Below are 268,560 nucleotides of genomic sequence, written 5' to 3' on the forward strand. Positions count from 1 at the left end.
AGGCATCAGTCTCCCTGTGGCTAAAAATAGATGCCCCCAATCTGGAGTCTGCCTGATCATCACTAAGTTCTGGCCTTCTGACAACAGTGTCTAGCTTAGATCAGGTTCTTGATGGAGAGTATCTGATTGGCTGGTCTCCAGTCAAGCATTAGGTAGGGCCCTTTGAATCATGTGATCACTCAAGCATCAGTCAGGTGTAGCTACTTGGAGGAAACAGTTTAGGAGGGAGGGAGGGAGGGAGAGAGAGAGAGAGAAAGAGAGAGTGAGAGTGTGTGGGTGGGTGGGTGGTGTGTTTGTGTGTGTCAGATTCAGGCAGGTGAGCCCAAGTGAGAACCTCAACCTGGCCAAGCACTATAAAACGTGCTTTTAATCATTTCCAGGAAGAGTCCTTGAAATGCGGTCATTTGTGCCGCCCCCGTTAGCACAAATGGGTGTGGTTGTCACTGTTGCTTTTAATTAGGTAACATAAGTTTTGGGGGGGCGGGTTGGAGCCCCCACAGGAGCCAACGACCACATCTTCCAATTCATGTTTCCACCTACATTTGGGATCCTCCTCTGTACAAGCCATTGAACTGCTGGAAACACGGATGCCTCTAGGTGTTGACGAGTGCTCACGAACTTCAAACTTCTCACTCTAGGATGGGGTTGAAGAGGAGGTTGGCAGGCATGATAAAAGCAGAATAGCTGGATGTGCTGTTCGGGTAGGGCCCGAACACATTTCGGTTCACTTTCTTTCTTTCCGGAGCAAGCTCCTTCTCTTTCGTGGTCACAAGAGATGGGCCTAATAACTACACTTAGAAATGCAGCAGGTGAAAAGCGAGCTCCTCACCAGCAGCCGGGCCAAATCAGCGGGAGACGGAGTAGCAGGTGGGGTCGGTTCAGTAATCACTGAACCCGGGGCCGGAGCGAGGACGTGTGCCGAGTGCAGAGCCGGGGGAAGAGCGGCCTCCAGGCTCCAGGGCTCCCAGGCCGGAGGGTCACACACAGCCAAACAGATGAGACCCCACGTCCTGCCAGGGGCAGGTTTGGGGCATCCTCCCTGCTCCCGGCAGCGGCGGGCGCGGGCCCCGAGCGCTCAGCTCCTCGCAGGGCGGAGGGCGGCGCGAGGGAGGGAGAGAGGGAAGGGAAAGGCGAGCGTGAGCTGCCTCGAATGCTTGGAATAATTCCGCTTCCGTTTGGAAAGCCGCAGCCTCAGTCCCGCCGCGTCCGCCCAGCGCCAGCTCCGCGTCCCGACCGGCCCGCGGCTGCCCGCTCTGCCGCCATGGCCACCTCGCCGCAGAAGTCGCCGTCTGTCCCCAAGTCCCCCACTCCCAAGTCGCCCCCGTCCCGAAAGAAAGATGACTCCTTCTTGGGGAAACTCGGAGGGACTCTGGCCCGGAGGAAGAAAGCCAAGGAGGGTGAGTGCGGCCCGGGTAGGGCCGGGAAGCTAGGGGCCGGAGCTCCGGGGCTTGGGCGGGAGCGCGCCGCGGGTGCCCGGCGCCGGGGAGGGGGGCGCGCGGTGGCGTGGGCGCGCGCTGCCCGGGAATGTCTCGCGGGGCCAGTCCTCGCTGCCGCCAGGCTCGCTCTAGCCCGGGGCGCTTGCCCTCCCGGGTCCCGCGGCGGTCGGGTGGGGCTGCCGGGGCCTGGAATCGGGAGGCGCCCGCGCTGGGCCAGGGGCCGAGAAGGCGGCCGGGCCCTCCATCCCGGAGGCGGCGGCCTCCCCTAGGCCCGAAGTCCCCGCCTTCTCCGCGCCGAAGGCTGGCAGTTTCCAAGTTTCTGCTGAAACTTTTCTGGGCGCCGTCACTGTCAGTTTTTGCCTTCATTGGTCTTTGAAATCAGGTCGTGTCCTAGTTTGCGGTTGCAGCCTTGGCCTCCTGGAGCTCTCGTCCGTGCCCAGGGCCAAGCCGGGCTCTGTAAATGTGTAGATCAACACCAAATGTTTGTTGAATGAATGCCTGGAGCTGTGGCTCCACCTTCAGTGGTCCCACCTTGTGAAAAATGATAAACTCGCACCCTAGGAGAAAACCTCGATTAGACACACACACACACTGTAGCATCCTGGGCTCTGACCCTTCTGTGAACTCTACGATTAAGGCCTCTTGCAAAAACCATTTCCTTTTTCCCATCAGGGTGAATTGAGGAGAACTTACTTTTTTCCAGGACAGTTTACATGTAAAATATTTTGTTCCGTGGGCAGATTTTGCATCCTGTTTTTTTTTTTCTTAATTGAAGTATGGTTGATTTACAATACTGTGTTAGTTTCAGGTGTATAGGATAGTGATTAAGTATTTCTGCAGATTATATTCCATTATAGGTTACTTCAAGATAGTAGGTATATTTCCCTGTGCTATACAATATATCTTCGTTGCTTGTCTATATGTAATTGTATCTGTTAATCCCATACCTCTTATTTATCCTTCTTCCTTCCCTCTTTGGGGCTTCCCGGGTGGTTTGAAGTGAAGTCACTCAGTTGTGTCTGACTCTTTGTGACCCCATGGGCTGTAACCTACCAGGCTCCTCTGTTCATGGGATTCTTGAGGCAAGAATACTGGAGTGGGTTGCTGTTTCCTTCTCCAGGGGATCTTCCTGACCCAGGGATCGAACCCGGATCACCCGCATTGCGGGCAGATGCTTTACCTTCTGAGCCACGAGGGAAGCCCTTCCCAGGTGGTTTAGTGGTAAAGAATCCGCCTTCCAATGCAGGAGCTGCAGTGTAGGGAAGATCCCCTGGAGGAAGTGGCAACCCACTCCATTATTCTTCCCTGGAAAATCCCATGGACAAAGAAGCCAGCTGGGCTACAGTGCGTAGCATCCAAAGAGTCAGTCCTGACTTAGCATCTTAACCACCGCCATACTGTTTTCTAAAGTGACTGCACCAATTTACATTGCCACCAGCAGTGTACGAGGGTTCCCTTTTTTTCACATCCTCTCCAATATTTGTTATACGTAGCACCCTGATTGTTGTTTTGAGCAATGAAGTGATGGTTTGGGAAAAGGCCTAGTGATTGGTGTGTAGGTAGAAGTTGCTTAGTTTAAAAAAAAAAGTTTTTTTTCAGACTCCTCAGTGGTTTGGGAATAAACCTTTTTAAGTTAGTGATGGTGATATGTAAAATAAGTTTCATGTTCCTGACTTATCTTAAATCATGAAAACTCAGTGTTGAGAATTATCAAACATGACACAGAGAACTAGACTTCTAATTCTCTTTATTGAATTGAGAAGCAGCAAAACACATCCCTAAAAATGTTTCCCCCGAGGTGTGGTTACTTTGGTAAACCGTTGTGTGAATAGTGTGCTTTTGTTGTTGTATAGTTGCTAAGTTGTGTCTGACTTCGTGACCCCATGGACTATAGCCTGCCAGGCTCCTCTGTCCATGGGATTTCCCAAGCAAGAATACTGGAGTGGGTTGCCATTTCCTTTTCCGGGGGATCTTCCTGACCCAGGGATCGAACCTGTGTCTTCTGCCTTGGCAGACTGATTCTTTACTGGTGAGCCACATATATTGAGCAATACATGTGGTAGCAAACTGTGAAACCGTGGCTTGGGGAGTGTTTTTCTAGGCTATCCCTATAACTTTCCTATGGTGTTCTCAATATGGGCTCTCCAGCTTGAGACTGGGCAACTCAGAGTTACTGAAGCTCACGACCTATCAGAATTGCTCTCCCCACTTTGCCAACTCTTTAGAAAACTTTATGTTGAACACAAAGTTGGTTTCTGTGTATCTGCTACTGTTCTGTTCATGCAGCCAGGAGAAGTGGGATGTGGCTCTTCACTTTCTCCAAGTGCACCTGCTTTGTGGAGTCCCTTAACTCATCCAAACATCCTCTTTTCCTGTAGCTGGTTCTTCCAGTTGAACTTCATGGCCTTCTGGTTTCCTGTCTTTTCAGTTTCAGTCAGAGTCTCTACAGGAAACACAGGAACAAATGAGTTGTGATTTTAAAACTAATGTGGTAAAGAACCTTCTGTGTAGGTTCTTAGGTTCGCCTTTCAGAGTCTACTTGTCAAAGGGTCACTTTTCACCTTCCTTCCTCCAGATCTGTCTTCAAGACTTGCTCTTTCCAAGAACACCGTCCTGAATGGTGTCTGCCAGCTGAAGGTGCCCTAAATTAGTCCTGCAGCAATGGTTATTCCTTTATTTTATCTACTTATTTATTATCCTTAGAGTTTTTATATTTTGTCTGATGCCCAAACTGTACCATTTTGGCTCCCATAGGCTGTCCAGTGTAACTGGGAAAGTAGATGTTTGGTTTCTAGCATGAGAGGAAGTCTCAGTATTGCTGAGCAACCCTTCTCTTCTAATCAGCTTGCATCCTCATTTTCCAACAGACCTGTTTAAATCCTTGTCGCTCAGTCTCTTCCCCAGACTTCGAGATAGAAAATTCAGTGCCAGATCTAGACAAACACCCTTCGTCCTCAATTTTTGTTAAGGAGATATGTTAGCATTGCTTTGCCATTTCCCCAGAGTATTACAAAAGGCTCTCTGCATCACATGCTCCCATGTAACTTGCACCTTTCTGGTAAGACAAACGGGCACTGTGCTTGCAGATTTCTCCTCTGACACCACTTTTATGAAAATAATGATAAATAATAGCTGATGCCCCTTGAGAAAAAAAATTAAGTGCCAGAACTTTTTTTGAATTTTCTTCACACCCCCTACCCCCCAGTCCCATCTATGTCTAAACCTGTCCTTTCCTGTTCCCTCCTGTCCCTTCCAAGGAGATCCCTTCTTCCCTTGCTCAGGAGGCCCTTCATCTCCATTCTTCCCAGACTCAGTGTAGCCATACCCTTTTTCTCATACCCCCAGTCTTTTTCATGCTGCTTAATCCCCCTAACATCTGCAAGTGTGCTTGAGTCTTTGCCATTTGTAGACACTCTCCCGATGCTGGTTTCCTGTCAAGCTGCTCACCAGAGGCCTTGAAAGAGCCATCTGTACTGGTTTCCCCTTTCTTAGCTCCTAGTCACTTCCTGATGCCCTATACCCATTCTTTCCCCAATTATATACTGAGTTGCCTAGCATGTGCCAGGCATTGCGCTAGGTACTAGGGTATGGCCGGGAAAGAACACACAAAAATCCCTGCCTTCACAAGCTTGCCTTCTAGTAGGGAAGACAGATCACAAACAAGACAGTGAGTGGATAAAATATGTGTGTTATATTATGATGGTGATTAGTGCTGTAGATCAAAATAAAGCAGGGAATGGGGCGATGGAGTGTTGTGGGACAAGGGAGAAGGGATGGTTGGCAGTTTTAAGTGGGATGGCTAGAGAAGGCCTCACCGAGAAGGGTTTACTTGGGTAAAGTCCTGAGGAAGTGAGGGAGAGCCGTATGTGTATCTTGGAGAAGAGCACTGCAGGTGAGGGAATGGCCGATTCCAAGACCCTGAGATGGCAGTGGGCCTGGTGTGTTGAGGACAACTGTGGAAGTGGTGAGGTCTCAGGGGTACTTAGAGTGAGGGTGGGGACAGGCTGTGTAGGGTCCTGGAGGCCTTTATTCAGAGTGATGTGGGAAGGTCTTAGAGATTTTTGTGCTGAGGACTAGCATGATCATGCTGCTGTTTGACAAGATGGCTCTGATGGTGATAAGTGGCTAAAGGAGGCAGGGTGGCAGCAGGGAGATGATCTAAGAGGCCACTGTAATGATCCAGGTAAGACGTGGTGGTCTGGTGCTGTGGTAGCAGTGGAGGGGTAAGCATTCAGTTCTGGATATAGTTTGAAGATATAGTGGATAGGATTTATTGAAACACTGGAAGGAAGATGAGAGAGTAGAATCAAGATGACTCCAGGGTTTGGGTTTGAACAACTGGAAAGATGGAACTGACTTAGCTGAGTTGGAGAATTCTAGAGGAAGAGCTGGTTTGGAAAGAAAGGGCAGGACTCTGTTTTCAATCCATTTAATTTGAGGTGCCTCTTGGACTTCCCAGAGGCAATATTGAGTTCACAGCTGGTTTTAGGAGTCTAGTCAGGAGAGGGATCTGGGCTGGAGACACTCTGTGTAGGTGTATTTAAAGCCAGGAGACTAAATGGGATCATCAAGGAAGGAGCACGGGACATACAAGAGGTCTAAGTACTCTCCAACATGTGAAAAGTGAAATTGCTCAGTCGTATCCGACTCTTAGTGACCCCATGGACTGCAGCCTACCAGGCTCCTCCCTCCATGGGATTTTCCAGGCAAGAGTACTGGAGTGGGTTACCATTGCCTTTTGTAGAAGGTGGGAAATGTAGAGGAACCAGCGAGAGAGGCTGGAAAGGAGTGGCCGGTGTGATAAGATGGAAACTGGGGAGGCATGGACTCCTAGAAGTCGACTGGAGAATTTATTTCCATGATTTACACTTCACTGAATTGATGCTTTTGAACTGTGGTGTTGGAGAAGACTCTTGAGAGTCCCTTGGACTGCAGGGAGAGCCAACCAGTCCATCCTAAAGGAAATCAGTCCTGAATATTCATTGGAAGGACTGATGCTGAAGCTGAAACTCCAATACTTTGGCCACCTCATGCGAAGAGTTGACTCATTTGGAAAGACCCTGATGCTGGGAAAGATTGAGGGCAGGAGGCGGAGGAGATGACAGAGGATGAGGTGGTTGGATGACATCACTGATTTGATGGACATGAGTTTGAGCAAGCTCTGGGAGTTGGTGATGGACAGGGAGGCCTGGCATGCTGCAGTCCATGGGGTTGCAGTCAGTCAGACATGACTGAGCAACTGAATTAAACCCTTCACTGACTAATGTCTCCAGAATCCACTGCCTCCTTGTCAATCCTCATTCTACTTGGGTTCTTGGTGGCATTCGTATTCAACTTTTTCTTTCCCTTAAAATTCTCTTCTCCCTTGATCTTATCCACAATAAACTGTTCCCTGTGCCTTTATTTTATTTTATTTTTTGTACTCCTTTTCAGGCTTTTAGTATTTGTTTACCTCTCAGTAGCATTTCCCGGGGGATCTGCTTTGTCCTCTTTCTGTTTTCCCTTCCATGGATTCTCTTAGCTAATCCCATGGTTTTGGCAACCACTTGCCAATTGCTGGTTCCCCAATCCACATCTCAAATCCAGATCTTTCACCCGTATCCAGATTCATCTTTCCCCTGTCTCCTGGGTGTGTCAGGGATCCTCAGACTCAGCATGCCCATGATGGAGTTATTATGTGTCCCACTTGGCGCAGATTTGCTTCTCTTTCACTGTTTCACCAGCTCAGGTGGAAATGTTGCACTTGTCCTCTGTTTCAGAGGTCAGCATCTTTTTTTTTAAGTGGCAGATGGTAAATATTTTAGATGTTGCTGGCCGTCTGGCCTCTATTCAGCTCTGCCTTTGAGGCCACAGATGATAGGTAAATGAACAAGTGTGGTGTGTAAAAATGTAGTTATGGACATTGAAGTTCCACATAATTTCACAATATTCATATTTTTCATAATTCATAATTTCATAAATTATGAATTTCACATAATTTTCTTATGTCACCAAATAGTCTTCTTTTGTCCTTTTTCAGTCACTTGTAAAATGTGAGAGCCATTCATAGTACTGAGGCTGTGCAAAATTAGATGGAGACGATATGGCCATGGGCAGTAGTTCACCTATCTCTGCTCTGTTTCACCCCCACATCCAATCATCTCTCATGAAATCCTGCTGATTCTGCCAGCTAAATATTTCTGTTTTAATTCAGACCTCATTGTCTTCTTCAGGATTGCATATTTTGTTAAACTTGAGCATTTTTATTTTCTACCTAAAGTATTGCCGTATCCATGCCACTAGTCTCCCTGTCTCTGGTCCTTTTTTGTTCAATCCACCCATCATCCTTCTGCTGACATGTTTTATTTTTAAGCATGAAAACAAAGTCCTTAGCATGGCATTAAGTCCTTCACAGTTAGTCTGTAGTCGACCCTCTTTGTCTTAGTCTTCTTCATTTCCTTTTCAAGAAGTTTCCATTTTAGCCAAAAGAAACTGCTCTTCATCCCCCAAACACGTCATGTTTTTCCACGTGTGTTCACCTTTACACATGCTGTTCCATATTTCTGGACTGACCTTCTTCCCTTCTCTATGCAACAAACTCCTATTCAATCATTGAGACCCAACTCAGATATCCCATCCTACTTGAGGCCTACTAGAGATCCGCCAGGAAGAGTGAGATACTTCTTTCTCTGTCATTCCATACTACCTTGCCTGTGTACGGTGGCCACGCTGCATCACCACCTTTGTGGCTGCGCGTGTTACACTATGATGAGAGTTCTCCTGTGCCCGTCCTGCCTGCTATAGCATTTAACACATAATGATATTGCAATCTCTATGGGATGAATTTTCCCCTTTTTTTCTTGGTGAAAAGAGCTCGCCACTAACTGGCCGTGTAATCTTAGACAAGTCTCTTCTCCTTTGCTCATTTCTTATGTAAGTGATTAGGCTAAGTAAACTTTCGGGGCCCTTGCAGGTCTGGTATTCTATGACTTCTGAGCTCTCATTTCACCAGGCTTCTCTCAAATTCAGCTTTATTGTCTATGTAGGGTGGTCTGGGAGTGACATCATCACAAAGACCTCTTTCTTTCCTCCACTAATGAGGGCACCTCTATGTCGGGAGGAGAAGATGGAAACCAGGATAAGTGGGCCACAGCCCAAGGACACCTCCATATTAGGAATCTGTCTCCTTATCTCAGAGAATATCTCCATTTGGTTAACAAGCGCAGCTCATAATTATGTTTTAGCCATTAGTTCAGGACGAGAGATGAAGTCCTGTAAACAGCTCTAAGTGTCTAAAATCTCCACTTGCTGTCATGGAAAAAAGAACACAGTTGGGGAAAGAGTTATGACAATTTTTGTAATAAAAGATTTCAGAATTCAGAATACTTTACAAAATAAAAGTAAAATGCTTTAAAAATGTAAACATTCTGTTACGTGTTCAATATGTTCTGTAGCTTTGCAGTCAGTGGGAAGCCCAGATGAGGGCTATCCCTGAGGACCAGGGCCCCCAGGACAAGGTGGCCGCATTCTTTCTTTTCCGTCTTCTCTGTAGACCCCAGAGGGCAGGCGTTGTTTGTTCTGCTCACACTGTACCCCGTGTGCCTGGCATAGCATTGGCACTTAACAGGCGCTCTGTAAAACAGTACTTAACTTCCTGAACTGTCAGTGGGAATAGGATGCCTGGGTTACTTTGAACTCTGCTCCAAGCTTTGATGAATCTTCTGGTGCCCTGATTTCACCCAGGCCTTTACTTCTTGCCCTGTGTGTCGGGGGGTGGGGGGCGAGGGGGAGGGAGCTTAGGAAACAGCCTCCTCCCTCCACTCAGGAATCTCTTTACCCTTTTGTGGGAAGACGTCACTTAGCTCTGTTATTTCAGAAACACACAAAGGGCCCTGAGACTGGAGGAGTGGGTCCTAGAACCAGTGGGCATGGATTGGTCAGTGGCAGCAGGGAGCCTGAGAGGAGGCCCACTGGTCAAGGGTTGTGACAGGCCAGTGTTCTTTGTTTTCATACAGAAAAGCTTGCTTTGTGGAAATGACATTTCACATGTTCATGTTAAAGTGCTTAAGTGAGGAAATAGGCTATTTGCAAAGTTTGGGGAAGATGAGAGAAATGTTCAGATGGAAGCTCTTGCAAGTGAGATTCACAATACCTTTCATTCCCCCGAGTCAGCCCCGTGCCCCCACCCTTTCTATCCCTTCTAGCTTCATTTACTCACCAAGTGCAGAACTCAGGAAATCTGAAAATCGGCCAAGCCTGCCTCTATCACTGCTTCTCAGCGAGGGAGCTCCAGCAGGACAGCTCCCCCGACACCAGCCCACCAGGAGAAGGAACCTCCCTGAGCCCAGCCTCACTCCCGATCACGGTCACTGCCACCTTGTTCAGGCCTGGGACGTCTGTCTGTGTGGTGTGCGATCACTCTCACACTCGTTTGAAATCTGGCTCTATTAGCATTTCTAAGTGACAATTCTGTTTTCTCTGAACATACCCGCCTGCCGCAGCCTTAGAGAAACCCACTTGTGTGACTAGCGTCATTGGCTTTCTTTCAAACCAGCCTTAGGGAGATGGCTAGGCCATGGATGGAAGAAGCAGTGAGCTTAATCAGTTTAAACTGATATTAAACAGATATTAAACTGAAATATTCTTAACTACCGCAGACTCTCTTGGGGAAAGGAAAAAGAAACCAAATTACTTAGCTCCTGACTTTTTAAATAAAAGTTATTTTTTTCTTCTGCATTATAAAATTAACCTGTGCTTATGGGATTTATGGGAAAATAAAGAAAACAATCATGCAATGTTCTAATTCTCAAAAGCAATCACTACTAGGATTTTGGTTCATTTTTTTCTATTTTTTTCTTTATAAATAGTTTCTTTTTTATAATTGTAACCGTGCCATTTCTGTTGTTTAGTCGCTCAGTCGTGTCTGACTCTTTTGTGATCCCATGAAAGCCCATATCATCTTATATAGATAAAAATTCTGTATCTTTATTTTCATTTATTATAAATATTTTTCATCTTATATTTTATTGAACATGCTTTTTATAGGTGCATAATATTGCATTCATAATAGTGAATGTCCTATTGCTTATTTAATCATTTCTTTTGGTGCTTTTTTATTTTTCTAGAAATAATGCATAAATTTTTTTTTTAATATTCAGAATAATTTTTTTAGCATGGAGCCCCAGAAGTACAATTACAGGGTCAAAGGGTAACAGTTGACTTGCTTACCATCAAGAGTTTATAATTGGTAACCAGGTGACATGGCTGCTTTTGGATCTGGTGGTCTTCCTGATAGTTTGCTTGAAAGTGAAACCAACATTGTTAGGCTGAAATATTCTGGTCCTGGGAGGACTGGTCACCGGTGGAGTGGGGTGGGGTGGGATGGGAGAGTAATGGGTCAGGAGAGCACAGATTTCCAGCCTGGCCACTACCATGTACAAAGTAAGCTCTACTAGAGGCAGGTCTTCATTTCACAACATTCTCTCATGGCCGTTCTTCATGCTTTTATGGCCTGGCCCTCACCCCCGTGCTCTTCCTTCTAACACGACCCAAGGAGGGGCTGCCTTGGGAATAGTCATCCTTGAAGTCAGAGCTGTCACTTTCTATCCCACTCTGAGTTCTCCCCAGGCTTGTTGTGTGAGACCCAGTGGAGGTTTGTTTAAGAAGTCCCTCCTTCCTTTGATCATTTCCTCTTACCTCCTAATCTCTGAATTCTTGGACTTGCCCCCCAGTTTGGTGACCACAGACAGTGGGCTGACTGCTACAGCAGACAGATTTGGGTCGGGGTTGAGGGACCCCTCAGGATACATAGTGCTTCAAGACGCCAAAGGAAGAAGCCCATAGGCTGACAGAGAAGGGATGGGATTTGGGGGCCTTCTGAGTTTCGGGTTGGGTTTTGACAGAATGGGCTGGGCTGTTGCCTCTGGGGTGGTTTCCTGAACCTGCACAGAAGGCAGTAGTCAGGTGTCCCATTTCATCTCCTAAGAAGGGATGGGAGCCAGTTGGAGCACGCAATTATCACACCTACCACCCTAGGGGGTATTTCTGGGAGTCACTTGTGGAGGCAGGTACCCTTCCTTAGTAGTGATGTGTTGCGGGCATTTATTTCATCACTGAGTCATATCCTATTCTTTTCACTCATCCCCTTATCGCTTTTAAAATCCAGAGGCGACTCCCCTCTTTATGCTGTGAAGAACAACCTGACACCAAGGAGCCGGGGATGATGCCGCAGATCTCCTGGGGATGAGGAGGTTGGATGATGAATGGGCAAGGCTACCAGCCTGTATCTGCTCCCCCAGTGCTGTAAACTCAGGTTGCAGGGCTCCCGATGACCCTAAGCGGCTTTGTGGAGCAGGCCCTGCACTTGTTTTTTTCCAGGAAACATTTATCGGTAGAATAGTTAATCTGCCAATCGTAGTGTTATATTGACTTTTCATTCAAAACCATTATTCCTAAAGCAGTTTTTGTGTTGGCCAACGTGTCTGACTACAGGGTGTGCTGGGAGGGGAAATGCTTCCTGTGGGGAGGGGACGTGAGAGAGGAGTTCAGAAAGAGGGTCTGCAAGCCCTGTCACCCGGTTTCAGGGGCAAGGGCACTCCTGGTCTGTTGCAGTGGGCACCGAGGTGGCGGGATACAGAGATTCTTAGCATCCACTGGGTGTCTGAGTCCTGAATTAGGGAGGCTCATCCAGATCAGGTCTGCGATTCAGGGTCTTGGCGACGGAAGCTGGGGGAACTTGTGTGTGTTAGGCGCTCAGTCGTGTCCAACTCTTTGTGACCCCATGGACTGTAGCTCCAGGCTCCTCTGTCCATGGAGTTCTCCGGCAAGAATACTGGAGTGGGTTGCCATGCCCTCCTCCAGGAGGAACTTAAGCAGGCTAGTTAGGACCCTGGCTGAGGAGGTGAAGAGCAGAGACAGGCTAATGCTTGGTGTGGACTCAGGGTTCACCACCTCCCCCAGTGTAGAGGTAGGCGGGGGAGGCTGCCAAGGCTCACAGGACGCCAGGGTTTTGCCTCACTTACCTCCCCTAGACTCCAGGCTTGGAAATAAACTTTCCTCTCGGGGTGCGGGAGGGGGTTTCTGACTTACCTTAAGGCTGAGCTATCCTGGGCTCCCAGCCCTGGTGGGTAGAGCTGCAGATGACAGCCAGTTAATGATGACAGTTGGGAGAAACAGGGGCAGTCGGAACTGACAGTTTTGATGCTGTTTGCAAAAGGCAGAAGAAGGGTAACACAATTCCATCTTAAACAACTCAGGATACAGGCAAGTCCCAAAGTACCCCCTTGCAAGGAGGAGCAGCTGCCTCTTGGCTGAGGGTGGCGAGGCTCAGCAGCCCCTCCAGTGCATGTCCAAGTGCCTGGAGAACAAACAGCATGATCCCTTCGTCGTCTTTTCCTCCACGCCTGTCATTATGGTAAATTACAAGGCTCCCATGATGGTCGGGAGAGGCAGGTTGATTTGTTCCTTCTGATTGTTACTGTGCTGAACTTGGCCGGGGTGAGGGGCACCCGGATTTCACACCTTGTAATGGCCCTGCCAGGGGTGGATGTTAGCACAATTGGGACCTGACACTTCAATAAATCTGAGACATTCTGCCGCGGAGATCAAAGTTCAGAATTGCTTAAATTGGTGTTGGAGCAGGTGGGAAACAGGAGTCCAGGGCCATGAATTAGATAGATAGCAATTGTCATTCAGTTTGTGAGTCTTGAACGTCAGCTTTTCAAGTGATATGGCATCAATTTAAGTAATTTGGGCTCCCAGCTACCTAGCCCTTTCAGTATTCCTGGTTCTTGGAAGTGTGATTCATGGCCTCGCTTATGTTATTAAACAGAAAAAAAAAACAAAAACCCAAACAAATAAAACCCCAAACACACCTTGCTTGTATCACTAGAGTTGGACAGTTGTGTTGGATTACCAGTTTTCATGGGAGTGTGGATGACAATTTCATCTCCTACCTGGATGTGCTGGTAACTGCCCAAGCTCCCAGCTGTGACCTCTCACCTGAGCTTTGGACTCACTAACATGTGTGGGTCATGGCATTGTAAATTGTGCACAGAGATAGATGCACCTGGATTTTAACATAGGGCACATAATCCTCAAAGGCTTCTGATGAGGTGAGAAAGTACTCTGGTTTCTGATGACAGCTCGAGTCCAGAGGAGAGGTGGTCTGGTTTATGTGAAAGAGTGGGCACTTCAAAAAAAAACATTGCAGCTTTATTGAGATACAATTAACTCATTTAAGTGGTATAACTCAGTAGTTTTTAGTATATTCGAACTTGTACAACCATTGATACAATTTTAGAACATTCTTAGCACCCCCAAAAGATACTTTGTACCTGTTAGCAATCTCTCCCCCTCTCCTCCCCATTCTCCTCCTCCCAGGTGACCATCAATATATTCTGTCTCTCCAGGTTTACCTGTTCAGGGCATTTCATACAAATGGAGTTCTGTGATATGTGGTCTTTTGTGATTGACTTTTTTTACTTATTTTCAAAGTCCATCCATGTTGCAGCTTGTTTTAGCACTTCATTCCTTTTTATGACTGAACAATCTTCTATTACATAGATATACTACATTTTGTTTACCCATTCATCAGTTGACAGACATTTGCATGGTTTGTGCTTTTTTGGCTATTATGAATAATGTAGCTGTCAATTTTCAGATTAAGTTTTTGTGTGGGCATGTTTTCATTTCTCCTGGGTATATACCTAGGAGTGCCATTGCTGACATTTATGCTGACTCTAGTCTTAACATTTTGAAGAATTGCCAGGTTGCATCGCTTTACCTTTCTACCAGCAGTGAATGAGGGATCTAATGCCTCCACATCCTCACCAGCCCTGGTTGTTATCTGTGTTTTTGACTGTAGCCCTTCCAGTGAAGTGGGTCTCATTGTGGTTTTCATTTGCATCTCCCTAACGGCTAATGATGTTGAGCCTCTTTCCATGTGCTCTTTGGCCATTTGTAGGTCTTCTTGGGCACTTAGCCTTTTAAAACTCCATAGAGTTCAATGCCCATCTCCTTTGTCCTGAGCATGATGGGAGTTCTGCCTGCTCATGCAGAAGGGGGAAGCCTGGCGAAGTCTCATCCTCCCATTTTTTAAATGTTGGCTGGGAGCCCAGGAGACATGCCACATCTTGTACTAGGTGCATCTTCATCTTGCAGAATGACTGTATTCCTGAACTATTTCCTGTGAAGCAAATTGTCATCATCCTATTATACCACTGATTCGCATTATTAAATGAGAAATTATTTGGCTGGAATACAATTTTAGCCCCAAGTTGTAAAAAATAAAATATGCCAGAAAACCAGCAAAGATTTAGAACATGTCCACTTAAATGAAATGTGGAAATTCTTGGTATTACACCATTACTTTTCTAATAATAATATTAACATAACAATGACAACAATTATGTAAGTGCTTTGTGCTGTTATGGGCCAGAGGACGCAGTAGATGCTTTACATATATTAACTTATTTGATCTTCCTAACAACCCCATGACAAAGAAGGCAATGGCAACCCACTCCTGTGTTCTTGCATGGAGAATCCCAGGGACGGGGGATATTATTAGCATCTTTGCCCGTTTACAGATGTGGAAAGTAAGGGACAGATAGGCCGGGTAACTTGCCCGTGATCAAGGCTAGTGTACTGCTTAAGGTAACACTAGCAGCTGTAATAGATAAACCCCCATTTCTCAGAAGGTTGACATCATAAAAACCTATTTCTTGCTTAAAGCAAACCCAGTGGCAGCATTCTTGATTGAATTGCTCTCCCCACGGTCATTCAGCGATCCCAGACGCCTTACCACTTATGGCTCTGCCTCCTCCAGATTCTTTGAATCCTCGTCAGTCAGCCAGCTGGTGAGAGAGAGAACAGGACTGCAGTGGGAGGTTTTTATGGGTCAAACACCTGTATGATCGCTTCTGTCCACTCACCACTGGCCAGAACTCAGTTATAGGGCCGTACCTCCGTGTGAGAGAGGCCGTGAAACAGAGTTGAATTGAGTTGCCAAGAGGGAAAGGAAATGAACTTTGGCAAGTGTATCCGGCATTATGCCATTGCTAGCAGACATGAGATTTGAACCCTGGCAGTTTGGCACCAAAGACTGACTCTACACCAGCACATTCTACCTCCTCACCATGAACAGTGGCTCAAAGTCTGAGAAAAGTGTGGACTGCACCAGTTTTTTTGTCAATTTTATTCCCACCTATAACTGTATGTGGCTGCTTGGTTGCTGTGCTTGGGAATTCTGTCAAAGTTGCTGTCTTCAGGAAACAATAACCATGAGAACAAATATTGAGTGTTTGCTCTGTTCCAGACATGACTGTATGCATTTTACATGTTCTGCTTTATTTAATCGTCACAATTACTCAGGAGATAGGGAATTATCATTGGTCCCATTTTCCAGGCAAGGAAGCTGGTTATGTGTCCATGGCCACATAAGTAAACAGCATCTCTGGGCTCCGAAAGGCCCTTACACAAAACCCTACGGTACGAGGTGGGGGCTGAAGGGAAGAGAAGATGAGAAAGCCAGACACACTGCAGGTCCCATTCAAAACCCAGCCAGAACCTTGTTGGATCTTGCTTCAAACAAAGCAGCTCTCTGAGTCATTTATGAGACAGTTGGGAAAATGTAAACACTGGAGATGTAATGACACTAAAGAATCTTTGTTAATTTGTAGGACTGCTATGTTAAAAAAGAAAAAAACGCCTTCCTTATCTTTGCAAAATACATCCTGAGTGTTTATGGACAACATGGTCAAATGTCTAGGATTTGCTTGAAATCATACAATGTTGGTGGAGAAGTGACAATGAGTTGCCAATTATTGTAGGATGGTGATAAGTCCATGGAGGATTGTGGTACTAGTCTCTCACTTGGGAGTCTATTTGAAATTTTCCATAATAATTATAATAAAAAAGGAGACTTTGAATCAGGCTTTAATGAACGGACTTTCTGCAGCCCCCTGGATGGTAAATGAAGTGCTGAGGGTGGGTCAGAGCACTAAACGAATTTGCTGAAGACCAGCTGAGCGGCCTGGAATGTTTTGTGGAGCAGGCCTTCCCGGGCCCTGGGAGCCATTGGCTGGTGTTTGAATTGTGATTTGAGATACACCTGGAGGTAGGGTTTAGTGCCTGGAGAATGGAGCTTCTGAAAATGAGCCCCAGAGCCTCCAAAAGGCAGGAGCACAGGCTTCCTGGGCAAGGAGAGACCAGGTCAAATTCAGGCTCTGCCCTGGCCAAGTGGCCTCAGATACCCAGGCTTCTTGTGCAGCCCGTGATGAATATCTTGCTGAAAGGTACAGCTCAGCCCCAGGCCCCAGCTGCACTTTAATTAAACGGTGAAAATCCATTAAAGACGCGGCCTCCTCAGCTGGCCTGTTCTCCGGAGTCCCAGGTGAAGCCAGTTCTTGGCTGGCTGTGGGCCAGCAGGAAGGTGGGCTGCTGGCTTTCCCAGGCCCCTGCCTAAAATCAACATCTACCGCTTAGCAACCCGGCTTCCAACTTGATGCAAATTAAGCCTGGCATTTGGAGATGGTATTAAATGTCCTAAATCAATATTCTAGAAGCAGGATCAGAACAATTAAAACCCTGATTTTCTCCTCAGATCATTGGTGTATATATGAATATAAGTTTTTCAGCTCACTTAAAAAACTTAGCAGGTTGAAAAAGATGAGGGTCGGCTTTGCGGTGCTCTGAGTATAATTTATTCCATCCTCAACGTCTTTTCCTATTTTTTCATGTATCCAAGGTATGTCCAGCACAGAGGGGCTTTCATGTATGATGTTGCATTTAATCCTTGCGATAACCCTGGGAGATCCTGTCATGTCCATTTTACAGGTGGGGAAACTGAGGCTCAGAGAGGCGAAGTGATTTGTTCAAGGTCTCTCAGCTGCTCGGTGGTAGAGCAGAGAACATAATTTGTTTCTTCATACACAAATTCAGTGCATCACTCACTCTAAAACAACTGGCTTTTTCTGAACAGCGTCCCTGGCTCAGATGGTAAAGAATCCTCCTGCAATGTGGGAGACCCATTTTCGATCCCTGGGTTGGGAAGATCTCCTGGAGAAAGGGATGGCCACCAACTCCAGTATTCTTATCAGAGAATTCCAGTCCATGGAATTACATGGACTTGGATTACAGTCATGGGGTTGCAAAGAGTCAGACACGACTGAGCAACTTTCACTTTTCTGAATAGTTTTTCTTTTGCCAATAATAATAATTAACAGTGATGAATAAAACAGTATCAATAGTAAGTGGCTAATGATTTACATTTTTTCTGGCCTTAAAGATGGTGGCAGCTTTTCTAGTTTGTCCACTTCTTTGTTCAACAAACATTTATTAAGAGGCAGCCCAGTAGGGAGGTTTCTGGCTCCAGAGCCTACCAGACTCCCTGGTCCTACTACACACTGGGTGTGTGACCAGGGACATTCTCTCTGAGCTCCAGTTTCCTCATCTGTGAAATGGGATGTTACTAGTACCCACTTCACAGAGGTGTCATGAGGGTTAAATGAACTGGTACTTGCAAAGTGTTTAAAGTGGGGCCTGACCCTCAGGGAGCTTTCCATATATATGAGTCCCTGACAGACACTGTCAAGGCCATAGAGATAGCTGTGTCTTATCTCCTGTGGAACTTACCTCGTATGTATGGCCAGATGATATTACTGCTTCTGTTTTTATTAAACTAAAGATATTTATGAAAAAAAAAAGTTCAAAGAGGCAAGAAATATGAACTGGAGAGTAAGGAAGGGCCCATTTCTTTTCCAACTCTCAGGCTTTCAAGATAATAGTGTATCTGATGATGATACACTAGGTAGTAGAGTCAGGTAGTCCCTTATAAAGCATATATTTATACTCTCTCTGCAATAGCACTGTAAAGAGCATTCAGCTGCTGCTGCTAAGTCACTTCAGTTGTGTCCGACTCTGTGCGACCCCTTAGACGGCAGCCCACCAGGCTCTCTCGTCCCTGGGATTCTTCAGGCAAGAACACTGGAGTGGGTTGCCATTTCCTTCTCCAGTGCATGAAAGTGAAAAGTGAAAGTGAAGTCGCTCAGTTGTGTCTGACTCTTAGTGATCCCATGGACTGTAGCCCACCAAGCTCCTCCGTCCATGGGATTTTCCAGGCAAGAGTACTGGAGTGGGGTGCTATCGCCTTCTCCAAAAGAGCATTCAGTGGTTTATACTTTTCACATGCTCATTTATCTTGAGTATCTTTCACATATGGATTTATCTGATTTTTTTAATAAATATTTTTATGCACTGTCTGGATGTGCCACTGTTAACATTTAAGCAGTTCCCTATCAATGGACATTTAATTTTTTTGTAGTATTTTGCTGCTTCAAATGCTGCGTTGTATGTTGCAAATGAAAACATTCTGTATCTGTTTATCTGTAGAGTAAATTCTTAGAGGGGAAATTGCTGAGTCAAAAATTTGTCCTGTTTGAATTTTGTTGGTTATTACCAAATTGCTCACTAAAAAAGGAAATACTTGGGAAGAAAAATGAAAAGTTGTCCTGAACTGTAGTTTTATTGGAAATGTTTTTCCTTGACCATACAGTTTTAGGCATCAAATTCTGACTTCTGGTATAGATAGAATATTCTGGATTTCAAGGCAAAATTCTGTATGTTCTTAACTGTCCACTCCCAAGGCCCCCATCCCTGTTCTCTGAAAGAAGGGTTTTTGTTTTCTCCCTTCAACTTTCAGGATAAATATGTAGAGATTTCACACTCTTTTGGAATGGATGCTCTATGCTGCAAAGGACCCAAATTTCTAACTGGTGGAGAAAATCACAGGAGAGCATCCCCCAGCAGATGGCTGAAGCCAGGGTCTTGCTGAGCATCCTACAAGCCTCCTTGAATCCCTCCAGATCTGGAAACAGCTGGGTCCTGCCAGTGTCCTTCCTTCTGCCTCCAGCCCCTACGGCAGGGAGAGATGGGACTTGCTAACAGATTGATTTCCTTTTAGGGATGACTGCTTCACCAACCCCTAGCCAACCAGGAGCAGAAAGCCCAGTGACGAAGGTAATAAATTGTGTCCCGGACCACAGCGAGGAGGGGGAGTGAAATGACTCACGAGCCTCTGCATCCTGCCATCACATTCCAACAGCTGCCTTCCTCAGGGCTTAGGTCACTCCCTAAGAGCAATGCCCCGACCAGGCTGCAGGGCGCAGCCACTGTTGGCCGGCCTGGCTGAGGGGGACCCAGGGAGGGGGCTGCAAACGAGTCCTGGATTTTTCTTGTGGCCTGGTCCTTGAATAGGCTGGTGACCCTGGCTCCCCCTGGGAACAAGACAGTGTGTTTCTGCTCTCAAAGGGCTCACAGTCTCGCCTCTAGGGACCCCTGTCCTCCTGGGCCTAGCTCAGTGCCCTAGAGGGAGACGCACCTATGAGCTTGGTGACCCTGGGCAAGTCACTTCATTTCTCTGAGCCTCAGTTTTCCCGTCTGCAGAAAGGATGGAATGAATTTAGGACCAATCTCTAATGTTAATAATGAATAAGCTGATTCATGTCAGAAACTTAGCTTGGGACCTGGCACACAAGCTCTTAACATTCATTGTTATTATTACTACTATTTCTACTGTTCCTCTTGACCCATTTTGCAAATAAAGCATTGGGAAATGTGTTTTGGCTGTAGCTCTCATCCCTGCCTATGATTTGTAATAATAAGAGTGAACATTTATATAGAGCTTATTATGTTCCAGGGTCTTATGTGTGTTGACTCATTTAATTCTGCCAAACGCTATGAGTCACCATGAGATAGGTTCTGTTATTATCCCCATTTTATGCATGAATAAACCGAGGCATAGAGAGGTTGAGCTACTAGCCCATAGCTGGTAAATAGTGGAGTGGTGGATCCAGGGTTCAAACCCAGACTGTCAGCTCTGAAATCTTATCTTCCTAACCACTGTGTCTCCCTGCCTCCCACTATTTGCTTATATATTTCTATAGTAAAGTTTTCCTATAGAAATTTGGAAAATCTGAAATCTATCTTCCTAACTACTGTGTCTTCCTGCCTCCCAATATATGTTTATGTATTTATAGGAAAGTTTTCCAGAGTTATAGCAGTTAAGTGACGTTTAGTTTCCTCTTTTTACTTGCATTTAAAAAATAAAACCTGTTTTTCTTCTTATAATAGCAATATAACATTATAACAATTTTGAAAAATATGGAAGGGGGAGATAAAATCATCTACAGTGCTATCACCTAGACCAGTGGTCCACGTGAAGGGCCACTTCTCTCGTATTTCCAGCCCACTGTGGACTGTGATGTCCCACCATGTGTGACTACGGTGCAACTTGTGTAACCTGGAACTTTCCATCCCAGTTTGACAGCATTCAAGCTGGTCTGCACCCTGTTCAACTCACAGTTCCATGAGACATGTGCTTGGGTGTCACAGCAATACTAAACTGCTAAAAGTTTCCAAATGCACACTCTAAAATTATTTTCCTGATAGGGTAACGTACAGTTCACAGACTGCTGCTGTCCTGTGAATCACACTGCAATTGCATTGACTTAGACACTGTTTCCATTTTAGCATGTTTATTTCCAGAATTTAAAAAAAAAATTTATTTTTAGTTTTGTCACATTTCTTTTTCTCACTGTATTTCCTGTTACGATGTTCGCTATAAATAATTCTTAAATATAATCTTTAATGACTATGATATAATGATAATATTCCATCTGAATAATGTACTACAGATTACCAACCTAGTCCTCTGTCACGCAGTTCAGTATATTTCCATTTATTTGCCATGATAAAAGTATGATGTTGAACAGTTTTAGTCTAATTGCTTTTCCATATTTAATATTTCCATAAAGTAGATTTCCTAGAATGGAATTACTGGATCAAACAATATGAAACCTTTTCAATTTCTTGATAGTTATTACCAAAAAGGGATATGCCAATATATGCTCCCAGCAGTTGTCTATGAAAGTGTCTGCTTAACAACATCCTTTTCTGCATTCGTAATTATAATTTAATTAATGAGAACAACCTTAATTGTTTTTAATTTCTCTGATTACTAGTGAGGTTGAACATTTTCCATGCGTGTAGCCATTTATATTTCCTCTTTTGCTTTATACTTGACTGGGCGCTAGAATAAAATGTTATTACTTTGAGCAGATTTCAAACTACTTTAAATTGGAGGCCAAGTCAATCCGTACAGAAAGTCTGTACTTGCTGAAATATGGTATCTCGTTTTTCTGGGTCCTTCCTGTTTTCTCTGCTGCCAGAATTAGAGGATGCCTTTATATGGTCTCGATGGTCCTGTCTTTAGAATAAGCCATCTGAATTCAGACCTAATGGTACACATGGATAATGTAGCAAGTATATGGGACTGTGGTGTTTCTTTGATTTGGCCACGCAATGCAGTTTATGGGGTCTTAGTTTCTTGACCAGGATTAGAACCTGGGACTTCTGCAGTGAAAGCTCAGAGTCCTAACCACTAGCCCACCAGGCAGTTCCCTATATGGGACTGTTATCTGAATGAATGTGTTCCCCCAAATTTATATGTTGAAATCCTAACCCCCAAGTGGCAATGTTAGGGGGTGGGGCCTTTGTGAGGTGATCAGAGAGGGGTTAGTGCCTTTGTCACAGGGGCTCCAGAGGGAGCCCTTGCCTGCTTCCACCACATGAGGACACAGAAGGCATCAGCTGCACATAACCAAGCTAGTGCCTGATCTTGGGCTCTGACCCTTAGGACTGTGAGAAATAAAGTTCTGTTGTTTGTAAGACACCCCGTATATGGTGATTTGTTATAGCAGCCCAACAGACTAAATTGGGGATATTTCTTGAGTATTTTCAATTTTTTCCTCAAAAATATTTTTTCTTTTTTTTTTTCTTTTCCTTTTGTTTCTGTGTTTGTGTCAAATTTGTACCTCTTTTGTAAGTATCACATGCCAGCTTGAATCAAGCAGTTTTTTAAACTACTGATCTGCTGGAATTTCTGATGTATTTTTGTTAGTGATGGGGAAGTAGGAAGCATTTTTGAAATCTGGATGAATTTAGGAAAGTCTAGATGTCTGAGTAGAAATATTTAACCATATTCCCATGTGCTGTGTGCTTTACTAGCAGTGTAGGCAAAGTGAGGCCTGAGGTGCGGTTCAGGCTGAGGTCTGGCAATAGATGTGGACCTGTGTTTCCCTTAAAGGGATTTGTTGAGAGCTCTTAATTAATATTGGGCTTCCCTTATAGCTCAGTTGGTAAAGAATCCTCCTGCAATGCAGGAGACCCCGTTCGATTTCTGGGTTGGGAAGATCTGCTAGGGAAGGGATAGGCTGCCCACTCCAGTATTCTTGGGCTTCTCTTGTGGCGCAGCTGGTGGAGGAATCCACCTGCAATGCAGGAGACCTGGGTTCAATCCCTGGGTTGGGAAGATCCCCTGGAGAAGGAAAAGACTACCCACTCCAGTATTCTGGCCTGGAGAATTCCATGGACTGTATAGTCCATGGGGTCGCAAAGAGTCAGACACAGCTGAGCAGCTTTCACTTTCACAATTAATATCAGGAGATATTTGTCAGTGAGACTGTGATTTCTCCGTGTGCCCTTTCAAAGTCTGCCAGTGGCAGGTGTAGCAGTGGTGGAGGCACCAGAGTATTCCACTGTAGGTGGTTCTCGCCTTAACAAACCTCCAGTCCCCTTCCAGGGCTGGTGGATATTTTTAAGCAATGAAAAAGACCCTAATTGGAACCCATAGTTACCATAAGGGCAAATAATTTTAACTAGCTAAAATACATAGACATTAAGGGAATTGAGAATGGAAGTTATTGAATTTCATACTTAGAAAAGCTATTAATAAGCATCTACTCAAAAAAAATGCACAACAAATTAGTTTAGAAAAAGGTAGGTTAAAGGACCTTCTTTTCTTTCTATCAAGGCTTAATACTCTCTCTGAATTTCTAAAGCAGGGGCTAAGTGACATATTGGAGGTGCGTGACATTGTACAGGAGACAGGGATCAAGACCATCCCCATGGAAAAGAAATGCAAAAAGGCAAAATGGTTGTCTGAGGAGGCCTTACAAATAGCTGTGAAAAGAAGAGAAGCAAAAAGCAAAGGAGAAAAGGAAAGATATTCCCATTTGAATGCAGAGTTCCAAAGAATAGCAAGGAGAGATAAGAAAGCCTTCCTCAGTGATCAATGCAAAGAAATAGAGGAAAACAACAGAATGGGAAAGACTAGAGATCTCTTCAAGAAAATAGAGATACCAAGGGAACATTTCATGCAAAGATAGGTTCGATAAAGGACAGAAATGGTATGGACCTAACAGAAGCAGAAGATATTAAGAAGAGGTGGCAAGAATACACAGAAGAACTGTACAAAAAAGATCTTCACGACCCAGATAAGATTATATAGTCCATGGGGTTGCATATCCCTTGCTTTATAAGATTGATTTTTTTTTTTTTTTTGGAATGTAGTTATTTACCACCAGCTCTCTTTTATGTCCAGTGGTAGACCAGTAGCCTTTGGGGAGCAATAGGATTGGGAAGTCATCATCACAGGTCAGGTGTTTAATGGCACTAAAAATGTGTCTTCCTTTTACTAAAATAGAACAACCAAGATAGTCCAGTAAGCTAAGACATTTGATACAATTTAGGTTAGTGGGCCAATATTACATAGTGATTAAGGAGAGTGGATGCCTAGAAATACAACTGCATATGTCAGACTCAGACATTGCCACTTAGCTAGCTGTATGACTTTGGGCAGTGAGTCAACCCATCAGAATTCTCAAGTTCCCCACCTATAGTAGAGTGAGGATAATAATTTCACCTACAAGGGTTGATGTGGGAATTAACAATACATGGTACGAACTCAGAGTTTCACATATCAGTTGAGAGCCTGGCGGGGAGCAGTTGGCATCCATGATGAGGTAATCAGAGAGAGTGATGAAGGGACCTTCATCGCTCCACCCAAGTGATGTGGGTGGAGATGAAGGAAACCAAGGATGGCGAGGCACCCCAGGGCCGACAACAGCTGGGAACAGATCCTACCCATGGGCCTTGAAGGGGCAAGGGATGGGGCACTGACCAGCAGCTGGGAAGAAAGCCGTAGCTATAGAAGAGCGAACCATGGCCCGGCAGGGAGGGAGCCAGGGGATAAACGTCTCATCCACTGGTCCAGCCCAGCTATGGTAGAGAGTGGATTTGGAGCAACAAATGGTAAGGGCTCAGTAGGTGTTAACTAAAGAACTTTTTTTTTTTTTTTGGGCATCAACTCTTAGTTGTAGCACACAGGCTTCTCTAGTTGCAGTGCACAGGCTTCTCTCTAGTTGTGGTGTGTGGTCTTGGTTGCTCGAGGCGTATGGGATCTTAGTTCCCCAACCAGGGATTGAACCCACATCCATAGCCTTGGAAGGGAGATTCTTAACCACTAGACCACCAGGAAAGTCCCCGACTAATTTGATGGGTACTGTGTAGTTAACTTCCTCTTTTCCCCCTTGTTCACAGAATCTTCTACAGGATTGCTCTTGGTTATTCTCAGTGACACTTTTGGAAAATTGAAAATGACTTAACCTTATTGTGCCTCAGCTTGCTTGCTTTCTGCAAAGGAGATACTGCTGGTATGTTCCTCATGATGTGAGAAATATAATGAATTAATACATGTCAGGCTCATAGAGCAGTGCCTGGTGCATAATAAGCTCTCAGTAAAAATGAAGCCATGAGCTTTTTGCCCTTCCTCACAGTTCCAAAGGGATATCAATGTGTATATTCTGCTTTGTTGCAGGTAATACATATGTACATAAGAAGGAGCTTGTTTTTCTCCTGGATCTGTCCCTCCATCTGAAAGTTTAATACCTTTCTGATCGTGTGTTTCAGTGGTTGAATCTCCATGCTGGACCTTAACTCAGTCCCAGAAACCTGAATACATTTTCTGATGCTGATGGTAACTTTTCTGTACTGTACTTGGCACAACGAAGAAGGCATTTCTCAATCCTGCTTTATTAGCTCTGCCTATTAAATCTTTGTGCTAAAGCACATGTCATCAACCCTGCCAGCATGTGTCTTGGCGGCCTTCCTCCCTTCTCGCTGAGGCCAGTAAGGCGGGGGCCTTCGCTAAGATCCTTTCCACTTTTCTCAGTTTCCTCTTCTCTCTCTCTTTCCAAGGCATCATTGTGGAACCCCTACTTCACTCTGCCTTCTCCTTTATTTTCCCCTTCCCTCACCTTTTCTATTGATGATAAGGATGTGAAGAGACAGGGAGAGGGATCCTCTTGGTTTTCCAGTTTTGCCCTGAGCAGGAGTTTGTGGCTTTGATGTCACCTGGATGGAGAGCAGGTGCCCTGATTAGTCCTCCAAGGGCAGAGGGACCCTACACAACCCTCAGGGTGGGGAGCTGATGATCAGAAGCTGATTGGAGCCCCCACTGTGTTCCCCAGCCAGTGCTCTGGGCATTTCCCCTGTGGCCTGAGGGCTTCTGCTGTGGGACCCAGACCAATATCAGGCCAAATAACTGAAGTATGTGTTCAGCATTTATGTAGGGCAGATGGGGAGAAGCTGGCATTTATAGAAATGAAACTAGCAAGGCTATTTCTTTGTCTTCACAATAAGACAAAGGGATTACAGTGTTTTTATTTTGCATCATTTTCTGAGCTAAGCAACGTCTTGAAAAATATTTTAAAAGGGAGTTTAATAGTTACTCAGATACATCACTTATTCCCCTAAATAGGTCTAATGGCTAGGGTTAGTTTGGTTTTTAAATTTCAGCAGACCTGGACCTGCTGAACTCAGGATCCTGTCAGCTTGCCGGTTTGGGGCTTGGTGGTATGGGCCTTGTGTTAACACCTGGCAGTTTGCACATTGGGCAGTGCAGACAGCTTTATCCAAAGTAGCTTTCCAAGAGGACTATGCCTTTCCTCCCCATCCCACCAAGTGCATCATCTTTGACAAAGGGGGACCAATTATGCTTTATCAGTATGGGGGAAGCAGTGTGGAAACTTGAGTTAACTGGTACCATATTTCCAATTTATTCCAGGGATGTTTTAGAATTTTTTATAAACTTGCACCCCATGAAGCCATCTAACTGGCTTACCATTTAATATAGCACTTTTTTTTTTTTTTTTTTTAAATCACTGGGAAACGCTTAGGTAGAGGCTGGCCAGGACCTGAGTTATGGTCTGTGTGTAGTATGTTTATTCATTTGTTCAGTAAACAACCAAGTGTTATTCCAGCCTGGATTACCTTTAGGTCTTGGGGTTGCAGGTGACAGCAGGATATCTTGGGGCTCTCATGTTGGACGTGAAGGGCTCATGATTTGGGAAGATCAGCCCATTTGTGGTAGGGGTCATGGTACAAGCAGACCCTGCTCCCTGGGGATGCCAAGGTGGATGTCGGGGTCCAAGGGAAAGGATCCAGTCCTAATGGGATTCAAGAGTACATTCAGTCTTAGCAGGCCCAGGAGTGGGGGAGAAGGAAGGCCCTTCATGCTAGAGCCCAGTCCAAGAACTTGATGCTGCCAGCAGTGGGAATTGCTTTTGTAGCTTAAGTCTTCTGCGGTGGGGCCATCCCTCATGGGCATGGGATGGCAGCTAGCCAGAACCTTTCGCCAATCATTAGGAGGGGACTGGAAAGAAAGCGCTGAGTTTGGCCCCATTTGGGGCAGTGCGGGTGGTCCTGTTCACTTCCAGCTGTTGGGCTTGAGTCATCAGAGGCCCTGGCCAGGGTGCCTGGACGTGTGGTCAAACCCAGAGTCTTTTTGGTCCTGGCACCTGATGCTGGCCATCCACGTCTCTTCTGGAGATTAATGAGCTATTGTCTGAAGTCACTGAGGAAGGCTGTGGCAGGCCAGGGAGAAGACCTCATAATATAATTGACATGATTCTCACACGGTCCATATGGGAACAGTAATGAAAATCACTCACATGTGCCTGGTTTTCCAGTTTACAAAGGAAGGAATTTGGGCTATGTCAATTGCCAGCTGGGTATCTATGTACAAACCACTTAAACCCTCTTAGCCTCAGTTTCCTCGTTTCTAAAAACAAGGATAATGAAAGTCACTGCCTTGCCCATTTAATGGGTTTTTTATTTGAGACAATGAAGGACAGGAGGCCAAATGGGACAGAAAAAAGGGGCTGGGACAGGTCTGGAGGAAATGCTGAGAATGCAGTTTGTGACTTGAGAAGCAGGTGAAATGGTGAAGAAGGGTGTTCTCTTCTTCAGATTGACTAAAATTGTGTAGTCCCCCTCTCAATGGACACTGAAATTGCAGTGTTCAATGCAAATCAGACTGTAACTATGATTTCCCTGATCATAAAAGAAACACATGCTTATAAAAATTTTTTAAAAATATTAAATATCAAGACAAACATTGAACCATCATCTTTTTATTGCTAATATTTGAATGTTTTCTCTCTCATTCATATATCTAATATTTTAACAATAAAATAAGAATCATACTGTATATTCAGTTATGGGACTCAAGCTTTTGCAGTGTAATTTGTAACATAAATGTTTTTAACAGAATTAGACTCATGCAAAGTTAGACTCATCTGTCGGGGTTCTCCAGAGAAACAGAACCTTTGGAGATATATCTATATGTATGTATTGTGTATACATACACACGCATACAGACACATAGCATACAAACACACATAAGCATTTGCACTAAGAGATACACACACACATACACATATATTTGAGGAGATTTATCTCAAGGGGTTAGTTTACATGACTATAGGATTGGGAGATCTGAAACCTATAAGGCAGGCCAGCAAGCCGAATACTCAGGCAAGAGTTAATGCTGTAGTCTTGAGGCAAAATATCCTCTTTTATGGGAAATCTCAGTTTGTGTTTGTAAGGCCTTGAACTGATGAGATCTGCCCACACTACAGAGGGTATTCTTTTTCACTTAAAGTCAACTGATTGTACATTTTAATCCTATCTACAGAATACCTTCACAGCAGCATCTAGCTTTTGAGTCAGTAACGGGGTACTATAGCCTAGCCAAATTGACACACAAAACTGACCCATCTTTGTATTTTTATCTTTTTGTTTCTCATGTCACAAATGTTATTTTTTTTTCATAGCAGCATCAAACATTTTATAAGAACTTGATATGGCTATATTGTTTTATTCACCGAATGGCTTTACCATCATTTGTTTATAAATTTCCCTGTTGTCAGATATTTAGGTTGTATCCAGTTTCCACTGTAGATGTAACATTGTGATAAACATCTTTGGCTACATCTCTCTCTCTCTCTCTCTCTCTATATATATATATATATATATATATATATATATATATATATATATATATTCCTTATTAGTCCCTAGAATATATCATTAGTGGAGAATTACTGAGTCAAAAGTAGTAAAGATTTTAAGACTTTTGCTACACTTGGTCAGATTTTCTCTAGACTTCTCAAGGTGTGATCCTTGCGCCAATACCATCAGTATGACCAAGCTGTGGTTGCTGTTTTTCAGTCACTAAGTCATGTCTGACTCTGAGACTCCATGGACTGCAGCACACCAGCCTTCCCTGTCCTTTACCATCTCCCAGAGCTGGCTCAAACTTACATCCATTGAATCGGTGATGCCATCAACCATCTCATCCTCTGTCGTCCCTTTCTCTTCCTGCCCTCACTCTTGCCCAGCATCAAGTCTTTTCCAGTGAGTTGGTTCTTTACATCAGATGGCCAAAGTCTTGCCATCTGGATAGCTTATGAGAAAGGCAGATTCTTGGGCCTCACCCCAAACCTACTGAATCAGAATCTGCATCTTAACTAGATGCCCATGTGACTTGTGTACATTGCAGTGTGAGAGGCACTGCCCAAGACAATTTATTCTGATTTGTAAACCAGCAATAGTCCGAATGTTTGTGTTCTGAAATGTGTCTGCTGAACTCCTCATGCCTGGGGTTGTGGTATGAGTAGGTGAGGCCTCTGGTAGGTCCTTAAGTCATGAGGGTAGAGGCCTCATGAGTGGGATTAATGCCTTATAAAGAGGGTCCAGAAAGATCTCTAGCCTCTTCCACATAAAAGAACACAGGGAGAAGGGGCCAGTTATGAACCAGGAAGACAGTCTTCACCAGAGAACTTGACCATGCTGGTGCCTTGACTTTGGACTTGGGCCACCAGACCATGAGAATTAAATTTCTGTAGTTTATAAGCCACCCAGACTGTGATGTTTTGTTATAGTGGCCTGAATGGGCTAAGACATACCAGAAGTATTTGGGGATACTCGGTTCTCTTCTCTCTCATCAAAACTGGGCGTTATTTTGTTTTTTTTACCTTATAAATTTGCTAGCCAAAAACTGATATTCTGTTGGTCATTTGATTTTTATCCCGTAACAAATTTATTGAATCAGCTGACTTCCATTGGATTTCAGTCAGGAAAGAGCTCTCCCTACCCCAAGCACGGCCTTCAGACATGATCTGTGACATCTTAGGCGGATTGCATGTCCAGCTATGAGGACATTTAAGGAATTAGGACTCACCTGTAGGTTTGAAGGCCTAGTCCAGTCTGAGATCAAAACTTCAGCTTCCCTTCTAATCCCATGCTCTTCCACTCCTCCTGGCCCAGCCTGCCCCACAACTTAGGCATGGGTGTGGGTGGTGGGCCTGGCGTGGTCTTTCACTCTCTTCATTCCCTCCTCCTATTTCTCTTGTCTACAGTTGGGGCAGGAAGGAATATGACGAGAAGGGACAGAAGTCCTCCTATACTGGTGCCGATGTTCCCATGCTCTCCTGCTGCTTGCTGGCTCACTGCTGATATGTTTGGTTCTTCAGAGCTCCTGCAAGGAATCTTAAAAGAGTTCTTCAATGTGGTTAGCTTGCTTCGGATTTCAGTCTCTGGAATCCGTGATGCAATGGCCTCCCCTGTCACACACTAAAATAATGACATTCCAGGACTGCTGTTGCTATCACCCATAGGAAAGCATAATGTCATCTATTTAAATTCCCTCAAAATGACAGCAACGTGGAATGAGAATTCTGATGTTTAAAAAGCATATTTCTGATTGTTAGAATATGGAAAAATCACTTCCTTTGCAGACTGGAACTTTTTTCTTTTTTAAGGTTCATTCGGAGGCCTCAATTCCACTGGGTTAGCCCAAAAGTTCATTTGGATTGTTTTCCCCACCTGATAAGGAATTCTTGGTTTGCCGTGACCATGTCTTCTCCAGATCTGCTTTGTAGCCCGCCCAGCCAAGAGTGCAGACCAGTCTCCGTCAGGCTCGCTGACTGCTTGGTCGGCAGTCCGTGTCACTATCTCACTGCCGTGCAGTGTGCAGGGGACTGACTGTTCAGGAGCTCGATCTAGTGTTTCCATCCCGGCACCTCCCAGCTGGCCTAGGGGTCTCTGATGTGGAGCTTGTGGGTGGCTCGTTAAGAGGCTTTTATGTAGAGTCTGCTCTGAGTTGGAATTCGTGAGCTGACTAGCTCTGTGAACTTGGCCTTATCATCTCGTTTCCTCCCTGGCATAATTCAGATTAGTTCATTTATAAATGTGTATCATGTGCCTAGTATTGTGCTAAGCACTATTTTAAGAGCTGGGACGTGGCAGTGAATAGACTAGAGATCTGCATAATGAGAGAGGGTCGATGATCTTGGGAATGAATGTTCCAGAAAGAGGGGTCTTCAGGTGCAGCCATAAAAGTTCAAGGAACTGAAAGGCTCCCATGGTTGAAGCGTAAAGGTCAAGGGGAAGCTGGTGGGAGATGGAACTGGGAGTCGGGCCAAAGTTAGATCCCATGGGGCCCCAAGGGGCTGCCAGAAGACTGCGAGTTTTCCCCTAAAACATGTAGAAAACTATCAGAAGATTTTAGAGGTGAATAACATGATCTGGTTTACTAGTAGTAGTAGTTACTACTACTCTTTGAACATTAACTACAATTAAATCAGATAATATATGCAAAAGTACTTAGTGGTATGCCTTGTATGCAGTAGGTGCTTCATAAGTGTTAATTAATATTTTCACCTTTTGGCGAAACACTGGTGGTCTCCTCCAGTTTGACCTTAAAAGATGAAGTTTGTGGTTGGCTGAATAATGGCACCCCACAGACGTCCGTGTCCTAACCCTTGGAACTGGTCACTATGTCACCTTACATGGCCAAGGAGAATTAAGGTTGCAAATGGAATTAACATTGTTAATTCAGGGAGAGTGTCCTGAATTACCCAGATGGGTCCAGTGTCATCATGATAATCCTTAAAAGAGGAATAGCAAGGCAGAAGGGAGTCGGAGGGAGACATGACCATGGAGGAAGGTCAGAGAGAGACAGTGTCCCTGACTTTGAAGATGGGGGAGCAGCCACGAGCCAAGGAGTGCAGGTGGCCACAGCTGGAAAAGGCAAGGAAATAGAACCTTTTACATTCCCTTAGAGCCTTAGATGATTGCCTCTTGACAGGAAAGCAACAACAAACCTAGACAATGTGTCAAAAAGCAAAGACATCACGTTGCCAACAAAAGTCCACATAGTCAAGGCTTTAGTCATGTACAGTTATGAGAGCTGGACCGTAAAGAAGGCAGAGTGCCAAAGAATTGACACTTTCGAACTGTGGTGCTGGAGAAGACTCTTGAGAGTCTCTTGGACAGCAAGGAGATCAAACCAGTTCATCTTAAAGGAAATCAACCCTGAATACTCATTGGAAGGACTGATGCTGAAGCTGACGCTCCAATACTTTGGTCACCTGATGCAAAGAGCTTTTTCACTGGAAAAGACCCTGATGCTGGGGAAGACTGAAGGCAGAAGGCGAAGAGGGTGACGGGATGAAATGGTTGGATGGCATCACCAGTGCAATGGACATAAACTTGGGCAAACTCTGGGAGATGGTAAGGGACGGGGAGGCCTGGCCTGCTGCAGTCCATGGCGTTGCTGAGTCAGACATGCCTGGGCAACTGAACAACAAAAACCAGAGCCTCTAGAGGGGAATGCAACCCTGCTGACATCTTTCTTTTATTGTTATTAATTGTTTTTGACTGCTCTGGGTCTTTGATGCTGTGCGTGGGCTTTCTCTACTGTGTTGAGCAGGGGCCACTCTAGCTGTGGTGCATGGGCCTCTGTGGCAGAGTGCGGACTGCAGGCGCTCGGGCTTCAGTAGTTACAGCACTCCGGTTCTGGAGCATGTAGTCTTCAGTAGTTGTGACACACGGGCTTAGTTGCCCTGTAGCATGTGAAATCTTCCCAGACCAGGGATTGGACCCACGTCCCCAACATTGACAGGCATATTCCTTAAGCCCTGGACCACCAGGGAAATCCCCTGCCAACATCTTGATTTGAGTCCAGTGAAAAACCCATTTGGACATCCAACAGCCAGAATTGTGAGATAATGAACTTGTGTTGTTTCAAGCCACTAAGTATGTGGTAAAGATTTTGTACTAAATATTCCAAACTCCAGTTTAGTTCACTCCAGTATGACCTATGACGCATGCGTTTTAGGATTTCCATTTAGTTCACCGTCTATTGATTGATGCCTACAGCATGCCAGGCTAGATAAGACGACTCTGGAGAAGCTGACCGTCTAGGAGACTTTCTTGTGTTTGCCACAACCTCTAAGGGTACCAAACTCCATATGTGCCTTTGGTGGCACATAGCAGCCTCTCAAGTACAGAACTGAAATGAGGCCTGCTTTTCATTGACCTGGGAGGGCAGGGGAAGCGGCTGAGCTCATGGTGAGAGGTTGAGCTCTCAGCTCCAATCCCCTTGGCTGGTGACCCAGACACAAGGACTGCAGGGAGGGGTGGGCTTGCCCTGGGCCCAGCCCGCAGGCCTCCTCCATGAGGCACCCCAGCCCACCTCCCCCTGCCCCCACTAACACCCCTTCTCAGGCCCTGCCCCTCCCCTGGGGGGGCTCTGGGCCAGCTGCTGCTTGCTTGGACTGCTCTTATTTTCCCTTTACTAATCTTCAGGTCCTGTCTGTGGAGGCGGCAAACAGGGACTCCTGGAGGCAGACCCGCCCAGGAACAAGTTAGGGGCTCAGCAGTGCCTGGGGTGTGATTGGTTGGGGCTGGACACAAAGGGTTCCTGTATAAAGCAAGGGCTTTCACTTTATCCTTTTAGGGAAGTTCATTCTCTCTGGTTGCCTCTCCTCCTCCTTTTGGAGATGTTGCTAGAAGATCTCAGCAGCAGGGGCCTAGCCCATACCAGTCCATCCTTCACACTGAAACTGTCAGAATGTTTGCACCGACACCAACCACCAGCTCTGACCTAGTCCCTCATTGACTGGAAATCCCCCTCCTCTCATCACCCCATTTATAGCTGTGGTTTCAAACATTAAAAAAAATAATAAAATCAATGCACTTTTTTTTCAGTGAAATATCAGTATATAAAGCTGAATACCAGGAGGCAGTAAAGCATAGAATTGTCATTAAGTATCCGGACTCTAGCATCAGACAGGGCTGGGTTCAAATCCAGACTCTGCCACTTATATAATGTCAACAAGTTGTCTGATTGCTGTCTCCATTTCCTCACCTGTAAAATGGGATGTTGGCAGTTCTTAGTGCATGGGGCTGTTTTGGAGATCAGAAGTAATTACTTAGGAGAGTGCCTGGCTGAGCATAAGTACTCAGTAAATGTTGGCTCTTGTTACTAGAATATGAATTAATCTTCTAAGTTCTCATGTGTAACATGTATTATCATTTTATTATACAGTTGTATAATTATACAACCCATTGCAGACAGTAGTTTGGCTGTCTGTATGAACACAGAACTTTTTAAAAATTAATTTTATTTTTTCAAACCATTTCAGATTTATCAACAATTTTGAGGATTACAGAAATTCCCATTTACCTTGCATCTAGTTTCCCCTATTGTTAACATCTTACACTAGTATGGCACATGTGTTACCATTAATAAAGCAAGATCGATACATAATCATTAACTAGGCTCTGTACATTATTCCTAGTTTTTACCTAGGAACGTCATTTATCTGTTGCAAAATTGCATCCAGGATAGCAAATTACATTTATTATTTTTTTAAGTATGATAGCATTTTATTTTAGTTTTTAGAATACTTATTTACTTGGCTGCGCTGAGCCTTAGTTGTTGCATGCAGAGTCCTGTTCCCTGACCAGGGATCGAACCTGGGACCTCTGCATTGGAAGTGCAGAGTCTTAACCATTGGACCAACAGGGAAGTCCCAGCACATTACATTTAATTGTCACTCAGAAATGGAAGTAGGCTCCTCTAAGGAATTAGGCTCCTGTTGTTTGTGACAGGTTCTCAGACTTCTCTTGTTTTTAATGGCAATTTTCAGGAGTACTGGTGTTTTGTAGATATTTTGTAGGATGCCCCTGTAATGGAATTTGATGTTTCTCTCCTGGTTAGCCTGGAGCTGAACGCTAGAATTTGCAGTCAGTGGATTGTGGATGACTACCACAGAGTTCTCTTAGCTTCAGCATCCATGAAATTGGAATCAAATGTCTGCGGGAACTCTCAAGCACAGTTTAGAGAATCATGGATAGATAAGCAGAGTCCTTGGTGTGGCCTATGAGATCCTTCTCAGCTTGCCCTACCCACTTCTCTAGCCTCTTCTCCCTGCTGGGAGCCCTCCAGACTCACCACAGTCCTCCAAAAAGTCTGGGCCTTGATGCATATTGGTTCTTCTACCTGGAATGCCTGCCCTCCTTTCTCTGTCCAGCTAATTCTTGGCCTCTGAGATCCAGGTTAACTCTTGCCCCCTTCCTGATGTCCTTCCCACTTTCCCTAAGGAGGCTGACACTGTCCCCGGGGTTCCCTAAAAACTTGGCATTTCTCTCTGTATTGTCCTTCTTGGTACAGGTACCGATCCACCTCTCCCTCTGGGCCAGAAGCTTCTTGAGAGCAGGGACTGAGCCATAATCCTCTGTATTCCTGATGCCTGGTGTGAGGCCTGACATGCAGTAAATGCTCAAGAGCTGTTCAGTGAATGACTCTGACATTTAAGAGAGGTGCTGTGTCTGTACCAGCCTTAACACAGCACGTTTCCTTGACCCTAAAAATGTGGGGGTGCCCCTGTGGATGAAGGATGCCAGTAACCAGCCCTTGGGTGGCTCTTTTAAAGCCCCTTTCTCCCTACCCATGAGGGGTGTGAGTACATGGAAGTGGCCACCAGGGGGCTTCAGGGAGCAGTTAACTGACCCAGCCGGAGAGGAAGATTCATTGGTGGCTTCAGCAGCCAGCCTTGAGTCCTGCAGAATTCACCAAAAAAAGTGCGTCTAAAGGGAGGTCTGTTTTGCTATTGATGTACCAGGCTCTGTAGCAAGGACAGGATGTACCAGTCTGTTCTGAAAACACGTGTGGGCCCCAGACAGTCTTTTTCCCCCAGAGATCTCTGCCTGCAGAAATTGGCACAAAAGATACCGATAGCCAAGAAATAACATTTGCAGGAGCAAATGATCTTGTTACAACTGCCAGCAGACCTTCACTTCATTCAGATTTCCCAGTTTCTGCTTCCACTGCAGAGTTAATAGTTCTCCCTGGATCGGAAACTCTTAATGGATATTACTAAAGCCAAGATTATCACTGAGAAGTTGGAGCCAAAATCTCAGGGCTTTTTTTGAATTCTATGAGAAGGGGGAAAAATAGCTGAGTTAATTTAAGATAGTGAAGCTTGAATTATAAATTTCTCTCTGGGGTCAGTAACCTCTTTAATTTTGTCCTTGTGGCTGGTATTATTAACACTCATAAGAATAACAATAGCTCTAGTGTATTGGGTACCTACTCCGTGTTACACTTTGAGATGGAGGGATTCTGCCCATGCCAGGCACTTGCTCTTGGGCATCCAGGGAGAGTTAAAGCAGCATAATCCTCACCCGTTCTGCTGCAAAGATACGAGCTCCATCTCATAGTGAGGCAGCTGAGGGTCAGCCACATTAAGTGGTTTGTCAAGGCTGGAAATCAAATTCTTTCTGGCTTCAAGACTTGAAGTCTTGTCAGTCACACAAGCACACCCCAAAAGGATCTAAAATAGCTGCCAATCATGAAACATGTCTATGCTCCAGGGGATGGGATGGGATTATTGCAGGAGACAGAAAGATATGGTATTGCAAGTAAACCCATCATTAATAATAATGATAAAAAGGATGATAGTATCTTACAGTTCTGGGGCCCCAAGCTTCCCAGCAGTCATGGTAAACAAATGAAAATAGAATTTAATGCTCTTCGCACTCAGAAGTGTTATATATAGACGCTCTTATAGTTTAAGAGCAAAGTTAAGATGGAATCTCTGAACTCGCATGTTTTAAGAGGCAGACTCCTCCTCCTAAGGGTTTTGACCCAGCTGCTTATGATCCTCTCGCACCCACCTTCTGTTTGGCTCACCAAATGTGACGGTGATCAGGTGAGGTATCCATCGGACAGGCTTCAGGAAACTGGCCCTGGCGGCTCCCTATCCCAGAGGCTCTCTTGCCAGAATTTCTGAGAATGAGCATGCTAAACTGTAGAGCCCAGAACCAAACTTGGAGAACACTCCAGCCCCAGCTGAAAGGCATTAATTGTCCATCCACAGCTTTCTTAAACAGGAGAGCGTTTGTAACTGGAGTGCAAAGCAGTTTCAACACAGAACCATGACTAAAGGAGGATGTGCAAAAACCTCTCATACTTTTGTCCCATAGCCTAAGTCCCTTCAGAAGCCGCCAAGCTTCTCAGGACCGGGTGTGTGCCATGCCCTTTGCCAGGCATCACACACCCATGCCCGGCTCATCCTTGGCAAGTTCACTTCACGGTGCTCCGAGACTTACCCCAGGGTCAGCATGGAGCTATTAATTATTTTTCTTTGTCAAACCTTTGTCAGCAACTTCATCCCCAAAGAAGTGGTTTATATTCCCTTTGGCAAGAGTTGTGACTCTAGTAAATAAGAGATAATTGCACTCGGGTTTTAAAATTAAAACACACAAAAAAGCTAACAGTGCCAGTGAAGAGTTACTTACATTTTGCAGCAGCCTGCTTCCCTCGGGACAACAGACTGAGTTTGCTGTGTTTCATGCAGACTCTGAGGGGTTTGAAGATAGATTTTTATTTTAAGAGGCCTGAAACTCCTCTTTTGCTTCTAGTTAGTATGAAATCATGCTTCACATTCTTTCGTATTTTAGCACCTTTGGAAGAATGTAAGGCTCTAAAACTGCAATTAAAATGTGAGCATTAAGGAGTTGCAAGATTAAATGAGAGAATGTATCAGAAAGCATTTGGAGATGTTTTTGTTGCATCATGTTCATTCTATGTGCATAATGCTTGGATTTGGCAGGGAAGACGTTCTTGTCTTGTGGCTGCTGAGAATTTCTTTCTTTTTTTTTTTGTCCTCTACTTTGTGCTTGGAAAGTGAAAATATATTCAAGCAAGTCCTTACAAACATTTGATCTTGTTTTCATAAGAAGTGAGAGGAATTGTGAAACGTACTTTTAAAAGTGGAAATATGTATTTTTTTCCTCATGTAGAATTATTTGCGTAGTGTCGTTTGGCCAGTGACCCCTTCTTTGGGGTGGAAGAGAAGTTCAGTAGGGTGTGGCTGACCCCTGATGCCTGTTCACGATGAACCTCTCACTCGTGTGCCTGGTGGGAGTGGGTGAAGTTTTGCTTCATGCAGCTTCTGGGAGGAGAAGACATCCTGCCGCTGTGTCGGGAACTAATGCCATAGATTGAAGGGCTGTGCTCTTTTTAGAGTGCAAGGCTGGCTGCGGAACCCACCTGGGCACTGGCGGGCAGGCTCAGCTCTTTGCTTTTCACCCACGTGGCCCTCCCCCACCGCCTCGCCGGGTGATGTGCGGAGGCCGAGCACCGAGGACCCCAGGACTTGGGGGGTTTATGTCTGACAAGTGAGCTGCCAACTGTACTTACACAGATGGGCGTTTGGGCCCTGGACATCTGTGAATCCCCCCAAAAGACACTGTAGGGCCCGTGGGAGGAAAGGTGGAGTGGGAAACTTGAAACCAGGATTCCAACATGGTGGAGTGGAAAGAGTTAAGTTTCATGTGTTGTGTGCTAAACTTTCTCATAGGGCTTTCATATCTGTAAATTATAGGTGAAAGCCCTCTTTTGACAACCCTGCGTTTAAGACGTTTCCACCACTTTGCCTATTAAGTGGCATTATCTTGCCCTCCCCACCCCCACCCCAGATGTGCTTTAATAACCAGGCAACACTCCCTGATGTCATCAATACTTAAATTTATTTGGAGGGATGAGGAGAGTTTTAGCCCTTGAGAAACAATGGCCAGTGTTTACTCTCCAGGGGAATCAGCCTTTACATCATCTGAACCTAAGACATTTTCTGAACTGTAATATATATTATCACAGATCTTAATTTGAGGCATAGATGTTAGAATAATTTCATTTTGAAATATGGTGGTAGTAAAATCCAGCATTAACATGAGCAGTCAATAATTCAAACTTTTATTTGCTCTGATATCAAAGGAATATCTTTCTGCTCCCACTAGGGTGTGGGGAGCAGGGAGAATGGGGGTGGGGGGAGGGGGGAAGATTTAGCGTTTTGCTGATAATGGTACTTTTCCAGCCCAATTTGATTTTTTTCTTAAAGAACTTTTTTTTTTCTTTTCCCCCTTTGTAAATGATTTGTTTAGTTTCTGAAGTCCACAAGATCCTGCGTGGCTCCCTGGATCTTTGTGAAAAGGCACATGACCTTTCCCACTAAGCTGTTGGCGCTAATCTATGCATGCCTTACCAGGGGCAGAAAGTTTGAAAACTTATGAGAACTGTTTATAATCTCCATTTGTTTCCCCCTTTCAACATCTTAATGCCACAGTGAACTCGCTGTTTTGGCAAAGAGGTCTCAAGTGGGATGATTGAGGGGGAATTTTCCCCCTTGGTGGAACTGATTGACGAGCCTATGTGAGCTGCTTTAGAAAACTTTTCGTCTGTAGAATAATTTTGGCCATTATGAACATAAATGGCTTTGTCACCCTTTAGCAGGCAGATGGAGCATGTGTTTCACATTATTAATTCGAGGCGGCATTAGGGCTGCTTGAAGCAACTTTTAAGAAAGCAGAGTCTACACGTCCCCATCATGCTCCCAGTTCCACTGCAAAAGGCAGTGTTCACACTGCCCAGGGTTGTGGAACAGCCCCTTCTGATGGGAATGCTGTGTGACATGGGCCTTGCCAAAAACTAATGGGTCATTTACAGGAAATAAGAAGTTAAGGAGGAGGATGAGTCAGTAGACTTCAAAGCGAACCCATTTCCACAGAACTTAAATAATGAATACCAAAGACTGAGGATTTCACAGACAGCTTCTCCAGCTCTCTGTGCAGCTGGAAGCTTCATGCAACTGCAGTACTGTCTGCTCTGATAAAGGGTCCCAACTGCTTCAGGAAAGAAGAGGCGACAAGGAAGGCAGGGAGAAAAGAAAGGGAGAAAGAGTAGGGCAGGGATGAAAAAGAAAGAAGGGGAGTGATTTGAGAAGAAAGGTAGAGGACGAAGGATGGATGGGTGGATGGATGGAAGGAGGGCTGAAGGAGAAGGGAGAAGGACCAGAGAGACGGAGGGGCAGAGGTTGGGGGTGTCCGATGGTGGGTAGTTAAGTCTAATTTTGTACAATTATATTTTGCGTGGCAAGTATCCTGGTAGCCCTGTCATGTGGGTCTCGGTTTAGCGGATTGTGCTGTGCTTAGCCACTCGGTCGTTTAGTGGATTACTACAGTCAAAATAAAATTGTGTATCTTTTGAATGCCACTTAGTCACTTATGAGATCATAGACAAGGGGTTTAAGGAGTTTTCTTTTGGAACTGCTTATGATGGAGAACTGTGTTTGAGAAAATTGAGGGCTGGTTCAGATTACAAGCACAGGGCAGAGGTCCCTCACTTAAAGAAACTTGTATATATCAGTGAAATAGTTGGACTCAGGAGATTTATGTGTATGACATAAATTTTTTTTTTTTTTTTAGATTTAAGGGAAACTTTATTCAGTCTTTCCTAAAAGCAACCTAGTTTAAAAACGAATTAAGATCAATAGAGCAGGAAAACCTAGACAGACATACAAACACACAGGCCCATGAAGGGAAGACAGTACAGGTCAGGGCTGCTAACTCAGGTTCTCTCCATCTTGGAAATGAGGTCATCACAGATCCTGGGCAGCTCATCACCCTCTTTAGTCTACTCAACCACCTTCTCCAGCGAGGAGACTTGCATCTGCTCCTTCCTCAGGACCACCTGCAGCTGCAGGGCGTCCGTCCAGACCTGGGCCATCTCCTCGTTTGCCTGCTGAAGCCTCTCCTCCCCTGGGCCTTCAGCGCCTGACCCCGTCTGTGTAAAATCCTGAGCGCACTTCCTCAGCAGCTCTTCATTCGTGCGGCAGCCTTCGATCACCTTCTTCTGTTTCTCAGATCGCTTGAAGAGGTCGAAGAATGACTTCTCCTTATAGTACAGGTCTGCCGTCAGCTGAGCTTTCTCCTTCAGAACCTTCTAGGTCTCGGCCTTAATAATGTCCTTCTCTTTCTGAGCCTCCTCCATCGCCTGGTTCACAGTCGCCTCAAACCTGTCCATGATCTTCCCCATCTCCAGGATCCTCTCTTGCAGCGCCTCGTTCTCCTGCATGGCCTCCACCGCTGTGTCCAGCAGTTCCACTTTCAGAAGTTTATTCATAAGAGATACTTAGACAAAGGTATGAACACTGTGTGGCTAACAGCATTGTTCATACTTGTAAAAACCTTAAAATAAACATATACGTCTAATAGATATTAAATAAATCATGGTGTACGTTTATTACATATACTATAGCATCATCAAAAATACAATGCAGTTCTGTATTTTTGACATGGAATGATTTTCACAGTATATTAAAATTTTTTCAGAAAGCATATGTTTATATGTGTATAAACATTTATATTTACATTGAAAAAAAGTTGGAGGGATATACCTAAGCTGTTAACAATGATTAAAACTAGGAAGGTAGGGTTTGGGGTGATTTTAATTTTCTTGTCTGCAATTTCTCATTTGTTTTCTACAATGAATATGTATTACTTGCCTACTCTAAAAAAACCATTGAAAGAAAAAAAAAAAAACCAATTGGTAGGAGAGGGGGATTTTTCACTCTGAGAGAGGATTTATTCAAGCTTTTTTCCCACAGAGAAGGGCCCAAGTTAAGTTTGTGTTTACAGAGCCCCTCCCAATGTTGGAAGGGGGGAAAAAAAAAAACCTTCCCAAATGTCAAAATCCTGTTTCTGGATCTCTTTTGCTTCAAGGGCCCTCTGGTGCCAAGCCCTCCTTCTTGCTCATAGCCTGACCTGAGGCCCCTCGGGTGGCCGGATGCCCTTGCAGCCGGCAGCACTGGAGGGGGAGGCAGAAGGGGCACCTCTGCCAGATGGTAGATACCCTTTCCTCTGGGCTGGAGACTCTAGGTTCTAATGGCAAGTGACCAGAGACCACCCAAGGCCAGCATTGGTATTTTAAAAGACTTGGGGACTGGAGGGGGAAGAGAAATCACTTATTTAAAAGAAAAAAGAAACCCTAGACTGCCAGTCATTGGAAGGTTTTTGCTGGACCCAGGCCCTCTTGGTCCGGAAGAAAACCAAGAACTGCATTCATGCCCCATTCTCAGAAGTTCTCCAAGCACATCAGCATGGGCCCCTCGAGGGTCTGAGGTGGGGTGTGGGGGCTTTCTTGCTGCCTTTTCTGTGATAAATGCTTCTACTTTCTGGGTGACATGGGGTTTTATTCCCTCCCTGTGGACTTGACAAGGGTGCTCTGGCAGATCCTGACCACAGGCCTCTGAGAAGTTCCTTCTGTATCTGCTCTTCATCTGCTGGAAGGCTATGGTGACCTCTGGGACTACTTCCCACTCTTGTCTTGATTTTTCTTTGTTGGATCCAGCTGGTCTCATCCCCGGGGCAGGATGGGTGTGGGAGGAGGACCAAGACAGTTGGGATTCTTTAGCTGGTGGGTTGCTGGCCTGGAGCAGAGCCCAGCTTCTCGGCCATCCCTGCCACAGCCTCCCCCAGCTGCCTAGTTCTTGGTTGGAATGGAAGATTCAGTTCTGACTTGATTTGGAACCAGTGTGCTGATTGCTTACTTCTCAGCAACTGGACCTTATTGGAGCCAGACTTAATCTTTATTCATCACCCACTGGCTATGTGATCCAGGCAGATCATTTAACCTTTCTGAGCCTCTGTTTCCTCATCTGTAATATTTCAGCTTTATTGGGGGTGGAGGTTGGAGGGGAAGATGGGTAGGTTGAAGACTTACTTCCCTAACATAGGGAAGTGCTTCGAATAATATCTCACACACTGTAATAATATTATTACTGGGGTGATAACTGCCATATACTGAACAATACTTTATGTCAGGAAGTTTTCTAAATACTTTGCATATAGAAATTTACTTAATCCTCACAGTGACCTCTGGAGCAGATATGAACTACCCACTTACAGATGAGAAAAATGGAACCATGGAGAAATTGAATAACTTGCCCAAGTTAGTATATGAATTGGTAAAATAACCAGGCTGTCACCAAGAAGTGTTTTGTTTTGTTTTTTTTTTAATTGTGGTAAAATACACATAACATGGGCTTCCTAGGTAGCGGGAGACCTGGGTTTGATCTCTGGGTCAGGAAGATCCCCTGGAGAAGGAAATGGCAACCCACTCCAGTATTCTTGCCTGGGAAATCCCACGGATGGAGAGGGGAGCCTGGCAGGCTATAGTCCATGGGGTCGCAAAGAGTCAGACATGACTGAATGTCTAAACAACACATAACATAACATTTACCATCTTAACCATGCTCAAGTGCACAGCTCAGTGGTGTTCAGCAAATTCACGTTGCTGTGGAGCTGATCTCCAGAGCCCTTTTTCATCCGGTAAAACTGAAATTCTACACCCACCAAACAGCTACTCCCTATTACCGCTCCCCCACCCCAGACCCTGGAAGCCACTGTTCTACTTTCTGTCGCTATAAGTAGAACCATGCAGTATTTGTCTTTTTGTGACTGGCTTATTTTACTTTGCATAATGTTCTCAAAGTTTACCTACGTTGTGGTATGTGTCAGAATTTCCTTTCTAAGAGCGAATGATATTCCATTATGTATATTCCATTATGTATACACCAGATTTCTTACCCATTCATCTGTTCCTAGACATCTGGCTATTGTGAATAATGTTCTTATGAACATAGATATATCTGTTTGAGTTCCCGCTTCAGTTCTTTTGGGCATATACCCAGGGTGGAATTGCTCGGTCTTATGGTAAATCTACTTCTAATTTATTGAGGAACAGCCATACTATTTTCCATTATGGCTATACAATTTTATGTTCCCACCACAAGAATTCCTTTATCTCCGCATTCTCCCCAACACATGTTTTGTTCGTAGTAGCCATCCTGGTGGGTATGAGGTGGTATCTCATTGTGTGTGTATGTGTTTTTAAAGATGTTTGGATGTGGACCATTTTTAAAGTCTTTACTGAATTTGTTACAGTATTGCTTCTGTTTTATGTTTTGGTTTTTTGGCCCTGAAGCATGTGGGATCTTAGCGCCCCAATCAGGGACTGAACTCACACCCCTGCATTGGAAAGAGAAGTCTTAACCACTGGACTGCCAGGAAAGTCCCTCATTGTGGTTTTGATGTATGTTTCCCTCCTGATTAGTGATGTGAGCTTCTTTTCATGTTCTCCTTGGCCATTTGTGTATCTTTGGAGAAATGTCTATTCAAGCTCTTTGCCCACTTTTTAATCAGATAGTTTGTTTTTTTGTTGTTCAGTTATAGGAATTTTTAATGTATTTTGGGTATTAACCCTTTATCAGATATATAATTGACAAATAGTCACTTCCATTCTGTGGGTTGTCTTTTCGCTCTGTTGATTCTGTCCTTTGATGCACAGAAGTTTTAAGTTTAGTGTAGTTCAATTTATTATTAATTTTTTTTTACTTTTGTAGCCTTTGCTTTTGGTGCCATAGCAAAACAAGGAATACTTTTGGGTGATCTATAGTTGAGGAAAGATGAGGGAATAAGCAAATTCTATTCATTTTGTTTGGAAAAGTAAGATGTGAAGACAGGAGTCAGCATCCTATGTGGTGTTGAGTAGTGTAAAGAGATTTAAAAAAAAAAAAAAAAAGATGCTATAACTAAGCAAAGGCGGTTTGGGATTGGATCCCAGCCCAAAATGAAGAGAAAGAGAGCCTAAGAATACTGTATTAGCAGACAATGTTTGAAGCAGAAAAAAGAAAAAGTCCTAAAGGGCTGAGAGCCAAAAAGTCCAAGTAAGAATAAAAAATTAGGAGAAGATGGGGAAATGATGGGCCTTTGACAGTCTAAAGGGGGGAAAAGGTGGTGTGCATTAGAGAAGGATTATTGGGTTGAAATTTGAGCAGGGAAGTTAAAAAATTCTTCTGGCTGGGCAAAAAGGGAGATTCTACTGACCGGGAAAATGGATTTTGCAACAGTAGGGGAGAAAAAGCAGGACACAGAGGAAGTGAGGCTGCTAATTATGAGAGGGAGGGCTTTTCAGAGACTCAAGGAAATGACTGCAGAGCTAAATTCTTAGTCCCTTTCAGCCTTCCCCGTCAGGGGTTCCAGCAACAATGAGTCGAGCACAGCCAGAGCAGGCGAGGAAACAGGAGACACGGCAGCGCTGGAGGGCGTGCAGAGAGATATCTGCGGCCCATGCACGCCCTTTGGTTTCTATTATTTATGTTAAAAATGGCGAGCACGGTACTGTGGCAGGAAGAGCCCTGGCCATGATTGCTGCTGCAGACCCCTGAAAGGCGGGAGAAGTCTTCAGTGTCTGAGGCGAACAAACCTGGAACTGCAGCAGCCTGGCCGGAAGCCCGTGCCACAAGCCAGGGGAGGGTTCACCTGCAGAGAGCACTGTCCTGGGAGTCCAGAGGCCCGGTGCCTCCCGGCTTGGCCGTAAATTCCCTCTCCTTCAGTGGTTCCTCACGTCTTCTTCTAGAAAACAAAGGCCACAGCTAGTTGATCTTCGTTTCAGAGAGGCAGAGAGCCTTATTCAAATGACCTGAGGTCAGTGGGGATTACTGTAAGGCCGCATGTGGGCAGGAAGTCCGAAGAAGCAGACTGGGTGGGCCAGAGGCTGAGCAGACACCCAGGAGAGCAGGAGAGCGGAGGGAGGACCGTGGAGGGTGCTCGGAACCTCAGGCAGCAGGCGTGGCCTCGGTGGTAGAAGTTTCTGGACTGTTCGTCAGGCATCCTGCCACTAACGTGACTCTGTTCTGTTCTCTTGCTACTGGATGGCTTCCTGCCCCTCCTCTCTGGATCTTTTCTCTCCGTCTTTGCTCCTGCTTGAAGTAAGGATTGTTCTGTGAGCTCTGATCCTGAGCCCAAGACTTGTTCTTACAGGATAATGATGATAATAGCAGCTAACATTTATCGAGTGCCTACTATGTGTCAGGCACTGTTACAAGCACAAGACAGGCCTTAAATTACTTTAGAGTCTTAGCAATCTTGTGGGGCAAGAACCACCATTATCCCCAGCTGGAAAAAGCTGAGGCCCAGGGAAGTGATTTGCTGTGGTCACACAGTTAGTAAGTGTCATAACCAGAGTTCAGATCCAGGCAGTGAACTCCGGAGCCTGTGCTCTGCACACCACCCACTGCTCCCAGCAAGGGATGGGAGGGGTGAACTGCCAGGGGTCTTCAATTCCTGTTTCCCTCAGTGGTCACCCAAACAGCAGTCATCTGTCCATATCAACCTGTTTAGGACATTTTGGGGGGTATTTTTCAATCTGTACCAGCTCTGAGAGTTAGTACTGAGTTTACTGTATGTAACATCTTGATGGACTCAGGCATTTGCCATTATGGATTACTTGACATGGGATGGTCAGGGAGGCAGGCCAACAAGAGAGGAGATTGAGCATCTGGCTCACTACGAAGTCGTGGCACAGACAAGGGCATTCAAGCCTGGTAACAGAGGGATTACGAACATCTCAGCCCTACTCAGATGTCTAGGCAAAGATGTGGGACTAAAATTCAGGGTGGGGGTGGTCACGGTGGACATTAGGCCATGAGAATGAATGAACTTTCCTGGAGAGAGTGTACAACGTGGTGAGTCTGACTATATTTATCAAGTTCTTTGTGAGTCTAAATGCCAGATGAATCCCAACAATAGATTTTTTTAATTTGCCTTTTTTTTCTTTCTATTTTTGTGATAATTACAGACTAGTTTTGCTGCAATAGACTTCCCATGGGCTTAGGCTATCCACTAAGGCATGTCTCAACTGCCCGCCTCTTAATACCTAACTGCTCAGGCCATGCATTACAGTCAGGTTGGTGATGATTGCAAGGGCAGTTAGAAATCAGCCATTTGTTGGCAATCATCTAGGTGCAGTGCTTTTAGCCATGTATGTATTTTGGTGGGAAACAACGGCTTAAGTTCTTCGACTGAAATTGTGCAATTATCGTCTGTACACTCCAATCCTTAATCCATGAAGTAAAAGGACAAACCAGAAGGATGTGTTTCAGAAGTGTTGGGGCCATTCAAATCTTTTTCTGATTATGTTCTTTTGGAGTTTAACTGTCTAAGCTCTAGAATATGGAAATGGGTCATTCCTGGAGCATTCTGGATTATGTAGTTCAAGATCTATTGATAGAATTCAAAGCCTTAGTAGATGGCTGTGCCAGCCAGATGCTGCTGCTTTAATTTCACTTCTCCCTGCATTTGGAGAGCAAGTGTTCCAGTCAGGTAAGGGCCTCCACTTACAGTCATCATATTCTGTGTATGATTTGAAATGTTCGGGAGTGTGCTTGCTCCCATTTAGGATTCTTACACTTTTTTTTTTTTTAACTTAAAAATTGTTCATGTTTACATTTCTATCCATCTACTTATGTGATCACTATAGTTTTTAATAACTTCATGGAATCCTGTTGGGTTGCTATACTGAATTTACTTAACCTGTTCTGTGATTGGACGTTTAAACCGGTTTGATTTTGTATGCTGTTAGAAACTTTGTTCGCATTGCTTACTTTCTTCTTTTCTGTCTCTCTTTTCCTTTTGAGTATTTCCTTGGGAATATAGCCCAAAGAAGAATTAAGGATCAGAGGTTTTATAGCTCTTGTTCCATGGCAACAGGCAGCCTGCAGAAACGCCAGAGCACTCACAGCGCTCCCAGTGATGTTCCCGATGCTTGTTCCCGACATCTCTGCCAATATTGTTCTATTGTTGTTTCTTGTGCTGTTTGTTAGTAGGTATACAGTTATTTTGATTCATATTTCTTAAGTTATTACTGAGGTGGAACATTTTCTCCATGTTGTTTTATTGGGTACATTTCCAGGGAGCATAATGTGTATATAAGAGGCTGGCACAGGGTACCACTTTTTAATGTTCCTTCTCTCTTTCCCCTTTCCCTCATTAGTCATTTGTCAAATAGAGTGCCATTACTGACAACAGTATGTTTATATCATAATATAAGATTTCATTCCTATTTTGGATTGTAAATATCTGTTATATCTATCATAATTTAAAACTTTCTTTTGCTCCTTTTATATTTGTTTTGTTGTTTTTATTAAGGAGACTTTAGTTTTTATTTTTTAAATTGAAGTATAGTTGATTTACAGTGTTGTGTTCATTACTGCTATACAGTGAAATGATTCACTTATATATTCTTTTTAAAAATATTATTTCTATTATGGTTTGTCATAGAATATTGAATATAGTTCTCTGTGCTTTACAGTAGGACCTTGTTGTTTATCCATTCTATATATGAAAGCTTACATCTGCTAGCCCCATCCTTCTGCTCCATCCCTCCGCAAACTTCTACTCCGTCCCTCCCCAATCTTCTCCCCCTTGGCAGCCTCCAGTTTGTTCGCTATGGCCGTGATTCTGCTTCTGTTTCATAGATAGGTTCATTTGTGTCATATTTGAGATTCCACATGTAAGTAATATCACATGGTATTTGTCTTTCTCTTTCTGACTTACTTCACATAGTATGATAGTCTCTAGTTTCATCCATGTTGCTGCAAATGGCATTCTTTTGTTCTTCTTTATGGCTGAGTAGTATTCCATTGTATATATGTACCCTGTCTTCTTTATCCCTTCTTCTGTTGGTGGACATTTAGGTTGTTCCCATGTCTTGGCTACTGTGAATAGTGCTGTTATGAACATAGGTGTGCATATATCTTTTTGAACTATAGTTCTGTCTGGATATATGCCCAGATGTGGGACTAGTGATTCATATAGTAATTCTATTTTTAGTTCTCTGAAGAGCCTCCATACTGCTTTCCACAGTGGCTGCCTCAACTCACATTCCCACCAACAGTGCAGGAGGACTCCTTTTCCGCCACATCCTCTCCAGCATTTATTATTTACAGATTTTTTAATGATGGCCTTTCTGACTGGTGTTAGAGGGTACCTCATTGTAGTTTTGATTTGCATTTCTCTAATTATTAGCCAAAAAATTGATGCTTTTGAACTGTGGTGTTGGAGAAGACTCTTGAGAGTCCCTTGGACTGCAAGGAGATCCAACCAGTCCATCCTAAAGAAGATCAGTCCTGGGTGTTCATTGGAAGGACTGATGCTGAAGCTGAAACTCCAATACTTTGGCCACCTCATGTGAAGAGTTGATTCATTGGAAAAGACCCTGATGCTGGGAGGGATTGGGGGCAGGAGGAGAAGGGGACGACAGAGGATGAGATGGCTGGATGGCATCACCAACTCGATGGGCATGAGTTTGTGTAAACTCTGGCAGTTGGTGATGGACAGGGAGGCCTGGCATGCTGCTATTCATGGGGTCGCAAAGAGTCGGACATGACTGAGCGACTGAACTGAATTATTAGTGATGTTGAGCAACTTTTCATGTGCTTCTTGGCCATTTGTATGTCTTCTTTGGAGAAATATCTATTTAGGTCTTTTGCCCATTGTTGGATAGGCTTGTTTGCTTTTGTTGTTGTTGTTGAGTTTTATGAGCTGTTTGTATATTTTGAAAATTAAGCTCTTGTCAGTCACGTCATTTGCAAATATTTTCTCCCATTCTGTAGGTTATCTTTTCATTTTTTATGGTTTCCTTTGCTGTGAAAAAGCTTGTAAGTTTGATTAGACCCCATTTGTTTATTTCTATTCTTATTTCTATTGCCTTGGGAGGCTAATCTAAGAAAATGTTGGTATGATTTATGTCAGAGAATGTTTTGCTCATGTTCTCTTCTAGTAGTTTTATAATGTCATATCTAATGTTAAATGTTTAAGCCATTTTGAATTTATTTTTGTGTATGGTGAGATGATCCAACTTTCTTAATACCACTTACTGAAGAGACTGTCTTTTCCCCATTGTATATTTGTGCCTGCTTTGTTGAAGATTAACCATAGGCATATGAGTTTATTTCTGGGCTCTCTGTTCTGTCCGATTAGTCCATATGTCTGCTTTTGTGCCAGTACCACACTGTTTTGATTACTGTAGTATCAAAATTGTAGCTAAAATACTAGTTTTGTAGAATTGTATGAAGTCTTAGGAGAGTTATGCCTTTTGCTTTATTATTTTTTGGGGGGATTGTTTTGTCGATTCCGGGTCTTTACTATTCCATACGAATTTCAGGATTATTTGTTCTAGTTCTGTGAAGAATATCGTGGGTAATTTTACAAGAAATTGCATTAAATCTGTAGATTACTTTGGGTATTATGTCCATTTTAACAATGTTAATTCTTCAAGAGCATGAAATACCTTTCCATTTCTTTGAATCTTCTTCAGTTTCCTTTATTAATGTTTTATAGTTCTCAGAGTCAAAATCTTTCACCTTCTCAGTCAGATTTATTCCTAAGTATTTTATTTTGTGGAGTACAGTTTTACACGGTATTGGTTTTTTTACATTTCCTTTCTGATACTTCATTGTTGGTGTAAAGGAATGCAACTGATTATTGTATCTTAATCCTGTATTCTGCTACCTTACTGAATTCATGTCTCAGTTCCAGTAGTTTTTGTTTGGTATCTTTAGGGTTTTCTATATATAGTGTTGTCTCATCTGCATATAATGACAATTTTACATCTTCCCTTCCAGTTTGGATACCTTGTATTTATTTCTTTTTCTTGTCTGATTGCTGTGGCTAGGACTTCCAAAACTATGTTGAAAAAAAGAGATGAGAGTGGGCATCCTTTTCTTGTTCCAGACTTTAGTGGGAAGGCTTTCAGCTTTTCACCACTGAATGTGAGTTTGTCATAAATAACTATTATTATGTTAAAATATGTTCCCTTTATACCCACTTTGATAAGAGTTTTATCATGAATGGATGTTGAATTGTGTCAAGTGTTTTTTTCCTACATCTATCGAGATGTGCTTATAGTTTTGTCTTTTGTTGATGTGGTGTGTCACGTGGATTGATTTGCATATGTTGAACCATCCTTGTGAACTTGGGATGAATCCTCACTTGGTCATGGTGTATGATCTTTTTTATGTGTTGTTGGATTTGATTTGCTAATATTTTGTTGAGAATTTTAAGGGACACTTTAAATAGATTTTTAAATATTTGAGTCTACCTTCTTCCTGCCTTATATTAATAATACTATTTAGCCAGTAGTCATGAAGTCATCTCTCTGCTATAACTGGAGTAAATACACTTTTTGATTAAGTGCTCTCTGAGTTTAATTAGTTCATTGACCAATTTGGAAAGTATTCTCATATTAGGTAAGTTAAGATTTAATCTACTTTTCTTCTTATTGATAATAGATTCTTCCACCAGTATTTATTAGATGGTGATTCTCTCATCCACTTATTGTGATTCTTAGTTTTTGTTTGTTTGTTTGCTTGCTGTATTCTAAGGACTTATAGGTGCTTAAATTCACCCCTGGGATCACTGTTTTATTCTAATCTTTATCCTGGCTTTGATCCAACAAAATTCAGTTTTGATGAAGATTACTTTATAATATATCCTTAAATTTGATTATTACATCCTCCTCCAATCTTCTTTGGTATTATTGTGTATTATGTTTTACTTATCAGAGAAGGCAATGGCATCCACTCCAGTACTCTTGCTTGGAAAATCTCATGGATGGAGAAGCCTGGTGGGCTGCTGTCTATGGGACTGCACAGAGTCGGACATGACTGAAGCGACTTAGCAGCAGCAGTTTTACTTAGAAATTTTGCTAGTGATTTATCACATACTAGAGCACTCTAGCAAGAATTTAGTTGTTCTTATGCTAATCTATTTTTGCTTTATAGACTAATGTTAGTGATATTACTCTAAATCAAGAGTACTGGCTCTAACTTTAAGTATTTCTTTATTTTTAATTCCAATTATAGTTTGATATCAATAATTTCTATTTCACCATGATATGCTATTCATCTAGATTCATCTAGATTCTCAAGTTTTGTTTTTTTTTTTTCCCCAGTGTTGGGAATCGTATCATTTTTCATTGCCTTTTCTAGCTTTGTATCACCGGTACGTATTTGGTTGTTTTTGCATTCTCTGTTTACACTACTGGGCTTCCCCGGTGGCTCAGACATTATTATCTGCAAAAAAAAGTTGTATTTTTATTTCTGCCTTTCCTGTATTTATTCTCTATTTCTTATTCATCTTGTCTTATAATCTTTTCTACTATGACTTCTAATAGAAATACTGAGAGAAGAATCTTAGACCTCTGACTGTGTTTGCAAAGTAAAGCCTTTAGGACTGCGCTATCCATTATGGTTAGCTGCTTGTCACTGATGGCTATGTTTCAATTCAAATAAACTAAAAATTAAGTAAACTTAAAAATTTGGTTTCTCAGTCACATTAGTCACGTTTATGTGCACAATATACCATATGTGACTAGGTGCTACTACACTGGACAGTGCAGGAATATTTCCATCATTACAGAAAATGGACAGCTCTAATCAAGGCTCTCCACACTAAAAATAATATTGATACTCAGGTTTTAACCTATAATCATTTTTATCTTAAGGAAAATATCCCCTTTTCTTAAAGATTTCTTATAAAGAGTTAGTATTGGACATTAATGATGGCCTTCTCAGAATCCATCAAAATAATTCTTAGATTTAAAAATAGATTTTTCTTATCAAAGTGTTATATAATCCTAATAAATTTCCCCATGCAGTGCAAGTTCTATCTTTGTAGAATAGCTCATATTATTCATTTTTGAAAATTTCCCCTGTCTGTAGGATATTATTTGTGATTTACTAAACTATATTCTTCACTAAGATAGTCTTATAATTTCAAGACACCTTCACCCCCCACAGTATTGTCCTCATTAGATGTTCAGTCAGGATATTATTGGCTTCCTAACATGACTTTGTGGTATATAATGGTTGGATGGCATCACCGACTTGATGGACATGAGTTTAAGCAAGCACTAGGAGTTGGTGATGGACAGGGAAGCCTGGCATGCTGCAGTCCATGGGGTCACGAAGAGTCGGACACAACTGAGCGACTGAGCTGATATTTTGAAACAGTTTATGTAACTGGTATGTGAAAATTTAGTGATGTTCTCCTGAGAATTCATTAGGGGCTTCTTTTAGAAATGTATGGATGGAGCAAAATTTTTCCAAACAGTTTCTCTGATATGAGTCTCTTCATGTTTATAATTTTTTATCCAATATAATTAGTTTTTTAATCTAATATAATTGGGTTTCCCTGATAGCTCAGTTGGTAAAGAATCCACCTGCAATGCAAGAGACCCTGGTTCTATTCCTGGGTTGGGAAGAGCCGCTGAAGAAGAGATAGGCTACCCACTCCAGTATTCTTGGGCTTCCCTTGTGGCTCAGCTGGTAAAGAATCCACCTGCAATGCAGGAGACCTGGGTTTGGTCCCTGGGTTGGGAAGATCCCCTGGAGAAAGGAAAGGCTACCACTCCAGTATTCTGGCCTGGAGAATTCCATGCACTGTATAGTCCATGGGGTCACAAAGAGTTGGACACAGCTGAGCCACTTTCACTTTCATAATTAGTTCATCAAACGCCATCAAAGTTTACACTGAATGTAAACTTCTGGTAAAACACTAGGCAGCATGCTGGCTGACAAGATGAATGTGACATTGGCTATCAAAAAGAATGAGGATTTTCACATCCCTTCTTCATTGGAATCCTCAAGGCTTCCCCCTACCCCTCAACCCCTCCAATTGGACTCCCCAACTTGAGTCCCCAGGTCAGTCTCCTCCTCTCCCCTCCTCCATCCCTTGACCTCATTACCTCTTCCCAGCTCTGAGTTTCTCATGGAGAGAATACCCTTTTCCTCTTCACCTTTCATTCACCCTGAGGATCCACCCAAAGTTTCTGTCTGAGATTTTCTCTGAGTGATTTTTCTCTGCTCTCATCTTAATGTATTCCTTGATCATGTCATTCTTTTTGGCAAATAACTATCCACAGCCTTGTCATATTATCTAATTATCTTCTGTGTCATTACGTATGTCTCATATGTCTAATATCCCTGTAGGGTTGGGAGTACAGGGAGATTTCAGGTTTTCTATTTCTTTTGTTTAGCAAAGAGAGTCCAATGTATCAGACTGAGTATGTGGATGAAGTTAAGAGATACATGTTGAATAAGAATTTTGATAAATTAAGGATTCTCATTTCATTACCAGGCAAAACCAATAAAATCTGTGGCCAAGGGCAAATTTTATGTAACCTAGGAAGAGAAAAAGGCAAAAGAGATTTCATAAAGGACCAGATTCATCTTCCAAGTTTGTTAATTCAGCAGCTATTTCCCCTTCACTAATAGATTACTCTTGAGTACCTAGCATGTGCTGGGTGTGAGAGATACAGGGTTGAACAAAATCAGTATAGTCCCTGGCTTCAAGGTGTTCACATCCTAGTAGGGGAGATTGGTATTAAACTAGTAAACCAATAAGTTGTTGGTTTCAGTTGTTGTTTCAAGTTGTTGTTGCTCACTCACTAAGTCTCATCCAACTCTTTGTGACCTCATGAACTATAGCATGCCAGGCTCTCTGTCCTCCACTAATTCTGGGAGTTTGCTCAAATTCGTGTCCACTGAGTCAATGATGCTATCTGAACATCTCATCCTCTGCCACCCCCTTCTCCTTTTGCCTTCAATCTTTCCCAGCATCAGGGTCTTTTCCAATGAGTTGGCTCTTCGCATCAGGTGGCCAAAGTATTGCAGCTTCAGCAATAGACCTTCCAATGAATATTCAGGGTTGATTTCCTTTAGAATTGACTGATTTGATCTTCTTGCAGTCCACAGGAATCTCAAATGTCTTCTCCAGCACCACAATTTGAAAGCTTCAGTTCTTTGGTGCTCAGCCTTCAAATACATAATTCCAAACTGTATTAAGTGCTATAAAAGCAAGAGAAGGATATGGACAATTAAAGTTAGCCTGGGCGGTTGTTTAGGGCCTCAGTCAGTTTAGGAAGTGACATTTAAGCTGAGTGCTGAAGGATGGGTCGTTAGCCTAGTATAATCAAGTAAAGAAACCAGGCAGAGGGAACAGCTTGTGCAAAGACCATGAAGTGTGAAAGAGCTTAGTGGGTCTGAGAAACCATCAAAGGCCATCGTGTCATTAAACATTTAATTAAATGTTCAAAGAAAAAAGTGTTCCCTAAAATAACAGTTGTAATGTTAGAAAAACTTAGTCATTAAAGATCTGTTGTGATATTTGGTGGATATTTTTCTTTAATTTCAAAATTAATTCTGAAATATATAGCTTTCTTTTTAAAAATATTACCATTATTTCTAAAGTCAAGTGGACCTGACTGATACTTGAACATCATGCCTGCCAATATGCCTACAAAGCCATTGATAAGTGTCCAAATGAACCCAAGTTGTTGGTCATAATTTTGATCATGCCTTTTATTTCTTCTTTCTTGGGGAAATTAAAAAAAAAGATGTTATTTTGACTTTTGGCTGAGCATATTTTGTTGTGGATTATCCTTCAATGAACTATTTAAAATGTTTAAATTAGGTGCCACTTAATATTTTATTTTATTATACCATCAATAGCCAATTTAAAAGAGCCAACTATTTCTAGTTAAAAAAAAAAAAAAAGGCCAGTGTATGACTGGAGCTTGGTGAATAAAGGGGAAGTTCCCATGGTTGAGGCAGATTCAGATTCAAAAGTACTTGGATCTTAAGCTATCTGACATACATTCTAGAGGTTTTTTTTTTTCCAAGCCAGTGTATATGCCTAGTACTGTCCAAGTAATATTACCACGTATAATCTTATTTAATACAGAGAACATCTGTATTACATGGGTACTTTATTATGCCCGTTTTCCAGTTGAGGAAACCAAGGCCTAGAGACGTTAAGCAGTTAGCCTGGGGTCACACAGAATATTGGTGAAAGAGTCTATATATAAGCAGGTTGCCTTGAGACTCCAGAGCCTACGCCTAAGCTCCGACCGCTGGGTCAGAGCCTTGCCACAAGATCACGTGACCACTGTGTGGCTGATGGAGTTAGGCAGCAAAGGAGCGGGCAGATGAATTAGGAGACTCTCTCAATGGGCCAGGTGAGAGGTCAAAGCACGAACCAGGGGGTACTGTGTAATTGAGAAGAAATTGGTGTTTGGGGGTCAGGGCAAAAGGTTAGAAAAGGGAATATGATATAAGGGAATAAATATGCTTTACTTAGACTTTTTTTTTTAATCTTTGAATTCTCATTTTAAAGAATTTAGAATTTAGGGGGGGGAAAGTAACCAGCAAAAGCATAGCAAGAAAATAAAATAAAATTAGGATCAGAAATGAAGTACGAATCAAACTAATAATTGATAATTAGAAGAAAAGAAAAGTGAAAAATGATAATTATTATTAAGTGAGTCACTGTATGGAATAATATTTATAACTCCTAGCTAAATTAGCTAACCAAGCTGAAGCAGATAAGTTGAGTGAGATAATGAAATTAGTCAACAATTTATTGTCATGAGATGTGAGAGGAGATCTATTGCCCTCCGTGGGGCCCGTTCTTCCCCCCGCCCCCCTTTCCCTGTCTGTTGAAGTCTGACCAGTCTGCATTATCCTGTTTAAATCCCTTCCTAAAATAGAAAAATGAAACCATCAGTGTGTACACATGGTTATTTTAGCCCAAATCAACAAGTACCAGCAGTAGAGATGGCCTTGCCTTTGTGCAAGCAAAGGTTACATTATGTTCAACCCATAAGGAGATGGGTTTCATCAGCTTTAGAAATGCTTTCTACCCTAACGGACGTATTTTTAAAAAGCAAGATTTGTATGTTTATCATATGGATTATCAAGTGCACTGAGCAAATTAGAAGGAAGCATCTGCGGCTGAATTTAGGTTATGAGTGTTCAGGTACAAAGGTCAAGTATAGCTGCTGTGTTACTCTATTCTCTTGAGAAAAGGTGAATGCACAAAGATGAGAAGTAAATTACCATCAGGCTTCCAGCTGAGATGTGAGGAAACCTGTTTTCGGTTTCCAGGGAGCAGGACTGTGTCTGTCTAGGTGTGTGCCCAGAAACTCCTGTGGTGAGAGGGCAAGAGAGGGGGGCGGAGACCCCGGGAGTGACTGCGAGGCCCACCTCATGTAAATGAGAGGTTTACAGACCCTCTCATTCACCTGAGTCTGCTCCGAGACTCCCTCCTCCTGGGAGAAGTCTTCACACCTGGGATTCGGCTTGCTCCCGACCTATGGGACCCTCCTTAGAAAGCCAGGAGCCCTCTTCCATGGTTCCAGTTGCTTTCTATAAAAGGGATTAGGAAACTTGCAGAACAGTGGGTGGCAGATGAGCAGAGAGGGGCAATAAAGGAGTCTCAAGCCCTGTGCATTAGACATGAAAGGAAGGAAGGAAAGTGAGGTAAACAGAGAAGAGAAGCAGCTGAAAGGATGGATAACTAGATGCTAACACTAGGCCATTCAGTCATTCATTTGCACACTCATGCATGCATTTGACATTACTAAGCTAGGACAGAGTGGGCTCCTGAGATGGCCAAGGTACCATAACCTTTAGGTATCTTCTCTGGATGGTCTGCCACAAGTTCACAGACACTGGTGTGTCTAGATGTTATATACAAAATCCTTGGCATAGCTTCTGGCACATATTTGGTACTTAGCAAGCACTGACAGTCATCACATCACCAGCATTGTCATCATTACAAAGCTGTGAGATCCTTGAGGACAGACAGGTTGTTCTTACATCTTGAAACTCCTGGGTTGGCAAAGTGTCTAATGCAGAGATCAGACTCCATGAACCTTACGTTGATATCAACCAACTGAATGGAGACACTTTTGAGCACCTAACTCTGCGCTGGCACCTTTAAAAGGCATGGAGAAAACTTCTGAGACTGACCTTTTGTCCTAAAATGAGATGGGGCATAAATTTAAAATGTTTTAAATTGAGAAGTCAATATAGGGGTTGCATTTGCTAAGTGCCAAGTGAATAGAAACAGAAAGAGCTTCAGGAATTTGGAGGAGGAGCAAATTCTGTCAGTTGGCAAGGAGTGTGTGATATGTATTAATCCAGAATCTAATCAGGTTCAGAATTTTAAAAGAAGCACACTGATAAATATTTAACAATCAGCTCTCTGGGAAAAAAGTGTGTGTCTGAATGTGTGTGTGAGTGTGTTAGTTGCTCAGTCGTGTGCTACTCTTTGCTACCCCATGGACTATCGTCCATCAGGCTCCTCTGTCCATGAAGTTCTCCAGGCAAGAATACTGGTGTGGGTAGCCATTCCCTTCTCCAGGGGATCTTCTTGATGCAGGAATCAAACCCAGGTCTTCTGTATTGCAGGCAGATTCTTTACCATTTAAGTCTTACTGATAGGAAGGATCTACAGCACACAATTCACAAGTAATAATACAATGTCTAATACTCTTTCTTGTAAATTTCACACTCCAGTTGATTCTCACTGAATGTTTCTGCTATTTTCATGTTGTGTTATCCATAGCTAGCCTGTGGTTGTGGTTCAGCCATGGTTTGACTAATGGAATTTCATCCCAATCCACCCACTCTTTCCCAATGCATTTGCTGTCACTGAATTTGATACGTGATTTGCTAAACAACTCTTTTACCCTGTGCAGTAGTTCAACCTATGATTTTTCAACTTAATGATGGTGTGAATGCTATATACATTCAGTAGAAAGCGTACTTCAACTTTCAAATTTTGGTCTTTTTCTAGGCTGGTGATGAGCTACTGGTTTGATACTGTCTCATGATGCTGGGCAGTGTCAGCAGCCACAGCTCACAGTCAGGCATCCATGGGTGAACAACCCATACTCTTACAACCATTCTGTACTCATATAACCAGTCTGTTTTTCATTTTCAGTATAGCATTCAATCAGTTACATGAGACATTCCACACTTTGTTATAAAATAGGCTCTGTGTTAGATGAGTATGCCCAACTGTAGATTTACGTAAGTGTTCTGAGCATGTTTAAGGTAGGCTCAGCTAAGCTATGATGTTTGACAGGTTAGATGTATTGAATGCATTTTCAACTTTTGCTATTTCCCCTGGTGGCTCAGATGGTAAAGAATCTGCCTACAATGCAGGAGGCCCAGGTTTGATCCCTGGATCAGGAAGACCCCTGGAGAAGGGAATGGCAACCCACTCCAGTATTCTTACCTGGAGAGTTCCATGGACAGAGGAGCTTGGCAGTCTACAGTCCATGGGGTCACAAAGAGTCAGACACAACTGAGTGACTAACCCTTTCACTTTCTCTTTCAGACTTAATGGTGGGTTTGTGTGCTTTGTCGCTCAGTCATGTCTGACTTTGCAACCCCATGGACTGTAGCCCACCAGGCTCCTCTCTCCATGGAATTTTCCAGGCAAGAATATTGGAGTGGGATGCCGTTTCCTTCTCTAGGGGATCTTCCCACGTCAGGGATCAAACCCACGTCTCTTGTGTCTCCTGCATTGTCTGGCAGGTTCTTGACCACTAGCGCCACCTGGGAATCTCCAGGGATGAATTTATCCGGATGTAACTTCATCACAAGTCAGGGATGATCTTTGTTATGTTCACTAAACTGAAACCTCTTTCAGCTTCAGCATTACATTTGTCAGAGCATACTCATTCACCACCAACCTCAACACCTTCTTTGCCGAATCAAATAATCGTTTTCAAATACTGGGAGAGTATTTTCCTTTTTTTATACCGTTCATAATGTAATGACTACAGACATGACTCACATCTGCATTATTGACATTTCTTCCATTACTTTCTTAACTGTAAATAATCAACAGAACAAGAAACCAAGCTCTGACCTGCAATATTTGCTATTATATACTTGTAGCATGCTTTCCTGGTGGCTCAGCGGTAAAGAATCCACCTGCCAATGAAGGAGATGAGGGTTTGATCTCTGCCAATGCAGGAGATGTAGTTTGGGAAGATCCACTGGAGAAAGAAATGGCAGCCCACTCCAGTATTCTTGCTTGGGAAATCCCATGGACAGAGGAGCCTGGTGGGCTACAGTCAATGGGGTCGCCAAAGAGCTAGACATGACTTAACAATGACTTCAGCAACAACAACAGTGTATAAATACCACCCCATCGTGGCCAATTTTGTGGTATCTTTGAATGTGGACTTGGGAAGAGAAATGTTATACAGCACATCATTACACAGCATTTCTACCATATAGATCCCATAAATACAAATAATCCCAAGAGCATAGATAACAGAAGAAGTGATGAATGTTGAGTATTTATTACCCTTGTTTTCCAGTATCATTTATTTAATTATAAGTGTATGATTTAAATTTTAATAATGGCTGTTTTTAACAACCGGCCCTATGAATTCCTGAAAAACGTAATACCAGAGAGCTGGTCAGAGCAGGCTCTAACACCCCAGTGGCCCCCACTCCTAATGAGGGGGGAGGTCTCCTCTCTGGGGAGGAACTCTGTATACCTTCTCCCCTCCCTTCTCCCAGACATACAGGGTGTAGTTGCTCATGCCGCCCCAGCAGAACTCACATAGAGGCTCATTTCTTTCCAGAATCTGATACCAGGCATTCTCTGGGGGGTTTGACATGGATCTTACCAAGCCCATTACTCACCCTGATCCTGACGTTTAGTGCAGTTCCTAACAACTTTACAGTTCACACTTACTTCCATGATCTCTTTCTTTAAACATGAGAAAGAAGGATCTCAGAGGCTGGTCATAAACGGAGCACTGGGGCCAGCTGTCAACTTGGTTCCCCTACAGTGTTCTTCACACCCCCCTCCCACCCAGCCTCCTGAAAGAGGCCCAAACCTGCCTGATGGGTTAGAGAGGTTCTCAACCTCTTTTTTCCCCCTGCCACAAGAACAAAGAGACATGATTCCTAATATAAAAAACACGTTTTTATCAGGAAGGCATATTTTTATTGAAAAATTTGACCAAAACAAGCCCTGCTGGCTCCACCCTCAGCTATATTTTCCTTTCTTAAGCAATATTCCTTTCACACAGATGTGAAAGAAAACCACCAAGTGGGCGGTTGGAGTAACCTGCCTGCCGACACGTAGCACTTCATTTTTGTGTTGGTTGGTGAATAGCTGATCCCCCATTTCCACCAGTACCTCCTGCCCTGCATGGGCAAGCTTGCCCCTCCCAGGCTGTGCTGGCCCCTCCCAGGCTGTGCTGGACCCTCCCACAATCTGACCCCAGCAGGTACCTCCACACCTCCTCCCACCCTACCTGGACAGTGCCCAGATGTTGCCCATTCACCATCACCCTGGCCTGCATCCTCTCGATCACAAAGTTTGAGCTGCAGAATACCCTGTGTGCTAGCCCCCACCTCTGGATCGAAGCCGAAAGGCTCAGGCCTTCTGGCTGTGCAACCCCTCTTGGTTTTGGTAGAGAAGACCTCTCAGCAGCTTAGAATCAGGAAGGGGTTTTCAGAATCCAAGCCCCTTCTCTGTTGTGTCTACCCTGCCTTTCCAATCCTTGGTGGGTTCCCAGGTAGCTTCACTCCTTTATCCCCACATCCTATTTCCTTTAAAACCCAATGAGCTCTCACCTGTCCAACAGCCACCCCCCCCCCACCCCCCCACATTCATGCTTGAGCCACCATCTACTATTAGACCTTCCACATGCAGACCTTCTGCCCGACTGGCTGGGCCTTATCTATGTCCAGATGACCTTGAGGCTGACGCCACCTGGATCCTCACGTCAATCTCCATCAATTTCCCTGCCTCTTGTTATTCTCCTTGTGCCATCAACACTTAGTCACAGCACCTCACTTGCCCTTGGAGACTTTTTCCTGGTCTTCGGCTGTGAGTGCAAACTAGTGTGTCTGTGTGAGCACTAGTCCGAACCCAGTAGTTTTTGGAAATTCCTAACTTTCCCTGTTTTGACTACAACTCTGATCTTCATAGAGATAAGGGTCCTAGGTGACACTGGCATCTTCTGTCCATTTGACCAAAACCAAGAGATGGAATCTACTTCTCCAAAGGGAAAGGGGCTGTAATGTGATTGATGTCCAATCATAGAGTTAAAGTAAAACTGTTTCTTCAATTAACATGAAATTTTTCCTGTTGCTGTTCAGTTGCTGAGTCGTGTCTATTTTGTGACCCCATGGACTCTAGCCTACCAGGTTCCTCTGTCCTTTGGATTTTCCAGGCAAGAATACTGAAGTAGTTTGCCATTTCCTTCTCCATTAGATCTTCCCAGCCCAGGGATCAAACCCACGTCTCCTGCATTTGGCGGGTGGACTCTTTATCACTGAGCCTCCAGGGAAGCCCAAATAGCTCCTACTGTGCTTTGAATTGTGAAATTACTACTACAATTGAGGAATGATTAAGTTGTTGTGTTTTTTTTTTACCCCTCATTTTCTTTCTTGCCTGTTGCTTAAAAAACATTGCTCACAGATGTTTAAGAATATATATTAAAAGTGAATTCCAGTGAAAGGCCTGTTAATTACATTATTCAGCTTGGTTCAGTAACTCTCTTTAAAAATAACATGCGTGTTTAGGACAGGAGTGTTTTCCAGTTGTCATTTCATGAGATAAATGTGTTGGGAAATGAAGAGAGTATAAATAGATGTGAAAGTCACTTTATCTAATTGAAGATGAATGCTGAGCTTTGGGAGCTGTAGCAGAATTGAGTCCTGGTTCAAACTTGCCTCGAAAGAGATTTATGATCATGGGATATGAAGCTTCATTTCCCAGGGGCTCTCCTGGTGACCATTAACTCTTCAACTCAGTATTCCGTCTTTTTATCCAGCAGAGGCAGCTCGCATGGTGGATGGAGGGAGAAGAAGGATACAGCAGTTCATTTGTCAGGTCAACAAAACTAAACAACAACAGCAAAGCCACTGCTCCATGCTGTAGAATTTGAAGTGCTTTGACAAACTAAGAGCCACATTCTGTCATGAGTATGTGATGCCAAGTGGCCTTCCCTTGGGCTTTGATGTCTTCTTTTTCTGTTTATGTCATCGAGATTTTGCAGAATGCTTTTAAAAGGGGGAATTAGGAGTAGCTCTAGCTCTGTTGGTTTTAGACATTATTGTTGAAGCCTGGCAGAGCCATAGTATTTGAGCTCGTTTTCTGCCTTGACCTCAGAAAACCTTTTTCCAGAAAACTGACTACTTAGGTCTAATCTGTGGTTACACACAAAGGAGATCTGGGCTAGAAATGAGGGTTCTATTGTGGCCATTATACTGAAAGATGCTTTCCTGATGGAATACTGCAATACCACGTGGGTTAAAATATTAAAAGGTGTATTAAACTGAATTGTTTTAATGGCTTGAATACCCTTAGAGGTTGCCAGAGGGAGGCGGGTAGCTAGAGTTCTTAATGACGGACTGAAAGAATTAAATGCACTTGAACCTTGAGGTCAGATGCTGAATTCCTCCTGCAGGTGGAAACCCTGCCCCTTACAAGGGAAAGCGAAGTCTCATTTTTGTGATGACCTTACCCCCTAGAAACTTTCCAGGAATCCCTTATCATCAGCTCCCCACCCAAAGGATGAAAAACACCATCCGATTTCCAATTTTCCCATCTCTTATTGGAGTTTGCAACTTTCTTGACTAACAGATGGCCAGAAAATGTGTAAGCCCAAATAAAAGCAAAGCACGCCTTCACTGTGTCTTCACAAGTGTCAGTTGCTTTTTCAAATTAAAATTATGTAAATCATCCCTTGGCTGGAAGTAGGAGAATCAGATATGAAGGAAACAAACCTAGCACTCAAGAATATTTTAGTTTGGGTTGTGTGTTGGGCTTTTTTTTTTTTTTTTTTTTTTGCTTTGCTTTCTTTTTCCCCCCAGCTTTTAATGTTTCCTTTTAAAGAGAAAGAAGAGAAGAGGCATTTGGTAGAAGCATTTTTCAAGTTGCTCATTCACAAAGCTCGCCGAATTTCACCAGCAGCCAGCCTAGAATATTAGGGCTGGCAGAGACCTTAGAGGTCCTTGTTTTAATTGACTTGAAGAGGGAGGGAAAGATTCTGGAGTAAAAGACCCAAGGAGGGCCTGGCCTCTCCAGGTTTGGCATCTTTCTTACCTCAAGGAGTTAAAAGTCTGGGGCTGAGCGTGATCAACCAGATGGTCTTTAACAGTAACATGGTTCATATTGTTTAGATTATCCTCTTGCAAGTACCGTGCCTCGTTTACCTTTTATGGAATAAAGTGTGGAAAATTGACCACAGATGTAAGTAACCAAGAATGACGGGGAAGCTGTTGTTACCAGGCCTCCTCTTTTCTCTCCAACACGCCTGATCCCGAAGATAAAAATAAAGAGAGAAATGGGAGGCCGGCCGAGCAATAATTTGCCTTACCTCCACGGCTCGGATCCGAGCCGCCCTGTGCTTGACGTTTCCATAAATCCATGGTTGGCCTTGAGACTCCTGTGCAGGCTACCCTCACTTTCTGATTTTCCAAGTGCCCTCTGGTTAAAATATCATACAACGTAAGCAGTTTTTCCATCCTGTTTAGAAAGGCAGAGGGGGCAAGTCCAACATACTGGCAGGGAGCAGTTTTGCAGTCCTGTGGTCCCTGAAGGAGAGCAGAGAGCAGCATTTTGCAGCCTGAGGGGCACAAGTCAATCCTGCCTTCCTGTTGCTATGATTGCCCCCTCGGCTGCAGCTGCAGGCTGGGCCCAGTGAATTCAAGCTAGGCCTTCATGATTCTTGGGAAGGTAAGAGATCTCTGAGCTTGAGAGAAGACTCGAGTCCCCAGAAGGGGCCTAGCTAGGAAGGAGCTTGTTGAGACAGGCCTGTACTTTCCTTTATGGTATGCTTTTTAGGATTAGAAAGGCATTTATGCCTTTTTAACCCTTCAGAAGAATAGTCTCCCACCACAGTCATAAACTAGGTTTCCTGAAGTTGCTATGTTTTCTCCTCCTTTCTCCCTCCCACGTTCCATCACCAAGGCCATGTTGGCCCTCGCCTCTTATCTTTCTCTGTAACCCTTGCTGCCTTTACCTGTGGCCGTGACCGCCATCAGGTGACCGGACTTCTGCTCGCGGGACCGCTGGAGGCAGGGAGGGCCAAGGGGACCCTCTCGGGGGCCGCGGGCTGCTCTGGGCCTCTGTGAGATGACTGCTGGGCCTCAGAGTAGAAGACCTGATTGCCTTCCCTCTATGAGAGGCCAGCATGAGATGGGACTCCACTCCTCTGATCTCTTGCGTTCTCTGTCTCCTCATTCAGATCGTGCAGCTCCCCTCCCTCCGGCCAGGCGCCTCCACTCGCCCCTTCCACCAAGCTGTCTGTCTGGAGTCCTGGCTCTGCTCTCGAGAAACTCCCCACCGTCAGACCGCCTGAGCCCACTCCTCATGCGCCTTCCCCGACACTCAGGCCTGTCTCTGGGACATGGCCTTTTCCCCGCACTCCCCTGGTTTTCCGTGCACACTTGGAGCTCACTGGCCTCCAGGGCTCCTATGAAACCTGCCCTGCTTTTAAGGGTTAGCCTACTCTCCTTGGAGGAGGAACTGGCAACACACACATAGCCCCATTACAAGCCCCTGGGAGCATCTTGCTCTCGAGGACTTGAGCGCTTGGAGTTGTCCAGCACTCCCTTCCTCTCTGTGAGCGCAGCAGCCTGCTTCCTGACCTGTCCGTCAGCCGTGCAGCTCCTCCGTCGCCTTGGCATCCACAGCTACTCCATCCAGTCCACCACGTGACTTTGCTCCCACGCCTGGAATCCCGAATGCTTGCCCTCTGGGCGTCCCCTCCCTGCCCACAGCCGTCTGTGTCAGCACCTCTTCTAGTCTGTCATCCCCAGGAAGACGTGCCCGCCAACCTCTCGCTCCTGACCCTCGCTTCTCCCAGACCCTCAGTCCCCCACACCTGAGCCTGGTCAACTGGAGATTATTTCAGCCACACTCTCCAGCACCCTCGGGTTTCCCAGCCTCCACTCCAGCCCCTTTTGTTCTCTCACTGATCCAGCTGTGCAGTCTCCAGCCTGAATCCACTCCCAAGGCCTTTTTGCTGAGTCTGGCACTGGTCCACTAAAAGCTGCTGGAGATAATCTCATAAACTGCCTGAAGGACTTGGGACAAACCCCTGACTCTAACGTTACCCCAACCCTCAGGGCCGCCCAAATCCTTCCTCCTCCGTCATCTCCTCTTTTCCCCTTATTCAGCAAATGTCTTGAAAATCCACCTCCAGCACGGCGCTTTTGCAGTTTGTAATGGTGTATCGATCTGCAGTCTGACTTCTGCTTCCTGTGAAGTTGTTCCAGCAAAGGTTGCCCATGACTGCCCAACTTCCAAATGTTCTTTCTTCGTCTCAGGTGCTCTCTCTTCAGTGGTCGGCCTCTTGGAATACTCCTCTTCCTTGGCCGTAACAGCTCTCTCTCAGGGTTACCTGAGCACTTCATCTGTTTTTTTCTCCATAGAATTTCCCTTTTCTTCCTGCTTCTTAAAAATTATTCTTCCCAGAGTTCCATCCTCTGCCACCATCCCCCTCACTCCTATCCATGACCTTGATCTTGCAAGGTGGGAAAAAGCGAATAGGGTTGATCTTCTGCAACCCTATTTCAACCCACTTCTGAAAACATCCTTCCCATTCAACACGGATGGGAAGGGAAACGCTAGGTGACCCACGGTGCCTGACAGTCCGCTGCTGAGATGGTGGCACGTGTCTCAGGGCTGAAAAGTGTTCATTTTGGTGGCACTGGCGGTGGACTGTAGAGGGGCAAACCCATGGCATCTGCGGAGGGTTTACACTGCTGTGTTGTGTACACAGTTCCCATAGGCCATCAGGAACAATGAGTGGGCAGTTCCTAGAACCTGGAGAAGAGCTGCCATTTATTTATTTTTTAATTTTAATTTTTTTTTAATTAGTTGGAGGCTAATTACTTTACAATATTGTACTGGTTTTTTTCATACATTGACATGAATCAGCCATGGATATACATGTATTCCCCATCCCGATCCCCCCTCCCACCTCCCTCTCCACCCGATCCCTCTGGGTCTTCCCAGTGCACCAGGTCCGAGCACTTGTCTCATGCATCCAACCTGGGCTGGTGGTCTGTTTCACCCTTGATAATATACATGTTTCAATGCTGTTCTCTTGAAACATCCCACCCTCGCCTTCTCCCACAGAGCTGCCATTTAAAAGCTGGTGTATACAGTGGAAATGGCGATAAGTTTAGAGTTAGGCATTTTATTTTGAATCCTTTTTTCCTCTTACCAGTTGTGTGACCTTGGGCAACTGACTTCTCTCCTGGCTGTCTCTCAGTGTTTTCATTTGTAAAATAGATAAACATTATCATCCACCCAGAATTGGGGATAAAGCACATCTTAGGAAGATGTCATGATTTGCTAGACTTTGTTCAGTAGGATGATTGAACTGATACAGTGGTATTCTCTTCAGTCACTACTAAGCTGACACTTACCCCATATTACTTAACATCATCTTTTTATGGCACTGGCATCAAGAGTTGAGGAGAGATTGAGCAGAACTTGTCCCTGGCCTCAGGCTGGTTGAAATCATGCACAATACAGGTAGAGTGCTTTCAGTAATCATCTCTAATCCAGGTTTCATTGAAATTGCATAGTAGGAGCTCTGAGAATAGAAAGATAAGTGAGGGCTGGAGTAGATGGGACAAGTGGCCTGAGAGAAACTATGGCTGCTTGGAGTGGAATGTCATGTTATGAAGCGAGCAGTGAGTGATACAGTCATAGGCTTTTTTTTTTTTTTTAATATGGATCACTTTTTTAAAAGTCTTTATTGAGCTCTTTACAGTATTGCTTCTGTTTTATGCTTTGGCTTTTTGGCTGTGAGGCATGTGGGGGTCTTAGCTGCCCAACCAGGGATCAAACCTGTGCCCCACCTGCTTTGCAAGGTGGAATCTTAACCCCTGGACCATCAGGGAGGTCCCGGTCCTGGGCTTTTATTAAAGTTAGGTAGAGAACTTGAAACTGATGCCAGAGGCCCCAGGGAGTCACCAAATATTTTTGAGTGGAAACATGAAAACTGTTTTCAGAAGCTTAGTTTAGCTTCCTCATATATAAGACATTTTTGATTGACGGAATCGTGCCAAGGAGGACATTGGACAGATGGTTGCAGAACCTGATCTGAAGAAGTGCAGGGTTAGGTTGGGAAGGAAAAGATGGGAGTGCAAGCTATTTCATAAGAAAAAAAATAAACACCTTCAAAAAACAATAGTGACCATTTTCATCTTGTAGTTTCAGTGTGTGTTTTTCAACACTGTCAAGCAGTCAGCCAATTCTCAGTAGCCTGGATGTCCTACAATTTAACTCAGTTCTGATACTATCTACCTGAAAGATGCCGCCAATCCAGCAGTTTAAGGGCCTTAGTTTTACAAGGGTCTCTCATCCATACCCATTCATTTTAAATAAAACTAGTTTCAAGTCCAGGTTGTTACCTATGTCTCTGACCCACCATGGATTGAAGGTTCCCACAACCCGCTCCTCAATTCAATTAATTTGCTAGAGTGGCTCGTAGCATTCAGGAAAACAGTTTACTTACTAGATTACCTAGTTGTATCAGTTGTGTAGCCCAGAAACAGCCAGATGGAAGAGATGCTTAGGGCAGGGTGTGTGGAATGGGGGTCAGAGCTTCCAAGCCCTCACTGGGCGTGTCACTCTCCCAGTACATGCACGAGTTTACTAACTGGAAGCTGTCAGAATCCTGTCCTTTTCCAGGTTTTTATGGAAGCTTTGTTATGTAAGCATGACTGATTAGATCATTGGCCATTTGTGATTGAACTTCATCTCCAGCCCTGCTCCCCTCCCCTGAGATCCGGGGGTGAGGATAAATTCCAACCCTCTCACCTGGTAGTTGGTTCCCCTGACAACCAGCCCCCATCCTTATTAACATAAATCCACCTCACTAACAGAAACTCAGGTGTGATCCAAAGGGGCTTGTAATGAGTATAAAACCTGTGTTGCTTTTATCAGGAAATTTCAGCAGTTTTAGGAGCTATGTACCAGAAATGAGAATGAAGACCAAATATATATTTCTTATTGTAAATCACAGTATCACAGAGATGAAAGCACAAAATGACTTAAAAGTAACTTTGACTTTTCTAAAACTTTGACCGAGGGTATTATGAAAATAAAGGAGAAACTTGTGTGTGTGGTAAAATATGCATAACAGAAATCTGGAGTGGGTTACTGTTTCCTCCTCCAAGGAATCTTCCCAACAGAGGGGTCGAACTCACATCTCCTGCGGCTCCTGCATTGCAGGCAGATTCTTTATCTCTGAGCCACTGGCGAAGCAAAATATGCATAACAGAAGTCTTACCATTTTAGCCATTTTTAAAGTGCACAGTTCAGTGGTTTTAAGTACATTTAAATTCTCGTGCCACCATGCCACCATCACCACCAGAGGAGAAACTTTTTTTTGAGATTTATTTATGTATTATTTTTGTCTGTACTGCGTCCTCATTGCTGCGCCTGGGCTTTCTCTTGCAGGGGCTCCTCTCTAGTTGTGGTGTGTGGGCTTCTCATTGAAGTGGCTTCTCTTGCTGTGGAAGAAGGTTCTAGGCACACAGGCTTCAATAGAAGTGTGTGGGCTCAGAAGTTGTGGTGTGCCAACTTAGTTGCTGTGAGGCACGTAGGATCCTCCCAGACCGGGGATCAAACCTGTGTCCCCTGCATTGGCAGGAGGGTTCTTTACCATTGAGCCCCCGGGAAGCCCCAGAGGAGAAACTTTTACAGCAGTTTGACTCACTGCACCACCAGAGCACGTGATCGATGTGCATGCATTTTGTATATTCTGTTATTTCAACATTTTCTAGTAATTTATTTGGTCAGTTATTGCAAAATACCAGTCTACAATGATTTGGAAATTTTAAAAAGCTGGTGCTTTTCTTCAGATTGCTTGAGAAGCACTCTGCTAAAGGAATAAGAAAGATGTGTGTGTGGGGGGAAATAAATTGGGAGATTGGGACTGACATATACACACTACTGTATATTAAAATAGATAACTAATAAGGGCCTATTGTTATAGCACAAGGAACTCTACTCAGTTCTCTGTAATGGCCGGTATGGGAACAGAATCTGAAAAAGAGAGGAGGTGCGTGTAACTGATCTGCTGTGCCGTACAGCAGAAACTAACACGGCATTGGAAATCAACTATCACTTCAGTTCAGTCACTCAGTCATGTCCGACTCGTTGAGACCCCATGGACTGCAGCATGCCAGGCTTCCCTGTCCATCACCAGCTCCCGGAGCCCTGCTCAAACTCATGTCCATCACATCAGTGATGTCACCCAACCATCTCATCCTCTGTTGTCCCCTTCTCCTCCTGCCGTCAATCTTTCCCAGCATCAGGGTCTTTCCCAATGAGTCAGTTCCTCGCATCAGGTGGCCGAAGTATTGGAGTTTCAGCTTTGGCATCAGTCCTTCCAATGAATATTCAGGACTAATTTCCTTTAGGATAGACTGGTTGGATCTCCTTGCAGTCCAAGGGACTCTCAAGAGTCTTCTCCAACACCACCATTCAAAAGCATCAATTCTTCAATGCTCAGCTTTCTTTATAGTCCAACTCTCACATCCATGCATGACTACTTGACTAGACGGACCTTGGCCTATCCTTCTCCAGGGGATCTTCCTGACCCAGGAATCAAACCCGGGTCCCTTGCACTGCAGGGGACTCTTTACCAACTGAGCTATCAGAGAAGCCCAAATCAACTATACCCCAATAAAAATTTATTAAAAAAAAGAAAGGTATAGCATCACTGGAAGGAAGAGGTGGGATATAGGAAGGGGATCTTCTACCCTCCTCTGCCAGGCAAGATCCTGTCTGTTCTTGAAGCTCAACTCCTGGATCCCTTCCTCTGAGAAATCTTCTCTTCTCAACCTCCCCCAAAACTCCCAGGCCTCACCAGAGGTTGATCAGCCAAGTCATGTCGCTCCCTTGCAGTCAACTCTACTGCTTTTGCAAACTCTATGCCGTGGCCTCTCCACTCTCCTTGAGTTGGCCCAGGCCACCTCGCCCACCTCTTTCCTAGGGTCCCCCCTTTACTTTCTGTGCTCCAGCTCCACTGGCTTCCTTGTTTGCTTCACAGGACATTTCTGCACAAAAGCCGTTTCACTTTCTGTTTCCTCTTCCTGAATGTTCCTTCTGCTTTGTGTTTGCATGTCTGGCTCCTTCACATCACCCAAATCTGTTAAAATGCTCCCCTCTCCGCAAGCCCATGACCACCAGTTTAAAACTAACACTCTGGTTTCCCTGTATCCCATTGTCCTGCTGTGTGGTCCCTTACAGCCTGTCTTTGCTGGCCTAACATATGTATTTGCTTGCCTTTTCATTGTGTCTCCCCTTCACTAGGCCTGAAACTCCCTTGAGCAGGAGTTTATCTTGTCCATTGTTGTATCCCCATAGTACCTAGAACAATTCTTACAACATTGATTGCTCTCCATTCATATTTGCCAGATAAATGAGATGACCAGCCTCCCTCTCAGGATCTGAACAGAGGACACAGTGACTTTGTTGGTTGGAGATAGGTGTGGCCCCATGGAGTCGGTCAGGCTTGGGTTGACAGCCATGTTCATCACATGTAAGCCCGGGAAGTTGGTCAAGATCAAAAGAAAAGCTAAAGGGAGAAAGAGTCCAGGTCTCAGAGAAGGTTTCGTGGCCAGGGGATTCTCTTTCACATCATGGCCTAACGATATTTGTATTGGCTTCTGTATTTGTTTTGTCCATAGATTTGTCTGGGTATTAGTTGTCTGGGTATTAGACTATGTCATGAACTGTCACAAATTCAACAGCTTAAAGCAACACCCATTTATTATCTCACAGTTCTATAGGTCAGAAGTCTGGGTGGGCTGGGTTCTCTGCTCAGGGTCTTAGACTGAAACCAAGGAATTGGCAGGACCAGCCTCTTATCTGGAGACCCTGGGGAAGATTTCGCTTCCAAACTCATTCAGCTTGTTGGCAGTCTTCAGTTCCTTGCAGTTGTAGGACTGAGGTCTCTATTTCCTCTCTAGCTCTTGGCACGAATTGCACATAGCTTGCAGAGGCCACTCTCAGCTCCTTGCCATGAGACCCCCGACTCATCAGCAACAGAGAGCTTCCCACACATCGAATCCCTCCCACAAAGCTCTCTGAATTCTTCTGCTACTAGCAGGAGAAAACTCTGCTTTTAAAGCATTCATGTGATTAGGTTAGGCTCACCCAGATGATCTTCTATTGATGTGTTTAAAACCAACTAACCAGTAATTATATCCACAAAATCCCTCTTGCCTTTTAACCTAACATTATCACGGCATGATATAGTCACAGTCCTAGCTTTAGGATAGGAAATCTTGAGGGCCAACTTTAGGATTCTGACTATCACAGTATTCATTTTTCTAAGCTCCTTTAATTCACTAGCTTGGAGGGCTGGTGGAAGGGGGAATCTGTTATTTGCAATTGAAGAACAATGGCCATAATCCACAGAGGCCTGGCAGCCCGGTGGAGTGGGGGGATGTGAGTGTACAGTTATAAACTTTGTCTTCTTGACCTCTGCTAAATTGTGGTTTTTTCTTTTTCCTCTGGAATAGAGTTCAGTATATAGTGATGTAAAAGATTAGACCATCTGCCATACTTCAGATGCCAAAAATAATGGAAATAGACCCTTGCCTCTAAACTCTTGGGTAGAAAACTTTTTTTTTCTTTTTTTAATGCTTTTCCTTGCAGATTGCTCTCCGAATGAGATCATTGGTGATCCTGAGCCTTTTCCCATGACTTAATTGATGAGGAGAGGACCGCCCAGCTAAAGCTTACAGAATACATTGGGGGTAATTGGCTTAAAGCCTACAGGCTCTTGTTGAAATGAGCGGTTTTGGTTAAAGCACACCATGCAGCCGAAAAGTATTATGTATGTATATTTTTGTCTTGAGGTATTATCAAGAAATTCCACATAGAAAGGAATAAACTATGGTTTGGGATTAAAAAAAAATTTTTTTTTTAGGAAAAATGCAAGAAGTAAACTCTGTTTCCTGCAGATGTAAATCAGGGCAAATTTTAAAGCCTTTCGTGACTCAGAGAGAGGTCACCAACCAAATCTGTGGAGAGAGGCAGACTAAAACAAAACGGCTACATTTTTTATGATTCTTCCCCCTGCTGCTTTTAGCTCTTCATTTACCCGACCTAACACAACTTTCCAGACGCTGCAGGAAATCAGAGATACAGAGTTGCTGTCCACTTCACTGCCTAGCTTCAAAAAATGAATAGTCAGAGCTGAGTGTCAAAACCTAGTAACCCGGGGGATTTGAGGAAGAAAGCATACTTTGCGGCACACTGGCGGCAGTTTGCGGGATTGTGAGATGAGTGATAGAAGGATCTTCACCGCCCGTAGCCTAGTCTGACCCTTCTTTAATGCATCGACCGACTCAGCAGCATGGAGACAGGAGGTCTTCAGCTCTTCTGGATCCTGCTCTTTGCAGTGAGTCAGGAGATAAGGAGGCAGCAGCTATGAATGAAGATAAGGAATTCTAGATCTTGGATAGTACCTGGTGCCGCTGCTGGGGGAAATGGCAATTTTGAGCCTCAGTGTCAATTAGAGATCATAATGCCTAGTTAACAGGATTGTTTCAGCATTGAAGAAGATGTATGTGTAAGCTTTGTAAACTGTTAAGCAAATGTAAGTGATTGTATTATATGAGCATTATTAATAGGAAGACATTGAAGTTCCCACCTAATCCCATCCAACCTAGTCCCTAGGTTCCCATTCCATGGTGGATGGCCTAAAGAAGAGGAGCATGGAGCCCAAGACAGGAATGGGAATACAGGGAGAGGCTTTGTGTTTTCAAGGCCAATAAATCTAACACTGGAAGCTTGAAGCTGCTTTTAAAAGGGAGAAGGGGGCAGCCACTGTGCAGCACTGAAGCCTTAGGCCCTAGACAGAAATGTGGGTTGAGCTCCAGGAGTTCATCCTAAGAGCAGAGCTCTTACAAGCTGCCCACCAGGCTCCCTGAGAAACCAGATGCCAAGTGTGAGTCTGAGGACGCGAGGGGATAAAAACCTGAAACTTCATGAGGGTAGGAGGCAGAGGGCTTCCATGGCCCCCGAATGAAACAGAGGTTGTTTCCATAGCCAGTGGGGAACTATCCAAGTGTTTCATGTTTCTTGTTGACTTAAGTTTTTAAAAGCATCTGCCACAAACTGTTTTTTCTCTTGGGTAACTCCTTCCCCCTGCAGATGTAGAATTCAAAGATAGAAAGCTGAACTCTGGGCTTTTGGCAATAACACAGTCAAGTGTATTGATTCATTTTTTTATTCAACAAGAGTTTATGATGCCTGCTCTTTTTCAACCCTGTTCCAGACCAGGGGAATCAGAGATGCAGCATAGTGAGTATCAGATGGGTGCATGTAGGTACTTGGATGGGATGGAAGCAGATATGGCATAATTTTTGACTTTCCTCTCCATGCCCTCAGCCGATAGTGATTTCATACAGTGACTGTTGCTGCTGATTTCTATCCCTAAGATGCTGATTTCTGTCCCTAAGACCTTGCTTCTGTACTTTCTTCCTTTCCTCTACCTTTAAGTTCTAGCTTGAGCCCAGCTTCTCCTCTAAAGCCTTCCCAGATCTTCTCGTATGTGTGGATCACCACTTGCTTGTTGTCGGTGCCCCACATTTCCTGTCTTGAGATCTCATTCCTGTTTGCCTCGTCCTTTGCAGCTTGATTTATAGATCCTGAGCCTGGCTCAGTGGGGGCTTGTTGTGCTGAACCCAGAGATAGTCACTTCCAGCACTGTGTGTTTTGAATTTTCTGCCCTGACTTCTGTCTGGGTTTCTCCACAGAGTGGGGGCATGTCAGTGTTGCCCCCAAGTGGTATAGACTTGGCAGAAGTGGGATCCACGTTGTCAGTGTGAACAGCTGTGGGTGAGACATAGGTCAGTAGACAAAGGAGGCATTGCAAGGTCCTCCAGACGACACCATGAGGCACAGTTCAAGGGCAAAGAAGAGGTAGGCCCCCAGTAAAAAAGCATGTGGGGGACCAGGAACAGGCAGCTCAGATGATTATCTCCCCGTGCTTGCAGTGACTCATCTAGTTTTTATGTGTAAGGGCACCGGCCCAGTGTGTCTTAGAGGTATTAGTCTGACTTTCTGGTTGAAGGAAGAAGCCACTGACTGTGGCCACATAGGTGGACCTGGGCCTTCTGAGCCCCTAACCCTGGGCTGGGGGAAGAGAAAGCAGCTGGGATGGGGTAGAACTCGGACAGGAAATTTAGGGTTTCAAGATCATATGAACAGCTGGATTGTAGGGCCCGGTGGCCTATCTAGGATGGAGCAGTCCTATAGCCAGTGGGTAGAGCTGAGGCGTCCTGTCCTCCAAGTAAGGGGCTGACAGCGTGGTCAAGAAAGCTGTAGTCTCGGGGAGGGCAGTGCCTCAAGATGGAAACTGAGCATTGTGATGGAGTCTGGGGAAAACTAACTGCAGTTGGATGTTGCATATACTTACACACCGAGGCAGCCTGGACATTGGGTGTCTCAGTTAAAGTCCCTGCATACTCAAGTTTATGTAAAAGAAGTGAGCTAAGTGTACTCCATCCTGGGGTGAGTAACCATAGGGAGCTGTTACCACTCCTGGACTGAGTGTTTACTGAATTCCAGAGATTAAAAAAATTGTGCGCAGAGGGCCACCCAACAGCCAGAGCCTATGACCTTTGGTGATGGTGATTCCATAGCAAGAAAATCAGGAAATAACCCAAGCTACTCTCTCTCTCTCCTGGCCTTCCTAGGCCACTTCCCATTGGTCTACTTAATCAGAGGCAGAGGGCAAGCTTGCCCACTAACACAGCCACTCTCAGGCAAAATGGTTCTTGAGGGGCCAACTGTAGGCTTTTGCCACATAATTAATTCTCGATCCTCCCTTCTGAGGGAACTGGCCCTACCAACATCCTATCTTTCCTATAAAGGCGGGGCTCAGGATTCATGTGAGGTGAGCCTCAGGCTGAAAATCTCTGTTGCTTAGAGTTGACAGGAGCTGAGAAAAGAGGGTCTGGCACTGTACCTTTAAAATAACAGCTTGCTCCATACATACGGGGGCCATATGTCCTCAATTTTCCAAGACAGTCTCAATTTCAAATATTCTGTCCCATTTTGCCCATAAGAATACTGGCACTTGTCAGATCGCATGTTCCAATTTTTGATTCAGAAAATATGGTCACTGTATCCCTATACCACAACAAATGCCAGATGGTTAAAAAAGCTAATTTTTTTTAATGGTATACTTATCCCAATTGTTGAGAAAAGACAATTTTCTGACTATTGAAGCAATTGAAGAAATTATCACTGACAAGTTTGATGGGTTCAATTACATTTTAAAAAAATCACCTTTTTTCTTTTTTCTGTACGAAGAAAACCAGAAAGCTAAAAGGTAAAAGGAGAAGCAACAGATTGGGGAAGTAGTTACAATAAACATAACAGCTAAAACTCACAATCCAGACACTTTGAGGAATTTTATATAAATCTTAAAGGGCACAATCAAGACTTCACTGGACAGATGGTCAAAGGATATGAGTAGATAATTCACACAAGAGAAACATTTCACTGTAAACAAATCCCAGGGAGGTAATTTAATATGTTCAAGTTAAAACAACTATGAGTTACCATTTCACACCTATGTATATTATCAAAAATAAATAGAAGCTATAAAATATAACTTGAACAGGGCTTTGTAGGAACATGCACATTGCAGAAAGCATTAATATTTCTTTTTCTTTTCCCCTTCCTAGAGAACAGTTTGGTGATATGTAAAATATATCAGGACACAAAAGCAATCCCTGACTGACTCAGCAATTCTACTTTTGGAAATATATCCCAAGAAAATTATTAGAAAAGCTATTATTATTAAATTAAAAGTATTATTAGAAAAAAGTATATATACTATATTGTATATTATGTATACATACCCTTGATATAACATAGGTTTGAACTACATGGGTTCACTCACAAAGATTTTTTCGAAAGATATGTATTACAGTATTACATGCCCTGCAGTTGGTTGAATTCTTGGATGCAGAACTTCAAATATTGAGGGCTGACTGTAAAGTTATATTCGATTTTTGACTATTTTTGACTAAGGAGAGGATGAGTACCTCTAAGCCTCATGTTGTTCAAGGATTAACTGTACATATGCACATACACACACATACACACACTTTCACCTAAGACAACCCAATTTACCAACAATTGTGTGATGACTGAAATATAATAGTCTAGAATAAGTATTATATTTTTCAAATATCAAATGTATTCACTTTATAAACATGAGAGAAGGTATCTTTTAAAATGTTAAGTTTTGAAAAACTACAATGAAACTCTGACAATAATGATGTGGTCATGTGGAAGCTAGTTTTGTCCAATTATAAGGATCAGATAAGAGTCTAAACTGTGCAGTTCATCAGTTTTCTAAGGTAAACGTGTATTCTGTGGTTTCTGGCTCACTATTCGTTATTGTTGATTTTAGATATTCTAAATGTAGCCTGTTCACCATAAAATAATGAGTAAAGTAAGAATAAGGCTCTGACTCCTGTTGGTTGTTAGATCAAGTGTCAAGGGTGATGCTGGTTACTTCTTCAAATGTATCTCCTTGCAGCAGGGGTGGTGGTGGTGTTCAGTCGCTCAGTCATGCCCAACTCTTTTGCCACCCTGTGGATGTAGTTTACCAGGCTCCACTGTCCATGGGATTCTCCAGGCAAGAATACTCGGGTGGGTTGCCATTTCCTTCTCCAGGGGATCTTCCTGACCTCCAGGGGATCAAGACCTTTTCTACTGCATCGACTGAGCCACCAAGTAAGCCCACAGGAGGGGTGACCACTTCCTATTTAATGCTGTATTCCTCAACTGGAACCCTCTGTTCCCTGTCTCTCTTCTCTCCCTCTTGATTGTGATCTGTGAATACCGATGCACTTGGTTCTAGTAGGTGATGAGGCTCCGTCTATGTGGTACTCAAATCCTTGAACATAGCCATTTAAACTCAACCTTGAAGTCACTTCAGGTCCATCCATGTCAAGGTCAATCTAGTTACTACCCCCTACTACAGGAAAAAGACAATTCAATCTCTAGTGTATGTTTTTATGGTATTTTTAAAGCCTTAAATGTTAATCTGTTAAAAATAAGGGTGGGGAGTTCATTGTGCAAATGTGAAACTTACAAATGCCAATCCCATGTTTCTCCTGTGAACCAGCAGCCAGTGTCTGCCAACTCCTTGATCTCTGGCAGCAGGGAGAGAGGGACTGGGGCACGCAGCTGAACCCCAAGCCCTGCAGGTGGCTCCCAGGCTGCTGGGTGCACTGACTTCCTCTGGTACCTTGCTCACTGAGACAGCGACTCCCATAAACGTGTAATAAGTCCTTGTATACAGACCCCTTGAGAGTGTTTGTGGAAATTCCACCTTTCATTTTCTGTGTGACCTGGAGGAAAGCACTTGAAACCTGAATGCTCATAGCAGAAAAAGCATAGGAGAGGAGGCTGAGGAAAGTTTGTGTGAGTGCTCTGAGTTCAGTCGCTAGCCCTGAAAGTAGATGCCATGTATATACTATGAAAATTTATAAAAGGTGGAAGAAAGGATAGAAACCCCATGGAGCTCCAGTTATCCATCAAAAGGACTACTCCTGGTTGTCAAGGAAATGAGCTTAAGTTTTGAAGTCAGCTGGACCAGTGTCAAGCTAACTGATGCCTCATGTCCTCTCCTCCTCACACGGAAACTGTTAATGATGGTATCTACTTCTTGGAGTGGTTGTGAGTGAAAATTAAGTAATCTTGTGATGAACATAAATGAGTGTATGGTACAGAATAAACCTTCCATAAGCATTAGTTCTGTTCCCCTTCTCTCCCATGGGTTATTTTGCATACAGGAGGTATTTGGTTTACAGTATATATACACTGTATGATAATTGAATCATATGTAGAGAGTGACAGTCTGATTCACCTACCACACAACAGAGATAACCAAACACCGGGAATACAATCTCTCTTGGCCAAACTGGTGCATGGCCAGCTACAAACAACAGAAGGAAGAAGGAAGAAAGGGGTGGGATATGGATGTGACTCTTCTCAGTGATAGGATTGCACTCTCTGAACGCAATATTGGTCCACATGTTAACATGAAGATGCAGTCTGTCCAGCATGGGATACAGTAATCTCTGATCACCATTCCCCAAAACCAACAGTAACAAAGAAGTGTCCAACATGAAGTAGTGGGATGTCCCAGTCGGCGGATGGAGCATAGCAGCAGGAACCTGGGGGAGTGATGCTCAGATGTGCAAAACAGCAGATGGCACATCTTGGGACACATTTAGCCCCAGACACTGGGGAGGGGGGTACTTGGACAAGGTTTCATCAACAGGGACTAAGGCAGAAGGTCAACAATAAGAACTTTGATAACAGATTGGATAATGAACTCTGTCTGGTACTAGAATGAAGCTCTGTTTTGGGGTCAGGTGATGATGCTCTTGAGCCCAGGACAGTCTCAGATCAAGTTGGAATCCTGGAAACTGAGGCAGGACTGAGTCACAGATGTCAGTCAGTTGGTCCAAGTCATGAGGATGGGATGGAATGGGATGGGATACAGCATCTGGGAGCCAGTGTGGACCAAGCCCTGTTCCCCTTGAAAGTGGACTCACTTGCTGCCACTGGGTTAAACTTTGGGCTCGTCTCTACAGATGTCAGTGGAAATTGCTCCAGAGTTTTCTGAGGATGACCCAGAAGTTTCCCTTTCCCCGCTCCTTTCTCTTTGTTCTCTCCCCAGCTTATCTAAGTCTGTGTGGGTAACATTTAGCCAAGAAGCTCTATCAGGATTTTGGTGAGAGGAGGGAACTAACTGTAGGTAATGGAAAATTATATTCAGTGTATTATGGTTGCTTTAATTGGGGCTTAGTCATGATGCTTAATTCGTTTCTAAATCTGAAATCTCACTAAAGTGAATTTTCTGTTTAGCAAGAGGGACATGGATTCAAGATGGGTCATGAAGCACCATTACGGCCCCTCTCGAAGCAGCCTTCCCCGACTTTCTGTTCAAGGGCTCCCTCGTGGACTTACTGTCGCTCTTCTCCTCCTGACCACAGACTCCAGCTCGGCATTGTCTCCCTTCCTCTCGGTGCGTTATACTTTCCAGCTAGACCAGTGGTTTTTTTTATGGGGGCGATTTTTCCTCCCAGGGGACATTAGGCAATGTCTGGAGACATTTTTGATTGTCGTGACGGTGGGGGTGGATGCTCTTGGCATTAGTGGGTAGAAGGCCAGGCTACTCCTAAACGCCCTACATTGCACAGGACAGCCTCCCACAACAAAGACTGATCCAGTCCAAAACATCAATAGTGGCTCTGTTGAGAAACCCTGGTCTAGATTGTAAGCCTGTTATGAGCTGACGTGATGTCTTAGATTCTGGCAAAATAATAATCACCACTAGCAACTAACGTTTATCAAACTTTTACTATGTGCCAGGCATTGTTCCAAACACTTTCTTACATATTAGCTCATTTAATCTTTTTTTGTTAGGAATGATTGTTATCCCGTTATATGGATGGGGAACCGTGAAACATGAGAAAATTAACTTACTTAAGGTCACACAGCCAGTAGCTGGTGAAGACCCTCACTAACAGTAAGAATAGTAGTACTAATAGCAATAGACTTTTTATTAATTTTTATCAAGCCAAGGGCTTTGTATATTTTGTTTCATCTTTGCCAGGACCTCTGGCAATAAAAGTCTTAGAATACCCATTTAAGATTTGCAAAACCTAAGTCTCAGGTGAACTTACCTTGTTTTGTTTTGTTTTTTAATTAATTTATTTTTTAATTGAAAGATAATTGCTTTACAGAATTTTGTTGTTTTCTTTCAAACCTCAACATGAATCAGCCATACGTATATCCTGTCCATTTTGAACCTCCCTCCCATCTCCCTCCCCACCCCACCCCCTAGGTTGATGCAAATCCCCTGTTTGAGCTTCCTGAGATATACAGCAAATTCCCATTGGCTATATATTTTACATATGGTAATGTAGGGACTTGCCTTGTTTTTATGAATGTGTATATTTTTAAAATTAGTGTCCCTCTCCCCCAGTGCACTGTAATCCTAAGAATGTGAGGATCTTACTGCTCTCCTGCTCCCCGAGTGACCTCTGTATTCAGCTTGAGTTCTGGCAGTGGTGCGTACGCCGTAAGTGATGAAGGGACGAGGGAATGAAACGGCAGTGTGTTGGATGCCCATAGATGGACCTGTTGAGACCTAGCTGTGGCTTGGCAATGGTGCCATGTTTTCTCTGCCCTGGAGCTTTCCTCTGATTCTTTCCCTCCACTGGACCTCAAAGCTGCCCCGTGAGAGAATCTGGTCCTTATCACCATATAGAGTCCAAAGAGTGTTGGGGACGGGCTGAGTATTCTCTGTCTGGCCTCTCCTGGGCCTTGTCAAAACAAGCAGGAGCATCTTATTGTTTATAGGAGCTAAAAATCATGACCACGTTAAACTCAAGATTGCCAGGCACATTTGGACGTTTTTATAACCCACTCTCAGACGAGGGATGGACTTTCTGGTGGCTGGATATCAAGTCCCTACGTAATGAAATTTGATGCCACATGATGCTCGGTAGAGATACTTCTTTTTCTTTCTGATATCTGGACATTTTCAGAACTTAGATAATTTTATCCTATTTACATCAAACATGCAGGTAACTCTAGACTTTTATATCTGTATTATTTCTGGGGAGGTCTAATATGATTATGAATGACAGTAATTGACATTACATGCTTTGATTAAATTTCCTTTGCTGTGAATCAAAACCTTTTAGTCCAGTCCTGCAGTGCTATTTCTGGACTTCTTTTTTACATACTCTGATGCGTTAGGCAGCAGGTATGACACAAATTCACTCTCATAAATTCTGCATCCCATAGATTAAATGAGATAGGGCATGCAGGGTTGACTTAATGCCAGCCACATAATAATTAATCAAAAAATGTTAGTTGAATTGCATACTTTATGCCTTTTAGGTATAAGCTATTTGAAGAATTATAGTTTTTCTTGGATGATAATCATAAAGCTTAAGTTTATGAGCTGGCTCTGTTTTCAAATGATCAAGGATAGTAATTACATCCCAGAATTTCTCCTTCCAGGGTTTTTAGGTGGTCAGTAGGACCTTAGAGGAAACTACCCCAGATAGCCTCCTACCGCCTCATTGCCTAAACAACAACAGTGGCAAACTCACTCATCACCCAGTCAGACTGCTAGAGAGGGGTAGAGGGGAGGGTCTGGATCAGTTACTTAATCCTCTCCCCTTCATGTGGGTGCACAAAGCATGTTGCCTTGGAAAATACACCCATAGCATTTCCAGGTGTCCGATGCTCCTGGGCCTTTGAGCATCCTTGGACCGCCCTGCAGTGCTGTCTCCACCACAATCCATACCTTGATCTTTGGGGTCAGATAGAATAGGAAGTAAAAATCCCCTGCTTAATTGGCCATGGCACCTCCTTCCAGCCTAGAGATTTTCCCCAGGACTGACTCTCAGTGAAGCCATCATTGTCCCCTTGTTAAGTCTCTCCCCACCCCTGGGGCAGAGTGATTTGGACACAGGGTCCTGGAGAACTGATCACAGTGGTGGGCATCCCCACCAATGCCTCACAAGTTGGCATCTTGGGAACCTGCCCTGAGTCTCTGCAGTACTCTACTAGGGTGCAGATGAACTTGTCCCAGCATCTGAGGAGTCCACTGGGCCAGTGCCAGTACTGGATCACCTCCCAGCTTCATCTGGGAGTGAAACAGGTGCGCAGGCCACCCCTCACCCCCAGGCAGGCCTTTGCCTTAAGCCATCTAGCCAACAAACCCAAAGGGCCATGGTGGCAGATGTTCAAATACAAGAACAGTTCCTTCTTGGCCTTAATGCACGTCTAAGATGATAAGTTCATGCCTGGAAATGTATATGTAGATACCTTCCCATCTGTATTACCTAACTGTGGGTTTAGGTTATCTTTTCTGAAAGGATGTGTTCCCCATAACTGAGACAAGACTTGAAAGCACAGCATGGCCCTCATGCTGTATCTGGGGCAGCCTTAGGTCTCCCAGATGTACCCATACTTTGCTGTGCTTAAAGAGATGCTTGTGACCTTGAATCTGTGGGCAGGCTAAGGGATTTCAGGTCCCCCCCCGATGAGACTCACTTCTCAGCAGTCTAAGCATCAGCCCCTTGAAAACACCCTGCCCAGCTCTGACTGAGGTGTATACCCAGCCTGAGCAGAAAAAAACAGGCACTCCAGATTTCTAGTTGCCAAGAGGCAAGCGCTAGAATCCTGTTTGCTTTGCAGCAGGTCTGTGAGTCCCATGTGGCATCATATTAAATTATATAGGCAGCCACTTGTTCTCAACTGATGCACTGAGCTGAGAGTTGTGGGTTGAGCAAGCAGCCTTCTCCTCGGGAAATGGCTGAGAAGATGCTGTAGCTCCACAGACCTCCGGACCTCGGAAACTGGGCCTGAAAGCAGAGGAGTGAGGGCCACTGCAGGGAGGGCTCAGCTCCGGGCAGAAGATACCATGATCGTGGCTGAACTCCTAGACCATGGGCTGCGGGGCACTTTGCCCTAAAGGTGGGTCAGAGTCTGGGTGAAGTTGGATGTGCGCTGGTAGGGGTGGTGCTCTGCTGGGGGTGCCCTGGCCACCTCCTGGTTGCATCTCTTGTGTTTGGGCTTCTGAGATGGCAGATGCCCCTGCTCTTGCCTCTGAAGGTTTGTTGTGTCAATCTGACCTGCTTTAGCCTCGCTCTGTTGTTAGAGCTCTGGAGGGATGGGGGTGTTGGGGGGGGCGTGAGGGTGTGGGGGTGTGTTTAAGATGTTTAGTGGTTGGGCGTGGCAAAAAGAGGATGAGTATGGAAATAAAAAAATGAAGGACTTTTAAAAGAAAAGATCTACCTAATTTTACTGCTTGCTGTCCTCTGCTCCCTTGTAAAGGTAAATCTAAGCATGCATTCTCAAAGTGTAGTGAGAAGCTTTTGGCTTCCGTGAGCTATTAGCTGGCTAAATGCTCTTCCCGAGACCTAACAGCCTGCTCTGCTCAGTAGCTGGAGCAGGGAGGGTGTTGTAATTCTCATTAGTGACAGTAATATCAACTGGACAAATATCTTACTTCAAGAGCTCGTAATCACTGATGCCTAATGGACCTTTGAAATTCTCCCAAATAGTTTGGAATAAATAGATAAAGGCAAGGACTGAAATGGGTTTGACTGATGTGCATGCAAGTCCTTGGCAAGACTTTCCACTCGGTTTCCTCTCAGATTAAACATGGCTTGAACCTAAACGTGTTTGGGTCTGTGCCTGGGCTGAAATTCCTCCCCACGGACCTCGACAGGTTAAAGATGACATCAGTTTGGGCTCTTGGATCTGGGTTCTGAAAAGACCACAGCTAATACAGGAGTCAAAAGGTAGCTGTGAGCAACATTCAGTTAACGTGAGAGCCCGAGGGATGGCTGTGTTGACAGTCTCCTTGGCTCCCCTGAAGACGTGCAGGGGGGACCTGACTCCTCCCGGGGGCCCCCAGTGCTTTTATGACAGATTCACAGCTGGTTGATGAATCAGTGCACCCCAGAGTCACTCATTTGCACCCTCTGGGAAGGACTTGTGTTGAAAGTCCCAGCAACTGGGGGGAAAGAAGGAGACTTGAGGGATCCTGAAGTTACAGCTGACCCTGGGCTGGGTGTCAAAACTGGGGCAGGGGGTGGAGCAGACGCAGAGGGAAGGAAGGGATGGAGAAAAAAGAACTCAGGCTGATGCTGAGTGAGAGGCATTTTGTTGTTTCATTTAATACATTGTGGAGACCATTGGAAAGGATGATTTTCCCCTTTATTTACTAGATAATTATATATGTTTTCCCTATATTAATTGCCACTTAATATATTGTATTAAATTTCCCTAGGGCTTTGATAGACTATTGTTATGGATTTTTAGAAAGAAGTTGTTATCCATTAAGAATATTAATCATGCTTACCCTATTAGTTCCATTTTTTGTTTCCAGATTGACCTTATTCTTAGTTGCTTGACCTGATCTGCCTTCTTATTTTATAAAACAAGCCTGTGGTTTCCTTCTGCTTCTTCACCGAGAATCTAGTTCTTTAGAACCATGAAACACACACACACACACACACACACAAACAAGAACTTCTTGCTATAGAAAACTTCTGACAGATACTAAAGTAGAAAGAGGAGCGTGGTACACACCCTTAAGCCCATCACTGTCTTCAACAAGGATTAATCTGTGGCCAACCTTGTTTCATGTATACCTCCATCTGACCCTCAGCCCCCACCAGAAGATTCTTTTGCAGTGAATCCCAGGTATACCATTTCAGTATTTTTATTTCAGTTATAGCTTTAAAGAAAAGGGTTTTTTGTTTGTTTGTTTTCAAAAAAGAAGAACACAATTATTATATTACATGTAGATAAAAGCCTAATAATTCCTTAACATGTTTAGCTATTCAGTCTCATAATTTTGATCATTTGTTATTTTTAGTTTGTTGAAATCAAGATCAAAATAAGACCCATGCCTGGCAATTAATTGATATTGTTCCAGATCTCATTTCTTCCTTGGAATATATTTATTGAAGAAACTCATTGAGTTCCCACAGTCTAGATTTTGCTAGCTGTATCTTGACAGTGTCAGTTAACATGTTCGTCTGTCCCCTGTGTCTCCTGAGAATTGAGAGGTAGACCTAGAACTGATGGTGGTGTGTCCCTCTGGGGACAAGAGGAAGGACAGGCATGATGTCTGGTTGTCACTGATTTGTCAGTAGTCATTAGTGCTCATTGCCTGGAAACCTTCATTCATTAGGGGTTTCCAAATCATGTTTTAATTCATCTATTCTATCATCATTTATCAGCTGAAATGCTTTATAAAGATAAATGTTGCCTCATTAGACATTTGATCAATGTAGGTATGGTTTGATTTAAAGAGAGAGGATAAACATCAGATATTTTCTCTTTACTCACCAGTTTTCAGAATGAAGGGGTTTCCTGGCATCCTCCAGAGGTGAAAGAGAGGTGTTGAGTTTTATTTTGTTTTTCTGTGTCATTATTGACTCGTGGATTTAATTATATTTGATGTATTTGAACCCCTTGCAGTTATTATCCATGTCAATGCTCAAATTTTTCAGTCTTTGGCCAGTGAAAGCCTCTTGGATGTGATCTTAATCTGGTACAAGTTTATACCTAACTGATTTCTAGCAATAAGATGCTCCAGGCTCATCTTATATATTTTCTGCCTCAGAGCTAGAATTGGCCATTTCTCCAAGGAGCCCTGATTCCTTTTATGGGAAATGGCATTATTATTTAGAGCCCACAATCCAAGTGCTATGAGTGTTGAACAGCATCTTTTCCCACCTCTGAAAATCCAGCCAAACCACAGTCGACACCACCACTCGTTAAAACCGTGATGGTCATCACCCCCTCTGTCATCTCCATCTGGCTTTCACTTGCCTCTAGACCACCTCCCAGTCTCTGTAACACCCACAAAACATTCCTTCTTAACCTACCTGGGTACTTTCACCATGCCACTTGACCCAAAACTTTCTTCTGCATTATGAAGCATTTCATGGGCCTTTTTTTTCTGCCTCTTTCACAATCCTGTCCTTATCAACTCAAGACAAAGGGATAGATCATCATTTCTTAAAAGTCTCCTCCAACTTTGTTCTTAAGCTCTGTTGTCTCGCCGAAGTCTTGCATGTTTCATGAGATCATCTCTGAGCAGTCCCACTCTCCCAGGGCTTGTCCACATTCCTAGACACACTCTGGGGAGAAGTGGGCTAGCAGTTACCAAATGCTCACTAGGGCATGTCCTACTGTGCTGGGCATTTCATGTGTGCTATGTCATCTAAGCTTCTTTACGATTTTGTGAGCTAAGAATTATGATTCCCATTTCAGAGGGGACAAAAGTTATTAGATAAGAGGCAGAGCTGGGATTCATCCTTTCTTCAGAGCCCAGGCCAGCTCAGATCACCTAATCATGGTGCTAGATCCCAGGAGGGCTTCTGCATGGATGGATCCACTAAGGAATCTTCCTGAGCCTTCTGTAAACCTGTAGAACTCTGCTCTCCATATCCTACATTGCTTTCAGGAGTAAATCATACCTGTGTGTTCTGGCTCTTGGCTAACACCTCACAGACTCATTGCTGTTCATCTGTCTTCCTGAAAGTGGGCCTGTTCTCCTGTCTCCTGCTCCCTCTTCACCTGATAAACTGCTACTTCTCCTTTAAGAAGCAACTGAAGCATCTCTTTTAAGGCGCTCCCCCCTGACTTCCACCTCCAGATGAGTTAAGTGCTGCTGCTTTGGATCCCCCAGGGGACTGTGCTCTGGGAGTGGGTCTTATTCATCCCTTTGACCCCAATTCCAATTATTTATGAAACTGAATCAAATGGCAGGTCGTACAGAAAGAAGTTGCAGTGGAAGTGTCAGGCAGGCAATCAGAACACCAAACACAGTAAAAGCATCTCTGTTTTACTACAATTTCTTTTAATAGGTTCTCTGTATAGCACCTGGCCCAGGAAAGTTGCTCAGCAACACTGTTAAATCCACACTTACACAAATGAATGAGTGTATGGTACCAGTCACCCCATACTTGCTCACATGGGGCAAATGTTGCCTTCCTTGAGATGGTTTTTACAGTTTCCTGTGGCCCCTGTCACTCTCTGCTTCCATTGTACATGTGTATTTTTGTCCGTAAGTTAAAGTTTGCTCTGGGCCTGGAAGATGCAACTGGCACGAGGCTCCCAACGCATCGCCTTGCACGTAGTCAAGACTCAATAATTATCCGTGGAATTGAATCAAATGGCAGGTTGTACAGAAGGAAGTTACAGTGAAAGTGCTGGGCAGGCAATCAGAACACCAGACAGACAGTTAAAGCATCTCTGATTTACTACAATTTCTTTTAATAGGTTCTCTGTACAGATTAGCTGTCAACATGGATTATTGGTTTAGTTTAAAAAAAAAAAAAGAACCCAGGGAGCTGCAATAACTCTTGTGAGGCACAGAGACTGGCAGCATTTTGTCACTGCTTCCAGAGCGATGGTCACAGATGTCTCTGGGACAACACTTTGTCATAATGCTGAAGAGGCCTAGATAATAAGCAAAAAATGCTTCCACCTAAAGAGCCAGGACCTGTTGGCCTTCTCTGCTCCTTCCTTTGCTGTCTCCAATTCTCTCTCTCTTTTTTTTTAAAGCCCAGACCCACCGAAGATTACCATCTGACTCTGACCTAGAAGGCAGAGCTGTTTGTTTGTTGTGTGTTTATTTCTGTTGGAAGGGGGTACTGTTCAAGGATCAGCCTGGCCACACTGCCCATTCATTCCAAAAATACGTATTAACATCTCATGGCCATGCAGCAGTGGGCACGCCTCTTGGCACATTCGAAATAGTGGAGGAGATGGGTTCTTCAGATAGATGCACAGATAGATAATTACAAACAGTGCTAAGTGAGGTGGATAGAAGAACAAAGATGCATCCATGGAAGGGTCTGGCACTGCCTTCTCCATGAAGCCCTCCCTGGTCCCTCCTGGCAGTGCAAGCATAGCCTGGTCTCCCTCATCACCCAGAGCCATGCCTATGTTGGCCCTCAGACCACTGAGACTTCAGGTATACATGAATGTGAGCTCCTAGGGCAAGGGTTCATTCTTTTCTAGAATATGTGTGGCATATAGCAGGTGCTCAATCAGTATTTAAGACTGGGAGGAAGCCAATGAGCACATTTTACCAGGCCTCATTCCATTAGATGAAGAAGTCAGGAACTTCCCTCAGCACTGTGATTATAGTGGTGTGATGATGAGCTAGTTCCAAAACTTCTGCTCCATCCCAAGAAGGAGGCATCTTTCTTCCAGAAGGGATGGAGGGAGTGAATAATGAGCAGAAGTCTTCAGCATAAGGCCTGGCCTATTCAGGAGCTCAGCACAAGGTTCGTCCCGTCCCCTGCCCGCTAGAAGTTTGCTTAGAGTGGTCTTGTGCTCTGATGCAAGCACCCTGGCCAGCAGCAGGACCAGCCTCTTCTCAGGGCAGACCTGAGCCAGGTCAGGTCCATCTCCTGCTCAGTTCTGAGTCTCCGGCCTGGGCATGTCACAGTTGACACTAAGGGAATGTCTGTTTGGAATGGCATGGGCTTGGTGTCAGAATAAGATGAACAGGGTTCTGCAGCCCATCCAATCTGGTTTACTTCTTCCTTGGAGAACAAGAGTATGTTCCCCTCCCAGATATGTTGCCAAATACATACCCTTTTAGCTCCTACCAGGTCTCCTAGAATTTGTCTCCTAGGGGAAAGGGTGACAGATCCTGGCCCCCAGATCCCTGGGTGAGCACAGTAGATGCTTTTGCACTGAACACAGCATCCCAGGTCACCTCCTTTATCAGCCCGGCTTGGTAGATGGTTTGGTGTACACAGAAGGTTCCCCACTTAATCAGGCACCTCCACTTTTCTATCCCAGGGCTCTGGCTTCTGAAGCCCCCTCATTCGGCACCCAGCGTGGCCTGGAAGTACAGAGATAGCACCCGCGGGCCACCTCAGTAGTAGGGAAGTCTTCTGGAGACACTGCGTATGGTTCCTTAGCCCCATAGGAGCTGCGGTTCAGGTGCCCACAGGTAACCAGCTCAGTAACATGTGCCCCCCTTGCTGGCTCTTCCCATGTCTCTGCATCTCTTTCCTCGCCCCTCACCCCTTTTCTTGGGATTTCTTTCCCCTTTCAAATGACTTCAAACTCATACACTAGGGAAAGGAGACAGCTAACTGGTAGAATCATCTTCCAGAGAACTTTTCAGGAAATCTCCTACACTTTCTGAACTTTAGCTTCCTCATCCACTAAAGAGAGCAAAGAGCCTGTAGCCTGAACCTCGCATCAGGCTGTCATCTGGTTCCCCGGAGGCCCCACATTTTGCACTTGCTGGTCCCGCTGCCTGAGCACCCCCTCCCCTCCCTGCTCACCCCCCTCCATAGCTGGCAAATGACTCAACCCTCCAGAACCAGCCGCCTTCCCCGAGGACTGGAAACCCCCTAAATGTCCAACAGTTATGGAATGGTTAAGTAATGTATGTGCGTACCTTCAACAGAGATTGAGAAAGCCAGTTAAAGGGATATTTTTGATGGCATAAGGAAGTACAGTGAGATTACCTGATACTATAAAAAGTGGCCATAGAACTACCCAGTATGGGAGTATGTGTAAGTGTGTATATAAAATGTAGAAAAACAGAAGAAAACATAACATGTTACCTCGAAGCAGTAGGGTTGTTTTCCTCTTAGTTTTTTAATATTTTTCAGGTTCTCTTAAATTAACACTTTTTCTTTTCTAGCCAGAAATAAGTCAACTTGTTATTTAAAACAAACAAAGATACAGCTTAATTGTTGCCTCTGTCCTCAGAGAGGCTAAGCCTATGAAAAGTGACCAGACCACCTGTAGGCTTCAGTGTACAAAAAATGTGACCTAAAGCTGGAACAACATGCATGTAGTGTTAAGGATGTAAACTCTGGAGCCAGCTGCTGCTGTTCAGTTGCTGAGTCACGGCCGACCCTTGCAACCACTCAGACTGTAGCACGCCAGCGTACTGGTCTCTCGCCGTCACCACAGGTAGCTGTTCTTCGGACATCTACCAACCCCAGAAGGAAAGTACTTGTTTGTCGCTGTATGCACAGTTCCTGGCCCAGCCCCTGGTACCAGAGATGCCCATATGTGCTTATGAATGAAAGAGATGAGCAGTGCCAGTTCCACCCTGGCTGTCCTGAGTTGTCGTGCCCACACTTCGCATCTAATTAGCTAACATACCAGGTCAGTTTCTATGGTCTCCTCAAGGCTGTCGTTAATACAAATGCTAGGGTATATGGATGCACAGAGGTGCACACGCATGCATGACAGCCTGGTGTTGCCCATTATAAACTCCCAGAGTGACACCCCTATACCACTTTCTACTTAAGTAGGAACAGACCTTTAAAACAAGCAAATGGTTCTGGTGCTAGATCTAAAGCGGTAGCGGACGTGGTGTGGCAAAAGACAAAGAACGGTGATGTGTTTGATTTTGATCAGAGACCCTCTGTGCCTGAGCAGTGTTTTAAATTCCCACGGCTTACTTGAGACCTCACCAGTGTTTCAGTTCACATGGTTTTGACAGCCCAAAGCTAGTCAACGGTGCCTCCATCTCCCTCTGAGCATACTTGCAATTGGAGGGTTGCTGGATCACGTGTTTGGCTGAACAATGAATTAATGTCCAGGGGCCATCTGCCTGGCAGCCTTCCAACTCTGCAGAGACTATAAAACTGACCAAAACAAAGACATGAGTGGAAACTTTAAGACTTGGGACTATAGATTCCCCTGTCAGCTCCCATCACAATACCAACCTCTAAGTTCCTGTTTTGGCTGTGCTTCAAGGCCCAGATGTCAGACCCTGGTGACTAAACAGCTATGTCAGGTAGAGCAGAGAGTGGGGAGACCCTGACTATCTGCCGAGGCCACTCTGAGCTGTTCCCATGTTTGTCTGATGCTTTATATTACGGCTGCTGAAATAAGTTGGTTTTTTTTTTTTAAAGTAATAAAACTCTGGTTTAAGGGCTAGGATGGAGGGGGTGGTTATTTTGCATTTCCTTTTGATAATTTCACATAGAAGAAGAATTAACTGACATGTTTTAGTCAGGGGTGAGTATTGAGAACAGAACCTGTCCCCTAAGAAAGCTGTTGGAGCCAGAGTAATGCCCCCCCACAGATATCCATATCCCAGATGTGGATTTTAATGAACCTATGGATGTATTAGCTTACATGGCAAAGGGAAGTTAAGGCTGCAGGTACAATTATGGCTGCTCATCAGCTGACTCTAAAATAGGGAGATTGACAAGCAATAAATGCTGGAGAGGGTGTGGAGAAAAGGGAACCCTCTTACACTGTTGGTGGGAATGCAAATTAGTACAGCCACTATGGAAAACAGTGTGGAGATTTCTTAAAAAGCTGGAAATAGAACTGCCATATGACCCAGCAATCCCACTTCTGGGCATACACACCGAGGAAACCAGATCTGAAAGAGACACGTGCACCCCAATGTTCATCGCAGCACTGTTTATAATAGCCAGGACATGGAAGCAACCTAGATGCCCATCAGCAGACGAATGGATGAAGAAGCTGTGGTACATATACACCATGGAATATTACTCAGCCATTAAAAAGAATTCATTTGAATCAGTTCTAATGAGATAGATGAAACTGGAGCCCATTATACAGAGCGAAGTAAGCCAGAAAGATAAAGACCATTACAGTATACTAACACATATATATGGAATTTAGAAAGATGGTAACGATAACCCTATATGCAAAACAGAAAAAGAGACTCAGATGTATAGAACAGACTTGTGGACTCTGTGGGAGAAGGCGAGGGTGGGATGTTTCAAGAGAACAGCATCGAAACATGTATATTATCTAGGGTGAAACAGATCACCAGCCCAGGTTCGATGCATGAGACAAGTGCTCGGGCCTGGTGCACTGGGAAGACCCAGAGGGATCAGGAGGAGAGGGAGGTGGGAGGGGGGACCGGGATGGGGAATACATGTAAATCCATGGCTAATTCATTTCAATGTATGACAAAAACCACTGCAATGTTGTAAAGTAATTAGCCTCCAACTAATAAAAATAAATGGAAAAAAAAATAAATTAAAAAAAAAATAATAAAATAGGGAGATTGTCCTAGGCTTTCCAGGTGGCCCAGTGTAATCATAGGGTACTTAAAAATAGAAGAGATAGGCAAAGAAAGAGGTCAGAGTACTGCACTGTGAGAAGGATTTGACCCCCACCCCCCATTGCTGACTTTGAAGGTGGAGAAAGGGGACCACAAGCCAAGGAGTGCAGGTGGCCTCCAGAAGCCAGAAAAGGCAAGATAATGGATCCTCCCCTAGAGCCTCCAGAAAGGAGCAAACCCTGCCAATGCCTCGATTTTAGCCCACTGAGACCCATGTTGGACTTCTAACCTACAGAACCATAAGGATAATAAATCTGTGTTGTTTCAAGCCACCAAGTGTGTGGTAATTATTACTACAGCAGTGGAAAACTAATACAACAGCCCGTGTCATAAAAGCCCCGTCAGGAACAATGGATGGATTCAGCTTCCAAAGCAGTTCCAGGGAAAGCAATAAAGACACCTTCAGTGATGGTTGTACTAGTGGGACAGATCCCTTCTTGGGAAAGCAGAAATGACCTTGCCAGGCATCCTTAAGTTATGAGGAAGCTCTGTCTTCTCATTTCAGCCCTGGAAACAAACCTAAAAACCATGCAGTTTCTATGTGGAAACAAGTTCTCACTTGGGAATAAGTACAGCTTGCACTGTAGGACTTTGAAATGGTCTCTGTGCTTTGTTGCCCGTACAAATGCTTCTATAGGGGTCAGCTAATGTTGGACAAATTACCACTGTCTCCTTGGTGATGGAAAGAAACATGTGTGTCTCTTAAAATTATGGATTTCCCCCCAGTGAGCGCTATATCTCGTTGGAAAAATAGCAAATTTGGGTTGATTTTTTTAATAGACTATTTTTATAATACTTTTAGATTTATAGGGAAAATGAAAAGATAATACAGAGAGCTCATTTATGCCTATGTTCAGTTTCTCCTCTTATTAACATTCTATATTAATATGCTACATTTGTTATAATTCATGAGCCCATATTAATATTATTAACTTAAGTTATTCAGATTGTTTTCAGCGTTTACCTAATGTCCTTTTTCTGTCCCAAGTTCCCTTGCAGGATACCGTGTCCCCCTCAGCTGTCACATCTAAGGTTTCTCTTGGCTGTTACATTTTCTCAGACCTTCCTTGTTTTTAATGACCTTCTCACAAAACTCAAAATTATCACAGACTTAAATATAAAATATAATGTATAAAATTTATAGAAGAAAATATAATAAATCTGTTTGATTAAGGAGTTTGGCAATGAGTTTTTAGATGCAACACCAAAAGGACAAACCATGAAAGAGAAATCGATAAGTTGGACTTCGTTAAAATCTGCATAAGATCTTGTTAAAACAGAAGGTGTATGGTCTGTGTCTAGATTAATTTTTGCAGTTGGCCATCCAATGGTTCCAGCATTTGTTGGTATGACTGTCCTTTCTACATTGAATTGCCTTTGCTCCTTTGTCAAAGAGCAGTTGACTGTATTTGTGTGGGTTTGTTCCTGGGTTCTCTATTATGTTGCATTGACTTATGTGTCTGCTCGTTTGCCACTGTCATTTTACCTTGACTACTGTAGCTTTATGATAAGTCTTGAAGTCTGGTAGTGTCAATCCTCCAACTTTGTCCTTCTTTAATGTTTTGTTGTCTACTTTGAGTCTGCCTTCCTATGTGAACCTTAGGATTGGTTTGTCAATATACACAAAATAGCTTGTTGTAACTCTTGACTAGGATTGCATTGAATCTATAGGTGAACTTGGAAAGAACTGACACTTTAATACTATGTCTTATAATCCGTGAACACTGACTGTCTCTCAGTTTATCTAGATCTTCTTTGATTTCTTTCATCAGAGTTTTGTAATTTTCTGTATGCCATCCCTGTGTACATGCTGTTAGATTTGTATCTTAGTATTTCCTATTTGGGTGCTACTATCAGCGTTATTGGGCGTCCCTGGTGATTCAGACGGTAAAGAATTCACCTGCAATGTGGGAGACCTGGGTTCAGTCCCTGAGTTGGGAAGATCCCCTGGAGGAGAGCATGGCAACCCACTCCAGTATTCTTGCCTGGAGAATCCCCATGGACAGAGGAGCCTGGTGGACTGCAGTCCATGGGGTTGCAAAGAGCCAAACACAACTGAGTGACTGAGCACAGCACATAAATGATATTGTGTTTTTAATTTCTAACTTGAATCGTGTATTGTTGGTGCATAGGAAAACAATTGATTTCTGTCTGTTAACCTTCTATCCTGCCCTCTTGCATAATTGCTTATTAGTTCTGAGTATGGACTTCCCTGGTGGCTCAGAGGGTAAAGAATCTGCTTGCAGTGCAGGAGACCTGAGTTCAATCCCTGGGTTAGGAAGATCCCCAGGAGAAAGCAATGGCTACCCACTCCAGTATTCTTGCCTGGAGAATTCCATGGACAGGGGAGTCTGGCTTCCTGTCAACAGTCCATTGGGTCTCAAAGATTCAGACATGATTGAGCAACTAACACATAAGATTATGGGGGTTTTTTTGTTGTTGTTCTGTTTCATCATTGGTCAATTCTTTGGGTGTTTCTATACAATCAATCATATAATCTATGAACAAAAGTGAAAGTGAAAGTTGCTCAGTCGTTTCCGACTCTCTGCAACCCCATGGACTATTACAGTCCTTGGGATTCTCCAGGCCAGAACACTGGAGTGGGTAGCCTTTCCCTTCTCCAGGGGATCTTCCCAACCTAGGGATCGAATCCAGGTCTCCCACATTGCAGGCGTATTCTTTACCCTCTGAGCCACAAGGGAAGGTTGTATTTCTTCCTTTCCAATTTGCATGCCTTTTATTTCCTTTTTCTGCATTGTTGTAATAGCTAGAATTTTTAGTGTGATTTTGAATAGAGGAGATATCTTTGTCTTGTTTCCAATCTTAGGATATAAGGATCCATTTTCTCACCATTAAGTGTCTTTTGGTAGATGTTCTTACAGGTTGATTTTTCACATAGAGAAAAATTGTTGGGCTTTGCCAATCAGACAGTGTAGATGTCTCAAGCTACAGGAACTTCTGGGGAGACCACTGAACCATTTAGAAATTAAAGGAACTTGAGTGAGCTTTCATGAGGGCCAGAAATTAATCACTGGAGTCCCGAGAAGGAGCTAGAGCAGCCTAAGTACCTTCACTGGGGTTCACTTGCACTAAAGGAGAAAGAACAACCTGCATATCCTCTTGCCCTCCCTCAGTCTGGTGTTTTGGGTTTTTCATCTATAGCCACGGGGAGCACGGTCTAGGGCATGCTGGGAAACAGATGAGTTTACAGCCCTCGACACTCTGGACCCTACCTACTTATTCACCCTTTGTTCTTCCACCCTGTTTCTCCCGTGTGTACCCTATATTCCCAGTGTTCAGGCATAATTACTGCTGTCTCAGTAGTTTCCCTGTTTGTCTACATTTTGCTGTTTATACACAAGGTGTGCTTTTTGTGAGGCACCTGTGTTGGATGAAAATTTAAGCTTTTCAAAGTCCGGCTCACGTGTCCGCCTGAGAATCCTTCCCAGTCTTCCCCATCAAAGTTAACCTTGTTGCCCCCACCACTGAGCTCCCACAGCCCTCTGTTACATGTATCTCATCTGAGTGCAGCTTACTGCCCACTGTGTTTCTCTGTACCTGCCTCCCCCACCCCAGAACAGATTGAGGCAGACTCCTGTCAAATCCCTAAACCCAGTGCTGGCACAGGGTTTGCTTCAAAGGAGGTGCCCAGTAATGTGTATCAGTCAAATGAATGAAATTACTAGCTTTGCATAAATGGATCCTTTTGTACTCTTAGAACCTCTGTCTATTCTTACCATACTCGTTTTCCATCTGGTATTCTTCAGGCCCTTGTATATATATTCTGGAGTATAAGAGAGATATGCAGCTATTCCCATGTTTTTCATGGGAAAAAAAGGAAGGGAAAATTACTGTTCTTTGTAGACCTACTGTCTTCATCCATCAACTTTATAATCTTGGTGTCCCATGCACCGATTAGGGAGTTAAGGCTCCAAGCCCCAGAAAACACCAACTCAGCTGACTTAAATAAAAAAGGAACTTCCTTTATCACTTATAACAAGATACAAAAAGCTAGGGTGGCTCTGGGAATGGTGGCTTAGCAGTATCAAGAAGAACTCCTTTCTTTCTTCCCTGCCAACCTTAACTTCTGAGCTTCTTCTTTGGGCAGACTTAACCTCATGACTACAAATCTAGGCATAACATCCTGAAGCAGTAATGGTTAGGAAGAGAAACATACCTTCTCTTCCTTGAGCCTCTTTTTTAAATAAAGGACAATTTTTCTAGAAGGTTCTAGAAATTTCCAGTCACAGCTCTTTGACCAGAATTGTGTTACATGACAATGCTTGAGCCTGTCACTGCTAAAGGAATTGAGATTATCATGATTAGCTTAACTCAATGGAAATCTCACCTAGAGGCATGGTGGTGGGGGGTGGGTTGTGCAGTGTATACTGGAACAAAATGAGAGAGTATTATTTCAGCAGAGAGAGAGAAAGAATAAAATCAATATTGGGGAAGAAACTAATAGTGTCAGCTACACCTTTGTTTTAAACAAAATTGTTTTCTACCACATTTCGAAGTCACACGTTTTAAGTTGCCAACATAAGGTCCCATGGCTGATTAAAAAGAGAAGTAGGATTCAAATCCAGGTCTTTCAGACTTCAAAGCCCACCCATGTACTTGTTCTGCTGCACGGCTGGACCCGGAGTCACGCTGTGTTTCCCAGAAAAGCCAGGCTCCCTCCCTCATGGTGAGCGCTTCAGGAGTTGAGGCAATTGCCCTGCTCTCCCAAGCCCGACCTTCAGCTGGGCATTTAATCTGTTTATTAAGTTATGACTAATGGCGCCGCGAGACACCGAAGGCTGCACATTCAGACCTAGTTTTAGATTGTTAGAGGAGGTTCAGGGGAAAACATCATATTCATATTCTATGCCGAGAAAATTCAATTGTAGCTCTTTCTTTTTCAGAGTGCAGGGATGGCGAGGGGCTTCTGCTGCGTCCTGCTTTGGTTTAATAGAAATGAAACCTCCAAAGCACGTGGGCTGATTTGGGAACGTGGCCACTAATGCAGCCTCGCGGGGCGGGGGTGGGGGGGTGTGGGCCAAGCCTGAGCTGGGCAGTTTGCATATTCACTTTTACAAACAGTTGGCTCGAAGTCAGCAGTTAATGGGATGGGAATGATGTTCCTGTACCAAATCATTTCCTGAAAAAAAAAAAAACATTTCCAATTGCAAACATATCTCAGCCTTTCTTCTCGGGTTTGTTTTGTCTCTGTGAGTGAATTAAAGAGGCAGGGCAGAGGGGAGTGTTTCTGACTGGGGATTTTTCATCTAAAAACATTTTTAACAATGATCTGCACAGAAAAAGAGGTCCTGTTCAGACCCATATTTAGGAGCCCTGCCTGCAAGTATGGTGTTCTAGCCACACGTTAGAGGTATAAATATCTCTACACTCACAGATGGGCTCTTAATGGACAACGGTCTTAGGACAGAGGTAGCTTTTTTCTCTTTACAAAAAGTAAGCTGGAAATGCTGCCCTAGAAATGTGCCCACACACGCACACACGGGATCAGGCCAAAGTATGATTTTCCTCTCCTAAGGACAGGCTGAAAGTCGTCTTTGCATGCTATACACGGCTTTGGTAAATTGTGCTTCAACTTATAACCTGTGCAGTGGAAGGGTAGTCTTAACAGGTTCATTCATTTATTCAACAAAATGGTCCTTGAGTGCTTATCATTTTAAGTAATAATTGCAATTAATTACATAGCTCTTAACCAGGTACCAGACACTCTTCTAAATGTTTTACATGTATTAACTCATTTAAACTTCTCAACAACTCTAGGAGGTAGGCAATATTATTATCACCCCCATTGTGCAGATAAGGAAACTGAGGTGTAAGATGGATGAGCTTGCCCAAAGTCATGTACTGGTAAGTGATAGAACCTGGATTTGAGTGTAGGCAGTCTGACTCCTCTTCAGAGATCTAATAGCGAACAAAAGAGAAAAAGTGCCAGTCTTTCCACAGCTTACATTCTGTTGAGGAGGGGATAAATAATAAATGTAGAAATAATAGTTATTTCAGATTGTGATGAGTGCTATGGAGAAAATGCAACACAAGAGGGAGGCAGGGGGCTATTCAGAGGGTCTTGTAGGTCTTAGGAAGAAATTAGGGTTTTATTCTGAGTATGATGGGAATTCCCAGGTGGCAGTAGTAAAGAATCCTCCTGCAATGCAGAAGATGCAGATTCAGTCCCTGGGTCAGGAAGATCCCCTGGAGGAGGAAATGGAGACTCACCCCAGTGTTCTTGCCTGGGAAATCCCATGGACAGAGGAGCTTGGCGGGCTGCAGTCCACAGGGTCGCAAAAGAATCAGACATGACTGAGCAACTAAGCATGCACATGAGGGGAAGCCACAGGAAGGCGTAAAGCAGGAGAATGTATGATCGTGTTTACATCTGTATAGATCATTCTGACTGTGCCCTAGGAAGTCGACTGGCATGGGGAAAATGCATCAGAAAGCAGTGGGCAGGTTAGAAGGTGGTTCTGGTTATTTAGGTGAAAGATAACAGTGGCCTGAACCAGAATAGTGATGATGGAGCTGGTGAGAAGTGGCTGGAATAGGGTCCTGTCTTGGAGGTGGAACCCAGAAAACTTGCCAATGTATTGGCTGCAAACAGTGAGGAAAAGAAGAAGGGAAGGGTGATTCGTCAGATTTTGGCTTGAACTCTTGTGCAAATGGTAGTGCCATTTACTGAGGAGGATAAGAAGGAAGGTGGACAAGTCTTGATGTAGTGTTGTTACAGTGGAGGTAAGGGTGCTGAAGATCATGTGTTCTGTTTTGAATGTATACATTTGAGATCTCCATTAGTAGACAAAAGAGGAGATACTGAGTGAGTCTGGAGCTCAGGGTTAGGCCTAGGCTAGAGATTTTGTTTGTTTTTATTTGTTTCTGGTTCTTGTTTTAGTAATGAGTTGACTGTTGTTTTCACAGCCCAATGAGGCTGGGCAAATAAAACCACTCAAAAGAATAAATTAGGACAGAGCTTGGTTGTTTTTGTACATGAAGAATATCTAGGAAAAGGCTTCATTTTTATCCTATCCCTGATTTTGTTGCCTTGAATTCAGTTTTAGATAATAAAATCTTATTAACTTTAAAAATATATAATACAGCATACATCAGGCTGGAGATTTAAATTTGGATATCATCAGCATTTGGATCTATGGGATCAGCCAGGATAGCACCATCCAACTGAATCTTCCGTGATAATGGAAATATACATCTGCACTGTCCAGTAGGGTGCCACCTGCTCCATGGGGGCCACTGAGCACTTGAAATGTGACAGGTGGAACTAAAAAACTGAGTTATTAATTCATTTAAACTTCAATAGCTGCATGTGGTTAATGGCTACTGTATTGGACAGCACAGATCTGGTGGCAGGGTGGGGTGGGATGGAATATACAGGTGGAGAAGGTTCTGGGCAAGAGCTAGTCTCTTCACTGTTCACTTAACCCAGTCTCACACCCACACTGAAATATAACTTTATTTCCACTTCCCATTGCCTGGGTAGTGATGCTTGTTAAGTGGTAGAAATCTTGCTTCTTTGTGAGAAACAGCCTGGAAAAAAAAGCAAACTGCTAGTCCTAGGAGGAGTGCTAGGAGACATTATAAAGTCTCAAGAAGCAATTGTGCTTTGCTGGAAAGCAAACACAAGCCCCTATTTATAGAATCATTTAAACCTTGAAAGTGTCACTTATAGTTTTCAATTATGTTTGGTGGGGGGAATTATATAGACTGGTGGGTGTCTGTGGATTTGGAGATTCAAGATGGTGCCTGGCTGATATCCCATTTGAATGTCAAGAGCCCACAGCAACAGGACTGAATACCAGCTTCATAATGCGAGTTGTGTCTCTCTAGGGCAGAGTGGGTTTCACTCCCTTTGTTAGGCAATCTCACTCCCCATCCAACTGCAACCATCAGTGACGTCTGCTAATATGAAAGAACTCTTTGTAAGCAGCTGCCTGTGCTTAAGAGTACTTGCAAGTGTATGCTGGCAATGGGTGAGGCCAGAGTCAATACAAAAAAATAAAATGGAAAGATGGGACATTGCTTTTACTAAGGTTGATTGCAGCTGCCGTTATCACCTCTTTAAGAACCGTTTGGTGACCAGCTCCTTCAGAGGAAATGGTTGTTCTGTGCTTAATTGGTGCAAAGGAACTGCCCAAACTGGAATTGAGTAGAATTGAGGGGATTTGAGTCACTGCTTTTAGGAGAGGTAATAATCCAAGGTCAGTGCTCAGCAAAGGGCCATCACACAGCTGGTTTTGTGGTAGGAATTTGTTGGTTTTTATTTTTTTTTTTTTTACTAAGGCTTGGGGGTGGGCTGGAAGTCTCTAGTTGTCACTGACCTCTTGTTATTTTTCTTGAGAACAGTGGAATTGTAGACTTCTAAGATTTGGGAAAGTACAAAAGAACTTGATGGTCACCTATCCAGCTTTTGATGTTCAGCTGAGGGAACGGGCCTGGAGAAGTGAGGTGCCTGACCCCAGGGCCCATGACTCCATATGGTTGAAGGGATAAATCCAGAGCCCAGGGAGAGGCCAGAATGAGGCATCCTCGAGCAGTGCTGGATGGGAGGAGGGAGGTAGGAAGGAGGGAGGGAGGGGGGAAAATGTCCGAAAAAATACACAGGAGCCAATTCAGGAGAGAAGTCAGGGGTGGGTTGACCTGAGAATGGAAAAGGCCTGTGGCTCAAATGAAGCCTTAGTGTGGGGACCTCGTGTATCCAGTCAGCAGAGACTTATCAAGTGTGCACTCTGCACCAGATGGCAAGCCCCTAAAGGAGGGACAGAGGGAGCATGGCAGAGACTTAAGAAAGGCATCAGTGCTGACTTCACTTCCATTTATTCCAAGATCATTTCTGAAAGGAGGCAGATTTCCATGCCCGATTTTTCTAGGAAAGCGAGTGAGGTGACAGTCAGAAGGAGTGAGATGAAGGGGACAGTTTGGTCCTTTTAGCAAGGAGAGGCAGGAATTGGATGCAGGCTGCATCACAGCTGCAGGCTAACCTTGGTGCTTTCATTTCTCAATCTGCATCAATGTGGAACACAGCTATGGGTTGCCACGTAACGCTGTGCTTCCTTCTTACAGTGTCCGAGCTTCAGGAAGAAGGCATGAACGCCATCAACCTGCCCCTCAGCCCCATCCCCTTCGAGCTGGACCCTGAGGACACAATGCTGGGTAACGGGGTCTCTTGTTCTCTCTGGGTTAGCCTGATGCCTTCAGAGCGACCACCTCGCTGACTGCCTTTTCTTTTTAAAGAGGAGAATGAAGTGCGAACGATGGTGGATCCCAACTCACGCAGCGACCCCAAACTTCAGGAACTGATGAAGGTAAGAGGAAATTAGAAGGGGCTTCAGGTGCCTCCTGACTCCACAGGTGTCTCTAGACCAGACACCCTGTGTAAGCTCCACTTGTGCCACTGCAGAGAGAACAGAAATCCACAGCAGGGCCTGGCCACAGGCAGCTTGCAGTCCAGAAGGCAGACATCGACAGGTTAACCGAGGTGGGACATAACAGGTGCCCAAGGAATGGTATTGACCATAGGCACTGGAGAATTTAGTGCAAAAAAATCTCACATTTGCCAGGATCTTATCACTCACACAGTCCTTTCACCACGTTTCCCAGGGACCCTCAAAAGTACCCTCTGAAGTTGGATTTAGTATCATCTCCATCTCTGTGATAGATGAGGAAACTGAGTCTCAGAAAAGCCAGGTAGTTGTTCATTTATAGTCATGGCTTGAGTGGAGGAGATGAGATTCAAACAGAAAATGATTCAGATGAAATAACATACTGTGCATAATGTACTTGGCACAGTGACTGACCAATGGTCACCCTCAAAAAATCTCTATTTCACCCCCCTTCTGATTCCCCGCCCTGTGTCTGTCTTCTTCAGCTTCTCCAAGCTGCACTTAAAACAGGACCAAAAGGCACTGGGTGCAGAGTGGTTCACTCAAAATGCAAAGCTGAGTGTATCATTTTCCTGTCCAAAACCTGTGTGTAGCTTCCTATGAACTTCAGGTTGAAGCCCACAGTCCTGGGGGTGGTGTTTGACATCTGCATGCTCCAGCTGCCGCTTTAACCTCAAATCATCCCGGCTTGGCAAAGATGCCCCAAGGACGCCAGACCTCTTCGTGGTGGCTCCCGGTACACACCCACACACGGCATGCTTCCGGCTCTCCCACCACCAGGCCTTTGGTCGTGCATTCCTCTGCGCAGGCGCTCTACTTGCTCTTCGCCTGAAGCCGAAGCCGGTCCCGTCCTCCAGGAAGCCCTCTCTAAACCCCCGGGCTGTCACTCGGCCGCTCTGCCTGCTGCTGTGGTTCATGCATGTACTTCTGCCCTGTTGTCATCACATGATGTTCCAACTACTCACATACCTCTCGGTCTCCTTCACTAAGTGGAGAGTTGCTTGGGGTTTAAGGTTGTCCTTTTTTTTTCATCAGGGACAATCTTTTTTTGTACCCTCAGGATCCAGCACAGAGTGACATATAGCAGATATTAATAAATGCTGGATGCATAGATGTTGGATGGATGGTTGGATGGATGAAGGAGAGAAGGGAGGGAAGGGGAAGGGGAGGAGGGAGGGAGGAAGCATGGAAGCTCCTGCCTTAGGCCAGTAGAACAATGTGTTTTGAAAGCCCGAGCCTCCACTCGAGGGTGGAAACCTAGCCCAGCTCCTGCCTGTGTTGTAAAGGCAATCCGCTTGTGCCGAGTCAAAGAAGTCAGACACAAAAGGTGATGCTCTGGGGCCGTCCTGGCAGTCCAGTGGTTAAGACTGCATGCTTCCACTGCAAAGGGGTGTGGGTTCAATCCCTGGTCGGGAACTAAGATCCCACACACCATGTGGCATGGCCCCAAAACAAAAAAGGGTGATGTTCCGTTTAGGTGAAATGGTCAAAAAGTCCGAACCGTAGTGCTTGCCTGAAGCTTGTGATCAGGAGTGGTGACCGAGCGCAGAGAGACCAGAGGGACCTTCTTAGGGTAAGGGAACTGTTCTGTGTCTTGATTGTGGTTGTGGTTACACAACCGTGTACAGTGACCAAAAGTCATCACACTGTATACTTAAGATTGGTTAATTTTATTGTATATGAATAATACCTTCATAAATAAAGCAGGAGGTTGAAATTAAAAAGGCAGTGGCCTTGTGCAAGCTTCAGTTTCCTTACCTGAAAAACGAAACTGATGCTACCTGCCTCTCAGGATGCCGTGAGGATTAACTGAGTGACTGATCACCTGGAACGCCTCTGCTGGATGCCTGATGCACAGAGGCTAAGACACGGACCCCGGAGGACACTGCACAGCGCCACTGAGAGGCAGCCTGGCGCAGGGAGCAGAACATGTGCTGTGTGTAGAGCGAGGTGGACAAGAGTGGCTATTCCTGTCCCTGCCCACAGTTAGCTCTGGGACCTTGGGCCGTGTTTACCTGTGTGTTTGGTTTTACCTCCTGAACATAGGGGTGACAGTAACCACCTGGCCACATGTCATAACGGGACAGTGCTTTATTTATTAATGAGATCTGCCCTTACTGGACGTTTGGCCCTTGCTGTATGTAATTCCTTTCTTTTTTTCCCTGATATTGGTTTTGGTTTTTGGCCACTCGGTGTGGCATGTGGGATCTTAGTTCCCTGACCAGGGATCAAACCCGTGCCCCCTGCAGCTCAAGTGTGGAGTCCTAACTACTGGACCACCAGGGAGACCCTGTAATTCTTTTCTACCACCTAGTGTGGGAGGTGCCTTCAACTTCCACTATAGAGTTGGGGAGTCAGAGGTTCAGAGCAGATAACTAGCTTGCTGTAGATTCATAAATCACAGAGATATACACACAGCGGTTCATGGATGACAGAGGTACACACACACACACACACACACACATGACAGTCTATCGATCCCAGAGATGCACAAATTATTTTAGTAGGTAAAGTGAGGGTTTCAACCCCAGTTTGCATGACTCCAAAGCCCATCCTGTCCTGCCTGCAAAGCCACACAGCCAAGCACTGTGTGAACGTTCTTGCCGTTTGGGGAAGGGAAGTTGGGGCCAGGGGTGTTAGCAGAGACACTGGTGCCACCAGCAGAGCCTGTACCTACAGGTTAACAAGAGTGTTGGGCTCACACTCACAGCTGCTGGACACATGCTCAGGCGTGTGGATAATTCTGCTCCTTTCAGACTCCGAAGTTCATTCAAATTTTAACTGTCCAGGATGAGAACACAGGTGTGCAAGGAAACACCCTATGACTCTTCTCTTATTCTCTCTCTCTGGGTAGGTATTAATTGACTGGATTAACGATGTTTTGGTCGGAGAAAGAATCATTGTGAAAGACCTCGCTGAAGATTTATATGATGGCCAAGTCCTACAGAAACTTTTTGGTAAGAGGAGAGTTGAATGTCGAGCAGTGGGTGTCTTTAAATCTAGTTTGGAGCTGTTCTCCGGTCACAATAGTTCACCTGGAATGGAATAGGGATGGGTAGCCTTGGGCTAGCAGACCAGTGAAATGTACTCTTGGAGTGTTTTACTTGAACGCATTGCAAAGGGAGGCTTTGGGACCAGACAGGATTGCTCTGCCTAGCAGCTGAGAATCACCAGCAGGGCAGATGACAGGACTCCACTGCGCACTGAAAACATGCCTCACCTTCTCCAGAACATTGTGCACCTGTGGCCTCTGTAGGTGTGTTTACATGTGCGTGGATCTGCGTGGGTGTGTTTGTATACGTTTGTCACCTATAGACCTGTACATGTGTGTGTGTGCATGCATATATGTATACCTCTGTGATCTGTGGCCTTGTGTGTGTGTGTGTTCCTGTGTGTATCTCTCTCCAGTTGGTGCAAGTACGCAGGTGTGTGGACCTCTGTGACACTTGGCTCCCGTGTGTCTCCAGGTGTCTCGCCTCTGGCAGCGTATGCATCCCTGCGTCAGTTCACAGCTGTTATGTGAAAGTGTGAGGCTGTTGGGGAAGGAAAGGAGTCTTCCAGGTGATATTAGTGTTGAGAGGACAGATTCATCGTGACTGGATTCGGACTCCTCCTCTCTGTCCCCCACTTTCTGTCATCCTAACCGCTGCCCTAAGTTCTAGACTCTCCTTAGCTTCCCACTAGGGCCTCACACTGAGCGCATCCCCTTTCCTAAGGATGTTTCTTTCCTTCTGAGTGAGTAGATCCCCGTCCTCTCTTCCCTGCCCCTCCGTGACTGTGGGGCAGGGGGTCTCCATGGCCCCATTTCTTGCTCAGAATTCTCTCCCGCATCCCCTCCTCCCTGCCATTTTTACTTGTCTGAATTGTTGAAACAATTTCTGAGCTTACCTCTTTGCCTCCCATCTCACCTCCTCCAACCCATTCCCCTTTGCAGGGGGGCTGCTGATGGAGGAACCTTTTTTAATTGCAAGGCTCATTTTGTCGGTCCTCGCTCTCCCGTACCTGTGGGACAAAGTCCAGACCTGTTAGCACAACATTCAGAACACTGCATCTGTCTTGGCAGCCTCACCCCCAGTCACTCACACGTGTGGCTCATGCCGTGTAAAACGCTTAGAATCACACCTGACACACAGTGAGTGTCCAGCCAGTCCGTATCTTTTATCATTTCATTGGTAGTTATGCCATCTTGAACACTACGCCATATTATGACATACACTGGGCATAGTCACACCTCTTTTCTTTTGCCTTTTCTTTTCTTCTGCCTCTGGGGCCCTTCTTCCCCCTTTATCCACTGAGATAAACCATTATCGCTTATTCTTCCTATCTGTAGAGTCAACCAAACGTGCCTCCCCTCACGACATAGTCACATCTGGAAGAAACAGTTGTGTGTTCTTCTGTGTTCCCTCAGATATAGATACACACACGTGTATGAAGCATTCATGCTTTTATTATATAGATACATACACATGTACATAATATGTATGCCTTTGTTATATAGGTATACACACATATATATAATATACATGCTTTTGTTATAGATACATAAGACATGTATACATAATATATATGCCTTTATTATTGTAAGACATTCCATTTTGTTTGTAGCTGTTTATGTAGCTCAGCTGGTAAAGAATCTACCTACATTGCAGGAGACCCTGGTTCGATTCCTGGGTCAGGAAGATCCCCTGGAGGAGGGATAGGCTACCTACTCAGGATTTCTTGAGCTTCCCTGGTGGCTTAGATGGTAAAGAATCCACCTGCAATGCGGGAGACCTGGGTTCGATCCCTGGAATAGGAAGATACCCTGGAGGAGGGCATGGCAACCCACTCCAGTATTCTTGCCTGGAGAATCCCCATGAACAGAGGAACCTGGCAGGCTACAGTCCATGAGGTCATAAAGAATCAGGCACAACTGAGCGACTAAGCACACATGTATAAGTGTATGTAGGCTTCTCAAGGGGCAGGAGCCATGTCATATTCCTTTTTCCAGTCTTCTCCAGTAATAACACATTGCCCATCACTTAATCAATGTATACTGAACAAATGAATGAATAGTATAAAATCTAGTAATGTCTAGGAAGCTAAGCTCATTTGGTACTCAAACATCAATATTAATGAGTATTAATATTTAAAGGCTCGTAAATGTAACTGAACACGGAGGGGAACGCGCTTTGGCACATGCAGATGTGGAAAAACCCTGAGCCTCACTGATCACCTCTCCTAGCATTTGTAGCTTTTAACTTCACCACCACATTTCTAGTTGGGACTTGACACTGTCTGCAAGTGTTCTATGCTGGTCTTTCCAAGCAGGTGTGGGACATGGCTGTGGGGTAATGGAACATGGTCATGAAGCAATCTCGCCTCTGGGAAAGGTTACAAAACTGCCCAGCATCATCCATGCTGCCCCAAGTCAGGCATCAAGTACAGTCAGGTTAGACCACCTCGGATCTCAAACTTCACGTTGAAAAGGTGATTAAAAGCAGAACTGATGCCTCTTTTGTCAACCTAAGTGTGAGTTTAAGGCTAGACATACACATTCAGAAGCTACAGACAGCATGCCCACTGGAGAGAACTCGTTTGCAGTTTAAAATGTGCATCAGGAGCTCCTGGGAGGAATCGGTCTGGAGATGGGAGTTTTGGGTGACCCCTCTGACCTGGAGTTCCCCTCGAGCTATTTTCCTTTCTTCGTGCCCAACCGCATCTCTCAAAATAATGGTTGGCACGCCCTCTCCCTGCCTCCCCACCACTGAGCACTCCCTCCTGAGGTACGGGCTGGGTGCCACCACCTTGCCATCAACTTTTCCTTCCCACGTCACCAGTGTCACCTGAGTTCCTCTTCCGTGGTGACACTTGCCCCTACTGAACCTCTCATCTGCCTTCCCCGACCCGACTGTTTCTGGGACCTCATGCTGCCCGGTTTCACTTCCACCTCTGACACCCGCTTCTCAGCCGTCCTCCTCTGTGCTTCTTTCCATAATGGTTGGCTTTCCTCCAGCTTCCACCCTTGGCCTCCTTCTCTTTTTCTTTTATACCTTCTTCCTGGGTGACTTCATCTGTCCCTACAGTTTTTTTTTTTTTTTTTCCATTTGTTTTTATTAGTTGGAGGCTAATTACTTTACATCATTGCAGTGGTTTTTGTCATACATTGAAATGAATTAGCCATGGATTTACATGTATTCCCCATCCCGGTCCCCCCTCCCACCTCCCTCTCCACCCGATCCCTCTGGGTCTTCCCAGTGTACCAGGCCCGAGCACTTGTCTCATGCACCCAACCTGGGCTGGTGATCTGTTTCGTCCCTACAGTTTCAACCATCAACTACATGATCATCACCCTCAGATCTCTATCTCTGGAATAGCTCTCTCTTTGAAGCTGTGAGAAGGTTATCTCTTCCCAGTCTGCCCACCTGCATGTCACACACATGTCAACCCACCTGCCCCGAACTCAGCTTATCTTCCTCCTCCCCAAACCTGTTTTGTCTTCCACCTTGAGGAATGCTATTATGAGCCCAGATTAGAAACCTGGGGGTGATCCTGAATTGCTCCTTCTTCCCTCATATTCTGTTGGTCATGGTTCTGACAGCAGTATTCCCATATATACGTGTCAAACCCATCTCATGTCTCAATCAGCTAGAACACGTGCAGCGTTTGTAAAAGTGCCTGGGTCACTGTGCACTAGGTCAGGGGTGGCTGTCACCAATATTTTCCAACCCTACTGCTGCCTCCTTAGCTCAGAGCCTCGTCATTTGTCTTAACTTCTCTGGCTCCAAACTCCTTTTCTTACAGTAAGCTGTTTCCTGCCTCAGAAGCATTCTGAAGTTCTCCCAGATCTTTTATATTTCACAATTTGTTTCACCACTTAAACCCATAGCCCATGTGTCAGTGTTTCTTTAAAACTTTTTTATTTTGAAATAATTTTTAATAGAGTTGCAGAGACAGCCAAGAGGTTTCCCGTCTCCCTTTACTCAGCTTCCTCTAATGTCAACATCTTACCAAGCAGAGGGGAAGCATCAAAACTAAGAAATCAACCTCAGGACAGTGCTTAACCGAATCGCAGAATTTATTTGGATTTCCCCAGTTTTTACATTCATGTCTTTTCTTGGTTCTAGGAGGTAAACCCAGAATCCCCCATTACATGCAGTTGTCACGTCTCCGGTCATTCATGACCTTGGCACTTTTGAGGAGGACTGGTTAGTTATTTTGCAGAATGGCCCCCAATTTGGGTCTGTCCGATGTGTTCTCATGATTCGAGTTGTGTGTTTGGGGAGGGGTGCCACAGAGCTGATGTGTCCTCAGTGTGTCATTTCAGGGCAGACACAGTGTTACTGTGACTGGTCACTTTTGACATTAACCTTGACCACTCAGTTAAGGTGGTGTTGGCCAGGCTTTCTTCACTATAAAGTTTTACTATTTTTCTCTTTGTTATTAACTTATTTTCAGGGAGATACTTTAAGACTTTGAACATATCTTGTTTTTTCTTACACTCGTCCCACTAACTATAATCGGTGGGGCATGTCTGCTGGTTATTACTGTGGAGGTCTAGTGGAGGTTTTCTATTTTCCTGTTCTCCCATTCCTTCTTCATTTATTAATTTGAAGTCATTTGTAAGGATAAGACTTACATATGTATTCAGTATTTATTTATATTAATATGGATACAAGGATACTTAATTTATAATCATTCGGTTCAGTTCACTTCAGTTCAGTCACTCAGTCGTGTCCGACTCTGCAACCCCATGAACCACAGCACACCAGGCCTCCCTGTCCATCGACTCCTGGAGTTTACCCAAACTCATGTCCATTGAGACAGTGATGCCATCCAACCATCTCATCCTCTGTTGTCCCCTTCTCCTCCTGCCCTCAATCTTTCCCAGCATCAGGGTCTTTTCAAATGAGTCAGCCCTTCGCATCAGGTGGCCAAAGTATTGGAGTTTCAACTTCAATATCAGTCCTTCCAATGAATACCCCGGACTGATCTCCTTTAGGATGGACTGGTTGGATTCCTTGCAGTCCAGGGGGACTCTCAAGAGTCTTCTTCAACACCATAGTTCAAAAGCATCAATTCTTCAGTGCTCAGATTTCTTTATAGTCCAACTCTCACATCCAGACATGACTGCTGGAAAAACCATAGCCTTGACTAGACGGACCTTTGTGGACAAAGTAATGTCTCTGCTTTTTAATATGCTATCTAGGTTGGTCATAACTTTCCTTCCAAGGAGTAAGCGTCTTTTAATTTCATGGTTGCAATCACTATCTGCAGTGATTTCGGAGCCCAAAAAATTAAAGTCAGCCACTGTTCCCACTGTTTCCCTATCTATTTGCCATGAAGTGATGGGACCGGATGCCATGATCTTCAGTTTTCTGAATGTTGAGCCTTAAGCCAACCTTTTCACTCTCCTCTTTCACTTTCATCAAGAAGCTCTTTAGTTCTTCACTTTCTGCCATAAGGATGGTGTCATCTGCATATCTGAAGTTATTGATATTTCTCCCAGCAATCTTGATTCTAACTTGTGCTTCTTCCAGCCCAACATTTCTCATGATGTACTCTGCATATAAGTTAAATTAGCAGGGTGACAATACACAGCCTGTCATACTCCTTTTCCTATTTGGAACCAGTCTGTTTTTCCATGTCCAATTCTAACTGTTGCTTCCTGACCTGCATACAGGTTTCTCAAGAGGCAGGTCAAGTTGTCTGGTATTCCCATCTCTTTCAGAATTTTCCACAGTTTATTGTGATCCACACAGTCAAAGACTTTGGCATAGTCAATAAAGCAGAAATAGATATTTTTCTGGAACTTTCTTGCTTTTTCAATGATCCAGCAGATGTTGGCAATTTGATCTCTGGTTCCTCTGCCTTTTCTAAAACCAGCTTGAACATCTGGAAGTTCACAGTTCACATATTGCTGAAGCCTGGCTTGCAGAATTTTGTGCATTACTTTACTAGCGTGTGAGACGAGTGCAATTGTGCGGTAGTTTAAGTATTCTTTGGAATTGCCTTTCTTTGGGATTAGAATGAAAACTGACCTTTTCCAGTCCTGTGGCCACTGCTGAATTTTCCAAATTTACTGGCATATTGAGTGCAGCACTTTCACAGTATCATCTTTCAGGATTTGAAATAACTCAACTGGAATTCTATCACCTCCACTAGCTTTGTTTGTAGTGATGCTTCCTGAGGCCCACTTGACTTCACATTCCAGGATGTCTGGCTCTAGTGAGTGATCACACCATGATTACCTGGGTCGTGAAGATCTTTTTTGTACAGTTCTTCTGTGTATTCTTGCCACCTCTTCTTAATATCTTCTGTTTCTGTTAGGTCCATACCATTTCATATAATCATTACAAATGTTATAATCATTATTATCATCATTCTTGGTTTGTTCATATACTTCTAGCTTTGACCACTGGGAGCTCTTTTTGGTTAACTCCAAGCACCTCCTGGACATACTGCCCTTTATTTATTTATTTTTTTTTTCCCCTGAGCATTTTCTTACTTTCTAATATCATAAGATGCTCTAGGCTCATCTTATATTTCACTTTTATTCTGACCCTAGAATCAACTACTTCTCCAAGGAGGCCCAGTGTCTTGAATTTGAGAATGGTGTTTAGAAGTCAGTATCTGGGTGTATGACTTAGTGTTTTGAAATTGCTCTTTGTTGCTCAAATAAACATCCATGTGTAAGCACAGTACTATTACCTGATGGTACCAAGGTGAATCAGGCATGATCATTTCCAGAAATATAGCTTCAAATTGTACTGGGGCTGGGCATGGAGAGTAGGAGGGAACTGAGTTTGGGATTAATAAACTGACTATTAAATACTGACACTTAGAAAAGATAAAATGGCATAGGGACCTCCAGGAGGCCAGATATGCCAAGTCACATCTTGGGAGCAGAATACAGATCTGGAATCTGGGTATCCATGCTGATGATATGGTGCGGCAAGGGCTCAACTCAGAAATGAGCAAGATGCCAAGGCAGGGATCTCTGGACCAACAGGTAGGTAGGTAGGTGTGTGTGTGTGTGTCTGTGTGTGTGTCTCTGTGTGTGTGTGTGTGTGTGTGTGTGTTATGGTGAAATTCTGAATAGGTGAGCATCCCTGAGGTAGGTGAAATTCTGAATAGGTGAGCATCCCTGAGGTAGGGATCTCTGGACCAACAGGTGTGTGTGTGTGTGTGTGTGTCTGGACCAACAGGTGTGTGGGTGTGGGTGTGTGTGTGGTGTGTTATTGTTATGGTGAAATTCTGAATAGGTGAGCATCCCTGAGGTGACAGGTGGACTGGCTGGCTGGGTGCTCGCTGATCATGAGCTTTGAGGGGGCAGCAGCATACCTGGTGCTCCTCTGTGTGGCCAGATGCCACTTGCTCAGCATCAGTGCCTGGTCTGCTTGCCTTTCTGAGTCCCTAGGCATACCTGGAAAATTCTTCTGGCACAGCCTTCTGCCGGTCCTTCTTCCCAAGCCGCCTAACCCAGCTGCCCATTGCTGCCTCTGTCGTCTGCACCTTCCCTCTTGTCCTGGCAGCAGAGCTGATGAGGTTTTCCTCAAAGGAGATGCTGAAACAAGGACGTAGGTGGAAGAAGTTTATGTGAGGGGTAATCTTAGGAAATACAAGTAACCAAGTGGAGAAGGTAAGAGAGGAAGAGAGAAACACCATTAAGTGTGCATTGATAAGGATGACAGCTCTGTTTGCAACCAAGGCTCAGGGCTGCAGGGGTCCCTCTGAGAAACCAGGTGACACCACACATCAAAATCAGGAAAGGGAGCAGGAGCATTTATCCCATCTATGGCTCCCATCACTGTGCGGCTGAGGACTGTGTAGGAATTAAGAACCCCTGGATTGCACTCCTGGTAGAGAAGGAGAGAGCTTCAGGGCTAGAGACGGGAACCATCAGCATGCTGAGAATGCCTGCAGTGGCAGGTGAATGCAAGGAGTTCTGGAAAGGGGTATCAGCATCATCTAGGAGGACCAGAGGGTGCGGCTTCTGCTGTAAGGCTGCCCCTCCCAACACCGGCCATTTCTCTGTTCCGTTGCTGTAGCCACGTGGGAAAAATCAGCTGCTGGCCATACACCACTCTAAAATGAGAAATTTGTTTAAAAGAACATGAGCTTGCCTCATAGAAGACCTTTGCACTAAGAATTTTAGAGATATTCATTGGGCAGTGCTCACTGTTGGTGGCTTCTGAGCATAATGGCACCATCAGAAATAGGAGCAGCAAGAGGATTGCTTAGAGGCAGTAGAAGAAACTCCAGTAAAGCATCTTTTTACAAGATAATGATGGTGTCAAACTAGTGGAGTGGCAGTAGGAGAGGAAAAGCTCCAAGAGAACCTGTTGTTCAGTTGCTAAGTCCTATCTGACACTTTGAAACCCTGTGAACTGCAGCACACCAGACTTCCCTGTCCTTCACTATCTCCCTGAGTTTGCTCAAACACGTATGCTGAATCAGTGATGTCATCCAACCATATCATCCTCTTTTGCCTTCAATCTTTTCTAGCATCAGGGTCTTTTCCAATGAGTCAGCTCTTCCCATCAGGTGGCCAAAGTATTAGAGCTTCAGTTTTAGCTGAAGTCTTTCCAGTCCTTCCAATGAATATTCAGGGTCGATTTCCTTTAGGATTGACTGGTTTGACAGTCTTCTCACACCACAATTCAAAAGCATCAATTCTTTAGCACTCAACCTTCTTTATGGTCCAACTCTCAGATCTATACATGATTACGGGAAAAACCATCACTTTGACTATATGGACCTTTGTCAGCAAAGTGGCCTCTGCTTTTTAATGTGCTGTCTAGGTTTGTCATATTTTTTCTTCCAAGGAGCAAGCGTCTTTTAATTTTGCGGCTACAGTCACTGTCTACATTGATTTTGGAGCCCAAGAAAATAAAATCGGTCACTGTTTCCACTGTTTCCCCATCTATTTGCCATGAAGTGATGGGACAGATGCCATGATCGTAGTTTTCCGAATGTTGAGTTTTTAAGCCAGCTTTTCCACTTTCCTCTTCCACCTTCATGAGTTCGGTTCAGTCACTCAGTCGTGTCCGACTCTTTGCGACCCCACGGACTGCAGCACGCCAGCCCTCCCTGTCCATCACCACTCCCAGAGTTTACTCAAACTCATGTCCATTGAGTCAGTGATGCCATCCAACCATTTCATCCTTTGTCGTCCCCTTCTCCTCCCACCTTCAATCTTTCCCAGCATCAGGGTCTTTTCAAATGAGTCAGTTCTTCGAATCAGGTGGCCAAAGTCCTGGAGTTTCAGCTTTAGCATCAGTCCTTCCAGTGAATATCCAGGACTGATTTCCTTTAAGATCGACTGGTTGGATCTCCTTGCTGTCCAAGGGACTCTCAAGAGTGTTCTGCAATGCCACAGTTCAAAAGCATCAATTCTTTAGCACTCAGCTTTCTTTACAGCCCAACTCTCACATCCATATGTGACTACTGGAAAAACCATAGCTTTGACTAGGTGGACCTTTGTTGGCAAAGTAATGTCTCTGCTTTTTAATATGCTGTCTAGGTTGGGCATAACTTTCTCCCAAGGAATAAGCATCTTTTAATTTCATGGCTGCAGTCACCATCTGCAGGGATTTTGGAGCCCAAGAAAATAAAGTCTGTCACTGTTTCCACTGTTTCCCCATCTATTTCTCATGAAGTGATGGAACCAGATGCCATGATCTTAGTTTTCTAAATGAGTTTTAAGCCAACTTTTTCACTCTCCTCTTTCGCCTTCATCAAGAGGCTTTCTAATTCCTCTTTACTTCCTGCCTTTAAAGTATATCATTTGCATATCTGAAATTGTTGATACTTCTCCCAGCAATCTTGATTCCAGCTTGTGAGTCACCCAGCCCAGCATTTCACATGATGTACTCAGTGGGTAAAGAATCTGCCTGCAATGCAGGAGACCTGGGTTCGATCCCTGGGTTGAGAAGATCTCTTGAAGAAGGAAATGGCAACCCACTCCAGTATTCTTGCCTGGAGAATCCCATGGACAGATGAGCTAGGCTACAGTCCTTGGGGTTGCAAGAGTCAGACATGACTTAGCGACTAAACCACCACCACCACCCTGCATATAAGTTAAATAAACAGGGTGACAACATACAACCTTGACATACTCTTTTCTCAATTTTGAACCAGTCCATTGCTCCATGTCCAGTTCTAACTGTTGCTTCTTGCTCTTCATACGGTTTTCTCAGGAGGAAGGTAGTATGGTCTGGTATTCCCAACTCTTAAGAGAACCTAGTGATGTGTAGAATGAGCAGCTGAATGTAGAGTAGGCTGACTCTACATCGTTGTTGTTCAGTCACTAAGTCAAGTCCAACTTTTTGCAACCCCTTGAACTGCAGCACCCCAAGCTCCCCTGTCCTCCACTGTCTCCCAGAGTTTGCTCAAATTCATGCCCATTGAGTCGATGATGCTATACTCTAAATGGTGAGTGTTAAATAGGGATGATTCCATGAGTCCCAGGAGGAACAGCATCTTGAAGGGTTTGTTCATATTGATTTTGAGAATCCCTTCCCCACCCCCAAAAAAGTACTTAGGCTGAAGTAGTAGCTATGCTAAAATTGAAAGAGTAATGAAAATCAAGATAGATTGGAGTTCCAAACCTGGTTCTTCCACGAAAACATTCCTCTGCAATTGGGGTCACTCTTCTATAAAACCAGGAAGATGACCTGTATAGCTTTATAGTAGAGCTGTTCAATATAGTACCCACTAACCACATGTAGCTATTAAAAGAAATTAAAATAAAATTAAAAAATTTGTTTACTTAGTCACACCAACTCCATTTCAAATGCTCCCTAGCCAAATATGTCTAGTGGCTACAATACTGAATAGTGGAGAAATGAGCATTCCCATCATAGCAGAAATTTCTTTTGGATAGCACTGCCCTAGGTATTGCTATGATAGTCATTGATTCTAACATAATTGAAGATAATGTATACTGCTATTCTTAAATTGGACGGGACATTTTCTGGTCTCTGAAAAACTCAAAAGCTAGATGAAAGTCTTTTTATTCTTATTCTTTTATTTATAAGTAGTAGAGAAGCTCTCCAGAGTGTCTTACTAAGTAAAAAAAAAAAAAAAAATAGTATGGTGCAGAAATGTTGTGTCAGTGTGTGTGTGTATTGAGACACATCTGATATTTGAGTATGTAGAGAATATCTCTGGTGAGTCACAAAAGCTCTCTATAGCATGGAACTGGGGAATTTGGGACAGCAGAGGGAAGAGGGGACTTAATTTTCACAGCCTGAATTTTGTCCATGTTTGTAAATTCTCAATTTTAAAGTACATATGTAAATTTCAATAGCAAAACTAAATCTGTCAGTGGATGTCAAATAATAATACGTCATACATTTCAACAGCTATCCCAAGTAAAACAGGAAGAAAAGAAAACTATCTAAATATGATAAAGACCATTTATACAAAACTTAACAGTGAACACATTGAATAGTGAAATATCAAAGACATGGCATTAGGAACAAGTCAGAAAGGGTAGCTATCACCACCATTATAAGTGTTTTGGATATACAAGCTAATGTAATAAGATAAGGAAACAGGTTTTCAGGTTGAACATTATGGCTCACTAAATGTTGAAGCAAATCTTCTTGGCCTGCATACTTTAAAAATCTGTATAAACCTTAAAAAACACATATTTTTTTGCATTGTATGGCTTAACTGGAAAGGAATGAAATCCTACTGATGCCAAGAACAACAAGGAAGTGTAAATCCAGTAAAATAAGTGTTAATTTCTAAACAGTAATTAGCCTGAGGTTTAATGGCTCACACTTACAGGGTCAAGAGAGAAAGCCTGAAGCCTGAAAAGAAGGGGAATTGGATCAGATACTCCTGAGTAACACCAGGGTCTCTGAAGTGTAACACTTTCAGTGGGTGAAAGAGAAAATCTTGTCCCACAGAGAGGGTAAGTAAGGATAAATGTCTATCTCAGCCTTGGACGTGAATAGGACACAAGAAAGAAATCTGAACTGATAATTCCTTATCATCAAATGTCTGTACTCACACAAATTTTGGACTAGAATTCACAGTACTATGTGGTTTTAAATGCCCCAAGCTGAAAATGTAGTTAAAACTTGTTCCAAGTTATTAGTGCTTCCCAAGGCAGGAGCAAACATACACCTCTTTAAAAGGATGAACCTTAAACCAGGCTACAAAAAATTCCCAGAGATAAAATTCCAAAGTAAATGAGCTCAAGATCAGAAATCACCAAACGCATGAAAGTAAGCCAGTATGACAGCATCAGCCAAAACAATAAACTACAGATTCATCCCACAAATGCTATAGATGTTAGCAATTGATCAGTTATAGAATATAAAATACATTTAATATGTCAAAAGTCTTAAGACTGTTTATTGAAAGGATGATAAAAGCACAAGTAACTATCAAAATTAGACAAGCAAACTAAGAGAGAGAACTAAACAGAACTTCTAGAAATGGGAAAAAATGGAATAATGTACTTAGAAACTTCAGTGGATTAGACACAGCTGATTAGGAATTGATGAGCTGGAATATGGCACTGAAGAAATTACCCAGAATGCAATGTGAGAAAGACAATGGAGTGGAAAATGAGAATTAAAAACAGAAATTAAGAAAACCCAACACATGGCTAATTGGAATTCCATCAGGAGAAAACAAAGAGAACGGTGTATAGATAATAATTAAAGACATAATGAATTAAAAATTTCAGAACTGATGGAAGATATGAAGTCTAGATTCAGGAATCTCAGGGTATCCCAAGCAGGACAAATAATCAGAAGTCTTCATAATGAAACCTAAGAAGACTGAAGGCAAAGAAAAGATCAAAAGCAAAGAGAAAAAAAGAGATTACCTATAACAACAGACTGAAAGCTGTCTTTTATCAGGAACAATAAAATCCCAAGGCTTTGGAATGAAACTTTGAAAGTGCAGAAAAATATTGTTAACTTAACAGGTTTATATCCACAAAGAAAAAAAAAAAACCAACTTTTAAAAACAGGGAGAAAATTAAGGCATTTTAAACAAACATGAGGTGAGAGGGTTTACTACCAACAGACCCTCACTAAAAGGAATTTCTAAAGAGTATTCTCCATAAAGAAGGAAAATGAACCCCCAGAAAAGATATGAAATGCAACAAAAAATGAAGATATAATAGAATCAGAATCCCAGACAACTATAGCACTTAAGTCAGGAAGTGATTAGAGTTAGTGTGCTGAGGTCCTTGTATTACTTAGTATGGGGATAAAGAGACTAATTAGCATAAGACTGTAAGTTAAATACACATGATAAAATTTCTAAAGAAACCACTAAAATAATAAGACAGAGCATATAGCCTCCCTACGTTTAATAAGGAGAAAATGAAATGAGAGGGAATAAGAGCCTTAATCTAAGAGACAAGGGTGAAAGGGGGACTTAAAGAATCAGAAAAATAGAGTAACAGAAAGTTCAAAGTAGGCTGATACACGTGAATCCAAGTATATTTGTAAACCCAATCAATGTAAATTGGCTTTATCCTTTTAAAAGATTATCAGACTAGATAACAAAAAATCTTTCTATATGCTGTTTACTAGACATAGTCTTTAATATATAAGGATACAGAAGGGTTGAAAGAAAAAAATGGAAATAATCATATCTACTAAACAATGCTAATTAAAAGAAAGCTGGGGTAACTATTTTAATATCAAATAGACTAAGGAGAAAAACATTGCTGTGGAGAGTCTCTACATTATTAATGAGACTAACATTACTAGGAAATAAGGACGTTTTAAACCTAAAACACTTTTTTTTCCCATTTATTTTTATTAGTTGGAGGCTAATTACTTTACATCATTACAGTAGTTTTTGTCATACATTGAAATGAATTAGCCATGGATTTACATGTATTCCCCATCCCGGTCCCCCCTCCCACCTCCCTCTCCACCCGGTCCCTCTGGGTCTTCCCAGCGCACCAGGCCCGAGCACTTGTCTCATGCACCCAACCTGCGCTGGTCCTAAAACACTTTTATGCATTAAATGTTACTATATAAAAATTTTAAATGTCGGTCAGAATTACAAGAACTTGAGAAATCTATCATTAACATATTTCTTTTAATAACACGTTAAGAAAAAGTTCAAAAACTAGAGAAGAGCTAGGCAATCTAAATGACCAGCAACACCTCCAAATGAATATTCTTTTCAACTGCATGGAACACTTATAAAATTTGACTCTGTCCATAAAGCCTGAACGAGTTATACAGACCAAATTCTTTGACCATGATACAGTAAAAAAAAAAAAAAAAAAAAAAAACCTTTTTTAAACTAACCCTCTTGTTTTGGAAACAAAAATATGATAACTTAGGAATTGTTCATATTGGAAGGAGTAGTTTACATATTCTAATTTGTTTTGGAAACAAAAATATGATAACTTAGGAATTGTTCATATTGGAAGAAGTAGTTTACATATTCTAATTCTTTGAAGGGTGGTTACATTAATATAGTGTGATATATGTGTGACTGTGTTTGTTAGAATATCTAACAATTCTGAATGACAACCATTCAGAATACTTGAGTTTATTCTGCCCTTTTTTGGTATTTGAGAACTTTTTGAATACTCTCTCATTGTTTTCTGTAAATAACCTCTGCAAAAGCCTATTTGGATGCTAACTTCAAAAACAATGGAAAGATTTACAATATAATCCTACCTGAGAAAATTTTCTAAATAGCATCCTATTTCAAAATCATGCCTACTACTTTATGACAAGTTAAACTAATGATGAACAATTTTCAGAACTATAAAAACATGAGCGAAACAATTTCCTGGAAGAATAAAAATTTGGTAATGGAAAATTTTCATAGAACTAGCTGAAATTAGCTGAATAAAGAAAAAAAAAAACAAGAAGACTTTAAAAAGAAATTATCTAAATTCTTAGTAACACTGAATGAAGTTATTTAACTGTAGGACTATCTGAGTAGATCTCTTAAATTTTAAGGGTTGAATATTTTTAAAATAATATGAAGGGTAGAAACAGAAGAGACTAAAAGAAATCTATCTTAAAATGTCATAAAATTGAAATAAGTGACATAAGCTTACAAAATAGGGACAGTAATGTTATGTTATTTGTATGCCTAGAGAATACTAAAAACTCAAAGAATAATAAAGGAATTTGGTAAGATGACTGTGTTCAAGAAGAAAATTTGTAAGACAATAACTTTTATTTTTACCAGTAATAATCAGTTGGTAATACATATATATACACACACACACACAGAGGATGTTTACTGCAACTTTATTACAAATGGGGAAAAAATGGAATATAACCTGACTCTGTATCTACAGGGGAATGATTAAATAAGATCTGTTATATATTGGGTTGGCCAAAAAAATTTTTTTCAGGTTTTTCCATAACCCATTTTCTACTGGGCAATTTTGTCTTCAAAGAATTAATCAAGGGGCATTTGACTTGGATAAGCTACAACTACTGAAAAATAAGATAATGTAAGCTATATGGGGACCATTGATGTATGGTGAAGTTTCATTAGTTTGTACGGCATGCCTAAAAAATGAGGAGAAAAGACATTTTAAACATACTTCAGAAAGTCCTGTCAATCCTCCAGTGAGTTGCAGAGAGTGGATTAGGTGAATCCAATAGCAGACAGCATATTTCCTATTAAGGAATCCAAAATTGTTCCTTAAGATAGAAATATAAATTTACATGGATAAAATAAATGGACTTTTTTTTTTGCCTTTAAGTATTAAGGGGTTATATCATTGCATACCTGAACCATTGATTTTAAAACATACCAGGATAAGTACCACTCAAAGAGGAAAAAAAACCTTCAATTAAACTATTACCTGATGCTTTGTTATGACTTGGAATGTTTATGTCCTACTTTTTGAAATTGCTCATGTAAGCTTTCTTTAAATTTATTGAAGTATAGTTGATTTACAGTGTTGTGTTAATTCCTGCTACACAGCATCTTGTAGGCTTACTGAGACATGGAAGTGACCACACTGCGAAGAGTTATGACCAAGTTCCTCCACATGGAAGCAGTGGTAACTGTTCCTCTGGCTGTCAGCAGTTGTAGGATGCCATCAGTTTTAAGATAGTCTGATTGCAGGGATGTTAAAATGTGAAAGGATGTGTGCATTAGAGTTGATTAAATAGGACACATCAAATTAGTTATCTTCCAAGTGGCTTTAAAAGGAAAGAAGGTTCTTAAGATATAAATATGATTCATATTGTACTACACAAGAGGGTTCAAAACACCTTGAATTAGGACTTGACTACTGCCCAGGGGAAGCATGGAAGGCTTTCCAGTCGGGGCACAGGCATGTCCTTGGAGAAGAAGGCAGATGTGAAAAAAAGAGGGTAAAGCCCAGATATGAGGGAAAAGAGATCAAATGTGATAAGCTGGGTTAAATGCCCACCTATGGTCCTGGATTACCTGGAGAAGGGAAAGGCTACCCACTCCAGTATTCCGGCCTGGAGAATTCCATGGACGGTATATGTATAGTCCACGGGGTCACAAAGAGTCAGGCACGACGGGATGACTTTCACTCACTCACTCATGGTCCTGAGGCCTTATCATTTTGGCCTAGGTCAAAATTTGACAATCCCTAGGTCTTCACGATACACACTAGCACCACAGTGCCACCATCAGCTGAGAAAGGGACAGCAGCAGCCCTTTCTTCCTGGGTGCTCAGTATGTGTTTGGTGAGTGAGTGAGTGAGTGAAGGTGTGAGTGCATGGCTTAGGCTGGTGTGTAGCAAAGCTAATAGCTGTTCTCTTTCCCTTGTCGCCCCAGAGAAACTCGAGAGTGAGAAGCTGAACGTCGCTGAGGTCACCCAGTCAGAGATTGCCCAGAAGCAAAAGCTGCAGACTGTCCTGGAGAAGATCAACGAAACCCTGAAACTTCCTCCTCGGAGCATCAAGTGGAACGTAGACAGTGAGTTTTATGAAGGGAAATGGGATTGTTACAGGACACCTGTGGGGTTTCCCCAGGAGGTTGCATCATAAGCTGGGTGGGTGCAAACCCATCTGAACGAGATGTCCCCTTCCTTAGAATGCAAGCTCATCACCCTCATCCAAAGGAAGCTGAGGAAAACCACAAAATGTCAAAATCTAGTGTGCTTTTTCTATAAAAGGCATTCTGTAGAAACCTCATGTAGATTGTTGGGAAAGAAACTCCCATTCATTGAGCTACTTCTGAGTCCCAGCACAACCTTTTGAGAAAGCTGTCTCCAGCTTCTCAAGGTTGTGGGAAGCGGAGATCCCCTAGTACGAGCAGCTGAGAAGCGGGGAGCAGGGACTTGGCTCTGTCCCGACGCCCACCCTCTTCCTCTCACCCCCTTACTGTCCAGAGGGAGCAGAGATATGGTTGAGAGCATAGGTACTGAAATAAGATTTTAAGATTCAGGTTTTCATGCAAGTGTAGCTCAAGGTTCTCAGAGATTTTAAACCGTTCATTCTCTTGCTGCCTCAAGGGCCCGGCTGTCTAATATGGACCTAATTGAGTCCATATCAGTCAACATGAGATCAATAGATTTGAGCAAATCCAGTAGCAACATCACGTTTTCCTATCAGGAGCCCAACATTGTTTTGTTCTGTGATAGAATAAAAATATGCATTTAGATGAATAAAATGACTTAGACTGTAGGTTTTGCCTTTTAAGTATTAAGGGATTGAGTATTATATCTTACTGCATCTGACGTAGACAACTTTAAGTTTTTTTTCTAATTTGTATTTATTTATTTTTGGCTGCCCTGGGCCTTCGTTGCTGCACACGAGCCGTCTCTACACGCGGTGCGTGGGCTTCTCGTCGTGGTGGCTTCCCTTGTTGTAGAGCACAGGCTCTGGGCGCCGGGCTTCAGTAGTTCCGGGGCGTGGGCTCTAGACTGCAGCCCTAGTAGTCGTGGCTCATGGACTTAGTTGCTCCACAGGATGTGGAATCCTCCCAGACCAACCATCAAACCCACGTCCCTTGCACTGCAGCCTTATTCTTAACCTCTGGAGCACCAGGGAGGTCCTGATGTATGCTGCTTAAAATGGACGTCTCCACCCCACCCCACCCCAAAACACCACCTTTTAGACCTGGGAAAGTAAAGGGAATCTTCACCTCTCCAAGTCAGAGACATAGTAGCTGCCACTGGCAATCTCTTCAGCAGGTTCCGAACATCCGACACTGGCAGAGAGACGCCAAGTGCCTCCTTCAGCATAATTACACGTTTGCTTGCAGGCGTGATAAGCTGCCTGGAGCAGCACAGAGCACTGGGAACAAGGCATCCTTTGCCGAGCAGAGGAGACACCTGACGGAGGGAGGAGGGGAGGCCGCGGCTGTGAGCCCCAGGAATGCTAGTCATGTTCAGTGGGGGAGGGAAAGGGAGCCAATCACTAGTTTGGGTAATGTATCTGCATTCTGGAAATCCATAATAGTCATAAGCATTGAAGTCCTCTGATAGTGACCACTGGTCAGTTTTGTTTGATCCTATTTCCCGCTCCTTTGAATATGGACCATCTCTATATACCTCTCCAAAACAAAACACCTTTTACCTCTTTTTTTTTTTAATTGAAGTATAGTTGATTTGTTAGTTGCTCAGTCATGTCCTACTCTTTGCAACCCCATGGACTGTGGCCCACCAGGCTCCTCTCTCCATGGAATTCTCCAGGCCAGAATATTAGAGGGAGTTGCCATTCCCTTCTCCAGGGGATCTCATCCCAGGGATCGAACCCAGGTCTCCTGCTTTGCAGGCAATTTCTTTACCCTCTGAGCCACCAGGGAAGGGGTAAAACATTGGGGAAGCCCTCTGGAGCTCTTTTCTTTTTTATTGAAACAAATTGGTTTACAGTGTTGTGTTAATCTCTGCAATACAGCAAGGTGATTCAGTTATACATACATATATATATATATATATGTATACATTCTTTTAAAAATTATTTTTCATTATGATTTATCACAGGATATTGACTATAGTTCCCTGTCCTACAATAGTAGGACCTTGTTTCAAAACTCCTTTTCGTGTATCATGGAATCCAACTTGGAAATAGGAAAGATGGAATTGTTTTGTGTCATTTGTTTTTAGGCAACAGAAATTTATTTGCTCCCAGTTTTGGAGGCCACAAGTCTGAGACCAGGGGGTAGGTTTCTTGGTTCTTTCTGAGAGCTGCAAGGGGAGGATCTGTTACAGGCCTCTCTCCTGAGCTCACAGAGGGCTGATTTCTTACTGTATTTCTTCACATCACCTTCTTTCTATGCATATCTCTGTGTCCAAATTTTCTCTTTTGATAAGGACACTTGTCATGTTGGATTAGGGACTCCCCCTACTCCAGCATGACCTCATCTTAACTAATCACATCTGCAATGATTTTACAAATAAGGTCACATTCAGGGGGACTGGAGGCTAAGACTCCAGTGGGTTTTCATTTCCTTCTCCAGGATGAATTTGAGGCTGGAGTGAGCAAATCAACCCTTAACATCTGGCCAACCCCCCACCTACCTCTCTGTCTGCAAATGTATTTGATGCTGTCTCTGCCTCTCTCCTTGTCATCCATACACTGGCCTCATTTAAATAGGGCACAATATTCCCACCTTTCTAGAACCCTTTCTGGAAGATATTTTCTTGATCTGAAACATTCCTCATTTCATCTTCCCCATCCCCAAACCATTTTGCCTGGCTTAAGATTGGAATTTTTTAAAGCCACATCAGAACCCTTGTCTTCAATGGCTTTGAATGATTTGTTTTGGGTTCGCATTCACTTTCATTTCTTATAGAGAAATGTCTACAAGTAAAATAATCACATCTATTACCACTCTCATCTAGCTGTTTTCATTTTTTTGCCATTACTATCCACATCATTGCATAGTTTTTCATATTTTTACTTGATGAAGGCATATACAAACTCATTTTGTTATCCTCTCTTAATATTAAATCATACACATCTTCTATATTCACATGTGGTCTTTGTAGTTATAATTTTTGATAGCTGCTCTATTTCCTGGGCTAGGTGTCCCATGGTTAACTTAAACCCTATGTTGACATTGATCTTTTTTAGAATGTTTTCCAGCTTATTGCTAATATCAGATAGTGCCGAGTTAAATGTTAGGTTGTGACACTGCTTCTCTTAAATTATTCTCATCAGATAGCTTTCCAGAACCGAGAGGAATTACTAGGTCAGAGGGAATAATTATCTCAGGAACCAGCTCCCTGTGATGCCTCGGGGCTTCAGGCAACAGTGGTTTCTGTGATAAGGAATGTGGCCGGCATGACTCCCAGGGCAGGCTCTAGCCCCTCCTCTCTCAGTTATCTTCCCTGGCTCTTTCTGAGGACATTGTGTCATCTTTCCACTCAGGATCAAGGTGGCAGGGACAGCACTGAGTTTCCAAGGTCCTTGATCCAGGGCTTTAGGGGATTCTTCCTTTTTTTTTTTTTTTAATTCACAATAATAATTTTTATTATTGAAAATTTAGAAAATACAGTTAAAAGACGCTTAAATAACATCTAACATATTTATAGTGCTGTATGCCTTGTACTTATCTAAACACTTTACATATTTTGAGCCTTGCAATCATTATTCAGCCATCTGAGGTAAGGATTCTACTGTCCCCATTTTACAGATGGGAAAGTGAAGGCATAGACAGGTTAAGAAACAATGAATGTAAGCTTCCCAAGGGCAAGGATTTTTGCCCCTTTACTATTGTGTCCCTAAAGCCTGGGAAAGTGATTGGCAATGCTAAGCACAATACTGTTTGCTAAAGGAGTGTCACTGTCCAAGGTCACATGGTGGGTGAGCGGTGGAGCCAGGAGTGAGACCCAGAAAGTCTGGCTGCCGAGTCTGTGTACTGAGCCCACACATATGCCCCCCGAGCCGTCCATCAGATATGAGCACTGTCAGCCTTGTGATGTTCCTTCAGGCTGTGTGCATGTTTGTAAGAATTAAATACATCAATAAATGAGTAAACTGTGTGCATATGCTTTACATATAAAATATATTTTTATGAAGATGAGATCAACCTGTACATACTGTTTAGAAAATGTTTATCTTTACAGATCATTGTATATCCTTCTATATGTCACTTTTAAAAATATGATATAGATTAGGTATATCATAATTTACTTAACTCATGATAGATTTTAAGATTTTTTTCCATTTTCTCACTGATATCAGTACAGCCTGAGGAGTTCTGTCTGCTCGTAGATAATAATTACTTCTTTAGGATAAAAACCCAGTAGTGACTTTAGAGCCAAAGGATATGTACATTTTAAGGTCCTCACACATACTGTCAAATTGCCTCCTCCCAAATTGCACCAGTTTCTGTTTCCACCACAATTCATGTTTGGAGGACTGTTTCTCACTCAGCAGCACCCTTGAAACAGTTTCCCAATGCTGGAGCGACCGTCTTGGCACAGCGGCTGCAGGGCCCAGTTTATGCGGCAGAGTCTCGGCTGCTCAGCCCTGCTGTCGTTCTGCAAGTCTCCACCCTGACTTGAGCACAGGAGCACAGTGGCCCTGCATTCTGCCCGGCATCAGGGAGAAGACACCCAGGAGATGTGCCAAGAGATAAAATGATGAGAGTGCCCAGATACACAGAGGTTGTCAGAAGCTTTCTTAATTGAAAAGATAACATGTCTCTATTCTAAAGAAACATTTGAAGCAAGAATAAAGAATCTTTCAGCTATAGCATTTTGTTTTTTCCACTTTCCAAGGCTTGGCAACAAGTACATGTGTACATGTGTGTATTTGTGTACGTATGTGTATGTGTGTGTATTTATATACATGTATGTATGCACATATGTACAAATATATGTGTATTTATATGCAGAAATCCATAAATGTGTATATTTACCTTATTTCTAGTTCCCTTTAATATTCTTAATATTTACATCTACTTTGTCTTAACAATGATTTTCAGTACATGCAAACTGTCTCATCTTGTGGATGTTCTATAATTTATTAAAGCAGTGACTATTAAACCATGTTTGTCCCAACCTTGGGATCTGCGAGGAAAAAGTCAGGCATCACGGAGGAGAAGGGAAGCAGCGCTGTAGTTAGGATAACAGGACCAGAGCAGCTGTACCCCTTCGTATCACTTTTGCCTGATGACTTTTGGAACAAAGGATGTCTCTGCTTACTTTTTTTTTTTTAAATTGAAGTTAGACTGCTTGTCTAAACCATCCTCTTACATTTGGATATGCATTTCCAGATTTTTTTAAGTGATAATATATGATAATCAACCATTATGGTTTATCACAAGATATTGAATACAGTTACCTGTGCTATACAGTAAGACCTTGTTTACCCATTCTATATATAATACTTTGCATCTGCTAACCCTAAACCCCCAATCCATCCCTTCCCCACCCACCCTCCTCCGTGGCAACCACAAGTCTGTTCTCTGTGTCTGTGAATCTGTTTTGTAGATAAGTTTATTTGTGTCATATTTTAGATTCTACATATAAGTGATATCATATGATATTTCGTCTTTCTCTGTCAGGCTTACTTCCCTTACTATGATCATCTCTAGGTCCATCCAAATGGCATTATTTCCTTCTTTTTAATGGCTGAGTGGTATTCTATTGTGTAAATATACCACATCTTTTTTTTTCCCAAACTTTAAACTTAATTTTGTACTGGGGTATAGACAATTAACAATGTTGTAATATCAGATAAACATCGAAGGGACTCAGCAATACATAGACCTGTATCCATTCTCCCCCAAACCTCCTCATATGCAGGCCGGCACATAACATTGAGTAGAGTTCCAGGTGCTATACAACAGGTACTTGCTGGTTGCCCATTTTTAATATAGCAGTGTGTACATGACCTTCCCAAACTTCCTAACTGTCCCTTCCCTCTGGCCACCATAAATTCATTTTCTAAGTCTGTGAGTCTCTTTCTGTTTTGTAAGTTTATTTGTATCATTTCTTTTTAGATTCCACATTTAAAGGATGTCATATGATATTTCTCCTTCTCTGACTTATTTCACTCAGTATGACACTCTCTAGGTCTATCCATGTTGTTGCAAATGGCATTGTTTCATTCTTTTTAATGGCTCAGTAATAGTCCATTTATTTATTACCACATCTTCTTTATCCATACCTCTGTTGATTATACCACATCTTTATCTGTTCATCTTTCCATGGACATTTAGGTGGTTTTCATGTCTTGGCTATTGTAAATAGCCTGCTATGAGCATAAGGGTGCATGTATCTTTTTGAATTATGATTTTGTCCAGATATATGCCCAGGAGTGGGATTGCTGGCTCATATGCTAACTCTTATCTTTTGAGGAACTTCAGTACTATTTTCCATGGTAGCTACACCAATTTACATTTCCACCAACAAGATAGGAGGATTCCCTTTCTCCATGCCCTCTCCAGCATTTATTATTTAACATAGCATGTATGTGATGTGAGAGAGAGAGAAAGAGAAACTCTGTAATTTTTTCTCTTGAAAGTATACCCAGAAAGACAGAGCACTCATTGGAAGAGTCTGACATCCGTATGGTGCCTACAACATAGCTCTACTTTGCTTACAGAGACAGTCAAGGTAGCATACAACATCACCAGGGTGTGAGAACAAAATTTCCGACCACAGCTTTTCCAGCATTATGAGAAAAGGGTAGAGGTAGCAAATGTCCTTACAACCCTCAGTGACAGGACAGATGTGGTCAGTTCTGATGTGGTCAGAAGAGCAAACCCAGATTCTGCCTTTGTGCATCATGTCAGTGGGTCCATCCCATGCCAGGCGCCCTTTTTTGAAAGGGTAAGTGGGTCACACTGGGTCTTATTTGTGATGTGCAGTCTCTCTAGTTGCTGCATGGGCTTAGCTGCCTTATAGTACATGGGATCTTTGTTCCCTGATCAGGGATCAAACCCGTGTCACCTGCATTGGCAGATGAATTCTTTACCACTGGACCACCAGGGAAGCCCCCAGGTGCCTTTTTTAAAGCTATAAATGTTGGGGGATTCTTAGTTGACAAAGCCAAAAGCCCCAAGCTGAAAACTCCTCCTGGAAGGCCATGAGTTAGGAGCAGTCCATCTGCTGTTTGGTGGTAGTATTGAGTTGCTGTTCTTCATAGTCAGTGGAAAACCTTCTTGGAAGCAGCAGGGATAACAGAAAACTCTAATGAGTTCCCAAGAATGGTCTGAATCATTTCATTTTCTTGGTGATTTCCCAAAGCTTCTGTTAGAGCAGATTTATTGATCCCAGGGCAGACAGAATGACACCCTAATAATGGGCCCAGTTCATACTCACTAACTACACAAAATAGACATTTCTTGTTCCTTCCTTAAATGCCCCTGTAATTAAACCCATAAGGCTGGCAGGACTGTGAAGGCAGGTCAAGTATCTGGGGACTTTCTCCTTTCATGAAACAAAGGGGAAAAAGTTGACATGGTTTAGTTGCCTGGATGCCATGCACTTTCTCATAAGTGATCATAAAAAAATCAACCATTCCTAGGCATTGCTATGTGCTGTGAGCTTTGCCTATGTTATGTCTGGAAATTCTTACCACCTGCATTTCTTCAAAGGTATTGTTATCCTCATGTGTGAGGTTGAGCAGATTGAGCCTCAGGGGCCTTGAATGCCTTACCCAAGGCCATGTACTCAGTAAGTGAATGGTAGTTTGTCAAGTCAGAACTCAAGCTCCAGTTGGCCCGACGCTGTGTGCCGATTACATCACAGCCTTCTTCTCATCTCATCTCAGAAAACTACAATTCAGTAGTTTCCCAGCCTTTTCTGGCATACACAGCTTAACATCCAGCACACAGCTCAGCTATAGAAGGCACTGGGGCCTGAACATCTCCTCCCAGCTATGACCCAAAAGGCATTGCCTGGACTGACCATGCATGGCACTCAAGAGAGCAACAAAATCCTTGGGTATCTCTCATGCCTTCTTTGGGGGGTCTTAAAGCCCTGGACGAAGGAAGGCACCCAGTGTCCTGACTCAGTGTCCACTGATTGAGGGCCTGCTTTGTGTAGAGCCTTGGAACAGGAGTAGTGGTGATAACCTATAGAGTTCATCAGATGGGAAGGGTGAGGGGTACAGCAGATAATGCGTGTGGTTATCGGCATAGAGTGAACAAGAACATGGAGGTGGTGCGGTGCTGATCTGAGCTCAGGCTTCAGCTGTTGTCAGGGTCCCAATCAGAGTGGAGAAGCACTGCATTGCAATCCAGCAATAACATGATTTAAGAAGTAAATCCACGGGATCTGGCTGAGAACCGAGGGGGCCCAGGGTGAGGCCTACTATGACTAAGGGTGTCCCCTGACCCATAGGGGTGGGATGAAAGGGGCATTGATTGTGGATCAAAGTGAATCAGGATGCTGGGTGAGGGGTCACTGAACCCATATTTCTTTTCCATTTTGTGTACAAGCATTTAATTGTGCATGTAGCTGAAGATGAGCTTGGATGGCCATGAACGGCCTCACAAGACCAGGACACAGACTCCATTAGCCCCATGTGGCATTGCTATGTTTTGAATATGTTTTTATCTGCCTAGAACCTAGAAGAAGATTCTCTGATTTATAAATTATCTTTTATTTCAGCCGTTCATGCCAAGAGCCTGGTAGCCATCTTGCATCTGCTAGTTGCTCTGTCCCAATATTTCCGGGCACCAATCCGACTCCCAGACCATGTTTCTATCCAAGTGGTTGTGGTCCAGGTAAGTCAGAAATCACTACAAACATTGGTGCCCTTAAAGGGGTGCAGGGGCTAAGCTCCCATGTGAGCTCAGGCACACTGGGAAGCTCGCTAGGAGGACTGAATGAATGCTGAGTGTGCCTGGGTGTGCTGTGTGTTGGGAGGCATGTCTGAGCTTTCTGATGTATGTGGGCTTATCTCCGATATATGTACCAAAAGGGTAGAAGAGCGTGTGCTTGTGTCTGGGACAGCCTTATGTGGGGCGTGTGCCTGGGTTTTACATGCTTTCTTAAGGAAGGTGCCTGGGTATTATATATTTGAGGGTTGGGGGGGTGTATATATTTGTGAGGTCTGTGTAGTAGGATTAGGAGAACATATCCATGTGTGTGTTTGTGTATGTCCTGCAAGCCACGGAGAGTCATTTTTTGGTTAAACAACCAATGCACAGTTATTGAGAAGAGATAGGTATCTGTGCATGTGAGGGCACATGTGCGTGTGCACACATGTGTGTTTGAGAGAGACCCTGACAGGCCGTGCCCATGTTGAGGGCACTGCCGCTTTTCACCTGCCCAGAGAAGCACAGCTGTGGTATCAAGTCATCTTGTGCAGATTATTATGTGGAATTTCCATTCACACACGGCTCTGTCCTTTCCACAATAAGGGGATGCTCTCTCCCCATGACTATCTCATTCTGCTCCTAACCCCATTAGATACTCAAATTCAATTTTATTTTCCAACTTTATGCTGTTGAGCTAAAGGTCGTCATTTTGTTGGCTTCTGTTCTTTTCCAAATAAACATGCTGCAAGGGAGAACATCCCTAATGAGCAACTCCCTGGTTATTCAAGGTTATCCAGGGTTCTGTCTGGCGGCTCTGCCATCCCTTGGTGAAGAAGAGCCTAGAGGGTGAGTAGGCTTTGCTTGAGAAGCCAGGCCAGGCCAGCTTCTTGGACAAAAGGTCTTTGGGCCAGGCTTTCAGCGATCAGAAGTGAACCAGAGGAAAGGCGGACATGGGGGTGCCACTCAGCCAGGCCCTAATGAAAAAGTATTTTTTCCAATGCCTTCTGGGTACTTAACTTGCTAAAGATTAAGAGGGTATAATAGGAATATGACACCTTGGCCCTGCTTACCCAGATACAGGACTACCTAAGCAGCAGAGAGGGCTATCAGAGGCCCCTTGTCAATGCAAACCTGTGTGGTTCAGCCAGTGCAGCTGGCTGAAAGGGACTAATTGGCCTCACTTACTGGGCTCTCAACTGTGTCAAGCATGGCATGAGGGATTTTATGGATACGTGGCCAGCCCAGAGCCTCCTGGTATATGCATCTTCCTAGTGAATCCAGGCCATCTCTATTGTGTCATTTTTTTATGAATCAATAAAGTGTGAATCCATTTTATTATATTTTTTAAAACTATGATTCAGGATTTGTGAGGATGGGGGGTGAAACAGTGGTCACTGCAGGCCCATGTCTCATGCCTTATTTTGAGCTCAATTATAGGCCATCAGAAGTCTGTCGCTGGTTTAATTTCTCCTGCAGGCAGTTTTGTTAGCATGAGGGAGAAAGGAGGACGTGTTGCATAAAATGGCATCAAGGCATGTCAGATTTTATGGGGTGTTTTGCTTTATCAAGTTAAACAGGCACAGAAGCATGACTCAGAAATGGCTATAAGATGCTGACTGAACTAGAGGGTTAGTTCTTTAGGGAACAAATAGTGGATTGAAGTGAATCAGGATGCTATGTGAGGGGGCACTGAACCCAGAATTCTTTTCCGTTCTATGTACAAGCATTTATTAATTCTGTCTGTTGTTGGAGATGAGGTTTGATGTCTGTGAATGGCCTTATTAGTCCTATGTGAAAATTTTTACATATGTTGAAGCTGAATTTGGAGAAAGTCCTGGTTAATCCTCACTGGATCTTTTTTAAATGGTATTTTACATTTTCTTCTTCCTTTTTTGCTTTGATAGTTCATTCTTCTTAATCTAATCCAGATACAGTCATGGCCTTTATCCAGCTCTACCTTTCCTTCTGTAAAAGGATTTTGTAAGGATGCTAGTTTCCGTGGCTGTTGGGAATGCCAAGAAAGGGTTGTGAAAGTTGGGGCAGGAGGGTCAGAAGGCAGGTTTTAGCCAAGACACTAAAGCTTGGAGGCTCCTTTTTGACATACCTTGGCCTTTGTGGAAAATGGATTTGCTCTGACAACCTCTTGCCATGCCCAGACTATCTTCCAAGTGTCTGGTAACTGATTGAGTAGGGACCTGATGAATGCATCTCTCTCCTCACCTTCATCAGAATGTCTCCCTGAACCCCAGCACTGCTTATCAGCTCACATGCCCATGTAAACTAGCACTCAGCTGACTAACAGTAGGGACTTCCCTTGGTCCACTGGCAAAGACTGTGCTCCCAAAGCAGGGGACCCAGGTTTGATCCCTGATCAGGGAACTAGATCCTGCATGCTGCAACTAAGACCAGGTGTAGCCAAATAAGTTAATTTTTAAAAGTTGACTAGCAGCAGCCTCTGCCTCTCTGAACAGCATTCTGATCGTGCCTGTGCTCTCCTGACTCTGCCTTTTTTGCCGGGGCCATCCCTCCCACTAGAGTGGTCTCTCATCTGTGTCCAGCCCAGGCCTAGGCTGACCCTCCCAGCTGAAAGCACTTGTCTGGTCCTGCTCTCAGTACTTCCTCTCTGCAGGGGGTGACCATGTAATTGCTTATCCACCACACGTTTGAGAGGGAAAGAGGATCCTACTCTAATAATTGAGCTGGGTCCTGAGGCATAAGCCAGGGGCTTGTTTGGGGGAAAACCTTCTTGCTTACCTGTTCATCTACCCCATTTTACTCGTAAGTTCCTCGAGGTCCAAAACTGTCATTAAGTCCAACAGAGGGGCTTGTACGTAGAAGGCACTGATTAATGAAACAGAGAAGAAAGAACATAAGTTGATGGGACGGGGTAGACAGATGATGGGTAGATGGGTGGGTGAATGGATGGGCAGATGGATGAGTGGATGAGTGGATGGACTGAAAAACTGCTTACCCTTTTCTCAGAGCATAAGCTAGTTACCTAAGGACTGTACTACCTACTTAAAAGCTCTCCTAGTTAAACACTTTTTAAAAACTCACCTTCTGATTTCTCCAAGTTAGCTTCAGTTCCTCCACCCCAGACCCCCGCCCCCCAGTTAAACGTGTTTCTCTGCTTCCCCCTGTGGCCCCAGCCAGAGGGCAGATACGCCCTGGCCTTCATTTCCATTGGTGTACTGTGGGTTTCTCCAGGAGGCAGTGTGCTTCCAGCAGAAGGTCTTCCAATAAAGAAAGAAAAGAGTTGCCATCCAAGAAACAGCCGACTTGTTTGGAATAAACACTAATTGCACTTAAGTATGAATGGTACAGTCCAGTCCCAGGAAACCAGGGGCCTTCTTTCACTTCTAGCAGTATCTCATCGCTGGATTCATTTCTTAAATGCCAGTAACTTTCTCAGTATCAGGAATGTTAATCAGTTTTTTGTATTTTTCTAAAGCATATTTTTCTCTCCTCCTCCCAACCCTCTCCCCACCCCACCCCCGTTTTCAGAAACGAGAAGGAATCCTCCAGTCTCGGCAAATCCAAGAGGAAATAACTGGTAACACAGAGTATGTCAACACCATTGTTGCCAGCGATTCTGTAATGGAACACAGATGTTTCTCCGAAATTCATCCATTTGCTGATATTTAGTTTTCATTTATTGGGATTGCAAGAGGGATTAGACTTCAGCCAATGATTATAGTTTAGCCTTTTCCGTGCATTCAAAACATGCCTCTCAATGCTTAAGGTACAAACTTGGGTGGGGAAGTGGGGAGAGGGAATTAGCTGTGATTGAAAAATTCTAATTTTGTGGCACTCCAGGAAAAAGTGTGCCCAAAAAAGCCAACCAGCATGAAATCGTCATGCCATAAACATGGGGTTGAATTTAAATTGTTAACCTTCAAAAGGACATTTTTCTTCCTTTTCTGAATCTGATTTATATGGTCACATGCCATGACCCAGAAAGTCCCTCTCTACCTTAGAGTGGTGGATTATTTTTTTTTTTTAATTTACATTCACAGAAACTGGAATATCCGAATATGTAAGAGGTTTGTCATAAGAAAGATAAGTTTTGTTCTCAAGCACAAAGAGCAGGATGGTGTGTGGTGGTCTGAGATCACTGGGCAGGCCTGAGCCTGGCCACATGCAAAACCAGGCAAAATTTGTTTGTATCTTCTCCTGCTCCCCCAGTTCTCCTCTATAATCCTTTGAACAAGAAGAGCCAGTGGAAAGGGCAGGGGCACATGAAGCACTGATTACACCCCCTAAAACCTCACAACCCAAAGATGGAGGAGAAAGCCATCCTTGGTTTACTTGACTTGAACACTAAGTTCATTATTCTTCCTAGTACACTACCTGCAAGTCATTGCTTAATAGGTGATAGATATACAGTTAGAATAAACATAATAAAAATTGAGGGAAAATGTATTGAGCATTTAGTATATACTAGAAATTATACTAAAATATTTGTATATATTAAATCATGTAATGCTCAGAACATCTGATTGAGTTGTTTACCATGTTATCTTCATTTTAAGGGTAAGCAACCTGGAGCCCAGAGAGGTTTGGTAGCATGCCCAAGGTCACACAGCAAGCGCACAGCTCTGAAAGACTTAAACCTAAGTGGTCTGTTGCTAATGCTTGTGCTCTTACTATGCTGCATCACTGCTGTGAGTACAGTTCCAGTTCCTGCCCTTTTTGAGAAAATCTGTTCTAGGTCAATGGCAGGTACACTTTGGTGGGTATCACAGGATGGACAGGAGAGAGCCAGACCTACCTTCCCAAGCTGATGCCTTCAGCAAACTGGGCAGTGAAATGCCATATTGGGATGGTCCCTACGCCCTGCTCCTAAAACATGGCTGGGGATCCTGAATCTCTAAATCCAATATTCCTTCTCAATTGTAAGCAATAGTATAAGTTTATTTAAAGCAAGAAATAAAGTTAAAGCAAGTCCTTTAAGCATCACTTATACCAGGCTTTGTGTGAACCCCAGTATATCTGTAAAGCAGAGGGGGAAAAGAAGTAGTAATGTGGTAAAGACCACCCATAGTTGGAGACGTAGTGCAGAATAAGATGCCAAGGAAGGAAGCTTTGGGGGATCTGCAGCCAAAGGTGAGGAGAGAAGGGTCACACTGTTTTTTCTCTTCTTCCGCAGGGCTCTTTCTGGAAGGCATGGTGAGTTGCGTAAGATTGTCCTCTGGTGCTGGTGACTGCCAGTGGGGTCTAGTTAATTCTGCAGCAGCTGGAAGAACAGGCACTCAGCTTGCTTCCTGCGTGTCTGTCTGCGCCAGCCTGGTGACAGGGCTGGCTGGTGGGGAGGGAGGGCCAGCCGCTGGTGGGAAGAGGAGAAGGAACCACGGCTGCAGTCCTCCTGCAGGTCACTAGACCGTCGACACTGCTGGGCTTCTGCATGGGTCCTGGGCGCTCGCAGGGCAGTCTTGCTCTGCGAATATTGTGGAAGCAGAGCAAGCGATGCGCACAGCACAGTTCCCTCTCCCCAGTCTGTCCTGCCCTCCTCGAAGCTGCCTCTTTCCTCATCACGCCTCCTACGTCTCCCACTTCCCAGAACCTTGGGTTTGTTTCTAAGGTCTCTGAATGTCCAAGATCACAATTCCCATTCTCAGATTTAATCATCAAGAGTGGGTGTGAGAGTGGGAGAGGCAGCCCAGGACCACAAACCGCCCAGGCCTGGGCTCCTCTTGGAGACGCCCCATTCCCAGTGGAAGATCCATCTCCACTCTTTCTTTCTACTATTTACTTTTTATTTATTTATTTGGCTGCATCAGGTCTTAATCATAGCATGCAGGATCATTTAGTTGCAGCATGCAAACTATTGCAGCACGTGGGATATAGTTCCCTATTCAGGGATCGAACCCAGGCCCTTTGCATTGCGAGCAGAATCTTAGCCACTAGACCACAGGGAAGTACCTCCTTCCACTATTTCACCCTTCAGATAAGAGGACCTAGGGGCTGTAGCGAGGAAAATCCCTGCAGGGGGCATGGCTTCACTATTTTCTCTGATTCTATATTCACTGTGCATAATAGTTTGAAATAGTCTAATCATGCTAATAATAACTCAGATCAACAGATACTTCAGAGTTTAAGGAGCATGTACTTTCTAGTCTTTCATCCTCATTACCCACCTAGGGGAGCTTCATGTCCAGTGCACATTTTATAGAAGAGGAAGGCAAGGCTAAAAGGATTGGTGTGACTGGATCCCTCAGGATCGGGAGCTCCCCCTTCTGAGCTGCAGCTCTGTGGCTCCCAGTCTGCCTATCTGCTTTCTACCAGAAAGCCTATCTGGGTTTTGAAAATTAGGGAGTGAAGTGATTTGATATTTGGATGACATTCTGCTTCCAGAAAGCTTCAGAAACACTTTAGAACCATGACTAAATCATGGTATCAAGGAATACAAAATAGTGAAGAAAAATGGCCAGTTCCAAGCCAGACTGCCTGCTAGAGCCCCCCAACCCAGCCTAAAGACAGTCGATGTAGAGGATGGACACATGCTTACACACACACTGGGGAAAGGCCCCCAAGATAAGAATCAACCCCAAACCTCTGCCCAAGCCCAGTTTCCCGAGTTTGCAGCACGGTTCATCCCCCAGAGAATTCCCACCTGGAGGTGACCACTGGTCTGCAGAGGCTGGTGCCTGGGACCTGCAGTGGCACTAGCTCTGGGCTCTATTTGCTTTCTCTTTTTTTCAGAACGTGATGCCTTTGACACCTTGTTCGATCATGCACCAGACAAGCTCAACGTGGTGAAAAAGGTGGGAAAGAGATGCCTGAGAGGAGGGCGGGAGGGACGAAGGGGAGTGAGATGTCAAAATACATCAGGAAAACCCACCCCCAGCAGCTTGCAAGCTTTCTGAAACTGGTGTCATGTCCAGATGACCACAAACACAGGGCTTTCCTGCTTGATATCCATTTTACCTGTCTTATTCTCGCTGGATGCCTTATCTAGTTTCTTTCTTCTCCCATTTGGATGACAGCATCTCTGGGAGGTTCTGAGGCTACGGGCCCCCATCTCCCAAGCACACTGAACCCCCAGCCATCCCTGCTCCTCACACAGACCTCCCTCTGTCTCCCTGGACACAGGCACCTGTACCTCGTGGAGTGGGGACCGGAAGGGACCCAATGTGGTCATGTCTCCTCTGGCCCCCCGAGCCTGGGCTCAGGCACTCCAGCTGTCGTTCTGTCCTTTCACACCCCCTGCTCCTTGCCCAGTCCTGGGCCTGGCTGTTTGAGTCATACAGTGCCTGGTACTGCAGGTCCTGGGGGCCGTCCTCCCCTGTGGACACAGGAGTTTCACAAGAACGCCACTGGCTGCGCCGCCTTGGCTGGTCCTCGTCCTGTGTCCTCACGGTGGAGTCACGGGGCAGCCTCCAGGGCAAGAGTCTCCCTCTCAAGGCCTGGCTTGTGCTTTTCTTCTAGACACTCATCACTTTCGTGAACAAACACCTGAATAAACTGAACCTGGAGGTCACAGAACTGGAAACCCAGGTGGGTGACAGCCCCAAGTGCAGGGTGGGGGACAAGACCCCCTGGACCGCCACTGTTTCCAGGGCCCCACATTGTTGGGAGGATTTCCATCCTGACCCTGGAGCTTCTCTGGGGAAGGGAGAGGGAATTCTATTCCACTCTGAGGGGTGAACTGCATGAGATTTCTCTGAATTTTTTCCAATTTTTTATTTTGAAAATCTGCAAGATTATTGTCATGAACCCCTATGTACTCTTCACCCACATACACCAATTGTTAACGTTTGTCCACACTTGGGTTTTTTTTCTCTTTCTACCTTTAAATACTTCAGCATACATCTCTTAAGAACAAGTACATACTCTTAGAGAATCACAATACAGTAATCAAATTCAGGCAGTTTTAACATCAGTGCAATGTTAACCTATTTTGGTTGAACCATGTGAAATTGCTGATACTTGACTACTCTTGACATGAGTAGTGTCACATGGTTCTAAGAAACACAGATGTCCTCGTATTCTCACCTGATAACGTTTAGTTGTCATGTCTCTTTAGTCTCTTTTTAATAGAGAACAAATCCTCAGCCTGTTTGCCTAACGTTGACATTTTTGAAGAATGCGAGCTATATGGTATATAGAATCTCTCTGTTTTTCTCCCTCATGATTAGAGGTAGGTTATGCATGTTCAAGAACAGTACCATTGAGACAATACTGTGTTCTTCTCAGGTACTTTTGTCCATCAGTTCTGTACCTGATGGTGGTAACTTTGATCACTTGGCTAAGTTGGCATCTCCCGGATTTCCCTACCATAAAGCTCCTCCCCTTTATAATTAATAGCTAATCTATATTAGGAGATACTTTGAGACTATGTAATGTGTCCCATTTCCCAGTCTCCTTTCATTCGCAATTAATTTCTAAAGCGTGATTTTCTTTTGAATACATGGGTACCTCCTGTATTTTTAAAGGCCTGTGCCTGAGTTCTCCCTGGGTGTGTCTCGACTCTGGAGGCAACATCATATGTGGGAGATGGGGACACTCTGCAGAAGTAATGATTCCTGGAGAGAGCTGGAATGAGCCCTTGGAACTTCTTCACTTTTCATGGGCAGGGAAGGGGGTCTCTGCTGAGCACATGTGGGGCCTGTCTGCAGGTTTCACCACCAAGTCATTGGAACTGCAGTCGGGGGTGGGAGCAGGCTAGGTCTGTGGCACTCAGAGCTATAAGTAATCCTGACCCTAACCCAATGTCCTCCCTTGAGTTGACAGATTGGATTCTTTCATCCTCAACCCATTGCAGCCACAGCCAGAGGAAGGCCCAGCTAACCAATTCCGTAGGAGGGCCTTGATTTTGACACAGATGTTGGGGTTTGCTTCCCATGGTCCACCCTGGGGTGGCCTGGAATGAGTCATGCTCAGGCCCTACCCGCCTGAGTTGAAGGCCAGATGGATGAACACAGGGAGGAAGCCACTCCTAGGTCAAGTTCATGCTCAGGGTTGTTTGCCCATAACCCAGGTTGAGCCACAGGCCTACCATCTAGTCACCCAGCAGAGCTCAGACTCTGGGCCCAGCCCAGATTCCGGGTAATTCAGTCTAGAATTTTAAAAGTTTCCTAAGATGCTTCCAAGAACTTTGACCTCTTGTGAACTCTAGCAACTGTTGTTTATACAAATATTTGATGGCTCTGCCTCCTTTGAAAGGTTCTAGAATATCAGATATGCATCTGACCTCCATATCTTCACTCAGGCCATTTATCTTCCAGACCCACAGCATCTACTGCTTTCACATTCCCCTCAGCTCATGGGCCCCCACTGTCCCCACAAAGCCTGCCCAGCACACACGTACCTCCCCTCCCTTGAGTGGAAGGCCTGCACCCCTCTGCTTGGCTTCAGCGCCTGTTGTTCCTCAGACCAGGTTCTCAGCCCATCAGGCCTCTGTTGTCTTTGATGGAAGGGACCAGCTCTAAGCCTCTTGCCATGGCCCTGAGCACACAGTTGTGCTTTGTCAGCAAGAGCCAGGACGTTGTGTCCTGACTGCTTTGTTGTTTTCCAGGATAAAAAAATAGCAATAGCTAATATCTAATATGTGTTAAGTGTTGCCTACATGCCAGTGTTCTAGACACCATACACATATTTACCCTTTCCCTCCTGCTTGCCCTCCCGAGCTAACTCCTGCTCATCCCTCACGTCTCCATCCAGGCAGCACCTCCTCCGGAAGCCTTCCCTGGTGCCTGCCGCGGGATGAGTGACCTCTCCCGGTCTCACGCAGGCCAGCATGTTTCCCTCCCGCAGAGCAGCAGCAGCTGCATGCCTGTCCTCCACAGCAGTCTCCCCGCTGGACCGTGAGTTCCTCCAGGGCCGGAGCCACGCCTGACCCATCTCTGTGCTCCATGTGCCAGATCAGTGCTTGGTACATAGTCGGCGCTCAATAAATACTGGACCAGTTGAGATCAGGCGCATGGGCCTGTGTGTGGACCAGCCGGACGTCGGGCAGCAGACCTACCCGCCCTGGGCCCCTGTTCGTCACTGCCTGCCAGCAGCCTGCCCGGGGACGTAGCCTTTGGGGGTTGACCTGGAAGCTGATGGGCCGGGGCTGGGGGGCCCAGTGCCTTCACCTGGCTCTCTCGTCCAGTTTGCAGACGGGGTGTACCTGGTGCTGCTCATGGGGCTCCTGGAGGGCTACTTCGTGCCGCTTCACAGCTTCTTCCTGACCCCGGACAGCTTTGAACAGAAGGTGAGAGGAGGCCCCAGCCCACATGCTCGACCCGTCTTCCCATAGCTGTGCTGAGACCACCTGGGTAAAGGCAGCGGCTTCCCGTCTGCCTCGGGTCTTCAGTGGTTGGAAGGGGCGGGGGGCGGGCAGCTGAGCTGGGGAGCAGCTACCTACAGGCCCTGAGCATCCCTCCCCTGCACCCTGGTCCCCTGGCCGCACCTTCCCTCTGGGGCCACAGCCCCGCTTCATCCCTCCCCAGAGGTGACAGGGAAGGTGGCTGCAAAGTGGTCAGACATGAGGCTCCCGCTCAGCCAGGTTCTGATGCCTCTCCTGGATTGCTACCGCCCACCTGCTAGACAACAGGCCTTTGGTCCCAAGCAGAAACCTTTCCCTGCCTCTTGAATGTCTTTTTTTCCCCTAAACTTTATTTTTTAATTTATTTCATTTTTGGCCACACAGGGTCTTCCTCGCTGCTCACAGGCTTTCTCTAGTTGCTGGCGAGCTGGGGCTATTCTTCATGGTGGTGCATGGGCTTCTTACTGTGGTGGCTTCTCTTGTTGTGGGCACGGGCTCTAGGGCACACAGGCTCAGTAGTTGCAGCTCGCGGGCTTAGTTGCTCCACAACATGGGGAATCTTCCCAGACCAGGGATCAAACTGGTGTCCCCTGCATCGGCAGGCAGATTCTTAACCACTACGCCACCAGAAAGGTCCTTTTGAAGGTGTCTTACTGTCTGATTCTTTTGACTGTGAGCACATACATTCCCGAGTTTACAGTCCTGGCAGTGACACAGGAACACAGTAGGACACGGACAGAATCTTTAACTCCTCCGGGAGTGCTTCACCAACAGAGGCTCGGCCTCGTCCACACTCTGTGTGGCAGGCCCGCTTTGGCCGCATTGTTTCTGCTTCAAAAACCAGCCTCAGTTTAGCTCAGCCCCTGCCCCTCTGGCTACAGTGCTGGTTCTTCCACTTTCCAGGGGCAGGTCCCAGGGAGCCGCAAGGGTCCAGGAATGAGTATGCAGCGCCTCACACACTTCACTTCTCTTTCCAGGTCTTGAATGTCTCCTTTGCCTTTGAGCTCATGCAAGACGGAGGATTGGAAAAGCCAAAACCACGGCCAGAAGGTACTTGGCTCTTCCCTGGGTTCGTGGCAAGAGGTCAAGACCTTCCCCTGCACACAGGGTTTTCACGGCACAGAGCATGATTCATGTTTGATACCAGAGGGAAGACTGTCTTCTCTGAAACCTTCTTTGCCAGTTGCAAGGGAAGGTGGGACAGGGTGCAGCTGCTCAGTTCTGGGGATTTTTGGTGAGCTGTAGATTGCACAACCATGGAGGAAAAAAACCAACCTGAAATCCCATGTGTGGGATCATCGGTATAAGGGCCCATGCAGACATGATGCAGAGCAGAGGTTCTGCTGCAGGAACTGTCCTGGCCTGATTTCCAGGTTCTTCTGTCCCAGGACAGGGTGCTGACCTGCCCAAGAGCTATCTCCCAGGGAGGCAAGGGGAAGATGCAGAGGTCATCACAGGTGCTCTGCTCTGAGCATAATTACCTTTTCTGCGCTCTGCCAACTCCAACTCTGCCTGAGGACAAGGCTTGATTTGTCAGGTTTGCGTTGCAAAGGTTAAGGCTGAAAAAATGCAAAAGCAGCAAAATGCTCCAGCAGCGCTACCTTGCTTGTGCTTAAAGCAATGTGCGCATTGTGCGCGTCGGAGGAGATGGTGGGAGTTGGGCTAAATTGGAAGGACCAGGTAAGGCTTTTGTGTTTTTTTTTCTTATACTGGAGTATACAATGTTGTGTTAGTTTTAGGTGTACAGCAAAGTGATTCAGTAATACATATAATGGATCTATTCTTTTTTAAAATTCTTTTCTCATTTAGGTTATTATAGAGTATCGAATAAAGTTCCCTGTGCTATATAGTAGGTCCTTGTTGAGTATCTATTTTAAATATAACAGTGTATACATGTCAGTCCCAAACTCCCAATCTATCCCTTCCCCTCTGGTAACCACAAGTTCTCTAAGTCTGTGAGTCTCTTTTTGTTCTGTAGTAAGTTCACTAGTATCATTTTTTCAGATCCTGCATATAAGTGATATCATATTTGTCTTTGTCTGACGTACTTCACCTAGTATGATAGTCTCTAGGTCTATCCATGTTGCTGCAAATGGCATTATTTCATTCTTTTTAAAGTCTGAATAATATTTATTGTATATATGTACCACATCTTTATCCATTCATCCGTCAATGGACATTTAGGTTGCCTCCATGTCCCAGATATATTGTAAACAGTGCTACAATGAACATTGGAGTGCATGTATCCTTTCAAACCATGTTTTTCTCCAGATGTATGCACAAGAGTAGGATTGTTGGATCATATGGGAGCACTGTTTTTAGTTTTTTAAGGAATCTCTGCACTGTTCTCCATAGTGGCTGTATCCATTTACATTCCCACCAATAGTGTAGGAGAGGTCCCGTGTCCCCACACCCTCTGCAGATTTTATTGTTTGTAGACTTTTTGACAGTGGCTATTCTGACTGGTGTGAGGTGAGATCTCATTGTAGTTTTGATTTGCCTTTCTCTGATAATTAGCAACGGTAAGTACCTTTTCACATGCCTCTTGGCCATCTATATGTCTTCTTTGGAAAAGTGTCTATTTAGGCCTGCCAATTTTTTTTTGTATTGTTTGTTTTTATATTGAGTCACATGAGCTATTTGTAAATTTTGAAGATTAATCCCTTGTTGATAGCATTGTTTGCAAATATTTCTTCCATTTTGTGGGTTGTCTTTTCATTTTATACATAGTTTCCACTGTTGTGCAAAAGCTTTTGAGTTTAATTAGTTTAGCTGACGATGGTGAAGCAAGTCTTAGAGGGATTTGATGCCAAGGCAGCAAGTTTGGACTTGATTCCATAACAGCAGGAGTCATGGAAGGTTCTTGAGCAGGTGGGTGGTGTAATCAGCGCTCTATTCCAGAGAGATGACTTGGAAGGCAGTGTGAAGAACAGATAGTTAAGCGTGGGGCACCATCAGCAGCACTGGGGAACCTAAGAGGAAAAACAAGCTTGAGAGGGGACGTAAGTGTCAGCTTTGGAAACCTTGAGGTTTTGACCAAAGAGAACTGGAGTTCAGGCAAAAGAGCAGGGCTGTGGTTATATCACTGCAAGTCTTCCACTTATACACCAAGAGATAATGGAACAATAGGAAGGCATGTAAAGAAAGCGGAAGGGCTAGAGACAGTATCTTGTGGGAATGCCTTTACTCGTGAGGCTGGAGGACAAAGCAAGAAAACCAGAGGAGAGAGGTCGATTGTGAAGACATTGGTTGGTCGCTGTCTCATGATGCTTTCCAGACCTCAGTAACTGGCTTTTGCTGGCCAGCTTGATAGTTTCTTAGTCCTACTTACCATCGCCTCGTTCTGAGCGCCTGGTTGCTGCCAGAGGAGGAGTCCTAGCAATGCTGCTGTCCCTCCGAGGCTCTCTCCCCGAAAGGCCACTCCAGCCATGCTAATGCCTTTAAAAGTGGACTCTAAGCGTCCTGTGGCCAGCTACTAAAAGCACCCTGCTCCTGGGTGTGGGAGACGTAGCAGGAAGAGTTCCGGCCAGCACTTCAGCTTCCATTTTCTTGAACTGCCTAATGTGAAACTTCCTGGTTACAGATTGGAAGTTCTCCTCCTGATACCAGTTTTCAAGCATTTATACTCTTTAACACAGTTTTACCAATATCAACTAGTCTATAGGGATATTTTAGCATATAGATGACACTTCTTATATAATTATTGAACTGCTTAATATGAAATTTCCTGACCGATGTGAATGGAAAAGCACATCTGTTTTATTTGCTATTATACTGGGCACTATGCCCATGCTGAAAATTTCCAGTGCATAAGGTAGAAGTGAAATGGGAATTCTGTGAGACTGTACTTTGTGAGAAGTATACCCCAGCATTCTCTGTTTCTGTGCTTCTACCTGGGAAGTGAACTTTGGTAGTAAATGCTGTAGACTTTTCAAAAAGTGCCAATCTAAGTAGTTCTTTGAGGGTATTTCAACATCAAACTGGCTGTAGTAGAGGCATTTTTTTATGGCAAATATTTTTAAGGTCCGGAAAATGTTTCCTTTGCCATGCCATTTGACACTCAAAGCTCTGTTATACCTTGAAATCCCCTGGAAACTTTGGGTTTCCATCTCAGATGACCTTTGCTACTCACGCTTCATAACCTTTTAGTGCCCCAGTTGTTGTTCAGTCACTTAGTCACGTCTGACTCTTTGCAACCACATGGACTGCAGCACTCCAGGCCTCCTTGTCCTTCACCATCTCCTGGAGCTTGCTCAAACTTATGTCCATCAAGTCAGTGATGCCATTGAACCATCTCATCCTCTGTCATCTCCTTCTCCTCCAGCCTTCAATCTTTCCCAGCATCAAGGTCTTTTCTAATGAATCAGCCCCAGTTAGTGTAAATGCAAGCCAAGCTTTAGCACCAAATTCATGGCCAATGGAGCAGTTGAAATATTGGCATGAAGGTGGTGGCTTTTTATTTAGGGTGTCATAACATGCCTCTTCAGTTGCACATGACCACTCCATAATCATTCAAATAGAGTCATCATTGAATATGGTTAAAATACCAGCACTCTAGGCAGATGGGGACTAGAAGACACTTAGAACCAGATAGGAATGAAGTCTGCATGTGAGACAGCCAGCAGGCTGATGGAATGTCTAAAATATAAGGAGTCTAATAGTTGGGACCAGGCTACTTCAAACAATGCTGAAAATCCAGGCAGGTTAGTTGTAGATGATCAATACTGTTTGTGGAAGGATTTGGTCAGAGGCTGGAAATATGGGAAATGATTGAATTTCCTTCCCCCATTCCCTTAGGAGATAGTTTACAGACGAGTGGCAACATTTTTAAGCTCTGATCCAAGTGTTAGCAAGGATGTGCAGCAACAGAGACTTTCTGTTTGTCCTTGTGTGCCTGCATGCTAAATCACCTCAGTCGTGTCCAGCTCTTTCTAACCCTATAGACTGTAGCTCGCCAGGCTCCTCTGTCCATGGGATGCTCTAGGCAAGAATCCTGAAGTGGGTTGCCCTTTCCTTCTTCAGGGCATCTTCCTGACCCAGGGATCAAACTCATCTCTTATGTCTCCTGCATTGGCAGGCAGGTTCTTTTACCACTAGTGCCACCTGGGAAGTCCCTATTTGTCCTTATGTAATACATTTAAAATTTATCATAGGGGCTTCCCTGGTGGCGCTTCTGTGGCACAGTGGGTAAGAATCTGCCTGCCAATGCAGGGGACATGGGTTTAATCCCCGATCCAGGAAGATCCCACGTGCTATGGAGCAACTAAGTCTGTCCACCACAACTACTGAAGCCCATGCTCTACAACGAGAGAAGCCACCACAATAAGAAGCCCAAGCACCACAACTGGAGGGTAGCCCCCACTTGCCTCAACTAAAAGAAAAAAGCACCCACAGCAACTAAGACCCAGCGCAGCCGAAAATAAATAAAAAAAATTTTTTAAAGATTTATCATACAAATGTATTAAATGTAGAATGATGGCCCCTCAAAATGTCCACATCCTGATCCCTGGGACCTGTTATTACCTTATATGATAGAAGAGACTTTGAAGATATAAGTTGAGGATCTTTAGCTGGATCCTCATTGGAATCCCCCCAGATGATCCAGGATAATGAGTGATGCAGCACAAGAAAGACTCCACCAGCCATCGCTGACTTTGAAGATGAAAGGAGGCCATAAGCCAAAGCATGCAGGCAGCCCCCAGAGGGTTAGAAAAAGCAAGAAAACAGATTCTCCCCAAGAATCTCCAAAGGGGAACACAGCCCTGCTGACACCTTGCTTTTATCCCAGTGAGACCCATTTTAGACTCTGACCTTTAGAATTGTAAGATGATAAATCTGGATTGCTTTAAGCCACCAGATATATGGTAATATGTTAGAGCAGCAATAGAAAACTAATATACCCTATGACTAACAATTCCACTCTTAAGTATGCAGGCCAATATACCAGGCCACTAGTCTTAAGAATATCCATAATGGACTACACTGGCATGTGCATCCCCAGTAAGCAAGTTAAGTAAATTGAAGTACACTCATACCATGGATTATTGCACAATGGCAACAATAAAAAGGAATGAAGTAAGAAATCATGAGAGAGGCTTCTAGTTACTGAAGCATGAAGAGGTCAATGATTATCCTCTGCAAAAAAAGTGTAAAACTGGACAAAATGATCAAAAGCAGCCATTTCAAGGCACTGAAAACTTACCAGAAGTAGTCAACAAATTGAGAAATTTTCTTGAAAGACAACAGAACATTGTTAATTAGTTACACCTCAATGAAACTGTTTAAAGGATGAATCCTATAAACAATTTTTGAGTAAAAAAATCACAAAATAATGTGTAGTATAAATTGATGTATATGAAGTGTAAAAATAGGCAAAACTATAATTTGATGTTTAAGGGTTCATATGTTGCTGGTGGAACTATGAAGAGGAGCAAGGATGTATATATCAAGAGTAATCATGATAAAAGTGAGGATAGTGGTTACCTTTGCAGGGTGACTGAGGACCTGAGTGCAGAGAGGAAGGGGGTGCTTCTAGGGTACTGACAATGGTCTACCTTGGACATGAATTGTGGTTACATGAGGATTTTCATACAACTAAACTCTGTGTGTATGTGTGTGTATAGCATATACTTTTCTGGATGCTTGTCATATGAAGAAAATTAGTGTAAAGCTTATGGCTAAATCACTAGACAGGGTAGCAAACCACCACCAAAATAACCCATACCGAAGGATGGAAACAGGAGGGCAAGGCAAAGACTGCGTGTGAGCTCCATCCATTGGAGGTGGGATGGAGGCTGGAACACAAAGGCCATCTTAGAGGCTGCACCCACCCTGAGTAGGGGCTTGTGACCACCCCATTTATTCCAGCCCCCACCAGCTGGTGGCACTGAGCCCCCAGGCTTCCTCCCACCTTGGCCAGGGAACTCAAGATAGAGGTAGGAAGGCATCAGAGAAAGGACCTCAGACTGGGATGAGGGAGGCTGGGGGGGCCCAAATGGGTCCTTGGAGGGCACAGCCTTGAGTCTGACTTGTCCCTTCCTTGGCCTCGAGCAGACAGCTGCTGCTGTGGCTGTCTATCCAGGAGCCCTACCGTCCTGACTGTCCGCCCCCAGACAGAGACTCTGGACCAGCACAGAGAAGAGATCAGAGCAGTACTGACTTGCTAATAATACAATTTATTAGCCCAAGGTTTTAAAGAAGCTGTATTTATATTGCAGGGAGTCATAGATCATTCCCAGGAATCCAAAGCTCCTCTCCTGGCTGAGAGGGCCCACCTACTGGCCTACCAGGAACTACCTGTGTGGCCCTTGGCTTTCTTGCTAAGAACACACAATAAGTAGTGTCTCTGATTGTAGTCCCCCACTTCGCCAGGCCCAGCTTGTGGTGATAACCTATAGAAAGAAGGAACTCAGATCTCCCAAGGAGCAGCGCTTACTTGATGTGAATGGTACCCCCTGGAGCTGTGCAGTGCAGACTTAATGACTCTCCATTAAGCTCTGCTACGTGGCAAAGATGGGAAAGTTGAAAGGAAACCACCATCTAGGAAGCCCTTCATATGTTCACGAGGCTTCCCTGGTGGCTTGGACGGTAAAGCACCTGCCTTCAATGCGGGAGACATGGGTTTGATCCCTGGGTCAGGAAGATCCCCTGAAGAGGAAATGGCAGCTCACTTCAGTACTCTTGCCTGAAAAGTCCCATGGACGGAGGAGCCTGGTAAGCTACAGTCCATGGGGTCGCAAAGAGTCAGACATGACTGAGTGACTTCTCTCTCTCTCTCGTATGTTCACAAAACCCAGTCTTAACCAGTGAGAAAACTGATTCCAAGACATTAAATGGCTTTAAGCAGATCATTAACCCATTGTAGTGAAGATGCACTTCAAATTTTAGTGGACATTAATATTAAAAAAGAGTAGACATATCAAGGTGACAGAGTAGAAGGATGCAGAGTGCACCTCTTCCATGAACACATCAAAAATATATCTACGTGTGGAGTAATTTTCACTGAAAACTAACTGGAGACTGGCAGAAAGACTCTTGTACAACCAACACTATATAAAAGATCTGCACAGAATTGGGTAGGAAAGGAAGGGAAGCAATCAAGGACCTCTGCTCCGGGGAGGGGACTCAGATGAGGTGGGGGATTACATGGACAGAGATCCTTCCTGGGGAAGGGGCAGTCTGAGCCACATATTGGGCACCCTGGCCCTGGAATCTGACACCAGGTGGATGAGTCCCCTCAGGTTTGAAAATCAGTAGGACAAATAGGAGGGCTGCATGAAACCTAGGCAGAGGAAGCAGATTGAAACAGCAGGGGACCCTGGCAGTTTGCTGTAACTGCCCCAGCCTGAGCTGAGTACCACTCCAGCCCCACTTGCTCCATGATGCTGCTCCACACCAAGGCGAAGGCTGCTGTGGCCGAGGGGAGTGCTCAGTTTTGAGGGATGGAGCTGGGAACATTTGAACATGGAACAGCCTCTGAAAGGGGGCAGGGAAACATCTACTGGTGCTTATAGAGACAGCATATCAGAAGTGGTCTAAGACCCTAACTAGGGCTGGGACTGCCATAGCCCACACACAGACCACCTCTGTGACTCAGTCCAGCCCAATCCTGCTCTGCTCTAGGGCGAGGGTGATGGGAGGGGGAGAGCACACACTTATGGGAAACAGAGCCAGTTCAGAGCCTACCTTAGGGCTTCTGCTTCAGCCACTTGGGACCCAACCCCCTCAATGGGGTGGTATCAGCCCCTGAGCAAAGCAGAAGGCCCAGCTCACACCTACCTCTCCATCTAGCCCCTCCATCTCCAACCCCACCTGCTACCAATGTGACACTTGCCAGAACACTGTGGGGAAAGGTGTGACCTATGCTCATGTCAGATCCAGCTCTCCCACCAAGGCCACTGGACCCATGCAGACTGTATAGAGTCACTTCCACACAAGGACATCCATGGAGTCGGTAACTGTTTCACCTAATCTCATAGGGACAGAACAAGTTAAGCAAGATGACAAGATACAGGAATTTATTTCAATTGAAAGAACAAGAGAAAAACCGGTGGAAAAGAAACAATGAAATGGAAGTAATTTACTCGATAAAGAGTTCAAAGCATTAGTAATAAGAATGAAAACTGTATTAGGGAAAATAATAGATTAATACAGTGAGATTTTATAAGGAACTAAAATATAAAAAAGAGCCGGTCAGAAAGGGTGTGGAGAGAGGGAACCCTCATACATTGTTGGTAGAAATGTAAATTGGAATAGCCACTATGGATTACAGTATGGAGGTTCCTTAAAAACTTAAAAATAGAACTACCATATGATCCTGCAGTCCCACTCCTGTGCATATATCTGGAGAAAACCATAATTGAGAAAGATACATACACACACCCTTATATTCATTGCTTCCAGGACACGGAAGCACCCTAAATGTCCATCAACAGAAGAATGGATAAAGAAGATATAGTACATATATACATGGAATATTATTCAGCCATAAAAAAAACAGTGAAATAATGTCATTTGCACTAAAACTCATGGACCTAGAGATTGTCTACTGAGTGAAGTAAGTCAGAGAAAAACATCATACAATATAACTTATATGTGGAATCTAAAAAATGTTACAAATGAACCTATTTACAACCCAGAAATAGTCACAGATATAGAAAACAAATGCATGGTTATGGTAGGGAGGAGGAAGGGGTAGAGACATAAATTGGGAGACTGGGATTATACACATATAACCTTAATTATTATATGCACACTACTATATATAAAAAAGAGAACTAATAAGGACCTACTGTATAGACGGGGAATTCTTCTCAATACCCTATAATGACCTACATGGGAAAAGAATTTTTAAAAGAGTGGATATACATATATGTTGAATGGTTCTATGAAGACCTACAAGACTTTCTAGAACACCAAAAAAAAGATGTCTTTTTCATCAAACAGGACTGCAATGCAAACGTAGGAAGTCAAGAGATACCTGGAGTAACAAGCAAGTTTGGCCTTGGAGTACAAAATGAAGCAGGGCAAAGGCTAACAGAGTTTTGCCAAAAGGATGCACTGGTCATAGCAAACACCCTTTTCCAACAACACAAAAGATGACTATGCACATGGACATCATCAGATGGTCAACACCAAATTCAGGTTGATGGTATATTTTGCAGCCAAAGATGGAGAGACTCTATACAGTCAGCAAAAACAAGACTAGGAGCTGACTATGGCTCAGATCATGAATTTCTTATTGCAAAATTCAGCCTTAGTTGAAGAAAGTAAGGAAAACCACTAGGCCATTAAGATATGACCTAAATCAAATCCCTTTTATGATTATACAGTGGAAGTGACAAATAGATTCAAGGGATTAGACCTGATAGAGTGCCTGAAGAACTATGAATGGAGGTTCATAACATTGTATAGGAGGCAGTGATCAAAACCATCCCCAAGAAAAGGAGATGCAACAAGGCAAAATGATTGTCCAAAGAGGCTTTACAATTAGCTGGGAAAAGTAGAGAAGTGAAAGGCAAAGGAGATAAGGAAAGATATACCCGTCTGAATGCAGAATTCCAAAGAATAGCAAGGAGGGATAAGAAAGCCTTCTTAAGTGAACAATGTAAAGAAATAGAGGAAAAGAACAGAATCGGAAAAACTAGAGATTTCTTTAAGAAAATTAGAAGTATCAAGGGAACGTTTCATGCAAAGGAGCATGATAAAGGACAGAAATAGTATGGACCTAACAGAAACAGAAGAGATTAAGAAGAAGTGGCAAGAATATATAGAACTGTACAAAAAAAGTTGTTAATGACCCAGATAACCACAATTGGTTTAGTCACTCACCTAGAGCCAGATATCTTGGAGTGCAAAGTCAAGTGGGCCTTAGGAAGCATTACTACGAACAAAGCTAGTGGAGGTGATGGAATTCCAGGTAAAGTATTTCAAATCCTAAAAGATGATGCTGTTAAAGTGCTGCACTCAATATGCCAGCAAATTTGGAAAACTCAACAGTGGTCACAGGACTGGAAAAGGTCAGTTTTCATTCCAGTTCCAAAGAACAGTAACGTGAAAGAATGTTTAAACTACCACACAATTGCACTTACTTCACATGCTAGCAAGGTAATGTCCAAAATTCTTCAAGCCTAGGCTTCAACAGTACATGAACTGAGAACTTCCACATGTACAAGGTGAGTTTAGAAAAAGCAGAAGAACCAGAGATCGAATTGCCAACATCATTTGGATCACAGAAAAAGCAAGAGAATTACAAAAAACATCTACTTCAGCTTCATTGACCATGCTAAAGCCTTTGACTATGTGGATCACAACAAACTGTGGAGAATTCTTAAAGAGATGGGAACCAGACCACCTTACCTACCTCCTGAGAAACCAGTATGCTGGTCAAGAAGCAACAGTTAGAACTGGACACGGAACAACAGACTGGTTCCAAATCAGGAAAGGAGTACATTAAGGCTGTATATTGTCACCCTGCTTATTTAACTTACATGCAGAGTACATCATGAAAAATGCTGGGTTGGATGAGTCACAAGCTGGAATCAGATTGCTGGTATAAATATCAACAACTTCAGATATGCAGATGATACTACTGTAATGGGAGAAAGTGAAGAGGAACTAAGGAGCCTCTTAATGAAGTTAAAAGAGAAGAGTGAAAAAGTTGGCCTAAAACTCAACATTCAAAAAACTAAGATCATGGCATCCAGTCCTATCACTTCATGGCAAATAGATAGGGAAAAAGTGGAAACAGTGACAGATTATTTTCTTAGGCTCCAAAATCACTGTGGACAGTGACTGTAGCCACAAAATTAAAAGACATTTGCTCCTTAGAAGAAAAGCAATGACAAACCTAGACAGCATATTAAAAAGCAGAGACATCACTTTGCCAACAAAAGTCCATCTAGTCAAAGCCATGGTTTTTCCAGTAGTCATGTACAGATGTGAGAGTTGGACCATAAAGAAGGCTGAGCACCGAAGAACTGATGCTTTCAAACTGTAGTGTTGAAGAAGACTCTTGAGAGTCCCCTAGACAGCAAGGAGATCAAACCAGTCAATCCTAAAGGGAATCAGTCCTGAGTATTCATTGGCAGGACTGATGCTGAATCTCCAGTACTTGGCCACCTGATGCAAAGAGCAGATTCATTGGAAAAGACCCTGATTCTGGGAAAAATTGAGGGCAAGAGGAGAAGGGGGTGACTGCGGATGAGATGGTTGGATGGCATCATTGACTCAATGGACATGAGTCTGATTTAATCTCCGAAAGACAGTGAAGGATAGGCTAGCCTGGCGTGCTGCCATTCATGAGATCACAAAGAGTTGTACACAACTGAGCGGCAGAACAGCAGCAATATGTATATTTATAACTGATTCACTAGAGACAATTATATGCAAACAAATTTGACAACCTAGATGAAATGGACAAGTTTCTAGAAATATAAAGTATACAAAAATTGAATCAAAAAGATAGTTTGAACTGACCTATTACTCGAGATGAAGTTTTTGTTGTTGTTGTTGTTGTTGTTGTTGTTGTTTAGTTGCTAAGTCATGTCCTACTCTTTTGTGATGCCATGGACTGTAGCCCACCAGGCTCCTATGTCCATGAGATTTGCCAGGCAAGAATACAGGAGTGGGTTGCCATTTCCTTCTCCAGAATATCTTCCCGGCCCAGAGATCAAACCTGTGTCTTCCACACTGGCAGATGGATTTTTTACCACTGAGCCTCCAGGGAGGTCCAGAGATGAAACAAAATCTGTCATTTTAAAACTCCATACAAATAAAAGTCCAGGACCAGATGGCTTCACAGGCAATTCTACCAAACAAAGGAGAACTTGTACCAATCTTCTCAAACTCTTCCAAAAAACTGAAGAGGGGGGAATGCTCCCAAAGACATTCTCTGAAGCCACCATCACCCCGATACCAATACCAGATAAAGATACTACCAAAAAAGAAAACCACAGGCTTATATCTTTGATGAATATAGATGCAAAAATTCTCATCAAAACATTAGCAAACTGAATCCAACAACACATGAAAAAGATCATAGACCACAACCAAGTGGATTCATCCCCAGTACATAAGGATGCTTCAGTGTATGCAAATCAGTCAATGTGATATACCCCATACAAAAGACAAAAAACACATGATCATCTCAATAGATGCCAGAGAAGCATATGATAATATTCAACATCCATTCATGTTAAAAACTCCTACCAGTGTGGGTATAGAGGGATCATATCTCAACATAATAAAAGCTATTTATGACAAATCTATAGCCAGTATAATACTCAATAATGAAAAGCTAAAAGTCTTCCTGCTAAAATCTGGAACAAGGACATACACTTTCACCTCTTTTAATCAAGATAGTATTGGAAGTCCTACCAATCATGGCAATCAGATGAGAAAAAGAAATAAAAGTTATCCAAACGGGAAGGAAGAGGTACAATTGTCATTACATGCAGATGTCACAATTCTATATATATAGAAAACCCTAAAAACTATACACAAAAACTACTAAAACTGATAAATTCAGCAAGGTAGCAGGATATTAGATTAATGTACAAAAATCAATTGCATTTATTTACACTAATAATGAAATATCAGAAAGGGAATGTAAAAAACAGTACCAGACTTTCATAGTGGCCCAGTGGTTGGGAATCCACTTGCCAATGCAAAGAATAGGAAGATCCCACTTGCCACAGGGCAGCTGGGCCCATGTGCCACAACTGCTGAGGCCACGTGAAACCACTACTGAAGTCTGAGCTCCCTAGGGCCCATGCTCCACAACAAGAGAAGCCAACACCCTAAGAAGCCCATGTATACCCGCAACCAGAAAGTAGCCCCTGCTCGCCACAAGTAGAGAAAGCCTGCACACATCAGTGAAGACCCAGCACAGCCAAAAAGAGATAAATAAAATTTAAGATGAATATTCTAGAAGCAGCATTTTTAAAAACATACCTTTCAAAGTTGAATTCCAAAAAAAGAAATACTTATAAATAAACCTGAAAAAGAAGTGGAAGACTTATACACTGATAACTATAAAACGTTAATAAAGGAAACTGAAGATGATTCAGAGAAGTGGAGAGATATCCCATGCTCTTGGAATGGAAGAATTTATATTGTTAAAATGGCCATACAACCCAAGTGTGTGTGTTAGTTGCTCAGTCATGTCTGACTCTTTGTGACCCCATGGACTGTAGCCCACCAGGCTCCTCTGTCCATGGGATTCTCTAGGCAAGGATACTGGAGTGGGTTGCCATTTCCTTCTCCACACAACCCAAAGAAATCTCTAGATTTAATACAATCCTGTCAAATTACTCATAGTTCAAAGAACTAGAATAATCCTAAAATGCATGTGAAACCATAAAAGATCCATAATTGCCAAAACAATCCTGAAGAAAAAGAACAAAGCAGAAGGCATAATCCTCCCAGACTTTTGGTTACTACAAAGTTCCAGTAATTGAAAACAGTGTGGTACTGGCACAAAAACAGCCATATGGATCAACGGAACAGAACAGAGAGCCCAGAAATAAACACAAACACCTCCAGTAATTTTTGATAAAGGAAGTGAGAATATACAATGGGAATAAAACAGTCTCTTTAGCAAGTGCTGTTGGAAAGTTGAAGGGCTGCATGTAAGTCCGTGAAGTTAGAACACACGTTCTCACCATACACAAAAATAAACTCAAAATGGCTTAGAGACCTAAACATAAAACATGACACCATAAAATTCCTAGAGAGATCATAGGCACAACATACTCTAACTTAAATCGTACCAGTGTTTTCTTAGGTCAGTCTCCCAAGGAAATAGAAATAAAAACAAAAATAAACAAATGGGGCCTAATCAAACTTACGAGCTTTTGCATAGAAAAGGAAACCATTTTTAAAAAGACAATGTGCAAAATGGGAGAAAAATATTTGCAAGTGATGTGACTGACAAGGGCATAATTTCCAAAATACACAGCAGCTTATACAGCTCAGCAACAACAAAAAAACAAACAACGCAATCCAAAAATGGGTAGAAGACCTAAATTGATCTTTCTCCAAAGAAGAACTAAAAATGGTCAAGACACATGGAAAGATGCTCAGTCTTGCTAATGACTAGAGACATGCGAGTCAAAACTACAGTGAGGTACCACTCCACGCCAGTCAGAATGGCCGTCATTAAAAACTCTACAGGGGCTCCCCTGGTGGCTCAGTCAGTGGCAAGAATCCACCTGCTAATGCAGAAGACACATGTTCAATCCCTGATCTGGGAAGATCCCAGAGCCACAGAGTGACTAAGTCCATGCACCACAGCTGTTGAGCCTGTGCTCTAGAGCCCTGGGTCTGCAACTGCTGGGCCCAGTGTGCTGCACCTGCTGAAGCGTGTGCGCCCTGGAGCCTGTGCTCTGTGACAGGAGGGGCCACCACAATGAGAAGCCTGTGCACCAAACTAGAGAGTTGTCCCTGCTTGCCACAAGTGGAGAAAGGCCCCTGCGCAGCAACAAAGACCCACAACAGCCACAAATAATGAATAAATGAGTAAATAAAATGATTTTTAAAACTCTACAAATAACAAATGCTGGAGAGGATGTGGAGAAAAGGGAACTCTCCTACACTTTGGTGGGAATGTAAGTTGGTACAGCCACTATGGGAAACAGTATGGAGGTTCCTCAGAGAACAAAAGATAGAATTACCATATGATCCAGCAATCTCACTCCTCAGAATATTTCTGGACAAAACTATAATCCAAAAAGATACATGCACCCCTGTGTTCATGGCAGCACTCTTCATAATAGCCAAGACATGGAAATAATCTAAATGTCCATTGACAGATGAATGAATAAAGAAGAATCCATACATATATTAATATACAATGGAATACTACTCAGCCATAAAAAGGAATGAAATGATTCCCTTGGCAGCAATACAGGCACAACTAGAGATTACCATACTAAGTGAAATTAAGGCAGAAAGAAGAAAAATAAATACCATATGTAATCACTTATATGTGGAATCTAAAATATGACACAAATGAACATATCTACAAAACATAAACAGACTCATAGACAGAGAACAGACTTGTGGTTGCCAAGGTAGACGGGGATGGGGAAGAGATGAAGTGGGAGGGTCCAGTTAGCAGAGGTAAGCTATTATATATTGAACGGATGAAGAACAAGGTCCTACTGTATAGCACAAAGAACTAATATCATCCTTCTCAACTGTTTAAAAACACTAAAGAGAGGAGAACATTCATAAATTCATTCTACAAGGTCATCACTACCCAGATACCAAAATCAGGCAAAGGTACTACAAGAAATAAAAAATTACAGGTCAATATCTATGATAAATATAAGTAAAAATTCATGACAAAAATATTACCCAAATTCAACAATATAAAAATCCCAAAATTAAATGGGACTTATCCCAGGAATGCAAGGATGGTTCAGTATCCCTAAATCAATGTGCTACATCACATTAGAAAAAGGAAGGATAAAAATCATATGATCATCTCAGTAGACACAAAAGGTATTTGACAAAATTCAACATCCATTCATGATAAAAAAAAATTCTCCAAGTTGGTATAGAAGGAACATATCTTGATACAATAAAGGTAATTTAAGATAAGAAAGCCTTTTTATGCAAAGAATGCAAAGAAATGAAGGAAAACAATAGAACAGGAAAAACTAGAGATCTCTTTAAGAAAATTAGACATAACAAGGGAACATTTCATGCAAAGATGGGCATGATAAAGGACAGAAACAGTAAGGACCTAACAGAAGCAGAAGAGAGTAAGAAGAGGTGGCAAAAATACACAGAACTGTACAAAAAAGGTCTTAATGGCCTGGATAACCACAGTGGTGTAGTCGCTCACCTAGAACCAGACATCCTGGACTATGAAGTGGGCCTTAGAAAGCATTACTATGAACAAAGCCAGTGGAGGTGATGGAATTCCAGTTGAACTATTTCAAATCCTAAAAGATGATGCTGTTAAAGTGCTGCATGCAATATACCAGCAAATTTGGAAAACTCAGCAGTGGCCACAGGATTGGAAGAGGTTGGTTTTCATTCCAATCCCAAAGAAGGGCAATGCCAAAGAATGTTCAAACTGCTGCACAATTATCCTCTCATTTCATATGCTAGGAAGGTAATGCTCAAAACCTTCAAACTAGGCTTCAGCAGTACATGACAGAGAACTTCCACATGTACAACATGGATTTAGAAAAGGCAGAGGAACCAGAGATCAAATTGCCAACATCTGTTGGATCATAGAAAAAGCAAGAGAATTCCAGAAAAACATCTACTTCTGCTTCATTGACTACACTAAAGCTTTTGACTGTGTGGATCACAACAAACTGTGGAAAATTCTTCAAGAGATGGGAATACCAGACCACCTTACCTGCTTCCTGAGAAACCTGTATGCAGGTCAAGAAGCCACAGTTAGAACCAGACATGGAACAATGGACTGGTTCCAAATTGGGAAAGGAGTATGTCAAGGCTGTATATTGTCACCCTGCTTATTTGACTTACATGCAGAGTATATCATGAGAAATGCTGGGCTCGATGAATCACAAGCTGGAATCAAGATTTCCAGGAGAAATATCAATAACCTCATATATGCAGATGATACCACCCTAATGACCGAAAGTGAAGAGGAACTAAAGAGCCTCTTCATGAAGGTGAAAGAAGTGAGTGAAAAAGCTGGCCTAAAACTCAGCATTCAAAAAACTAAGATCATGACATCCATTCCCATCACACCATGGCAAATAGATGGGGAAACAATGGAAACAGTGATGGACTTTATTTTCTTGGGCTCCAAAATCACTAGAGACAGTGGCTGCAGCCAGGAAATTAATAGATGCTCGCTCCTTGGAAGAAAACTATGACAAACATACACAGCATATAAAAAGCAGAGACATCACTTTGCCAACAAAGGTTCGTCTAGTCAAAGCTATAGTTTTTCCAGTAGTCATGTATGCATGTGAGAGTTGGACTATACAAAAAGCTGAGTGCCGAAGAATTGATGTTTTCGAACTGTGGTGCTGGAGAAGACTGTTGAGAGTTCCCTGGACAACAAGGAGATCAAACCAGTCCATCCTAGAGGAAATCAACCCTGAATACTCATTGGAAGGACTGATACTGAAGCTGAAGCTCCAGTACTCTGGCCACCTGATGAAAAGAGTGGATTCAATGGAAAAGACCTGATGCTGGGAAAGATTGAAGGCAGGAAGAGAAGGGAATGACAGAGGATGAGATGGCTGGATGGCATCATCGACTCAATGGACTTGAGTTTGAGCAAATTCTGGGAGATAGTGAAGGATAAAGAAGCCTGGCGTGCTGCAGTTCATGGAGTTGCAAAGAGTCATACACAACTGAGCAACTGAACAATAACATGATAAACCCACAGTTAACTCCATACTCAACAGTGAAAAGCTAAAAAGCTTTTTCTCTAAAATCCAGAATAAGACAAGGATGCCCATTTTCATCACTTCTAGTTAACACAGTGTTGGAAGTCCTAGCCATAGCAGTCAGAAAAGAGAAATAAAAAGTATCCAACTGGACAGGAAGAAAAACTACAAAGGTGACATCTACAAAGTCACCTTTGTAGATGACATGATACTATATTTTGAAAACCTTAAAGTCTCCACCAAAAAACTACTAGAACTAATAAATGAATTCAGTAAACTTGTAGGAAGTGAAAGTCCTATAATCTGAAAACCATGAAACACTTATGAAGGAGATTGAAGATGATACAAAGAAATGGAAAGATATTCCATGTTCATGGATTGGAAGAATTAATACTGTTAAGATGTCCAAACCACTCAAAGCAATTACAGATTTAACATAATCCCTTCCAAAATACTCATGACATTTTTCACAGAACTAGAAAAAATAATCCTAAAATTTATATATAACCACAAAACACCCCACATTGCCAAGGTAATCTTGAGAATAAAGAACAAAGCTGGGGGAGTCATTTGCCATAACTTTATAATGCAAAGCTACAGTAATAAAAATGATATATACATCAATGGAACAGAATAGAGAGCCCAGAAATAAACCTGCACACCTATGCTCAGTTTATATACAACAAAGGAGGCAAGAATATACAATGGAGAAAAGACAGTCTCTCCAAGCACTTGTGCTGGGAAAACTGGACAGCTACATGTAAAAGGAAGAAATTAGAACATTTGTTCATATTGTATACAAAAATAAACTCAAAATGGATTAAAGACCTAAATTTAAGACCTGAAACCATAAAACTCCTACAGCAGAACAAAGGCCAAATACTCTTTGACCTTCTTTGACAAATTGTAGCAGATTTTGGTAGATCTCTCTCCTAATAGGGAAGAAACAAAAGCAAAAATAAATAAATGGGACTTAAATTTAAAAGCTTGCATATCAGAAGAAACATTGACAAAAAAAAACAAAAAAAAAAAAACAACCTACTGAATGGGAGAAAATATTTTCAAATTGTATTACCAGTAAGTGGTTACTAGAGCTCCCCTGGCAGATCAGCTGGTAAAGAATCGGCCTGCAATGCAGGAGACCTGGGTTCAATCCCTGGGTTGCGAAGTTCCCCTGAAGAAGGAAATGGCACCCCACTCCAGTACTCTTGCCTGGAAAATCCCATGGACAGAGGAGCCTGGCAGGCTACAATCCATGGGGTTGCAAGTGTCAGACACAACTGAGCGACTAAACCAACATCCAAAATATATAAGTAGCTCATACAACTCAATAGTAAAAAGTCAAACAACCTGATTAATGAGCAGAATACCTGAAGAGACATCTTTCAAAAGAAGATCTACAGATGGGAAAGAAGCACATGAAAAGACGCTCAGCATCACTAATCAGAGAAACACAAATCAGAATGACAGTAAGATAGTGCCTCACACCTCTCAGAATGGCTGTCAGGAAAATACCTGCAAATAGCAAATGCTGAAGAGGATGAAAAGGGAACCCTCCTACACTGCTGGTAGGAATATAAATTATTGAAGCCACTGTGGAAAATAGTATATGTGCTGCTGAAGTGAGCACCTTATTTTGGGGGGCTCCAAAATCACTGAAGATGGTGACTACAGCCATGAAATTAAAAGACGCTTGCTCCTTAAAAGGAAAGTTATGACCAACCTAGAGAGCATATTAAAAAGCAGAGACATTACTTTGCCAACAAAGGTCTGTCTAGTCAAAGCTATGGTTTTCCCAGTAGTCATCTGTGAATGTGAGAGTTGGACTATAAAGAAAGCTGAGCTTAGAACTGATGCTTTTGAACTGTGGTGTTGGAGAACACTCTTGAGAGTCCCTTGGACTGCAAGGAGATCCAATCAGTCAATCCTAAACAAAATCAGTACTGCATATTCATTGGAAGATGTGATGCTGAAGCTGAAACTCCAATACTTTGGCTACCTGATGCGAAGAACTGACTCATTGGAAAAGTCAGACCTTGTTGGGAAAGATTGAAGGCAGGAGGAGAAGGGGACGACAGAGGATGAGATGTTTGGATGGCATCACCGACTCGATGGACATGAGTTTGTGCAAGCTTCAGGGGTTGGTGATTGACAGGGAAGCCTGGCATGCTGCAGTCCATGGGGTCGCAGAGTTGGATATGACTGAGCAACTGAACTGATGAAAAATGGTATGGAGCTTCCTTAAAAACTAAAAGTTGAAGTTAAATATGATCTAGCGATACCACTGCTGGGTATGTAACTAGAAAAGATGAAATCTCTAATTCTAAGATACATGCACCTGATATTCACAGCAGCACTATTTACAATAGACAAGACCTGGAAGCAGCCCAAGTGCTCATCAACAAATCAATGGATTAAGAAAATGTGGTATATGTATAATATGAAATACTACTCAGTCATGAAGACAAATGAAATACTACCATTTTCAGCAACATGGATGGACCTACAGAATATTATGCTTAGTGAAATAAGCTAAAGACAGACAAGTACTATATGATCTCCCTCATATGTAGAATCTAAAGAATAAATGAATGAATACAACAAAACAGAGACTCACAGATATGAGAACAAACTAGTGGTTACCAGGAAGGAAAGGGAAGGAGGGAGGAACAAGAGAGCAGTAGGGGATTAACAGATACAAACTACTCTGTATAAAATAAACAAACAACAAGGATGTACTGTACAGCACAGGAAAATATAGCCATTGTTTTTAATGACTTTAAGTGGAGTATACTCTATGGAAATGTTGAATCATTATGTTGCATACCTGAAACTAATGTAATATTATAAACCAACCTACTTCAATAAAAGAAGAAATAAAATTAATTAGCTTAAATGGTCATTTTGAAACCTTTTCCCACATTGGCTATTTTCTTTCTCAAGCAACCTTAGAACTCACCTATCTTTAAAGGAGAAAAACAAATCCTCTCACCTCCATCCGTGTCTGTCCCTCATCAGGCTCCCGAGTTCCTCCTTTGCACCCACGTCCACTGCTTATTCTGCTGTGAACACTTTGCCTCCACCTGCACGTGGCCACGCTCGCTCCCAAGCCACCAGCAGGACTGTGTCCCCGAGACTCTTTCCAGCTCTTACCCTCTTGGGAGCATATGGCTCTATTAGTCATCCCCTCTTTCTGGAATTTTCTTTCTTGGCTTCCAGGACATTGGGCAATTATTCATTCAGTTCAGTTCACTCAGTCGTGTCCAACTCTTTGTGCCCCATGAACTGCAGCATGCCAGGCCGCCCTGTCCATCACCAACTCCCAGAGTCCACCCAAACCCATGTCCATTGAGTCGGTGATGCCATCCAGCCATCTTATCCTCTATCCCCTTTCTCCTCCTGCCCTCAATCTTTTCCAGCATCAGGGAATTTTCAAATGAGTCAGCTTTTTGCATCAGGTGGCCAAAGTATTGGAGTTTCAGCTTCAACATCAGTTCATTCATTTATCTCCTATTAACATGTCTGAGGTCTGTGCATGCCAGGTACCAACCCAGGCACTGGAGCAAAACACGGTCAATTCTCTGCAGTCACATTGCTCAGAGTCCAGGCAGAGACAGATTTCATCAAATAAGCACACAAATCATTGATTTAGAAATGGAGAGAGTGCTGTGAAGGAAGAGTGTGGGAGTTTTGAGAACATAAGACAGGGTGCCCTCACCAAGACCAGGTCTCAGAAAGGCTTCACGGAGGAGACAGTGCTTTGAGCTGAGGTCTACAAGAGGATCAGGAGTCAGCTACTTGGGAAGAACAATCTAGATGTTTAACAGTGTGTGCAGAGGCTAAGATAATGGAGGAGGACAGCCTATTGGGAGGTTATAAAAGAAAGCCAGTGTGGTCAGGCAGAGTGAATGAGCAGAACATGGCATGACGTGAGATTGGAGAGGTGGGCTGGAGTCAGCTTTTGCCCTGTAAAACCGTGGATGAGGATTTTGGACTTTTAAGTGACATAACTGTATGACCATACAAGCTGTGAGCTGGACACCTCCTGTTAGTCACTCAGTCATGTCTGACTCTTTGAGACCCTACAGACTATAGCCCACCAGTCTCCTCTGTCCATAGAACACTGGAGTGGGAAGCCATTCCCTATTCCAAGGGATCTTCCTGACCCAGGGATCGAACCTGAGTCTCTTGCATTATAGGCACATTCTTTACCATCTCAGCCAGCAGGTAAACCTCCTAAGACCAGAGTTATGTTGTTGTCTATGGTAACACTGTGCAAATGTGAATAATGTACCATTGAGTGTGCATCTTGTACAACCAGACCCAGAAACCAAGTAGTCAAGCTGCAATGAGTACAATGGACAGGAGAGGGCAAGAGGCTTTGAGGAGCCCAGTTAGGAACCAGTGTTACCCTACCTGCCCCTTCACACACTCCCTTGTTGAGCTCACCTTTGCCCCTGTCTGCCTCTCTAGCAGTTCCTCCTTAGGCTAACTCCCTAATCTTTGACTTGGGTGGAATTTAAGGAACACTCAACATCAAGCAGTAAGGAGAGGACAGGAATTAGCCCAGAGGACATGGGACTGTATTTGGCAGAAAGTGATTCAGCCTGAACAGGGCGAGGTAGCAGGTCTCAGCTACAGGGCAGGATCCCAGTTAGAGGCTCAGACCTGTGCAGGAACCAACACGGAAGGAGAAAGGGGGCTGCGCTCCAGGCCTGGCGGGTGGTCCCTGAGCCGCTGGTCTATCAGCAAGCGAGCTTGGAGCAGAGTCTGAGCCCAGCAGGGTGGAGCGGGATTGGTGTACAATGGAGACAAGGCCTGGGCAGGAGCAGGCAGGAGGGTTTCCAGGAGTTGACGGAGCCCTAAGGAGATTCCGGAGTCCTAGGCCCTGGGCTTATGGCCCAATTGGTCTTAATCTTTGCAGTGCTGGGACCTGGGCACACCTGACTATGGCAGTAGCCACAACTGCCAGAGTCCCCAGGCTAAGACCTGGAGCCGCTGGAGCCCCCGCCTGCCACTCTGCTGGTCCTGAATGATCCCCATTCCTATTCACCAGACCACTGCTGGAGCCCTGACTTGTCCCCAAACCCTTCTCTCACAGCAGCTCAGCCTCCCTCTCCCACTTTTGAATCCTAGAGCATTTATTACTTTCTATCCTCTGACATCATTTACTTCATCTGACCTTCTGCACAGCTAGGGTTTTTTTTCTAATAACCTTTACTATGAAAAATATCATATAAACAGAGTGGCACATAAAAGTGTGGGTTAGTGGAATATTCCACAAGCCACCTGTAGCTAGCATCCAGTTCAAGGGAAACAGCCACCCCAGCTCCTGAAATTTCCCTCTACTTGCCCTTTTTGGCCTTACGTACTCCTCAACCCCAACTCTCCTGCCTTGTATAGTCATCAGGCTTTTACCTTTTTCTTTTTTTAACTTTTCCTTATAATTACAGTCTGTAACTCTATATGGGCTTCCCGGGTGGCTCAGTGGGTAAAGAATCCACCTGCAGTGCAGGAGATGCAAGAGACACGGGTTTGATCCCCAGGTCAGGAAGATTCCCTGGAGGAGGGCATAGCAATACCTACTCCAGGATTTTGCCTCAACAATTCCGTGGACAGAGGAGCCTGGCAGACTCCAGTCCATAGGGTCACAAAGAGTTGGACACCACTGAACTGACTGAGCACACACAAACATGTAGCCCTATAGTAGGCAAAGAGGCCCTTTCTTTATGCTTTCTCTATGCTGGTTCTTCAGGGAAGGCTGTCCAGCAGGGTCATGATTGCACAGGGACCAGAGCAGAGCCTAATGGAGGGAAGATGGAGGAGCCAGCGTCAGCAGACGGTTAGCGAGGCAGCCAGAGAAAGTGACCAGTGAAGAGAGGAACAGAGGGAGGGGACAGGGGAAGTGAGGATGGGAGGAAATGGTTGCATGAAAGTTCAGGACCTGCATGGAATTCTCCTGATAGTAGAGTCCAGCTCCGCAGTCTCAAACCCAGCCACCTTGCTCTGTCCTTAACCTTTCAGATGACACCTATCTACCCAGTATTCCCTGCCAGGCGGGCTCCTATGCCATCTAGGGGCCCACCCTCCCTTCTTAAAGGAGAGGTGGCTTAGTCCTAAGCCACCGCCTCATCCCCCACTGTAGCCCCAGACCGTCCCCTCCTTTCCACCACTCACAGCTGGCTCTGTGGTGCAGGGTAAAGGCAGAGGGGCCCCCAGACACAGGTGAGACCAGGGGACAGAGTCGGGTCAGGGTCCTCGCACCTGAGATGCTGATTCCAGGGCAAAGGCTGCATGCCCTGGGGCCCGCTGTCTCTCAGTGAGAGGTGCAACACCCACACCCCAGCACCTCTGCCCCTCACTGCCCCCTGCTCTGAAGTCTTGCTGCACAGCCCTCCCATCATTCTTCAACACCCACCTGCCCCTGGTCATCTTGCGGGGATGCTCTTCTGTCCCAGGAGGACAGGGAGCTGGCTTTTCAGGAGCACACAGTGACATCCTGTGGGAGAGAGCGCACCCCTTCCCTGGGACATCCTGGGCACCCGTGGTGGGTGGCGGGAGGAAGGGGACAACCACTGCCAATTTGGACGCCACTGAAACAATGTGTTTTTTGTTCTGTATCCTGTGCAGACATCGTCAACTGTGACCTGAAATCTACGCTGCGAGTGCTGTACAACCTCTTCACCAAGTACCGGAATGTGGAGTGAGCGTCAGACTGGACCGTCCCCAGAGCCGCCTTATCCTGCTTATTCCTGTCTCCTGCTCTGCGCTCTCCTCCAAGTCCGGCTGCTCTTTTCCCAGAGATACAGGGAACTGAGATCAGGAAGGAAATCACCAGTGACTCAGTGGGCTGACCTGACCTCCTAGGCTCTGAGGCTGACCCCACAATGGCTTGTGAAGGTTGTCCCAACCTGGTTCCAGGTCCAGATTTCCTTTTGTGTAATCTGGAACCGGCTTAGGCACAAGAGCCCACCCACCCACTCACCCACCCTCAGAAAATGAAAACAGAGATAAGAGTTACCATTTAATGGGTGTAACCTATGGGCTGGGCACCACACTAAGTGCTCTGACCTACTCCAACTTGTGAATACTCACGACTCCCACTGAAGATGATGTTATCAGCCCCTTTTACAGATAAGGAAACAGGCTCAGAGAGGTTACCTGACTTCCCAGAAGCTGCCATTTGTTTTGCTTCTTTGAAGAACATATTCGTTAATAACTAGCCCATTATGTCACATTCTCTGTACATTCTATACTTGCATTTGCATGTGTGTATATGCATGCATGTGCACCTGTGCCCTCCAAGAAGATAGGATCCCCTGATCTCAGCACCAGGCAGGCTAAGTCAGGACTCAGTGGTTCACACTGAAATTGGCAAATCAAATTTAGCCCAATTAATAGTGTGTGTGTGGCAGGAGCCGTATCCCTCAACTCCTTTGTACAAATGAAAATTACTCTTAATTCCTTCAGATTTGTAATAACCCCTTATTCTGGTTTCAGGGTGACATTTGGAAAGGATTCTGTTTAAAATTAATGGAGTGGCACATTTTGCAGCCTTTTTGCCTGATTGCATGTAATGGAAGTGCCCTATATTTTCCTACAAAATAAGTCCTCGATTCATTATCGTTAGGCAAATGTACAATATACCCAGGCACCGCAGAGAGCTGGGCACAGGCCCATGCGAGCAGGGCTTGGGAAGTAGGGCTCTTCAACAGGGACTCTTGAGCTTTAAAGAAAGGAGCTCCTTTTTGCCCTCTAATTGATCATTTAGACCATTTCTGGCGAAGTCTACCCACATGCAATTACTGGCTAATTCAGGCAAGCAAAAATGTAAGTTATTTAGACCCAATCTGAGTAGGTTTCCTTGCGTGGGTTACCCGCGGGCTTGTGGTTACATGGATCCCCTCTACATGAACCCAAGTTTGGAATACAGGGCTCAAGTTGTCCCAGCCTGCAGGGCCTGGGATAGAAAAGGGGCTGAAGGGGGGTGACTAGGAGGACAAGAAGCGTGGGGCAAATACTTGCACACTTAGCATACGGGGACATCCTCAGCCCGTGGGATGTTGGCTTGTGATATTTAACATTTGTACTCTAAGTTGACCAAAGCCTTGGGATAGGTAATAGCTTGTACTGATGTATCTTCATTATAGAATTTTCCAAAGTATGCTAGGTAGACAGCAGCCTGTATCCCCACCTCTGGATGTCTGTGCCTACTTTAGTACTACTTTAGGCCCAGTTGCACAAAGTCCCTCTCTGATTTGAGGAATTCGTCGTGATCTCTATCTACACCACCCAGAGGGAGGCCTTCCATCGTGTCCAAGCATTCCTTCCTGCTTTTCATCAATTCTTACTCTACAGTCTCGCTGCAGTCACTCAAAACCCATATAATTTCAATATACTACTTATTTCTGGAGAGATTTCACTCTAAGAAAGAAGTATTACTCAGCATTTAAGATACAGAGAATATGCACTCTCTTGTGTCAATCTGTGTAAAAGAATACAATCCTTTTTTACATAATTAGTGAAATATTTCATTTGTCATTAGGAAACACTAAATACAGTATTATTTCTGTTGCTCTTTTTTAAATTCCTGATAGCAAATCAGCATAAATAATTGCTTTTTCTCCTTGAGCAATACTAAAGCAGATGAAATAAGAGAAATGAACTCATTTAAATGTGCTTTGCTATACAAATATTGTCTCCATTTTGTGTTTTTTTCTTATATTCAAGCTGCAAATGGACAGTGGGCAAGTGACTTATTAAGAGCACTCCTTTTTATATTTTACATATGCACTATATGAAAACACATCAGAACACTTGGAAATTTTTTTAATACCAGGTCCAATTTGTCAGAAAATGGTGTTTTGAGACCAAGGTCTTTACCTTACTCTGAAATTCCAGGGCTTGGGCCTGGTTTTATAACCCTGCCATCTCATTTAGAGGTTTTTCTTTACATTATGGAACCTCCTGCTTAATACATGACTGTTTTTGAAGGCGGGGGGGGGGGGGGTAAAAAGCATCAGAAAACAAATAAACCAAATGTAACCCTTGTCTCTTTTAAAAGAAAAAAAAAAGCTGGGGCAAAAATCAAATCTCTGTAGGCTCACTGGATCCTTCTTTCCTCTTTTCTAAATTTAGATTCTTTCATATTTTTGATAATTAATGTGTAAATTGTGCAAAATTCAAAAAGCATGAATGGATATCTAGTGAAAAACCCAGTCTTCTTCCCTCCTTTTTCCCAGCAGACAATACCTGTCTCCAGAGGCAACTATTTTGTTCTGTTTCTAGTATTAGCTTCCAGATACCCCAACAATATAAGGTATATAAATATGTCAACATATATAAGACCATTTTTAAGCATAAATAGCATATTATACATACTATCATGCACACTGCTTTTTTTCATTTAATGTTCTTAGAGATTATTTTGTACTGGGTATTAAAACTCATTAAACTGAGACTATGAGTACTTTATAAATCCAGATGCACATCCCTGCTCTGTATGAGCTAGAAAATGAAAGCCCCACCAAAAGGAGGTAATGTTCTAAACAGTTAAGACTGGGACCTACTGGGGTGGGGGGTAGAGAGGACATTACCAGAAACATTTCCCTGTGTCTTCAACTGAATTTATTTCTTAAAGGCCTCCTTTGGATCATTATGGTGAATGGTGTACAGTTTGATTAAGCTTGTAGTTGTACATATTACTAGGGCTACTAATTTGTGATTGACTCAGAAAATACTAAAAGTTACTGAGTACCCCACAGTATCCTGCTACAAGCCCAGCCACCCATGCAGAGCCCGTCTACTCCATGGGAAGGCTCCAATTTCACATGTGCAGGCGCAGAGCTGACATTTCCAAAGTCTGGGAGAAGGACTCTTTATCAGCACATCATCAGTGTTGTCTTGAGTTGGTTGCTATTTGCAATTGCTGCTCTTGGTACTTTTTAATTATGAATTACAGTTAGCTTAGCTTTATCATTATCAGTTTATTTTGTTGTGGTTTTCCTGGTTAACCCAACAGAGTACACTGAAGCTTATTTGCATCAACAGTATCCCTGAGCTGTAATTTTCCAATAACTTGACTCTCAGACATATATACATTGTGGTTCAAATATGAATCATCCATACTCCAGTGCTAGAACAAATGTATACATAATCCACTCCCCCTAAATTATCATTAATTTATTTTTCCACTGGAAAATGAGACTAGATGGAGTCGGTAAGTCAAGCAGTTTTGCCCTAAGTAGGGGCTGATCAAAAATAATTTCAGATCCACTGCACTTAATTACAACCCCACCTCAAGAACCCTACCTACATACAACATACTAAAGATGCCAAAAGGGTGTGTTCTGAAGCCTCCACTAATGCTAATATTGCATGCAATCTCCACCCCCGCCCAAAATTCACTTATATCGGTTGGAAAATTCAAGAGTTGCTGCGAATACTGAGAACAAGAAAACTGAATTGAGATGCAATTACTGGGTGGTTGGTAGACTCATCAGCTTCCTAACACTTGTAAATTCAGGTTCCAGTAAAAGACGAGTAAGGTAGGAGTTTCTCACCGTTATAACTGCAAAGATTCCATCTGCAAACAGAGAATTTTCACTGTTTTTTCCTCTCTCTTTCCTAAAACATATAAACCCAGGTTAGCTACAAGATTTGCTCATGCCCAATGCTTTGCTCCTTTAGTGTTTGCACATGTGCTCATGATGACAGCCAGGCACCACGAGGGTGCTCAATGGAGGATGCCCAGTCCCCACCCCAAGCTCGACCGTCTTTTGAGATTTGCAGATTTCCCAGGCAGGAAGCGCCGGTGAAGCATCTCTGAAAAGTACATTCTGTAGGAAGTTAATAGATGTGAGGTGAAAAATATGTCACCCTTGAGTTGAGAAAACAAGAGGCCAAAGAAAATTAAACTCCCTTTCTACAGTTTGGGTTTTATTTTATGCTTTTTTTTCCTCATTGGAGCCCGACTCAGTGTTCCCTGCACTAGTGAAGATTATGACTCTCTAATGGGAGACAGAAGAGGGCATCCCAATCGTGCTTGACCATGGGACCTATTTGGTCCCTGAAGTATTTGCAGGCTGAGTACTCTGTGGAACTCATCCATTCATTTAACCCTTAGGCCATATGGTCTAGAAGTATGTATTGAGTGTCCACGATGCATTAGGTGAACTGTGACCAGTGGCCAGCAAGGCTCACTCATAGAGCTTAAAAATAATCACAAATTAAAGGTACTGACAAATTGAGATGACCTCTTGGAGAAGTACATAAAACTCTGAAGGAGGTCTCATTTAGATTTTGAGGTCAAGAGAGGTCTCTGGCAAAGTAATATTTTAAAGTGACACCTGAGGGAGTTTCCTGGTGATCCAAAGATTAAGAATCCACCCTGCAAAGCAAGGAACACAGATTGGATCCCTGGCCGGGGCACAAAGATCCCACATGCCAAGAAGCAGCTAAGCCTGTGTGCCACAGCTACTGAGCCCACGAGCCACAACTAGAGTCCGTGCACCGAACAAAAGATCCCACATGATGCAACGAAGATCTGACACAGCCAAATAAAAAAACAAATATTTTTTTTAAAAAAGAAAGACATTCTAAATTAAATAAATAAAAAAAGGAAAACAAGAAAGACATTCTAATAAATAAATAAAAATTAAGTGATACCTGAATCACTGAGCTATTCAAGTAAAGAACTATTAAGAACAGGATCCCGGTTAGGAGAAGACTCCGTTCCCTAAACAAACTGGTAGGAAGTCAGGATGGCTAGAGTACAGAGTGAGAGGGGAGAAGTGTCAGATAAGAGGATTACAGATTCTATCATAGGAAAAATGGGAAACAATGTATGTTTTTAAAAAAGCCTTCTGGCCACTGTGTGGGAAAACTTTGGAGAAACCTATGTCAGTAATATGGACTGCCTTTCCCATTGCCTTATCATGGTTGTGCTGGAGAACAAAGGGCCCAGGAGAGGAGCTCCAGCTTCCTCCCCAACGCACGCTAATCTGGTCTCAAGCATGCACAGGAAGCCTGGGTGTGCTATCCAAAGGCAAGGCCTGCTGGGTGCTCCTAATACTCTACCTCCTGCAGGGATCGAAGGAGCTCTCAAGCCATCCCCATCCTCTCTACATTTGGGTCTTCTGAGAAGAGCTAAGGAACCAAACGGGGCTTTCCAAGTGGTGGAGTGGTAAAGAAACTGCCTGCCAATGCAGGAGACCCAAGAGATGTGGTTTAGATCCCTGTATCAGGAAGATCCCCTGGAGCAGGATTTCCAGGATTCTTGCCTGAAAAATTCCATGGACAGAAGAACCTGGTAGGGTACAGTCCATGGGGTTGCAAATAGTCGGACATGACTGCACACACACAAGGAAACCAGAAGGCTGGATGAGGCTGCACATGTAAAGCAAAGGAGAGACTACCTCCAGAAAGCTGTTCCCTGGGGACCAGTATCTCCAACCTGCTTAGCAGAGGACTTCTACTATTTCATCCCTATTTGGGTTCAATGTGGGGAGTCGGAATGCTGTTCTCCAGCCTGGGAGCAGGGCAAGGTATAGCGTTTCTGGAAGTGGAGTAGTAATTTCATTTTCCCAATTCTTATTAATCAGCATGAATTATTATTATTACATAAGGCCTACCAAAAGTGGGTCACTTATGTTGCACAGTTAGGGTCTTGTGAAATATCTTTCATAGGAAAGTAGTATATTATTTTATTTTCACTGGAAATGAAATACCAGAAATATTAGAAGACACCCCTGCTTGGGAGCTCCTTGGCTGGAAACCAGTCCAGTGGGCACCTGCCCCACAAGCATTCTTCTCCTTAGCAGGCTCCCTGGCCCAAGCAATCAGGATTCTTGCCTCGACTCCCCTCTGCACACTGTGGGCATTAGCCTTGATGCTGGCATTTAAAAGGGAACGTAGGAATTTCTGAGAAGCCCCAATGATTAAGATAAATGATGTTTTATCAGTGAAATGAACTTTTCATTTCTTGTTATTGATTTTCATGTTTTCACATTTTCAGATGTCGTTTGTTTGCCCTGGGGTGGCATTCCAAGACACACAAATGTCATTAAGGCAACCACTTTAAAGAGTGCCCTGTTTTATTGAGGTGGACAGGACAATAGATAAATATTTAATCTGCTACACATTTGCTCAGTCTGGGAGCTAGGATTAGGACTGCATGATGCTCAGGCTCTTATGTGTCTTCCTGGAAACCCTGACAATGGCCTCACCACCTGCCCTTAAGAAACACAGTGTTGCCCATGGCAAACATTTGCCAGTGTTTCTGAAAAACAGCTCCTGGAAGGCTTTCTTCATTCAAGCTTCAAAGGACATCCAACCGTTCCTTATTTGCCATGATACTGGAGAATATACTCTCATGGAATAGGAGACATTTGGCTTGAAATAATAGATAATAAGACAGTCACCAGTGAGCATGTACTAAGCGAGGTACTCAGGCCGCGTATGCTGCATCTCCTCCATGCTGTGAGTCTCTAGGTGATGAGTGCACATTGCAGGGAGGGGCGCTGATTGCCTCCTCTGTTCAGTACTTGAGCCCACACTTCCTGCATCATTGGTTCTCCAGCTAATTCCATAACATCCTACTGTCCTGCATGGAGACTGCATGTAGTCCAGACTCATGACCAGGCTTACCAGCAACCACTCTCAGCAGGGGATCTGCCAGATTGTTTTAGTTTATAAAATTTACCCATCCATGTGTCTTCGTTCATGGATTAAATGACTTTCTGATCTGCACACCACTGGTGCAATTTTCCATTAAGATACAGAGCTTTCTTTCTTCTTTTCATGATGATTCCAAAGGCTACATGAGGTGTTCCTCCCATGGCAGCATAGGCCTGCCCTAATACTGATGAACAAAACACCAAATACCCTGGAACAAGTCCCCAAACTGCGCATGATCAGAATGCAATCAAGTTAGAGGATATTTGTGAAATGCCTGTTCTGGGGTCAGCCCCATTCTATGCAGAGAATGAGATCAGAAAGTACAGGATCCCTGTCCAGATGGAGTCTTACATCCTAATGGGGGTGACAAATGCAGCTCATTTGAGATAATTCAGTGATGAGGCAGGACAGATACCTTTGAGGGTCCCTAGTTAGCTTTTCCCATAAAATACCCCAGCCCCAACTGCCAAGTAATCCTTAGTGGCATTTGCCCCCAGGATCAGCAATTTCATCCTCCATACAGATTTGGTGCTTCAAAAAAAATCCACACAATTCACCCGAAAGCCAAATGGAGACTTAGGAACATTTTTCTAAAGTCTTGCTTTTTTGTTGGGAAATCACATCCACAAATTCCAACTAGCCAGCAAGGAGCCCAAAGTCCAGCCTGACATTTTAACTGTAAGACGTTTTGACTCTGTCACTGCACCCAAAGCTCTCTCTCCACTCCAAATCACCCTTTGTTCAGCCCCATTGAGAGGCACTGCTAGTCTTAATTGCCAGCACAGAACTGCTGCAAAAAAATCACAGAGTGAACATACACCAGCAACTGATCACTCTTGGGGGCATCTTTAGTTGCCACTGGGGGGATCCCTAGCTTCTGCAAGTCTCCTCTCATCTCGTGTGAATTACCTTCATCTCTCCAAACACCTATTCCTACCTTTTCCCCAGGCCACTCTCCCACTTCCTCCCCCTTTAAGTCTTCATCCCTTTCCTCACTAAGAAATCAAAGCTGTTTGTGTCATGTTCTTTCCACAACATCAACTTCTCGCTGCCTCTCACTTTCCCACCTCAATTCCCAGGCTGCCGCTACCTTCACCTGCCTCATCCCAAACCAGCTCCCTCATCCCCCTACAAAGTCAAGCCTCCCTCCTCCTCCAGTATCTTGACTTTCACTCCAAACCATGCCTATTTCTAGGATGAAAAATACTTGTGTTTGTGCCACTCCCCCCTGAAATTCCATTTCCCCCCCATTCTTTTCCTCAAGATGTTCCCTGGAAGTCTACAGATCCATACTGATCCCATTTCCTTCCTTTATGAATTCCTAAAACCTACCAGTAGTTTTCAAGAAGCTGAAACTGCTCTTAGCGGTCATCACTCCATCTATTAGGCTAGCCCAGCCCTTATTTCCCTGGCTGTGGAGCATCTGACCTTGCTGTCCATCACTTTTTCCAGGAACTCAGCTGCCAAAGTTTCAGAGGCACTGTGTTCTTCCGCTTCCCTCCCACACTCTGGCTGCTGCTCTGTCTGCTCCCGGTTCGTCTTCCTTGCCCCAGCCCCCGATTGTGACTGCCCCCTGGAGGCACCTCCACGATTCTCTCCTTACGTCTCTCTGTGGCCGCCACCCACATCTGCTCCCCACTAGTCCCAACGTCTCACCCAGCCAGTTGGGCATTTCCAGTTTTACAACATCTCCTTTTGAATGGGGTAGCCCACATCTAACCTGGCACATCCCAGGCTGAATTATTATCCTCCTTACACCTGCTTCTCCTTTAGGCATCCCTTGTCTCTTCCACAAGTGGTTTCTTCTTCCCAAGAATCCTCATTCTCAGATGCACATGCTCTGAATTTTCTGCTCCCCGCACTGCTTTAGCCACTCAGTTCTGTTAATTATCCCTTCATGAACCATCTGTCTGGAATTGATTCCCCTCCTCTTCAGGCACTCAGTGATTTCTCTGACTCAGACCTTGTCCTCTCACACCTGGACATTGTGATGGCCTCTGAAATAATTTCCCTTTGGGCTTTTCCATCTTGTGCATGTTCCCTGCTTAAATTTCTTGAAACACAGCTCAGATAACCTCACACCTTGTCAAACAAAATGAACAGAGGTGCTTCTTGAGAACTTAGAGTATGCACTTTATACAAATTTTCTCATTTAATCCTCTCAACAGCCCTATGAGGCAGGCACTATCATCATCCTTATTTTACAGAAAGAGAAATGAAGGCACAGAGAGATTTAGTGACTTGACACAGCTCACATGCCTCGTCAGCAACAGAGCTGGGCTTTGAGCCCGGGCAGCCTGGCTCCAAAGCTCAGGTTCTCACTTAGTGAACTCTAAAACCATTGGTGGCTTCCACTGTCCATAGACCAAAATCCCTTTGCCCACTCAATGGCCCCAGAACCTGGTTCTATGCCACCTGACCAACTGCTAACTCTTTACATCCAGACAGACCCATCTGTTGCTGGAGAACCTTTGTTTCCTGCCAGCAGCTGTTCTCCCTTGCCTTGTTTTTAAATGGAATTCCTGCAACAGCCAGGCTCTGACTGATAAGGTTGTTCATTCATCAATTTATTCTTTACTCGTTCAATAAATATTTAGACATTACCTCTGCCTCCAGACGGAGAAGGCAATGGCACCCCACTCCAGTACTCTTGCCTGGAAGATCCCCTGGATGGAGGAGCCTGGTGGGCTACAGTCCATGGGGTTGCTAAGAGTCGGACACGACTGAGCGACTTCACTTTCACTTCTCACTTTCATGCATTGGAGAAGGAAATGGCAACCCACTCCAGGGTTCTTGCCTGGAGAATCCCAGGGACGGGGGAGCCTGGTGGGCTGCCGTCTGTGGGGTCGCACAGAGTTGGACACAGCTGAAGCGACTTAGCAGCAGCAGCAGCATGCCTCCAGACACTGTTCTAGGCACAGACCACTACAGAGAACAAAAGAGACATGCCTCGTCTCCCTGTGTATACACTCCAGAACCCACGTGGACCTGGGCTGCATCTTCCATGCTTCTGCTCGGTCTTGTGCCCCTCCACCTGCTATCCCTGCTAGGACCCAGCTGCTCCCTCTGTCTCTGGGACCAGACCTCCCTTTGGTTGTGTCATACATAACCTGTGCTTTGCCATAGCCAAGGGCGTTGCCAAGGACAGATGCTCCCTCTTACGAAAGCTAAGCTTCCAGCCCCTTCCTGCTCAGGAGGCCATGAATCAGTGATGAGTTGCAGCTGTAAAGTAAAGACTTTGAATAAACGCTTGCTGGACTCTGACCACGTGCCAAGCATAGGGTTGGCTCCTGCAGACATCTCAGCAAACTCTCAGGTAGGAACTATTGTTATCCCTATTTTATAGAAGAGAAAACAGTGTCCACAGAGGTTCACCAGCTGGGACTCAAACCCAGCTCTGACTCTGAAATCTCCACTCTGAAATTTTTTCCACAATTCCCTGCTGCCTCCATATTCTTATAATCCTGGCCAAGCCAGGCCACACGAGCTGGAAACAGGGGTCAGGGACTTCTCTGGTGGTGCAGTGGATAAGAATCCTCCTGGCAATGCAGGGGACACAGTTTCAATCCCTGGTCTGGGAAGACTCCACATGCTGTGCAGCAACTAAGCCTGTGTGTCACAATTACTGAGCCCACACATTGCAACTACTGAAGCTGCACCCCCAGAGCCCGTGCTCCACAAGAGAAGCCACCGCAATGAGAAAGTCGTTCACCACGACAAGCAGTAGCCCCCTCTCACTGCAACTAGAGAAAGCCTGCTCGCAGCAGTGAAGACTCAGTGCAGCCAAAGATAAATAAAAATCTTTAAAAAAGAGCAACGTGGGGCTTGACTTTAACTGTGGATCATCTTAAATACTATATTTCTTCTTGACTCCATTTTATGTACTCCATCATTTGATTGGCAAAGGGGGAATGGTGGGCTTTCCTTAACTGACTGTAAGAAACTTTATAATTGGGTGAAGAGAAAGTGAAAGTATTAGTCACTCAGTCATGTCTGATTCTTTTCCAACCCCATGGACTGTAGCCCCCAGGCTCCTCTGTCCATGGGATTCTCCAGGCAAGGATACTGGAGTGGGTTGCCATTTCCTTCTCCAAGGGATCTTCCCAACCCAGGGATTGAACCTGGGTCTCCTGCATTGCAGGCAGATTCTCTACCATCTGAGGCACCAGGGAAGCCCTAGGGTGAGGAGAGGTTTAACAAAACTCCAAAGGTGTTATTTTGATGGTATGTTCTGTGTCTTTTCTGTCAAACACTTGGTTACTGGGATGCTCTGTGAAGGGGTGCAGGCATAAAAGTCTGAAAGAGTCTCATTTCCTTTCCAAAGACATGGCCTGTCATTGCCCTGGAGTGGCAGCTTGGGGGGCCATGCAACTTTGGGTGGAAAGCAGGAGAGAGGCTGAGCACAAGGCATGTGGCTGGAGGGAGGGAAGGGCCTGGGTAAGCTGAGGCTGTTGACAATGGCTGGGCCCTGGGCAAGCAGCCAGACCTGCTGAGGTCCCACAGGTGTGACTCACACAGGTTCCACAGTCCAGGCAGGTATATATGGAGAAGGACTCGAGCAGGTAGTGCGGAGCCCTGGCAGTAAACAAGGCCTGAGGTCACCGAGGGGGCTGACCAACTAGGCTTCTGAGCTCCACCGGGGAATGGCAATGTAGGGAGGGGTCAAGACAGGGACTTAAGGACTTTCCTGGTAGCTCAGTGATTAAGAATCCACCTGCCAGTGCAGGGGACACGGGTTCAATCCCTGGTCTGGTAAGATTCCACGTGTCGCTGAACAGCTAAGCCCGTGTACCACAACTACTGAACCTGTGTGCTGCAACTGCTATGCCTAGAACCTGTGCTCTGCAAAGAGAGAAAGCCACCACAATGAGAAGCCCGCTCATCGAAACAAAGAGTAGCCACTGCTTGCAGCAACTAGAGGAAGCCCACACGCAGCAATGCAGACCCAGTGCAGCCAAAAATAACTAACTAAATAAAAAGTTTTAAAAGACAGGAGCTTAAGCCTGTGAGGGGGACGAGAGAGCCAGGGCAAGAGAGCTGCCATCAAAGTGCCCACGCGCTCTAGCCAGACTGGGTCTTGAATAACCCAACCTTTGCAGGGCTGTTGGGCTGCTGTCTGCCTTGAACCCTACCCCCATCCTCTCCAGTCTTCCTTCCCAAACTCCGCAGTCAGGGAGCTGGCTCCTGTGTCTGCGGCTAGGCATATCAGTGGACCCAGGACCCAGCGGTGGGAAACTAAAGAAATGTGATGACAACCATCCTGGCTCACAGTCTAGACCCCGCCCAGCCTCCCTGCTCAGAGCATGGCTCCACTGAAAGTCTCTGCTTCCTCCCCCAATGACCCAGGATTACTCACACTGGCCTCCAAATAAATGCATTTCAAAAAGTTTAAGGTGCTTCATCGATGCATATTTACAATAACTATGAGATCACAGTTCAGAATGGATTTTCAAGAGAAAGCAAGCAAGCCATACACAGCAGCCATCTTCTCCTTCTTTTAGATTTCCCAATGACACAGGGAGTCAACTTACAAAGACCCATGACAAACCCAGGAAAGAGGGTACAACCATTAGGTACACCTAGAACCCCTGAAAACTTCTATTTAGAGCAAAAGACCTGGGTTCAAGCTCTGGCATTTACTAGCTGTGTGTCATCAGGTGAGTACATTTACCTCTCTGAGGCTCTTTTTCTGTGGAAAGGTGTAAGGGGAGGCAGGGCTTGTCATACCAAGTACTGGGCTTGGTTCTGTTTGCCTGACTCAGAAGGTGCCACCTTCCCACGTCACCCTCTTCAGGCCTCTCTTCTGAAGCTGTGTTCCAACTATGATAGTAACCATCCCAGACCAAGCAGGACCACTGTATAACCCAGTGCTTGTCAAGAGGACTGAATGAGTGTGACTATGGACATTCTGTAGAGGTGGGAATGCCGTGGTAGGCATGAAGTTCTTACTGCTCTCATTCCTGCAAGCACAAGACCAGGGTCAGCCAGTAGCAGCCTGCTCACTGCTTCTCACATTCCTGTGGCAGACATGACTAATCGAGCCCACACTCTTCCTCCTTAGACTGACCAGTGATGTCTGCCATGGCGCGGGAGCGAGGGAGGAAAGGAAGGCTATTTGCCGACACAATGCTGTACAGAGTTGACCACTAGGAAACTAACACAAGGCTCCAATAGGTGCCTGAATGCTAATCACTGCCCCTGTTTAGGTCAGATGCCCACTCCTGAGCCAATAAACTGCAACTGGGAGTAGGGGCAGGAGGCAGAATCCGAGAGTAACTACCAACCAAGCTTGAAAGGAGGAAACGTCTACTGGAAGAGAGTGTCCTGTTCCACAATTGTTCTCTGCTGAAAATGCCACTATCCCAGGTTCTGAGGAATGCACCAAGCCACATGGGAGATGAGCCAACAGAGCCGGGGGGGTTAAGTGGCATGGCCAAGATGACCCTCTAGAAGTGGCTAGAACCAGCTTCCGTGCTTTTCACCTTTGGGCAGGCAGCAAGGTTTGCAAACACCCACACATTACCCAACCAACCTTGCAGAGAGAGGCCCGCAGACCCTGCAGCCAGAGAGCAGCCTAAAAAGTGAGACCCGGGGAGCCCTTGGCCAGGTTCTCAGAGCTGAGATGCAACCTCAGTAAAATCCAGAAGGCACTATATCAAGAAACTGGCAGTTTGGGAACAATCCTGCTAAGTCATAAATGCTTCAAATTCTTCGGCTTTTGCCTTCAGAATTTCTGGCAGCCTCAGGCAGAGGGCAAGTGTTCACAGACACTGACTCGCCTCTTTTGGGGAAGGCCAGGCCAGACCTGAGACGGAGAAGCCAGCAGACCAACTCTCCTCTAGAAAAGTCCTGGGGTGGGAAGCACTTTGCTGTGGATTCTCTGGCGCCCACCCAGAACCCCCTTAAGAACCAGGCTTTCATGCCCCACCTCCTCTCCCTTCCCCCCACAGCTGCCTCCCATGGCGCCATCAGCCTCAGCCAAGGAGGCGGGTGGTCCAGGTCTACATGTCCTCCCCTGGGGACCGAAGCACTGGTCCACAGTGACACAGAGGCCAGTACCTTGTTCCCGTCCAGGTCGTCTCCATGTAGCCGGCCCAGCTTCGGAACTCCTGGTGAGAGCTGCAGCCGCCTCACCGTTCAGCTTTCCTCCCCACCCTCTCCTGCTCCCTCACAGGTGTTGGCCCTGTGATCCATGCTCCCAGCAGGTGTATCTTGTTCCCCACTCCCTGTCTGCCTGGCACTGGCAGCCCCACATCTTAGAGCGGGCTTCCCAGGAAGTTGATCTGCAGAGCCTAGAAAAGGGAGGAAGAGTCATGGGGTCTGGGTGCTGAGAGCACTGTGAAATAATCTCATTCAGCCCCACCACCCCACCATGGAAACAGTCTGTCCAAGGCCACAGAGTGGACTGGTGGGAAAGCTGGCCCCAGACGCTCTGACCCCAACACAGGATGATATTGAAATTGCTGGCATGTCTGATGTTGGGCTGCACTCCACAGGCCCACAAGCCTTGTAGTTGTTCAGTCTCAAGACAACTAAGCAAGACCAGAAACAGTGACAGAGACCTCAGTGGTTTAACGGCTAGGGAGACCTTACATGTCTGAAGCAAGATCCCAGAGCGACACCCCACTATGTGCGGTGGGGAGGACACAGCAGAGGCCTTTGCCATCCGGAGGAGAATGAGGCTACCATTTACAGGGGAACTGACATCAGGTTGGTGCATCAGCTACCAGGAAAACCAGCAGCAGGAGCATGCCCCTCACAACCCCTCAGGTTAATGAGCATCATGAAGGCAAAGGTTTTCCTTTAACAAGCTAGCAGGTGGAGCTGTTACAGCCTAAGGGGCAGGGAACAAGCACGTTCATGTTAATAGGATGGAGGTGAAGCAGGTGTGGGTCAAGCAGGGGAATGTCCAAAGAGCAGGAAGACAGTCATCTTGAGTGGCCTGACCATACACTTGAATGTGTGCTCCGTATATAAGCATTTCTCCTAATCTTCACAGCACCCCATTAAGGGACATGTCATCAGCTTCATTTTGCACAGATGTTATAAATGAGCTGTCTGCAGCTTAGAGATGGTGGTGCCAAATTCCAACCCAGGTCTGCACGACTCCCCAGCCTAGACTCTGGGCACTAGCCACAGTGCCGCTAGCTCTTGGGTGAGAACAGGTTGTTTATGACACATATGAGACCCACATGGGTTCTGTCCCCTGCTGCCTCTGGGTGAGGATGGCCTGGGGAGGCCCTCTTTGAGTGAGGCTGAGCTCCAGGCCTCGGCGGGATCCTGACCCGAATGTGGCCTACGTGTTGAGTCCCTCCTTCTGCAGATCAAGTTCCCCCTTACTCCTCAGGGCAGCCCTGTGAGGTTGGCCTTCCAGCCCAGGAATGCCAGAACTTGTAGAGTCATGATTTAAACCAAATCCCATGCTGTTCCTCATGGAGGTCCCCAGAGGTGACAGAAATGTGTCACTCGTGTTCTATAAACTAGGCTGAGTTAGAATCGTTGTGACATGGCTCATGGGGGAGGCAGCAGGCTGCAAGTCCAGGACGATGTTCAGTGGGGGAGGGGGAAGGATGAAAGGCCCTGATACATCTGCCAGGAGAGAGAAGGGAGGACCTACCTCTGCATAGGCGAGAATGGGAAATGGGCAGAACACCTGGGGACAGGCCCACCAGTCCTGTGGGTCCCCCTGCACTGCCCCTTGTATACACACACCCCAACCCTGTGCACCTCAGACCACGAGGTCCCTACCCACAAGGTCAGCCTCCTTCAGGCCCTGAGCGCCCACAGAGGGCCCCTCAGTGCCCCAGTGAGGTTCTCTTACACTGATGAGCCTAAGAGGATGCAGAGCTGAGTGGTGGCCTCTCGCCATTTCCCAACACACCTGTATTTCTGCTCCAGTTTCCTTTCCTTTCTCTCTTGTTTTCCAAAGTATTACTGATCATGAGCCAACCTTGGCTCCCTTCCTGAGCTTGAAGGGTAAGGATGTTAGTATTTGTGCCCCCAAATCTGGCTACTGGTTATGGTCTTCTCAAAGGGATAGAGCTCTTAGCACCAACGGAGGGTGTTGGAGCTGATCATGAAGGTAGTCCGAGGAGGCGGCACTGGTATGGCTGCTGAAGCTCAGATGAGGTTTAGATGGGGTGGAAGAGACAGCCCCATGGGCAGATGTGATTCCAATATCCAACACCAGGCAGAGAGAGGAGAATCTGGCCACCTACCTAGCTAGTGACCAGGAGCTCGACGGACTAGAAGCTTTGGGGAAATCCCTGGAGTTTAGGGCTGAGTCCAGGGACAGAAAAGACCTCAAGGGCTGGGTTCTGACTACTAAACTGAAGGACTGAACTGCACCTGGGTCAGCGATGAAAGCCCTGGAGAAGGTAGGGCCAGTCAGGGCATGGGGTCTGGACCCAGAAGAGCCAAGAGTAATCAGTTCCTCCAAAGTGACCCAGGGTAGGCAGGGGTGTACCCCAGGAATCCATAGGAGAGATGGGGTGCAAAGGTGCTCAGCCTTGCACAGAAGTGTTGGGGCTGCAGATAGCACATGAGATGCATCATCAGGCAAGGAGTCCTGGGACCCAGGTTCAAGAGCCAGCTCCACTCCTGAGATGCCAAGAGACCTTGGGCTAGTCATGGCACCTCTGTCTCAGTCAGGTACTGACTTGCAGGAGTCCTTGCAGGAAATGCAAGGGCCACTCAGAAGGAGGGAGAATGTCACAGTTTCAAAGCCGGGGGTGGGGCTAAGGGAGCAATTTGGGATGCTGAGGCACTGGAAGGAAGCACCACTTGGGACCTGGTACCACACCAGGGGTGGGAGCAGGGACCCTACAGGGACTCAACAGGATCTATAGCTACAAGAAAGGGCCACCAAATGGGAGTTGTGACTTTTGGTGGAAGAATCTACTCACTACTACCAAACCGAGACTGGGCAGGGAGGAGCAGGGGGGTAAACACCCCCTCTTTCTCCTCTGGTCCTCGAGTCTCCTGCCGGCCCCTAGGAGAGCCCAGCTCTTGCAGCCTCCTGGGGCACAGAGAAGCATGGACCTAGTTTGGAAGCAGGACTGGAGGGGCAAAGAGACGACCCAGCACAACCCCTCTGAAAATATTTCCTCTTCTAAGAAAGGAGGAGACAATATCTGTCCTGCTAACCTCCAAGGAGCCTCTGAGGATTGAGCAGGAGGGGAACCAGGGGACTTGTGAAGTTCCTCTCAGCTCCCAGAGCCTAGGATTCTCAGCAAATAAAACCACTAGAAGGAAGGGCTAAGCGGAGTGCCTGGGACGAGAGATCAAAGTCGGTGGAAGCTGACGAAGCCCATGTGCAGACCCAGCAGAGTTTGAATTTATGTGGCCACCACAGTGGGCTCCAACTTCCTCAGAAGACAATGGATATATACAAAGGGAGTAGTTACAAGGCCCAGGTTCAAATTCCACTTTCGTCATTGTTTAGGTAAGGAATGATACTAAAGGAAAAGCTACTAACCTGAACTGTAAACACGGGAATAAACTCTCACAGACTTATTATGAGTAAATTCAGGGAGATGATGTGCCCGTGCCTGGCATGGAGTGGGTTCTCATTAAATAGGAGCAGTTTACTTTCCCTTCTTAGGGACATGGGACATGGGAGAAAATGGCACAGACAATGTGAAGTGGTGAAAAGTGAAAAAGCAAGTGAGCTCAGCTTGTCTCGGGAAATGGGTTACCTATGAAACCATTCCACCCTAAAGGTGCACTGAGGAAGGTCTGGGGGAAAAAAAAATGCTGTAAGACAGGTAACATGAGACCACAGAGTGACCTAGTGTGAGTGTCCAGAGATGACTCAGCCTCAGGACAGGGCGTGGTCCAAAGCATGTCCCAGCCAAAGCCCCAGGCCCCCCAGCAGCTGGCTCATCGAGTATTGTGAACACGTCTTCTTCAAAGGGTATCCTGCACTTCCAGGTGCCCTGGTGGTTGGGAAAGGCAGGGAGGAGAAACCCTTCGGCCTGTGCTGAAGGGCCAGCTTCTGACTGGTTGAATGAAGGACATGAATCAGGTACTGAGGAGTCCTGGATGCAGTTCCCACTTGGCCACTAGTGGCGGCTTGTCTTTGAATCTTTTCTTATCTGCAAAACAGGAGTGATGCTAATCTCCACAGAGTTTCCATGAGGACACCGAAAGAGCGCGTGGAACGTAGGAAAGTACGCACCCAAGGATGCGGCGAGATCAAGCGGCAGAGCCCCGAGTTCACTGCTCCCCGGAGGCGCCTGTGCCCAGCGGAGAAATGCCTCCCCCATCAAAGGCAGAGCGAGGGCTAGCTCTTCTCTGCCGCAGGGCAGGAGGGAGCTAGTGCTGATTGGGATGGAGAACAAAGACATCCAGGCTCCTGAACTCTGAGCAACCAAGGTCACAGGTGAGAAGTCATTTGGGGATTTGGGTGGTAGGGCAGACCAACCAGATAGAAGTAACCTCGATGGTCGCTAATTCCCCATGACTGTGCTCACAGCCAACTGAACTACTGCAGATGCTGATAATTCCCTGCAGGTCCAAGGATGGGGCACCCAGTAAAACTTGGCAGTGAGCTCCCAGGTTGGAAATACAGAAACTGGAAGGAGGGCACTCCTGCCTGAGTCAGGTTAGAGACAACTCACCCTGTAATTCTCAGACCTCCCCCCTCCCATGGTGCACTAGAATGCAGTACAAACTGGGTCAGGTTCTCACTGCAGAGTGTAGGATCAGTCATTCCCAGCAAACCCTTCTGTTATACTCACCAGAGCTCCAGGTACTGGTGGTGAGGGAACACAAACTCAGTAGACTACGTATAAGCTTAGTGATCCGAGTTCTCAGAATAGGCGAACCAAAGAAGCTCTCCACTTTTCGGTCTTTGTGGGAAAAACTGTATCTTCGGTAGACTGGCTCCTGTCTGGACGTGATTCCTGGGTCACCAGCTGCCAGCACAATTCCTGGCCCCTCAATAGCACTCAGGATGTTCATGCTTTCATTCCCCTATAGGAAGTACTGCCATCCAGACCCCCAAAAACAACACTCATAGTCTAATATTTGTGCCAAACCCATTGGAAAAGGACTTCTGGAAGCAGACTTCACCCAAAACCCCAGAAAGCACCAAGACCCCAGACCCCAGCACATCCTAAAGGAAAAAAGGCCAAGCATCCCAGACCCAGGATCCCTAGCAGTCTGGACCCAGTTTAAAAGGGAGACAGCTTTTCCTGCAGTTCCAGAGCATCACAGCTCCTCTAGGACGAGCTCTGGGGGTTCAGAAAGGCAAAAGACACATCTTTGCCCTTGAAATGGCTATACTCGGACTTGTAAAACAGGTCTGAGTGGGAACAGAAGGCACCAGAGTAGTGATAAGGGTTGAAAGGAGGACAGGGGTTGGGTTGTGAAGGACCTTGAATGTCAAGCTAAGGGAGTGTGTTTGTCCCGTGTTTGGGAACCAGAGGGTCTCTAAGTTTCTCTAAGCATAGAAATGAAAGGATCAGGTGTGATGTGCAAGCAGAGGGAAAGAGAGGCCCTGCCTGCTCTGAGGGCTCACAACCTGGCCACCAGGGCCGTGCCGAAGGGTATGTCGGCTCCCGGGGCCCATAGAGTCCGGGTGCCAGGTGGCTTCGGCCCTGCTGCTCTCTTGCTCCTCACACCTCTTGCTGGCATGGTCAGAGGATGTGGATGGTCCTGTTGGAGGCCTGGAAGTCTCCAGACTCCTCAGTGATATAAATGTTAGAGCACTGGTTTAGAGACAGGCAAGCGGGTTCTAGAACCGAATTTCCTTTCTGAACGACCCTGATCAGGACACGACCACTCTCAGAACTGGGCTCTGTTACTGGAGAACAGCTTTGCTCGTTGCTGGGGGGTGCAACGAGATCATGTGTGTCAAGGCAGCGCGTGTGGCTGGAACACCCGGAAAGAGGTCCGCTATTGCTTGCTGAACGCAAACCTGACTAGCAACTCAGGCTGGGAGCTCAGCAGGAGGAAGTCCAGCCAGGCCCAGCCCAGCAGGAAAAAAGTTCCCTAACTGGGAGAATTCCCGGGATCACCAGTATTCTGAGACCATATCAGGCAGTGCTCTGACCCCTCAGCAGTCCCCGGGTAGGAGAGGCTGGGGCTCTGCTCCAAGAGTTTACAGGCTATTAATAGTTCATGGTAGCAGGGCCGCAGGCCACTGTCCAAGGGACTTCTTTTTTCCCTACGCTTTTAGCTGCTCTGCTCTTTAAACCACTTAGAAAGAATCATATTATTTGGGGAAGCTGGTTGGGAAGAGGACATGAAATCCTTCCTAGAGAAGACTACCACTTTCCCCCAATTTTTTGTTTCCCAACAAATATCTATATATTTCACCTCTGTATTTTTCTATATATTTCTAGTACGGAAAGTGAAAGCCTTTCTTCTCTGCTCTTTGAGCCTTTTTTAAGATCGTCTATAAAGAGGCATTCACACTAAAACATTTTGACATTTTCTCACTTAATCCTTATCCTGAGGTAGGGGGGCTCATTTTATCCCCATTTTGCAGGTAAGAAAACTGAGCTTCAGCAAGCTTATGTGATTCAGCCAGAACTCCAGGGTTGGCCTTGATTAAGGTCAGGATTTCTTCCTCTAAGTCCTGCACTCTTTCCAGTGCCCCACACTGCCTCTTGTTTCCCTAAGGGACTCTATCCAATAGCTTTTCCGAGTTCCTGTCTGAAGAGCACAGGAGCAGAGAATTCGGAGTTTGAAAGGACCTGCCTCATTTCCCACACAAGGCAGGAACCCCTCCCGCAGTGTTCCTGGCGGATGGACTTCCTGTTTCTGGGAAGGGGAAGGAAGGAGAACCAACGTTAACAAACCCGTGAAGGAGTGTATCACTAGCCTTCACCTAGAGAGTGCATTAAGTTCTGACTTGATCAGCCTAAACCAAAAGGAAACTTCATCGACATAACAAGAGCTCTCAGCTGGTTAATTCAGTGGCTCTGTGATGTCATCAAGGACTCAGGTTCTTTCTGGAGTTCAGTGCTGCCATCCTCAGGGCTCAGTGTTTCTCTATATGGGCCTGAGACAGCTGCCTCCGCAACAGGCCTCACAGACAGCCTCAACAACAGCCAGTAGAAAAGGGACAGAAATTCTCCCCCCTATGTGTCCTCTTCCTCTTTTTTTAAAGCAAAGACACCTTTCCTGGTATCCATTAGAGATGTCTCCCATGTCTCCTTGGCCAGGACTGAGCCTCATGGCCACCCTTAAAACAATCTCAACCTAAGGGAATGAGATCACCAGGATGACTGTCCTGAAACAGTGAATATTTACTCTGCCTCCCTGAGTCATGGAGAGGAAGCATGGAGCCCTGAATACAATCAGGATTCTGCTAGCAAGGAAAAGGGAGAATGGTTTAGGCGGAGCTAACCAACTATCTCTGATCCTGCTAGATGCTATTTTCTCTAGCTTTAAGTGAAACAACAACATTGAGAAGAACTCAGAGACTTGAATCCTTGTCTGTTGGATTTTACCCAGCTTTTCACTCACTTTTGTGACCCCCAAGTGTAGCCAGAACAATGCTTTACAGAGAGGTGGCACCCAACAAAGCAGCTCACTTTAATGCAATAGACATTTAGAGGTTGCCGACTATGTGATAAGCAGTTTGTAAGGTGCTGGGAGAATAGAAATGAACATGGCAAAGTGTCTACCCTTGAGCTTACCATCTGACACCTTTGGGTTATTGTTATTTTTATTGCTGTTATTATTAACTAGCATTTACTTAAGTACACATAATGTGCTACAAATTTTGAAAATATATAACATTCATGTCAAGATTCAGGGTAGTCATAATTCAAAAAGACACATGTACCTCAATGTTCATTGCAACACTATTTACAATAGCCAGATCATAGAAGCAATCTAGATGTCCATTAGCAGAGGAATGGATAAAGAAGTTGTGGTACATACATACAATGGATTATTACTCAGACATAAAAAGGAATGAATGTGAGTCAGTTGTAGTGAGGTGGATGAACCTACAGCCTGTTATACAGAGTGAAGTTAAGTCAGATAGGGAAAAATAAATATTGTATATTAATCCATATATATGGAATCTAGAAAGATGGTACTGATGAACCTATTTGCAGGGTAGGAATAGAGACATAGATGTAAAGAACAGACTTGCAGACACAAGGAGAAGGTGGGACGAATTGGGAGGGTAGCAGCGACGTCTATACACTGCCATGTGTAAAACGGATAGCTAATGGAAAGCTGCTATATAACAGAGGAAGCCCAGCCTGGTGTTGTGTGACAGCCTAGAGGAATGGGACGGGGGTGGGGTGGGGGGAGGTTCAAAAGGAAGGGGATATAAATATCTATATATACTTATGGTTGATTCACGTTGTTTTACAGCAGAAACCAAAACAACATTGTAAAGCAATTATCTTCCAATTAAAAAAAAAACATTTAAAGATTGTCAGGGTATTTTTTGGTTCCCATTGGCAAACGATTAAGTGACATCATGAGACAGGAAGTAACTTGCCCAAAGTCTCAGGGTCCCAGGGTGTCAGACTCAAGGACAAATTCAGCTGTATCTAACTCAGAGCCCACCCTCTTTCTATCAGTCACATTCTCTGTGCCCCTTGCCCAATTGAATGTTCTAGTTTACCAATTTTAAAAAAATGTATAAAGTTAAACTAGCATGTGGATATGTGGGTCTCAAAAGTTATAGTCACATAGACATAAGGTCAGTTTTTGCTTATCTTTCCTTGTTTCTTCTGTTCTACTCAGTAGGCATTGCCCTCCCCCTTCCAAGAGATGCAGAGTTGAGCAGTTTTACCACGTTCCTGTGGCTCATAATGCCTCACATAGTTTCCAATAAAATAATTCATAGATTCAAAGTCTCCCCTTCCTCAGCTGGAGACTCACTCCAGGGAGAACCTGTCATCAGGGATGTGAGATGCTTCTTCCCTCTTTGCCTTTTAGACAATAGGTTTTCCTCAAGTCAGAATCTGAATCCAGAGTTCCTCACTTTTACCACCAGCCTCCTGGTACCTCTGGGCCTTTTAGAGCTGCTTCAGGATGATCCAAGAAACAGGCTCTAAGATGCTGCAGGAGAAGATAAAAGACATTTGTCGGCCCGCTTTGCTCACAAGCATCCTTCCAGACGTGTCAGGAGGTTCAGGAACCCACTGGTTCCCCTGTGAGTCATGCTCCTCTCTACCAGCACACACTGCTGGATGTTGCTGTGGTGTACTCTGCTCAGAGTCTCTGGGTTGAGGATGCTTTGTGCTTAAAACAGATCTGCAGCCACCCTCTTGGGAGCCCGGAATTGGAGGAGTAGTCAGTGAGCCACCCATCTGGCCCAGGAAGTCTGTTTAAAAGGAATTATAAGAAATTCCATAAACATTGTTCCCTAAACCCCATGAGTCCCACTGCAGGTCTCTCAGCAGCCTGGGCCAGCGTGTCTGGAACCAGAACCCCTTACAGCACAGGCGTATTTCTATGTTGGATGCACCAGGAATCTTTTTCCTCTCCCTCTGCAGCAAAGAGCAACAGGCAGCTTCTCAGAGCACCTCGGGCTCTGTGCCAGTCACTCAAAGTTCTTCTCCTCAAACAAGCACTTTCTGGGGAAGTTTGGTCAATAACCTTCCCCTGGGCTCCCAGGACTCACTAAGTTTTCAGAGGTCAGGCTCGGAGTGAATGCAGGCCTGCCTCTGTCATTTTTCTCAGGTACCCTATCCACCCATCTCTACCTTCTCCCATCTGAGATTTGGTTTCCCCTCCGTCATTCACCTTAGTTTTTCTATCCCAGCCAATTTTCCTGGATGCTAAATAAGGTCTTCTGGCTTATGGCCAGTGTTGTAACATAGTGAGAACAAGCAGAGGCCTGAGATCCAGGCTTCAGCCAGATTCAAATCCAGATACTTCTTGCCATTGAGTTCGAAGGTAACTTTACTGAGACCCAGTTTCCTCTTTTGTAAAATAGGGACAACGATTCCCACCTCGTGCTGCTGTTGGTGAATTAAATGAGAGCTTTTGTGTGGGAGTGTGGTAAACAGCCCAGAGTATCATCAGATACACAATCAAAGTCCATCAGCATCACTCCACCTAGCCCACCTATACAGATCCACCTGTGCTCCATATACATGTCTTGAACTAACCTGAAACAGACATTTTTCAGATTTCTGGGCTGCCCTGGAAGGGTTTTGTCCACAATCCCCATCTCAGTTTAAAAAAAAAAAAATCAGAAGCTTGAAAGTTGAGGAGGGACTGGAGGGAGGGCAGTGAAGTAAGCCGGATGCTAGAAGCCCAGATTGCCTTTGGCTCAGTCTAGATTTGAGGGAAACCTGGAATTACTGCGATTTCATCACAGTGGCTGGTCCAAGATAAACCTGCCAGAACTGCTCAGAGGCCAGATCTGGACTGCAGTGATAGCCGGGGCCTGCTGAGAAGCAAGGAGAAACTATTTATCTGACATTTTTTCAACCCCAACCAAGAATTTTCTTTGGCTCAAGACGGTGTTGGGACCGGTTTTCATTTGCATGGAGCTCATTTGAGCCTCCGTGTCTCTGACAGCAGAGACTTCTTAGAAAGACTTCTCTTCCCCTGCCTCCCTTCCACGTTGGCCTTTCTCCTGATTCAGAAATAATGATTCATCCAGGAAGGCTAATCCCCAGGTCCAGAACCTCACATATAGGTTTTCTCTGATTTGGTTCCACACACAGCCCACACAGCCACACACAGGCCTGGGCAACAGCAAAGATGGCCACCAAGGAATATCTGCCCTCCTTCCAAATTGGCAGGCTTCATCTAATCGAACGCATGTTAACCGATGTGGCACATTTTAATACATTTTGCTGTTTCAAGCTGTGGCAGAAAATTAGAGTGTGAATCTTCTTAACAGCTGCTTCTAGAGTAGCTGTCTGTAATTTCTGCATCCTTGACTCGTTTTTGCCAACCAAAGAAAGACTAGTCCATTTATGATGTATCTTGGAGGGGTTTTATGGCAATCATGTCTGGTTGAAAATACCTCAGTTTTTATAGTATTATGTAGACTCTACACTTTTCAAATAGACAGATTTGGGGAGTGGTATGAACATTCTAGGAATAGAATAGTTAGTATTTTTTGAGACAACAGTCCAGAAGGAATCCATTCAGATCAGCATTATCTGCTTCCAGCTAGTCACCTTATTCCAAAGACATTGTCACCTTATTCCAAAGACAGTGTCCAACTTGTCTTAGGAGTCCACCGTATGTCTTTGGTTCATCATTCTTACTCAAAGCCAAGCTCAAGAATGGTCTTTGCTGCATTGTCACAGCCAAAGATCAGAAACAAATGTTCATCGAAAAGGGACTGGCTAAATTAAGTATGATACATGTAGTCAATGGAATGCCAAATAATCATTAGAAACAGAATGATGTAGCAAGGATGAACAAATGTCAGAGACCCATATCCAAGAAATAGATCCTAGTCATACTAGCTATCCCTGCAGAGGAAAACTAGTGCCAGAGGGGCAAAGGAAAGGAAGAGGTTTTGTTTTCATCATTTAATTTTTATTTGCTTTGCACTTTGTATCTTGTATTACCCATATAAACAATAATAAAATAATTGATTTTTCCAAAGGTACATTTAGAGTCTTGTCCAAATAAGATGATTGAACTGACTATATAATTCAATTATAATTACCAGCTTTCTCATCTGCTGAGCACTTAACCTGTATTAGCCTCTATATTAAAGCTACTTACTACACATTTTATCTGATTTTCCCTTCAAAGCAATCCTATGAAGTAGGTTTTACCATCTTTATTTTCAGAATGAGGACATTGTGACTCAAAGAGTGTTTAAAAGTTGCCTGAGGTTACACAACCCACACAAAGCAAAGTGGGATTCAAACCTCGGTTGGGCTAAGATTTTCCACTGACCCCTGGGGACCTCTTACCATCCTTCAGTGAGACTGCATCTCCCTCCTCACTCTGTCCCCAGGAGCCTGGCAGGGGGCTTGGCACACAGTGGGTGTCTAAGACCATGCTGGGTGAATGATAAACAGAAAGCAAAACAGTGAGAGCAAGACTCAGAGAGAAATTCCCCTAAAAGGAATGTTGCACACGTTTTAGCATCTTAGAATTGCAGAATAACATCCCTCTGAGGTTACTTGGAAAACAGCAGCCTTCATTTGGATGGCTATATTCTGCTGTGTTTGCTGGGTAGAAGAAAAAAAAAAAGTCACGTTGCTTTTAGTCACACCTCACAAAGCCTCCTTACTTCAAAATGCCTGTCTGCTGGAAGACCATTTCACAAGGAGAACCAGAGAATGTGGTTTTCATTAGGCTACCTTTAAAAATAACTGTCTTTGAGATGGGATCATATGAAGAAATAAGTATTTCTCTTTTGTTTTATCTTCTGTTTTTCTTCATGATTGTTGGAAAATTCCAACAAGCTTGGCATTCATTGCAGGGTGAATTTGGGACCCAAACAGTTAAATATCAGCCAATTTGGCTTCCTTGCTGCCTCCCAGCCAAGGAGATGAATGGAATGTTCATGAGGTCGCTTGGCAGGCATCCACATTCCTATGGGAACGTTGAAGCAGGGAGAGCTTTGGGACACTAAGAGGCAAATGTGTGGGAGTTATGGGGCAAACTGCGAATGATCCAAAGTCTCAGAAAAATGCACAGGGCGCCATTGGCCGAGGATGCTTTGCAGAGGACCAGCTATGTCTCCGCCCTTGCTCACATCCATGACACGACAGAAACCCGCTGCTCAGTTCTTACAGCTGCCCAGGAGTGAAATGGTACAGGCCACTTCCCACATGGCTGCAGATGGGAGCTCATTAAAATAATTTCATCAGAGAGTCCCACTTCTTCAGCTGATCTTTATACTTGTCCCTCTTTCTCTCATCCTCAAGAAAATGACTTTAGGGGAATGTGCCCAACCCCCTCTTCCCTACCTTGCTCATCCCTACAGCTTTCTCTGTCCTTCCCCGAGAGGGCCTCAAACCCAGCGCATTTTCATTTTCTTGAAGGGCTTCATTATATCGTTTACAACGTACTCAAGAGACCAGGTGAGCTCACCAGAATTCTCACATTACAACTCCTTCCAGCTTTTAGGAAAGGCTACATCTGATGGAGGACAGTGGTAGAAGTGGAATTTTCCGTTTTAAATTAGGTACCATGATTTTCACGTTCTCCTCCAAAGAGCAGCTCATCAGAAAATGTCTTACTAAATAGATAGCCAGTGGGAATTTGCTATATGACTCAGAGAGCGCAAACCGGTGTTCTGTGACAACCTAGAGGGGTGGGATAGGGTGAGAGGTGGGAAGGAGGTTCAAGAGGGAGGGGGCATATATATACCTGTGGCTGATTCATGTTGATCTATGGTAGAAATCAACACAATATCGTAAAGCAATTATCCTTCAATTAAAAAAAAAAGAACAAAAACCACTACAATATTGTAAAGTAATTAGCCTCCAACCAATAAAAATAATTGGGGGAAAAAAAAAAGAACATACCTTACCGCCACACTAAAAAGGAAGGTTGAGCCTATGCATTCAGAGACTTCTGCATGTCCCCTAAACATCTCTTGGGCTGGTCATACTGAGAAACGCTTTCTGCTGGAAGCCCTGTGCTCTGATTCTCCTCCCCACTATGGAAGCACTGGTACCAGGGACTGGTAAACCTGTGAGAAGAGTTCTCTGTAGTGAGAACTGTTAAGATAAGACTTTCTTATTCTAGCACCATTAGACTAGGATAGAGAGAGAATGGAGACACTGGGAGCTCTGGAGTTTATTTTTCTGTCTCATCTTATCTCCAGTGTTTGCAAGAAGACATCTTTCCATCTCATTTCCAAAGGCTAAAAGATAAACAAGTATTGTGTTGGCCAAAAAGTCCGTTCAAGTTTTCGTAACATCTTACGTTTGTTGTTGTTATCTTACACAAGTAAGCCTCTTAGTAAAGTTTCAAACAATATTAAAGTATATAGAACAATGCAGAAGTCTTTCATCACTTACCCAATCATAGATCCTACGTTGGAGATTACCTTTGCTCATACCAGATTTCATGTAATCTGAAATGCCATCGATTGTCAGATGCACGTCCACTTCAGAGATTAAAGAATTTAAAAAGATGTTGGGTATCTTTCTACATATTTTTCTCAACACTCCACTTATCCATAGATTTTTATATGATTATTAGTTTTTATCATTAGTAGATTTATTCCAAACACATTGTTCTGCAACTGCCTTCTGAACATTTTTTGGTGCACCTTCTTTTTCAGTTAAAGATTTTGTTCCCTCCACAACTGTATCTCCAGTGCTAGAACAGTCCCTGGAATATGGTAGGAAGCCATTTCCCCCTCCAGGGGATCTTCCTTACCCAGGGATTGAACCCATATCTCTTGTGTCTCCTGCATTGGCAGACACCACTGCTTAACTCTTAACTCTTAACCGCTGCTCCAACTGGGAGCCCCAAGAAAGAAAGAGAGATTCAACTAATGAATGACCAGCCTCTTGTGTTCTTCTAACGTCTACATGGTCTTCAATAGTATTTATTGAACCTTTCCACACTAAAGTAAAAAGAATGGTTACTTTATTCAAATAGATGGCTTCTTTCCATTTTTAAAAATCTTTACAAATAATACTGAATATCCTGGCTATTGTGTTTGTAGAACAGAAATAGTAATTATCACCATGCTATTATAAGTACTTTACATGCATTAACATATTTAATATTCATAAAAGCCAGCTGAGGTTGGTGTTATTATCATTTCCATTTTTCAGACAACAAAACTGAGGGAAAAAGAGGTTAAGTGACTTGCCCCCAAAGTCTGCAGGAAGTAAGTTATGAGGCCAGGATGTGGACCCCAGTCAACCTCGCTCCAAAGACTTGGTTCTCATCACTGTGTTCCTTTGTTTGGGTGGATATCTTGAAGTTGAGTTGTTACATCTGAGGAGATGAACATTTGAATTCAAAAATGCTGTATCAGTTTAATTCCCTCCCTCACTGTTTAAGACTACCTGCTTCCCAACACCTTTGACAATAATGGATGCCATCAATTTTTAAATCACTGAAAAATATAGGTAAAAAATAGTATTTAATCATTCATTAAAGAGTCAGACATGACTGAGTGACTAACACTTTCTTTCCAGGTGTACTGTGACATTAAGCTTGATTTCCATTGATTGTTGGCAAGTTGTATTTTTCCTATGAATTGCCTACTCATCATCTTTGCCCACATTTTCTATTGGGTTCTTTGTCTTTGGTTATCGATTTTAGGAACTCTGAATATTATTACAACTGTGGCAAAAAGCTTCACCTAGGCTATTTCTTTGATATAATACAGTTTGTCACACAAAAGTTTTTAAAATCTGATGTAATCAGGTTCATCCATTTCTTTCTACATATGGCTTCTGACTTTTGTGTCCTTTCCCACTCACAATGATAAAGGAGTGTATTTCCTTCTTCTAACTTTTTATTTTTAGGTTTAACTCTATATTGCATCTGGAATCTATTTGGGGATAGAACTTGAGCTCTCTCTTTTTAAGTGGAGACCCAGTGTTCCTATCCCCATTCTTTGATGTACTATGTTTATCATACATTAAATTTCCACGAATGCAAAGATCTGTTTCTAGACCTTTTGTTTCACTGTCTTAATGGTTTATTCCTGAGCTACAACATGTAGCTGTAAAGAACAGAGGCACAGTCAGTGCATAATTAATGTCAATTATCTCCTTCATCTCTTGTTATCCTTCCTATATTTTTCTTTCCATAGTTCCAATCTGTATATCCGTGCCTCTTTAACTTTTCTTATCTATTTATGAATAGAATCTTTCACCCAGAGTTTTAGGATATAGGTTTGACCACCCTCATCTCTAATCTGAAATGAGATAATGTAGTCACTTAACCAAACCATTTTTATGTAGCATTATAGTTGTAAATCCCCTTCATGGATCACTGCCTTGTTGTGGTGAAGGGGCTTGCATACTAAATGAAGCTATGAGCCATGATGTGCAGGGCCACCCAAGATGGATGGGTCATAGTAGAGAGTTCTGACAAAAGGTGATCCACTGGAAGAGGAAATGGCAAATCATTCCAGTATTTTTGTCATCAGTATCCCATGAACAGTATACAAAGGCAAAAAGACATGACACCAAAAGATGAGCCCCCCAGGTTGGAAGGTGTCCAGTATGCTACTGGAGTTGAATGAAGGGTAATTACTAACAGCTCCAGAAAGAATGAGGCAGCTGGGCCAAAGCAGAAATGACACTCAGTTGTGGATGTGTCTGGTAGTGAAAGTAAAATCTGATGCTGTAAAGAACAATACTCCACAGGAACCTGGAATCTTAAGTTCATGAATCAAGGTAAACTGGACATGGTCAAACAGGAGATGGGAAGAATAAACATCAACATCTTAGGAATAGGTCAGCTAAAATGGACTGGGCAATGGGTGAATTTATTTCTGATGACCAGTATATCCTCTACTGTGGGCAAGAGTCCCATAGAAGAGTCACCCTCATAATCAACAAAAGAGTCTGAAATGCAGTACTTGGGTGCAATCTCAAAAGGACAGAATGATCTCAGTTCCTTTCCAAGACAAATCACTCAACATCTCAGTAATCCAAGTCTATGCCCCAAGCACTGATGCCAAAGAAACTGAAGTTGAACAGTTCTCTTAAAACCTACAAGATCTTCTAGAACTGACACCAAAAAAAGATGTTCTTTTCATCATAGGCCATTGGAATGCAAAAGTAGGAAGAGATGCCTGGAGTAACAGGCAAGTTTGGCCTTGGAGTACAAAATGAAGTAAGGTAAAGGCTAACAGAGTTTTGCCAAGAGAATGCACTGGTCATAGAAAACACCTTCTTCCAACAACATAAAGAGATGACTCTACACATGGACATCACAAGATGGTCAATACTGAAATCAGACTGATTATATTCTTTGCAGCCAAAGATGGAGAACCTCTACATAGTCAGCAAAAACAAGACCAGGAGCTGACTGTGACTCAGATCATTAACTCCTTATTGCAAAATTCAGACTTAAATTGAAGAAAGTAGGGAAAACCACTAGGCCATTCAGATATTACCTAAATCAAATCCCTTATGATTATATAGTGGAGGTGATGAATAGATTCAAGGGATTAGATCTGGTAGACAGAGTGCCTGAAGAACTATGGACAGAGGTTCATAACATTGTACAGGAGGCAGTGACCAAAACCATCCCAAAGAAAAAGAAATGCAAGAAGGCAAAGTGGTTGTCTGAGGAGGCTTTACAAATAGCTGAGGAAAGAAGAGAAGCAAAAAGCAAGGGAGAAAGGGAAAGATATACCCAACTGAATGCAGAGTTCCAGAGAATAGCAAGGAGAGATAAGATGGCCTTCTTCAATGAACAATGCAAAGAAATAGAGGAAAATGATAGAATAGGAAAGACTAGAGATCTCCTCAAGAAAATTGGAGCTATCAAAGGAATATTTCATTCATGGATGGGCTTGGTAAAGGACAGAAATGGTAAGGACATAACAGAGGTAGAAGAGATTAAGAAGTGGCAAGAATACACAGAAGAACTATACAAAAAAGGGCTTAATGATTGGGATAACCTCAGTAGTGTGGTCACTCACCTAGAGCCAGGCATCTTGAGGTGGGCCTTAGGAACTCAAATGGGCCTTAGGAAGCATTACTACAAAAAAAACCTAGAGGAGGTGATGGAATTCCAGCTGAGCTATTTCAAATCCTAAAAGATGAGGCTGTTAAAGTGCTACACTCAATATGTCAGCAAATTTGGCAAACTCAGCAGTGGCCACAGGACTGGAAAAGGTTAGTTTCCATCCCAATCTCAAAGAAGGGCAGTGCTAAAGAATGTTCAAACTACTGGACAATTGCCCTTATTTGCCATACTAGTAAGGTTATGCTCAAAATCTTTCAAGCTAGTCTTCAGCAGTACTTGAATTGACAACTTCCAGATGTACAAGCTGGGTTTAGAAAAGGCAGAAGAACCGGAGATCAAATTGCCAAAATTTGTTGGATCATAGAGAAAGCCAGAGAATTCCAGAAAAACATCTACTTCTGCTTCATTGACTACACTAAAGCCTTTGACTGTGTGGATCACAACAAACTGTGGAAACTTCTTCAAGAGATGGGAATACCAGACCATCTTACCAGTCTCCTGAGAAACTTGTATGCAGGTCAAGAACCACAGTTAGAACCTTACATGAAACAACTGACTGGTTCAAACTTGGGAAAGGAATATGACAAGGCTGTATATTGTCACTCTGTTTATTTAACTTATATACAGAACATATCATGTGAAATGCCAGGCTGAATGAGTTACAAGCTGGAATCAAGATTGCCATGAGAAATATCAAAAACCTCAGACATGCAGATGATACGACCCTAACGGCAGAAAGTGAAGGGGAACTTTCCAGTCGTCACTTGAGGATGTGAGAATTGGGCCATAAGGAAGGTTGAGTGCCGAAAAATTGATGCTTTCAAATTGTGGTGCTGAAGAAGACTCTTGAAATTATCTTGGACGGTAAGGAGATCAAAGCAGTCAATCCTAAAGGAAATCAACCCTGCACGCTCATTGGAAGGACTGATGCTGAAGCTGAAGCTCCAATACTCCGGCCACCTGATGGGAAGAGCTGACTCACTGGAAAAGAGTCTGATGTTGAGAAAGATTGAAGGCAAAAGGAGAAGAGGACTGCAGAGTATGAGATAGTTACATAGCATCACCAACTCTATGGACATGAACTTGGGCAAACTCCAAGAGACAGTGAGGGACAGGGAGGCCTGGCATGCTTCATGGGGTCCCTCTGGCAGCCCATGGGGTCACAGAGTCAGACATGACTTAGCAACTGAACAACAACAAAATAATTATAAATAACATAGCTTCCTCCCAGTCCCATTAAACTAGCCACTCTTTCCTTATTAATCAGAATAAAAAACTGTTGAATTTCAGGACTTTCCTGGTGCTCCAGAGGTCAGGACTCTGTGCTTCTAATGCAGGAGGCACAGGTTCAATCCCTAGTTGGGGACCTAAAATTCCATATGCCATGAGGTATGGCCAAATTTTTTTTAAGTTTGTGGGATCATTGGATGATTCCCCATGGCCATGTGGCCTGCACAGAATCCCACAGTTATCCTCACCACCCCTAGATTCATTGATTCTTACTCAAGGGACCCAGGTTCTTCCCCTGCCCCTCTCATGGGGCTAGCTTTGCGAATGAAGGTGACTCTTCTGCCACTATATCCCAGTCCACCTCTAGCCTCCACAGTGTTAATGATACTGTGAGATCTCTCTCAAGTCATGAATAAAAATCTCATACTTGTTCTGCAAGTTACCTATTTTCTACACAGTGAAGCTTTACGATTTGGGCCATAACAATCTAGTCTCTATTCCAACTGCTCCTCCATATAATGCAGAATAACATCTGTTTAAACATCTTGTTTAAAAGCAAGGCCCCAGAAGCCAGTCAGCTCTGTCTGATCCCAGCTGCCCCCTCAACAAGCTGTGTGACCTCAAGCCTCTGTCTGCCTCAGCTTCCTCATTTGTAAAAAGAGGGTCATGATGGTAATAAACCCATCTTAAACAGTTGTTGTGTGGCTAAATAAATTAATAATTATAAAGTACTTAGAACAGTGCCTGATTCACAGTAAAGCCCTGGAAGTATTTGCTAAAGTAAGTTAAATGAACCATAAAGCCTTTCCTACATTTTTATTAATTTCTTCTACTCCACATAAGATTTGGTTTATTTACATTTCTTTCTCCTTAAATATTTATGTGAAAATATTGTTTAGATATACCAACTAGGCTTGGAACATATGTTCTTTTTCCCATCCTCCATAGATGCCCTGTGGATTTCTGAGACTGATAATCTCACAGAAATAATAGTAGTGAGAGTAACAATAATAATAATAATGAAGTTTGCAAGGTTTACATGAAGAAAACTTCTAAACTCTCCTGAAGAAAAGATTTGCCTAAGTGAGTAGTAAGACTCAGTATCATAAAGATGTCAATTATTCCTGAGTTAATTTGTAAATCAACTCAATAAAAATATGAGTAAGTTTTTCAGAACCAGATAAGGTGATTCTAAAAATTATATGAAAGATAAAAACAAACCTATCCTGGAAATTCTAAAAAAAAGAAGAGAAATGAGGAGGGAACTATGCTTGGCAGATTTTAAAAGTTTTTTTACAAAGCTTCATGTGCTCTTGGTACATGAATTCACAGACTGATGAACAAAAAGAATAAGAAATGAGACTGTAGTGTACCATAAGGTAGACATCTCAAATTAGTGGAGAGAGATGAACTACTCAGTGATGGTGTTGGGGCAGTTAGGAGCCATTGAGAAAACCCACAGACATTCAATTCTTATCAGCAGTAGTTTTAAATATGTGTGTGTGTGTGTGTGTGTGTGTGTGTGTGTAGTGCCAGGCTGGGGTGAAGGGTGGGTTTGCAGGATCTTAGTTTCCCAACCAGAGATTGAACCTGGGCCTTCAGCAGTAAAAGCATGGAGCCCTGACCACTGGACCACTAGGGATTTACCAACAGTAGTTATATTCTATAAAAAAGCTGCAGACACTGAATTAGCAAATACTGAACCATTTTGCTAGGAGAAATACAGGATTAGGGTTCTGCCAGCCTCTGGTCACAACATTTCATCAACTGATCAACAAATACCTTGTTTTATGGGCCTTTCTGTTTAAAGACCCCTTATTAATGTACATTGTTGACTCATTAATATGTAACTCATGGCCAACAGCACTGTAACTCATGCCTGAACAAAGCTTATCTAACACCCATATTTTCTCTGTAAGGTACTATAATTGTAAGCTTCTTGTGCCTGAGAACACTAGACGGCACTTCAGTGCTACACTTAGGAGCCATTTTAAATAGCAAAATTCCCAAGAAACAGTACAGAAATGCAAAATGTGGTGCTAAATAGACCACAAAAAGAACACTCATTTCCAGTACCAGAGCTGAAACAAGAAGGGAGAGCATCATCGCGGTCAACCTCAGCTGAGAACATGCATATGACAGGAAATTCTAATATGTGCCACTGCTTGTATGTCCACAAATGACAGCAAAAGCATTGTGAGTATTGATTTTGGAGTAATGAACATATTTTAGCAAGTAGGTGAATTTGTAAGTGCAGAATCTGTGAATAATGAGGATAGATGTAGTTAGAACCATATCTCACACTGCATACTGCATACCAGAATAAATTCTAAAGCATCAAATCTTAAATGTTAAATGATAATCATAAAGTATTAGAAAAAATAGCAGACAATTTTCTTCATAGCCTTGGAGTGGAGAATTTTCTAATCAAAACACAAAATCGAAAAGCCACAAATAAAATTGTTTAATTTTGACTCCTGTAAAAAACAAAAACAACCTGAAGACCAAAAAGAACTACTCTAACATAAGTCAAGCTTAGTTACTAAACAACCAAAATAGCAAAAGGTAAATGACAAATTGGGAAAATATTTGCAATTCTTTTCAGAACAAAAGGCTAATCTCCTCACAATATAAAATGTCCTAGACAGAGACAAGAAAAAAACTAAACTACAATTTTTTAAAAAAAAACTGAAAAAGGATATGAAAAATTCAGAGAAAAAATATACACAATTCATAAAGCATATAAAATATTCAACTTTATTCATAATAAAAGAAATGTAAATGAAAGTTATGTTTAGATATTATTTCTCATCAGTCTAGCAAAAATCCAAAAGATTTTAGACTGATGTGATGACATCACCTTGAAGAAACGTTTATTTTTATACATTTCCATTAGGGGTTTTAATACTACAACCTGTGTTGAGGACAAGTTGCCAATAATTGTGTGCAATTGTGCTAAGTTGCTTCAGTCATGTCAGACTCTTCGTGACCCCATGGACTGTAGCCTTCCAGGCTCCTCTGTCCATGGGATTCTCCAGGCAAGAATACTGGAGTGGGTTGCCATGCCCTCTTCCAGGGAATCATCCCAAGCCAGGGATCGAACCCACTGTTCCTGTGACTCCTGCATGGCAGGCAGATTCCTTTACTGCTGAGCCACTGGGGAAGCCCCTACCAATAATTATCAGAATTCAAATGCATATAACCTTTGACCCAAAAATTCACTCTTAATAATTTATTCTATACTTAGACACATGCAAAATGACCAGTGGACAGAGTTATTCATTGCAACATTGTTGTCATTAGCCAAAGATTAGAATGTCAATAAAATAAGGATTGAATACACTATGGTCATTTAAACAATGGAAAATTGCAGCTGTAAAAACACATGAAAAAGTTCTCTATGGACTAACACAAAAAGATCCTGGAGATATACTGCTAAGTGAAAAGCAAGATACAGAAAAATATTTATACAATCCCTTGTGTAAAAAGGAGAGAAGAAAACATATTATGTTCACTGGCTTGCATATGCATAAAAATTCAATGAAAAGATTATTAATAAACTAATAATAATGAGTAGTACTATAGGAATTGAGCAAATATAGGAATAGTTAGAAGGAGACTATTTTAGAATTACTGATATCTGACCCTTGGAAATGTATACCATATTCCAAAAATTAAATTTTCTATTTAAAATTTTATTTCTATTCCAAAAATTAAATAGAAAATTTTATTTAAAAATGGAAACTTCATAGATTGGATTATAAGATGAAGGCACATTATCCTTTTATTCAACACAAGAACAGAAAGGCTATTAGTAACTCCAAGAAGGGGAATTCCCTGGCAGTCCAGTGGTTAGAACTCCATGCTTTCATGGCCAAGGGCCTGGGTTTGATCCCTCGTTGGGGAACTAAGATCCCACCAGCCACACTGCAGGGCCAAAACAATGAAAAAAAGAGAAAGAAACTCCCTAAAGAAAACAGAAACGCTATGTAAGAAAGTCCTAGTCCAAACAGAAAGCAAACTAAAAAAATCATGGTTTCTTAAATAATATTCTACATGCCAAGTGAATCTATTTAGCCTCGATGCGAAGGACAATATCATTCAGGCCCCATCCATTCTCTGGGTCCCAGAGTCTTGAGTAGTCAAATCAGGTCAGTGTGTACCAGTTCAAATTCAGCCCTGCCTGTTACACCCTCGATGAAACTAAGATCAATGGCATTCAAAAGGGATGTTGTCATGACTGGAAAGTCACTATTTGGCCCAGCCCTTTGTATTTTTATAAAATTACTAAACTGACATATGACCCAGCAATCCCACTTCTGGGCATACACACCGAGGAAACCAGATCTGAAAGAGACACGTGCACTCCAATGTTCATCGCAGCACTGTTTATAATAGCCAGGACATGGAAGCAACCTAGATGCCCATCAGCAGACGAATGGATAAGGAAGCTGTGGTACATATACACCATGGAATATTACTCAGCCATTAAAAAGAATTCATTTGAATCAGTTCTAATGAGATGGATGAAACTGGAGCCCATTATACAGAGTGAAGTAAGCCAGAAAGATAAAGACCAATACAGTATACTAACACATATATATGGAATTTAGAAAGATGGTAACGATAACCCTATATGCAAAACAGAAAAAGAGACACAGATGTACAGAACAGACTTTTGGACTCTGAGAGAAGGCGAGGATGGGATGTTTCGAGAGAACAGCATCAAAACATGTATATTATCAAGGGTGAAACAGATCACCAGCCCAGGTTGGATGCATGAGACAAGTGTTCAGGCCTAGTACACTGGGAAGACCCAGAGGGATCAGGTAGAGAGGGAGGTGGGAGGGGTATCGGGATGGGGTATACATGTAAATCCATGGCTGATTCATGTCAATGTATGACAAAAACCACTACAATATTGTAAAGTAATTAGCCTCCAACTAATAAAAATAAATGGAAAAAAATTACTAAACTGTTAAGATTAACACAAAACTATTTTTTTAAAAACTTTCCTTAAAACTCACACACTTCTCTAACAAGTAATAATCTAAAAACCCAACCTCACATTGATTATTCTACCAGCCCCATCAGGCTCTGAGAAGACAAGGATGATTCAAAGTATCAATGGAATAATATAACTATCTTTGTGAAAATTCCCTGGCCATCACCAGCATTGTTTAACTTTTCTCTGATAAGAAGAGTTGTGTGCCAGAGAGTACATCTCATTTTCTCTCAACTCTTGCTGCAATTTCAAGAGTTGCTATCCAGACTCTATCTGACTCAGCCCCTGAAAGGTTCATGAGTACAGTGGAAGGCTTGGTTTATGGATAAATGTATATGATTATGACATTTCATCATGGAATAGACTCAAGGGCAGGGGTCACCAAACTGTAATCCACAGACTAATTCTGGCCCACTGACTATTTTTGTAAATAAAACGTAATTGGAACGGGGCTACACTCATGTATTTACATATTGTTTATAGCTGCTTTCATGCTATAATAGCAGAGTTGAGTAGTTTCAAGAAGAGAACATACAGCCTGTAAGCCAAAAATATTTACTACCTAGCCTTTTGCAGAAAAATTTCACCGAACACAGCACAAGAGTGTTTAGGCCTGACATCCAGCAAATTCCCACTGACAAAATCAGATAGACATGTAGCCTGAATCACCACAAAAAATCCTGCTTTGGAGGTATAAGTATAGATAAAATCATCATTATTATCATATAGAAAATGTAATTACATATGTATATGTACAGATATATATACATACATATATGTCTATATATGCATACACTCTCACTGCAAAATAGTGAGATCAGGATCAAGATGTTCATTCCAAGGGGCTATAATAAACTTATCCTCATTCTTCTTTCTCACAAGAATCCAGTGTGTTCTACACTTAAGGGAGGCAGCACATTTTAATACAAATAACAGATTCAGTTAAAATCAGACCTCTCATATTGTGGTTCCCTGGGCTCAGACAGCAAGACACCACATATGAAGTGACCTACACATTGTCAGTGAGTGAATGGTGATTATTAGTTTTACCTCACCTATCCCCTTTGGCCTGGATCCCACTCTTTTTCTCTTGCTTTTTCATTCCCTGCTCCCATTTCTCAACCATCACTTTCTTTAATTACTGACAATATCTTTTTTAAAATCCTTTGTCTTGTCTGTATTTAGGTACTTATTTTTTACTTGCAAATTATTGAAGGCTGGAAGCTTCACTAAGTTACCACTAACTAGTAATCCAAAAGATGTCATGTAGTTATCTGGAAGAGTTACATTCCCTTGGAAAAGGCAGTGGCAACCCACTCCAGTATTCTTGCCTGGTGAATTACGTGGACAGAAGAGCCTGACAGACTACAGTCCATAGGGTTGCAAAGAGTTGGACACAACTTGAGTGACTAACACACACACACACATATCCTTTTAATAGTTATATATTAACTATATAAAACTATATAGTATACTAATATATAGTTATATATATTTTAATAGTTAATGTCATAAGAAATAAAGAGAAATCTCCACATCCTAGAAATGAAGAAGAAACTGAAAATCAGAATAGTAAATGTGAGAAGTGACTCTGTCAAAGACCTTGAGGAAGAAAAGTGATGCCAGTTCCAGTAACCTAGGGATTTGGATTTCCACACCCTTGTAAGGACAGAAAAGCCTTTTGTAATGCTAGGAGCTAGAAATGAAATATCTACACAAAGTCCAGCACCTCCTAAGGGGGGAAAACTATCTATTAGCATGTAAGGATCATAAGAAAGTTTGTCAGTCTTTTCTTAGGATCTAGATTGATAAATAGGAAAAGCCTCTTCAACAATTCAAAAACATAAGCCTGCAATATACATGCCTTTGGACTTGAAATTGGGTTTCTCCATGTAATCTGAGGACATCAAAGTTGTCCAGTGGTTGAAAAGAATTATTGAATATATTTTGTCAGTTTATCTTCTGTGGATTTTTAATAGGTGGGAATACTGAACAACTGAGAAATTAACATAACCTGGCAGACAGACATACAAAACTACCCTGGAAGGATATGCTTTCAGTGTTGACTGGCTCCAGAGGATTTCAACAGAAAATGCCCAGTGAGGATGAGCTTATAATAAAAGATATCAATGTCAGGCAGTCGAAAACTAATGCACCATGAGTAACCTGTGTGCCCCACATACAACACGATGTAATAACTGAAATCTTAGGTATGGTCTGAATCCATAAGATGGATATGCTTAAAGTCACCAAAGATGAGAACTTCCACTTTTGGCCAACATGAAGTAACAGAGATAGGATATGCTTTTCATTTGAAACAACCCCAAAATGACATCCTATATGAAACAATGGTCTTCAGATATTGGTCATCAGCCAGCTGGACAGTGACACCTAAGAGAGAGGAAACATAAAAGGTGAGCCCAACAATTGCCTCAGCTTACTGCTTGGAGGGAGTTTTCCTGCCACAACACAGGAAAAGAGAAGGGAGGCAGAGACTTGCAGTTTCCTTATGTTGAAAAGAGACAGCTATAAGATGGGAGGCTGAAGTGGCTAGAGCTCCCAGGACAGAAAACCAGAGAAGAGAAAAATCAGCCAAGAGACAGCTCCAGAGAACATCAGAGCCTCTTGAGTCTTCAGCTGAATACAGATCAGAGCATGCTTGTGAAAACTACCCAAGGATGGGGAAATAATCAAACAAAAATAGCAGAGGGAAAATCCCCAAAGCTCACACCAAGCCAGGAATAGTTTATTTTACTGCCAGCCAACATGGAAAACCTCCTAATTCATAGGCATTGGGTGGAATACTTAGAAGGATGTCACTTCATTAGTAATACCAAGAACTAGAACAAAGAATATAGTGATGGATACAAAAAGACAGTTAATAATAATAAAGAGGTCAATTCACCAAAAAGGAAATAATCCTTGACTCGAGGAGATGTAGCTGAGAGCCTGAGGAGACTGAGGTTACTAGCATTTACAGGACAAGAGTAAAACAGGAGACCAAGCATCACAAAAGAAGAGTTCTAGGGTTTGTAGAAGGTCTCTTTGACTATTCAACTGAGTATAATAAGCACATGTGTGTGAGGAAAGGAGCCAAAGCTGGGGAAAGAACCATCTAAAGATTTAGAAGTAACAATGTCCAGTACTCTCAGAGCTAGGAATGGTGCCTGTTCTACCAGTCAGGCTGAGAAAGCTTACAATTCTCAGAGTGTGAGGTAGAACACACAGAAGACTCTTGTGTTAATAGTGGGGAATAGTTAAGGCCTCCACTAAGCACTGCTTTAGCTTTGCCTAGTAAATCCTAGAAACAACTCCTGAAAGATTTTAAGTAACTTAACTGTGTCTCAGATCAAAGGTGAGAACAAAAGTATCTAGCATCCATCAAGGAAAAACCCACAATGTCTGTGATCCAAGTTTTAAAATTTCCAGATGCAAAAGAAAAAAAGGCAAAAGATGACCCATAATGAGATAAAATACATAGAAACATTAAAACCAAATCAGAACTGACACAGATATTAAAATTAGCAAACATCAGTCAATAAAACAGTTACTATGATTATATTCCACATGTTAAAAAATAGTTAAGTAGAGGTATGTAAGATATTTTTAAAAGAACCAGAAACAAAAAAAAATTCTGGAGGAGAAAACTACAATGTGTGAGATGATAAATATACCTGATAGGATTAAAGGCAAATTAGATTTTGCAGAAAAAAAGGTTAATGAACCTGAAGATGGAAGGATAGAAATTATCCAAAGAAAGAAACTAGAAAGAAAAGAAAAATTTTCTTAAATGAGTATAGCATCAGTGAGCTATGGGAAGACTTCAGGTGGCCTAATTATGTTTATAATCAGAGTCCCTGAAAGAGAGAAAGTAGAGAAGCAGAAAAAATATATCAAGAAATAATTACATAATTTTTGAAACTGGCTAAAATCTATAAGACCACAGATCCAAGAACCTCAGCAAACCACAAGAACAAGAAATATTAAGAAAAACATACCACTTCCCATCATAAATCATTCAAAACAAGTGATAAAAAACCTAAAAGCAGTTATATTTTTTAAGAAAGATAAAACAAAACAATATGTTGCATCATACCTTCTGGTTTCAAATCATAGTATAAAGCTATAGTCATCAAAACAGTATGGTACTGGCATAAAAACAGACACATAGATTGGTGGAACACAATACAGAGTCCAGAAATAAACCCATGCATATGTGGTCAATTAACTTACAACAAATGAACCAATACTATATAGGGAAGGAGAGTCTCTTTAATAAATGATGGGAAAACAGTAGACAGACACTTGCAAAGAAAAGTGAAACTGGACCTCTGTTTGATACCATACACAAAAATTAACTCAAAACAGATTAAGGACTTGAAGGTAATACAGGAAACCATAAACCTCCTAGAAGAAAAGATGGGGAGTAAGCTCCTTGACTTTGGTGTTGGCAATGATATCATGGATTTGATGCCAAGACAAAGGCAAAAAAAAATTAATTAATGGAATTATATCAAACTAAAAAACTCCACACAGCAAAGAAAACCAATAAAATGAAAAGACAACCTATTGAATGAGAGAAAATATTTTCAAATCATATATCTGGTAAGGGGATAATATCTAAAATAAATAAAGAATTCATAAAATTCAATAGCAAAAAACAATGCAATTAAAAACTGAATAGACATTTTTTTCTCAAGAAGACATACAAATGACCAATAGGTACATTAAAAGGTATTCAACATTACTAATCATCAGGGAAATGAAATAAAAACCATGATATCACCTCATACCTGTTAGGATAGTTACTATCAAAAAGACTAGAGGTAAGTGTTGACGAGGATGAGGAGAAAGGAGACCCTCGTGCACTATTGGTGGGAATGTAAATTGGTGTAGCCACTATGGGAAAGAGTATGGCGTTTCCTCAAAATTAAAAATAGAACTACCACATGATCCAGCGATTTCACTTCTGGGTATGTATCCAAAGGAAATGGAAACATAGTATCAGAGAGACATTTGTACTCCCATGTTCATGTTGCATTATTCACAATAGCCAAGACACAGAAACAACCTCAGTTTCCATCAAGGGTGAATGGATAAAGAAGAAAGATAGATAGACAGACACACTTATATAAACATACACACAATGAAATATTATTCAACCATTAGAAAGAAGGAAATCCTGCTATTTGCAACAACAAGGATAGGACTTGAGGGCATTATGCTAAGTGAAACAAGTCAGAGAAAGACAAATATTGCAAGCTATTGCTTAAATATGTGTTATCTTAAAAAACAAGTCAAAGTGATAGAAACAGAGAGTAGAAAAGTGATTGCCAGAGAAGGTGGCAGAAATAGGGAGAGGCTGGTAAAAGGATATAAATATTACGCTAAAAATGAATAAAGTCTGAGGAGCTGATGTAAAACAAGGTGACTACAGTTGATAACACTGTATTTTATAATTGAAATTTTCTAAAAGAGTAGAATTTAAATGTTCTTAGCAAAAAAAGAGATAATATATGAGGTAGTGAATGTGGGTGTTGTTTTTTTTTTTTCAATTGGGTGTTTTTTGAGATTTGTCTTTTTTTTTTGGTCACACTGCATCATGAAGGAATTTCCCAAACAGGGATCAAACCTGTGCCCCCTGCAGCAGAAATGCAGAGTCTTAACCACTGGACCTCCACGCAAGGTCCCATCATGGATGTATTAATTAATGAGATGGTGGGAATCCCTTTACAATGTATATGCGTCGCAAATATTCAAAAGGTACACTATAAGTACCTTATAATTTATCAATTATACCTAAATAAACCCATAAAAAGCTATATATAACATATGGGGGAACAAGAATAACTTCCCAGAAACAATGCAGATGAGAAGACATCAGACAAAATCTTTAAAATCCTGAAAGAAAATAAATATCAGCCTAGAATTCTATACTCAACATAAATATCTTTCAAAAGAAAAGGTGAAATAGATTTATTCAGATACTCAAAAGCTAAAAAAAAAAAGAAAGAAAAATTACCACCAGCAGACCCACACCACAAGAAATAGTAAAAGAAATCCTTCAGGCAGAAGCAAAAAGAAATGATTTCAAAAACAGATCTGCACAAAGAAAGAACACTGCAAACAGTAACTACATAGGTAAATACATATTTCTCCTTTTATATAAATTCTAATAAAGTTAATGACCCTTTCAACAAAGGCAATAATGACTGAATGTGGGTTTTATAACATAGGTAAAAGGAAAATTTGTAACAATAGTTGTCCCATCACTTCATGGCAAACAGAAGAGGAAAAAGCGGAAGCAGTGATAGATTTCACTTTCTTGGACTCCAAAATCACTGGGGACACTAAACTGCAGCCAGGAAATTAAAAGATGTCTGCTCCTTGGAAGGAAAGCTATGAAGATCCTAGGCAGAGTATTAAAAAGCAAAGACATCACTTTGCCGACAGATCCATATAGTCAAAGCTATATTTTTTTCTAGTAGTTATGTATGGATGAGAGAGCTGGACCATAAAGAAGGCTGACTGCTGAAGAATTGATGCTTTTGAACTGTGGTGTTAGATAAGATTCTTGAGAGTCCCTTGCACTGCAAGGAGATCAAACCAGTCAATCCTAAAGGAGATCAACCCTGAATATTCATTGGAAGGACTGATGTGGAAGCTGAAGCTCCAACACTTTGTCCACCTAATGCAGAAAGCTGACTCATTGGAAAAGTTTCTTGATGCTGTGAAAGATTGAGGCCGCGAGGAAACAGGGACGACAGAGGATGAAGTTGTTAGATGGCATCACAGACTCAATGGGCATGAGTTTGAGCAAACTCCAGGAGATAGTGTAGAACAGACAAGCCTGGTGTGCTGCAGTCCATGGCGTTGCAAACAGACACAGCTTCAAAACTGAACAACAACCACAGCAACATAACAATAGCACAGAGTTTATGAGGAAAGAGATGGAAGCACACTATTGAAGAGTTCTTATACTACATATGAAGTGGCGCAATATCACTTGAAGGTAGAATGTGATAAGTCAACGATGTATGTTACAAACCCTAGAGCAGCTTCTAAAACAATAAAAAGAGCTAAAATTAACAATCTATTCATAACTTTTGTGATAAACTAGAATCACAAAATGTATTCAATTCATCTAAGAGAAGTTAGAAAGAGAGGGTAAAAGGATCAAAGAAAAATAGGACAAATAGCGGTGGATGGGGAAGTAAACAGAACAATATCAGTAATCATATTGTGTGTAAATGGTCTAATTGCTCTAATTAAAAGCAAAAATTGTCAGATAGGTTAGAAAAAAAAAAAAGTGAGGCCCAATTATATGCTGCCTATAAGAAACTCATTTCAAGCAGAAAGAACAGTGGTTACCTTCCTTGGTCTTCTTGCCAGAAGAAGATTTTCTCTGAGATTTACTCCCCATACCTGTTACAGTTCTATAACTGGAGCCACCCATGGGTTAAAGCTGGGATAGAAAGGAGGTAGCAAAATCAGGAATTCATTCCCATGTTGATTTTTCTTCAAGATCTGACTTCCTCCTCCAATCTGAATATTACTTTTTAAAAATTTTTCTGAGACTTAAAGTATTTTTTTTTAAATTTTTATCCCAAGTTATTAGTTATAATCTGTGGGAAACATAGGCTGTAGTGGACTTAACCCATCTTGACCAGCACTGGAAGTTACAAATAACTTTTTTTTTTTCCATTTATTTTTATTAGTTGGAGGCTAATTACTTTACATCATTACAGTAGTTTTTGTCATACATTGAAATGAATTAGCCATGGATTTACATGTATTCCCCATCCCGGTCTCCCCTCCCACCTCCCTCTCCACCCGATCCCTCTGGGTCTTCCCAGTGCACCAGGCCCGAGCACTTGTCTCATGCACCCAACCTGGGCTGGCGATCTGTTTCACCCTAGATAATATACATGTTTCAATGCTGTTCTCTTGAAACATCCCACCCTCGCCTTCTCCCAGAGTCCACAAGTCTGTTCTATACATCTGAGTCTCTTTTTCTGTTTTGCATATAGGGTTATCGTTACCATACACCAAGGAAACCAGATCTGAAAGAGACACGTGCACTCCAATGTTCATCGCAGCACTGTTTATAATAGCCAGGACATGGAAGCAACCTAGATGCCCATCAGCAGACGAATGGATGAGGAAGCTATGGTACATATATACCATGGAATATTACTCAGCCATTAAAAAGAATTCATTTGAATCAGTTCTAATGAGATGGATGAAACTGGAGCCCATTATACAGAGTGAAGTAAGCCAGAAAGATAAAGACCATTACAGTATACTAACACATATATATGGAATTTAGAAAGATGGTACAAATAACTTTTTAAGAGATGAAGGTTAGGAACATATTTTTGGCAGTGACAGAGAATCATAAACTGAAAAACTCATGAAAAAATACTCACATTCATTTATAATCAGAGAAATGAAAATTACTGTGATAGAACTTGTACACATCAGCTTGGCGACTTAACATCTGATAACATCAAGAGTGGAAGAAGACAGAAGGAAACAGAAACTCTTTCCTGTTTTAGATGGAATTGTAAATTGGTATAACCAATTTCTAACCAAAGACAAAATAGAATTCAAAAGAGTTAAGAGAATATCTCATGCAAAATCCATAGGCACAAATTTGAAAACCTACAAAAAATTGATAATTTTCTAACAAAATTAAAATTGTCAACATTAATCTGAAAGGAAATAGAAAGTTTGAATAGACCAAATATAAAATTTGTTGAAAAATGACCCCAAAAATCTAGCATTGAAAATGACATTAAAGGGATTTCTCTGGTGGTCCAGTGGCTAAGACTCCAAGCTTCCAATGCTGGGGGCCTTTGCTCGATCCCTTGTCAGGGAACTAGATCCCATAGACCACAACTAAGAGTTCGCAAGCTGTAATTAAGAGTTTGTAACTAAAGACTCTGCATGCCACAACAAAGACTGGAGACTCCATGTGCCACAGCTAAGATCCAGTATGGCCAAATAAATAAATACTTTTTCTTTAAAAAAAAAATGGCATTAAAACCAAATGGGTTTAGAACACAGTTTCATCTAAGCTATAAGACAAATTATTATTTGTCTATTTAAATTATTCCCAGAGACATAAAAATATAGAAAACTTTCCAATTCATTTTACTAGCACTTTTTAGTTAGTTTTTGTTTGTTTGTTTTTAGCTGTGCCTCATGGCATGCAGGATCTTAGTTCTGTAACTTTAGGGATCAAACCCATGCCCCCTGCCATGGAAGAACAGAGTCCTAACTACTGGACCACAAGGGAATTCCCACTAGAAAACATTTTAACAACCAGATTGGTTACAGATAATACAAAACAAAGATGATCGAGCTCATTCATTTATTTAGAAAGAAAAATTCTAAACAAAGTACTAGTGGATAAAATGTACAGTAAAAGTCATATTACCAACTAGGATTTATTTTAGAAACTCAAGATGGTACAATAGAAGAAGACTGATCAACATATTAAGATCATGGCATCTGGTCCCATCACTTCATGGCAAATAGATGGGGAAACAGTGGAAACAGTGACAGACTTTATTTTTGGGGGCTTCAAAATTGCTGCAGATGGTGATTGCAGCCATGAAATTAAAAGACACTTGCTCCTTGGAAGAAAAGTTATGACCAATCTAGACAGCTTAGTGAAAAGCAGAGACATTACTTTGCCAACAAAGATCTAGTCAAAGCTATGATTTTTCCAGTAGTCATATATGGATGTGAGAGTTGGACTATAAAGGAAGCTGAGTGCTGAAGAACTGATGTTTTTGAACTGTGGTGTTGGCGAAGACTCTTGAGAGTCCCTTGGACTGTAAGGAGATCCAACCAGTCCATTCTAAAGGAAATCAGTCCTGAATATTCATTGGAAGGATTGATGTTGAAGCTGAAACTCCAATACTTTGGCCACTGATGCAAAGAACTAACTCATTTGAGAAGACCCTGATGCTGGGAAAGATTGAAGGAGGGAGGAGAAGGGGACAACAGAGGATGAGATGGTTGGATGGCATCACCATCTCAATGGACATGAGTTTGAGTAAACTCCAGGAGCTGGTGATGGACAGGGAGGCCTGATGTGCTGCAGTCCATGGGGTCACAAAGAGTCAGACATGACTGAGTGACTGAACTGATCAACATAATCCATTACATAAAGACATCAAAGGAGACAAACTGTATCATCATTGAGCTTCTATCAACATCTGTCAACATGTTTAAGAGTAATAGGTATTAAGAAGCATAGCTGAGAGAAAGAGAGCTCCTAATTATCTTTTAAACTGAATGCTAGTTGTATATTATCAGCATTTCATTTGTCCTTCCTAATTACATAAACCAACACTTTTTTCTTTTATTTACATTTCTCTTAATTACATAAGCCAATACTTCAGGTAGTTTGATTTGGAATGCTATCACTTGAAATTGTGAGTACATATTAATATAAGCATCAACAGAAAGACCACAAAAGAAAAGATTATTCAATAAGATAGTCACATACAAAATAAATATCTTAAAGTCAATAGAGAATCTTCACACATTGCTGATGGGGATGTAAAATGGTGTAGCCACTCTGGAAAACAGTTGGGCAATTTCTCAAAAAGTTAAATATAAAATTAGCATATAACCCAATCATCCCATTCTTACATATCTACCCAAGAGATATAAGACATATGTCCACACAAAGCCTTCATGAAATGTTCATAATAGTCCATAACTGAAAACAACCTAAATGTCCATTATTGGTGAAAGAATAGGCAAGGTGTGATACAAACATAGTCCATCAGACACTCTATCAGATCTAGTCCCTTAAATCAAAGAGCTGTGAAAAGAAGAGAAGTGAAAAGCAAAGGAGAAAAGGAAAGATATACCCATTTGAATTGAGAATTCCAAAGAATAGCCAGGAGAGATAAGAAAGCCTTCCTCAGTGACCAATGCAAAGAAATAGAGGAAAACAATAGAATGGGAAAGACTAGAGATCTCTTCAAGAAAATTAGAGATACCAAGGGAACATTTCATGCAAAGATGGGCTCAATAAACAACAGAAATGGTATGGACCTAACAGAAGCGGAAGATATTAAGATGAGGTGGCAACACAGAAGAACTGTACAAAAAAGATCTTCATGACCCAGATAATCATCATGGTGTGATGACTCACATTCACCTAGAGCCAGACATCCTAGAATGAGAAATGAAGTGGGCCTTAGGAAGCATCACTATGAACAAAGTTAGTGGAGGTGATGGAATTTCAGTTGAGCTATTTCAAATCCTAAATGATGCTGCGAAAGTGCTGCATTCAACATGTCAGCAAATTAGGAAAACTCAGCAGTGGCCACAGGACTGGAAAATATCAGTTTTCATTCCAAAACCCAAAGAAAGGCAATGCCAAAGAATGCTCAAACTACCGCACAATTGCACTCAACTCACATGCTGGTTAAGTAATGCTCAAAATTCTCCAAGTCAGGCTTCAGCAATACATGAACCGTGAACTTCCAGATGTTCAAACTGGTTTTAGAAAAGACAGAGGAACCAGAGATCAAATTGCCAAAATCCGTTGGATCATCAAAAAAGCAAGAGAGTTCCAGAAAAACATCTATTTCTGCTTTATTGATTATGCCAAAGCCTTTGACTGTGTGGATCATAATAAATTGTGGAAAATTCTGAAGGAGATGGGAATACCAGACCACCTGACCTGCCTCTTGAGAAACCTGTATGCAGGTCAGGAAGCAACAGTTAGAACTGGACACAGAACAACAGACTGGTTCCAAATAGGAAAAGGAGTATGTCAAGGCTGTATACTGTCACCCTGCTTATTTAACTTAAATGCAGAATACATCATGAGAAATGCTGGGCTGGAGAAAGTACAAGCTGGAATCAAGATTGCTGGGAGAAATATCAATAACTTCAAATATGCAGATGACCCCACCTATATGGCAGAAAGTGAAGAAGAACTAAAGAGCCTCTTGATGAAAGTGAAAGAGGAGAGTAAAAAAGTTGGCTTAAAAGCTCAGCACTCAGAAAATTAAGATCATGGCATCCGGTCCCATCACTTCATGGCAAATAGATGGGGAAACAGTGGAAACAGTGGCTGACTTTAATTTTTCTGGGCTCCAAAATCACTAAAGATGGTGATTGCAGCCATGAAATTCAAAGACACTTACTCCTTGGAAGGAAAGTTATGACCAACCTAGATAGCATATTAAAAAGCAAAGACATTACTTTGCCAACTAAGGTCCATCTGGTCAAGGCTATGGTTTTTCCAGTGGTCATGTATGGATGTGAGAGTTGGACTGTGAAGAAAGCTGAGCACTGAAGAATTGATGCTTTTGAACTGTGGTGTTGGAGAAGACTCTTGAGAGTCCCTTGGACTGCAAGGAGATCCAAGCAGTCCATCCTAAAGGAGATCAGTCCTGGGTGTTCATTGGAAGGACTGATGCTGAAGCTGAAACTCCAATACTTTGGCCACCTGATGCAAAGAGCTGACTCATTGGAAAAGACCCTGATGCTGGGAAAGATTGAGGGCAGGAGGAGAAGGGGAGAGGATGAGATAGTCCACCGACTTGATGGACATGGTTTGGGTAGACTCCAGCAGTTGGTGATGGACAGGGAGGCCTAGCTTGCTGCAGTTCATGGGGTCGCAAAGAGTTAGACACGACTGAGTGACTGAACTGAACTGATACAAACATATGAGTGAGTGAGTGAAGCTGCTCAGTTGTGTCTGACTCTTTGCGACACCATGGACTGTAGCCTACAAGGCTCCTCTGTCCATGGGATTTTCCAGGCAAGAATACTGGAGTGGGTTGCCATTTCCTTCTCCAGGGGATCTTCCTGACCAAGGGATCAAACCTGGGTCTCCCGCACTGCAGGCAGACGCTTTACCGTCTGAGCCACAACATATAGTAGAATATTATTTGAAAGTAACAGGAAACAAACTGGGCTTCCCTGGTGGCTCAGCTGGTAAAGAATCTGCCTGCAATGCAGGAGATCCTCATTTGATCCCTGAGCTGGGGGGATCCCCTGGAGAGGATAGGCTCCCCACTCCAGTATTCTTGGGCTTCCCTGGTGGCTCAGCCAGTAAAGAATCTGCCTGCAGTGTGGGAGACCTGGGTTTGATCCCTGGGTTGGGAAGATCCCCTGGAGAAAGGCATGGCAATCCACTCCAGTATTTGCAAAGTGTTGGACACGACTGAGCGACTAAACACACACCGCACAAGAAACAAACTACTAACACAGGCTAAATTGCAGATAAATCTCAAAAAGAATTGAGATGCTAAATGAAAGACAGACACTTGAGAATGCCTATTTATATGGTTTACTTATATGAATTGTTCAGAAAATTTATAGAGGCAGAAAGTAGATTAGTGTTCACCTGAGGCTGGTGATGAGAACTGGGATTAGTTGTATGTAGGCATGAAAGATCTCAGAGGAGGAAAGAAAATATACTAAAATTAATTTATGGTGATTGTTACAGCACTCAGCAACATTACTAAAACTCATCAAAATGCACACTGATAATGAGTGAATTCTACCATACTGTAAAACTTACCTTAATAAAGCTACTAAAAAATTAAAAATAAAGCAAGAGATTTCTGATATACAAACAATGATCAAGTAAAATATATAAGAAAACATTCCATTCACAAACATAGAAAATCATAAATGATCTAGGAATTATGTAACAAGAAATGTTTGGAACTTGTTGGAAATTATAAAATTCAAAATTCTACGAGAACATTAAATCTTGAATAAATGGAAAGAGATATCTTGTTTTTTTTAAAGGAAATTTCACCATCATAAATTTTTCCTAACTTAAACTATAAATTCAGTGTTTTTTTTCAGTCAAACTCCCATCTTGATTTTTTAGAAGGAGTCTGAAAAAATGATTCTTAAATTTACCTAAAATTATAAACATATGAGAATAACCAGGAAAACCTTAAAAGAACAAGAAATGGAAACATGTCATACAACATTATTATCATAAGATGATAATTCTTAAACAGTACAATTTATAGATATATCAATGAAATGAAATAAAAATTAGTAAACCAGCAAATTAATATGCATATTTGATGTATTATAAATCAAAGTTCAAAGCAAAGGGTGAAATATGGAATATTTAATACATGGTGTTTTGACTGGTGTGTCAAGTCATTTGGAAAAATACAAAGCGATTCTGACCCCATTTATACTCTAGAATAGAATCCAGATGGATGCTATTTCTATAATAACTGAGTAAAGAAGACTTCTCTAAGCATTTCACAAGGATTATTGTCTCTACAAAAAAGGTTGATAGATTAGGTTGCATTTTAGCTAATACTATTTGAGAGCTCGTACTGTAGCAGGCACTTTTCTAAGCACCTAAAAACTAGTAATGCATTTAATCCATATAACAACCCTATGATATAGGTAATAGTAGTCATCCTGCTTATTTAACTTATATGCAGAGTACATCATGAGAAACGCTGGGCTGGAAGAAGCACAAGCTGGAATCAAGATTGCCGGTGGAAATATCAATAACCTCAGATATGCAGATGACAGCACCCTTATGGCAGAGAGTGAAGAGGAACTAAAAAGCCTCTTGATGAAAGTGAAAGAGGAGAGTGAAAATGTTGGCTTAAAGCTTAACATTCAGAAAACTAAGATCATGGCATCTGGTCCCAGCACCTCATGGGAAATAGATGGGGAGACAGTAGAAATAGTGTCAGACTTCATTTTTTGGGGCTCCAAAATCACTGCAGATGGTGATTGCAGCCATGAAATTAAAAGATGCTTACTCCTTGGAAGGAAAGTTATGACCAACCTAGATAGCATATTAAAAAGCAGACATTACTTTGCCAACTAAGGTCCATCTGGTCAAGGCTATGGTTTTTCCAGTGGTCATGTATGGATGTGAGAGTTGGACTGTGAAGAAAGCTGAGCACCGAAGAATTGATGTCTTTGAACTGTGGTGTTGGAGAAGACTCTTGAAAGTCCCTTGGACTTCAAGGAGATCCAAGCAGTCCATCCTAAAGGAGATCAGTCCTGGGTGTTCATTGGAAGGACTGATGCTGAAGCTGAAACTCCAATACTTTGGCCACCTGATGCGAAGAGCTGACTCATTGGAAAAGACCCTGATGCTGGGAGGGATTGGGGGCAGGAGGAGAAGGGGATGACAGAGGATGAGATGGCTGGATGGCATCACCGACTCGATGGGCATGAGTTTGAGTAAACTTCAGGAGTTGGTGATGGACAGGGAAGCCTGGCGTGCTGTGGTTCATGGGGTCACAAAGAGCCAGACACGACTGAGCGACTGAACTCCCAACTGAGTAGCCCTATAAATAAACCTCTCTTGTGCATGTCCTCAGGTCTCTTAGCCTCACATCTCCTGGACTCTCAGCCATTTGCTCTGCTTTACTCACCACCTCAGCCGAAGGATTTTCTATAGGCCCCTGTGGTCTTGATGTCCAAGGCTGGCCAAACACTTACCTGAAGGCTACAGCTCCCCCCACAACCTCCAGGCTCAGAAGAAATGCCACTCCACAAAGTATCAGATCTGGTTGTCCACAGCTGCCAAAAAGCCTGATGATGCAACAGAGAAGGAGGGAAACTTAATTTCCAGTAGAACAAATATTGACATTCCTACTGCAGGGAAAAACAGGAAACTGGAGGATAGAATCACTCTCCTTCCTCCTACCTGCTGACTGTTCTGAGACCCAAGCTGTCCTTCAGCCTATTTGAAGGCATCTTGCATGGCTGAGGGACTCACCAGCTAAGCCAGTGCTTATGTCTTTGTAGCTTGTCATGAGACAGTGGCCAGGGGTAGTGAGACATTACCTTGTGTTGCTTCTCACACTGCCTGGCCTCACTTTCCTTTGCACTCATTCTTGCTATCCTGGGATTACACTTCCTTAATAAAGCATTTGCACTTAATCTTTGTCCCAGTCTCTATATATGTAAGAATCTAGAGTAAGACATCTATCTTTTTCTCATGAGAAAACACAGAGAGGTAAAATTACTTGCCAAAGATCACTCAACCAGTTATTCATAAAACTTGGCTTTGAATCCAAGAAATTTATTAATTTTACAGAGTACAACTCAAAAAATCCAAAAGAAGCCCAAGCCTCAAAACAATAGCAAACACCATTCCTACTGTTGAACACTATTTTGGGGACTGGGAATAAGACAAACCTGTCTTATTCTACATATTACCAAATCTGTTCAGCATTACACTGGATATCCTACTATCCATTATGGCAAGCAAAAAAAAAGAGAAACAATGTTGATATTATCCACAAATGTTATGAATGCATACACAGAACAAATTTTTAACATAAATAACTAGAATTAATAAATCTGAATTAATCCAATGTCACTGAATACAAGGGCAATAAACAACCCTCAATTATATTTTTATGTATCAACAACAAAACATGAAAAATAGAAATACTGCTTTAAATATTAATATCATAAAAGTATACAGGAGAAAGCCTTATAAAAAATGTGGAAGACATCCTCAAAATCATAAAACACTATCAAGAGAAATTAGTAAGGATGACCCCAAAATGGAGATACATTTCACAACAATGAATTGTAAGACTCATTATTATAATGATGTCATTTCTTCTCAACTTCATTCATAGATTTGACGTGATAAAGTTTTAGCAATTTTTTGTTTGGGAGGTATTTTTTGTGTGCATGATAAATGAGTGCAAAGGATCAAGAATAATCAAAATACCCTTGAAGAAAAACAGTGAAGAGGGACTTGTTCTGAGGCTAAGCTACAGGAACTTTGATACAGTACTGACACAAAAGTTGACAAATAATGGGAAAGTAGTAGTAGTAGTTTAGTCGCTAAGTCCTGTCCAACCCTTGGGAACCCCTGGACTCCTCTGTCCATGGGATTCTCCAGGCAAGAATACTGGAGTGGATTGCCATTTCCTTCTCCAGGGGATCTTTCCAACCCAGGAATTGAACTCAGGTCTCCTGCACTGCCGGCAGATTCTTTACCAACTGAGCTACGAGGGAAGCCCAGTGGGAGAGTATAGAACCCCAAATCAAAGTCATTCATAAGGAAATAGGCCATAATCAATAATACACTCTTGGACCTTTACTTCATACTATACCTAAAATGAACTCTAGGTAGATTAAGGATGAAATGAGAAAAGTAAAACTGTATCAGTTTCAGAAAATATTTTGTTTCACAGGTTTTCTTAAACAACATGTAAAAAGGAAAAAAATAGAGAGAAAAAAGTAGATATTCTAAAACATGACACAAATGAATCTATCTATGAAACATGAACATAGAGAACAGACTTGTGTTTGCCAAGGTGGGGGTTGGGGGAGTGGGACAGGCAAGTGTTGGGAGTTTGGGACTAGCATATGCAAACTACCATATATAGGATGGATAAATAATAAGGTCCTACTGTATAGCACAGGAAACTATATTCAATATCCTGAGATAAACCATAATGGAAAAGAATATAGAAAAGAATGTATATATATATGTGTGTGTGTATAACTAGTCACTTTGACGTACATCAGAGATTAACACAACTCTGTAAATTAACTATGCTTCAATAAAAAGAAAAAGAAAAAAGAAAAGAGTTACAGAGGGCTTCCCCAATGTTTTACTCCTAACCTTGATTGGTGGTTACATGAGTAACCACCATGTTACTATTTGTTACTATTTGTTAAAATGTACACTTGTACAACTCTGTGACTACACTAAACACCACTGAATTTTATGTGTTAAAGGGATAAACTGTATGACTGTGAAATATATCTTAACCTCCTATTTTTTTAAAAGTATGTGTTTATTAAAGTAAAAAACTAAAAAGAAAAAAAAGAAAAAAAAAAAACCCTGACACTTCCAACCAGTTATAGAGTTTAAGATCTGTTGGCCTTTCTTTTTTATTTTCACTCTGGGGGTGAAGTTGTTCAGTCGCTCGGTCGTGTCTGACTCTTTGCGACCCCGCACGCTGCAGCACTCCAGGCCTCTCTGTCCTTCAGCATCTCCCGGGGCTTGCTCAAACTCAAGTCCACTGAGTCGGTGATGCCATCCAACCATCTGTCATCCCCTTCTCCTCCTGCCTTGAATCTTTCCCAGCATCGGGGTGTTTTCTAATGAGTCAGCTCTTCAAGTCAGGTGGCCAAAGTATTGGAGCTTCAGCTTCAGCATCAGTCCTTCTAAAGAATATTCAGGATAGACTGAGGAGTGAGGGTAGAGTACTGTGCCCCAAATTACCTGGATTCCTTTATTTTTCTCTGAAGTCAGGATGTTTATTTGAAATACAACAAGATTAATTTGTTTCTGTTTATACTCAATTTTAGAGTTGTATCTACATCATTACTGATGTAATTTTAGTTTTGAATATTTGAAACCTTTATGTTACAGAATAAGAACTATACATGTTATACTTAGAAAAAATAAAATAAAATGCATATAGGGCTTTATGCACATTTCTGTATAAATGTCCTATTTTGAACAAAATGATTATTTTTTTAAAAGTAGATATTTGACTTCATTAAAACTTACAACTTCAGTTAGTCAAAGGAATTATAAAGAAAGGGAAAATCCAACCCCATAATTGGGAGAAGCTGTCTGCAGCACACGTGTCTACCAACTATCTTGTACTTGGAATACCATATTTTTGTCTTTAAAATACTTTCCACATTTTGCCACCACAGAAATTAGGTACATATCACAGTCAGTGGTAGGTTATAATTTAATTGATAATGTTCTCTTTTTTAGTGTAACAAAATAGCAGTGCATTTTAAATCAAAAACTACATGTAAAGAATACTTAAGAATCATTAAATAAAATACCAACAACTCAAAAGAAAAATGAATGAATGACTTTGATAGATACTTTAGAAAGAGACAATCAAAATTGTCATTAATTATGTGGAAAAAAGCATTATTATGAATCAGGTAAATGCAAATTAATACCACAATGAGATTCCCCATATAGGCAAAAGGTTTTAAGTCTGACAGTATCAAGTGTTGACAAAGATATGAAGAAATAGGACCTCTCATCTATTGCTGGTCAGAGAGTAACTGGTAAAACTATTTTTGAAAACAACTTAGGTTTTCTAGTAGAAACAAACAAATGCAAATCCTATGATTCAACAATCCCTCTCCTAGGTATATATCATAGGAAAGCTTTTATACAGTTCCACCAAGAGATGTAAATAAATTACTTAGCATTATTTATATTATTAAAAACACAAATGTCCATCAACTGGTCAATAGACAAACAAACTGACTCATATCCAAGTAATGAAATATTATACCTCAATGAAAATAAATGAACTATAGCTACATGAACAACATGAAGGAATCTCATTAACATTATTGAATGAAAGAAAGAAGTCATGAAAAATGCATTCAGTATAATTTCTTTCATAAAAAGTTCAAAAGAGTCAAAATTAAACAAAATACTATTGCAGGATACACAGATATGTGATGCAGGTATGAAGAAAAGCAGGGCAATGATTGTCATAAAAATCAAGGTCATAGTTTCCTATGGAAGGCTGAGAAGTCCTTGTGATCAAGAAGGGACACAGACAGCATCTAAGGTGCAGGAAATTTTGTATTTTTTAACCTGAGTAGAGGCTGCACTTGTGCAGTTTAATTATAATTCATTAAAATATACATATCCATTTATATAATCATCTGTATGTATGATAACATCATAATATTTTAAAAAGAAAAAACAAAAAAGCAGTTTGAAGAGAAATATGATCTCATTGAACTTTCATTCTTATGTGTGTTAAGTACTAATGGATAGAAAAATTTTGGAATACTACTGAAACTACTTAACTTATGGGGTCTGACCTCTGGAGTCCTGGGTTGTAAGTTTCTAAGATATTCATAGTGTGTGTCATTGGAATTTCTACAATAAGCACATATTGCTTTGTAATTAATTAATTTGAATGTAAAACTTTTAAACAAGCAGAAAAATCATGCTAGGAACAATGTCCCAGGTATTGAGGCTAGCCAATTTTCACTCAAATAATTTAAATTGAAGGTTTCCATAATTTTTCATGTTCTTTACCATATTGCCTGGGTTGCTAAGAATTAGATTTCAAAGGTCAAATAAAACTCCTGCAAAAACCCTACTATACAAACACAGCCAAAATTCTGGTGCTGACAATAGCTCTAACCATAGTCCCACCACCACATTGTAGCACCGTTAGCTTTATCTGCTATAAATAATACTCAGATTCTTCAGACATGTTCCAGAGCCTTTTCCAAATATAACAGGAGGCAAAGCATGTCAAAATTTACACAAACATCTCATTGCTTTTCAAAGACGTGGACAGCAGGGCAGTAGCAGGACAGTGGCAGAATGTGGCAAGGGTAAAATTTGTAAACATATATTAAACCACCTGGACTTCCCAGGAGGCGCTAGTGGTAAAGAACCTGCCTGCAGGAGACTTGGGTTCAATCCCTGGGTTGGGAAGATCCCCTGAAGGAGGAAATGGCCACCCTCTCCAGTATTCTTGCCTGAAAAACTCCACAGACAGAAGAGCCTGGAGGGGCTACATACAGTCCATGGGTGGCAAAGAGTAGGACATGACTAAACATGCATATGTATACTAAACCTCATGCATCACCTCCAAGTTTAATCAGGTCTAAAATAAAAAAGAATCCCATCCATAGTTATTTAATGAGACTCTCGAGCCCCTAAAATTTTTTTCAAATTGAGTTCATATTAATAGTGTCCAATTTCTACTTCATAACTACATTCTCATCAGGGTTTTTTTTTCTTTTTAACTAAAGAACACCCATACCAAACATTTTTAATTGTAAGACACCAAGCCCCATTCCTTAGTACCCCTGAGTGTTAGTTTCCCCAAATACAGAGGAGAGCAACCACAGGCAACAGTAGTTTTAATCATTACTGTTCTTTGCTTTTGACATTGGCTCTGAACCTTGCCCCTTTCCCAGGGAATAAATCAGTGGTATCCTGATAAATGTTTAGCAACAATCTTTTGGGAGAGTGGAGGCTGATTTGTAGCATTTGCTGATTTCTATGTTTAAACTACCATGCAATTGCAGTCATTTCACATGTTAGCAAGGTAATGCTCAAAATCCTTCAAGCTAGGCTTCAATAGTACATGAACCAAGAACCTCTTGATGTACAAGCTTAATGTAGAAAAGGCAGAGAAACCAGAGATCAAATTGCCAACATCTGTTGGACCATAGAAAAAGCAAGAGAATTCTGAAAAAAAAAAAAAAAATCTACTTCTGCTTCGTTGACTATGCTAAAAGCTTTGACTGTGTGGATGACAACAAACGGCGGAAAATTCTTAAAGAGATGGGAATATCAGACCATGTTACTTGCCTCCTGTATGAAGAAACAGTTAGAATGGGACATGGAACAACAGACCGGTTCAAAATTTGGAAAGGAGTACATGGAGGCTGTATATTGCCACCCTGCTTATTTAACTTCTATGTAGAGTACACCATGCAAATGCTGGGCTGGATGAAGCACAAACTGGGATTAAGATTGCCAGGAGAAACATCAACAACCTCAGATATGCAGATAATACCACTCTAATGGCAGAAAGTGAAGAGAAACTAAAGAGCATCTTGATGAGCATGAAAGAGGAGGGTGAAAAAGCTGACTTAAAACTCAACATTCAAAAAACTAAGATCATGGCATTTGGTCCCATCACTTCAAGGCAAATAGATGGGGGAAAAGTGGAAATAGTGACAGATTTTATTTTCTTGGGCTCCAAAAGCACTGGAGACAGTGACTGCAGTCATGAAATTAAAAGACACTTGCTTCTTGGTAGAAAATCTATGACAAACCTAGAAAGTGAAAGTGAAAGTCACTCAGTCATGTCTGACTCTTTGCAACCCCTGGACTGTAGTCTTCCAGGCTCCTCTGTCCATGGAATTCTCCAGGTCAGAATACTGGAGTGGTTAATCTATCTCTTCTCCAAGGAATCTTCCCAGCCCAGGAATCAAACTGGGGTCTCCTGCACTGCAGGCAGATTCTTTACCAGATGAGCTACCAGGGAAGCCCATGACAAACCTAGACAATATATTAAAGCAGAGACATCACTTTGCCGACAAAGGTCTGTATAATCAAAGCTATGGTTTTTCCAGCAGTCATGTACAGATGTGAGAGTTGGACCACTAAGAAAGCTGAGTGCTAAAGAATTGATGCTTTCAAACTGTGGTGTTGGAGAAGATTCTTGAGAGTCCCTTGGACTGCAAGGAGATCAAATTAGCCAATACTAATTTGGGAAATTAGTCCCAATATTCATTGGAAGGACTGATGCTGAAGCTGAAACTCCAATACTTTGGCCACCTGATGTGAAGAACTGACTCATTTGAAAAGACCCTGATGCTGGGGCAGATTGAAGTCAGGAGGAGAAGAGGACGACAGAGGATGAGATGGTTGGATGGCATCACCGACTCTATGGACATGAGTTTGAATAGGCACCGGGAGTTGGTGATAGACAGGGAGGCCTGGCGTGCTGCAGTCCATGGGGTCACAAAGAGTCAGACACGACTTAGTGACTGAAAAACAACAAATGGTATAAATGCTCCATGATGGACCCCTTCAAGCTACCTATGTGACATCACTGAACACAGAGTGAAAAGGAGATGCACAGTGGTACGCTAATCACTAAATAGTATTAATATTTCCATCATTTAGTGTCAATAGATGGAAACAATTCAAGAGCATAGGTGAAAGTAAAATGTAGTAAAGTAATTAAGAAGTGATTAGTTTTGACCTTGTAGTATCTTTGTTTTTAGTATAATTTCAAATTATATATTTATAAATTTAATTTTTAATAATGGCTACATCCAATAACCAGCTCAAAAAATTCCTAAAAATTGAACAATCAGCTTTTGTGAGCTGGCACACCACTGGATTCAACCTGCCAATCTGAACTTAACTTCCCACAGAGATCTTTCATGGCTCTTGGTGGCTAGGAGATATATCTTCTCCACACTGGACTTCTTGGGGGTCCTCACACTTCTGCACAGACAGGAATCTGCTTTACTTATGTTTTGCCAAGGCAGGAAACTTCCCTGAAGACGTTTTGCTATTTACAGCTTAGGTCATTTCCCTTCCCTTATCTTGAGCTAGAAAAGGGGGCAAAATGCCTACTAAATTATTCTTAAAATGAGTTATTTAGAAGTTACAAAATTTAGTTATATTGTTGATAAAAACAGAAAGGCGGGGGTCTTAATTCTTACCATACTGCATGTAAGCTATTGGCCATTGTTCGATCTCTCTGAGTTTCAGTATCCTCATCAGTAAAATGGAAATTATAACAACTTCATAGGTGGTTGTGAAGATGAAATGATGTCTACAAAAAGGCACAGTGTCTGGCACTGAGTAACTGCTCAACACATGGTGCATGCTGAGTCACTTCAGTGTCTGACTCTTTGCAGCCCCATGGACTGTAGCCCGCCAGGCTTCTCTGTCCATGGAATTTTCCAGGAAAGAATACTGGTGGGTTGTCATGCCCTCCTCCAGAGGCTCTTCTCGACCAAGGGATTGAACCCGAGTTTCTTATGTCTCCTGCATTGGCAGGCGGGTTCTTTACCACTAGAACCACAACACATGGTAACTGTTGACATTATCGGTTTTTAAAGGCCAATGTTATGCAGGTACACATATGACGCAACTTATGAGAGTTTAGAATAATATCAACTCCTCATTTACTAGCTTATTACCAAAGCAGAATGCCTTCCAAAAATCACATTATTTCCATATTCACATTCAAATATTAAAATCAGGAATGTGTCCAGCCACCAAAACACCCAACCTACTTTTTCATACTAGTGCGGTAGACAGGCTTATTGATCTATTAGTCTAGTTTTCCTGGCATGGGAGATACATCATTTAGCAAGGCTGATACATTCTTTGCCCTCCTGGAACTTAAAGGCTTCTTGGGGATAAGAACATGAACCTAATCACATAAATATATAATTTCACACTGAGATTGAAGAACAAGGAAAAGATGTTATGAGAAATTATAATCTGGAGCATTTAGGGGAGCTATCTGTTCATAAGAGACATTTAAGCTAAGATCTAAATGATCAGCAAAGGGGCTTCCCTGGTGGTCCAGTGACTATGACTCTGCGCTCCCAATGCAGGGGGCAGAGTTCAATCCCTGGCCAGGGAAGTAGATCCCACATGCCACAACTAAGAGTTCACATGCTGCAACTAAACACCCCTCCTGCCACATGCCTCTACGAAGAGGGAAGATTCCATGTGCCGTGACTAAGACCCAGTGCAGCCAAATAAATAAACATATAATTTTTTAAAAGATATTTGTCTCAAATAAATAAATAAGTATGAATTAACCAGTTACAGACTAGGGGGAAATGGTAAGGATCTTTGCTGAGACCTTGAAGTGGGAGACAGCTTGGCGTGGTCAAGGCACTTAAAGAGAGGGGCTAAACTGTGTAATAAGCATAAAGAAAGGCTATGTTTGTTATTAATATTAACTATATTTATTATTTCCCAGTTTCTTACTCCCCACCCCCACCTCTCCACCTCTTTCTAAGAGGGTGAATCCTATACCTTGGGTCCCTTTGTGATATGTTTGACTACAGCAATTTGGAGGTAGAAATTGGAACCTAATTGAGATCAAGCTTAATTGCCCAGAAGATTAACAGAGTGAGAAATTGAAGAGTTACCCACAGGGAGAAGCTGAGAGACTGGGAGGCAGCGTGTTATACTGGAGAAGGGAGTTTCAGCTAGTAAGTTGGAAAAGCTCACAGAAGACCATAGACTAGAAGTAGGGCAGAAGATTAGGGATGGACCCCCTATCTCTCTGCCTATAGCTGGGTCTCTAGCTGCAGCTGCATCTTTGCTGGTAACTTCAGATCCTGCCAGACAACCCCTTGGTCACAGCTCCCATCAGGAAGGTATGGCCATATTGCTAGCTACCACCAAGGTACCGAGTTCTAGACCTTGGTAACAATGTCTCTTCTCAGATTTCCTTCAACTCAGAGAACAACTGTGGCTTCCTCCTATTGCTAATCCTCAGTTGACTCAACTTCCCCTATTTCCTTGCTATTCAAAAAGTGGCTCAGGACCAGCAGCACTGATTTGATTCAGGAAGTTCTTAAAAACAAAGAATCTCAGGCTCCACCTCAAACCTATCGAATCTGCATTTTAAACAGGTGATTTGAACACATTACAGTTTGAGGAAGGAATGACCTATTTGTGTCTTCCGGAAGATTATCCCCTAAGTAACAAATGGCCTGTACTAAATTCCCTCTGTTTGAAACACCTAAGTGGTTTCTAGTTTCTAACAGGACACAGCTAAGTTTTCATGTTCACAGGTTCACCTGTTTTCAGCACTTACCACCCACCCCTTTATACAATAATTTAATATTCTTGAACAATTTTATAGTCATCTCTGTCTTGGTTTCTCTGATCAATATTTGTTTCACATTTTTCCTTTCCAAACTACACAGATATTGATTTATTGTTTTAAAATTATTCAATGCTGCCAAAGAGAAGTCTGATTTTCACTCATTTGTAGCTAATCTGTGTTGTTCTGTTTTTGTTTCAGGCATAGATTCTTACAGATTTTTTTGTTTTGTTTTCCTTAAAATTCAAAATAAGTCATTAGGAATATATATAAATATCACCTGTAACATACCAAATCATATTGATCTCCAAACACTGGCCATTTCTTCCAATAAAGAATAATTTCTTCTATTAAAACTTAGATTTTTATCATTTTTAATTGTTCTAATCTTTTCTTCAGGAACAATTCTATTTTATAAAATCATGTCCAACACTGATATTATTATTAATCTTGCTTTTGGCATTGACTTGCAAGCTCCTTTTTAATCTCAGACTATTGCTGGTAAAGCTCACTTATCCTTCTTCAGAGAGACCACGACTTCCTTAATCTTGCTGGAAATAGAAATGTCTTCCAAAAATTTTTCTGACTCCCCTAGTAGGTAATTTTTACTTTTTTCCTACTGTTTTGTTCCAGTTTTATTGGGATATAATTGACATACAGCACTGTGTATGTTTAATATGTACAACATAATTATCTGACTCACCTATTTCATGAAATGATTACCACAATAGGCTCAGTGAACATCCATCATCTGAAATAGATACAACATTAAAGAAATAGAAAAATATATGTATTTTTCCTTTTGATGAGAACTCTCAGGATTTACTCTATCAGCTTATTTATACCATGCAGCTGTGTTAATTATTTTAATCATATTATATAGTAATTTCTAGAGTAAAGATTTTCTTCTGAGCATAGAGAACAATTTCAATTTCTTTTATGCTATAATAATTTTTATAGTGCTCTGTTCTTTTAAAGTTTGGACATATTTTTTAAAAAGACTCAACCTTTCCCAACAGGTAGAGGCCATGAGATCTTGCTTTCTCTCCCTGTGCTCTTGGGCGCTGGAGTATTCTTCTGTGAAATCTACACAGAGTAGGTGTGGATGTACATGGTCCCTAGTCCTGGGCTGGGTAGGCGATTGTCTCACTTGACTAGGCAGGACTACGGTGAGTTCTCTCCCTCTGACTTTTGGGGCAGATGCATTCATTAGTTCTTTGGTCAGAACATAAAAGACCTTATTTTTTTCCTGCCTCTGCCTCCATCACCACCCCATCTCTACCTACTACACTGTTCCCAGCACCCTACCATTTCTACCAGAGTGTTTACTCTTGAATAGCTACTCATTTCCAGTTGCAAGATATCACATGTCCTTAAAATTTTGGCGTCTGCCTATATGTGGAGTAGAGTTCATGGAATTGAGAGGATAGGATCAGTTCTATCAAGTTCAAAAGATAAATCCTAGATGCAGGAGGGCTGAAGCAGCACAGGGCTTGCTGATATTTGGGGTCACTTTAGACTCCTTCTCCAAAGGGAGTTCCATGCATTCTAAAGGAGAGTGTAGTCTAGGATGCACATCTTTATCATCAGTACCGCTGGAAGGAATTCTCCCTCAGAATGTGGCACATGGTCTTCTCCTTAGCTTCCAGCATTTGTCTTTTTGCAAATCATCAGCAAAGATATCAGACAATATCCTGGAACCTGGTAATCTGCTGCCATAACAACAACAAAGGCTAACTAACACTGGTGAATGTTTACTATGTGCCAGGCAGTGTGCTTAGTATTTTGTATATATTGCCTCATATTTCATCCTCACAATAATACTTTATTGTAGATGTTGGAAGCAACCTCCCTTTCTCTGGCTTCATGTTTCCATGTGGAAGGATCTCCATTAGAGTAAAACTCTTGGTCTCTTGCTCACTACTTCAGTCTCCCTGGAGAGAGTCACTCACCTCATTGTTTGGTTGGGAAGAAGGAACTTGACCGTCTGGCTCGGCCATATTCAGGACCACTCTTGAATCTCCCTGCCTAAAGAAAAGTCGCATTTTGTCCTGTTGCCGAGTCTCACTGTGAGCGGAATAGAGCAGACCTGCCCCAGGGGACGCCTGTATTCCCATTCCTTCCTGTACCTAGTGATGTGTTCAGTGTTGTGGTATAGGATTAAGAAGTACATCATTTCTAAAACATCCAAGTTTTCAAAACAGCCTTATTAGTAGTAAAGCAACATTGGATATCCATCCATCTAACTTCTGCCCTTTCAGTTACTGAAGTCTGTATAGGGAAGATGGGGGAGCATTTATTGATCCTGTAAAACCCCCAAAGTAGGAATTATTAGTAACTTCAGTTTGTCGTGTAAACACAAGCGCTGAGCCAACTTATCCAAGGCTCCACAGCTCATCAGTTACAGAGCATGGATTCTTACTCGGTGCGTGAACTCTGGAGCAAACACTTGACCACCAGGCTTTGCTGGTCCCTGTAACTTCCCTGCTCCCCACGGCTGAACTTTGTAAGATCTCATCACACCTTTAAGGCTGAGTGATGGCACCATCTGAGGAAAACCCAACCTATCCTTCAAGAATCTTCTGTGGAGCCTTTCCCAATTCTCCCAGACACAGTTAGTGGGTCCATTCTCTGTGTTATTTCTACAGCCTTCTGTTGGACAGCAAAGATTCATTCAGTTACTGGATTATTTCATTTCTCTCTCTAACCTTAGCATCTAGCACAGAGTAGCTGCCAACTTGGTTTCTGTTAAATGATACTCAAAGGCATAGACTAACAAATACTAAATCCTCCAAAGCAACCACTTTAAGTACAAAGTCAACACAGATTCTAGAATGGATTCAGTTCTACTCATTTAAGGTACAAGACCTCCTTTGTTCCATTTAGTATTGAGGGAGGGTGTTTTTTTGTTTGTTTTTTTTTTCAAGTTCCTTCTTTGCTTGCCTTTAGAAGTTGTTGTGCTGGGAGACAGTAAGCTGGCAGCATAAATGATGTCTGTTAGCATTGCTTTGTTCTTGGTGGTGTTCAGTTGCTAACTTTTGTCCAACTCTTCAAGACATTAGGGACTGCAGCATGCCAGGCTTTCCTGTCCTTCACTATCTCCTGGAGTTTGCCCAAATTTATGTCCATTGAGTCGGTGATGCCATCCAACCATCTCACCCTCTGTTTCCCCCTTCTCCTCCTGCCCTCAGTCTTTCCCAGAATCAGAATCTTTTCCAGTGGCTCAGCTCTTTGCATCAGGTGTCCAAAGTATTGGAACTTCAGCTTCACCATCAGCCCTTCCAATGAGTATTCAAGGTTGATTTCCATTAGGATTAACTGGCTTGATCTCCTTGCTGTCCGAGGGACTCTAAAGAGTCTTTTCCAGCACCACAATTTGAAAGCAACAGTTCTTCAGTGCTCAGTCTTCTTTATGGTCCAACTCTTAGATCCATACATGACTACTGGAAAATTCATAGCTTTGACTAGACAGATCATTATCAGCAAAGTGATGTCTTTGCTTTTAAATATGCTATCTAAATTTGCTATAGGTTTGCTTTCAAGGAGCAAGTGTCTTTTAATTTCATGGCTACAGTCACTGTCCGCAGTGATTTTGGAGCCCAAGAAAATAAATCTGTCACTGTTTCCACTTTTTCCTCATCTATTTGCCTTGAAGTGATAGGACCAGATGCCATGTTTTGAGTTTTTTTGAATGTTGAGTTTTAAGCCAGCTTTTCACTCTTCTCTTTCACCCTCATCAAGATGCTCTTTGGTTTCTCTTTATTTTCTGCCATTAGAATGGTATCATCTGCATATCTGAGGTTGTTGATGCTTCTCCCAGCAATCTTGATTCCAGTTTTGTGCTTCATCCAGCCCAGCGTTTCTCATGATGTACTCTGCATAGAAGTTAAATAAGCAGGGTGAAAATATACAGCCTTGGTGAACTCCTTTCCCAATTTTGATCCAGCATTGTTTTGCTGAACCTGATTTAATTTCACCCAGAATTACTACAAGAAGTCAAAATAACTGCAACATTCACAAAACACAAAAATAATAGCTACCGCTTATCAAGCATTTATCATAGGTCAAACACCATGACATCCAGTAGTCATGTATGGATGTGAGAGTTGGACTATAAAGAAAGCTGAGCGCTGAAGAATTGATGCTTTTGAACTGTGGTGTTGGAGAAGACTCTTGAGAGTCCCTTGGACTGCAAAGAGATCCAACCAGTCCATCCTAAAGGAGATCAGTCCTGGGTGTTCATTGGTAGAACTGATGCTGAAGCTGAAACTCCAATACTTTGGCCACCTGATGCGAAGAACTGACTCATTGGAAAAGACCCTGATGCTGGGAAAGACTGAGGACAGGAGGAGAAGGGGACAACACAGGATGAGATGGCTGGATGGCTTCACTGACTCAATGGACATGAGTTTGGGTAAACTCCAGGAGTTGGTGATGGACAGGGAGGCCTGGCGTGCTGTGGTTCATGGGGTCACAAAGAGTCGGACATGACTGAGCAACTGAACTGATTGAACTGAAACACCATGATGCACAGTTAACACATGTTAGCTCTAACCACCCCAGGTAAGTATTGTTATTCCCATTTCACAAATGAGAAAACTGAGGCTCAGCGAGACAAGGAGATTTGCATGCTGCCACCCACCAGTAAGTGGCAGAGCATAAATGAAATCAGTGCTGTCTGGCTCCAGAACTGGATCTCTTTTCCTTTCTTCAGTGTCCTCTGGAACATATAGCAGCTGTTGTGATGATTAGAAAAGATAATGAGTGGGAAAGTGCTTGGAAAACTCCACAGAGAACTAAGCATGTGAGAGATTATGAAGACTTGTTGAGAGCTTTGGCAAGGGCACTGTGATAATAGCCCCGGGGAGGGGAACAAATTGATCTGGCTGGAGTTTAGGGACATTTCCTATTAGGTAATTGCTCTGAAGGCAGTGTTTCTGAAGCAGTGGAGATGCAGACCCTCTTTTCTTTGTGAAATAGTTGTCATCTCCAGGAACAAAGACAGGAGAGGTTAGTTTGGTTTAAACCAATTATTTTCTTCAAGATAAATAAAAAGGTCAAGCAGGAGTGGTGGTGTCCACTGCTATTGGGTCTTAGACACTGATTGGTTCTGGACTCTCCTTTGAGTGAGAGCAGTAACTTACAACACATGCGGAACACTTCTCCATTAAAAATGCATCTCAAAAACACAATAGGCCCACATGTTTATTCTCTGAAGTATAGCAAACAGAACGCACAGATTATTATATACGTTCTGAATGTTTCACCAGACTTCAAAGGCAGAGAATGGCATTTTCTGTTCTCTTCTTCACCCAACAAATATTTATTGAAAGACTTCTGTATGTTAGGCATTGTGCTAGGCACTAAGGAACATGACAGGACCCTGTTGTCAAAAAAAACAACACAAAAAACTAAAACTGCAGGGTGTTAAATCACTTCAGTCGTATCCGACTCATTGCAATCCCATGGATTATAGTCCACCAGGCTCCTCTGTTCATGGGATTCTCCAGGCAAGAACACTGGAGTGGGCTGTCATGCCCTCCTCCAGGGGGTCTCCCCAACCCAGGGAGTGAACCCACATTCCTTACATCTCCTGCCTTAGCAGGCAGATTCTTTACCACTAGCACCACCTGGAAAGCCTCAAAACTACAGTAGGGGAGATATAAACTAATTTTTAAAATATTATGATACAACATAAGTGGTGGGCTTCCCCAGTGACTCAGAGGTAAAAGAACCTGCCTTCAATGCAGGAGACACAGGAAACACGGGTTTGATCCCTGGGCCAGGAAGATCCCCTGGAGAAGGAAATGGCAACTCACTCAGTATTCTTGCTTGGGAAATCCCACGGACAGAGGAGCCTGGCAGACTACAGTCCATGGGGTCCCAAAGAGTCACACACGACTGCAGTGATTGAGTACGCACATGTAAGTGCAACAAGAGTACACACATGATAAAGAAAAGTGAATGAGAACACGGTGCTCTCCACCAAGGAGACTCTTTTCAAGAATAAATGATATCTGAGCTGATTTTTGATGACAAACTGGAATTTTAAGCTGCCCAATCCCTATAATGTGCACTTTGCCCCACTTTGCATATATCTGGTGCTTAGAAACACACCAAAATGCTATTTGTTATTTTAATAATTATTTATTAAGCACCAGTACATGCAAAACACTGTTAATATTTGTGACAAATGCAAAGAATAAAGTGTCCCTCCATCTACCTACTCTAGTAAATGGACCATATTAGAATAGAGAAACAAGACATGTTCCAAAATAATAAAAGAACACACAATAATGGGGAAAATATTTGCATAACACTGTCTATGAAAGATCAAAGAGACAAAATATAAACTCTGAATCAACAGAGAGGCAGAGAATGGGGTCAATGACTTAAGCATCCACCTTAAGAAGCTAGAAGAAGAGTAAATTAAATTCAAAATATCAATTCATAGGAGGGACATAGTTTCTGGAATGATCAATAGAATTGAAAAAAACTCTAGCTAGATTTCTCAAGAATAAAAGAGACACAAAGTGCCACTTTAGAAATGAAAGAAGGTACATAACTATAGATACTGAAGATTCTAAAAGGACAATATTATGAACAACAAATATGACAACTTTGATGAAATGGACAAATTCATTAAAAGTATACAACTTACTAAAATTGACTCAAGAAGAAATAGAAAATATGGATAGACCCATATTTTATTAAAGAAATGGAATTTATACCTGAATACTATTATGGCCTGAATATTTGTGTCTTCCTAAAATTCGTATATTAAAGCCTAATCCCAAGATGATACTAGTGGAGATGGGGTCTTTAGAGGATGATTATCTCAAAAGGATGAAGACTTCATGAATGGGGTGCCCTTATAAGGGGCTAAAGAGATCAGAGTTCTCTGCCATGTGAGGACAAAATGTTGGTGAGGATATAAAACAACTGAAACTCAAACACTGCTGGTGGGAGTGTAAACTGGTGCCACTTTGAAAAATATTTTCTTAAAAAGTTAAACACCTTGCATGCAACCCAGAAATTCCATTCATAGGAATTTACTCAAGAAGACTAAAAGCTTATGTCAAACAAAAAAAGTGTACACAAATGTTCACAGCAGCACTCTTTATGATATTAATAGTTCAAAACTGGAAACCACACAAATGTCAATTAGGAAAAATAGTGAATAAGTGAACAAATTGTACATTGACCCAATGGAGAACTAGTCAGCAATAAAAAGAAATAAGAAACTGATAATGTGCAATAACATGGATAAAAGTTAAGCAAGAGAGCACAAACCCCAAAGTGTTCATATTACATGAATCTATTTGTATGAAGTTCCAGAGAAGCCAAAACAAATCTACAGTGACAGAAAGCAGATTAGCGGTTACCTGGGTTGGGTTATTCTGTGATGGAACTGACCCCAAAGGGGCACAAGGGCATTTCTGAGCACAATGGAAACATTTCTTCTTTTAATTGTGGTGGTAGTGAACAAGTGTATATACATTTGTCAAAATTCATCAAATTATTCAAAATGAAGGCAGTTTGTTGTAAGTTAATTATATCTAACTAGAGTTGACTTAAAAAGAAAAAACAACTGGGGACTTTCCTGGTGGTACAGTGGTTAAGACTGCATTTCCAATACAGGGGGCCTGAGTTCACTCCCTGGTCAGGGAACTAGATCTCAATTGCTGCAGCTGAGAGCTGGGCCATGGCAATGAAGAGCCAGAGTACCGCAACAATGACCTGGAATAGCCAAATAAAGAAATAATTAAAAAAAAAAAAAGAAAAAAGATTAAAGAACAAGGAAGTGTGATGTGGGAAATAGATTTCAGACTGGTATTCAGACCAATTGGGTTCAAATCCTAGCCCTTGTATCCCAGAGATCATGTGACTTTGGACAGATTGTTTTCCCTCTCAGATTTTCAGTTTCCTCATCTATATGGTGAGAGTACTGATACCTATATCAAATAGTTGTAGTAAGGAATAAATATATATACAGAGGAGTAAGTATACATATATGTACATGTATATTTGTGTTCATAAACATTTATATATATATAAATTCAATAGACAATACTAATAGTGTTCTAATATTAATTTTCTTGTATTTAACTTCCACCAAGGAGATAAAAGAACCGGAAGGCTGTGGTATTTCTTAGAAATGTTTAGCCAGCCCTTTGGACCCAAACAGTCCAGAAGTAATTACGGCCCCGACTCACAGATCAGGCTGGCAGACGCTGCTTTCTACCCTGGATAATGGGACAAAACACAGGAAATTGTGGCTTGGCAATGGTTCTTAGATAAAAGGAAGGCTTGTAGGACAGACCATCCGGAGGGAGGAAGATGGGTAAGAAGCAGGGAAAGGAGATACAAGCTTTGCTGTGGAAAATAAGGCTTTTCCTCTCTGCTGCGATTCCAAGTGTTTCTTCAGCTCTATGATTGATGGTGTCTGCAGGTAACAAATAATTACCATGTCCAGTGCAGGGTAGCCTGGTGGAAAGAAAACAGCCTTTGAAGTTCTCAGCCTTGAGCTTGAGTGCCAACTTTTCCATTCCATGCGTGTGTGATCCTTGGCAGGTAAGGTCAGATCTCTGAATCACAGTCTCCTCATCTCTAAGACAAGGATAATAAAAGAACCTAGCCCCAAGGGTGTCCTGGGTATTAAATAGTGCAGACTTCCACTGAAATCTATTAGAGACAGAGTTCTCAAAGACAGGCGTTACCGTGAACGCAGGACAAAGGATTAGGCACTGAGCTTCCGGAGGCAAGTCCAGATTGGATGAGAATGTTTCTTCAGCCAGTTGGCCAAGCACCCCAGCCCCGGGGTTAAGAGTGAGCTACTCAAGATAGTGGGTCATGAAAGGATCTGTCCTCCTCACCCTGACCCTCACCCACATTTCTCCAGGAGGACCTCAACTCTGCTCCCTACTACTGCTGATCCTCTTGGCCCTAGAACTTGCAGAGCAGAATGTGTGTCCTTCCCGTGGGGAAGCGCTGCATCACAACCGGGTACGTTCTGTGAAGTGTTCGTCCTGCTTATCTTGGTGAGTGACCCCTCTCCTCCGAGGGCCCAAGGCCTCCGCTCCCAGTTGGCATAAGTGTGTCCCACAGCGGCCGCTAGGGGGCGCCTGGGCCGGGAACGCTGGGAAGTTGGACCACTCTGCTGAGGTCTTCCTTGCGGCAGGAAATCTTGCGGTTGCCCTAGGTCTGTTCCTGCAAGGACCTCACTCTAAATACACCAGTAAAAGCAACTATACTCCAATAATAAATAAATAAGTAAACAAACCAGTATTCGCAGGATATTTTAGAAAGGAAAACTGTCTAACGCTGAACAAAAAATCTCCCTTTACCGAGGCTAGTCTTTTTCCTATGCATCCTTTTCAAAAGTCACTTCAGAAGCTGTGTAGTGTATCAGCAAAAACAAGTGTCAGAACTCAAGGACTGAAGACTGTTTTGGACCCTCCCTGGTGATGAGAATTTGGACCTGTCTCTACTTTCCTGAACTGTTTCTTATTAATAATGTCTGAAAGTGTTAGTTGCTCAGTTGTGTCCATTTCTTTGTGACCCCAAGGACTGTAGCCTCTGTCCATGGGATTCTCCAGACAAGAGTACTGGAGTGGGTTGCCATTCCCTTCTCCAGGGGCTCTTCCCAACCCAGGGATTGAACCCAGGTGTTCTGCATTGCAGGCAGATTGTTTACCATCTGAGCCATTCGTTGGCTCTGTTCCCTGGGTCATGCTGCTAAAAATTACCTCATTTTTTCCTCACAACAATTATATGAAGGAAGTGTTTTTTATCCCTATTTTATAGACTAATAAATGGAGGCCTAAGAAATCACTTGGGGCTTCCCTGTGGCTCAGTGGTAAACTATTCACCTGCCACTGCAAAAGACACTTCCAGTGCAGGAGACATAAGAGACTTAGGTTCGATCCCTGGGTCAGGAAAATCCCCTGGAGGAGGGCATGGCAACCCACTCCAGTATTCTTGCCTGGACAATTCCATGGACAGAGGAGCCTGGTGGCCTACAGTCATGGGTTGCAAAGAGTCGGACACGACTTAGAGACTAACAGCAACAACAAAGAAGTCACTTGCCCAGAGGTTTAGTCCAGTAAAAATTGCTGAGATCTTTCTGATTCCAAAGTTTATGCTGAAGCACTTTTATCTCCAGTATGTTCTCTCACTTTCCAAATGTACCTTAGTAATAATAATAACGATGAGGCTGATGATATTGTCTTTATCACATATTTTGTCTTGCAAACTTTAAAATTACTCAAATGATTGTATCCAAGATTATGGCCAAGGTCACAGAAAGACCCTGTGTTTCAGGATGAGTCACCTCCACAGAGGTTAGTAGGAAGAGATCTGTGTACAGGGCTGAAGCCAAGACCATGATCGTGAGCATGGCAAGCCCCTTCTCAGAGCCCACTTCAGGAGCACACATAATGTCAGCCTGCTTCTCCTGCCTTCTCCCTTTTCCTGGCACAGGTGCTGAGGCATGCGGGACATGCTTCCTGGCCACTCCTTTGCCCTTGGGTAGGGCTCTCCAGTCCTCTTGTGGAGAGTCTGATGATACAGTCCTCTTTCTTTGGCGCAGTTATGCAGGCTGGCTTTATACTTCTTTTGAAATCTACAGCATCTCCCTCAAAACACAGCCCTGCCATTTATCTAAAATCTTCCTGGGACTTCTCTGGCAGTCCAGTGGCTAAGACTCCATGCTCCCAAAGCAGGGGGTCTGGGTTCTCTCCCTGGTCAGGGAACTAGATCCCACATGCCACAACTAAGAGTTCAAATGCTGCAACTAAAGATTCTGCAAGCCACCACTAAAGATCCCATATGCTTCAACTAAAGATCCCGCCTTCTGCAACTAAAAAGATCCAGAATGTTGCAACAAAGATAGAAGACCTTGTGTACGAAACTGGCGCAGCCAGATAGATAGATAAACTTTGGCAAAGTCTTCCTCCATTCTACTCCTCTGTTCAGCCGCCAGGGCAATATGGCTTATGATAGTTAAAACCTGGAGCAACTTAAATGTCCATCCATAGAGAACGAATTAAATACATTATGCTACATCCTTGTGTGTGTGTGTGTCCGACTCTTTGAGATCCCACGGACTGTAACCCATCAGGCTCCTCTGTTCATGGGATTCTCCAGGCAAGAATACTGGAGTGGGTTGCCATGCCCTCCTCCAGGGGATTTTCCTGACCCAGGGATTGAACCTAATTCTCTTATATCTCCTGCACTGGCAGGCAGGTTCTTTACCACTAGTGCTACCTGGAAAGCCTGTGTGCTACATCCTTACATTGTTTGTGAGTCATCTAAATTTTAAGTGTAGTTGAAATAAACACAACTCAAACTCCCAGAGGACAAAGTAGGGACTTGAATGGCTTGAAGATACATGGCTTCAGGTCCAGTGGGAACCAGGTATCCAAACAATGCTTTCAGGAAGCTGCTTCTTTACATCTATCATCTCTGCTTTCTTCTTCTCTATATACTTCATGCTCAGGAAGCAAAGAGAGCCAACAGCAGCCCAGACTTCTATGCTACAAAACTCACTGCCCCAAAGGTAAGGAGTATCTCATGCACTAGTTGGAGCTGTGGCTGACCATTTCTGGACCAATTTTGTGATTCAGACCAGGTCAAGTCTTTAATCAAGGGATAGATACTACATAAAGGGATAGATATAACATGAAATTTCTAGAAGGAAACATGATAATAGCCTTGGAATAGGCAAATATTTTCTTAAACATCAAAAAAGAACTAGTCAAGAAAGCGGGAAAAAAATCATAAATTGGATTTAAGCAAAGTGAAAAGCTGTTGATCTTTAGGGATTTCTGTTTTGCTTACCACTACATTTCTATTGGCTTCCCTGGTGGCTCAGAGGTTAAAGCGTCTGCCTGCAATGCAGGAGACCCAGGTTCGATCCCTGGGTAAGGAAGATCCCCTGGAGGAGTAAATGGCAACCCACTCCAGTGTTCTTGCCTGGAGAATCCCATGGACGGAGGAGCCTGATAGGCTACAGTCCACAGGGTCGCAAAGATTCAGACACGACTAAACAACTTCACTTTCACATTTCTATCACCTAAAATGATGAACAATCAAAATTTTTGTTGAGTGACTGAATTGCCAAAATGTATTTTTAAATTTAAAATAATGCTATGTACAGATTGATCTCATTTATGTTAAAAAATATTTTTATATATGTGTAAATGCACCAAAAAAGGATTTAAAGGGTGAAAAGAGAGGTGAGCTTTTACTTTTCAATACTTATGTAGATGCTGGAATTTTTACTAAAATCAATAGGAAACATAAAAATCATAAGGCTAGTGTATTTCAGGGCCTGATCTTTGAACCCTCAGGCCACGCCCTGCCTGGAGCGTAGTTTAGGGGATTACATCAGACTCTGTTTCCCAAGCCTACTTCAAAGTTTCACTCATGATTGATTTTTCGAGTTTTAGTCCAATTTGAGCTTCTCACTTTTGACTCAGCTCCTCTGAATTGACAAATAGACTAGCTTTTAATTTGTCTTTTCTACAAGATGCTCTCTCTCTAGTCATTCCCTCAGACCATCCATTTCAGCTCTAGTGAGAATGATGCCCCAACCTGCCTCGGACTTGGGTTCCCTGGAAACAGGAGGTCCTCTTTACAACAGGATGGGGAATCAAACTGACCCTCTTTCTCTGGGGTGAAAACTTTGCAAGATGCCTTCAAGTCACTGGAATTATGAAAGACATAAGAGTGTAAGGAAAAACTGCATTATGCTTAACATGTTTACTCTTTTCACAGACTAAGAGCAGAACAAGGATTCATTATTATTCCCATTGTAAAGAAAAAGGAAGCTGCAAGTCTGAATGACATGTGGGAGGTCACACAGCCAGAGTGGCTCTGGCTCCAATGAAAGTCTCTTTACTGAAGTTTATTCTCTCTTATTCAACTACATCAAGGGAATATGAGTAGGTTCACCAAGTCGCTTCATCTAAATTTGAAACTAACAGAACTCACCTAAACAATGAAAGAAGTTTTCACTCTAATTGTCTGTGCAGGTCCCATAACTGACACTGCTATGAGAGGGCCCAGGGCCATCATGAGTAGATGGATATCCCATCATCCAAAATGTATCCCAGGCTGGTCTTATGAGAACTTTTAAGTCTGTAAAGATAAGAAGATAATTCCTCAAAAGAGCTTGATTATTTCCCACTCACGCAAACCAAAAGGAGTAGTTTCTCTGGAAACGGATTCCAGAACTTTCAAAAGTGCTCCAAGAAAGTAAGTCAAGATATACACATGTGCCTTATAGAGTTGACTCATAATGTCCTTCCATTTGATATCCTCTTGGAAAAATACCCTAGCCTCAGTACAAAAGTGGTAGCTCTATGCTCTATGTGATCAGGTCCCTGATGGCAGTTGACTGGGCCAGAAATGAAACTGGTCAGACCCATGGCAGAGGCGCTGTAAACTTAGGGAACAAATCAAGGAAGTGGGGAAGCACTGGCTTGAGTACTGAAGAAAGAAGTGAAAAATCATCAAACTGATTAGTGAGGCTTCCCAGGACTTTCAAAGCTAGGAGTGTACCCCTGCTCAAGAGAAAGGACTTACATATACCAAAGTTTTAATGTCCTCTCAAGGAAATGGCCAGGTTAGCCCTAATCAGTGAAGTCTGCTAACAACCTCCCCCCACCTCATTCTTCTCTCTCTCTCTCACACACAGACACACATGCATCTCCAAACAACATTTAGTGTCTTCTTTTCTCAAATGTATGTTTTTAAAAAACAAGACTCCCTAGACATCTAGAGAAAGTTTATGCTATTAACATGAAATGAAGAGACAGGAGAAAGAAAAGAAGAAAGAGAGTAGGGTAGAGAAATTAGAAACAATACAAGAAATTAATAAACTTTTAAAAAATTATAATATGCTCAGGAAAAATCAGATGTGGTTATTGAGTAATGTGAAATTAGATAACCACTCTTCTGCTGAACTTTAAAAAAATTTTTAAATCTGTTCAGAATCACTGAGGAACCCAAAAAACAGTTAAAAATTGCTGGGCCAAGATGCAGGAGAAAGCAGAAGTATGGTGGTATCAGGAATTTGGAGTCCCTTTAACTAGAGACATTTACCAACTCCAGAAGTGAAGTGATAGGCGCTCGGTAGTGTCCAACTCTTTGCGACCCCATGGACTATACAGTCCATGGACTCCTCTGGACAAGAGTACTGGAGTGGGTATCCTTTCCCTTCCCTAGGGGATCTTCCAACCCAGGGATCGTACCCAGGTCTCCCCCGTTGCAGGCGATTCTTTACCAGCTGAACCATGAGGGAATTCTACCAAAGGTTCATTCCTTTCAGTGTCTTGAGACATTTATTCTCTTATTCTTCTGGAGGCCAGAAGTTCAAAATCAGTTTCATTGGGACAAAATGAAGATGTCAGCAGGGCCACATTCCTCTGGAGGCTCTAGAAGAGAATCTACTCCTGCCTCTTCTGCCTTCTGGAGGCTGTTGGCATTCTGGGACTAGAGGTAACATCACTTGATCTTCAAAACCAGCATCTTCAAATCTCTTTCTGCTCCATTTTCACACGACATTCTCCCCTGCGTGCCTCTGCCAAACCTCCCCCTGTTTCTCTTTCAAAGATGACCTGTGGTGGCATTTTGGGCTTATCCAGATAATCCAGGACAATCTCCTCACTTCAAAACCCTTAACCTAATCACATTTGCATAACCTCATTTCCAAATAAGGTCACATTTACAGGTTTCAGGGATTAGGACCTAATATTGGTAGGGGTCCATTTTTCAGCATTCTAAAAGTAGCATCAAAAAACATCAAGTTCCTATAGTAATGAGTTTCCCCAGTAGCTCAGGGGTAAAGAATCTGCCTGGAATGCAGGTTCAAGACGTTCGAACCCTGGGTCAGGAAGATCCCCTGGAGGAGGGCATGAAAACCCATTCCAGTATTCTTGCCTAGAGAATCCCGTGGACAGAGCAGCCTGGTGGGAAACAATCCACAGGGTCACAAAGAGTTGGACATGACTGAAGCTATTTGGCACACATGCACCTATAGTAATAAATATAATAAAAGATATGCAAGACCTCTACACTGAAAATCACATAATGTAATTGATAGAAATAAAGATAAATCTGAATAAGTGGAAGAATATACCATTTTCACGAACTGATGACAGTATTTTAAAGATACCAACTCCACAAATAGATTCTATAAGTTGTGTGTATTCCTGATCAAAAAGTCAGCAATGTTTTATTGGGAGAAATTGATAAGCTGTTTCTAAAATTTATATGAAAATGCAAAAGCTGGGAAGAGCCAAGACCAACTTGAAAAAAGAGCAACACTGAAGGACTTGAACTACTAGATATCAATAAAAAGTTAAAATATAAAGAAGATACATGACAATTGAACTCTAAAGCAGCATTTTGAAAACTCTAATGTGTACAGGGCAACCACATAGGCATATCACTTAAATTATATCTTCCACTCACTGCTCCCGCTTTCCAGAGTAAGAACATTCATTGCAATGAGGGCTTTTGTTTAGAATAAGCAGGAGAAGTAGGTGCTCAGTAAATATTTGCTGAATTGACTTTCATAACCCAGTTCTCCTGGCAATTTTTAAAATAATAAATATGTCAACAAAAGGACTAATATCTTCCCATACATGTCCATTAGTGGTTTGGGGAAATATAAGTGATCTTATACTAAACTTGAATATTGGATATTGGATGAGGCAGTTTCCTAGGAAGGCTTTTTCCCAATACAATGAGCTATAGACCAAGATGGTGGGAACAGTTCTGTACTTGGCTGATATCTAGGAAGCACATGGCTTACTCAATAATTCCCTCAGATTAGGTGTGTACTTTACATCAGTACCTTTATCTACACAAGTGGCTCTGGGATCTCAGTCTATTGTGATTCAGCAAACAATACTAGCTATGACCTGAAATCAGTTGCCTATACCAATAATGGCTCCAATGGACCTTATCTTTCTATTGTGGCTCCTAAAATTAGTGTTTCTTTCTGCTATAATGAAAAAAAACAATCTCCATTGATTGCAAAGAGCAATGCCTGATATTACAGCATGATTATATTCAGAATAAAATGAATCCTGTATTGTTCAGTAATAATTATCATGTTAAAGAGATTTCAGTTCACAAGATAAGAAAAAATCCTGTCATTAAGATAATAGCCAATAAGCCAAAACCCAAGCTGCACCAGTACATTAAACATAATTAGCCTTAGGTTTTTAAAAACTATTCAGAGGCAAAGTCAAGCCATTCCCTAGGAAGCTGTTTGATTGCCAAGTGCAGTTACAAGTCACTCCCCTATCTGAGGCTGACAGAGGCTTAGAAGAGAGCATGATATTCAAGAACACAGTGTGAATAATTCTTTTACTTTATTGTTTTATTATATTGTTTAAGGCGTTGTTGTCCTTTGTTCCCACCATAATAAGCTAGTTTAGGCCCTTGTCACAGCGGTAAAGAATCTGCCAGCCAATGCAGGAGACACAGGTTTGATCCCTGATCCGGGAAGATCCCACAGGCTTCAGAGCAGCTAAGCCCATGTGTCAGCCCAGTATTCTTGCCGAGAGAATCCCATGGGCCCAGAGGCCTCGCGGGCTACAGTCCACAGGGCCACAGCGTCGGACGCGACTGAACAACTGAGCACACACACACACCGAACACACTTGTCCTAGTTCATTCAGGATACCACAACAAAATACCACAGACTGAATGGCTTATAAAGAACAGAAATCCATTTCTCACAGTTCTGGAGGCTGGATATTTAGATCAAGGTGTCCACTTGGTATTTAATCACTAAAAAAAGAAAAAAACTACAAAATGAACATGGCTACATTCCAATAAAACTTTATTTCCAAAAACTTTTGATGTTTAGCTTTTGCAAAGATGGTTAGCTCTCTACAACAAATTAAAAAATTCCTTTCTAAGAGTCACTGGGAAATAACTGCCTAGCTATCCTTACAACCAGACATAGCTAGTGGAGTGCGATCAAGAGTCATGAGTATCATGATTATTACTATTATTTATAAAACACTTATAAAGTACATGGGCTTCCCTGGTGGCTCAGATGGTAAAGAATCAGCTTGTAATGTAATGAGACCTGGGTTCAGTCCCTGGGTTGGGAAGATCGCCTGGAGAAGGGAATGGCTACCCACTCTAGTATTCTTGCCTGGAGAATTCCATGGACAGAGGAGCCTGGCGGGCTACAGTCCGTGGGGTCACAAAGAGTCAGACACAATTGAGTGACTAACACTTTCCCTTTATAAAGTGCATAATGTGTGTCAGATATAGATAAATGTTAGACAAACATAAACTCATTTAACGCACATAACAATCCTATAAGGTAAGTTCTATTATTGTCTCCATTTCACAGACAAAGAAACTGAGGGTCAGAGTAGTTGAATAATTACTGAATTTTTACTGAATAATTAGTTGAACACAGCTAATAAGTCTCAGATATGAAATTCCAGCCTAAGACATCTAACTCCAGAGTCCATACTCTTAACCATTGCATTATGCTTTTTCTTGGGCCAGGGACTTTAAAAAGCAAATCGGGGTTCCCTAGCTACTCTGTGGCCTCAGGGGATGGCAGAGTCACACAATTGCAGGGTCCTGGTTTTCTGATTAGCAACAGGGAAGCAAGGTGCCTGCTAACCATGAACTCCCATACTAGACTACCGCATGAATTAAAAATAAACTTCTGTTGAGTCAAGGCACTGAAATTTTGACTTTGATTGTTAGAGCATGTAGTGTTTCCCCCGACCGACACACATGACAACCAAGACCCACCACAATTTGTCATGGTCCAGAGTCAGAGACCTGGATTCTAGCCCTAGCACAGGCTCTGGCTTAATGTATAGCCTTAGAGAAGCACTTTCCTCAAGGCTACATTTGAAAGGTTAGAGGTTGGACTGGATCAACATTAAAATCCATATTTAATTTTCTATCTTGAATATGTTGCTTGCATCTTCTTCTAAACAGGACATGATGGCCAAATAAAGTAGGAAATTTTGGGGTACTACACTGCCTCATTAGAGATACGTAAGTCTTCACTGATTGAAGGCTTTGAGACAACTTTCTGTAAGGACTTTAACAATAATCATTACATGGAGTTGACCACAGAACCTCTTAATATTTTTTCCATTGGGAGAAATTCATTAATAGTTAGAGGATGTTGGGCTTCCCTCATAGCTCAGTTGGTAAAGAATCTGCCTGCAATGCAGGAGACCCAGGTTCAATTCCTGGGTTGGGAAGATCCCCTGGAGAAGGAAATGGCAACCCACTCCAGTATTCTTGCCTGGAGAATCCCATGGACAGAGGAGCCTGGCAGGCTATAGTCCATAGGGTTGCAAAGAGTCAGACACAACTTAGCGACTAAACCACCACCACCACCACCACCACCATAGTTAATGATACTGTATTGTATATTTGAAAGTTGCTAAGAGAGTAGATCTTAAAAGTTCTCATCACAAGAAAATAATTTTGTAACTATGTGTGGTGATAGATATTAACAACTTATTGTGGTGATCATTATTCAAATTATACAAATACTAAATCTTTACATCGTATGCTTGAAGCTAATGTAATGTTATATGTCAATTATATCTCAGTTAAAACAATACTTAAGAGGGATACTAGTGTACTAAGAAGTGTATATTGGAGAATGGTGGAAATAGAATTCTAATGCTATTCGAAGTTCTAAAATGCTCTCAATGGTTCGCTACCTTACCAAGTTTTCCCATACACAGATCCAATCAGGTTACCTCTTTATTGCTACACATATAGGTAGCAATATCACCACTGAGAGCTGGGAACATCTCACATTGTTTTCTGAAGCTGGAATGACCCTTCTCATCTCTACGTCACTCCAAGTCTTTCCTATACTTCAGTCTCAGCTCAACTCTGTGCCTGGTTCATGAAGATCTCACAAGGTGATCTAGCCCACACAATACTTCTCTCTTTACTCAATACACATTAAACTGTGTGGTCCTTCCATTAACATTTTAGGCTTGGACTTTCCTGAAAAGTTTCTTGAAAGAGGATGTTTGTAGGGCAAGAGATAACTAGAAGATGAGTTCCTTGAGCTATTTTGATATGCATTGCTTGAACAAAGACAAAATTAGACTGGAAATAGTCACAAACAAGAAATATATGTATTTGTTCCTTGGGGGAGAAATGGGAAAACAAACTTTGCAGACCTTTGTCAAGAGAATCCATGAGGATCAAATGAGAAGAGAGATGCAGCTCTAGTTGGAAATTTCAAAGTTAGTCTACAAATAAGAAGAGGTTGTGTATTGAGATTCGTTTATAACATAGGTTTTTACGTTTAACCAGGCTGAACATGCATGGACTATATACTTGGCTATGTATTCAGCTTGTCTACTCATGATGGCATCGTCTTTGGCACTTTGGGATATATGATCTACCAGCATAAGCACCTGGGTGCCAATTACATTTCATGCATTGCCCTCCCCACCCCCGCCACATAGCCCAGAATAAAGTTCTGTTTTTAATGAAGTAGGATGTCCAAAATACTGACAAATTTGAAGAAAAACTAAATAATTCAAACATAATACAAGAGAAAAGAATACTTCCTAACTCACACTTTGAGGCCAGAATTACCTTGATACCAAATCCCCAAAGAATTCATAAGAAAGAAACTATAGAAAACTATATTCCTATGACCATGGATGTAAAAATCCTGAGCAAAATGCTGGCAAAACAAATCTAACAGCATATTAAAAGGATTATACATCATGACAGAGTGAAATTTACCCCAGGAACTCAAAGGTGATTCAACATATGATAATTGATTACAATTAATCAATGTAATATATCATATTGGTAAAATAAAGGATAAAACCACATTATCATCTCAAAAGATGCAGCAAAAGTATGGACAAAACCCAGCACTCTCTCATAATAAAAATATTTAACAAAGTATAAATAGATGGGAATTTCTTCAACTGATTAAAAGCATCTACGAAAAACTCACAGTTAATATCATAGCTGAGGGGGAAAGACTGATGCTTTGTCTCTACAGTCAGGACCGAGATTGGAATATTTGTCCCACTACTTCTAATCAGCATTGTACTGCAGGAGCTAATCAGGGCACAAGGCAAGAAAAAGAAATAAAAGTCACCAGGTTGTTGAAGCAAAATAGAGAGCTCAGAAATAAACCCACACTTAAATAGCCAATTAATTTATGACAACAATATAGGACAGAGAAAGGATAATCTCGTCAATAAATGGTGCTGGGAAAACAGGACAGCCACAAGCTGAAGAATGAAACTGGACCACAATCTTACACAGTGGGCAAAAATTAACTCACAGTGAATTGAAGAATTGAATGCAAGACCTGAAACCATAAAGCTCCTTGAAGAAAACATAGGCAGAAATTTCCTTGACATAGGTCTTAGCAATGATTTTTTGAGTCTGATACCAAAAGCAAAGGCAACAGAAGCAAATATAAACAAATGAGACTAGATCAAACCAAAGTGCTTCTGTACAGCACAGGAAACCAGCAACAAAATGAGAAGGCAACCTACAGAATGGGAAAATATATTTGCAAAACATATGCATGATAAGGGATTAATATCTAAAATATACAAGAAACTCATAAAACTCAATAGCAAAACCACAACCAATCCAGTTGAAAATGAGCAGATCTGAACAGATATTTTCCCAAAGAAGACATATAGCTAACAGATACAAGAAAAGATGACCACCATCACTAATCATCAGGGAAATGCAAATCTAAACCACAATGAGATATTACACACATGTCAAAATGGCTACTATCAAAAAGACAAGAAATATGGACTTCCCTAGTGGTCCAGTAGTTAGGAATCCACCTGAAAATTGTGAAGGATCCCTAAGCCTGGCATGCTGCAGTCCTTGGGGTCACAAAGAGTCAGACATGACTTAAGACTGAACAATATGCCAATGCAGGGGACATGGGTTTGATCCCTGGTTTAGGAAGATCCCACATGCTGTGACACAACTAAGCCCATGTTCCACCACTACAGAGTCCACGTGCTGCAGCCACTGAGCCTATGCAACTAGAGCCCACGCTCTGCAAGAGAAGCCCCCACAGTGAGAAGCCCGTGCACTGCAATGAAGTGTAGCCCCTGCTCGCTGCAACTAGCGAAAGCCTGCACGTGGCAACAAAGACCCAGTGCAGTCAAAAGGAAAGAAAGGTAAGACAGGAAATAATAATAAGAGTTGGCAGGGATGTGGAGAAAAGGGAATATTTGTGCACTGTTGGTTGAGAATGTAAATTGGTACAGTCACTATGGAAAATAATATAATGGTGCTTCAAAAAATTAAAAATAGAACTACTATATGATCCAAAACATTCACTGCTGAGCATTTATCTGAAGAAAAGGAAAACACTTGCAAGGAGAAGGGATTATATGTATGCTTATATCTGATTCACTTGTACAGCAGAAACTGACACAATAGTGTAAAGCAATTATACTCCGATTGAAAAATAGATGTTAAAAAAGAAAAGGAAAACACTAACTTGAAAAGGTAATGTACTCCATGTTCATTGAAGCACTATTTACAATAGTCAACACGAAAACAATCCAAGTATCCATTGATGGATGAATAGATAAAGAAAATGTGATATACACACACACACACATACACACACACACTGGAATATTATACTACCATAAAAAAGAATGAAATCTTGCCGTTTGGTACAACATGGATAGACCTTAAGGGCATTATGCTAAGTGAGATAAATCAGACAAAGACAAATACTGTATGATCATACTTATAGATGGAATCTAAAACAACAACAAGAAAAAAAGCTCAAAGATACAGAAATCAGATTGGTGGTTGCCAAAGGTGAGGGGTTGGAAATGAGATATATGGATGAAGGGAGGCAAAAGGCACAACCTTCCAGTTAAGAAATAAATGAATTATGGGGATACAATGTGCATTGGAATGATTATAGTTAACAATACTGTATTACAAATTTGAAATTTGCTTAGAGAGTAAATCTTAAAATCTCTCATGACAAGAAAAATTTATTTCTAACTATTATGAGGATGGATATTAACTAGACCTTGTGGTAATCATTTTACAATGTATACACATATTGAATCATGTTCTATACATGAAACTAATATGTCAATTATACCCCAACAATAACAAAAATAAGTTAAAAAAAGTTTATTTAATATTATTAAATGACAATGAAAAGAAAGTGAAAGTTAGTTATTCAGTCATGTCCAATTCTACAGTCCCATGGACTGTAGCCCACCAGGCTCCTCTGTCCATGGAATGCTCCAGGCAAAAATACTGGAGTGGGTAGCCATTTCCATCTCCAGGAGATCTTCCCAAGCCAGGGATCAAATCCATCTCTCCTGCATTGCAGGCAGATTCTTTACCATCTGAGCCACCAAGAAAGCCATGGTGGCAATACTTCCCTAAATTGATCTACATATTCAGTATAATCTTCTTCCAAAATTCCAGTTGATATAGTTTCAGAAGCTGATCCTAAAATACTTATGAAAATGCAAGGAATCTTTAAAAAGTAGAATACAGTAAGAAAAATATTACTTCTTTCAAAATTCACTAAAACATTACAGTAACCAAAGCAGTGTGGTACTGACACCAGAATAGACATTCAGACCAATAGAATAGAATTTAAAGTCCAAGAATACATCTATGATCAACTGATTTCTGACAAGGATGCCAAAACCATTTAATGGGGAGTGAATAATTTCTTCAACAAATAGTGCAGGACAATTTAACATGCAAAGCAATGAAGCTAGGTCCTTATTAACTCAAAATGGATTAAAGATCAAATATCAGGGCTAAAACTGTGACACTCTTTAAGAAAACATAAGGATAAAGCTTCATGATCTTTAACTTAATCAGTAGAAGTTTAGATATGACATCAAAAACACAAGTAACAAAAGAAAACTTGATATATTCTACTTTATTAAAATTAAAAGCTTTTAAGCATAAGAGGACACTATCAAGAAAGTGAAAAGACAAACCACAGAATGAGAGAAAATATTTGTGAATCATATATCTGATAAGTATTTAATGTTTATAATATATAAAGAACTCTTATATCTCAAAAAAACACATAGTCCAATTAAAAAGCAGCTGAAGACACTTCTCAAAAACATATATATATACACAGAAGACCCAGAATTGCAAAGCAATCATGAGGAAAAATAATGAAGCTGGAGAGACAACCCTTTCTTCCAGACTTCAGATAATACAGAACTACAGTAGTCAAAAACAGCAAGGTACTGGCGCAAAAAACGGACATATAGAGCAATAAAACAGGGAGCCCAGAAATAAACCCACAGACCTATGGTCAATTAATGTACAATAAAGGAGGCAAAAATATACAATGAAGAAAAGGCAATCTCTTTAGTAAGTGTGTTGGGAAAGCAGGATGAAAGTGAAAGTTGCTCAGTCATGTCCGACTCTTTGCAACCCCAGGGACTATAGCCTGCCAGGCTCCTCTGTCCATGGAATTCTCCAGGTCAGAATACTGGAGTGGGTAGCCGTTCCCTTGTCCAGGGGATCTTCCCAACCCAGGGATCGAACCCAGGTCTCCCGCATTGCAGGCAGTCTTTACCAGCTGAGCCACCAGGGAAGCCTGGGAAAGCTGGATAGCTACATGTAAATCAGCGAAATCAGAACATTCTCTAATACAATATACAAAAATAAAATGAAAGTGGTTTAGAGACCTAAATAAAATACATGACACCATAAAACTCCTAAAAGAGAACACAGGTAAAATATTCTTGGATATAAATTATAGCACTATTTTCTTAGGTCAGTCTCCCAAAAGAAATAAAAGCAAAAAATAAACAAATGGGACTTAATCAAACTTGAAATCTTTCACACAGTGAAGAAAACCACAAATAAAAAAAATTTATGAAATAGGAAAAAATACTTGCAAATGATACAACTGATAGGAGATAGTATTCAAAATTTACAAACAACTCATATAACTCAATATCAAAAACCAAAACAACCCAATCACAAAACCAAACAACCCAGTCACAAAACCAAACAACCCAATCAAAAAATGGGCAGAAGAACTCAATAGACATTTCTCTAAGAAAAACATACAGATAGCCAAAAGGTACACAAAGAGATGTTCAACACTGCTAATTATTAGAGAAATGCAAATCAAAACTACAACAGGTATCACCTCAAACCAGTCAGAATAGTTACCATCAAAAAGTCTGCAAATATCAATAATAAATGCTGGGTAGGATGTGGATGAAAGGAAACCTTTCAAAACTATTGGTGGGAATGTAAGCTGGTGCAGCCACAATGGAAAACTGAAAGAGTTTCCTTATAAAATTAAAAATAGGCTATCATATGATCCAACAATTCCACTCCTGACATTTATCTGGAAAAGATGAAACTCTAATATGAAAAGATACATGCACTCCAATGTTCATAGCAGTACTATTTACAATAGCCAAGATACAGAAGCAACCCAAATGCTCATCAACAGATTGGTTTAATAAGATGTGATATACACATATATAGAGAGATAGAGATATAAATACAGAAAATGGAACATAACTTGGCCATGAAAAAGAATAAAAGATTGCCATTTGAAGCAATATGGATGGACTTAGAGAATATAAAAATAAGTGAAGTCAGATAGAGAAAGACAAATATCATATGATATCACTTATTGTGGAATCAAAAAGTAATACAAAGGAATCTCTATACAAAACAAAAACAGATTCACAGACATAGGAAACAAGTTTATGGTTTCCAAAGGGAGAAGGATAAATAAGAAGTATGGGTCTAACAGATACAAACTAATATACACAAAATATGTAAGAAACAAAAATTTACTGTATAGCACAAAGAACTGTATTCAACATCTTGTAATAAACTATAACAGAAAACAATCTGAAATCTAAATATGTATATGCGTATATGTGAATAACTGAATCATTAACTGCACACTTGAAACTGACATAATGTACTAATGGCAAACCAACAATAGTTCAATATAAAAAACATGAAAAGTTAGAAAATAATTTGAACTCTATAAAAACTAATATCAAAATTTTGGGGATGTAGCTAAAGCAGGGATTAAAGAGATAGTTTTAAGCACCTATATCAGGAAAAAATTAAGGTCTTAAAGCCATTTGAGTTGTAAACTTAAAATTGGTGAATTTCATGGTATGCAAATTCTATCTTAATAGAGCTTTAAAATGTGACTATATATACATATATATATATGTGTATATATATATCTCAATAATCACATGAACAAATGTTTGACATCATTTGTCCTTGGGAAAATGCAAATCAAATCCTCAGTGAGATATCACTTCACATCCACTAGGATGACTACGATCCAAAGACAAATAATAACAAGTGTTGACAAGTATGTAGAGAAAATGGAGTTCTCATACATTGCTGTTGGGGATGTAAAATGATACAATCACTTTGGAAACACAGTTTGACAATTCCTCAAAAAGTTAACCGTAAATTTATTACATGACTCAGCAATTTTATTCCTAGGTATATATACCCAAGAGAATTGAAAGCATATATCTACACAAAAATTCGTACACAGATGTTCACCACAATTTTACTCAAAACAAAAAGTGAAAACCATCAAAACTTCTATCAACCAATGAATGAATAAACAAAATGTCATCTATTCATACAATGGGGTATTACCCAGTCAAACAAAGAAATGAAATACTAATTTATGCTACAACATGAATGAACTTTGACACATTATGCTAAATGAAAGAAGCCAGACACAGAGGTCACATCTTGTTTGATTTTACTTATATAAAATGTTCAGAAAAGGCAAATCCATAGAAATATAAAGCAAAACACTGGTAGCCAGGGTCCAAGGGAGGGAGGAATGGGGAGTGAATGCTAATGAGTACAGAGATTCTCTTTAGGGCAATGAAAATACTCTGGGATTAGATAGTTACATAGTGGATAATTAGATAGTTATATAGTTGCCGTTTTTTGTGAATAGTAAGAACCATTGTCTAGAGGTGAATTTCACAGTATGAACATTCTTTAAAAAAATAGCATAGAAGACGTTCATTCCTTGAAGAAAGCTCCAGCAACAAGACTTGGGGCAAGGTACTTAGTCTTTCAGGACATCATTTCTTCATTTGCCAACGAGATAAAGACCATCATCTTCACACGTTTGTGGCTAACTCAGTGTAATTGTATATCTACCCCCATGACCTTCCTTGGGGGATCAGTGGTAAAGAATGTGCCTGGCAATGCAGGAGACATATATACAATCCCTGGGTGGGGAAGATCCCCTGGAGAAGGAAATGGCAGCCCATTCCAGTATTCTTTTCTGAGAAATCCCACAGACAGAGGAGCCTGGTGGGCTACAGTTCATAGGGTCTCAAGAGAATCAGACACAACTTAGCAACTGAACAACAGCAGAAGTCAGTATATGTGCAGTTCTGAGCCCAGTGCTCCTCAACCTGTTAGTACTCTTGGTTGAATCTGAATCCTTCTATTTTGATAGTACTGCCTTCTGTCCAACCTAGCCTCACCTAACCCACTAGATGTTTTTCGGTTTCTTTGGTTTGGTTTGGTTTTTTTAATGCCCTCTCACTTCCTGAAAGTTCTGGAAGTCCTCTCCTTAGAGAAAGTAACAATCACTGAGGACCTATTGTGTGCCATACTCTGGTATTCAGTTCAGTCAGGTCCGACTCTTTGCGACCCCATGGACTGCAGCAAGCCAGGCTTCGCTGTACATCACCAACTCCCAGAGCTTACTCAAACTCACATCCATTGAGTCGGTGATACCATCCAACCATCTCATCCTCTGTCGTCCCCTTCTCCTCTCACCTTCAATCTTTCCTAGCATCAGGGTCTTTCCCAATAAGTCAGTTCTTCACATCAGGTGGCCAAAATATTAGAGTTTCAACTTCAACATCAGTCCTTCCAATGAATATTTGGGACTGATTTCCTTTAGGGTTGACTGGTTGTATCTCCTTGCAATCCAAAGGACTCTCAAGAGTCATCTCCAACACCACAGTTCAAAATCATCAATTCTGTAGCATTCAGCTTTTTCTATACTCCAACTCTAATATCCACATGTAACTACTGGAAAAACCATAGCTTTGACTAGACGGACCTTTGTTGGCAAAGTAATGTCTCTGCTTTTTAATATGCTGCCTAGTTTGGTGGTAGCTCTTCTGCCAAGGACCAAGCACCTTTTAATTTCATGGCTGCAGTCACCATCTGCAGTGATTTTGGAGCCCAGAAAAATAAAGTCAGCCACTGTTTCCACTGTTTCCCCATCTATTTGCCATGAAGGGATGGGACCAGATGCCATGATCTTAGTTTTCTGAATGTTGAGCTTTAAGCCAACTTTTTCACTCTCCTCTTTCAATTTCATCAAACGGCTCTTTAATTCTTCTTTGTTTTCTGCCATAAGGGTGGTGTCATCTGCATATCTGAGGTTATTGATATTTCTCCCGGCAATCTTGATTCCAGCTTATGTTTCATCCCACCTGACATTTCTCATGATGTATTCTGCATATAAGTTAAATAAGCAGGGTGACAACATATAGCCTTGACATACTCCTTTCCCAATTTGGAACCAGTCTGTTGTTCCATGTCCAGTTCTAACTGCTGCTTCTTGACCTGCATACAGATTTCTCAAGAGGCAGATAAGGTCATCTGGTATTCCCATCTCTTGAAGAATTTTCCACAGTTTGTTGTGATCCACACAGTCAAAGGCTTTGGTGTAGTCAATAAAGCAAAAGTAGATGTTTTTCTGGAACTCTCTTACTTTTTTGATGATCCAACAGATGTTGGCAATTTGATCTCTGGTTCCTCTGCCTTTTCTAAATCCAGCTTGAACATCTGAAACTTCACAGTTCATGTACTGTTGAAGTCTGGCTTGGAAAATTTTGAGCATTACTTTGCTAGCGTGTGAGACAAGTGCAATTGTGCAGTAGTTTGAACATTCTTTGGCATTGCCTTTCTTTGGGATTTGGAATGAAAACTGATCTTTTCCAGTCCTGTGGCCACTGCTGAGTTTTCCTAATTTGCTGGCATATAGAGTGCAGCACTTTCACAGCATCATCTTTTAGGATTTGAAATAACTCAACTGTAATTTCATCACCTCCATTAGCTTTGTTTATAGTGATGCTTCCTAAGGTCCACTTGAGTTTGCATTCCAGGATGTCTGGCTCTAGGTGAGTGATCAGACCATTGTGGTTATCTGGGTCATGAAGATCTTTTTTGTATAGTTCTTTTGTGTATTCTTGCCACCTTCTTCTTAATATCTTCTGCTTCTGTTAGGTCCATACCATTTCTCTCCTTTATTGTGCCTATCTTTGTATGAAATGCTCCCTTGGTGTCCCTAATTTTCTTAAAGAGATCTCTAGTCTTTCCCATTCTATTGTTTTCCTCTATTTCTTTGCACTGATCACTGATCAATACCATAAATACAATAAATACCATTTATTTATAAACATATTTTAAATAAAAATACAATAAAATACCATAATTCAGGCCTCCAGACAATGGTCTAGGTCAGCTTTATTTACGTCTACTTTAAAGAATAGAAGCTCAAGCCTGGATTTCAAAATCCTCTTTAAGTCACACCATTAAGAAGAGTAGCATGTTGGATTTAGACAGGCTTCAGTTCAAATGTGCCTCTCAACAAATTTTATGCCTCCCATAAACATTCTAAGCCTCCTGATCTTCAGTTTCCTCATCTATAAAACAAGGATGGTGGAAGAACCTTTGTTGTGGACTGGCTTTGAAAATTAAATGTTGCAGAAGTAGCACACAGCACAGGTCCTGAAATACAAGTTAGCTATTGTTCTCTTACACGGACCTGCCTGGTGGTTAAATTTGGAATAGAAGCTCTATGTGTGGCATTCCAAAGCCTTCTCTCCCACTTCCCCATGGTGCCTCTTCTCTTCTCTGTACCTTCCAAGCTACTCACCCGATTAGCTGACAAGCAGAGTGGGTGTTGAAATGTGAGTCAGCAGGGAGAAAGACTAAGAACAAATTATCAATAGGCATACACATCCAGTTTCCCACAAACTTGTCATTTGTCAATCACAGTACTTCTTTCATAGGTGCTCTAAAGCTTGCCCTCTCTCCCTCTCCCTCTCCTTCCCTCTTTCTCACACACAGTGTTTTCTTACTTTTTCTGAGTAGCCAGCTTCCTGGAAAAATGAATGTAGCTTGAATCAGAGTTTCACTGGAACATCTCCAGAAAGTCTCACTTCTTTAGCCTTTCACAAAAATTCTAAGACACAATCTAAAAGCTTGCAGAAGCCTCTCCACTTACCCTGTGTCTTCTAGTAAACTGGCTTCTGGCCTCCCATAGCTACATCTGGTCTCTGTGGAATGTGCTTATCAATTTCACTCCAGGGGAATGAGGCCAACAGCCTGGTGCCCTGGTGGCTGAGGAGGCTTGTACAAGCTTATGACATGTCACCAACAAGTGAGTTGACACGGATTTCAATTTTTTATCTTCTGGTAACTTCCATATAACTCAGAACTCCTCCCTGCATTCACCACCCTTTCAGATTTATTCTCTTGTACTGTCTCAATCCCATTTGCCTTCTCAATCAGCCTATTAGTATCAATTGAGCATTAGCTCTCACTATGATCATTATTAAGTGTTATTATTGTAGCTTACGTAATCACTGATCCAGTTGGACTTCAGCTGGACTCCCTGGTAGCTCAACAAAAGGACTTGCCATTCCCTGAAAGACCATGGAGTGACAGAGGGATTTGTTTAGGGTTGGACAGGTCTGACTTTGAATCCAGCTTTCAATTCTGAGAGAACTTGAATATGGTCCTTCTCTTGAACCTGTATCCTCATTCGTAAAATGCAGCTGTTAGTCCCCACCTCGCCAGGTTTTTGGTAGGAAGTAAATGAAGTGATATAATAGGCACCATGGTGGTTATAGACATTATCATTCCTGTCACTGTTGTCGCTCTCAGGATTCCAAGAATCATTTGATAGGAACACTTCAAAGCATGCTCTCAGTGCAAACTGTTACCCTGCTGTTAAAAAAATTAACTAGGAGATGTCTAAACCTCAAGATTATAAAACCCATTATATACAGATATCCAACTTCTAGAACTTGAGTCTAAAGAAATGATCATGGATTCAAGGCAAAGATTTAGCAGTGAAAATGATCATCATATTTCTTTTTTCGGTCATGCCGCATGGCATGTGGGATCTTAGTTCCCTGATCAGGGATGGAAACTGCACTCCCTGAAGTGGAAGCATGGAGTCCCAACCACTGGACTGCCTGGGAAGTCCTGATCATCACATATTACAGTTTATGATGCTGAAAAATTAGAAACAACCTAAACATGAAAAAATGACTTCTTACATAGAATATGGAACTCCAATTCAGTGGATAACTAGCAACTTTTTAAATGTGGTAAAAGCATTCTAATGACATGGAAAGGGGTTGACTGTATATATTCTGGAAGTTGCAAAATGCAGTTACAAAACAGAATCAAGAACATGGTCCTGATTTTATCTGAAGGAAGGACTGAAGAGAACATATGAGTATAAAGAGAAAAGGCCAAAAGAATAATGAGTAAAATACCTAAAGTGGGTATTCCCTTGCAATATTTTTGTGTTTTCCAGATTTTTTACAATGAAAATATTGAGGAAAAAAATTCACTTTAGAGGTTTTACAAAACACAAACATCAAAAAGCTCCCAAATTCTAGTTCAGCTTGATGAATGTTGATAAAGTAACACGTCTTTATAATTAGCACGTTACGAAACACAACTTTTGCCAGCACCCCAGTCAGTACTCATCCCACGTGGATAACCACTATTTTGATTTCTAACAGTCTAGACTGATTTAGTTTGATTTTAAGCACTTTACAAATGGGAATCATCCCATATGCTTTGTAAAGTCTGTCTTCTTTCATTGACATTGTCGGTGAGTGTCCATGTTGTATGTAACAGTCATTCATTCATCCTCAACCCTGTATTCTATTATGTGAACATATAAACCCAATTTATCTACCTACTCTTCTCTCAGGGTACATTTATACTATTACTTTCTTTTGGTACCATAAATATGCTGCTGGGAACATTCTTGTCCCATCTTTTGGTGAATTCATGTTTGTATAAAATTGCTGATCTGAGGAAATGTGTATGTACAGTTCAATAGATACTGTCAAACAGTTTTCCCAGACAATTGTTCCAAAACACACTTCCACTAGCAGAGTGTGAAAGTTCTAGGCACTTGATTCCAGTTACATGTCAACACCTGATACTGTCTGGTGTTTTCATTTTGACCATTTCTAGTGGCACCACCTTGAGACTTTAATTGACATTTCCCAAATAACTAGTGGAATTTAATATATTTTCAGATGTTTATTACCATTTAGATACTCTCTTTTGTGAAGTACTGTTCAAGTCCTTTGCTCATTTTTCTATTAGGTTACCTGTTTTTTTTTCTTACTGAGTTGTAAGAATTCATTAATCTGTACACAAGTTATAACAGACACATATACTGCAAACATCTTTTCTCATTGTGAAGGATTGATTTTTTTCAATCTCTAATTGTGTCTTTTGATGAAAGAGACTTTTAGTATTAATGCTCTGTAGTTCAATAGGATTTTTGCTTTGTGCCCTGGCAAACATGAGCTTCTGATCATCACTCAGAGGCACAAAAGGCAAACCCATACTCAGAATGAGTATCTACCCCTGTGAGGATGAAATACAAGCCCTCCTAGAACGAAAAAAAGTGAAAGTGAAAGTGTTAGTCACTCAGTCATGTGCGACCCTTTGCGACCCCATGGACTGTAGTCCCCCAGACTCCTCTGTCTATGGAATTCTCCAGGCAAGAATACTGGAGAAGGTTGCCATGCCCTTCCCCAGGGGACCTTCCTGACCCAGGGATCAAACCCCAGTCTCCTGCACTGCAGGCAGATTCATTACTGTCTGAGCCACTAAGGAACCCCCTGGAATGGAAAGAAGCCAATAATAATATTACCCCACCCTCAGTACTGCTTTTCTTATCCAAGTCCTTGAGAAAGACATGCCATGATGAAATTAAGTGTGCAAAGTTTTTCATTTAAGAACATGGAGACGGAGCTGCAAAAACCTCAGAGAACCATCAGACCACAAATACAGGACACCCAAGTGTTGGAGTAAGAAAAGAAAGTTAGGGTACAAGCATCCTAGACTTTCATGGATGATTTTTTAAGGTTGTTGGGGAATCCTTGAGCTGACGTCCACTGTTAGACTTCAGAGTTATTCCATGCAAATCTACCTCAGTAACCCTTCCATACTTAATCGTTACTGGCAGCAGCCCATGAGAAACACGGTCTCAGCACAGACACAATGATGGATTTCAGAGCATAAGGGGCCCATGGTCAGTTACACTCCCTGCAGTTCAAGTTCTGGTGGGTGCCTTCTCAGAGCCTCTGCATCAAGGTAGGGAATATAGGAGAAGAAGTAGTAGTAAGTATGGAAAGTGACTAATATGCTCATTTTTAAAATACTGAGTTTGATATATCTTTTCCTCTTAGCTGTCTGGGAACCGGCAAAATATACAGAATTTACCAAGTGGGTCTGGGTTGCTCAGATAAGACATCAGGGAGTGGCCCCTGGAAAAGCTTTGCAAGAAAAGGACTCTCAGGTGTCTCCTTACAGGAGACATAATATACAAGGGGATCCCTGGGATTTCAGTGACTTCCTGCTTTTTCTACCCAAAGCTCTTTCTACGCAGTTGAGGAGGTGAAGAGCAGACAGCGAAGAACAAGAGAGAGGCCTTGTGTAGTAGACCACAGGGCCAGGCCTAGACTCAGGGCTCCTCATTACCAAAACACCTCCCCAAACATGGCAGCCCAAAATTGCTGACATGTTGCTGCTCTATTTGTTTCAGCAGAGCAAATTGGTTTTTCTCATCTTAAAATTGAATGTGGCCCAGAATGATTTGTATCACTTTCAACAAGAATTTTGGAGAGAAGCCAGTGTGCATTCATTATACATATGAGTGAACTTCCATGCATGCTTATACACACACACACACACACACACACACACACGCAAGGTACAGTGTGAGCACTCAAATGTGGTCAATCACGGAATCTATGCTCTGCAATCTGGAAGACAGCGTGTGGGTCCAGGAGTTAGGATTAAACACCATAGCGACCAAGTCACTGAAGCTTGCCGAGTCAGACAGCAATTTCTGCTTAATAGAGCCCTTAGGTCTCAATAATTGCTTTGAAATCTACACATCAACATGCAATTCTCATACTGGGGAAGCCAGAAATCCAAGTGGGAAGGCAGAACATTCTCTCCTATGCACGTTTAGGATGCTGAAAAGGCCCACAGTTCTGACTCCTTCTCGCATCTGTAAATGCGCTTCTGAGACTATCCTTTTAGTACTGTCCAGTCACCCACACTCACCTTTGGGAGTTCCACGGCAGATTGGACTGGTTTGTGAACAAGAGCAAGAAGTGGCCCCTAAATTAAAATTTGGCATTTGCTAACAGATCTGGCACTGATCCATACAACCAACAAGGGCACCTTTTTCTCAAGACACTTTTCTTCTTACGTCTGAAAATTGTCATAATGTACTTACTTTGTTAAACAATTTACAGTCACCTTTCAGGAAAAAAAAAATTGTTGTAATAAATATGAAAATTAATAATATCTACTTTTAGAATGGAAAATGTGGGAGTATTCAATGCAAACAACAGTACATGGCAGCCGTCTCATCTCAGCACCCAGGAATTGTCCTTCTTCTGCTCTTTGTTTCACACTATTGAATTTAACATACTACATTTATATGGCTGCTATTAGTTAGGAAAACAGCTATTCCAGCAGGCTGGGTTCTGTGCCAGGAATTTCATGGCTGTAGATACTCATGGTTTATTTGGAACGACAAGCAGAGCCCGGGGAAATGGAGGAGGCAAAGACTTCCAGCTTAAGAGATACTCCAGAAACCTCAACAAACCTGGAGAACAAGGGAGCCTAGGACACTGTTCCCCAGCTGTTCGCAGCCTAGAAGCTTTCTGTACCCGGCTTTATTCTTTGGCCTCTGACTTTCTGGCTCTTTCCCACTCTCCTCATTCCCCTTTTCCTCACTCCCGGGTCCCTCTACAGCACCAATTGTGGCTGCTTGAACAGAGAAATGGTAATTCCCTGGTGGTCCAGTGGCTAAGACTCCACCCTCCCAATGCAGGGGGCCTGGGTTCAATCCCTGGAACTAGATCCTATGCTGCAACTAAGAGTTGTCATATCACAACTAAAGATTTCACATGCCAAAGATCCTGCATGCTGCAAGGAAGATTGAAGATATTATGTGCCACAGTTAATACCCAGCACAGTCAAATATATAAAATAAATAAAAATAAATATTTTAAAAAAACAAAACAGAGAGGTCATTGGTTGGGAAACACTGAGAAGTGAATGCTCTCTCCGCCTCTCTCCTGGACAAGCAGTGGTCCTGAGGGTGGAGCCTAGCCTGGTCAGAGAGTGTCCTGGAACAGAAGCCTCACTCTGTATGGCACTGTTCAGGAGCCCCAAGCATAATTATGGAAATTCGGATCGAGAACTCAGATTAGAGCTTTAAAATCTTTTTATTCCCCCATATTTGAAATAATACAAAACAGGGGAGTTCCCTGGTGGCCAAGTGGTTAGGATTCTGAGCTTTCATTGCCATGGCCCAGGTTCAATCCCTGGTCAGGGAACTGAGATCCTACAAGCCATGTGGCATGGCCAAACAAACAAAAACTTATTATGGAAAAATAACAAAAAGAATAAAGAAGAAGGTAAACTTCCCTTACTCTCATTAACCAGAAATAAGTTGTCTATTTTTATTCTAATCACAGAAATAATACATATAGTCAATATAGAAAAATACGGAAAATAAACAAATGTTAAGGAAAAAACTTTATTTGTGCATCATTCAGTGTCATTTTAATTTGTTCTTTGTCTTTTTTCTGTGCACATCACTTTAAAAACAAATGAGATTATACCACATATATAGTTTATTGTGGGTTTTTTCCATTTATATTCACTCTATGAGCATTTTTTCCTAGTAATTTTTAAATTTGCTTCTATTTCTTTTATTCTTAAATTTTACTCTTATTTTTTTATGAACTGATTTTGGAATGGGTTATATATATCTACATTGTACAAAATTTGAAAAATAAGAAAGAACATAGAGTGAATGGTATATTTTCCCTTCATCTTACTCCCCAAAGGAGCCATTAACAGCTTTTTATATCCTTCTTCAGATAGTCTATAAATTTACACACACACACACTGATACACACATTAGTGGTATATTAGCTTTTGTGCCACACTGTTTTCATTTCATATGGAGTTTTATTTAATATATAGTTCCACAGAAGTCATCAGCTAAACAAAATATCTCACTCTTTTTTTCTTTTAACTTTTGTTTTGTATAGGAGTATAGCCAATTTAGAAAAGGCAGAGGAACCAGAGATCAAATTGGCAATATCCATTGGATCATAGAAAAAGCAAGGTAATTCCAGAAAATATCTACTTCTGCTTCATTGACTATGCTAAAGCCTTTGACTGTGTGGATTACAATAAATTGTGGAAAATTCTTCAAGAGTTAGGAATACCTGACTACCTTACCTGCCTCCTGAGAAACCTGTATGCAGGTCAAGAAGCAAGAGTTAGAACCAGACATGGAATAATGGACTGGTTCAAATTCAGTAAGGAGTACATCAAGGCTGTATATTGTCATCCTGCTTATTTAACTTATATGCAGAGTATATCATGTGAAATGCCAGGTTGGATGAATCACAAGCTGGAATCAAGATTGCCAGTAGAAATACCAACAACCTCCAATATGCAGATGATACCACTCTAATGACAGAAAGTAAAGAGAAACTAAAGAGCCTCTTGATGAAGGTGAAAAAAGGTGGCTTAAAACTCAACATTCAAAAAACTAAGGTCATGTCATCTGGTCCCATCACTTCATGGCAAATTAGATGGGGAAAAAATGGAAACAGTGGTAGATTATATTTTCCTGGGCTCCAAAATCACTGCAGATGGTGACTGCAGACATGAAATTAAAAGATGCTTTCTCCTTAGAAAGAAAGCTATGACAAACCTAGACAGCATATTAAAAAGCAGAGACATCATTTTGCCAACAAAGGTCTGTATAGTCAAAGCTATGACTTTTCCAGTAGTCATGTACAGATGTGAGAGTTGGACCACAAAGACAGCCGAGTGCCAAGGAATTGATGCTTTTGAGTTGTGGTGCTGGAGAAGGCTCTTGAGAGCCCCTTGGACAGCAAGGAGATCAAGCAGTCAATCCTAAAGAAAATTAACCCAGAATATTCATTAGTAGGACTGATGCTATACGCTTTGGCCACCTGATGTGAAGAGCTCACTCATTGGAAAAGACCCTGATGCTGGGAAAGACTGAAGGCAGGAGGAGAAGTGGGGGGTGACAGAGGATGAGATAGTTGGATGGACATAAATTTGGGCAAAATTCAGGAGATAGTGAAGGACAGAAAAGCCTGGTATGCTGTAGTCCATGGGGTGACAAAGAGTCAGACACAACTTAGTGACTGAACAACAACATAGCTGATTAACAATGTTGTGATAGTTTCAGGTGGACAACAAAAGGACTCACCCATACATACACATATATCATTCTCCCGCAAACTCCTCTTCCGTCCAGGCTGCCACATAACATTGAATAGAATTTCCTGTGCTATACAGCAGGTCTTTGTTGGTTATCCATCTTGAATACAGCAGTGTGTACATGTCCATCCCGAACTCCATAGCTATCCCTTCCCCCTGGCAACCATAAGTTCCTTCTCTAAGTCTGTGAGTCTCTGTTTTGTAAGTAATGAACTACCTGACAACAACCTGGAAAATTCTTAAAGAGATGGGACTACCAGACCACCTTACCTGCCTCCTGAGAAATCTGTATGAGGTCAAGAAGCAATAGTTAGAACCAGACATGGAACAACAAGGAAAGGAGTACATCAAGTTGGGAAAGAAGTACATCAAGGCTGTATATCGTCACCCTGCTTATTTAACTTCTATGCAGAGCACATCATGCAAAATGCCAAGCTGGATGAAGCACAAGCTGGAATCAAGATTGCTGGGAGAAATATCAAGAACCTCAGATATGCAGATGACACCACCCTTATGACAGAAAGCGAAGAACTAAAGAGCCTCTTGATGAAAGTGAAAGAGGAGAATGAAAAAGCTGGCTTAAAACTTAACATTCAAAAAACTAAGATCATGGCATCTGGTCCCATCACTTCATGGCAAATAGATGGGGAAACAATGTAAAGAGTGAGACTTTATTTGGGGGGGGCTTCATAATCACTGCAGATGGTGATTGCAGCCATGAAATTAAAAAACGCTTGCTCCTTGGAAGAAGAGCTATGTCAAACCTAGTCAGCATATTTAAAAAACAGAGACATTACTTTGCCAACAAAGTCAGACATGACTTTGCCGTCTAGTCAGAGCTATGGTTTTTCCAATACTCATGTATGGATGTGAGATTTGGACCATTAAAGAAAGCTGAGCACCAGAGAACTATGTTTTTGAACTGTGGTGTTGGAGAAGACTCTTGAGAGCCCCTTGGACTGCAAGGAGATCCAACCAGTCCATCCTAAAGGAAATCAGTCCCTCTCATTGGAAGGACTGATGCTGAAGCTGATACTCCAATACTTTGGCCACCTGATGTGAAGAACTGACTCATTGGAAAAGACCCTGATGCTGGGAAAGATTGAAGGCAGGAGGAGAAGGGGATGACAGAGGATGAGATAGTTGGATGGCATCACTGACTCTATGGACGTGAGTTTGAACAAGCTCCAGGAGTTGGTGATGGACAGGGAAGCCTGGCAGTCCATGGGGTCACAAAGAGTTGGACAGGACTGAGCAATTGAACTGAACTACCTCATTCTTTTTAACAGCTAATAGTATGCTACTTTTTCGGGGTTTTTTGGCCGTGCCATGGGGCATTGGGATCTTACTTCCCCAAATGAACTCATGCTCCCTGCATAGGAAGCATGGAGACTTAACCATTGGACAACCAGGGAACTCTCTAGTGTTCTACTTTTAAAGTTGTGCCATCTTACATTTACCCAATGCTTTATTGGTAGACAGTCGTTTTCAGCTTTTGCCACTAAAACAATACTGTAATAACTCTCCTTGTATATATATCATGAGACATAAATGCAAATAAATCTGCAGGATAAATTCTAAAAGTAGAAGTCCTAAGTCCAAAAGTTTGTGTATTTTAAAATTTGATATAAATTGTTGTTCATTGCAGCACTATTTACAATAGTCAAGACATGGAAGCAAACTAAATGTCCATCAACAGATGAATGGAGAAAGAAGATGTGTTATGTGTTATATACATACAATGAAATATTACTCAGTCATAAAAAACAATGAAGTAATGCCATTTACAGCAAAGTGGATGAATCGAGAGACAGAGAAAGACAAATACCATATATCGCTTATATGTAGAATCTAAAAAAGCAAAAGATACAAATGAACTTATTTACAAAACAGAAATAGACCCACAGCACAGAAAACAAATTTATGGTTACCAAAGGGGAAAGGGCAGTGCAGAGGGAAAAATTAGGAGTTTGAGATTAGCATATACACACTACTATATATCAAACAGATTACTGAGACCTCCTTAGTGGTCCAGTGGCTAAGTCTCTGTGTTCCCAGTGCAGGGGCCCAGGTTCAATCCCTAGTCAGGAAACTAGATATCACATGCTGCAACTAAGACCTGGTGCAGCCAAATAAATTAATTTAAAAAAAAAAGATAACCAACAAGGACCTACTATATGGCACAGGTAACTACACTCAATATTTTATAATAACCTATAAGGGAAAAGAATTTGAAAAAAGAATATATATACATATATATATATATAACTGAATACACATATATAGTGTGTATATATATATATATATATATATACACACACACAAACACATAGTATATATACTATACTATAGTGTGCATGTAGGTATATATGTATTATATATATTATATATTTATAACTGGATCACTGTGCTGTACACCTGAGATTAACATAACATTGTAAATCAGCTGTATTTCAATTAAAAAAAAGAAATTGTCAATTATCTTTCAAGAAGAGTATGGAATTTATGTTCTCACTTGCAGAGTATATGAGCCTCCTAGATGGCCCTTATAATCCTTATCTGGTATTTATGTTCTTAAGTGTTCTCCTCCCACATTAAATCATGGATTTTCCTGTATTTAAGAGAATTTATATCTCCTTCCCTGTGAGTTATGCATTTTCTCTAAACACAGCAGACTGTCTCTATCCACAGAGGATTGGTTGCTGCATCATCACAGATACCAAAATCCGCAGGTGCTCCAGTCTTTTATATAAAATGGTACAGTGCTTTCATATAACCTACACACATCCTCCTGTATACTTTAAATCATCTCTAAATAATTTATAATACCTAATACAATGTAGGGGTTCCCAGGTGACTCAGAGGGAAAGAATACACCTGCCAATGCAGGTAGAACTAAGAGATGCGGGTTCAATCCCCGGGTCGGGAAGATCCCCTGGAGGAGGGCATGGCAACCCACTCCAGTATTCTTACCTGGGAAATCCCCATGGACAGAGGAACCTGGAGGGCTACAGTCCATAGGGTTGCACAGAGTTGGACATGACTGAAGTGACAGCACACACGCAATACAAAGTAAATGCTATGTAAATAGTTATAAATACAACATAAATGCTATATAAATAGTTACTGGTTCAGAGCGAAGTCAAGTTTCATTTTTTAGAATTTCCTG

General features: G+C 42.7%; 1 protein-coding gene and 2 non-coding genes across 5 annotated transcripts; 2 read left to right on the plus strand and 1 right to left on the minus strand.

Annotated features, from left to right (window-relative positions):
• The first annotated feature begins 861 nt into the window (after window positions 1-861).
• On the plus strand, window positions 862-168,328 carry PARVA (parvin alpha). Of its 3 annotated transcripts, none has more exons than XM_020904922.2 (13): window positions 884-1,397; window positions 101,260-101,349; window positions 101,431-101,501; window positions 104,434-104,536; window positions 121,341-121,481; window positions 130,081-130,196; window positions 133,737-133,795; window positions 135,382-135,401; window positions 136,935-136,996; window positions 137,661-137,729; window positions 140,329-140,430; window positions 141,462-141,534; window positions 165,501-168,328. In XM_020904922.2, exons 1-13 carry the CDS (start codon window positions 1,151-1,153, stop codon window positions 165,575-165,577), a joined length of 1,230 nt encoding a protein of 409 aa, XP_020760581.1. In that variant the 5' UTR covers window positions 884-1,150; the 3' UTR covers window positions 165,578-168,328. The 3 variants fall into 3 exon arrangements, with proteins under 3 accessions (XP_070329492.1, XP_020760581.1, XP_070329493.1); XM_070473392.1 differs by lacking the exon at window positions 884-1,397 and adding an exon at window positions 82,933-83,030; XM_070473391.1 differs by lacking the exons at window positions 140,329-140,430; window positions 141,462-141,534; window positions 165,501-168,328 and adding an exon at window positions 139,896-140,257 and having other exon boundaries at window positions 862-1,397.
• TRNAG-UCC (transfer RNA glycine (anticodon UCC)) lies at window positions 34,398-34,470 on the minus strand. The gene has a single exon. It is a non-coding gene; the product is annotated as a tRNA-Gly (tRNA).
• Window positions 168,329-240,588: 72,260 nt separating the features above from the next.
• On the plus strand, window positions 240,589-240,660 carry TRNAC-GCA (transfer RNA cysteine (anticodon GCA)). The gene has a single exon. It is a non-coding gene; the product is annotated as a tRNA-Cys (tRNA).
• The last annotated feature ends 27,900 nt before the right edge of the window (window positions 240,661-268,560 follow it).

Source organism: Odocoileus virginianus, chromosome 10 (genome assembly GCF_023699985.2).
Source record: "Odocoileus virginianus isolate 20LAN1187 ecotype Illinois chromosome 10, Ovbor_1.2, whole genome shotgun sequence".
Taxonomy (NCBI): Eukaryota; Metazoa; Chordata; class Mammalia; order Artiodactyla; family Cervidae; genus Odocoileus; species Odocoileus virginianus.

Excerpts from the sequence above, each read along its gene's own strand:
- PARVA (XM_020904922.2), top strand. The coding sequence starts at position 1,151 with ATGCTTGGAATAATTCCGCTTCCGTTTGGAAAGCCGCAGCCTCAGTCC. Across the intron at positions 104,537-121,340 it reads AGTCCTACAGAAACTTTTTG|AGAAACTCGAGAGTGAGAAG; the intron begins GTAAGAGGAGAG and ends TTGTCGCCCCAG. Across the intron at positions 141,535-165,500 it reads GCCAAAACCACGGCCAGAAG|ACATCGTCAACTGTGACCTG; the intron begins GTACTTGGCTCT and ends TATCCTGTGCAG.